This window comes from Halichoerus grypus, chromosome 1 (assembly GCF_964656455.1).
Source record: "Halichoerus grypus chromosome 1, mHalGry1.hap1.1, whole genome shotgun sequence".
Classification (NCBI taxonomy): Eukaryota; Metazoa; Chordata; class Mammalia; order Carnivora; family Phocidae; genus Halichoerus; species Halichoerus grypus.
In genome coordinates this window covers 64,048,380-64,299,038 of record NC_135712.1, presented here as the reverse complement: position 1 = coordinate 64,299,038, position 250,659 = coordinate 64,048,380, and the positions used below count along the sequence as shown (strand labels likewise).

Below are 250,659 nucleotides of genomic sequence, written 5' to 3'. Positions count from 1 at the left end.
CGTCCAGCGCGTGGTGTTTTTTACAGCAGCGAAGGCAGACTAACTAGCACATTAGTAATCAGGGACATGTACATATTTTACAAATGGGTTACTATTTTCACTCCTCCAATTGGAAAAGTGATAAATGTTTAATAGCAAGCACCAGGGTGTGCAGGAGCAGTAACTGCCGTTCTCTGCTGGGCGGGACATAAATCGGTGCAGGCACTGGGGAGGGCAATTGGATAGTATCAAAAATTAAAATGTACATATTCTGGGGCCGCTGTGGGGCTCAGTCAGTTAAGCTTCCGACTCTCAATTTCAGCTCAGGCCATGATCTCAGGGTCGTGGGATGGAGCCTGACGTCAGGCTGCACGCTGGGCCTGGAGCCTGCTTAAGATTCTCACCCTCTCCCTTGGCCCCTCGCCCCCCCAAGTAAATATAAGCCTCTGGAAAAAATAAAATGCACATATCCTATGTATAATATATATAAAATTATTGAGGTAGAGCTATATATGGAGATAGTCTCTATATGGAATATGGATATGAAAAGTTTGTTGGGTGGAAAACCAGAATGAGAATAATATGACAACAAATAGTTTACTAGTATGACATATATGTATATGTGAATGCAAAGGAGACTGGCAATAAATACACCAAACTGGTTATAGCAGTTACTTTTGGGGAAACGGGATTGGCATTAGCAGGAAGGCTTAAGGAGAATTTAGCTTTATCTATGCTGATTTATCATTTTACTTTTATTTATTTATTGTTTTGAGTTTTTATTTAAATTCTAGCTAGTTAACGTATAGTGTAATATTAGTTTTAGGAGTGGAATTTAGTGATTCATCAGTTGCAATACAACACCCAGTGCTCATTACATCACACGTGCCCTTCTTAATGCCCATCACCTAGTTACCCCATCGCCCCCCACCTTCCCTCCAGCAACCCTCAGTTTGTTCTCTATAGTTAAGAGTCTGTTTCCTGGTTTGCCTCCCTCTCTTTTTTCCCTCCCTATGTTCATCTGTTTTGTTTCTGAAACTCCACATGAGTGAAATCATATGGTATTTGTCTTTCTCTGACTGACTTATTTCACTTAGCCTAATATACTCTAGCTCCATCTACATCATTGCAAATGGCAAGATTACATTCTTTTTGATGGCTGAGTAATATTCCATTGTATATATATACACACCACATCTTCTTTATCCATTCATCAGTTGATGGACATTTGGGTTCTTTCCATAATTTGGCTATTGTTGATAGTGCTGCTATGAACAAACATTGGGGTGCATGGGTCTCTTCAAATCCGTATTTTTGTATCCTGTGGGTAAATACCTAGTAGTGCAATTGCTGGGTCTTAGGGTAGCTCTATTTTTAACTTTTGGATTCATCATTTTACAAAGAGCATGTAATCATCTGTTACATTCATAATTTTAAAAAGCTATTACCTACTACCAACAGTTTAGTCAATTTTGTGGTGGTTTATTATGTTTATGCCATAATAATTAAACAAGTTGATAGCTTGAGACTAGGAGTTGACAAACTTTTTCTGTAAAGGGCCATATAGTTAATATTTTAGGCTTTGGGGGGCAATACTGTCTCTTTTGCAACTATTCAATTCTGCTGTCCTAGGGCAAATGCAGCTGCAGATGATAGGTAACTAACGAGCATGGCTGTGTTCTAATGAAATGTTATTTATAAAAACAGCTGGTGGGGGATGCCTGGGTGGTGACTCAGTCAGTTAAGCATCTACCTCCGGCTCGGGTCATGGTCCCAGGGTCCTGGGATCGAGCCCCACGTCGGGCTCCCTGCTCCGCGGGAAGCCTCCTTTTCCCTCTCCCACTCCCCCTGCTTGTGTTCCCTCTCTTGCTGTGTCTCTCTCTGTCAAATAAATAAATAAAATCTTAAAAAAAAAAAAAACAGCTGGTGGTTCACATTTGGCTTGTCAGCCGTAGTTTGCCAATCCCTGGTTTAGACTAAGTTTATTATATAACTAAAAGATATTTTTAAAAGTATATTGAAAAGTATACTTAAGAAATAAGTATATGGAAAAATTAATCTTTCCTATTAACCAACTAATTAAATAAGTAGTAGCCTCTGGGGCCTTGCTTAGAATATTCTGGACTCTGGCCATATCATTCGAGATCAAACGCCCATCACAGTGGAAATAATCCAGTCACCTTGGCCATCTTGGTGCTGACCATTGACCTTCCCAGCAACAAAGTCACACAGCCATCCGGTGTGGGAGGAGTCTAGTGCCTTCGCAGCTGACTCACTGAATCAAGGTTCAGTGGCCTGAGAGGTAGCTCCTGACCATCCCCAGATATGGTGTTGCCTTAAAACAAAGCCGCTGGCCATAGCCTCAGCCAGGCTGGGCTGTGATGTGGGGAGAAGGGGGGCTCGGTGGCACTGAGCACATGTAGAAGAGGTTTTGTTCTGCGGGACAGGGCGCCTACCCTGGCAAGTAAAGATAGAACACTCACTGGGCCAAAGCCAACTCAGCCCAAGGGCTGGGGAGGGGTTTGGAAGAGCCTCTGAGGGACCCCTTGCAGAGGTGATCAGGCCCTGTGACTGTCACGATGCTATGTCTCAGCCCTGGCCCCAAGGGCTGCCGACACTCACTCAGCAGCTGAGAGGAACCAGGGCTGAGCTGTTCCCAGCCCCCACAGTCCCGCACCTTGGTGTTTTTCTGGATCAGGAGACTCCAACTCTGCAACAGAGAGGGGGCCGATTGTACGTATGACTCATCACGGCTGACAGAAAATTGAGATTTCCACTGTGACTATTTCTTTAGGAGGCAAGTGCATGATCAGGAAGCATGGTTAATGGAACTCAATATTAAGTGATTATCTTCATGGTTTTTTCCATCCTGGAAATGCGAACAGCAATAAGGCCAACATGATACACAGCCCTCTATGGTGCTGGCCTCGAACGTTACAATATAATTGTATTCCCACTTTTTTTTTTTTTTTGGCAGGGAGCTGGGGAGGCAATCTCCCCCCCCCCGCCCCACCCCACCAGCAAAAGAGAAAGAAAGAAAGAAAATCCATACCTGCTTGGTGGCAATTTCTTTGCTGTGACTTCTCCTTTAGGGTCCGCTTTGAATAAGCAGGAACAAAGGCTCAACCAGAACCTCAGTCCCCCTGAAGTTGTTGCCTTGGTGAAGACTGGAGCATTACCTTAATCTTTGGCTTGTTGCAGTGGTGAACACCTCGCCCGGGCAGAGGCAGAGGCAGAGGCTGTGCTCCTGTTGGAGTTAAGCACGGCTTGCTCTGCCCTCGTCTAGGTTATTTCCCAGGATGTGAGCCAATCTGGTCTCTCACCTACATTTCAGTCCAGGTCAGACGGAGGCTCTGAGTGGCCCCCATCTGGCACTCCTAAGTCCCAAGTCCAGGGTTCCAACTAGCAAATGAACCGATTACCGTATTTACTCTCATTACATGCCCCCACTTTTTTCTCTCCTGTCTTCACTGTAAAACACTGGGGAAGGGGAGGAATGTTGCTAGTATCGCTTTGTCTAACTGGTTCTGTGCAAATTCATGCGTCTGGCCGTCTCTGTGCTGTGGCCTCCAGGGCAAAGTTAATTCGAACCTAGATCTCCTATCATGTCTTCATTTGTCTAAGCCACCTTCCTGGACAGTGTTACTTGACTGGATGATGAGCGAGGGCCAGCATGTTTAGGTGAGAGGGGGCACGCAGGGAGAGAGGAAGAGGGAAGGATGAGGGGGCTGAGCCCATTGCCAGGGAGTGGTCACCCACAGCTCTAGCCTTAGCACTGACGGCTGACCTGGAGCCAGAGAATGGGTGCAGGGCTCTGTCCTCCTCCAGGCCTGCCAGGAACCAGCAGCCCCTCACTCCTCAGCCTGATCCTTCGTGTTCCCTGGGAGGAGCCTGATGGCTGTTAGAGCTCTCAAGGGATAAGAATAGATAAAAGCCAAAAGCAGGGGGGTTTCACAGGTTATGTTTCTTCTACTTGCTTTTTTTAAAAGATGCTCTATGACAGGCATGGGGAGTGGACTAGGTCCATGCTTCTTGAGAATAGTAAAGCTGGTCTTGGGGGAAGGAAAAAGGGGAGCAGGAGGAGGAGGGGCGAGGGAAACTGATCAGTTAGATGGACAGGGATAAGAACTGGAGATTTATAAACGATTATCACGGTCTCCTCGGGAAAATTTGGACTTCCTTACACTTGTTTCTGATTTAAATTGTTTTTATCTTGAATTAGAAATTTTAATCAAGCCCTCCTGATAAGAAAAGCAAGAATAAGTATGGTTTTCTTGTTTTTGAGTTAAACTGGTTTCTTCTCTTCCCCTCAATTTTTCCCTCCTGGATGTGAGGAGGATTGGAATTTAGGGTCAACGTTTATCAAGTGATTGCTCACCTTGCTCTCCTCAACCAAATGCAGAAATAAGATGGTGCACGCGTCTCACTATTAGGGAGCTTCAGCCAGCAGTGGTGACTGGGACCCATGGCCATGCGACTCCTGTCTTTCAGTCCAGTTTTTCTGTCTATCCATAGGGGATTCTGCTAGGGCTGGGGAGCATTGGATTATAAATCCCACTGGTTGGCAGGTTGACTTGGGCCTTGGACAAGGAGGACCTAGAAAAGGTGAGATACTGGCTTGGGGTGCCAATGGAAGCAGCCTGTCTAGGGTGCCTGGTGACACCCCCAGTACTTGTAAAGCTATGACCAACAGGCCATGACCACACCCGGTGGTGGGGAGGTTGAAAAGGGTTAGGAACTCACTCCAGGAAACCTTTATTTCCAAGATTAAAAGTAGGCCTTTCTGGGAGCACAGAGGATTTTTAAGGCAGGAAAACATTCTTGTATGATACTAAATGGTGGATACATGTCATCAAACAAACATTTATCCAAACCCATAGAATGGGCACCACCAAGAGTGAACTCTAATGTAAACTATGGCCTTTGAGGGATTGTGATGTGTCGGTGTTGGTTCATTGATTGCAACAAATGTACCATTCTGCTGGGCGATGTTGATAACGGGCAAGCTATGAGGCTGAGCATGTGCAGGGTCAGAGAGCATATGGGGACTGCCTGTACCTTCCTCTCCATTTTTCTCTGAACCCATAACCACTCTAAAAAAAAAAAAAAAGTAGACCTTTCTGTAAAGATAGGCATTTCTGTGTCTAGGGGTGGAAAAAAAGGGGGCAGGATCCCAGCTCAGGTGGGGCAGCTTGCCAGAAGTCCTTGGGTTGTGGGCAAAATACGTGGCTTTCATCATCTCTCAAATCTCTCCTGGCTCGCAAGTGCCTGGTCGCAGCTCGCTTATAAAAAGGGTGAATTATTTACAGCAGGTCCTAACATCACCGAGGCAAAGGAACCCTTCTCCGGTTTCTGCAGGGATCTTCTGGGGCTCTCGCGGGCTCGTGGCCGAGCAGGCAGGAAGAAGGCTATGGGACAGCAGGGCCTCCGCCGTCCGCAAGCACGGCCTCCACAACAGGCCTGGCTCGAAGCTAAGAAAACCGCCAGAAAAGACACGGTAGTTATTTTTTTTTTTAATTATGTTATGTTAATCACCATACATTACATCATTAGTTTTTGATGTAGTGTTCCATGATTCATTGTTTGTGCACAACACCCAGTGCTCCATGCAGAACATGCCCTCTTTAATACCCATCACCAGGCTAACCCATCCTCCCACCCCCCTCCCCTCTAGAACCCCCAGTTTGTTTCTCAGAGTCCATAGTCTCTCATGGTTCGTCTCCCCCTCCGATGTCCCCCCTTCATTTTTCCCTTCCCTTTTCCCTTTTTTTTTTTTTTTAACATGTAACGTATTATTTGTTTCAGAGGTACAGATCTGATTCATCAGTCTTACACAATTCACAGCACTCACCATGGCACATACCCTCCCCAATGTCTATCACCCAGCCACCCCATCCGTCCCACCCCCCACCACTCCAGCAACCCTCAGTTTGTTTCCTGAGATTAAGAATTCCTCATATCAGTGAGATCATATGATACATGTCTTTCTCTGATTAACTTATTTCGCTTAGCATAATACCCTCTAGTTCCATCCATGTTGTTGCAAATGGCAAGATTTCATTCCTTTTGATGGCTGTGGTATATATATACAATGGAATATTATGCAGCCATCAAAAGACACGGTAGTTATTAAGGGCGGCGGACAGGTGCCCACAACGAGGGGCAAGCTGAGCTGGCAAGTAGGAGAAATTCGAATCCCTGGCCTCCTCTGCACTGTGTCTGTGGCAGGACCCCAAAACGCAGAGCTCCTGAGCCACTCTTCAGGGGGGAGGCAATTGGATTAGCCTACGGAGTTGCCTCAGGGTGAATTCATGGAATATGTTACCTGGTCAAGGAATATTTATATTTAGAAAGAACAACAGAGCGAGGCTACCCAAGGAGTATTGCCCTAGTGGTGGACTGTGAGGAGAACAGGGGTGTATCCGCCAGGCCAGTGGCCCTCCTCAAGATCTCTTCGGGGGGTGCCTGGGTGGCTCAGTCGTTAAGCGTCTGCCTTCGGCTTGGGTCATGATCCTGGGGTCCTGGGATCGAGCCCCGCATCGGGCTCCCTGCTCCGCGGGAAGCCTGCTTCTCCCTCTCCCACTCCCCCTGCTTGTGTTCCCTCTCTTGCTGTGTCTCTCTCTGTCAAATAAATAAATAAAATCTTTAAAAAAAAAGATCTCTTCGGATTCCTGTGGGGTGCGCTCCGGTGGGTGGGGAAAGCTTAGGGTCTTCTCAGGTCTTTTCTGAACATGTGTCCTGTCCCGGGCAAGCAGGTTACTTTCTAAATCTTTCATTGCGGTGGGGTTTGTTATATCTCCTCTTTCATTTCTGGTTTTGCTGGAGCCCTCCTTCTCTCTCCTTTTTGAGAGTCTGCCTAAGCTTTATCAATTTTGTTGATCTTTTCGCTGATCTGTTCTTTTTTTGGTTTGGTTTTGTTTTTATTTGGTTTATTTCTGCTCTAATATTATCTCCTTCCTTCTGCTGGTTTTGGGGTTCGTTCTTTTTCTCATTTAGGTATAAGGTTAGGTTGTTGGAGATTTTTCTTGCTTCTTAAGTAGGCCTGTATTGCTATAAACTTCCCTCTTTTTTAAAAGTTTTTATTTAAGGGGCACCTGGGTGGCTCAGTTGTTAAGCATCTGCCTTCCACTCAGGTCATGATCCCAGGGTTCTGGGATCAAGCCCCACATCAGGCTCCCTGCTCTGCGGGAAGCCTGCTTCTCCCTCTCCCACTCCCCCTGCTTGTGTTCCCTCTCTCCCTGTGTCTCTCTCTGTCAAATAAGTAAATAAAATCTTTAAAAAATAATAAAGTTTTTATTTAAATTCTAGTTAACATGCAGTGTAATATTAGTTTGAGGTGTACAATATAGTAACTCAACACTTTCTTACAACACAAAGTGCTTATCACAACAGGTGCACTCCTTAATCCCAATTACCTATTTAAGCCATCCCCCCACCAACCTCCCTTCTGGTAACCATCAGTAAACTAGGAAAGGGGGAAAAAAGAGAGAGAGGGAGAGGCAAACCAAGAAATAGACTTTTAATTATAGAGCAAAATTCCCTCTCAGAACCTCTTTTGTTGCATCCCAAAGATTTTGGACCATTCTGTTTTCATTTTCATTTGTCTCCATGTGTTTTTTTATTTCCTCTTTGATTTCTTGGTTGACCCATTCATTGTTTAGTATCATGTTATTTAACCTCTATGTATGTATGTTCTTTTTTTTAATTTAATTTTATTATGTTAGTCACCATACATTGCATCATTAGTTTTTGATGTAGTGTTCCATGATTCATTGTTTTCATATAACACCCAGTGCTCCATGCAGTACGTGCCCTCTTTAATACCCATCACCAGGCTAACCCATCCCCCCGCCCCCTCCCCTCTAAAACCCTCAGTTTGTTTCTCGGAGTCCATAGTCTCTCATGGTTCGTCTCCCCCTCTGGTTTTCCCCCCTTCATTTTCCCTTCCTTCTCCTAATGTTCTCCATGCTATTCCTTATGTTCCACAAATAAGTGAAACCATATAATTGACTTTCTCTGCTCGACTTATTTCACTTAGCATAATCTCCTCCAGTCCCATCCATGTTGATGTAAAAGAAAAATATGGAATGCTTCACAAATTTGCGTGTCATCCTTGTGCAGGGGCCATGCTAATCTTCTCTGTATTGTTCCAATTTTAGTATATGTGGTGCTGAAAGGAGCACTATGTATGTATGTTCTTTCCAGATTTTGCTTGTGGTTGTTTTCTAGTTTCATGGTGTTGTAGTTGGAAAAGATGCATAATATGACTTCAAATTTTTTTAATGTTGAGACTTGTTTTGTGGCCCAACATATGATCTCTTCTGGAGAATGTTCCATGTGCACTTGAAAAGAATGTGTATTCCACTGTTTTAGGATGTGATGTTCTGAATATCTCTCTTAGATCCATCTGGTCCAGTGTGTCATTCAAAGCCCCTGATTTCTTGTTGATTTTCTGTTTGGATGATCTATCCATTGATGTAAGTGGGGTGTTAAAATTCCCTACTATTATTGTATTACTATCGATCACTTCTTGTATGTTTATTATTAGCAGCTTTATGTATTTGGGTGCTCTCATGTTCCGTGTATAAATATTTACAATTGTTATATCTTATTGTTGGATTGTTCCTTTATGATTACATAGTGTCCTTCTTTGTTTCTTGTTACAGTCTTTGTTTTAAAGTCTATTTTGTCTGATAGAAATATTGCCAACCTGGCTTTCTTTTCACTTCCATTTGCATGATAAATGTTTTTCATCCCTTTACTTTCAATCTGCTTGTGCCTTTAGGTCTGAAATGAGTCTCTTATAGGCATATAGATGGACTTTTTAAAAATTTATTTTTATTTATTTAAGTAATCTCTACACCCAACATGGGGCTCAATCTTGTTTTGTTGTTTTTTTTTTTTTATCCATTCCATCACCCTATGTCTTTTGATTGGAGCATTTAGTTCATTTACATTCAAAGTAATTACTGATAAGTATGTATTTCCATTTGTTACTTGTTTATGATTGTTTTTGTAGTTCTCTGTTCTTTTCTTTTACTCTCTTCTCTCATGGTTTGCTGGCTTTCTTTAGTGATGTACTTAGATTCCTTTCTCTTTATTTTTTTGCATATCTATTACTGGTTTTTGATTTGTGGTTACCATTAGGTCTACATGTAACATCTTATGCACATAGCAGTCTATTTCAGGTTGATGGTGGCTTAAGTTTGAACCCATTCTAAAAGCATTACATTTTTATTCCTTTTCCTCCCACATTTTAGGCATATGGCGCCATAATTTACATCCTTTTATTTTGTGAATCCCTTGATTGATTTTTATAGATATGCTTAATTTTACTGCTTCTGTGCCTCCTACTTTTCTTACTCCTGCTTATGGTGTTTCCTTTCCACTCATTTCTTGTAAGGCTGGTTTTTAGTGGTGATGAATTCCTTTAACTTGTATTTGTGTGGGAAACTCTCTCTCTCCTATTCTGAATGATAGCCTTGATGGATACGGTCTTCTTGGTTGCAGGTTTGTTTTTTTTTTTTCAGCATTTTGATGATATCATATCTCCCTTCTGGCCTGTTTTCTGCTGAAAAACCAACTGATATCCTTACGTGGTTTCCCTTATAGGTAAGTTTCCTTGTGCTGCTTTATCAATAGTTTTTGCCATTTTAATCACTATGTCTTGGTGTGGACCTCCTTGAGTTGATATTTTGAGGGGCTCTCTGTGCTTCCTGGATCTGAATTTGTGTTTTCTTCCCCAGATTTGGGAAGTTTTCAGCTACTATTTCTTCAAATAAAAATTTCTCCCCCACCCCTTGTCCTTTTTTGGATCTCTGTAATGTGAAGGTTATTATGTTTGGTGGTGTGGCTGAATTCCCTTAATCTATTTTCATTTTTTTATTATTTTTTTCTCTCTCCTGTTCATTCAGCTTGAATACTTTCCACTACTCTCTTCTCCAGGTCACTGACCTGTTCTTCTGCTTCCTCCTGTCTACTGTTTATTCCTTCTAGTGTATTTTTAATTTCAGTTCTCTGATTGGTTCTTTTTTGTTTTCTTTCTCTTTCTTGAGGGTCTCCCTGAGATCCTCCACTCTTTTCTCAGGTCCAGCTAGTATCTTTATGGCCATTTCTTTAAATTCTCTATTAGACATGTTATTTATCTCCATTTCCTTTAACTCTCTTGTGATTTTGTCTTGTTCTTTCATTTGGGACATATTCCTCTGTGTCCTCATTTTGCGTAACTCTCTGTGTCTGTTTCTGTGTGTTAGGAAAGTCAGCTACATCTCCTCCTCTTGAAAGTCATGGATTTAGGAAGAAGAGGTCCTATAATGCCCTGTGGTGCAATGTCCCCTCTTTACCAGAACCTGGCACTTCAGGGGTGTCTGTGTGTGTTGTGTGTGCCCTACTATTGTGGCTGAGTTATATTTGCCTTCAGTCGAGTCATTTGCAATGGCTTTCTTTGTCTTTTGTGGACAGGGCTTGGTCCCTGTGCTATTAGTGAGCTAGTCTGGGGCTGCTTTGGGCTTGAGTTGAGTCACAGAACTACAGGGCGCTCTCCCTCTGTTGTCCCCTGAGAAGCTTTCCTTGGTGGGTGGGGCCCCACTGCTGGGGCTGCAGTCAAATTGGTATGTGTGGTTTTCTTCCTTTCTCTTTGGGGCAGAACTCACTTTAGAGTGGGTTGACCCTGGTCAGGCCTGCTTGCATACTGCCAGGCTTATGGTGCTGCTTTGGATGGACTCCTGTCAAGGGCATGTTTGATGGAGTGGATCTGCTAGAGAATATGTGGATAACAGGGATGCGGTGACAGCAAGGTCCCACCTGGTCTGCTGCAGGAGGGAACCTACAGCCACCTAGGAAAACTCTTGCTAAGGCTGGGCTGGAGGGGGCAGTCTTCAGAAGGGGGTGGGGTGCAGGGTGCATTGTTAGCAAGCTAGGTGAGGGTATTCACATTGTGCTGGTTCTCACAGGTGTCCTTTTATCTAGGCTAGGGGGCAGGGAAGGGAAATGGTGTCTACCAGCTCTTTTGTTCTTGCTGAAGTCTCCCAAAGATCCCTGCCCCTCCAGCATATGCTCTGAGATTAGTGAACAAATCTCCCTCCCCTATATGCCAAGCATTTTTCAAACTGCTGCTTCTATGCTATATCTCCATGGGGCTGTTTGTTACATTGTCTCTTTAAGGGCAGGGACTCAGTTTCCTATCACCCTCCAGCTCTCCCCTGGGGTGGGCTCACTGATTTTTAACATTCCAGGTGTTAAGCCCCACTGATTGTAAGAATGCACGAAGTTAGGTCATACGGTTTTCAAAGCCAAATGTTATGAGGATTTGTCTTCCCAGTACAGGTCCCTTGTGCCTGGGGTGCCTGGACTGGGGTCTGCTCCTCTCCTCTCCCCACACCTGTGGGTCCCTCCCTCCTGCATACCATCTCATGGGTCAGTTTAGTTCCTGATCACGTCATCGACCTTCCTACCATTTTCACTGTGGCCTCTTCTCTACATTTAGCTGTGGAGAGTCTGTTCTGCCAATCTTCAAGTCATTTTCTGGGTTATTTATACTGATGTGGCTGTTATATATGTGTATCTGTGGGATGAGGTGAGCCTAGGATCCTCCTACTCTGTCATCTTTCCCAGAAGTCCCGTGATCACTTTCCTACCATTTTTAAGTTGTCCTTTTCTTGATTCAGCATCTGCTTGGTTGTTAGAAACCTTTGACTTTTTCAAGAGTTCTGGCAAAGTTGGTTCTAATCGTTGCTGTTTGTTCTTCAGTGTTTCTGTGGAGGGACAGGAGTTTGGAGCTGGCCACTCTGCTATTTTGCTGATATCACCAACGCTAATGGATGTCTCATTTCTTCTCTGTGTACATCTCTGTTCCCTTCTCTGTACAAGGAGATGACACAGGTGGTTTGTAGTAAGGCTTTCCTTTTGAGAAAAGTGATCAATGAAACAAGAAAGCCTATTTCAGAAGCCCAAGACCTTGCTGTGTTGGGTTTTGTGTCCATGTTGGTCATAATGGTGAACAACCTCTCCTCAGAAGAATCTATAGGCATATCAGCCTTTTTTTTTTTTATGATTAGTATTTTTTGGGTCCTCTGCAGATAAGTCACGAAGACATTCTCCTATGTTTTATTCAAGGAGCTTTATTGTTTAAGCTTTTAATTCTGAGATCCATCCCAAATTAATTTTTGTGTTTGCTGTGATGTAGGTATCAAGACTCATTTCCCCCCTTTATTTATTCAGTTTTTCTAGCACCATTTGTTGAAAAGACTTACCTTTCCCCATTCCATAGCTTTGCCAGCTTAGTCAAAAATCGATTAACTGTAAATGTATGGGCCTATATCTAGACCCCATATTCTGTAACATTTATCTATTTACCTATCCTTATGCTAACATCATGCTGTCTTTATAGCAATTCCTGGAATCAGCTTTATAGCAAGTTTTGATATCAGGTAGCATGAACCATTAAACTTTCCTCACAATTGTTTTGGCTTTTTCGTAGTCCTTTGGTTTACCATGTAAATTTTAAAATCAACTTATCAAAGTTAAAATGCCTGTGTGTTGATGATTGCATTGAATCTATAGATCTATATGGGGAGAGTCAACATCATAATAATAATGTGTGTTCTAGTTCACAAACATTGTATATCTCTTCATTTAGGTCATTAATTTTTTTCATGGTATTTTGTAGTTTTCAGTGCAGAGGTCTTCTATGTCTTTTGTTAAATTTATTAAGTTTTAAGCATTTAGGTCTTTTGATACTACTGAAATAGAATTTTTTTTTAAGATTTTATTTATTTATTTGACAGAGAGACAGCAAGAGAGGGAACACAAGCAGGGGGAGTGGGAGAGGGAAAAGCAGGCTTCCCATTGAGCAGAGAGCCCGATGTGGGGCTCAATCCCAGGACCCTAGGATCATGACCTGAGCTGAAGGCAGACACTTAATGACTGAGCCACCCAGGCGCTCCTGTAGATAGAATTTAATTTTTCTTTGCATCTTCCAATTGTTGCTAGTATATAGAAATACGTATTTTTCTGTATATTGTCCTGTGTCCTTTGACTTTGTTAAATAAGTCTAGTAGTTGTTTAGTGTTTCTTAGGTTGTTCTGTGTAAACAATTATGTTTTCTGCAAAATGTTTTTAGTTTTACTTGTTCCTTTCCAGTCTTTATGCTTTTTTCCCCTTACTTTATTGCACCAATTAGAAGCAATATTGAATAGGAAGGTGGGGTGGATATCCTTGCTTTGTTACCAGTTTTGAGGTGGGTGGCATTCAGTATTTCACCATTGGCTATTATGCTAGCTGTAGGATTTTGTATGGATTCTTTTGTTAGATTGAAGAAGTTCCTTTCTATTCCTAGTTTTTTGAGAATTTCTAATCCTAAATGAGTGTAGAATTTGAATTTTTTCTTCAATTATTAAGATCATAATGCTTTTATCTTTTTTTTCTATTAATATGGTGAATTATATTGATTTTTGAATGTTGAACCAACTTTACATCTTTGGAATAAATCTACTGGTCCTGGTTTTTATTTCATTTGTGTAGTGCTGGATTTGATTTGGTAACATTTTGTTAATGACTTTTAGCATCTATATTCATGAGGGATATAAATCTTTAACCTTATTTTCTTATCTTTGTTAGGTTTTGGTATCATGATTTTACTGGCCTCTTAAAGTGTGATGGGAGGAGGTGTTTCCTCTTTATTTTCTGAGTTTGTATAAAATTTGTATCAGTATCCTTAAATGTTTGATGAATTTATGGGATTGAATTTATTTGATTGATTTATTAATTCACCACTGAAACCATCTGGTCCTGAACGTTTCTTTGAGGGAAAATTTTTTGATAAACAATTTAAAAGGTATTGAGCTATTCAGATATTGTGTTTTATTATATCTGTTTTGGTAAATTCTGTGTTTCAAGGACTTTGTCCATTTCATGTAAGCTATCAAATTTATTGTTATAAATTTTCCAAATATTTCCTTATTCGTCTTTTAATGCCTGTAGGATCTGTAGTGACGTACCTTCTTTCATTGGGGTGATAGCCCTTCTCATTTTGACATTGATAATTTGTGTTTTCTTTTTTAAACTAATTTTGCTCTGAATTAATTTTATTAATCTTTTCAAAGAACTAAATTTTGGCTTTGTTATCTCTGTTGTTTGTAAGTCTTCTGTTCATTGATTTCTGTTATCTTAAAATATCCACCTTACTACTTAACTTTGGGTTTACTTTTTCTTTTTGTATCTTTCCTATTTTGGAAACTCACTTGGTTTTAAACCTGTTTTCTCAGGAGTATATAAAATTATTTCTCTCTAAGCACTGCTTTAGCTGCATCCCATTAATTTCAAAATTGTATTTTCTTAATCATTCAGGTCAGAGTATTTTCTAACTTCCATTGTGATTTCTTATTTGATCCAAAGTTTATTTAGAAATATATTGCTTAATGTCCAAATGTTTGGGAATTTTCTAACCTTATTTTTTCCTTTTGATTCCTAATTCAATTATTTGTGTCCAGAGAATATATTTCGTAAGATTTCAATTCTTTGAAATTTATTGAGACTTGTTTTATGGCACAGGATATGGCCTATCTCAGCAAATGTCCTAGGTACACTTGAAAAGAATGCATATCCTGTGGTAGTTAGGTGTAGTGTTCTGATTAGCATTAGGTCAAGGCAGTGAGTAGTGTTGTTCAAATTGTCTAAAACTGTACTGATTTCTTATTTAATTTTTCTATCAACTACTGAGAAGAAGGTGCTACCCTTAGGCTGCAATGTCATAAGATTTCTCTCCATCTCCCCACCCTAAATCAAGTCTTTCCTCTCCGGCAGCAAAGCTGCTGGACTGGAAGACTGCCATTCTTGCAGACTGAGCTGCATGGGGGCTGGGGGGAGAATAGACCCGAGCTGTCTTACCTGAATCTTTAGCAGGTTTTCAATGTGTTGGCCATCTCTGATAGATTTCTAGTGCCCTAAAATGGGTGTTTTTGACAATTTTGTCTAGTCTGTCTGTCTATCCATCTACCTACCTACCTACCTACCTACCTACCTACCTACCTATTAGTGGAGGAGAATTGCTGGCCTCTTCTTTAGAAGCCGATTTTATGGTAATATTTTAATATGATGTCTTTAACCTTTATTAAAAATATTGAGAAGAACATTTCTGCATCTTCTCTAAAACCTCTGTTGGAGGTTTTTTAAGTTGTTAATGTTGTTTGTCCAGAATAAGTGGGAAAAACTCCCTTCGGGATGTAGTATAGACTTACTTGGTTCCTTCATAACATTCACCAGTTGAATCACAACAAGTTAAACATTTATTTGCTAGAAATGAATATTATAAATTAGAATTTTATTCTTGAAAACTCATTTCATACCATAAAATACCAAGACATCACAAATGTTCTTCAAAATCATACAAGTATTTGCTTTTACAAACATTATGTAGAATTTCATTCATGGATAAAGAAGATGTGGTATATATATACAATGGAATATTATGCAGCCATCAAAAGGAATGAGATCTTGCCATCTGCAACGACGTGGATGGAACTGGAGGGTATTATGCTGAGCGAAATAAGTCAAACAGAGAAAGACATGTATCATATGACCTCACTGATATGAGGAATTCTTAATCTCAGGAAACAAACTGAGGGTTGCTGGAGTGGGGGGTGGGGTGGGAGGGATGGAGTGACTGGGTGATGGACACTGGGGAGGGTATGTGCTCTGGTAAGCGCTGTGAACTTTTTTTTTTTTTTAAAGATTTTATTTATTTATTTGACAGAGAGAGAAACATAGCTAGAGAGGGAACACAAGCAGGGGCAGAGGGAGAGGGAGAAGCAGGCTCCCCGCTGAGCAGGGAGCCCGATGCGGGGCTCGATCCCAGGACCCTGGGATCATGACCTGAGCCGAAGGCAGACGCTTAACGACTGAGCCACCCAGGCGCCCCTTCAAGAAATACTTATTGAGAGATTACCATGTGCCAGAGACTGTGCCAGGCACCAGGAATAAAAACAAATGTACTCAGGAGGCACAGCTCCTGCCCTCCCCTCAGAGCTAACAGTCCAATTGGTGAGAGAGATGGTTACGCAGACAATTACAATCAAGTGTGAGATGGGCAATGGCAGAGGAAGTCAGTTTTATGATTGTGCCCAGTATCTGTGTTTGCTCCCACAATTTTTTTCCTGGTCTTTGGAATCCTTGAGGCTTTAGAAATAAAATATCATTAAAGCCTAGACTAAAGACACGTCTCCCATGGTAAGTTTCTGAATGGTAAATACTTGGGGAGGGACAGTTTCCTTGGGAAAGGTTTCTCTTATTCTAAATTTGTGAATGTACATTAGATCACTTGGGAAGCTTTAAAAAAATACCCTTGCCTGGATCTGGTGAGGCCCAAGACCCAATTTTTTAAAGTACTCAATGACTTTAGCATGCAACCGTGGTTAAGAACTATTATAGCCTTTGCTTCCAGTTTCCTCAACATTTGACACCTGGAATAAAAGAAGCCTCCTTCAATGGTTTTCGTTAAGTTTTCTGGGAAATTCTTCTTCACAATACTTATGGCTTCCTTCTACTGCTCTGGTGTCTGGTAGAGAGTGAGCCCTTATCATCAACACTTCAAGATCCTAAAGAACATGGGGCACTCATTCCTCTCTCTCTCTTACTCATCCCCAAGTGAGATGGAGAAATTCATCTGATCGGTTCGCCTCTCACACCCACTGAGCCACATTCTGTGTAGCAGATGTAGTTACTTTGCTCTACCCATATCCTTTGCATCTATCCCATAGTGATAATAAGAACAGCTAAATGGTACTTATTGAATGCTTACCATATGGCAGCTGCTGTCCTAAGCCTTTTACATGAATTAATTCATTACATCGTCATACCAACCTGATGATGTACATTCTGTGGTTATACCATTTTAGATTTGAGGAAGCTAAAACTTAAGGAGATTAAGGAACTTGTCTGAGGACACACTGTCATTGGACTGGGATTTCGATCCAGACCACCTGGCTCCAGAGCATATTCTCTTAACCTCCATGCTACTCCACTGCTAAGGGGCTAGCCTGGCCTTTGTTCCACACGTGGTAAGCACAGTTGGAGGCCAGTGCTAAGTGCGTATTTGCTGGCAGGCATTCTCCATTCTACTGGTAACTGGGTCTGTAAGCCTCTCTGTGCAGCTTGCTGCATACAAGTACTCCAAGTCATCTTAGTAGGTGCAACTCTACTCCCAAGTGGGTACCATGGTCCAGAATTGAGGAGGGGGATGAGGGTTCCCTTGAATCAACATATACTCAGACTTTAAACTGTCTGTCTAGGAGTTCTGCACTTAAGGCTTTGGAATCTCTAACAATTTTGTGCTTACGTTTCTCATCCCAAAGAGATCCTTAACTCACACTACACACTTCTTCCTTGGATTTTACTTTGCCTGTTCTTAAGCATGTTGGGAAGAGGCAACGCCTTTGTTAACTGGCACAAGGATTCACTATATATGATTATGCATCCATGAAAAAAGTTTTCTACCTTACAAATCAGTTCATTGTGATTGTATATTGCTATTGATTATACTAGTCTAGTCCCAGCCAACTACATGGCTTCAGTTGCCATGATCACATGGCTTTAAACATGAGTTTTGTTTATCACCCAAGGTGTTTTATTTTTAAGAGCAAAGGTTATTAAAGTTCAGGTGTTTTAACTAAAGCCATTATAAGGAGAAGGCTCCTAGTAACAGAAAAAAGTTTTCCTCTCCTGGTAAACCTCAATGAACTAATGAGAATTCTGTAATACCTTGTATTTTTCTTTTTGTCTAAATACAAATCTTAGTTTTAGAAGACTGCATAAAGATAAATACTGTTTTAGAAAATAGTTTCATGATATGTTCTTTATTAAAAGCCACTTTAAACACTTTTTCAAAGTAGGTGTTGATTTTAACTTTAGTTCATTGCTATACAGCGGGATGGGCCAACTACAGCTCATGGGCCAAATCTGGCTGCTGCTAGTTTTTGTAAAGTTTTATTGGAACACAGCCATGTTCCTTCTACGTGTTATCCATTGCCACTTTCACCTTATAATGGCAGAATTGAGTAATTGCAACCGAATCTGGCCAGAGAAACCTAAAATAGTTCCTCTCTGGCTATTTACAGACTAAGTCAGCTGTCGCCCGCTATTGTATAGCAACCCCCCGCCCCGCCCCCATCTCCTAGCCCCTCATGCCTGATTTGCTGCTTCTCATTTTGTCTTGGGTTACTGATTTTTTATTTTACAAGTGAATAACTATTACCTCATTCAGGTTAGCATTTTTATTTTTTTTAAAGATTTTATTTATTTATTTGACAGAGAAAGAGAGGGAGCAAGAGAGAGAGACAAGCAGAGGGAGCGGGAGAAGGAGAAGCAGACTCCCCCCTGAGCAAGGAGCCCAATGCGGGGCTTGATCTCAGGATGCTGGGATCAGGACCTGAGCCAAAGGCAGATGCTTAACTGACTGGCGCCCCCAGGTTAGCATTATTAGAGGAACAAAACAAAACGCAACTGCCTCCTTACTTGTGTAGTACTTATCTGTGTGTCAGTGATTCTCTGGTGAAAATAAGTTACCCTGATCACAGTTTTCCTAATACAAGGTAAACCTTTTCAAGTTTATATGATCAAGTGTTTTTTCAGCTCAGAAAATCTATTATAACTTTATTTTTATTTGTTTTGGTTCCTATTGCTTTAGGATTGGTGATCCAGAGCTAACCTCTTTGTCATTTTCATCTCCTTATCCTTCCCAAACCATACTGGATGACAATAAATTTGTTAGCAACATCACCTCTTTTATTCTCTGCTTTGATATTTCTGTTCTTTTAACTGCATCCAAATGTGTTTCACTGGATTTTTTAATCTTTTTGTATTTTTTTTTCATCTTAGCCAGCTTTCTTTTCTTTTCAGCCTGCGTCTGTCTGTTGGCGTCTGCTCTTCTTATTCTCTGCTGCAGTTTCCTAAGAGGCCATTTCTTTTTGCCTCCTATTAAAATCACCAAGCAGATAGCTTCTGAAGCTTTTCCTGTTTCCTAGAGAAGGATATTTTCTAAGATAGGCTTTTATTCTGTTTTCAGAGTAACATGCATATGGGAACCATGCAGATTTGTTGTTGAGACTTTTGTTTTTTTCATATTTACCAATCTTTAAATGAGGAGGGATCATGATGTTGTCAACACACAGGACGGACAGATTGTTCCCCAACAGCACCCTCTCTATGGGTATTGCATGAATATTCTTCTTAGATCTAAAGCTCAATGGTAAGTTGACGGGCCATTGTATGGATATACCACAGCTTGTTTTTCTATTCCAATGTCAATGGATGTTTGGGTTTCTAGTTTAGGGGCTATCATGAAAAGTACTGCTGTGAACATTCTTGTCATGCCTGTTGGTGCACACACTCATGTATTTCTACTGCATATATATCTAGGAGATGAAATGCCAGGTCATGGGGTATGCATGCTTTCAAACTTAGCAGATAAGGTCAATGGACTATGGATATCAAGCCAAAACTACGTAAGAAATATTCAATAACATTTCTTTTTGTTTGATTCAGCAAGCCAGAATATCCTCTTAGTTAACAAAATGTTGAAATGAGACATGAGAAAATTTTCTCTTGAAGTAGAGCATCTGGGAAACACTGAAGAGAATAAACTCCTTCGTTTGATTATTATTACTGAAAATAATTTTAAATTATTGGAAGTTTATGGAGAAGAAAGATCTTTCCTCATGAATTACACATTGACAAGTCCATAAAAGCTGCACATCTTGGGAGAAGCATAGATTATTGGAATTCCATATGATGATTTGTATAGCTTCTTTTTAAAAAAGATAATCTGTAAAAAAAAAAACACAAAAAACCCCACAAATGTTTGATTATGTCATCTTTTAAGAAACAATCATTATCAGACCAATACATACAAAAAATTACTGTGATACAATTACAAAGAGCCTTGGTTCAGAAGCCAGATATTACCAGACGTATCCCAGCTCTGCCACTTATAAGCCCCATGACCCGAATGTTTCTTAACTCACAGGGTCTCAGTTTCCAAATTACAGGACTTACAAGCCTTACATTAACTGAATTATAACTGAAAACTTACTATGTGTACACTGTAAAAAAATTCAAACTACAAAAGGATATAAACATGAGGAAAGTATATCTGTTTCCTCCCAGTCCCCAGGTCTACTGACAAATACTTAACCAATTTCTTGTTGATCTTTCCAGAAATATTTAATGTTTATTGTAGGCCTCATGAATGCACATATGTTTGTATATATGCAAACATATTTCTAGCTTTTAATCAAGGAATATGACACGTATGAGAAAATAACAGAAAACCAATGTGCACCTTAGTGAATTAATATTAAATATTCATCTGTGTAAATACCACCCAGGTCAAGAAGTCCTATAAGCTCCCACTTACTCCTTCCCAATCACAACCATCTCTATTCTCTAAAAGTTATCACTATTCTGATTTTTATTTGATTTTTTCCATATTCACTTTCTTGATTTTCTTCATATCTTTACCTCCTAAATGCCATAGTTTAGTGCTGATTTTAAACTTTATATAAATAGATTCATACTGTAGTTTTCTTTTTTGGATTTGATACTTACAACATGGATGAATCTCACAAATATATGAATCTCTTCATTCATTTTAACTGCTACATAGTAGGAACTGACAAACTTTTTCTGCAAAGGGCCTGATAGTAAGAATTTTAGACTTTGGGGGCCAATAAACAAAATTGAAGATATTATGTAGGTCCTCAACGAGAGAAAACAAACTTTCACAAAATTTTTGATAAAATTCAAAAGATAGTAATAATAATTGACTACAGGTTTGTTTTTAATATAAGTCTACTAATGAGAAAAATGGAAGTCTTATTTAGGGGATAACATTTTGCTCAATTGAGGTTCAGATCATCAAAATTGATTACATATCACCAATAGCCGATAAACATTTACAGTGAGACCCCCCAACACACACCCCCATTTCAGCTTGGAACATGTCTGTCACACAGATGCATGCTGCCAACACTGATATCAATCCATGAGCATATGCTTTTCATTGTGCGTATTTATTGCTTGGGAGGCATTTACAGAACTCCATTAGATTCTTCTCTTGATATTTCCCTCTTAGCATGTCATTACAATGTATATTAGTTGCTTCCAGTAGAAGGTTAAGTGGACATTCCTCCATCCCACAGTTAAAGAGACTTTGATGTAGGAAAATTTCCTCTGCACTTGTTTCAAGGTCCAGAAAATGCTCCTGGAGGTGTAAACTCAGAAAACATATTCACTGCAACTATGTGTGGGAATTAAAATCTTGCTTCTTGTTTTAACTTGTGACAGCACAGGAAGTATATAAAGCAGCCTGCCATTACTTGTGATTTAATGTTAGTTGCCATTGAAATGATTTTACCATAGTGTAAATTCTGCCATATAAGCTCTGTTTTGCCTTGTAATTTTAGGTTGGATTCATTAAAAAATATTATCAAGTCTACAGCAAAAGCTAATTTCCCAAAGCCATTCAGTATTCCATAATGGTGGATAAGGGTAGTTTACTTATTTAGAAAAATCTCAATCTTAATCTGACTCAAAAACTCACACTGAAAGGTTATCAGTGCTAAGCCATCAAGTATCAGTGAGGTAGGCAAGTCAGAACATACAGCTATTTCTGAAAAAAAAAAAAAAAAAAAAAAAAATCATGGAACAATAAATTAACAATGGTTAAATCCATGAGACTGAGTGAAGATCACCATTGAAACAGCTGGTTAAATAACACATGATAGATTCAAACATGTTTTCACTAGTAAAAGGTTTATCCACTAAAAATCTACTGCTGACATTCTGTGGGGAAATTTGGCCATACATTCGGACTCCTCTTGATTGTAATCCATCATTCCAGCCCATACTGATTTTAAAAGCCTTGTTGGTTTGTTTCCCCTAGTAAATAAAGACCCTCTGCCCTTGGCAAGCCTGAGCCCCAGCTTGTACCCAAACTTGGCCAATGCCCCAAGGCAAGAAAATGGCCAGTGATCTCAGATCACTTAGGAAGGACTTTCCTCTGCTGTTATAGTTCATCTAGTCCCTTTGATTTCCATAGCTCTCCGATGTCTTTAAAAGTAATGATGTTTACAACGTATCCATTATTTTCTTTAAATGTTGCAGCTACCTACTACATCCTACCTAAAATCAGAAGACATGTCTATTTTGTTTTATTACATTTTTTCCCCCAACTTACGCATGTTTTTCTTCAAAATTTTATGTTTTTTCTTTCCTTTTGCTTTTTTGCATCTAATTTACTGTCCTTTTTATAATTTCTTGAAAAGGATGCTTAGTCTTATTTTCATCTTTTCAAAGAAATGCCTTTAAGACTACAAATTTCTAAGCGTCACATTAACAGTGTTCCACAAGTTTGATACATACATAGCATTTTTGTCATTTTTCAGTTCAAAGTATTTTCTAGTTCTATTATCATGCTTTCTTTGATGAACAGATTGTTCATATCTGTATTTCTTAATTTTCAAATATATTAGAATTATCTTATCATTGATTTCTAGTTTCCTTGCATTTTTATCAAAGAACACACTTTGCAGGATTTCAACTCTTTGAAATGGTTGACACTTGCTTTATGACCATATATAGTCAGTTTTTGTACATGTTTGTTGTGTGTATTCTTAAATAATATGCATTCAGTAGTTGTTAGGTATAATATTCTATAAATGTGCTTTAGGTCAAATTTCTTAATTATGTATTTCAAATCTTCCATTTCTTTTTTTTCCTCAGTTCCTGATAGAGATTAAAATTTCCTAGCATTATTTTGGATTTGTTTCTCCGTGCAGTTCTATTAAGTTTACTTCACAAAGGTTGAGGCCATGTTACTAGATACATTCCTATTTGTGACTCATACCTTCCCAATGAATTAAAACCTTTATCTTTATGAAGTGTCCTTCATTTTGTCTAGTAGGACTTTCTGCCTTAAAGTCTTCTTTGTCTAATATTAATATCGTTGTATCTGCTTTCCTGTGGGTGATTTTTTTTTATGGTATATTTTTTTATCCTTTAACTTGTAAGCATTCTGTGTATTTAGATTTTGTATGTGCTTCTTACAAACAGCATTTATTTTTATTCAGTCTGACAAATTCTGACTTTGAGCATTTAGCTATTTACTTTTAATATAAATTAATGATGAATCAGTGATAAACACCTACCATTTTATTCAGTGCTTTCTATTGGTTTTGTTTCCTTTTTCTCTCCTTTCTATCTTCTGTTTATATTGAGTGGGGTTTTTTTTATTCCATTTTCTTCTATTAGTTTAGATGTCCTACGTCTTTCTACTATGCTTTAGGAGTTACCTTAGAGGTTACAAACTGTTGCCTTGAGTCATCAAAGATAATGTTAAATAACACTCTATCCCACTCCTAGATAATGCAAATGGCTTAGAACAATTTAGCCCACACACGGATTTCGGACTCCCACACTACTTATGCTGTGTAACTGTAATGTCACTGCTGTTGCTTTTTCTTATTGTTTTTTTTAAGCAGTCAGTAAATAGCCACATATTCTTTATCTCCAAATTTCCAACTGGGATAATTTTCCTTCTATTTGAAAAACACCCTTTAGTAATTTCATGTAGTGAAGATCTCCTAGTGACAAATTTTGTTTCACTTATCTGAAAATGTCTTTCATTGTCATTCTTGACGGATATATTTGCATGTTATAGATCCTTTGTTATTATACTATTTCAGCATTTTGAAGCTATCATTCCTTTATTTTCTGGCTTTGCTTCTGATGAGAAGTCAACTTCAGTTTAATTATTGCTCTTCTGAAGGTAATTCACATCCTTTTCCTCTGAAAACTCTAAAGATTCTTTCTTCTGTTTTCAGCAGTCATATTAAAGTGTATGTAGGTATAGATTTTTAATATTTTTTTGCCTGGGGTTAAGAAGGCTTATTAAATATTGAGTCTTTCATTGGTTTTTAAAAATTCACATTTCATAGTATTTCCCAACATATTTCTTCTCTTAGTAGTCAGATTTCTTGAATCAATGGTCCATTTCTACTATCTTTTTGTCTCTTCCTAATGATTAAGTTATCCTATATCTATCCTTGCATCTCCTCTGTAGTTTCCACCTTTTTGTTCCTTTATTCTTTCTATGTAAATTCTTCTGACCTATCTTCTAATTTATTAGTTTTCTCCATAGTTGTATTTATCCTGCTCTTAAACCCATTCATTGAGTTTCTCATGTTGATTACTGCTGATTACTGAAATCTGCTATATCATTTGCATCATTTCCAGTTCTCTTGAAAATTTCAATGTTGACTTTAATCTCTTTAAACATAAGTGTCTTAGCTCAGGCTGCTTTAACAAAATAACTGGGTAGCTTAAACAACAGAAATTCATTTTTTCACAGTTCTGGATGCTAGGAGTCCCAGATCAAGATGTCAGCATGGCCGGTTTCCAGGGCGAACTCTCTTCCTGGTTTGTAGATGGCTGCCTTCTTGCCAGGTCCTCACATGGCAGGGAAAAAGAACAAGCTCTCTGGTGTCTCTTCTTATAAGGGCACCATTCGCATCATGGGGGACCCGCCCTCATGATCTCATCTAAGCCAATTATCTCCCATAGCCCTCATCTCCAAATACCATCATATTGGAAGTTAGGGCTTTAACATCTGAATTTTGGAGGGACACAAGTCTGTAGTACTCCACCCCAGCCCCCCCCCCCACCATTCATGTCCTTCTCACATGCAAAATACAATCATTCCATCCCAATAGCCCCCAAAGTCTTAACTCATTAGAGCATCAACTAAGTCTCATCTAATTATCCTCTAAATCAGGTATGGGTGAGAGTCAGGGTATGATTCATCCTGAGGCAAAATCCTCTCCAGCTATGAACCAGATGAGTTAGGTACTTTTTTTTTTTTAAGATTTATTTTTATTTATTTCAGAGAGAGAGAGAATCCCAAGCAGACTCCATGCTGAACAGAGCCTGACATGGGGCTTGATCTCATGACCCTGAGATCATGACGTGAGCCGAAATCAAGAGTTGGACATTTAACCAACTGAGCCACCCAGGCGCCCCTCATCCCAACTAGGGGTTGGAGTCCCAACCCAAATGGAGGAGGCTTACCAGGGCCTCTAGCTTGACTCTAGTTTTTGTCCCCCTAGTTTTACAAAGCTGGTGAAAGCATCACTCAGCTTTTCAGCCCCATTTTCTAGAATGTGCATATTCCCTCAGGGGGGAAAAAAGTGACTGCAAATGCCAGCATCAACTCTCTGAATTTGTCTCCTCTTAGATATTTGCCCAGAAATTCCTCACTGTTAGCTCTCCATTGTCTTCAAGCTGATTAAAAATATTTTAAAATCAAGGTCCATGCCTACATCCCTAAGCATTATTAAACAATCTCATATCTGTCCTTCCCTCCTTCCCACAGAGAAGGAAGAGAGAGTACATACATGGGGGCAACTAAGCATCATGTTCCAAACATTAATAAAGCAGTAAAGAGATACTTTATACTCAGAAGCAAATGCAGACATACTCAATTTAAACTATGTACATTATTTATCTTATTAAATTTTCATGTAAGAAAAACGACTATCCAAATATTGAAGGTGATTTTTATCACAATAATAAGATAGGCAAAATGTTATGGTCCCTGAATTTATATTATATAGATGTATGGATAACGTTACGTGTAAATACATGGTTTATATTTTTAGGGATTTCAGAGGTTATTTCATTATTAATTAAAAACAAAAGATTTTCTGCTGTAATTTACAGCTATAGCTTGGTATTTAAGAGTTCTTTGTCAGTTTTCTCTCTTCTTTCTTTCTTTTTTTAGAGATTTTATTTATTTGAGAGAGTGAGTGAGTGAGAGAGTGAGAGAGGGAACAAGTGAGGGGAGGAGGACAGGGAAAGGGAGAAGCAGATTCCCCACTGAGCAGGGAGCCTGACACAGGGCTTGATCCTAGGACTCTGGGATCATGACCTGAGCCAAAGGCAGATGCTTACCCAACTGAGCTACCCATGCGCCCCCTCTGTTTTCTTTCTTAACTGACCCTTCATCTCAATATTCCTTCCATGATCCTCTTTGACTGAAACTTAAGGTCCCCATAGATTCCCTTGCAGAGGGTCTGTTGGTCACATAAGTGCAGGCAAACCTCTAGTGAAGGGACATTATTGTAAAAATTACACAGTTAGTGGCAGAGCTGGCTAACACTCAAACCTTCTGAATGCCAGGCTCAAATTTCCCCGTGAGCCTTGTGTCTTCCCTATCCTGATAGCATACTCTCACACCAAAATAGTAGATGATGTGCTTGACCAGAGAAGGGTTGAGAAAGAAGGTATATGCAAAGGGTTCACTCCCTTTCTTCTGAGAATTCTCATGAGAATTTTACTTTCATTTGACTCTCTAGCTCTGTTTTCCTAGCAATTCGATAAGGTAGTTTGTATCAACTATGTTACTAAGCAACACTACTTGACCTCCAAGTGGTAACTAGCATTTGATTGGAAGGAATTATAAACGAACTAGTAATACCTAATAGGAAACCATAGGTTTAAGTTTTCCTGAGTGTGCCGACTTTTGTAACCGAGTGAATCCATTAAGGGGACCCTGGACACTGTGTCTATGGAATCATTACAAGACATCCTGGCCCCTGAGGCACGGAAACCAGGGCAGGTCTGCACCTACCCAATGTCAATCTCTCTTCCTTGCGTCTAAGCTTTGTAACCAGGGGACTAAATAGCTATGTGTTCGTCTGTGTGGACACAGCAAGAGCTTCCATATAAAGAGAAGCACCTGCTGCTGCCCTGCTCAAAGCTGGGGTTCCTGTCTTCTATCTTGCTGAGTAAACAGATACTCAGCTCCTATCGAACCTCGTCTGTTAGTCTTGTGAGTAGGAATGTTTGGTTGAGCCTAAGACCAACTCCTGGTGGGCCCTGCAGGAGGCATCTGGGCTAGAACTGGACAGGCTGTGCCTCATGCTGTGCTTACAACCAGCATGATGAGACAGGGATTCCTTCTCTACTCCCTAAGTACAAGCTGCTTTTTATAACACGGACACATTTTACAGCTTTATTTGTGATCGAATACCATCGTGTGCTTTAAGGGCCCATAAAAAATTACCCAGAATCCTATTTTCTGGACACAGGAGTCCAATTGCTATAATGTCAACTCTATTGTCTAAGAATTTCAATAGTAGGTTCCATCACCTAGATGAAATGTGCCAATTTGAATGGGAGTGTTTCACTTTCTTAAACACATTAGGGTTGTTGGAGTAGAGCAGAGAGCTGAATGATGCTGTGCCTCTCCTCCCCTCTGCTTCCTTTCAGATAAAAAGTCAAACTCACCTTAGCTGGGATTCTTATTTTTGAGTTTTTTCCTCAGGTGACTTGTCAGTGTCCGAGACCTCCTCATCTTGCTGTTGTGCCACAAAATTCTTGTTGACCATGTCTTCAGTGTGGCTGTGGATGATCTGATGGGCTGCAAGGATATGCTTCCACTGGGCGTTCCTCACTGTGCCAAAGCGACAAGAAATTTTACTCTGAAAGTCTAAACAAAATCATTCCCAAAGATTTTCAAGAAAGTAGTGACAGAAATGATAATTTGGTAAACCACATATTCCCTTGCTTCAAGATGATGAGAGTAAATAACAATGAGCTGCTCTCTGTTGTAGAAGTATGCCTTCTAGAGGGAACCAGACCTAAGGTCGATCATTGCTGCTCCCCCGTCCCCACTCTCTGGTTCAGTCCGGTCAGTCTCCTCCCCACCCGGCTGGCCTCTATTGCTGTCCACCCCAGCTGCCCTCCACTGGAGTGTCTGCATAGCCCGACTCAGGGCCCAGCTCCACCAGGAAGCCTCCTCTGACCGGGCCAGCCCACATCCACCATTGCCACACCTGAGTTCCCACAAACCCACACAGCACTGAAGCACTCAGTGTGAGTTTCGTTTTGTTTTTTACATAGGTTGTAATGACTTAAAGGTAGAGACCTTGTCTCCCACTTCTCTTTGAACTTTTGTTCCTAATATGGAGCATACTTGTTGACTGATGATGAGTTTCTGAGCTCATAGCTTTAAAAGGTGGTCTTTGCTCCATATTGTAAGGATATTTATTATCAAGGATTAGTACATTAAGCATCCCATCTCCCTTGGAAGGGATAATCATGATGATGATGATAATGTTAGCACTTAGCATTTGTCCTTACTTTGTGCCAGGCACTGTTTTAAGCAGTTGGCATATATCCATTTAAACCACCCCACAACCCTAAAAGAGACTATTAATAATATCCCCATTTTCAGATAAGGAAACAGAGACACAGAGAGATTAAGTAATTTGCCCCAAATCATACAGCCAGTAAAGGACAGTAAGAAGTACTATGGGTTCTGTGCTGTTCAGGTATCAGCGAGTTTACAGAGGATAAATCACAGTTTATAGAGGATAAATCAACTTCCACTTCACAGTAGTATGGTTGAAAGAATGGGGACTTTGGAGCCACACAGACCATGGTTCACATCTGTAAGTTGTATAAACTCTCTAAGCACTAATTTCCATAATTGAAAATGAGAATACAGCTCCAGCTATTTTAAGAAATTGAGATAGGTACTTTTTAAATGCTTAGTCCAGTGTCTGGAACTTAGCATGCACTTAAAATTTGGTAGTTACTGTTATTTTACATCTATATACAGGTCTCTTCAAAGTCTTCAATCATGATATATCTCAAAACAGTCTGTATATATTACCTTAATTTGGGGTAAAGAGTCCATATATAATACATATGGTTCTTTTAAGAAACAAAAGGTCCTAGTGTGCGCTCCCTGTCCAGATGGCTTTCTTCATTTGGTATAATACAAAGAGAAGAGGCTAAGGACTTGCCCAGCTTCCCCATAGACAAGTCCCACTGGATTCCTTCAGCTCAAGTGCCTCCTCCTGCTCCTTTCCCTCAGAGCCCAGAGAAGCTAGGGGAAGGGATCACAAACTAGTAACTACTAAACACTATTTCCCTGCCTCCTTCAATTCTCTCAGTTAGAATTGACCTAAAGAAGACTGACCTCACTTTGGACCTAGGAAAAATAAAAAGGAGTTGCATATTTTCTTAAAGATTCAGAAAACACAAGATCCCTTTTATAAAAAGGTGACACAGAAACATTGATTATTTTTCCAAAAATTAAATATTATTGGTATAAGCACTATCATACACCACTGATGGGAGTATGAATTAGAACAATCTTTTTGTGGGGGCTATTTGGTAGTATCTAGCAAAAGTAAAACGCACATACCCTATTTCTAGCACCGTACTGCTAGGAATTTACTGTCAGTAGCATGAGCAGGATAGGCATAGAATATATGCTTGCAGCACTGCTAGTTATAGGAAAACACACTGAAACAAACTAAATGCTTATCACTAAAAGGTACAGGCTTAGAAATTACAGTACAATCATGTAATGGGAAAATAAGGTATTTCTTTGTTCTCTTCAAATGCATTAGAACTCCACCATTCCTTTATCCCTATTAGGTGATCGGAAATGTTATACTTTTCTTAAACCTGTCCAGAATTCCCCTGAACAACATGGAAACCTTGTAAAAAATAACCGAGCTGTTCTTTCACTTAAATTTTTTAATTTAAATTCAATTTAATTAACATATAGTGTATTATTAGTTTCAGCGGTAGAATTCAGTGATTCATCGGTTGCATATAACACCAGTGCTCATTATATCACGTGCCCTCCTTAATGCCCATCACCCAGTTACCCCATCCCCCACACCCCTCCCCTACAGCAACCCTGTTTGTTTCTTAGAGTTAAGAGTCTCTTATGGTTTGTTTCCCTCTCTGATTTCGTCTTACTTTATTTTTCCCTCCCTTCCCCTATGATCCTCTATTTTGTTTCTTAAATTCCACATGAGTGAGATCATATGATAACTGTCTTTCTGACTGATTTATTTTGCTTAGCATAATACCCTCTAGTTCCATCCATGTCGTTGCAAGTGGCAAGATTTCATTCTTTTTGATGGCTGAGTAATATTCCATTGTATATATGCACAACATCTTCTTAATCCATTCATCTGTCAATGGACATCTGTGCTCTTTCCATATTTTTTTTAATTGTAAACATTTTAGGCTTACAAAAGATAATTTTAATTTTTTTATTCTTTTTTAAAATTCCAGTACAATTAAAAAACAGTGTTATATTAGTTTCAGGTGTATAATATAGTGATTCAACAATTCTATACATTTCTCAGTGTTCATCATGTTAAGTGAACTCTTAGTCCTCTTCACCTATTTCACCTATTTGCCCACCAATCTCCCCACTGGTAACCATCAGTTTGTTCTCTACACTTAAGATTCTTTTTACTTGTCTCTTTTTTTCTTTGTTGATTTGATCTGTTTTTAAACTTAACATAGGAGTGAAATCATTTAATTGTCTTTCTCTGACTCACTTATTTCACTTACCATTATACCCTCTGGATCCATCCATGTTGTTGCAAATGGCAAGGTTTCATTCTTTTTTATTTTATGGCTGAGTAATATTCCACTGTGGATATATACCACATCTTTATTCATCTACTGATGGACACTTGGGCTGCTTCCATAATTTGGCTATTGTAAATAATGCTGCAATAAACACAGGGATGCATATATCTTTTCAAATTACTGTTCATATTCTTTAGGTAAATACCCAGTAGTGGAATTACTAGATCATTTGGCAGTTCTATTTTTCATTTTTTTGAAGAACCTCCATATTGTCTTTTACAGTGGCTGTACCAGTTTGCATTCCTACCATAAGGGTATGAGGGTTTTTTTTTTTTTTTTACACACATCCTTGCCAACACTTTTTTCTTGTGTTTTTGATTTTAGCCATTCTGACTGGTATGAGGTGATATCTCACCATGGTTTTAATTTGCACTTCCCTGATGATTAGTGATGTGATCATCTTTTCATGTGTCTATTGGCCATCTGTATGTCTTCTTTGGAGAAATGTGTTCATGTCTTCTGTCCATTTTTTAATTGGATTTTTTTTTTTTTTGGTCTTGAGTTATAAAAGTTCTTTATATATTTTCTAACCCTTTATTGGATATGTTATTTGCAAATATCTTCTCCCATTCAGTAGGTTGTCTTTTAGTTCTGTTGATTGTTTCCTTTGCTGTGCAGAAGCTTTTATTTTTGATGTAGTCCCAAGAGTTCATTTTGCTTTTGTTTCCCTTGCCTCAGGAGACATATCTAGAAAAATGTTGCTATGACCAATGTCAGAGAAATTATTGCCTGTGCTCTCTTCTAGAATTTTTATGGTTTCAGGTCTCACATGTAGGTCCCTAATCCATTTTGAGTGTATTTTTGTGTATGGTGTAAGAAAATGGTTCAGTTTCATTCTTTTGTATGTAGCTGTCCGGTTTACCCAACACCATTTACTAAAGAGACTTTTTCCCATTGCATATTCTTGCCTCCTTTGTGGAAAATTAGTCAGCCATTATAATTGTAGGTTTATTTCTGGGCTTTCTATTGTGTTCTATTGATCTATGTGTCTGTTTTTGTGCTGGTACCATACTGTTTTGATTGCTACAGCTTTGTAGCATATCTTGAAATCTGGGATTGTGATACCTCCAGTTTTGTTCTTCAAGACTGCCTTGGTCATTCAGGGTCTTTTGTGGTTCCACACAAATGTTAGGATTATTTGTTCTAGTTTTGTGAAAAATACTGTTGGTATTTTGATAGGGACTGCATTAAATCTGTAGATTGCTTTGTGTAGTATGGATACTTTAACAATTTTTTCTCCCAATCTGTGAACATGGGATGTCTTTCCATTTGTGTCATCTTCAATTTCCTTCATTAATGTTTTACAGTGTTCAGAGTAGAGATCTTTCACCTCCTTTGTTAAGTTTATTCCTAGGTATTTAATTCTTTTTGGTGTAATTGTAAATGGGATTGTTTTCTTAATTTCTCTTTCTGTTACTTCATTAGTAATGTATAAAAATGCAACAGATTTCTGCATATTGAGTTTGTATCCTGCAACCCTTCTGAATTCATTTATTAGTTCTAATAGTTTTTTGGTCATGTCTTTAGGGTTTTTCTCTCTATATTATCATGTCATCTGCAAATAGTTAAAGTTTTACTTCTGGTTACTAATTTGGATGCCTTTTATTTCTTCTTCTCTTCTGATTGCTGTGGCTAGGATTTCCAGTACTATGTTGAATAAAAGTGGTGAGAGTGGACATCTTTGTTTTAATTCCTGATCTTAGGGGGAAACCTCTCAGTTTTTCATCACTGAGTATAATGTCAGCTGTGGGTTTTTCATATATGGCCTTTAGTATGTTTAGGTAAATTACCTCTAAACTTACTTTGTTGAGGGTCTTTATCATGAAAGGATGCTGTGCTTTGTCAAATGCTTTTTCTGCATCTATTGAAATATGTTTTTTTATACTTTCTGTTGTTGTGATCTATCACATTAATTGATTTGCAAACATTGCAGCACCCTTGCATCCCAGGAAGAAATCCCACTTGACTGTGGTGAAATTTTTTTTATGTATTGTTGGATTTGGTTTGCTAATAGTTTGTTGAGGATTTTTGCATCTATGTTCATCAGAGATACTGGCCTGTAGTTCTCTTGTTTTGTAGCATCTTTATCTGGTTTTGGTATCAGGGTACAGCTGGCCTCATAAAATACATTTGAAAGCTTTCCTTCCTCTTCTATTTTTCAGAATAGTTTGAGAAGAATAGGTATTAACTCTTCTTTAAATGTTTGTAGAATTTACCTGTGAAGCCATCTGGTCCTAAACTTTTGTTGGAAGTTTTTTGATTACAGATTCATCTCCCATGCTGGTGATCAATCTTCAAATTTTTTATTTCTTCCTGATCTAGTTTGGAGAGGTTATATATTTCTTGGAATTTATCCATTTCTTCTAGGGTGTCCAACTTGTTAGCATATACTTCTTCATAATAATCTCATAACCCTCGCTATTTCTGTGGTATTATTTCTGTTTCTGTTATTTTTGTTTCGGTTTCTGTTATTTCTCCTCTTTCTTTTCTAATTTTGTTTGAGTCTTCTCTCTGTCTCTGTCTCTCCCCCCCCCCTTTTTCTTTTTGGATGAGTATGGCTAAAGGTTTATCAATTTTGTTGATCTTTTCAAAGACCAGCTCCTGGTTTCCTTGAGTTCTTCTCTTGTTTTTTAGTTTCTTTTATTTATTTCTTCTCTTTATTACTTCCTTCCTTCTGGTTTTGGGTTTTGCTTGTTATTTTTCTAGCTTCTTTAGGTGTAAAGTTAGATTGTTTGAGATTTTTCTTGCTTCTTGAGGTTGGCTTGTACTGCTATAATCTTCCTTAGAACAGATTTTGCTACATCCCAAAGATTTTGGATCATTGTGTTTTCATTTCATTTATCTCCATGTATTTTTTGATTTCTTGGTTGACCCATTCATTGTTTAGTAGCATGTTATCTAACCTCTATGTATGTGTCTTCTTTCCAGATTTTTTCCTGTAGTTGGTTTCTAGTTTCATAGCATTGTAGTTGGAGTAGATGCATAAGATGACTTCAAACTTTCAAAATTTGTTGAGAATCATTTTGTGGCCTAACATGATCTATTCTGGAGAATGTTCGATGTGTGCTTGAAAAGAATGCCTATTTCACTGTTTTAGGATGGAAAGTTCTGAGTATCTCTTAGATCCATCTGGTCCACTGTGTCATTCAAACACTGTTTTCTTGGTTTTATTCTTTGGATGATCTATCCATTGATTACGTGGGGTGTTAATGTCCCCTACTATTATTGTTTTACTATCAATTACTCTCTTTATGTATGTTAATAGCTGCTTTATGTGTTTGAGTGCTCCCATGTTGGATGCATAAATATTTACAATTGTTGTATCTTCTTGTTGGATTATTGTTCCCTTTATGATTATGTAGTGTCTTTGTTTCTTGTTAACAGTCTTTGTTTTCAAGTCTACTTTGTCTGAACTAAGTGTAGCTACCCGGGTTTGCTTTTCACTTCCCTTTGCATGATAAATGCTTTTGCATCTCTTCACTTTCAATCTGCATATGTCTTTAGGTCTGAAATGAGTCTTTTATAGGCAGCATATAGATGGGTCTTGGTTTTTTATCCATTCTATGACCCTACGTCTTTTGATTGGAACATTTAGTCCATTTACATTCAAAGTAATTATTGATAGGCAAGTAACAAATATCAGTAAGTACATGTTTTATGGTTGTTTTTGCAGTTCTTCTCTGTTCCTTTCTTCTCTTACTCTTTTCTCTCCTGGTTTGCTGGCTTTCTTTAGTGATATACCTGGATTCCCCTCTCTATTTTTTGTATATATATTACTGGGTTTTGTTTTGTGGTTACTATTAGGTTGATATGTAACATCTTATACAAATAGCAGTCTATATTAACTTGTTGGTCGCTTAAGTTTGAACCCATTCTAAAAGCACTAAATTTTTATTCCTCTCCCTGTCACATTTTAAGTATATGGTGTCATACATACTTTATATCCTTTTATTTTGTGAATCTCTTGACTGATTTTTATAGACATACTTAATTTTACAGGTTTTTTGCATCCTACTTTTCTTACTCCTGCTTATGGTCTTTCCTTTCCACTCACAGAGTCCCCATTAACATTTCATGTAAGGCTGATTTAGTGGTCATGAATTCCTCCAACTTTTGTCCATCTGGCAAACTCTTTCTCTACCCTCTTTCTTTCTATTCTGAATGATAGTTTTGTTGGATGGAGTATTCTTGGTTGCAGGTTCTTCTATTTCAGCACTTTGAATATATCATGCCACTCCCTTCTGGCCTGAAATGTTTCTGCTGAAAAATCAGCTAATTATCTTACAGGGTATTTCTTGTATGTAACTACTTTTTTTTCTTGCTGCTTTAAAAATTTTTTAGCACTACTTTTTGCCATTTTAATTACCATGTGCCTTGGTGTGGACCTCCTTGGGTTTTGATTTTGATGGGGGTGCTTTGTGCCTCCTGAATCTGGATTTCTGTTTCCTTCTCTACATTTGGGAAGATTTCAGCTATTATCCCTTCAAATAAAATTTTCTCCCCCCCCCCCACCCGTCTTCTCCTTCTTGAATCCTTATAATGCAAATGTTATTACACTTGATGGTGTGGTTGAGTTTCCTTAATCTATTTTCATTTTTTTTAATTCTTTTTTTCTCTCCTGTTCAGCTTGATTGCTTTCCATTACTCTGTCCTCCAAGTCACTGATGTATTCTGCTTCCTCTCGGGTACTATTTTTTCCCCTCTAGTGTATTTTTAACTTCAGTTATTGAGTTCTTCATCTCTGATTGGTTCTTTTTTATGTTTTCTATCTCTTTGTTGAGTGTCTCACTGAGTCCTTCACTCTTTTCTCCATTCCAGTAAGTATGTTTATGACCATTACTTTAATTCTCTATCAGGCATATTGCTTATCTCTGTTTCAATTACCTTCCTTGTGATTTTTGTCCTGTCCTTTCATTTGGGACACATTCTTCTGTCTCCTCATTTTGTCCAACTCTCTGTGTCTGTTATCTATGTGCTATGAAAGTCAGCTACATCTCTGGCTCTTGAAAGTCATGGACATATGAAGAGGTGGTCCTATAGTGCCCTGCAGTAGAATGCCCCCTGTTCACCAGACCCTGGCATTCATGGGTATCTCCTATGTGTGTTGTGTGTGCCCTATTGTTGTGGCTGAGTCATATCTACCTTCAGTTTAGTTGTCTGCAAAGGTTCTCTGCCTGTTGTGGGCAGGGTTTGGTCCCTGTGTTGTTAGGGCCAGTCTGGGGTTACCATGGGCTTGATTTTGGTCAGCACAGATGTTTGCCAGAGCTGTGGTCACAATGAACTACAGGCATTCTCCCTGCGTTGACCCCTGGGAGGCTTTCATTGGTGGGTGAGGCCTGCAGTCAGACCAGATATCTGCCTACTGCTGGGTTCACAGTTGAACTGATGTGTGTGTGATTATTTTTCCCTCTCGTTGGGGCAGGAGTCAGTTTGGAGTGGTGCTGGTACACTGGGGCTGCTTGCATAATGCCAGGTTTGTGACATTGCTTTACATGAACTCCTGCTAAGTGGAGTGGTTGGGAGAAGGCAGATCCAAAGGGGAACATGGGGATGGGCCACATTGTTAGCAAGCTAAGTGGAGAGTGTGTGTGTACTTTGCTGGTCCTTGTAGGTATCTGTTTATCTAGGCTGGGGTTGAGGGAGGAAAATGGCCCTGACAGCACTTTTGTCTTTGAAGAAATCTCCTAGCACATGTTCTGAGATTAGTAAACCTTCTCATACACTCATACTGCTGCTTCCATGATGTATCCCAGTGGGGCTGTTTGTTTGTTATGCTGTCTCTTTAAGGGTGGGGACTGATTCCTATTGCTCTCTGGCTTTCTTAGAGCCAAGCCGCTGATTTATAAAGTTCCAGGTGTTGAGTCTTGCTGGTTGTAAGACTTGTGAGGTTAAGCCCTCTGGTTTTCAAAGCCAAATGTTAAGGGGATTCATCTTCCCAGTGCAGGTCCCTGTGTCTGGGGTATCTGGTGTAGGGTCTGCTGCTTTCCTTTCTCCATGCTTGCAGTGTCCCTCCCATGGACAGTGTCATGGGTCAGTTTGGTTCCTGACCTGTCTCCGCCCTTCCTACTGTTTTTGATGTGGTCTCTTCCCTACATTTAGGTGTTGAGAGCCTGTTCTGCCAGTTTTCAGGTCGCTTTCTGGGTTATTTACACTGATGTGGGTGTTATCTAGGTGTAACTGTGGGATAAGGTGAGCTTAGGATCTTCCCACTTGGCTATCTTCCCTGGAAGTTATTTCATTTAAATATTGATCTTCTGGTTGCACCCCTCTCTCTGGTTACCTGTCTATCACCAATAGCCTGAAAGCTCCAGAAAAGTATTCTTTTGGGGGGGGGAGGTTGGGCAGAGGGAGAGGGAGAATCTCAAGCAGACTCCATGCTGAGTGTGGAGCCAGACGTGGTGCTTGATCTCAAGACCCTGAGATCATGACCTGAGCCGAAATCAAGAGTCAGATGCTTAACCGACTGAGTCACCCAGGTGCCCCAAGAACATTTTTTAAGACAATTTTTTTTACTTTCTCTATTGACTAAAAGCATCAGTCTTCAAAACATGCCACTTTGGACAAGTAAGTGCAGATATTTATACTTAGATACAGGCCTGGCAGAAACAGAAGTTATCTGTGGCACAGGCAGAGCAACAGAACAGATTTAAGCCCTTCAAGCAACTCAGCTTTCCAACACCCACTTTGTATGTGTCCCACCTCCAAAAGGCTAGTACAGTTTGAAAATTCTGCATATTGTCAACATTTGCTTTATGTCTTAAAAAAAAAAAAAATCACAAAATACACCTCTTTGGGGAACTTCCTCTTGAAGGTTTGACTTTTGATACTCTGTCACACTTACTAGAACTGCACCCCATCTATACTCGAGGTGATTATATTCTGGAGTCAGACAGCATGAAGAGAACTTGACAAGCTCTGAAATAAGAAAACTCGGTGATTCTCCTTCAGAAATTTCTTCATACTTCTGCTCATTTTAAATCTCAGGGATATTGAAAATAGTTTATATCTTTCAAAGTGAAGCATTACATTGGCTTACCTTTTTCTTTGACAAAGTCCTTTTGTACCTCTGGGATCAGGAAACTATAAACTAACTCAGCAACAATCTCCTCTGACTGAAGCTGAGTTCGACTAAAAAATAAAAAAAAAAAACAATTAAACTATTTCCTTTGTTGCCTTGAGCTGCTGATTTCTACTTAAGTTCTCCTTGCTTGTGTAAGGGACTCCACTGCTCAAATCCCACCACTGCCTTTTCCTTGATTAAGTTGTCTGAAATATTGTACTCCTGATGGGCTTGGTTAACTTCATGCAGATTCAGATTTGACCCTGTTCTTCAGTTAACCTGCCTGCCAGGAAGGGAATGTTAGAGATATAATTTATACAAGAAGCCAAAACCTTTGGGGTGGAGTAATATTGCACATAATTACTCACATTGCTTTCATGCTTTGTGGTATTCTAAAAGTAATATGTTAGTGATCCAGACTGCAGAGGATAACTGAAAATTCTACTCCCAGCGCTCCTGCCTCACAAAGGTTTAGGCATGTTGACTTCTAAAGAGTTATGCAATTAAAACAACGGACACTGAAGCAGGAGATATATACTTGTTTCTCCTTGGTGGTAAAATCTAAAGCTCTTGGAAAATACATATGAGTAACAGCAAATGGGCTGTCCATTCTGCCGTCTGCTCTCTTGTACCAACCGGCTCTCCATTTCATAAGCAATGTCATTGATTTCCTCAGCCATCTTCTCAATTTCTGCCCTGGCTTGTTCTTCTGCCGTGCTCTCTTCGGTATTCAGTATTATGTCTTCCAGATAGGAAGTTACAGTGCTTTGGTGAACTTTAATCACCTGCAAAAAATAAAAATACCCCTGTTACTGAGAACAGGAATACTACTGTAAACAAGACCAAAAAAATGAACAAACATTGGCTGACCTATTTCTTTCATTAAGTCAATAGTCCCCTCATTAATCATTCCTTTCTTTTTTTTTTTTTTTTCCCTGTCTGGTCAGTTTCTAGCCCACCTACCTACCCATTCTGGGCAGCCCCCATCCATCTAGCCCATTTTAGAATTATGGGTCTTACTTAGGGTGGGCAATACAACGCTGCAGAAAGATCATGGGCTTCAGGCAATAACCCTATTTTGGATCCTGGCTTTGTTCTTTCCAGCAATGTGACTTGGTCAAACTACCCAACTGTGGCAGAAACTAAGAGGTATTTCCCAATGTCCTTTCTCTCCTTCCTCTTTGTAACAGAGCCCCTGAGTTTTAGCTGTGCCAACACATGTCTAGAATAAAGATTACATTTCCTAGTAACCATAGTTCTGGTTGAGGGAGTACAGGCAGTCATCTGTGCACTTTCTAGAAAGGATTCTTTTTTTTTTTTTTTTAGAGAGAGAGCACTACCAGGTGGGGGAGAGAGATAATCTTAAGCAGGCTCCACCCAGCGTGTAGCCCGAGGCGGGGCTCAATCTCACAACCCTGAGATATGACCTGAGCTGAAATCAAGAGTTGGACACTTAACCAACTGAGCCACTCACACGCACCTAGAAAGGATTCTTAAAGGGAGAAACTTAGCTTATTTTTTTTTTTTCTCTTTTCACTTCTCATTTCATGGGGACATAATCCTGGAGCACCAGAAGTCATCTTAAACTGCCATGAGGACCATGCCTCAAGGACAGAAAAGTGGAAAACTAGAAGGATCCTGGGTCTCTGATGAATTTTTGAACTATCATACGCTGGACTGCTGCTTTTTTAAGCCTTCTGAAATTGTGAACTAGAACACACATTTTCAAAAGCACACAGTGAGAGATGTACTGTGCACTGAATTAGGGGAAAGCCAGTACCCATGCAGCCCCTGCTAGAATTCTAGAAGGCCGCTATGGGTTCTTCCTGACCACAGATCCTTTCCACTGTCATGATTTTATGGTAAACATTCCCTTTTCTTTACAGTTTTCCTAAGTATGCAATCATAAATAGCTAGAATATGGATTATAGACTGTTACACATTGTAGATGATCTGCCACTGACCACATGTAACTCAAAAATTCTTACGCTGTGTAGAGGGAGAGCAATCTGTTTGGTTTTAAAAAAAAACTTGAAACACACACACAACAAATACTATTCATGAATCAATCCTAATTCCATAAGAATTGGGTAAATCCTGAAAATCTCAGATCAAGTAAGAAGATCTCAAATGGACGCATTTTTTTTTTTTTTAAGCTGAGTATCCACACATACAATTCAGACAGCCCTCTTCGACAGGAAATTTTTTAAGGTCCAGGTTGGTTCTCTCTCTCTTTCCCATGTGGCCCACATCTGGTCCAGGGGAGACCCCCACACAGCCTTTGCCTTGACATACTCTGGGTGTGCTAGCCACCCATATGGCCTCATGTGTGCCCACCTCCAAAGCAGCCAGCTGGCCCAGCTCCCCTCCTCTCCATTCTTAGGAGGTCAGACACCCTAAATGAAAGAATACATATCAAGCTCGCCAATGACTACAGGAAAAGAAACCAACCTCTGGGTGTGTTTTGGTGTGTGTGTGTGTTGGGGAGTAGGATGGGTAGTCATAGCACAGTTCGCTTTAAAGGAATCTTCTTCATAAATCCCCTCCAATTTTAACGCTTGAGCTCTATTCTTGATGAGGGTGAGTGCTTTGAGATATTACTAGCTCCTTGAACTTCCTCTGAATTTACATCTTGCTCACTTTGCAATTTCATACCCATTATGTCTTGGTCAGAATTCCAATTTACCAACCTGGTGCTCTAGTTTTTATCTTTAGCCAAAACCTCTCTTCTAAATTCCATCTTGTTGATCCACCTGCTGAAATGACACCTCCACTAGAATGTCTCGAACCTAATAAAAATCAAATTCCTGATTCCACCCCTGCCCCTAAATTAATTCCATTCTCTGCTTTCCCACATCAAAAAACAGTACTATCATCTCCCCAGTTGCTTAAGCCAGAAACTGGACATCTTCCTTGACTTCTTCCTGTTTCTCATTGGCCTTAACCACTTCCACAGCCTCTTTCCTGATCTCCTTGTTTCCACTCTGTCCTCCTTCCAACCTATTCTCCACACAGCAAGCAGGGTAACCTGTTTAAAATGTGTCACTGGGCCCCACCTGTTTGCTTATGGCAGGAAACTTACTATATTTTCTAATTCTACACATATTTGCATGTTAGATAGTAATTAAGCTCCAGGAGAAAAGGGACCATGTCTGGTTTCTCCCCTCCGAAGTATCCCACAGTGCCTAGCATATCGTAGGAACTCAATACATATTTGTAGAACACAATGAAAAACAAAAAACAAGTGCCATTTCATATCATGAGTTTCCTCTGGTTTGATTTGGCTCCTTACAAGTAGCTTCCAGACATCCAGCTGCACCCCCACTTGCCTCCTTAAATATCTGGTCCTCCTCCCGCAGGCGCCTTTGCTCGACTTGGCGCCGACCACTCTCTTCAGCTTCTCGCATCCTCCGCTGCCGCTCGGCCAGCATGGCAAAAGCATGGATCCTCCTCTCTTCCTGCAGTCTCACAAGCTCTTTAGACAGGAAGTCAAACATGTCCGCCAGCGCCCTTCCTTCCAGTCCAGCCAAGTGGTTTTCAACCAGTGAGACCTTAAAAATAATAGTAAAATTTCAAGGATACAAATTCCGCTAAGCATGGGGATGTATAAGGAGGGATGCTGGATTACCCAGAACTCGTGACAGTCACTTCACTTTCAGAATGCACTTAGTGTTTATTAGGAATATTATCACTAGGTTGGCGTCATCCCAAGGGCTCTTACTAAGAAAACTTATGATACAAACTTAGACATGAGAAAGTGGATTGCTCAGTCAGTCACTGACAGATTACAGCCCTCAAATTATGAGGGGGATTTAGCAAAACATTTGTTAATATCCACACAAATTGGTTTTCTTCTTTCATTTTTATCCAGAAGGTACTTCTATCTTCCCAGACATGAAGGGAAATGTCAAGGTTTTTATTAAAAAATTTTTCTGGAGTTCAATAAAATAGAGTCTTCTAGAAATTCACTCATGACACCTTTTAATTTTTTAATCCTTGGTCCTTTGACACAAGTTTGGGGAATTCTAAGATCTTGAATAGCATGAAAGTAGAAAACTGTGGTACTATATTCTTTTAAATAACTTCAAAGTCATTAAGAACTATCTTTGAAACAGAGCAGGAAAAAGCCTACAGGTCTATGTAATCATTGAGGTAAAGTCAGGGCCTGGAGTTCTCTGGCAGGAATAAGCCACAGTATCTATTTATGGATCCGTCTGTCCTGGCTTTGACACATGGAGAATAAAAGTGTTTAAGAAGATTGAATCCTTTGCAACTTCATCTTGTTCCTTTTCCTATCCTTAGGTCTAAGGGAAAGGGCCCTTCTCCCAGTCATATGCTCCCTCAGCCCTGATAGTTCTTGCTATGCTGGGTTCTTCTCTGGTTTGTATCCAAAGGGAGGAAACCCACATAAGTCTCAAAGGTGGTGAGGCTACCATGTGAGACTGTCATTCAAGCGTGGACGTTAGCTCCAACACCCTCCCTCACCTCCTCCCAGCCCACACATACTTCCTAACCACAAAGTTCAGCTTTACTTATATGATAGGGGGAGGTGGAAAGAAAGGGCCACACTAAGAGTGCCTCACATTTATAAACAGTGGTCATTCAGCCCAGAGACCACAAACGGATTCTCTCCTTGTCTCAGGATTACAAACTCCCTCAGCTGGGGGGGCAGATGCAACCTTTAAAATCCCAAGATGGCTACCTGTTCACATGCAGCCTCCTCCCTCAGCAAGAAATTTGAGTATGCTAAGGTAGTATAACCTAATTTGAAAATTAAGTAAAAATATTTAGGAAGGTGATTTTTCTGTGATCATATCATGCAGTGCATTACATAATTGGGAACTGTGCATTTTCTGTACTATTCCCCATAGAAAATAGGAGGAAAGGAGAGAGAAGCTGGAGATAGAAGTGAGGTGCCCCCTCCCTCAGACTCCTGCATATCATTGGTGTATCTAGGTACAGCGGAAGGTAAGCAGGGCGAGTCCTTTGTTAAGTGACAGCTCTCTTTCCATTAACTCCTCCTTTAGCTCTTAGCTCGCATGATATCCTACCAACTGGGACAGATGAGGTAAAAAGCCTGGACTGGCTTAGGTGCACCTGCCAATAAAGTCTATAATCAGAAATTTCGAAGGGCCAAGGAGGGCATTTTTCTATCCTGGTGCTTCCAGGGCATTCTGCTCGCATCTGAACAGAAGCACAGCCCTGTCTCTTATCATTTCCAGGACCCTCAGACCTCCAGATTCAGAGACTCTGGTGTCACATTCCATTCTTTCTCTGTCCCTCCATTGGGTCTCACAGCCTGTGGCTTTCTTCTTCCCTCCCCTACACCATCAACCCCAAACTCAGAGACCATCCACAAGCCTGGTGTCACGTAAAAGGAATAACGTGCTCATTTTCAAGCTGCTTACCCTTTGTGCCCAGTCCCCCATGGCACAAGCGTTATGTGCATTACTAAGGGTGGGTTATATTAACTTCACTATTAGCTTTCTTATAACACTAAACTCTCTGTAAATTGATTCTTTTTCATGTTGATTTACAGGTAAGTGGGAGAGATAGTAAAAGCATGTCTACTCTGTAGTCAGCACCATTAAAAACTGTATACATGGACAAATGGCAGAAGAAAATAGGAAAACATCTACAATTGTTGGGGTAGAGAGACAATTAGCAGCTGTGGTCAGGTGACACTGATGAAAGTCAGAGAATACCATGAGATATCAACATATTGAATATGCAGTTTAACCAGCTCCAAAACTCATAAACAAGTGCCGATATTTTGAAATAAATCTTGTGTCTCTTCTTTTTTGCTTTTATTACTTTTCATTCTGCTGAGCTCCCACTAAAATACAGTAGAATCACCAAATATTTAAGAAAATTGGAAGGAAAAACCTTTTTAAAATGTGGGGTTTCTTTTTTCCTTTTTTTTTTTTTCCTTGCAAATAAAATAAGACCATATTCAGTTCAGTGAGGGCACACCCCATTCCAATTCTGGACTGAGGCAGCACTGTTTAAAAACGCTGGCTGGGACAGAGTGATGGGCCTGGGGGTATGTTTCTTTTTTGTCATTTCATTTACTGTTGTCATACTGCCACTTGTGCAAGAATAAAAATGCGGGGGGACAACACAAGGAGAAAGAACAGGAAAGAACCTTGTGCTCGTGCAAGTTCCTCTGCCGCTGTAAGGCCAGTGTCACCTGCTTCTCGGCTTTCTTCAGCAGCCTGTCGTCCTCTTGCAGTGCATGGCTGGTGCGCAGCTCCTGGATCAACTCCAGTCGCTTCTCCTTCCCTTCAAACATCTGTATCAAATCAAATCAGAAAGAGACTTGCGAGTTGGCATCCCCTGTGCGCGGTGCTAGGACTCATGCAGTGACTGGTGAGGCACTTGCAAACGGGGGGCTCGGTTCTGCCTTCCCACCCGAGCAGGGATGCTCCCCAGAGCTGAGAGTTCTCCCGCTGCTCAGGTCGAGAAAGAGCTTACTTAGCAGTTGTTTACTCGGTTTCTCAAAATGCCTCTCCAAGACAAAGCGGTTACTATAGGGTCATATTAAGAAACTAGACCCTCCCCTTCATTTTCTGTGCTCCTTCCCTAAGATGCCCGAGGATGGTATTTTTCATAGCCATGCTTTCTTTACCAGGAGATCTGCCCCTGGTTTGTAATACGTAATGTGTTGTGACATTTTTCCCGGGGAAATAAGGAGAGTAGAGAATAATGCTGAACACAAGATGCTCACCCAGCTTCCCTGGACATACTAATTATAACTGAGTCTCTTATGAGTTACAGCTGTTATGAGGAGAAAAAATTTTTTTTTTGCTGATGCTTTGTAATCAGTCCATTTTAAAATTGAAGTGTGCTTGCACAAATAATGTGGCGAAGGCTTTACAGTCAGGAAGACCAGAGTTGAATTTGCTACCAGGTAATATAATCTCAGACTCACACCGCTTGCCTATAAAATAGGATAACTGATAGAAAAAAATGAGATGATCTATGTGAAGCAAAGAATATATAATGTGAGCTTATAGTATGGGTTCAAAACTCTAGTTAGTATTACTTAGCTATTTATTATTCAGGTATTGCTAGCTATATACAAACGCAAATAATTATGACTTTGTGGAAAGTTAGGGAATCCACTTGGTCTGTGATGCCTTAACAGTCAAAATTCAGAAGCACCTGGCTGGCTCGGTCAGTAGAGCACACAACTCTTGATCTCGGGCGGTCATGAGTTCAAGCCCCATGTTGGGTGTAGAGATTACTTAAATAAATGAACTTTTTAAAATAAGTCCAAGTTCAGGTAAGAAAATTGGTGGATTTAGTGATTCTAAGGAAGATATTAATTTCACTTTGCCTCGGTTACAACTGTGACAAACAGCAGGCAGGTCCTTTCTCCCCTGACACTGCCACCCACTTGGACAAACTATAACAGTAGAAGGGAATGGGCAGGTAATTCAAGAGTATATAGTTCCAGGGGCGCCTGGGTGGCTCAGTCATTGAGCGTCTGCCTTCAGCTCGGGTCATGATCCCAGGGTCCTGGGATTGAGCCCCGCATCGGGCTCCCTGCTCAGCGGGAAGCCTGCTTCTCCCTCTCCCACTCCCTCTGCTTGTGTTCCCTCTCTTGCTGTGTCTCCTCTGTCAAATAAATAAAATCTTAAAAAAAAAAAAAAAAAAAGAGTATACAGTTCCATCAGACAGCAGGGTGCAAGAGGGAATTCACCCCAAGGAACCGAGTACATATGCATTCTATAAATCTGTTCTCAAAGGAGAAGCACAGGACCAGTGGTTGGACCCTACGCACTGTGTTCTGAACGACTCTTCCCCGGAGTAACTTTTGAAGGTAGATCACAGCCATCTCTATATCTTCTTCTTCCTAAAAGAACAAAGTAAGAACCAAACAGCTTGAGAAGAGCAGCAGTCAGCATCAAATTTGTTTTGAAGACTTAGATCAAGCAAAAGAGACTGTGCTAGATGCCAGAAAGATTTAAAGAGAAATAAATAAGGACTACACTCTCATTGAACATACAGTATTTTAAATGTTACTTACTGTATTGTTAAAATTATTTTTTATCATAAGACATCATTAAAAAATCATATCAAAAGCAAAAAATTCATTCTAATTTCTATACTCCTTTCCAGTAAAATCTTTCTTGAAGCAACAAGTATTGCTTATAACATCCATTTTGCAATAGTTTTTTCATGTTTAATCACGAGTAGACAAGGAATACAGCTAGTCTGTGTCAGAGTCTAGAGTAAGGTGCTTCTCACAAGAATTTAGATAAGCTGGTAAAATCAGAATGGACAAGACTAACCATCTACAAAAATCACCTTAAGTAACTATGTGTCAAAAGCAGAAAGCAGAGCCTGCAAATCAACTTAAAGTGGCTCTGAATGCAAAAGAAAGCAACAGAAATCAATAGCATAAGCACATGCAAGACAATGTGTTAACCACAGGGAGTGACTGGCACAAAGTCTAGAAAGGGGGATGTCCAGAAGCACATACTGGCCAGTCAGTGGGAGTACTGGAGCAATGTCTCCGCAAGGTGACCCTTCAGGAGCGCTAATGAGATCTCCTGTTAACATCCTTCCCTCTGACAAACCACAACATTCTCAATAGGATCTGGTGTCTTGTGAGAAATGCCCTACACTGGGAGACAGTGGGCTGAGGAGAAGGGCTGCTAAGAAGAATATCCTCATCTACCAGGCAGGCAGTTATCCTTCTGTCAAGCAGTACATCTGTACTGTGGCATCTCTAGCAGTTTCTTGGGGAGGGGGGTGCTGTCTAGTCCAAGTCTGTCCTTAATCCTGACTGACTCTGGTACCCTGCCCAAACTGAGTCTGGAGATCTATGAAGGTGAGGTATGACCCTGGTCAGGGTGAACTCTTTGAGCCAGTCTATCTCAGAAGCCAGCCTGTCCTCATGACATCTCTGGCACTTCACTCCTCTCTCACGCCAGCTGTCATAGCCACCTCCCCATGTGGTAAGATGGTTATGGTAACTGATCATCATTCGACCTTTTTTTATTTGACATGCATGAGGATTACCTTCTGATGCCTATTTTTCTTAGGAAGATTTCATTTTGCTTATTTGTGTGTGTCTGATGTTGAAGCATAAGAAGAAATGCCATGTAAGTCAGATCTTGAAAAGGTAACCCTGTTAAATTAGATTTGTTTTTAACCCAAAGTATAAGAATAAACAGACAGCAATACTGGATTTAGCATTTCAAATAAAGTTTCAAACTTACATTGGAACTCATTTCCAAGGTTGGAGTTGGAAGCCGAGGTTGAGGTAGAGCCTTTCTTTGAAGAAAGCGCAGAACTTTCTTTGGTTCAAGAACTCTATTCTTCTTATCCAATATTGCCTGGAATAACACCAACTAGTGTCATCTACTACCTTTGTATTTTCTTCCACTACTCGATCTAGGCCACAGACCAAATATCGATCAGAAATAATCTTCACGGAGCGCCTGGGTGGCTCAGTCTGTTAAGCCGCTGCCTTCGGCTCAGGTCATGATCCCGGGATCCTGGGATCGAGCCCCGCATCGGGCTCCCTGCTCAGCGGGGAGCCTGCTTCTCCCTCTCCCTCTGCCTGCCTCTCTGCCTACTTGTTCTCTCTCTCTCTCTGTCAAATAAATGAATAAAATCTTCAAAAAAAAAAAAAAAAAAGAATCTTCACTATGGCTATGCTAGGACAGTTTGAGACAAGGCCAAAACTGGGTGCCTGTATGACCCAAGGGATGGTATGATATTCCCTAAACATCAGCTAACATTGAATAAACCGGGTACATATTCTAGGTTTATCCATTGTAATCAAAGATTTGGAGGATTTAAAAAAGATTTTTTTTTGAGATTTTAAAAGGTTTTGTTGCGTGTATGCAAGCAAAACCCCCAACTCCTATTCCTCCACAAGAGCCAATTAGCTGTTTAAAATAAGTGCCTGGGCAATAGAAAATTTCCCTGTGCCACAAATGATGGAAATATTGGTATGGAACTGAGGAGCATTAAATGGCAATTGTCTCCTAGTGAAGAAAGAGCTTTCCTTTGACTGTGAAGGCCTGCACCTCACGTTTTCTGAAAATGAACTTGTTTCCTTGTGAAAGAGTGTGTGTGTGTGTGTTTTGATTTCAACATACATTTTTATTGATTTTACTTTTGATCACCAAAAGTCCCCCAAATTATATATGACATAAGGTTTTGTTCATTGGTTCTATTTTCATCCATAGGGAGATACTTTTAACTTAAAAATATCAAAAAGTCTGAACTCTGTCATTTAAAGATCATACTTTAGAATTATGTTTTTCATCATATAATTTTTACATTAGTTTTCCCACAGACAACAGAGAGAAGTGATAAAATAAGCACTAAGCCAAAACTTGAAATTAATAAAAATAGGCAAGTGGAGTAAAATTTGAAACCACAAGAAATTATTGTGGTTTTAACAGAACCCCTGAGTTTCTACAAAATAAAACTGACACCAAATACATAACAGCTCTAATATAGACCAGCTCTACAATAACCACAGCTACTGAATCACCAGAAAGCAGCAGCAGTCTAAAAACTAATAATTCTAAACTCTGGCATCTCTTGAGTGTGTTGCCCTGAAGAGCACCACATGAAACCATTTTAAGACCAATCATTCATAATATGTTGGTAAGGATCTGGGAAAACAGGCACTCTCACACATTCAGCAATTAGTACATCACTTATGTAAGAAAATTTGTCAGTAGCCATCAAAACTATAAATGCAGGTATATTGTGGGCCAGCAATTCATGTCTAGGAATCTTCTTCTAGATATGTTCATACATGTACCAAATTATATGGAAACAAGATTACTCAATGCAGCATTATTTTTGATGCAAAAAGTTGGGACAATACAAATATCCATCAAGAGGGAACTGGGTAGATGTGGTACATTTATATGATGACATATCGTGCAAAAAAAATGATGTAACACAATTATGGGATGATCTCCAAGATATATTAAATAATAAAAGCACAATAATAATAAAAATACAGAACAGTGTGTATTATATATTAACATTTGGGTAAAAAAGTTTAAGAAGATACTTACAGGTATTTGTATTTTTTTATATATTTCTAAATATACACATACACATGTGCATATCTCTACATATAGAGAGATATATAGATACAAATATATTTGCTTGTATAGAGAGATATATAGATACAAATATATTTGCTTGTAAGATATCTCTGGAAAGAAAGATCTGAAACTAAAAAACACTGGTTTCCTCCAAAGAAGGAACTGCATAGCTGGGAGACAGGGATAGAAGGTTTACATTTAATACTCTTGTATAATTCATGAATTTTGAACTATGTGGATATTTTTCCCAGTCAGTAAATACATTCTAAATATAAAAGAAAGAAACAAATAATTTAAATTTTGAAAAAAAGCAATTGGATTTTCACAGTTAAAAGAAAAATGTTTGGTTAAGAAGTCCAATGCAATTTATAAAACCAACAAATAAAAATATTTGAGAATTCCTTCAATCTGTCTTATTGTCTTGAAATGTAAAGCTCTCAGAGAGAGAGGCGGGGTAGGGTAATATGAATGAATATGAGAATATCAAGGAAATGCTGTTACCGAACAATACATTTTAACATGCTTAAAAGACAAACAGGTTAGGCAACTGAGTTCAATCCATGGTTTTCATAAACAGAAGAAAGAACTCATTGGTACACTCTTCTAATCTGCTTTAGGACATAAGCAATTTAATAATTTTTCAAAAATATATTCCAACCTAAATTATACCATGAATAGCCTGAAAATACTGTACTGTGGAAATTATTTTATACTATTCTAGATATTTCTCCTCCATGATTACTATGACATAGCTCATACAGTATTTTTTAAGCCTTATATCACCTGTATCTTCATATTTCTATGAGTCTGGATTCTCAAAATAATGTAACCATAAGACTAAGCAGATACATTGTCTGGACGTAAACCTAATGTTTAGTAACTCTCTTTAATTCAAACCAATATTCCAAACTGACAGACTCCATATAATGGCATCTCATCCCAAAGCCAAGAGGACAGATAAAAACAAGGACAATAAAAGAATGTGAATCCTCTGACAATATCAGCTACAACAAACATTAAGCACAGCCCAACATCTAGCCAGATCAATATAAATCCCACACTATAGCCTATTTACCTCAGTTCCTATTGCTTGATAATAGATGTCAGGCTATCAACAAAAAAAGCTAAAAGGCATTCCAAACGCAAGGAAAAACAAAAACAAAAAACAAAAACCACAGTCTAAAGAGAGAAGTAACCATCAAAACCAGAGTCAGATACGACATAAATGTTGGAATTATCAGACAGAAAATTTAAAACAACAATGATTAATATGTTAAGGGCTCTAATGGAAAAGGTAGATGACATGCAAGAACAGATGAGTAATGTAAGCAGAGATACAACTGAAAGAATCAAAAGGAAAGGCTAGAAGTCAAAACACTATAACAGTATAACAGAAATGAAGAATGCTGTCAATGGGCTCATTGGTAGACTCAACACAGATAAAAAAAGAATCCAGGAACTTGAAGATATGTCAATAAAAACTTCCCAAACTGAAATGCAAAGAGAAACAAAGAAATAGAACAAAACATCCAAGAACTGTGAGACAATATCAAAAGGAGTAATATGTGTAACTGGAATACCAACCAGATGGAGAAGAAAGAGAGAATGCAGAATAAATATTTGAAATAATAATGGCTGGAAACTTTCCTAAAGTACTGACAAACACCAACCCACAGATCCAGAAAGCTTAGAGAACACCAAGCAAGACCTTAAAAAACAACAAAACAAAACAAAACACACAAACAAAAACACCTCAGGCATATAGTATTTAGAGAAAACCAAACACAGAGAAGTTTGAAAGAAGCCAGAGAGAAAACACACCTTAGCTACTGAGGAACAAAAATAAAATTTACAGTGGAATTCTAGTCAGAAACCATCCATGTGGGATGTCTGTCTGCCCCAGTCAGTTAAGCCTCTGCCTTTGGCTCAGGTCTTGATCTCAGAGTCCTGGAATCAAGCCCCACATCAGGCTCCCTGCTCAGTGCGGAGTCTGCTTCTCCCTCTCCCTCCCTCTCTGCCTCTCTCCCTGCTCATTCTCTCTATCTCTCAAATAAATAAAATCTTAAAAGAAACCATCCATGCAGAGTAGAGTGAAATCTGAAGTGTTGAAAAAAACCCCGACCAACCTAGAATTCTACACACAATAAAAACATTATTCAAAACTGAAAAGATCACAATCTTAAACTTACCTGTTTCAAAGGATACTATCAAAGTAAAAAGACATCCCACAGAATGGGAGGAAAATCTGCAAATCATATATCTGACAACAGTAGAGTCCTCAGAATATATACAGAACTCTTACAACTCAACAATAAATAGACATTAAAAGTAATGTCTATAATAAACAATAAAGACAACCCAGTTGGGGCGCCTGGGTGGCTCAGTTGTTAAGCATCTGCCTTCGGCTCAGGCCATGATCCCAGGGTCCTGGGATCGAGCCCCACATCGGGCTCCCTGCTCTGCGGGAAGCCTGCTTCTCCCTCTCCCATTCCCCCTACTTGTGTTCCCTCTCTCGCTGTGTCTCTCTCTGTCAAATAAATAAATAAAATCTTTAAAAAAAAACAAAAATGACAACCCAATTAAAAAATAAGCAAAGGATCTGAATAGACATTTCTCCAAAAAAGATATACAAATGACCTGGCGTGCCTGGGTGGCTCAGTCGGTTAAGCATCTGTCTTTGGCTCAGGTCATGATCTCAGGGTCCTGGGATCAAGCCCTGCGTCGGGAAGCCTGCTTCTCCCTCTCCCTCTGTCCCTTCCCCTGGCTCGTGCTCGCTCTCTCTCTCATGTTGTCTCTCTCAAATAAATAAAATCTTAAGAAAAAAAAAAAAAGATATACAAATGACCAGAAGGCACATGAAAAAGATGCTAAAACTCATTAATCATTAGACAAATGCAAATCTAAACCATAATGAGATACCACCCAGGTATCTCACTGGGTGATCTAGGATGGCTATAATAAAAAAGATGGGCAGTAATAAGTGATGGCAAAAATATGGAGAAATCAGAATCCTCAAACATTCCTGGTGGGAATGTAAAACAGTGTAGACACTTTTGAAACAGTCTAGCAGTTCCTCAAAAAGTAAAACCATTACCTGGTCTTCCATTCCATTCCATTCCATTCCTAGGTATAGAGTCAAGAGAACTGAAAAACTTATGTCCACACAAAAATCTGTACACAAATGTGCATAGCAGCATGATTTATAATAGATAAAAAGTAGAAACAACTCAAGTTTCTACCAACTGTACCAACTGATGAGCAGGTAAACACAATGTAACATATCCACACGATGGAATGTCATAGAGTCGTAAAAAGTGATGAGGTACCGACTACAACATGAACTTTGAAAACATGCTAAGTTAAAGAAGCCAGACACAAAAGGCCATACATTGTTTGATTTCATTTATATGAAATGTCCAGAATAGGCAAATCGATAAAAAGAAAGATTAGTGGTTGCCAGGGGCTAGGGGGAAGAAGGTAATTGGGAGTGACTCCTAATGGGTATGCGGTTTCTTTTCGGGATAATGAGAATGTTTCAGAATTAGATAATGGTGATGGTTGAACAATCTTGTGTATATGTATACTAAAAGCAACTGAACTGTTTATTTTAAAAGAGTGAATTTAATGGTATGTGAATTATATCTTAAAAAAACCACATAGGAGAAATAAAGACTTCCTGAGACAAAAACTGAGAGTTCATTGCCAGGAGAACTTCCCTATAATAAATGGTAAAACAAGTTTTCCAGGCAGGAGCAAAGTGACATAGGTCAGAGACTTGCATTTCTATAAAGAAAGGAACAGTGGCATAGAAAGAATAAATGAAGTAAAATAAACTGTTTTTTCTTATTTTTAATTGATCCAAAATATAACTGTTAAAGCAATAAGAGTAAGAATGTATTGGGCTATTATAGCCTATGGATCCGTGAAGTGAACGACAGCAATGCCACAGGGACAGTAGGGATGAATGGGGAATAATCTGCTATAAGGGACCGGCACTGCATGGAAAGTGACAGGATTATCTGACGGTGGACTTAGATTATTTTATATGTAAACCCATATGCTAGTTCACAAGACAAGCCTCACTAAGTTTCAAAGAATAGGGATCCTTGACCGCAAAGTAAAGGAGTTAGGAGTTAATTCAAAAATGAGTTAAAACTTAGGGCGCCTGGGTGGCTCAGTCGTTAACTGTCTGCCTTCGGCTCAGGTCATGATCCCAGGGTCCTGGGACCGAGCCCCGCATCGGGCTCTCTGCTCGGCGGGAGGCCTGCTTCTCCCTCTCCCACTCCCCCTGCTTGTGTTCCCTCTCTCGCTCTTTCTCTGTCAAATAAATAAATAAAATCTTAAAAAAAAAATGAGTTAAAATTCCTGCATATTTGGAAATTTAAAAACTTAAATACAGGTTCAAGAACCATAACAGATGTTTTAAAAAATTAGATACTAGGGGCGCCTGGGTGGCTCAGTCGTTAAGCGTCTGCCTTCGGCTCAGGTCATGATCCCAGGGTCCTGGGATTGAGTCCCGCCATCGGGCTCCCTGCTCGGTGGGAAGCCTGCTTCTCCCTCTCTCACTCCCCCTGCTTGTGTTCTCTCTCTCTAGCTAACTCTCTCTCTCTAATAAATAAATAAAATCTTTAAAAAAAAATTAGATACTAATATTGATAAACAGTCCATATCAAAACTAATGGACTATACCACAATCCGTGTTTTGAAGGAAACACCCTTCAATACTTTTATAAAACTGATGAGTGCCTGAAAACTAATGAGATACATGTCTACTTTAAGTTAGGAAGAGAACTACAAAACAAAAAGAAAGAAGAAAGATATATATGAATGGGAGTTACTGCGACTGAAAAAATATATATAGTAGAGAAAACCAACAAAGGCAAAATTTCATTCTTTGGAAAAACAATACCAAGAAAATTAATAAGCCTCCAGTAAAACTGAATAAGGAAAAAGAATGAAAGCACAAATAAATAATATTATGAATGAAAAAAGTAGGCATGATTATAGATACCACAAACACTGAAAAGATTTTAAATAATACTATCAACAACCATATGTCAAAAAATATGAAAAGTTAGGTGCAATAAACTTTACAAAGAAAATGTATTTTACCAGGGCACCTGGTTGGCTTAGTCAGTTAAGTGTCCAGCTCTTTGTTTTGGCTCAGGTCATGATCTCAGGGTCCTGAGATTGAGCCCCGCATTGGGCTCCGCACTGGGCATGGAGCCTGCCTAAGATTTCTCTCTCTTCCTCTGCCTCTGCCCCTCTCCTGCCCCCTTCTTCTCTCCCTCCCTAAAAAAATAATAATAAAAAAGAAATTAAAATAAGAAAGAAAATGTAATTTACCAAAACAATGCAGACAGTTCTGTAAGTAGTAAGGAAACTGAAGGAGTAGTTAGAATTTTCCCATGAAATTTCCCATGAAGAAAACATCAGAAGAATGTCATCTGAAGAAATAGATCATCTTAAACTTATTTAAACTCTTTTCAAAAGTAGAAAAGAAAGACTACTCTGAAGTCATTTCAGAAGACCTGCATAACTCTGACACCAATGCCATATGGAGTCAAAATAAGAAAGAAAAATAAGGCCATTTCACTCATGAATATGGAATCAAAATTCTGCAAAACATATTAGTAAATCAAATCCAACAATGTATTGTTTTTTTTTCTTTTTCAAATTTTTATTTAAATTCTAGTTAACATATAATGTAATATCAGTTTTAGGAGTCGAATTTAGTGATTCATCACTTACATATAACACACATGCTCATCATAACAAGTGCCCTTTTTTTTTTAAAGATTTTATTTATTTATTTGAGAGAGAGAGAATGAGAGAGAGAGAGCACATGAGAGGGGGGAGGGTCAGAGGGAGAAGCAGACTCCCTGCCGAGCAGGGAGCCTGATATGGGACTCGATCCTGGGACCCCAGGATCATGACCTGAGCCGAAGGCGGTCGCTTAACCAACTGAGCCACCCAGGTGCCCACAAGTGCCCTCCTTAATACCCAACAGTGTATTAAAAATAAAACACCTTGACCAAATTAGGTTCATCCCAGTATGTAAGGACAGATTGTTTGTAAAACAAATACAAAAACAAAAAAAACCCCAGAAACTATAAATGTTCCTTATTACAATAATTTTAAAAAGAAAAAAATATATAATTACCTCAATAGATACAGATAAAACATGTGCTAAAATTCAGCATGAACACATGATTAAAAGCTTTAGTAAATTAGGAATAGAAGAGAACTTCCATACCCTAATAAAGTATATTTGAAAAAAAACTTACAGGAAGTGAGAGAATAATGAACACAGAGTTCAGAATGGGTACATGGAGAGAGGGGGATGAGGTGGGAAAGAACCACATATATATACATGAATGATTGTCAAAGTCCTATTTTTTTTTTTTTAGAGAGAAAGAGCGCACGCGTGACTTGCGGGGTGGGTAGGGGCAGAGGAAGGAAGAGAAAGAATCTTAAGCAGGCTCCATGCCCAGTAGAGATCATGACCTGAGCTATAATCAAGAATCAGACGCTTAACCAACTGAGCCACCGAGGCGCCCCGAGGTCCTAATTTTTATATTGAGTATGGGCTCCCGTGGATTCTTATTCTATTACTAAAACCAACTGAACAAACAAATTCATGGACCAGTGATGAGATTATGTCATAACCAGTGAGTCTCAAAGGGTAGTTCCTGCAGATCCGCATTACCTAGAAACTTGTAACACATGCAAATACTCCAGCCCCACCCCAGACCTACTGAATCAGAGACTTTGGGGGTTGGGCCCAGCAACATGTGTTTTAACATGTCCTCTAGGTGTTTCTGATGCATGCTAAAGACTGAGCAGAGTGATCATAAATCATGAATTCTAGAGTCTTTACACCTATAGTCCAATTAACAAAAGGGAAGCAAGCACAGCTGGTGGATGCTGTGTATTTGTTTCATGGGGATAACCATTGCACTTTCTCATTTAATTGAGCTTTAAACCAGATTAGAGAGGACTTGAACGTGACTCCCTTTCTTCCTGATGCTCTGGTAATAAATTTAAAGGGAAAAAATGAGGCCTATTACACTATTAAAACCAGCAGTAATTCCTAACACTAGAAACTTGCTACACCTCAATGTAGTGTCAGATTTTATTATGTAGATCTAAAGTCAGAACCACTTTTAGGAAGTAACATGTCTTCTGCAAATGGGGAAAAGAGCCTCCAACAGATTTTCCTATGGTTTGAAATGAGGGGAAAAAACATTCGTTCAACATAGCACTGGCAACTTTCAGAAGATAAAAATCTGGAGAGGAGAAAAGATGTAGAGTTATGTGTTGAGAACTACTGGACATTGCAGTTTTGGAGATGTAGTATTTCACTGCGAGAAAGTCCCACTAACAGCATCTTGTCTACGAATAAGCATCATACCTTATGAACTTCTGCCAACTCATGGTCCATCCTTGCTGCCCTCTTGAGAAAACCAGCTTTCGTGGTAGCGACTTTTGGCTTTGGAGGTCTAATTCGGGGTTGTGTCACAAAATCTGGGAGACATGACTCAAGTTCAACTAATCCTACAGGAAGGAAGTACATGATTTTAGTATTCAGTGATTAAATTTAACGCTTTGAAGGCATATTGTTAATTTTAGTAGCTGTTTGCCAAGTGGTTTCATTTAGAATTATTGATAAGATATAGTTCACATAATTGACATGGCCCCAAAATGTAAAGCAAATTTCTGCATAATTAACTCATATTCTCAGTAATTTAGACCATAAAATGAGAAATGCATTCTTTTTTTTTAAAGATTTTATTTATTTATCTGAGAGAGAGAAAGAGAGCACACAAGCAGGGGAAGGGGCAGAGGGAGAAGCAGACTCCCCACAGAGCAGGGAGTCCAATGCAGGGCTCGATCCCAGAACCCTGGGATCATGACCTAAGCTGAAGGCAGACGCTTAACTGACTGAGCTACCCAGGCACCCCAAGAAATGCATTCTAATTAAATATTTCCCTACAGAAAAGTAATAAGTTCTATGATAATAACCAACAGAAAATTGGTGATCATATGATACATGGGACCACCATTCTGTAGTGGATATACACCAATTTATCATACTGTGCTCTGGAGATGATCAGCCAGAGCTACAAGTTCAACATTGTGACCATCAATTCATCATCTTGGCCATGAATCCATGAATCCATAAATTTATCCCCTAGTTATCCATTTTCTTGCCCACTAGTTTTCTAGCACTTCTTCTTAAAGACTGATTTCATGATATATTCCTTGTTTACTTTGTAAACCTGGTATAAAAGTTTATTCGTTTCATTTTTGTGAAATGAGAAATTATTAGTGACACTGAACATGTTTAAAGGTTTAGTAGCTAAACACTGCTATATTGTTATACAGTATATCCATTTACTTATTTTTTTAAGATTTTATTTATTTATTTGAGAGAGAGAGTAAGAGACAGAGACAGCGAGAGAGAGCACGAGTGGGGAGGAGAGGGAGAAGCAGGCTCCCTGCTGTGCGAGGAGCCCAATGCGGGGCTTGATCCCAGGACCCTGGGATCATGACCTGGGCCGAAGGCAGCAGCTTAACCAACTGAGCCACCCAGGTGCCCCAGTATATCCATTTATTTACTTGGGTCTTAGGAGTTTTTATTGATTTGTATGAACTCGTATTAATAACATTAAATGTGTTCATTGCTATTTCTTGAAAATATTATTTGCTGTTTAGCCTTTAATCTAATACTTCCCTTCTAGTACTTCAATACTCCTCTTATTCTGGACTTGTAATTATGTAAATTGCTTACCTTCATAGGTGTTGAGATAGTGGTTTTTTACCACAAAGTCCTCTGAATTGTTGTCAGGGAAACGACCAAGACGAGACAGAGGTCCATAGACCTGTGATGCATAATCACAATAATCCCTGATGATATTCCTTCTCTCCAGCTTCCCTTCTATATTCTTTCCCTTTCCCACAAGTTTTCTGATTGCTAGAATAAAACATACCTCTGTGACTATCTTCAAAGTATTGTTCTGAATAAATGCATAATAATAAACCAGTTCTACTTTTATTCACAGGGAAGCTACTGAACTGAATGAATTTCATGATGACCACTCACTGCAGCCAGGTCTGTCATCTGTGTGGCCCAGAGCATCATGAGACAAGTGGGAGTGACAGAAGCTGAGTCAATTAGCATCCTCAGTTGGTACTCATCAAAAATCTTTTATAAGTGCATTCCAAGCTCTGAGGCAAGAAAGGGTATTCAGGAAGTTTGTCAAGCTAATGAAAGAAACTCAAAGTAACCAAAAAAGACATGGTCAGTGGAGATTTGGAGAATTATTTTCTCCTAGGAAAATAATTGCAAGGGAGGGAAGACTACAGGTTCTTCAATAATCTCTTTCCATCTTGGCTAACAACAGAATAAAACATAATGTATCCCAGCTTAGAGCTTTCAGAACTGTTCGGCCGACAGAGGGAAAAGGCTCAGCTGTGCACTCTAAGGAGTCATGCTTCCTACCTCCGCCTGCTCCTTTTCTTTCAGTCCTATCACAGATCCACCCCGTTCGAGGGCTCCATGCTGTGCACTCTCAATGGGTGAAAATCATACTGTGGGATGGCAAGGTCTTATCGTAAGAGGCGGCTGCATGCACCACAGCTGCCTTGTGGGCATTTATGTTTGATTCTCCATGCTTTTGTGTGTGACTTGGGGTTTTGGAATTAAATAAAAATAGTTTTATTTTTATTTAATTTTGTTATTTATCTTTTTTTTATTAGTTTCAGAGGTAAAATTTAGTGATTCATCAGTTGCATATAACACCCAGTGCTCATTACCTCAGGTGCCCTCCTTTAATCCCCTCCCCTCTAGCAACCCTCAGTTTGTTAGCTACAAAAGTTAGTCAGCTCATCATTAGTTATATCAAGTATGGAAATGAAAAAAATGTTGACAATATCTAACTGCATATCTCACAGCTAGTTAAAAGTTATTTTCTCACACACAAAAACGTTCAGGGGCAAAAAAGTGAAAGCAGATAACAGGCACCCGACTTATTGGGGGGGGGGTCTTGAAGGCCTCCCTAAGGAAGTGACATTTGAGGTCTGTCTTAGCCTCGTTCCCCCAAAGGCAGAGCCTGAGACAAAGGCATGTGTCAGGTAGTTTATTTGGAAGGCGACCGATCCCAGAGGGCTGGAGAGAGGGACAGGAGGAATTAATAAAAAAAAGTAATAATAATAAAATAAAATAAAAATAAAATAAAATAAGCAAGCTAGTCAACCCATCATTAGTATTGTGAAGTATTGAAAAGAAATTGTTGACAATATCTAAAGATCTAGGCATACCTAGCATCTAGTTAAAAGTTATTTTCTCGCATCAAGAAAATGTTAAAAGTTCACTGATAATAATTTTAAGGAAGTTTTATAATTGTTCTACTTTTGCTAGAAAAATAACAAATTTGATTTTTTTAAATATTGTGATTATTCTAATATGCATAGAAATTGCTAATTTGCACATATAATTGATACATTACAATTTTATAAGTAAATTACATTAAAAGTTACTAAGCAAATAAAACTATAAAGTTAAATACTAATAAGTTAAAAGTTTTTAATTTAATTTTTATTTATTTTTATTTATTTATTTTTTTTTTTGAGAGGGAGAGGTGGGGGGCGGCAAGGGGCAGAGGGAGAGGGTGAGAGAGAAGCCTAAGTAGGCTCCACACCCACTGAGGAGCCCAACATGGGGCTTGATCTCATGACCCTGAGATCATGACCTGAGCCGAAATCAAGAGTCAGACACTTAACCAACTGAGCCATGCAGATGCCCTTTTTTAATTTTAATTCAAAAATTTTATATAGTCATTCCTAATCATCCACTGACTGCTCTTTTTATGTGTACAGATAGAGTACATAAACAGATAAACAGTATATCCATGGTATTAAAATTTCATGGAAGAGGGTGAGCAGGAGAAAAGATGTCTAAATGTCTCATTTAAGAGCAATAATAAAAAAAAAAAAAGGTTGAGAAATAGGGCTTTCCATCCAGGACTTCAACCAATGAATATGGGAAGCCCAACCCCTTACACTTACCCCACCCCCCACACAAACATACACAATAATATCACAATAATCACAATAATGTCAATAACTTGACTACCTGTTAGAACATCATTACTTGGCTTTCTTAGTGAGGAATTTTCTTCCACTCTTCTACTTTTGAGAAATAATTCATCTCCTTTACTTATTTAATAACACTAGGACTCAAGAGAATTATATCTAAATCAGGTTTGATCAAAGATTCAAAGCAAAGCCAACCCTCCCATTCTCTTCACTGTTCATATTACACCATTACCTGATACATGTGTGTGCTGAATCCGTGCCAATTTTGCCTCCTTTGCTTCCTGCAATTGACACCATCGGGCATTCAGGTGCTTCATGTTCACTTCGTTCTGATTCTCATCACGCTTTTTCAGCAGCTTTTTTAGAATTTCCAGGCGAATCTCCTGCAGTCTTTAAATAAATCACCAAACATAAAGACCTATTTGGTATCCCAGAGTGTTCTACTAGAGAGAAGGGAAACACCTGCCATAAACAGGATCCTCTTTTTGGGCTGGTATCATATTCACGTACTTAAAAAGACTGCTCTGGCAAAAGTGTGACCAGTGGATTGGGTGTTTGGGGGAGGCAACTCAATAGTGAGTCTCTCTATAAAAGGAATATGTATGTGCATATTTCTGAAAGGCAAAGAAGAGTATGCCAGGTAAATAAAAGGGCTCTCCAGGCAGATGGGCCTAAATGAACAACAAGATGTTTGTGCACGGTTCCAGGCCCACAGGTATGCGCTGGGGAGTTAAGTAATATGAGTGAAGAGAAAATGAGGCAGCATGATATTTTAAGGAATAAATGTGAAAATGCCAGTGTCTGGCGCATACAGACATCCAATCAATCTTCGTTTCCCTTCCGCTTACCTTTAGCTTGTTCTCCTAGACCTAGCTACCTTGCTCGTGTGTATACAACAATGTACACATGACTTCAAAACCCGTACCTCCGGCCCAGGTATTTCTGAACCAGAATTCCTGTCTACTTGAATCTCCAGGTATCCCTTGACAACTTCAAGAAAAAACCCCACTCATTTTGTTCCCCCAGAAATCTACCCTTTCTTACATCTTCTTCCCTCCCCTAACAATTCCTCCTCTAAAACACTTCTTGCATCCATTCCCTAGCTCATGTTTTTATCATCCCTCTCCTAACTTGGACTCTAGTTGCTAATCTAGTCTCTCCTTCCAATCTTGCTCCACACAGCTGTCAAGATTTTCCTTCCTAAAATAGACATTTGAACATTTTAATCTTCCTTAAAAATTCATAGAGTAATTTATTCAGCTACTTATTTGTCAAATATTTATTAAGTGCTCACCAAATGCCAGGCAGGAAACAAACAATGATGAACAAGATAAAACACCTTCTCTCAAGAAGCACTGTTCTATTGGAGCAGGCATATCAACTAGCATTTTATAAGGAGATAAATACCAGCCCAGAAGAATGAAGACTGTGGGAGAAGAAATGACAGAGCATCTATGTCTAGCACTATTCCCAGTGGATCCAGGAAGGTGGGGAGGGCTTCTTTACAGGAGCCATTAACTCTGTAGTCTTGAGGATAAACAAGGATTGAGATTTGCCACATAGACAAGGGAAACGTGAGGCTTCAGCAGAGGAAAGTTCAACTCAAAGGACTAGAGACAGAGCTAACATGTCATACTGGTGGAGCTTCTCAAAGCAAACATACCGGGGAGGGTGGGGAAGTAGTGAAAAGTGAATATGGAGAAACAGGTGTTTTTCAAAATAAGCCACAAACCAATAGTCACCTTTCTCTCTGGACTTAGAAATCCTAGGTTCATTCTCAAATTCATCACTTACCTCAATTCCTTCAGTCATAAAATGGACATAATCGTATCTATCCCATAAGGTTGTCGTGAGCATTAGATGAGTTAATGTATACAACATGGTACAACAGTTGAGCATGCATCAGATAATCTGGAGTCGTCCACCTGACTCAGTAGATCTGGGATGGTGCCCGAAAATCTGGATTTCTAACAAATTCCCAGGTAATGCTGATGCTGCTGGTTTGTGGACCACAATTTGAGAACTAGTGGCTTGGAACATGGCTCCAACACATAGTAAGCACTCTGCAACTTAACATGCTCTGTGAATATCATCATCATCATCACTAATATTATCTACCTGATGGCTTCTTACTAACCCTTCAACACCCAGCTCAGAGGCTACCTTCTCACAATAATTTTCCCAAATCTCCACCCACCCCAAACAGAACGAGCCAGAAACATTTTAAATGTTTTTAATGCCCTTCTGATAAGAATATATCTCTCCAAATTGCAGCAATAAATTTAATTTTCTACAGACGGGATTGGGCACCCGATACCTACTTTGCATTCTTTAATTGCAAGCTTTTACCAAAACATCACACAGTCTGGATTCAGGGTTAATAGAAGGTGTTGTAAAAAGATAAACATATTTTGAATTCAGAACCACGCTGAGTCTCTAACTGTCTTGGTTCTTAAATTTCTTTTGTGTAAGCACACTGTCAGGGGCTGTGGTGGCATTGCGATGAGCAGTGAAGTGCCTCAGCTCAGCCTAGGACAAAGGACAACCTCATCAAGTTCCCTTCCTTCCTTCCTTTTTTTTTTAAGATTTTATTTATTTGACAGAGAGAGACACAGCGAGAAAGGGAACAGAAGCAGGGGAAGTGGGAGAGGGAGAAGCAGGCTTCCTGCTGAGCAGGGAGCCCAATGTGGGTCTCGATCACAGGACCCTGGGATCATGACCTGAGCCGAAGGCAGACGCCCAACGACTGAGCCACCCAGGCGCCCCTCTCCTTTCTTTATTGCTAGGGAGTTGTAATTTTGAGGTTTTCATCCTTTCCACACATTCCAAGGACAGCCTCATTACTGAAAATACATTAGTTAAATGATTGAAAACCAGAAGTACCTCAGCATATTGTTATTTATGCACCGTGAGCTCATCTCTTAATTGAGGAATTCCACAATTTGTCTTTTAAATAGAAAATGCCCCATTAGCTGTAGCTAGAACCCAAGGTGTCCTGACTGTGAATCCAACACCGGGAGGAATAAGAGGATTAGCTAGGAGGCTGATGGATATGAAGAGGGCCTAGGCCCAGGCAGAGTGGCACTGGGAATGAACAGAAAGGGTCAGTTTGAAAGACTGATGAATGGATAAAGAAGATATGGCATACATACACACACACACACACACACACACACACACACACAGGAATATTACTCAGCCATGAAAAAATAATGAAATGTTGCCATTTGTAACAAAGTGGATGGAGCTAGAGTATATTATGTTGAGTGAAATAAGTCAGTCAGAGAAAGGCAAATACCATATTATTTCACTCATATGAAGATTTTAAGAAACAAAACAGATGAACATATGGAAAGGGGAAGAAAAAGGAGAGAGGGAAGCAAACCATAAGAGACTCTTACCAATGGAGAACAAACTGAGGGTTGATGCAGGGAGGTGGGAAGGGGATGGGCTAGATGGGTGATGGGGATTAAGGAGGACACTTGTTGTGATGAGCACTGGGTATTCTATATAAGTGATGAACCACTAAATTCTAATCTTGAAACAAATATTGCAGTGTATGTTAATGAACTATAGTTTAAAATTTAAAAAGAAAGACATTTCAGGGGTGCCTGGGTAGCTTAGTCAGTTAAGCGTCTGCCTTTAGCTCAGGTCATGATCCCAGAGTCCTGGGATCAAGCCCCACATCAGGCTCCCTGCTCAGCGGGGAGCCTACTTCTCCCTCTCCCTCTGCAGTTCCCTCTGCTTGTGCTTGCTCTCTCTGTCAAATAAATTTTAAAAATCTTAAAAAAAAAAAGGCATTTCAGTGGGATTCTATGATAGTCTAGAATTTCTCTAAAGAGAAAAGGGAAGAGAAGAATCACAGATGTTTTGAGGAATTCTTCAAATCTGGGTTCCATGCTTAACTTTACACACAAAGAGGGCATTATACATTTTTATATTGTTAGAGAGAAAATTATAGAGCTATTATTCCCAAAAGAACCAGAAACCCAACTTTCTATCTCTATAGGTAGAAGGTTGCTTTTAAACCCATACATTTGGGAAAATGCTTTACAGATAAAAAGTATTTACATTACTCCACCAGCACAGGTGCAGCTGTCTGGGTAATCTAGAACTTACTTTTCAATCTCCTGCTCTCTGAAGGCCCACTCCTTCCTCTCCATCGCATTCATCATCCTCCTCCTCTTCTCAAACTGGGAGGTGTCACTCAGACAGGGAAGAGTGGCTTCCCAAGCACGCTTCTCCCGGGCACGTTCTATCATCTCAACCTCAGCTTGTCCTGCTGGGAGCCCTCGACCTGGATGATGAAGCAAAGCACTTTAGAAACATATGGACAAACTCATGTACCTTTCAGTATTTAATTTATTCCCTTTCAGTTCCTGTCCTCTTGAACTTCAAGGGTTATGACAAGACGAAATGATATTAGCAAACATCCTCCTGATGTGCCTCACAGCTTGTTATCTGTGCCCTGTACTATCTCTTGTTAGTTATTCAGCCAGAAGACATTTTAGTTGCACATAAGATGCTAGACAGTATTTGAAGAATATCACGTGACTACTGAATAATCATACCTTGGAATGTCCTATATTAGACAAATCAATATTTTGAAATGCAAGGAAATATCAAAGTAACTTACAGAAGGTCACAGCTGGTAAGTGGTAGAAATCAGGATTTGAACATTGCAATCTGACACTTGTGGTCTTATTACTACTCTATACTCCCTCTCTATTAGAGAAATGAAACAAAAATGAACTATATAGACAAGCCCACAGCTAACATCATACTCAACAGTGAGGCTGAAAGCTTTTCCTCTAAGATCAGGAACAAAACAAGAGCCTACTCTTATCACTCCTATTCAACATAGTACTAGAAGTCCTACCCAGAGCAATCAGGCAAAGAAGAAATAAAAGTCAACCAAATTGAAAAGGAAGAGGTAAAATGGTTTCTGTTTGCAGATAACATGATCTTATATATAGAAAACTATAAAGACTATCAAAAATGGTTAGAACTAACAAATGAATTCAATAAAGTTGCAGGATATAAAATCAACATACAAAAATCAGTTGCATTTTTATATATTAACAATGAACTACCTAAAAAACGAAGAAAATAATCCCATTTATAATTGAATCAAAAATAATAAAATAGGGGGGCACCTGGATGGCTCAGTCAGTTAAGCATCTGCCTTTGGCTCAGGTCATGATCCCAGGGTTCTGGGATCGAGCCCCTCCTTGGGCTCCTTACTCAGTGGAGAGTCTGCTTCTCCCTCTCCTTCTACCCCTCCCCACCCGGCTCGTACTCTCTCTCTCTCTCTCAAATAAATAAATAAAATCTTAAAATAATAATAGGAATAAATTTAACCAAGGAGGTAAAAGATCTATACACTAAAAACTATAAAATACTGATGAAAGAAATTGAAGATGACAAAAGTAAATGGAAAAATATCCCATGTTCATGGATTGGAAGAATTAGTTTGTTAAAATATACATACTACACAAGGTCATCCACAGATTCAACACAATCTCTAGTAAGATCTCAATGACATTTTTTACAGAAATAGAAAAAACAATTGTAAAATTCATATGGCACCATAAAAAAAAAACCCAAAGAGCCAAAGCGACTTGAGAAAGAAGAACAAAGCTGAAGGCATCACACTTCCTGGTTTCAAACTATATTACAAAGCTACAGTCATCAAAACAAAATAGTATTGACATAAAAACAAAAACATAGACCAATGAAACAGAATCAAGAGCCCAGAAATAAACCCAAATATCATCAACTAATATTTGACAAGGGAGCCAAGAAAACTCAATGGGAAACACACTTTCTTCAATAAGTGGGGCTAGAAAAATTGGATATTGGCATGTAGAAGAATGAAACTGAATCCCTAACCTACACCAATCACAAAAATTAACTTGAAATGGATTAAATACTTAAATGTAAAACTCCTAGAAGAAAACATAGGGGAAAATCTTCTTGATATTGGTTTTGGCAATGATTTTTTGTATATGGCACCAAAAGCACAAACAACAAAGCAAAAATAAATCAAATGGGACATCAAACTAAAAAGCTTCTGCACAGCAAAAGAAATGAGCAACAAAATGAAATGGCAACCTATGGAATGGAAGAAAATATTTTCAAACCATACATCTGATAAGGGGTTAATATCCTAAATATATTAGGAACTCCTACAAATCAATAGCAAAAACCAAAATAATGCAATTAAAAAATGGACAAAGGACCTGAATAGACATTTCTCCAAAGAAGATATACAAATGGCCAGCAGGTACATGGAAGGTACCCAACATCACTAATTATCAGAGAACTACAAAAGAAAAACACAATGAGATATTACTTCACACCTGTTAGGATACGTGTTTTCAAAAAGACAAGAGATTACAAATGCTGACAAAGATATAGAGAAAAGGGAACTCTAGTACACTGTTCGCAGGAATGTAATTGCTACAGCCACTATGAAAAATAGTATGGAGGTTCCTCAAAAAATTAAAAATAGAGGTACCATATGATTCAGCAACTCCACTTCTGGGAATATATCTGAAGGATATGAAATTACTATCTCAAAGAGATATCTGTACCCCCCATGTTCACTGCAGCATTATTTACAGTAGCTAAGACATGGAAACAACTTAAGTGTTCATCAACACATGAATGTATAAAAAAAATGATATAAATGTATATAATTCCTATATAACATATTAAATATAATTGACATATATTGAATATAATATATGATAAATTTTATTTTATATGCAATATAAAATATATAAAATTCAGCCATACAAAAAGGAAATCCTGCCATTTGTGACAACATGAATGAAACTTGAGGGCATTATGCTAAGTAAAATAAGTCAGACAAAAAGACAAATACTGTATGATCTCACGTATGTCTGGAATCTAAAAAAGCTGAATTCATAGAAACAGAGAGTAGACTGATGGTTGCCAGGGGCAAGGGGTGGGAGAAATGGGTGAAAGTGGTCAAAGGGTACAAATTTTCAGTTATATGATGAATAAGTTCTGGATATCTAATATACAGCATAATGACTATAGTTAACAATACTGTATTGTGTACTTGAAAGTTGACAAGAGAGTAGATCTTAAATGTTCTCACCACACATACCAAAAAAATGGTACTATGTGAGGTGATGGGTGTGTTAACTAATATTATTGTGGTAATCATTTTGCAAAATATATGTATATAAAATCATCACATGGTATGCCTTAAACTTACATAGTATGTCTATTATATCTCAATAAAGCTGGGAAAAAATGAACTATACATAAGTAAAAATATAACATTGTCTTTGATTTTTACATACATGAGATTTTACTATAAGTATTCTGCAACTTGCTTTTTTACTCAAGTTTGTTTTGGGGACACTAGTCACACTGATACGCAGAGATCTAATTTCATTCTTCCATTGTAGGACTCTAACACAATTTAAGCTATCTTCTAAAAATTGATGTTTTAGATTGCTTCAATTTTTTGATTACACATAGTAATGCTGCAACAAACATCCTTGTACTGGTCTCATTATGCCATATGCGAATTTCTCTAGCATCCTTAGAAGGATCTAAAGTCTAGCAGCTAGATCATAAAATATAATCACTTTAAATTTTTCTGGATATTGCCAAACTTGCCTCCCAGAAGTATAATTTTGCTCAAGCCTTCTGAGATTCCCCTGATGCTCTCCCATAGCCCATGCTTCCTTACTTCCTCCCACATTGTTTCTGCCTAATCTCAGTTGCTTTTTGTAGTCCTAACAAATACTTAGTAGTAGTTCACAGATTTTTTTTTTTTTTAGTTTCACTGAAAGTGTAATTTGTGGGAGTTGTTTTGTGCTTGTTGCTTTTGTGTGATTTCTGGGAAGAGAAGAGGAAAGATACTGATTTACATAGACACGGTTATACTGGGAATAGGGATTTGGATTAGAATTGCTTGAAGGTATAAAATGTTTAGGGGAGAAATAATATCTATTCAAGCAGGAGTCTTCCCATTTATAAACATGGTATGCTTCTCTCTCTCTCTCTTTTTTTTAAGATTTTATTTATTTGAGAGAGACAGAGAGAATGAGCAGGGAGGAGGGGCAGATGAGAGAGAGAGAGAAAAACAGACTCCCCGCTGAGCAAGAAGCCCAATGTAGAGTTCGATCCCAGGAACCTGAGATCATGACCCGAGCCTAAGGCAGACGCTTAACCGACTGAGCCACCCAGGCCTCCCATATGCTTCTCTTTTTATCAAATCTTTGTTCACATGCTTAAGGAACACTTTATATTTTTCTCCATAATTCTGTGCACATGTTTTTAAGTGACTTTCTTAGGTTATTTGTTGCTTTAAGAATATGATATTTTCAGGGACACCTGGGTGGTTCAGTCGGTTAAATGTCTGCCTTTGGCTCAGGTCATGATCCCAGGGTCCTGGGATCAGGTCCTGCATTGTGCTCCTTGCTCAGCAGGGAGCCTGCTTCTCCCTCTGCCTGCCATTCCCCCTGCTTGTACTCTCTCTCTCTCTCTCTGTCTCTCTCTCTCTCTGACAAATGAATAAATAAAATCTTAAAAAAAAGTAATATGATATTTTCAAATATTTCTAATCATATATTGCTCATATAGGAAAGCTACTGATCTTTGCATGCCATTTCCACAATCACCCATCTTGAACTCAGGTTCTTAGTTCTGATAATTTGTAATTTCATTTGATTTTCTAAATGAATAAATTGTCTGCAAATATAGTTTTGCTTCTTATTTCTAATCCTCATACCTCAAATTTTTTCTCTTACTGCACTGAGTCAGCATTTCTCAACCAAAGTGATAACACTGCCATACTGAGCAAACAATTATTTCTTGTATAGGACTGCTGAATGCAGGACAGGATATTTAGTATCCATGCCAGCCTACCTCCCAAACCCCACCTCATGTGCTAAATGCTAGGAGCACTTCCTAGAGCAAGGACTTGTGGGGAGATGGCAGAGTAGGAACATCCTAGGCTCACCTCATCCCACAGATGCAACTAGATATATCCCTATCAGTGTAAATAACCAGAAAAAAACCAAAGACTGGCAGAAGAGACTCTCCACACCAATATGTTGAAAAGAGACCACCCTGAGGAGGGCAAAGACATGGTGGGAGCTAAATGGACCTGCAGGACTGTCCACAAAAGGGAAGAATTCAGTGAGTGCAAAGAGGAACAGAACCCATACCAAGCACCCCAGGCACAGGGGACAGGCACCTGAAAAAGGAATCTCCATAACATTTGGCTTTGAAAGGCAGAGGGGCCTGGCTTTGCAATCTCTTAAAATCAATGAGGCTTAGCACCCAGAACTTAAAAAAAAATCAGTGGGCTCAGCTCTGGGAGAGTGGAGGCTGAGAGGAAACTGAGCCCCCACCCTTAAAGAGACAGCACAACAAACAGCCCCACTGAGATTCAACTTAGAAGGAGAAATTTGAAAAACACCAGGGGTATACAAGAGGGGGATTTATTTTACTATCTCAGAGTTTGTGCTGGAGGGGCAAGGATCTTCGGGAGACTTCTCTAGGAACAAAGGAGCTGGCAGGAGCCATTTCCCGCCCCCACCCTCCAGTGTAGATACATGGACACCTGCCAGAACCAGCACAGCAGGAATATCCCCACCAACCTTTCTAACAGCATGCCCTGCCCCACAGTCTTCTGCAGATCTGCCCTCTCCAACCAAGCTGGCCTCAGCAGAGTTGTCCCAGGCAGTTGCAGGTCACCTCCCTACATACTGACAGACCTTGCTGACACTACTCACTCTGATCCCATGTCTCCTGTGGCAGGAGTCCATCCAAGGATGGCATTGTGCAAGCAGCCCAAAAAGGGGCCACCACGACTCCAAGCAATTCCTGCCCCAGGGAGAGGGGAAGATAACCACACACACCAGTCCAACCACACACAGCAATGGGCTGGGGGCAGATTTCTGGACTGACTGCTGGTCCCACCCACCAACAAAAGTATCTTAAGGGGACAACACAGGGAGAACACCTTGCTGTTCGGTGCTACTGAAGCTCTGGCAAACCCTTGATCTGACTCAACTCAAGCTCAAGGCAATCCCAGACTGGCAAAATTACAACACAGGGACCAAACCCTGACCACAACAGGCAGACAGCCTTTGCAGAATGACTAGACTGAAGGCAAACACAACTCAGCCACAACAGTAGGGCACACACAACACACACAGGAAACACCCCTGAAATTCCAGGGTCTGGTGAACAGGGGGCATTCTACTGCAGGGCACTATAGGACCACCTCTTCACACGTCCATGACTTTCAAGAGCCAGAGATGTAGCTGACTTTCATAGCACATAGATAACAGACACAGAGAGTTAGACAAAATGAGGAGACAGAGGAATATGTCCCAAATGAAAGGACAGGACAAAATCACAAGGAAGGTAAATGAAACGGAGATAAGGAAATGCTTGATAGAGAATTTAAAGTAATGGTCATAAACATACCCACTGGAATGGAGAAAAGAGTGAAGGACTCAGTGAGACACACAACAAAGAGAGAAAACATAAAAAAGAACCAATCAGAGATGAAGAACTCAATAACTGAAGTTAAAAATACGCTAGAGGGAAAAAAAATAGTACACAAGAGGAAGCAGAAGAATACATCAGTGACTTGGAGGACAGAGTAATGGAAAGCAATCAAGCTGAACAGGAGAGAAAAAAAGAATTAAAAAAAATGAAAATAGATTAAGGAAACTCAACCACACCATCAAGTGTAATAACAGTTGCATTATAAGGATTCAAGAAGGAGAAAACAGAGAAAAGGGTGGGGGGAGGAAATTTTATTTGAGGAAATAATAGCTGAAAACTTCCCAAATGTGGGGAAGGAAACAGAAATCCAGATTTAGGAAGCACAAAGCGCCCCCATCAAAATCAACCCAAGGAGGTCCACACCAAGGCACATGGTAATTAAAAGGGCAAAAAGTAGTGCTAAAGAATTTTTAAATCAGCAAGAGAAAAAAAATGTAGCTACATACAAGAAATACCCTGTAAGAGAACTAGCTGATTTTTCAGCAGAAACATTTCAGGCCAGAAGAGAGTGGCATGAAATATTCAAAGTGCTGAAATAGAAAAACCTGCAACCAAGAATACTCCATTCAACAAAGCTATCATTCAGAATAGAAGAAGAGAGGGTAGAGAGTTTGCCAGACAGACTTGGAGGAATTCATGACCACTAAGTCAGCCTTACATGAAATGTTAATGGGAACTCTGTGAGTGGAAAGGAAAGGCCATAAGCAGGAGTAAGAAAAGTAGGAAGCATAAAAGCAGTAAAATTAAGTATACCTACAAAAAATCAGTCAAGGGAATCACAAAATAAAAGGATGTAAACTATGACACCATATACCTAAAATGTGGCAGGGGAGAGGAATAAAAATTTAGTGCTTTTAGAATGGGTTCAAACTTAAGCAACCATCAACCTAATATAGACTGCTATATGCATAAGGTATTACATATAGACCTAAAGGTAACCACAAATCAAAACCAGTATTAGATATGCAAAAAATAAAGAGAAGGGAACCTAGGTATATCAATAAAGAAAGCCAGCAAACCTTGAAAGAGGAGAATGAGAAAAGAAAGGAACATAAGAACTACAAAAACAACCATAAAACAAGTAACAAAATGGCAATAAGTACATACCTCTCAATAATTACTTTGAATATAAGTGGACTAGACATTCCAATCAAAAGACATAGGGTGACAGAATGGATAAAAAAAGCAAGACCCATCAGGGCGCCTGGGTGGCTCAGTTGGCTAAGCATCCAACTCCTGGTTTCAGCTCAGGTCATGATCTCAGGATTGTGAGATTTAGCCCTTTGTAGGACTCCATGCTCAACACAGATTCTACCTGGGATTCTTTTTCCCTCTACTCCTCCCCCTCTTCTCTTCTCCCCTGCTCATGCTCTCTCTCTCTGTCAAATAAATAAGTAAATAAAATCTTTTTAAAAAAGGAAGACCCATCTATATACTGCCTACAAAAGACCCATCTCAGATCTAAAGACACATGCATGCAGACTGAAAGTGAAGAGATGCAAAAGCATTTATCATGCAAATGGAAGTGAAAAGAAAGCCAGGGTAGCAACACTTATATCAGACAAAATGGACTTTAAAACAAAGACTGTAACAGGAGACAAAGAAGGACACTACATAATCATACAGAGAACCATCCAACAAGAAGATGGGAACACCTAAATACATAGAGCAGCTAATAATAAACATAAAGGAAATAATTGATACTAATACAATAATAGTAGGGGACTTTAACACCCCTTACATCAATGGATAGACCATCTAAACAGTAAATGAATAAGGAAACCGTGGCTATGAATTACACATTGGACCACATGGATCTAACATATATATTCAGAACATTCCATCCTAAAACAGTGGAATACACATTCTTTTCAAGTGCACATGGAACATTCTCCAGAATAGATCACATATTAGGCCACAAAGCAAGTCTCAACAGGTTCACAAAGATTGAAGTCACACCATGCATCTTTTCTGACCACAACACTATGAAACTAGAAATCAACTACAAGAAAAAAAATCTGAAAAGGCACACATACATGGAGGCTAAATAACATGCTACTAAACAATGAATGCGTCAACCAAGAAATCAAAGAGGAAATCGAAAAATACATGGAGACAAATGAAAATGAAAACACAATGGTCTAAAATCTTTGGGATGCAGCAAAAGCTGTTCTAAAGGGAAGTTTATAGCAATACAGGCCTACCTCAAGAAGCAAGAAAAACCTCAAATAAAAAACTTAACCTTACATTTAAGGGAGCTAGAAAAAATAACAACAAGCAAAACTCAAAACTAGCAGAAGGAAGGAAATAATAAAGATTAGAGAAGAAATAAGCAAAATAGAAATTAAAAAAACAATAGAACAGATCAATGAAACCAGGAGCTGGTTCTTTGAAAAGATCAACAAAATTGATAAACCTTTAGCCAGACTCATCAAAAGAAAGAGAGGACTCAAAAATACAAAATCAGAAATAAAAGATGAGAAATAACAACCAACACCACAGAAATAACAAGGGTTATGAGAATATTATGAAAAATTATATGCCAACAAATTGGGCAAGAAGAAGAAGTAGAAACATATAACCTCCCCAAACTTGATCAGGAAGAAATAAAAAATCTGAAAAGACTGATCACCAGCATGGGAGATTGAATCAGCAATCAAAAAACTTTGACAATCAAAAGTCTAGGACCAGACATCTTCAAAGGTGAATTCTACCATTTAAGGAAGAGTTAATTCCTATTCTTCTCAAACTACTCTGAAAAACAGAAGAGGAAAGAAAGCTTTCAAATTCATTCTATGAGGCCACCTATACCCTGATAACCAGACAAAGACACTACAAAAAGAGACAGATTCAGAGGGAACTACAAACCAATATCTCTGATGAACATAAATGCAAAATCCTCAACCAAATATTAGCAAACCAAATCCAACAAATCATTCACCACGATCAAGTGGGATTTTTTCCTGGGCTGCAAGGGTGGTTCAGTATCAATCAACGTGATATATCACTTCAACAACAGAAAGTATAAAAACCATATGATCATTTCAATAGATGCAGAAAAAGCATTTGACAAAGTACAACAGCCATCATGATAAAAACCCTCAACAAAGTAGGTTTAGAAGGAACTTATCTCAACATAATAAAGACAAACATAATATGAAAACCCCATTGCTGACATCATACTCAACGGTGAAAAACTGAGAGCTTTTCCCTTAAGATCAGAAATAAAACAAATTCATTCTGAGAGCCCCAAGCTGGTGGACTTGAGTGAGTGTTGTCCCACACCGTTTTGTTAAGCAGCTGCTTACCTCTTGCCAGAGATTCTGCTTCTTTCACTTTCCTGCAGTCTCTTGGTGGGGATTTAGGTTCTGGTTCATGGAAAATAGTCATGGCCTGGATTTCAGGGCCCCTGGCACCTCGCACTGAGCTCTTCAGGAATGAAAAAGCATAATGTTTTCCATGGTGATACAATGTTTCCTATTCCTCACACCAAACCTCATGAAAGCCCCAAACTGGGCTGGTCTTCAGTGTCTGCCCTGAGAATAATCATCATGAGGGGACCACAGCAGTTCTTCCTTTAGGTTGCATTTACTTCTTCTGGAAACACATCTCTTAAAAGATGTTTCAATGAGGAGGAGCAAGATGGTGGAGGAATAGGAGACCTGGATTTCGTCTGGTCCCAGGAATTCAGCTAGAGAGGGATCAAACCATTCTGAACACCTACGAACTCAACAAGAGATCGAAGAAAAGAATAACAGCAACTCTCTGAACAGACAAGCGACCACTTTCTGGAAGGTAGGACATGCGGAGAAGTGAATCTGAGGCGATATTCGGGAGAATAGATGGCAGGGGAGGGGACCTCCGTCCGCCGCTTCTGGCAAGTGATAGAGCCCTGGAGCACAAAATTGGAACTTTTAGAAGTCGGCTCCACTGAGGGATGTTGCTCCAGTGGCTAAGCGGGGGTGGAACCCTCGCTGGGACAGTGTGGTCTCAGGAACCTCGGGGTCACAGAAAGACCAGGGGTGCCCGAGTGCGGCAGAGCTCCCAGGTATCGGAGCGGGGAAGCCGGCTGCAAAGATGGAGCCGAGGAGTGGGCTCTCAGCTCGGGGTTGCCATAAACCGTGATCCACGGCACAGTCGGGCCACTGCTCTTTCAGCAGGGGCCCAACAAGCGGCAGATCTGGGGAGACTCCCCTTCCTCCCCAGGAGGAGTGGTGCAAGAGCTCACTGCAGGAATCTGCTGGGTTTGGAGACTCCACATGGGGTCAGGTGCCAGAGATAGAAACGCTCAGTCACAGGCTGGGTGAGCACGGAGTGCGGCCGGAGACCGGGGAGACGGGAGTGATTGACTGCTTTTCTCTAGGGGCACACTGAAGAGTGGGGCCCCGAGTTCTCGGCTCCTCCAGGGCGGAGATTGGGAGGCCACCATTTCACTCTCCTCCTCCAAAGCTGTACGGAAAGCTTGCAGGGAACAAAAGCTCCCCAGAGCAAACCCCAGCAGATTACTTAGCCCGGCCCTCGGCAAGGGTGGGGCAATTCTGCCTCCGGCAAAGACATTTGGGAACCACGGCAACAGGCCCCTCCCCCAGAAGATCAGCAAGAACAGCCAGCCAAGACCAAGTTTACCGATCAATGAGAACAGCAGAACTCCAGTGCTAGGGGAATACTGCACATAGAATTCATGGCTTTTTTACCATGATTCTTTAATCTTTCAAAGTTAACTTTTTTTTTTAACTGTCTTTTTTTTTTTGAGTTTTTCTTTTCCCTTTTTCAACCAACATCTTATCAATCCCTTTTCTAAAAAATATTTTTTGTTTTTCATTTTTAGAGTCATATTCTATCCCTTCAGAGTAGTTACCCTTATTTTTGGTATATATATATATATAAGTTGTTCTCTCTTTAAAATTTTGGGATACAGTTTCTTCTAACAGACCAAAATATACCCTAAATCTCTAGTGTATGGCTTTGTTCTAGTCTCCTGCCTGATCACATTCTCTCCCCTTTTTTTTTAAATCCTCTTCTTTCATTTTTCAACCAACTTCTTATCTTATCAATTCCTTATTATATTATCTTTTATTATATTATTATAGTATATATATTATATAGTATATAATATATATATATTATAATATATACTATTATATTATTATAAAATCTTTTATAATTTTCATCTTTACAGTCATATTCCATCCCTTCATCGTATTTACCCCTATTTTTGTAAATATACAAGCTTTTCTTTCTTTAAAATTTTGGGAGGCACTTTCTTCTAACAAACCAAAATACGCCCAATATCTACTGCGTGGCACTGATCTATGCACCAGCTAGCTATTTGATCATATTCTGTTTTTCTTGTTTGTTTGTTTTTTTAATCTCTTTTTCTTTTTTTTTTCTTTTTTCTTTCTTTCCCTTTCTTTTCCCCCAGTTTCAGGTCTCTTCTGATTTGTTTAGTGTATATTTTTCTGGGGTCATTGTTACCCTGTTAGCATTTTGTTCTCTCATTCATCTATTCTCTTCTGGACAAAATGACAAGATGGAAAAAATCACCTCGAAAAAAAGAACAGTACCAACTGCCAGGGACCTAATCAATACGGACATTAGTAAGATGTTGGAACTAGAGTTCAGAATGACGATTTTAAAGATACTAGCTGGGCTTGAAAAAAGCATGGAAGATATTAGAGAAACCCTTTCTGGAGAAATAAAAGAACTAAAATCTAACCGAGTTGAAATCAAAAAGGCTATTAATGAGGTGCAATCAGAAATGGAGGCTCTAACTGCTAGGATAAATGAGGCAGAAGAGAGAATTCGTGATATAGAAGACCAAATGATGGAAAATAAAGAAGCTGAGAAAAAGAGAGATAAACAACTACTGGATCACAAAGAGAATTTGAGAGATAAGTGATACCATAAGATGAAACAGTATTAAAATAATTGGGATCCCAGAAGAAGAAGAAAGAGAGAGAGGAGCAAAAGGTATACTGGAGCAAATTATAGGAGAGAACTTCCCTAATTTGGGGAAGGAAACAAGCATCAAAATCCAGGAGGCACAGAGAACCCACCTCAAAATCAATAAAAATAGGTCAACACCCTGACATCTAATAGTAAAACTTATGAGTCTCAGAGACAAAGAGAAAATCCTGAAAGCAGCTCGGGAGAAGAGATCTGTAACCTACAATGGTAGAAACATTAGATTGGCAATAGACCTATCCACAGAGACCTGGCAGGCCAGAAAGGACTGGCATGATATACTCAGAACACTAAATGAGAAAAATATGCAGCCAAGAATACTATATTGAGCTAGGCTGTCATTGAAAATAGAAGGAGAGAGAAAAAGCTTCCAGGACAAACAAAAACTAAAGGAATTTGCAAACACGAAACCAGCCCTACAAGAAATATTGAAAGGGATCCTCCAAGCAAAGAGAGAGCCTAAAAGTAACATAAACCAGAAAGGAACACAGACAATATGCAGTAACAGTCACCTTACAGGCAATACAATGGCACTAAATTCATATCTTTCAATAGTTACCCTGAATGTAAATGGGCTAAACGTCCCAATCAAAAGACACAGGCTATCAGATTGGATAAAAAAAGAAAGACCCATCAATACGCTGTCTGCAAGAGACTCATTTTAGACCCAAAGACACCCCCAGATTGAAAGTGAGGGGGTGGAAAACCATTTACCATGCTAATGGACACCAAAAGAAAGGTGGGGTGGCAATCCTTATATCAGACAAATTAGATTTTAAACTAAAGACTATAATAAGAGATGAGGAAGGACATTATATCATACTTAAAGGGTCTATCCAACAAGAAGTTCTAACAATTGTAAATATCTATGCCCTAACATGGGAGCAGCCAATTATATAACCCAATTAATATCAAAAGCAAAGAAACACATCGACAACAATACAATAATAGTGGGGGACTTTAACAACCCCCTCACTGAAATGGACAGATCATCTAAGCAAAAGATCAACAAGGAAATAAAGACTTTAAATGACACACTGGACCTAATGGACTTAACAGATATATTCAAAACATTCCATCCCAAAGCAACAGAATACACATTCTTCTCTAGTGCCCATGGAACATTCTCCAGAATAGATCACTTCCTAGGTTACAAATCAGGTCTCAACCTGGTAGCAAAAATTGGAATCATTCCCTGCATATTTTCAGACCACAATGCTTTGAAACTAGAACTCAATCACAAGAGGAAAGTCAGAAAGAACTCAAATACATGGAGGATAAAGAACATCCTACTAAACAATGAATGGGTCAACCAGGAAACTAAAGAAGAATTTAAAAAATTCATGGAAACCAATGAAAACGAAAACACAACTGTTCAAAATCTTTGGGATGCAGCAAAGGCAGTCCTAAGAGGAAAGTATATAGCAATACAAGCCTTTCTCAAGAAACAAGAAAAGTCTCAAATACACAACCTAACCCTACACCTAAAGGAGCTGGAGAAAGAACAGCAAATAAAGCCTAAACCCAGCAGGAGAAGAGAAATAATAAAGATCAGAGCAGAAATCAAGGAAATAGAAACCAAAAGAACAGTAGAATAGATCAACGAAAGTAGGAGCTGGTTCTTTGAAAGAATTAACAAGATTGAAAAACCCCTGACCAGACTTATCAAAAAGAAAAGAGAAAGGACCCAAATAAATAAAATCATGAATGAAAGAGGAGAGATCACAACCAACACCAAAGAAATACAAACAATTATAAGAACATATTATGAGCAACTCTATGCCAGCAAATTCGATAACCTGGAAGAAATGGATGCATTCCTAGAGATGTATCAACTACCAAAACTGAACCAGGAAGAAATAGAAAACCTGAACAGACCTATAACCACTAAGGAAATTGAAGCAGTCATCAAAAATCTCCCAACAAACAAGAGCCCAGGGCCAGATGGTTTCCCAGGGGAATTCTACCAAACATTTCAAGAAGAATTAATATCTATTCTTCTGAAACTGTTCCAAAAAATAGAAATGGAAGGAAAACTTCCAAACTCCTTTTATGAGGCCACCATTACCTTGATCCCAAAACGAGACAAAGACCCCATCAAAAAGGAGAATTACAGACCAATATCCTTGATGAACATGGATGCAAAAATTCTCACCAAAATACTAGCCAATAGGATCCAACAGTACATTAAAAGGATTATTCACCATGACCAAGTGGGATTTATCCCTGGGCTGCAAGGTTGGTTCAACATCCACAAATCAATCAACGTGATACAATACATTAACAAAAGAAAGAACAAGAACCATATGATCCTCTCAATAGATGCAGAAAAAGCATTTGACAAAGTACAGCATCCCTTCTTGATCAAAACTCTTCAGAGTATAGGGATAGAGGGTACATACATCAATATCATAAAAGCCATCTATGAAAAACCTACAGCGAATATCATTCTCAATGGGGAAAAACTGAGAGCTTTCCCCCTAAGGTCAGGAACGCGGCAGCGATGTCCACTATCACAAATGCTATTCAACATAGTATTAGAAGTCCTAGCCACAGCAATCAGACAACAAAAAGAGATAAGAGGCATCCAAATTGGCAAAGAAGTTGAACTCACACTCTTTGCAGATGATATGATACTTTATGTGGAAAACCCAAAAGACTCCACCCCAAAACTGCTAGAACTCATACAGGAATTCAGTAAAGTGGCAGGATATAAAATCAATGCACAGAAATCAGTGGCATTCCTATACACCAACAACAAGACACAAGAAAGAGAAATTAAGAAGTCGATCCCATTTACAATTGCACCCAAAACCATCAGATACCTAGGAATAAATCTAACCAACGAGGCAAAGTATCTCTACTCAAAAAACTATAAAATACTCATGAAAGAAATTGAGAAAGACACAAAGAAACGGAAAAACGTTCCATGGTCACAGATTGGAAGAACAAATATTGTGAAGATGTCAATGCTACCTAGAGCAATCTATACATTCAATGCAATCCCCATCAAAATGCCATCCACTTTTTTCAAAGAAATGGAACAAATAATCCTAAAATTTGTATGGAACCAGAAAAGACCCCGAATAGCCAGAGCAATGTTGAAAAAGAAAAGCAAAGCTGGCGGCATCACAATTCCAGACTTCCAGCTCTATTACAAAGCTGTCATCATCAAGATGGTATGGTACTGGCACAAAAACAGACACATAGATCAATGGAACAGAATAGAGAGCCCAGAAATGGACCCTCAACTCTATGGTCAACTAATCTTTGACAAAGCAGGAAAGAATGCCCAATGGAAAAAAGACAGTCTCTTCAACAAATGGTGTTGAGAAAATTGGACAGCCACATGCAGAAGAATGAAACTGGACCATTTCCTTACACCACACACAAAAACAGACTCCAAATGGTTGAAAGACCTAAATGTGAGACAGGAGTCCATCAAAATCCTAAAGGAGAACACAGGCAGCAACCTCTTCGACCTCAGCCTCAGCAACTTCTTCCTAGAAACATCGCCAAAGGCAAGGGAAGCAAGGGCAAAAATGAACTATTCGGACTTCATCAAGATAAAAAGCCTTTGCACAGCAAAAGCAACAGTCAGCAAAACCAAAAGACAACCGACAGAATGGGAGAAGATATTTGCAAATGACATATCAGATAAAGGGCTAGTATCCAAAATCTATAAAGAACTTATCAAACTCAACACCCAAAGAACAAATGATCCAATCAAGAAATGGGCAGAAGACATGAACAGACATTTTTCCAAAGAAGACATCCAAATGGCCAACAGACACATGAAAAAGTGCTCAACATTGCTCACCATCAGGGAAATCCAAATCAAAACCTCCATGAGATACCACCTCACATCAGTCGGAATGGCTAAAATTAACAAGTCAGGAAATGACAGATGTTAACGAGGATGCCGAGAAAGGGGAACCCTCCTACACTGTTGGTGGGAATGCAAGCTGGTGCAGCCACTCTGGAAAACAGTATGGAGGTTCCTCAAAAAGTTGAAAATAGAGCTACCATACGACCCAGCAATTGCACTACTGGCTATTTACACCAAAGATACAAATGTAGGGATCCGAAGGGGTATATGCACCCCAATGTTTATAGAAGCAATGTCCACAATAGCCAAACTGTGGAAAGAGCCGAGATGTCCATCGACAGATGACTGGATAAAGAAGATGTGGTATATATATATATATATATATACACACACAATGGAATATTATGCAGCCTTCAAAAGGAATGAGATCTTGCCATTTGCAACGACGTGGATGGAACTGGAGGGTGTTATGCTGAGCGAAATAAGTCAGAGAAAGACATGTATCATATGATCTCACTGATATGAGGAATTCTTTTTTTTTTTTTTTTTAAGATTTTATTTATTTATTTGACAGAGAGAGACACAGTGAGAGAGGGAACACAAGCAGGGGGAGTGGGAGAGGGAGAAGCAGGCTTCCCGCGGAGCAGGGAGCCCGATGTGGGACTCGATCCCAGGACCCTGGGACCATGACCTGAGCCGAAGGCAATTGCTTAACAACTGAGCCACCCAGGCGCCCGAGGAATTCTTAATCTCAGGAAACAAACTGAGGGTTGCTAGAGTGGGGGGTGGGATGGGAGGGATGGGGTGGCTGGGTGGTAGACATTGGGGAGGGTATGTGCTATGGTGAGCGCTGTGAATTGTGCAAGACTGTTGAATCACAGATCTGTACCTCTGAAACAAATAATGCAATATACGTTAAGAAAAAAAAAGAAGAAGAAGATAGCAGGAGGGGAAGAATGAAGGGGGGGAAATCAGAGGGGGAGACGAACCATGAGAGACGACAGACTCTGAAAAACAAACTGAGGGTTCTAGAGGGGAGGGTGGGTGGGAGGATGGGTTAGCCTTGTGATGGGTATTAAAGAGGGCACGTTCTGCATGGAGCAATGGGTGTTATACACAAACAATGAATCATGGAACACTACATCAAAAACTAATGATGTAATGTATAGTGATTAACATAACAATAAAAAATTTAAAAAAAATAAAATAAAAAAATAAAAAGCTTCTGCACAGCAAAGGAAACAATCAACAGAACTAAAAGACAACCTACTGAATGAGAGAAGATATTTGCAAATGACATTTCCGATAAGGGGTTAGTATCCAAAATATATAAAGAACTTTTACAACTCAAGACCAAAAAAAAAAAAAAAAAAAAAATCCAGTTAAAACATGGACAGAAGACATGAACAGTCATTTCTTCAAAAAAGACATATAGATGGCCAATAGACACATGAAAAGATGCTCAACATCACTCGTCATCAGGGAAATGCACATCAAAAACACAATCAGATAACATCTCACACCTGTCAGAATGGCTAAAATAAACAAGAAACAAGTGTTGGTGAGGATGTGGAGAAAAAGGAACCTTCATGCACTGTTGGAAGGAATGCAAAATTTTTTCAAAGATTTATATATTTATTTGAGAGAGAGAGTGCATGTGTGAGTGAGGGGAGGGGCAGAGGGAGAGAGAGAATCTCCAACAGACTCCCCATTGATCATGACCCCAACACAGGGCTCAATCTTATGACCTCAAGATCATGACCTGAGCCAAAAGTCCAATGCTCAACCAACTGAGCCACCCAGGCACCCCAAAACTTTTTTTAAAGATTTTATTTTTAAGTAATCTCTACACCCAACATGGGGCTCAAACTCATGACCCTGAGATCAAGAGTGGAATGCTCTTCCAACTGAGCCAGCCAGGGGCCCCGGGAATGCAAACTTCTGCAACCATTGTGGAAGACAGTACGTAGGTTCCTCAAAAAATGAAAACTAGAATTACCATATGATCCAGTAATTCCATTACTGGGTATTTACCCAAAGAATACAAAAGCACTAATTTCAAAAGATATATGTACCCCTATGTTTATAGCAGCATTATTTATAATAGGCAAATTATGGAAGCAACCCAAGTGTCCATGGACTGATGAATGGATAAATATAAGTGGTATATATACACAATGGAATATTATTCAGCCATAAAAAAGAATGAAATCTTGTCATTTGCAACAACATGGATAGAGCTAGAGAGCATAATGCTAAGTGAATAAGTCAGTCAAAGACAAATACCATATGATTTCACTCATGTGGAATTTATTAAACAAAACAAACCAACAAAGGGGAAAAAAGAAAAACAAAAAATAGACTCTTAACTATAGAGAACTGGAGGTTACTGGGAGGGGGGAATGAGGGAAATAGGTGATGAGGATTAAAGAATATACTTATTGTGATGAGTGCTGAGTAATGTATAGAACTGTTGAACCACTATATTGTACACCTGAAATTAATGTAACACTGTATGTTAATTATAATAAAATTTAAAATTTTTTAAATTTTTTCCAAAAAATGTATTGTAAAAGCAGGCAGACAGTACATAAACAAATGAGTGTGGCTGTGTTCCAATAAAACCTCTTTAGAGTCTCTTTAGAGTCACTGAAATTTTAATTTCATGTAATTTTCACATGCTACAAAACAGCAGGATTTTTTCATCTATTTTACATTGTAAATATCATCCTTAGCATCCAAGCTATATAAAAAAAGGCAATAGGCCAATTTGGCTTGTGGACCATAGTTTGCCAATCCTGCCCTAGAGTTTTAGTAATTGCTTCTTTTTAAAAAAATTTATCGTCTTTATGGGGCACCTGGGTGGCTTATTAGGTTAAGCGTCTGCCTTCAGCTCAGGTCATGGGATGGGTCCTGGGATGGAGGCCCGCGTTGGGCTCTCTGCTCAGTGGGGAGCCTGCTTGTCCCTCTCTCCCTCCTTTTGCCCCTCCCTCCCTTGCTTTCTCTCTCTCTCAAATGAATAAATAAAGTCTTTTTAAAAAATTATCATCTTTAGGGGCGCCTGGACTCAGTCAGTTAAGCATCTGTCTTTGGTTCAGGTCATGATCCTGGGGTCCTGAGATCAAGCCTGTGTTGGGCTCCCTGCTCATCGGGGAGTCTGCTTCTCCCTCTGCCCCTCCCTCCACTTGTGTGGGCTCTCTCTCTCTCTCTCAAATAAATACAATCTTTAAAAAGTTATCATCTTTAGAAACTCAACACCTAACAATTTTAATGACATGTTTTTCTCTTTTTTTGTGCATCATGTTCTCAAACCCTGCTTCTTCCTTTTGAGATCATTTTTCTTCTTACAGAAGTATATCCTTTCATCTTCTTTTATTCAGATTAATAGGTAACATTTAAAGGATGCTTATTTACATGCTAGGCACGGGTCTAAGTACATTACATAAAGGAATTTACTTAATCTGTACAATATCCTATGAGATAGATCCTATGAAATGTCCTATCCTATGAAAAGTCTTTATTTCAGCTTCACTCCTGAATAATAGTTTGGCTGGTAAAAGAATTCTAGATTTGCAATTATTTTCCCACAGCACTTTATTATTTTTTTTTTTAAGATTTTATTTATTTGTCAGAGAGAGAGCACACGTGCAAGCAGAGGGAGAAGCAGGCAGAGGGAGAAGCAGGCAGAAAGAGAAGCAGGCTCCCTGCTGAACAAGGAGCTGGATGCAGGACTCGATCCCAGGACCCTGGGATCATGACCTGAGCCAAAGGCAGACGCTGAACCAACTGAGCCACCCACTCATCTCTATCCCACAGGACTTTAAAAATAATTCTGTAAAATGTCAATTTAGTTTTTGTCTCTTTGTAGGTAATCTGACTTTTCTCTCTAAAAGTTTTTGCAGTTTTTTCTTTTTCCTTTATTGTAGGTGTGAATTTTTTTTAATCCTGTTTGGTCCTCAATGAAATTTTTCAACCTGTGGACTCATATCTTTCTTTAGTCCTGGGAAATTCTCGGTCCTTATCTTTTTTTGCATTGCTTTTCCACCATTCTATTATAGGATCTTATAATCCTATCCCCCATGGTTCTTACCTTTTTTATCTTATTCTACCTTTGAATATTGCATTCTGGAAAACTTGTTCATTTAATCTTTCATTTCACTAATTTGTTCTTCAGCTCTGCCTAGTTTACTACTGAGCTCATTTTATTTCAAACTTCATCAATCCAGGGATTGCAATTGGTTCTTTTTCATAGCTCCCACTCTTGTTTTCATGCTTTATCCCGCTTTATCTCTTTGAGGATATAAAAAGTATTTCCCAAGTCCTTTTCAGATTGCTCCATTTGCTCTGTTTGCTCAAGAATTTATTCTCTCTCTCTCTGTTTTTGTTTTTGTTTTTGTTTTTTTTACATTTTGTGGATCACTCCTGGTGTCTGTGTTCCTTAGATGCTTTGTGATTCTTGGGTTGAGATCATTTGTTGATTTCTCTCATGAGCACCCTGGGTAGTAACACTCTTTGACCTGGCAAGAGGGATAGCTCCCCAGCCTCATTCTTTAGAGTCCTGCCCATCACCATAGGATGAGGAGTTCAACAGACTATGCCCAGCTAGAGCTACTCTACTCTTAGAAACCCTGAATTCCTTGAACAAATGGCCCAAGCCTCCTTCCAAAATCTACATGGACCTCTTCCCAGAAGTCAGACTCCAAAGGGCAAACCATATGCTGCTGTTTGTTCACCTTTTTTTTTTTTTACGATTTTATTTATTTGACAGAGAGAGAGGGAGAAAGAGCATAAGCAGGGGGAGGGGCAGAGGGAGAGGGAGAAGCAGGCTCCCCACTAAGCAGGTTGCCGGATGCAGGACTGATCCCAGGAGCCTGGGATCATGACCTGAGCCGAAGGCAGACGCTTAACTGACTGAGCCACCCAGGCACCCCTGTTTGTTCACCCTTAAACCCAAGGGGTAGCCAAGTGGCAGCTGTTTACAGTGATATGTACATAGAGGTTGGAAAAACAAGGTGAGGCAATCACATGCATACATGCCAGGCCCCTCATGATGTGGAACAGAGCCAGAGAAGAAGGCAAGTCACAGGCAGCCTCTTCCCTTATTGCCCCATTCCACCAAAGAATCCCAAGGAATCTAAGAATTTTCAATTTAAAGTTGTCCTTTCAACTTGTTATAAAGATATATTTGTGAAAAATATAGAATTCTACTTAAAATATTTTACTTAAAAGATATTAACTTGATTTATAACTTTTAAATATCTATACATATAGTGTATAGGCCTCCATTTAAACTCCTACTCAGAGCCTCAAAAATGAGGGGGTAGGCCTGACTCAGTGGTTTTTACTGATACTTCAACCTCTGTGTCGGCCGGCACTGGCCTTCAGTCCTACCTACGGGCAGGAGAAGAGTCCTGCTTCCTCTAGTTTCAGGCAGGCAATTCAGATCTGGCTCCCCACCATTCGCAGTGCCTGCTCATCTTCATAGGCTCCCAGCTATTTCTTTCTTTTAGGAAGACATCTCCAATACTAAACTATGGAAATTTTCTTCCTTTTTTTAAAAGTGTGTGTGTGTGTGTGTATGGATACACACACACTAATATACACATAACCAATATATATATATACTAACATATATATTTAGAGCAGGAGGGAAAAGTTTCAGCATATTTTTCATCTGTCTTCTAGGTCTGAAAGTAGAGCCTCTGCTTTCAAGTATGGATGTCAAGAATGCTTCATCTGAATTCGTAAGGTGAGCCAGGAAACAAGAATCAAAACTAGAGCTCAGATATGAACATCTTTATTGTCTATGATGTAGACTTGACCACAGCAAACCATCACAACTGGGAAACAAAGGTAATCTCATGTTAATAAAAACCATTACAGGGTACCAACTATCTCCACCACCTGGGATGAGCTGGCCTCTCTGACTCAGAATTCTGTTTCCCAGCTACAATCAAGTGAGTTCAAGAAGCTAATGTCTAGTCATTTCCAAAAGCCCCTTTCCTTATTAATTTTTCTAATTTCACATAATATAGGCCTAGGTCAGATTTTATTGCATTCTAAGAGTGAATTTCTGAGCCTGAACCATATTAGCATTTCAGAGATAACAGCAAAAGAAATCACCCAAATCATCTAATAGGGTATGTAAGAGAGCTTTGATAAATTGCAAGATATTTTGGCAAAGTAAGATAATACTGTTACATATTATAGAATATACATTCAGTATTATACACTCAAAAAAGGTTTATGTGTAAAGAGGGAGTAAGGATTGCTCAATGAAAAGGAATTGATTTACTAGGACAAACAGTGGGGGCGGGGGGAGGTGAGTCATCAGCAAACAACCACAAAATTAAGCTGAAATAGAACTTCAGCTTCAGGGATAAAGTACAATAAGCCTCCTTGCAATGGAAAGGGTATACTCTCTTTGAACAAAAGTATCAGTAGAAGTATGAGTCTATGAAGTCGCTCTGTTGAGCAAGACATTTTAAATAGCAACACTTTATACCACAGTTGCCTCTGAACACATCATTTCCAGGAACTCAGTAGCACGCACGGTTATCAGGACAGGCAACCATAAATATTCAAGACAATTACCAACTCACCCCAAGTAAGAGTAGCCAGGGTCAAGAGCTCAGGGATTGAATCCTGACATACTACATATTCTGGAGAATATGGATCAGTTTGAACTTCAGCATCTCGATAATCAGTCTGAGTACCCACAGTGTACTTTGAAGGTACGGAAGGGTACTTAGCAGAAGAAGTAGGAGGGAAAATATATGCCTCTGTCCTAAAAGGGAAAATTATTTTAAAAATTAAAACCTGATCCAATCACTTAGAATACTATACAGTCAAGTAGAAATAAATCCTTATCTTCACTAAGCCCATTCCCCCTTTAAACATGCACAAATTCATGAATCCAGTGTAACCAGGATTGTGCCCAATTATCTTGAGAGAACTGCCTTGTTAGTCTCACCTCCACCAAGAAACCGAAGGGATATAAAAGCCCAGGTCTACTCACAAAAGTACCTATTTATCTGTGTATCACTGGGCAGGACTGTAGTCTAGAAATGTAGATTCTAGGATGTTATACAGTTACTTCTAAACCTGTTGAGAATTGCTATTTCCTGGTTTCTTTTTTCTCTGCTTTTAGTTATATAACCAAATTTAATTGTTTCCCTCTAGAAATTCAGGAGCAGAGAAAAGAGAAGAGATGCTTCTGATTTTTTAAAAAGGCAAGGCTCTTTTGAGATAGATGACTCAATAATTAATGCTAGGATTACTTGATTAACTACGGAAGTTACCTCATCCCTTGGACAAAAATTCCAGATATTTTAAGGCATTTAATGTAAAAATGAGACTATAAAAGTACTAACAGGAAACATAAGTAAATATACTATCTTTGAGTGAAAGTCTTTTTCAGCATGGCTCAAAAGCCAGAAACTATAAAAGGAAATGAATTAAGTTGAAATTTCTATACCTCAAAGTGTCATGAACAAATTTAAAATATGAATGGCACACTTAGAAATAGGTTTTACAACATATATGATAATTAAACACCCTTTCTATACAAAAAGCCCTTGTAAATCAATAAGACAGTTAAATACCAACAGAAAAATGCGTAACAATTCACAAAAGTGAAAACTAACAAACATATGAAAAAATAATGAACATAACTAGTAATCAAAGTAAAATAAACCCACAAGATTCTATCTTATTATATCACATAAGCAAAGATTTAAAAGATTGAAAATACCCAGCATTGATGAAGTTGTGAAGAAACAGGCATTCTCATAAACTGTTGATTGAAATAAATAGATATAACCTAACAGGTAACTTAGCAATATATATCTGACCTTTACAATACTCTTTTGCCCCAGCAAATGTACTCCTAGGAATTTATTCTAGGAAATAACTGGACAAGTATACAGAGATATATGCAAACACATTCATAAAGTCTGATGTGTAAGAATAAAAACTTACAAACTCTTTTTTAATGGCCAATTAAAAAAAATGGTTGCACCTGAGGTTATTAGGCATCAATCTTGGATCCATATTTTCATCTTTTTTTTTTATTCTGGCTATTTTTAAGTACAGAAAAAAAATTTACATTAATTCATTTAAACATATGTCTACTCTTAATTTTTATAGCAAGTATGATAGCACATATGCTTTAATGTTCTAGTGCAGGGCTTTTTTCTTTTTCTTTTCTAAGATTTTATTTTTAGATGTCCATCAACTGATGAGTGGATAAAGATGTGGTATATGCCTACAATGGAATATTACTCAGCCATCAAAAAGAATGAAATCTTGCCATTTGCAACGACAGAACTAGAGTGTACTACGCTAAGCGAAATAACTCAGAGAAAGACAAATACAATATGATTTCACTCATATGTAGAATTTAAGAAATGAAACAGATGAACATAGGGGAAGGGAAGGAAAAATAAGATAAAAACAGAGAGGGAGCAAAGCATAAGATACTCTTAACTATAGGGAACAAACAGTTGCTGGAGGGGAGGTGGGTGAGGGATGGGGTAACTGGGTGATGGGTATTAAGGAAGGCATTTGATGTAATGAGCACTGGGTGTTATATGCAACTGATGAATCACTAAATTCTACCCCTGAAACTAATAATGCACTATATGTTAACTAATTTGAATTTAAATAAAATCTAAAAAATAAAATAAATATTTTATTTTTAAGCAATCTCTGCACCCAATGAGGGGCTTGAACTCACAACCCCGAGATCAAGAGTTGCATGCTCCACTGACTGAGCCAGCCAGGCACCCCAGCAGTGCGTTTTTCTTTTACTTTTGAGTTTGCTTCCCTTAATATCTTTTCCTCCCTTATCTACCTATAGCAGTACCCTCTCTGTATATCCTAGATCTAGAATATATACTTGAATTATCCTTGAATCTTGCTGTATTTTTATCCACACTTATTTTTCTACACTCACACAAATATACACATAGAGTATTATTTTATTGTTTTGCTAACATGGAAATCATATTATGAATACATTTTTGCATCTTGCCTTTTTAACTAAACCATGCTTCATGGAAATCTTTCCAATCTATTCATGTGGCTCTTTTTCAAGAAAAATCAAACTTAAATGATCACCACCAATAGAAAAACTACTTCAAAAAATATGGCACACCTATAATGGAATTTATGCAACTATTAAAAGTAAAAATGTAATCAGAATTTATAAGCATAAATAACAATTATTTCTGGATAGGATTACAGAATTTTTTTCATGTTTATAGTTTTCTAAATTTTCTTTTTTTTTAACCTAGAAATGTACTACTATTAAAATAAGGGGAAAAAAATAAGGAAAAAACAATACAGCCATTTCCATTTAAAAGAAAATATGTTTTCTAGTTGGTAGAAGAGTTATTAAATTACATAAACAAAAAAACTAAATATAATGGCAAAAAAGAGAAAGATTTCCATTTTAAAAATAGTCAAAGGCAATGGGAGGTGTTTATAAAGAAGCAAAACATACAGAGCTTAGCTCTAAGAAAAATGCACTTCAAGTCAGCTAGAAAGAAGCACCTACTTGGAAGTTCAACCTGTAATGAAATAATACTTTAAATTGATATTAATGCTGAATTCTAATGGTATTGAAACCATTTTTTCAGCAGCTGCTATGAATTTCTAACCTATGTAGATAATTTAGGTATTTATAATTTGTGTTTTCAGCAGAAATTATTTGACTATAAAGATTCTAGTTGAGGAAATAACTGATGATATAAATAAGCTTTATATCATCCCAGGTCATATGAATATTATTATGTAACACCATTAGTTTGAATCAAGAGAATAAATTGTTTTTCCAAATTAAAAATTACACATTTGAACCATCTGATCAAATATGCTAAGATTATGATAAAGCCTAATGAATCCTTCTGACTAATCTTTCTGATGACTTAAGATCCTTCTAGGTGAGTCAGAGGAGAGGATGCAAAGGGGGAATGCTACTTTGACAGAAGTCCTACAGTAACTTAATACAGTTTCTTTCCTAACTAACTTATTTTTCTCCAACCTATTCTCTTTTTCTCCATTTCAGCTGGTTTTAGGGGAGAATAAACTGAATAAGAAAGAACAATGATCTCTTTCCTACCCCTCCCCAACTTCAGTCAGAACTGAAAAATGAGAAAGAAAGACCCCATATCTGCTGCTTACCTGGCTTGAGCCCTGGATCCCATCCACAGGCTCACCGGTATCCTGACAGCACCTAGCGCTGCTCTGTTCCCTCTCTCCAGACCCTTCCTCCTCCACTACTGCACAGGCACCAGGAGCATGCACTGTCTGCCATACCCTCTTCTAGATTTTCCCTTCCAGGCCCAACAAAACTAAACCTCACAAAGAGGGGTTTCACAAAGTAGCAAACCCTGTTCTGTAATTATGAACTCTAATGAATGTTTGTATTTTTTAAAGACTTAATGTTCTCAGAGCAGTTTTACATTCACAGTAAAACTGAGGAAGGTACAGAGATTTCCCATATACACACTTTGCCTCCACACATGCATAGCCTGCTCCATTATCAATATCCCTCACCATAGCGGTACATTTGTTACGACTGAGGAACATACATTTACACATCATGATCACCCCATAGTGTATATTAGAGTTCACTCTTGGTATTATACATTCTATGGTTTAGACAAATCCTTACAATATGTAGTATACATATATAATAACACCTATCCACCATTATAGTATCATACAGTGTATCTTGCCCACCCTAAAAATTCTCTGTGCTCCTTCTATTCATCCATACCCCTCTAACCCCTGGCAATCAATGACCCTTTATAATCTCCACAGTTTTGCCTTTTCCAGAATGTCATATAGTTGGAATCATACAATATGTAGCCTTTCCCGATTGGCTTCTTTCTCTTAGTAATATGCATTTAAGATTCCTCCATGTCTTTTCATGACTTGATAGCTCATTTCTTTTTAGTGATGAATAATATATTACATTGTCTCAATATATCATAGTTTATCCATCAACCTGGTAAAGGACATCTTGGTTGCCTCCAAGTTTTGGCATTTATGAATAAAGCTGCTATAAACACCTATGGGTTTATGTGCAGGTTTTGTGTAAACGTAAGTTTTCAACTCCTTGGGTAAACACCAAGGAGCACAATTGCTGGATCATATGGTAAGAGTATGTTTACTTTTATAAGAAACAGCCAAACTGTCTTCCAAAGTGGCTATAGCATTTTGTATTTCCCACCAGCAATGAATGAGGGTTCCTAGTGCTGGTGTTATCAGTGTCCAGATGGTGGCCATTCTAGCAAGTGCAGAGTGACATTTTATTGTTTTAATTTGCATTTCCCCAATGACATATGATGTGAAGCACCTCTTCATATGCTTATTTGCCACCTGTATATCCTCTTTGTGAGGTGTCTGTTAAGGTCTTTGGCCCATTTTAAAATCAGGTTGTTCTTTTTCTTATTGTTGTGTTTGAAGAGTTCACTACATAGTTTGGGTAACAGTCCTTTAGCAGATACGTCTTTTCAAATATTTTCTATCAGTCTGTGGCTTGTCTTCTCATTCTACTGACATTGTCTTTTGTACATTGGAAATTTTTAACTTTATTTACTTATTTTCTTTAAGTTTTTACTTAAATTCCACTTAGTTAACATACAGTGTAATATTAGTTTCAGGAGAATTTAGTGATTCATCATGTACATATAACACCCACTGCTCATCACAAGTGTCCTCCTTAATCCCCATCACCCATTTAGCCCATCCCCCTGCCCACCTCCCCTCCAGCAACCCTCAGTTTGTTCTCTATAGTTAAGAGTCTGTTTTATGGTTTGCCTATCTTTCCCCCTTACATTCATCTGTTTTGTTTCTTAAATTCCACATATAAATGAAATCAAATGGTATTTGTCTTTCTGACTGACTTATCTTGCTTAGCATAATATATTCTAGTTCCATCCGTGTCGTTGTAAATGGCAAGATTTCATTCTTTTTTATGGCTGTGTAACATTCCATTATATATATATGACAACTTCTTTATTCATTCATCAGTCAATGGACATTTGGGCTCCTTCCATAATTTGGCTGTTAATAATGCTTCTATAAATATCAGGGTGCATGTATCCCTTCAAATCAGTATTTTTGTATCCTTTGGGTAAGTACCTAGTAGTGCAATTGCTGGATTGTAGGGTAGTTCCATTTTTAACTTTTTGAGGAACCTCCATACTGTTTCCCAGAGTGGCTACACCAGTTTGCATTCCCACCAAAAGTGCATGAGGGTTCCCCTTTCTCCACATCCTCACCAACATCTGTTGTTTCCTGTGTTGTTAATTTTAGCCATTCTGAAAGGTGTGAGGTGGTATTTCATCGTGGTTTGATTTGTATTTCCCTGATGATGAGTGATGCTGAGCATCTTTGCATGTGTCTGTTACCATCTGGATGTCTTCTTTGAAAAAAATGTCTATTCATGTCCTGCCCAGTTCTTAACTGGGTTGTTTTTTGGGTGTTGAGTTTGATAGGTTCTTTGTAGATTTTGGACACTAACCCCCTTTATCAGATACGTCATTTGCAAACATCTTCTCCCATTCCATAGGTTGCCTTTTAGTTTTCTTGATTGTTTCCTTTGCTGTGCAGAGCTTTTTATCTTGATGAAGTCCCAATAGTTCATTTTGGCTTTTGTTTCCCTTGCCTCCAGTGACGTGTCTAGTAAGAAGTTGCTACGACCAAGGTCAAAGAGATTGCTGCCTGTGTTCTCCTCTAAGATTTTGATGGTTTCCTGTCTCACATTTAGGTCTTTCATCCATTTTTAATTTATTTTTGTACATAAGAAAGTGGTCCAGTTTCATTCTGTTGCACGTTGCTGTCCAGTTTTCCCAATATCATTTGTGGAAGAGACCGTCCTTTTTCCATGGGATATTCTTTCCTGCTTTGTCGAAGATTAGTTTGCCATATAGTTGTGGGCCCACTTCTGGGTCATCTATTCTGTTACATTGATCTATGTGTCTGTTTTTGTGCCAGTACCATACTGTCTTGATAACTACAGCTTTGTAATATAACTTGATGTCTGGCATTGGAATGCCTCCAGCTTTGCTTTTCTTTTACAAGATTGCTTTGGCTCATTTGTGGTTCCATACAAATTTTAGGATTGTTAATTCTAGCTCTGTGAAAAATGCTGGTGGTATTTTGATAGGGATTGCTTTGAATGTGTGCATTGCTTTGGGTGGTATAGACATTTTAACAATATTTGCTCTTCTAATCCATGAGCACAGAATGTTTTTCCATTTCTTTATGTCTTCTTCAATTTCTTGCATAAGTGTTCTATAGTTTTCAGAATACAGATCTTTTACCTCTTTGCTTAGGTTTATTCTTAGGTATCTTGTTTTTGGTGCAATTGTAAATGGGATTGATTCCTTGATTTCTCTTTCTGCTCCTTCATTACTGGTATACAGAAATTGAACAGATTTCTGTACACTGGTTTTGTATCATCCCACTTTACTAAATTCATGTTATCAGTTCTGGCAATTTTTGGCAGGGGTCTTTTGGGTTTTCTGCATAGAGTATTACGTTGTCTATGAATAGTGAAAGTTTGACTTCTTCCTTGCCGATTTGGATGCCTTTTATTTCTTTTTGTTGTCTGACTGCTGAGGCTAGGACTTTGAGTACTACTTTAAATAGCAAAGGTGAGAGTGGACATCCCTGTCTTATTCCTGACCACAGAGGAAAAGCGCTCAGTTTTTTCTCATTGAGGATGATATCAGCTGTGGGTCTTTTGTATATGGCCTTTATGATGTTGAGGTATGTTCCTTCTATCCCTACTTTGTTGATGGTTTTTATAATGAATGGATGCTGTACTTTGTCAAATGCTTTTTCTGCATCTATTGAGAGGATCATATGGTTCTTTTCCTTTCTTTTATTAATGTGGTGTATCATGTTGATTGATTTGTGAATATTGAACCATCTTGCAGCCCAGGAATAAATCCCACTTGATCGTGCTGAATAACTCTTTAATGTACTGTTGGATTCAACTTTCTACTATCTTGGGCGCCTGGGTGGCTCAGTTGGTTAAGCGACTGCCTTCGGCTCGGGTCATGATCCTGGAGTCCCTGGATCGAGTCCCGCATCGGGCTCCCTGCTCGGCGGGGAGTCTGCTTCTCCCTCTGACCCTCCCCCCTCTCATGTGCTTGCTCTCTCATTCTCTCTCTCTCAAATAAATAAATAAATAAATCTTTAAAAAAAAAAGAATTGTTAAAAAAAAAAAAAACTTTCTACTATCTTTTTGAGAATTTTTACATCCACATTCATCAGGGATATTGGCCTGTAATTCTTTCTAGTGAGGTCTTTGTCTGGTTTTGGAACCAAGGTGAGGCAGGACTCATAGAATGAGTCTGGAAGTTTTCCTTCCATTTCTATTTTTTTGGAACAGCTTCAGAAGAACAGGTATTAACTCTTCTTTAAATGTTTGATAGAATTCCCCTGGGAACCCACCTGGCCCTGGAGTTTCGTTTGTTGGGAGATTTTTGATCACTGATTCAATTTCTTTGCTGGTTATGGGTCTGTTCAAATTTTCTATTTCTTCCTGCTTCAGTTTTGGTAGTTTGTATGTTCTAGGAATTTATCCATTTCTTCCAGATTGCCCAATTTGTTGGCATATAATTTTTCATAATATTCTCTTATAATTGTTTGTATTTCTCTGGCATTGGTTGTGATTTCTCCTCTCTCATTTGTGATTTTATTCATTTGGGTCTTTTTTTTCTTTTCCTTTTGATAAGTCTGGCTAGAGGTTTATCAATTTTATTAATTCTTTCAAAGAACAAGCTCCTGGTTTCATTGATCTCTTCTGTTTTTGTTTTTGTTTTTTTTTTAATTTCTGTACCATTTCTTTTTGCTCTAATCTTTATTATTTCCCTTCTTTTGCTGGTTTTAGGCTTCACGTGTTCTTTTTCTAGCTCCTTTGGGTGTAAGGTTGTGTATTTGAGATTTCTCTTCTTGATGTAGGCCTGTCTTGCTACATACTTCTCTCTTATAATTGGTTTTGCTGCATCCCAAAGGTTTTGGACCAGCATGTTTTCATTTTCATCTGTTTCCATGTAGTTTTTATTTCTTCTTTAATTTCCTGGTTAACCCATCATTCTTTAGCAGGATGTTCTTTAACCTCCATGTATTTGTGGTCTTTCCACATTTTTTCTTGTGGTTGACTTCGAGTTTCATAGAGTTGTAGTCAGAAAATATTCATGGTATGATCTCAATCTTTTTGTACTTGTTGAGGCCTGATTTGTGACCTCGTATATGATCTATTCTGCACCCAAAAAGAATGTGTATTCTGCTGCTTTAGGATGAAATGTTCTGAATATATCCATTAAGTCCATCTGTTCCAGTGTGTCATTCAAAGCCATTGTTTCCTTGTTGACTTTCTGCTTAGATGATCTGTCCATTGCTGTAAGTGGAGTGTTAAAGTTCCCTACTATTATTGTATTATTATCAGTGAGTTCCTGTATGTTTGTTATTGTTTTATATATTTGGGTGCTCCCAAGTTGGGGGCATAAATATTTACAATTGTTAGAGCTTCTTGTTGGATAGACCCCTTTATTATGATATGGTGCCCTTCTTCAACTCTTGTTACGTCTTTGATTTAAAATCTACTTTATCTGATATAAGTATGGCTACTCTGGCTTTCTCTTCATGTCCATTAGCATGATAAGTTGTTCTCCATCCCCTCACTTTCAGTCTGTAGGTGCCTTTAGGTATAAAGTGAGTCTCTTGTAGGCAGCATACAGATGGGTCCTTTTTTTCTTTTTTTTTTTAATCCATTCTGATACTCTATGTCTTTTGAGTGGAGCATTTAGTCCATTTACATTCAGAATGATTATTGTTAGATATTACTTCAGTGCCATTGTTTTACTTGTTTTGTCCTTGTTCCTGGAGATTTTCTCTGTCCCTTTCTAGTCTTTGTTACTTTTGGTCTTTCTTTCCCACTCAAAGGGTCCCCTTTAAAACCAGCAAGGCTGGTTTAGTGATCATATACTCCTTTAGTTTTTGTTTGTCTGGGAAACTCTTATCTCTCCTTCTACTCTGAATGACAACCTTGCTAGATCGAGTATTCTTGGCTGCATATTTTTCCCATTCAGCACATTGAATATATCATGCCAATCTGTTCTACCCTGCCAAGTTTCTGTGGAAAGGTCTGCTGCTAACCTTATTTTGTCTTCTCTTGTAAGTTAAGGACTTCTTTTCTCTTGATGCTTTTAGGATTCTTTCCTTATCTCTGTATTTTGCAAATTTTACTATAATATGTCTTGGTGTTGGCATGCTTTTGTTGATTTTGATGGGAGTTCTCTGTGTCTCCTGGATTTGGGTATGTGTTTCTTCCCCAGATTAGAAAAGTTTTCAACTACAATTTCCTCAAATAAACCTTCTGCCCCTTTTTCCTTCTCTTCTTCTTCTGGGACTCCTATGATATGAATGTTATATATTTTGTGGAGTCACTGAGTCCCCTAAGTCTACATTCATAATCCAATATTTTTCTTTCCCTCTTCATTTCAGCTTCATTATTTTCCATAATTTTATCTTCTATATCACATTCATTGTTTCATCCATTCTTGTGGTCATTACATCCAGTCAGTTTTATATCTCGGTTATAGCATTTTTTATTTCAGCCTGACTACTTTTTAGGACTTTTATCTCTATGGTAAGGGACTGCCTGGTATTTTCTATGCTTTTCTCAAGCCCAGCTAGTATCCTTATGGTTGTTGTTTTAAATTCTGGATCAGGCATATTACTTATATCTGTTCCGATTAGATCTCTAGCGTGACCTTTTCCTGTTCTTTCTTTTGGGATGAATTCCTCTGTCTTGGCATTTGTTTAGGTCTCTGTCTTCTTCTGTGTGTTAGGAAAGCCTGTTATGTTTCCTGCTCCTGAGAGTAATGACTTTATGGAGAAGAGGTCATATGCTGTGCTGGGCCTGGCACTTCAGGAAGTGTCTCTGGTATATGCTGTGTGCACTCTGCTGCTGTGTTCTGGCTACTCTTTCCCTCAGGTCAGTCCTCTGCAGTTTCACCTTGCCTGCACTGGGAACTGTTTGGAACTTGGCCAGAGTGTGGCAAGTTTTAAGTATTTGTGCTCTGGTCTGTTTATTAAAAGAGACCTGATGCTTTGCAGCACTCTATGGTCTGTAGATTTGGTGCATACAGGGGGGTTATGCTGGTCTTCTGGGGGAGGGGCCTGCTGCTCGGGTTCTCAGCCACACTTGCCCTAGTAAAGAAGCACCTGCAGAGTGCAGGGGGGCAGAGCTTGATATAGGTGGTTTATGCTGCCACTGTTGGCTTGTGCTGCTTACTGAAGTTAGTTTATGCTGAGGGGCAGGGAAGGGAAATGGCACCAGCCCTCTCCCTCATCCTGGAGAGGGGAGTTAGTGCCCACCACTGTCTGGGAAGCCCTTACGGAAGAATGAACAATCTCCCCTTGTGTATCCCAGGTGTCCCGCAGATCCCTGCCTTCACCCTGTCTGTGTCCGGTGTCTATCCACCCGGCAGTGCAGGGTACCTGTGTTTTATCCCAGGCAGGCTGGCTGAGTTTTACAGCTCCAAACTTTAGGGACCTGGCATGGCTTGGACCTGTGCGCTGGTCCTCTGGGGAAGGGTCTTGCCACACTGGGGCTGGTAGAGGTTTGTCCCAGAAATAGCATGAACACACAGTGGTTTGGAGTAAAGTGAAGCAAAAGCCAGTGTCCGGGTTAGCCACCCTCAGCAGATGTCTGTCTATGCTAAGGGTGGGGGAGCATAATGGTGCCTGTGACCTCTTTTTTCCCTGGAGAAGCAATTCCACTTCTCCCAGATGCACTTCAAGAAGGGGGAACCATCTCTCCCAGTGCATCCCAGGGGATCCTCAGAGCATGCTGTCTGCTCCCAGGCTCTCTGCCCTACTTCTCCACAGGAGCACTGCAGCACCTACCGGGCTCCACACTGGCCACAGCACAGGACTCTAAAACTCCAGTCTTTGAGTTCTATTGATTGTAAAAACTCACAATAATCAGCCCCTCTCATTTTCCCAGTCAATGGCTTTGGGGAAATGTTTTCCTTGTGTGATCCCCTGTGCAACGCCCCCATCTTGCCTCTCTCCATGATCAGGGCTCCCTCTCCTCTGCAGCACCCACCATCCTTTTCTCCCCATCACATCTCCACACCTCCAACTTTCCATGATGTGGCCTTCTCTCTCCCTCTGGTTGTGCAGTTTGTTCTGTCAGTACTCAGATTCCTTGGGTGTTCAGAACATTTAATATTTATCTAGCTGTGTTCAAGGGATGAGGTAAGCCTAGGGTCCTCCTACTACTCTGCCATCTTTGCTTGAAAAACCAGTTTTTAATTTTAATAAAGTCCAGATTATCCATCATTTCTTTTTTTTTTTTTTTTTTAAGATTTTATTTATTTATTTGAGAGAGAGAATGAGATAGAGAGAGAGAGCATGAGAGGGGGGAGGGTCAGAGAGAAGCAGACTCCCTGCTGAGCAGGGAGCCCGATGTGGCACTCAATCCCGGGACTCCAGGATCATGACCTGAGCCGAAGGCAGTCGCTTAACCAACTGAGCCACCCAGGCGCCCTATCCATCATTTCTTTAAAGGATTGTACCTTTGGTGTTTCAGTTAAAAAGTCATTGCCATACCCAAGGTCATCTAGATTTTTTTCTTGTTATCTTCTAAAAGTTTTACAGTTTTACATTCTACACTGAGATCTGTGATCCATTTTGAATTAATTTTTGTGAAGGGTGTAAGGTCTGTGTCTGGATTCTTTTTATTTTTTATTTTTTGCATGTAAATGTCCAGTTGTCCTAGCACCATTTGTTGAAAAGACTATCTTTGCTCCATTGTATTGCCTTTATTCTTCCTGTCAAAGATTAGTTGATTATATTTATGTGGGCCTACTTCTGGGCTCCCTATTCTGTTTCACTGATCTGTCTATTCTTTCCCCAATACCACTCTGTCTTGATTACTACAGCTTAATAGTAGGTCTAGAAGTCAGATAGTGTCAGTCCTCCAACTTTGTTCTTCTCCTTCAATATTGTGTTGGCTATTGTCAACACATATTGACTATTCATATAAGCTCTAGAATCAGTTTGTTGATATCCATAAAATAACTTGCAGGGATTTTGATTGAGATTACATTAAATCGATAGATCAAGTTGTGAAGACTTGACATCTTGACAATATTGAGTCTTCTCATCCAGGAACATGGAATATCTCCCCATTTATTTAGTTCTTCTTCGATTTCTTTCATCAAAGTTTTATAGTTTTCCTCCTATAGATCTTGTATATATATACCTTATTGGATTTCTACCTAAATATTTCATTTTTTATGGTAATGTAAATGGTACTGTATTTTTTATTTTAAATCCCACTTGTTCATTGCTGGTATATAGGAAAGCAATGGACTTTTGTATATTAACCTTGTATCCTACAGCCTTACTACAATCACTTATTGGTTCTAGTTTTTTTAGTCCTTTTTTGTCCCTGATTATCTACATAGATAAACATAGCATCTGCTAACAAAGACAGATTTCTTCCTCCCCAGTCCTTATAACTTTTATTTCCTTTTCTTGTCTTCTTGCATTAGCTAGGACTTCTATGATGTTGAAAAGGAGGGGTGAGAGGGGACATCTTTGCCTTTTTCCTGATCTTAGTGGAAAAGCTTTGAGTTTCTCATTATTAAGTATGCTGCAGGTTTTATGTACATGTTCTTTATCAAGTTGGGGAAGTTTCCTTCTATTCCTAGTTTACTCAGAGTTTTTATCATGAATAAAACATGGATGTTGTAAAATAGTTTTTCTGCCTTTATTAACATGATCATGTGATTATTCTTGTTTAGCCTGTGATATGATGGATTACACTAATTGATTTCCAAATGCTGAACCAGCTTTGCACCAGCCTGGTCATGGTGTATAACTTTTTATACACTATTGAATTTGATTTGCTAATATTCTGTTGAGGATTTTTGTGCCTATGTTCATTGGTCTGCCATTTTCTTTTAATGATTTGTCTGATTTTGGTTTTAGAATAATGCTGGCCTCATGAAGTTAGAAAGTATTCCCTCTTCTTCTATTATCTAAAAGAGATTGTAGAGAATGGTATCATTTCTTCCTTAAAAGTTTGGTAGAATTCACCAGTAGACCCATCTGAGTCTGGTGCTTTATATTTTGGAAGGTTATTAATTATTAATTTAATTTCTTTAATAGATATGGGTCTATTCACATTGTCTCTTTCTTCTTGTGTGAGTTATGACAAATTGTATCTTTCAAACATTTCCTTTTTAAAAGAAAGAGATTTTATCAGAGAGAGAGAGCAGAGTGAGAAAGAGAGCATGAGTGGGGTGGGGTAGGGGCAGAGGGAGAGGGAGAAGCAGGCTCCCTGATGAGGAGGGAGCCTGGGCTCGATCCTGGGATCACGAATCAAACCGAAGGCAGACACTTAACTGACTGAGCCACCCAGGTGCCCCTCAAGTAATTAGTCTTTTCATCTAGGTTATCAAATTTGCAGGCATTGTTATTCATAGTATTCCTTTATGTTTTTAACGTCAATAGAATCTGTAGTGATATCCTTTCTTTCATTTCTGATATTAGAAAGTAGTGTCCTCTCTTTTTTTTTTTTTTTTTCCAGTTATCCTGGCTAGAGGTATCAATTTTAGTGATCTTGTTGAAGAACCAGCTCTGGGTTTCATTGATTTTTTTCTATTGATTTTCTAGATCAATTCCATTGATTTATGCTCTGATTTTTATTATTTCCTTTCTTTTGCTTGCTTTGGATTTAATTTACTCTTCTTTTTCTAGTTTCCTAAGGTGAAAACCTAGATGATTGGTTTTAGTTCTTCTTTTCTAATACATGAATTCAATGCTATAAATTTCCCTCTAAGCACTGCTTTCAATGTACCCCACAAATTCTGAAAAACTCTACTGTCACTTTCATGAAGTTCAAAATATTTTTTCATTTCTGTGGAGATTTCTTCTTTCTCCCTCGTGTCATTTAGAAATGTATCATTTAATCTCTACATATTCAGGAATTCTCTATTATCCTTCTGTTATTAATTTCTAGTTTAGTTCCATTGTGGTCTGAGAGCAGACACTGTATGATTTCTATTCTTTCACATTTGTTAAATTGTGTTTTATGGCCCAGAATGTACTCTATCATGGTGAATCTTCCATGTGAACTTGAGAAGAATATGTATTCTGCAGTTGTTGGATGAAGTAGTCTGTAGATATCAATTATATCCAGTTGATTGATGGTGTTCTTGAGTTCAACTAGAGCCTTACTGATTTGCTGCCTGCTAGATGTGTCCATCTCTATGGGAAGGGTATTAAAGTCTCCAACTATGATAATGGATTCATCCATTTCTCTTTGTAATTCTATTAGTTTTGGCCTTATGTAGTTTGATATTCTGTTGTTAGGTGCATACACATGAAATAATGTATGTCTTTTTGGAGAACTGAGCCTTTTATCATTGTGTAATGCCTCTCTTTGTCCCTGATAATCTTCCTTGCTTTGAAGTCTGCTCTGTTTGAAATTAGTATAACTCCTGCAGCTTTCTTTTAATTAGTGCTGGCATAATGTATTTTTCTCTACCCATTTACTTTTAATCTATAGGTGTCTCAGGGCACCTGACTGGCTCAGTCAATAGAGCAGGCAACTCTTAGATCTTGGGGTTGTGAGTTCAAGCCCCACACTGGGCATACAGTGTACATTAAAGAAAAAAAAAGGACACATTATGGGGTGCCTGGCTGCTCAGTTGGTGGGGCTTGTGACTCTTGATCTCAGGGTTTTGAGTTCAAGCCCCACACTGGGTGTAGACATTACTTAAAAATAAAATCTTAAAAGAAAATCTATATGTGTCTTTATAATTAAAGTGGGTTTCTTTAAAAAGAGAGAGAACAAAAAATAGACTCTTAACTATAGAGAGCAAACTGATAGTTATTAGAGGGGAGGTAGCTGGGGGGGATGGGTGAAATAGATCATGGGGATTAAACAGTACATTTATCATGCTGAACACTGAGTAATGTATAGAACTGGTTGAATCACTATATTGTACACCTGAAACTAATATAACATTGTATGTTAACTATACTGGAATTAAAATTTAAAAACTTAATAAAAAAATAAAGTGGATTTCTTGTTGACAACATATAGTTGACAACATACACACCTCATATAATTAACAAAACAATCCTAATTCTTCCCTTCCATCTCTTTATCATTGCTGTCATTCATTTTACTTAAATATAAGCATACATAAGCATACACACACACACACATACACACACACACAGTTGACCTTTGAACAACACAGGTTTTAACTGCATAGATCCACCTACACATGGATTTTTTTTTCATAAATATAGTACAGTACTATAAATGTATTTTCTCTTGTGATTTTAACATTTTTTCTCTATCTTACTTTACTGTAAAAAATATAGTACATAATAAATATACAAAATATGTATGTGTTAATCAACTGTTTATATAATTGGTAAGGCTTCCAGTCAACAGTAGGCTATGAGTAGATAAGTTTTGGGGGAGTCAAAGTTATGCATGGATTTTCTAATATGCGAGGGTCAGTGCCCCTAACCCCCATATTTTTTAGTCAACTGTGTATCAACTGCATATATGTTTCCAAATACATTGTTGCTATTATTTTGAACAAACTGTCAACTGTCAGATGAAAAAACACAACTTTTCATTTTATCTTCATTTATTCCATCTTTTCTTTATGCAGATCCAAGTTTCTGACTTTTATTTTCCTTCCCTCTAAAGAACTTCTTTTAACATTTCTTGTAAGGCAGGTCTAATAGCAACAGATTTCCTCAATTTTTGTTTGAGGAAGTTTTTATTTCTCCTTCACTTTTGAAGGTAATTTCATAGGATACAGAATTCTAGGTTGATTTCTTTTTCTCTCAACACTTCAAATTTTCACTTCTCTCTCTTCTTGCTCACATGATTTCTGCGAAGTCAGAAGTAATTCTCATCTTTATTCCTCTATAAGTAAGGCATTTTTGTCCTCTAGATTCTGTCAAAATTTCTTCTTTATCTGGATTTTCTTTAGTTTGAATATGATATGTCTCAGTGTACTTCTTTTGGCATTTATCCTGCTTGGTGTTCTCTGAGCTTCCTAACTCTGTAGTTTGGTGTCTGACATTAATTTGGGGAAATCCTCAGTCATTATTGTTTCAAATATGTCTTCTGTTCCTTTCTCTCTTTCTTCTTCTGGTATTTCCATTACACATTTATTATATCTTTGTAGTTGCCCACAGTTCTTGGATATTCTGTTCCTTTTTTTCAGTCTTTGTGTCTTTATTCTCTTTGCTTTCCAGTTTTATAGCTTTCTATGGTTATATCTTCTAGCTCCAAAATTCTTTCCTAAGCTATGTCTAGCCTACTAATGAGCCCATCAAGGGTATTCTTCATTTCTGTTACAGCATTTTTTATTTCTAGCATTTTTTTTTTTAGTTCTTTAAGATTCCTTTTCTCTGCATACATTGTCTATCTGATCTTGCATGCTATCCACTTTATCCATTAGAGCCCCTTAGCATGTTAATCATAGTTGTTTTAAATTCCTGATCTGATAATTCCAACATAACTGCCATGTCTGGTTCTAATGCTTATGCTGTCTCTTCAAATTGTGTTTTTTGCCTTTCAGTATGCCTTTTGTTTCTTGACTGCTACACATAATGTACTGGGCAAGAAAAACTACTGTAAACAGGCCTTTAGTAATGTGGTGGTGAGGTGAGGAGGAGGGGGGGAAGATAAGTGTTCTATTATCCTATGATTATGTCTCAGTCTTTTGGTGAGCCTATGCATATGGACTGTGAATTTCTTAAGTGTTTCTCAGTTTTTTCTCCCCACCCCCCTCCTAGGTGGGGCAAGATGGCTAGAGGAGGCTAGAGTTGCATATTTTCCTACCCCCAGGTCAGTTAGGCTCTAATAATACCCAGCAGGTTAGTCTCTGGTTAACTAGTTTCTCCTAACAGTTGACCTTGTTAAGAAGAACAGAGTGCTCTGGCATATTTCAAAATGGTTTCCTTTCCACTCCTCCTACCAAGAGCATGAGGGGATTTTTCCCCAAATGCCCTGTGAGAACCTAGTTGAGGTCCTGGAGGTAAATCTCACAAAATTGTGGGAGCCCCAATGACTAGGTCCCCCTAGAATTTAATTCTCAGAGCCTCCAGCAATTCATCAATTATTGTTCAGGTTTTCCTACCTGGACTTAGTTTCTGGAGTGGTTTCCACTCATGAATCTCTAGGATTCTGGGAAGCCATGCCTCCTTGTAACCATGCCTCTCTAATCTTAGGGGAGCAGTTTGTCCTGAATTCTCCCCCTTTCTTACAGATCCAAGAAAAGTTGTTGCTTTTTCAGTTTGTTCAGCTTCTTACTTGTTGTTAGGACAGATGGCAACTGCCAAGCTCCTTACATGTGGAACTAAAATCCACCATTGAACTTTTTAAAAATGTTAACTTTTTATCCTTTTCCCCAAGATGCTTACATGAGTCCAAAGTAAAGACTCCAACAGCTAACCATGTAAAGGGTATGGCTGGAGAAGGCCAGCTGGTCCCCCAGACAATTCTATCCCTGCTAACATCAGGTGGATTATCCTCATTGCTCAGAAATTGAACCCTGCCAGAATCCCAGAGTTGACTTCATTCGGGGATACTGATTAATTCTTTAAAAACTTCTAAGAAAGACAAAGAGTATCTTAAGATGTCAACCGTTACGGTTTAATTCTTATAGGGAATCTCCCACGTCACAGTTATTTAGAAAAGAAGAGGCTCAGTGTTCATCGCTGTAGACCTCAGAACTCCCCACAATTAATTAAACAACTTTTAGACCTGATGTAATTATTACCTCCATAGTAGGTGATCCACTAAGCCTGCTTTTAAAGAATTATCAAAGGTATCTATAGGGATCTACCAATCTCATATGTTCTCCTTTTCTCATACAGAGCATTTCACTGAAAACAAGTCTGTAGCTGTCCCCAAGTAAACTGACACCACACAAAGTTGATCTCTCTAGGGGGAGGGCAAGAAATCTATTCTCCATCTATATAAGAGCCAATGGTATCCACGCATAGTCTTAAAAAATCAGAGGAGAGGGGTGCCTGGGTGGCTCAGTCAGGTAAGTGTCTGCCTTTGGCTCAGGTCATGATCTTGGGATCAAGCCCCGTGTCAGGCTCCCTGCTCAGTGGGGAGTCTGCATACGCGCCCCTCCCCCGCCATCCTGCTCGTGCACTAATAAATAAATAATCTTCAAAAAAGAATTAAAAAATCAGAGAATCAGGTTCACAACTGGCACTTATCTTGAGGATTACAGACATTTGATAACATATATTCTATTCATAAAATGCTGTATCGTTAGGGTATCCTTTAAAGGCTTATTTGAAAGCCAAGCCCTATCTAAATTTCTGTTCAGAAATCTGATACCTTAAAAAAGGTTTCTTTTCCTGATCATTTTATTTTTTTCTCTTATACACAAATTAAGTTATACTGACTCAGGAAACAGTATAGCCCTAAAACAAGACTGGAGAACTGCACATTCATCCCAGATTCGGCCCTTGTCCTTTACCTCTCTCTCACCTTGGTCCACCCCTCTGTGGGACAGAAACCATGTTTCATTGATCTTCGTATATTAAATTACCTTGTGTAGATTATGATTATTAAATTATGAACTTCCAGTACTCAAAAACTATTTTATAACTGATTAGCTTTCTTGATAAAATGTTGAAGAGCTGTTCCCAAATAAATGTGTGTTTCAGGGAAGCAAAAGATGATATTTAAAGTATTTTTTAACTTTTATTTTTACCATAACATGTAATAAGAAATACATTTTACATCATAATCATTACATATGAAAAAATGTATATATCTATCCAAAACAGAAGTTATTAGCAAAAAGGCAATTTACCCTCAATGTATCTGATACTTCTGGTTATTTTCTATTTCATTTTCTAAAATACTGTTCATCACCCACTAAAATATGTCATGACTTTCTAATGATTTGTGATCTGGAATTTGAAAAATGTTGATTTACAGAACTTCTGGAAACAAATATGGGAACAAACAATAAATAAAAAACAAGGAAAAAAAGTTGTAAAATAATGGTTACTTACTTGGTTGCTGCAAAAACAACATTAAATGGCATCTGTTGATGAAATGGAAGGAAAGGCCTGGTGGAGAAAGAAAAACACAAACGTGTGGGACTTTTACACTGTGTGCTCTCTGGGCTTTATTCCAACTCTCATATTAGTCCCTTAAAATCAGTGAGCTTGAATAACCCGTATTGCTAATCCTCAAACCTGGACAAACACAAAATCACTGGAGAGTGGGGAGATTCTTGTTTAAAATGCAAATTACCAAGTCCAGCCCAGGAGATCCAGTAGATTTAAGACAGAGCTAATGAATCTGCATTTGTAATAAACATTCCAATATTTTTCCTGCAGATGGTAAACAAATCATACTTTCAGAAGTAATGCCTTATACCTGGGCTTCAGCTGGTCATGAGCTCCCAGCAACTTCTCTAGTTCCCTGAGACATTCTGAAATTCTCAGTGATTTAGTTTTAAAAACTACCCCCAGAAAGTCTAGGAATTGAGTATACTGTGTTGAAAATTTAACATTTCTCTAAAAAGTGAGCATTATAAAACTTCTCTAAAGAGGTTGCTCACAAATAACAACGTGGGTTACAAATTTACTTTCTCAAGGAAGCTTATGTACATATGGCATCAAAACTATTTCTCTAACCACAGAAGACCTATAGGGAGACCCTTATTTTATTTTAATCTGACTACATGATTATCACATGAGTATTGATCACAAATGAAAGAAAGTGAAACTTTCGACCATATTGGTTTTGGCAACATTCACAAAAAGCCAGTGAATGTCGCCTATTGGCCACTTATAACAATTTCCCATGTGCTATACTGTCATGATGTCCCTGCTGTATCTCACTTGATTTGATGACTTCATTTTGTTCTCAAATATACATTCTTATTTACAGCTAGTACCTCTGAAGTTAGGCAGATTTAGCTGGAATCCCAGATCTGCCCCTTGCTTACTTAAGAGACTTCAAGCAATTTATTTTTCCTCTCTTCGTCTCAGCTTCCTTACTGATAAATAGGGATAATATATCTTATCCTACATTTCTGTTGTAAAAATTGATTATATAGGGGCGCCTCGCTGGCTCACTTGGTAGAGCATGCAACTCTTGATCTCAGGGTTGTGAGCTGGAGCCCCACGTTGGGTGTAGAGATTACTTAAAAATACAATCTAAAAAGAGAATTGATTATATATATAAAGCACTTAAACTGGTACCTGACACACTGCATGCACTCAAAACTGATAGCTGCTATCATTATCATAAAGACATTTTCTAATAATATCAGGGCTCATTTTCATTAGTAATTACTTCTTACCTTTCAAAATATTTATAGCGATTCCTTCCAGTAATTTCAGGATCTTCATAAGCCTCTTTAGCCATCTGAAAAGACTTATCAGTTCTAAAATGAAGCAGGAAAACATTATTAAACTCTAACATATTAGTTCCAAATATAATTTCTATTTCATATTTTTATGTCTGTAAAGTGGGAGATACACAGGGTATCTGAGACTGAGAGCAAAGTCTTCTATAACATGCATCTGACTGACCTATCTCAGACTACATAATAATTACTTTCCCTGAGCAGGAAACCGGGAGCTAACAAGGGCAAGTAAGAGTAAGAAAAGAGTAGATTTATGAAATCTCACATACAAAAATGCACTTTTAATTAATAGTACATAGGAATAATAGAGTTTTAAGAGACAACTTTTTATGTCCAGGCTGAAAGGTAGCTTTTTTCTTTTAATTCACTAGGCATGACTTATAAATAATTAAAAGAATAAAGAATTCAAGAGACTTGTCTCTGAAGGTGCTTTGGCTGCAAATCTCCAAATATATATATATATATATATTTAGATACTAGCAGAAGTGTATAGTTGCAATTTCTAAGATGGATCAAAGAAACAAATTCAGTCACCTCTACCTCTACCTTTGGTGGCAAATTGTCATTTTATATATATATATATATATATATATATATAGTATATATATATTCACTCCAAGCTTCTGAGAATATCTACTAACCCATAAACCCATAACCACTGCCCCTGAATCAGGCTTGTTTTGGCTAGGGGGTTTAAGAGAGAGAATTTGGGGTCAATTGACCTAGGTGTAACATCCCAATTATACTTTTAAAAAATACAGAATAAAAAATCTTAAGAAGAAAAATGCATTCATTAAAAACATGAGTAGCCCCCGAAGCTACCTGACACTTACATGGCAAGCGGCCCAAGGGCTTCTCTGTGTTTCTCCTCCTGTCCTTTCCATTCCCGGCGGATGAATGGTGGGACAGGGTCTGCCTTGCTCCAATACAGAGAATATCTTGGATAATGGACCAGGTTACTGAACATGCTTCTAAACCTGGGAACTTTTCTCTAAAATTAGGACAGGGAGATAGGGAGGAAAAGGACAAAATTTTACCATCAGATTTTCTAAAGCATTTTGTTATTGTAAATTTTAAATGGTACACAATAGTGTATGTAGCATAGAAAGAAGGGTAATTGTATATGCATAGAATATCTCCAGAAAGATACCCAAGAAACTGATAACAGTGGATGATTATGAGAAGGGGGATGAGGGTTAGAATTTATTTCATACTGTATATGTTTTTGTACTACTTGAATTCTTTTAACTTAACACAGGCATATATAACTTTTCCCACTGAAATAAATTAGGTTATAATGGGTCCTTTATTCACTATTAGTTAATTAATCTTCACATTGGGCCACAAGTATCAAGATGTCTTATCCCCTAGTAATCATGGCAGAGTAATTTCTGCAGAATATAAAATCCACTGGAGATCTCATGATTAGTCAATCTGATTAGTGTGGTTAGCAAAACTGGATGGTTCACGTTCATTAGGCTGCCTTAGTGATTGAATTAGACCTACCAGTCTGTTTCGAATCAGGTTAGCTTGGATATTTGCCTGCGTGTGGTCTTTCTCACTTGACACAATAAACAATGGATCTGCAAAATAAACAATAAGGTGGTATAAGGAATGGAATATATCTTGACTGAGAATAATGGCAAAATAATGTAATTTCTTATTTGGAAAACAAATTACAAGATTTAGATATTGCCTAACTCTACAGTAGCTCATTGCCCTGTTACTCTATCACAAGTGAGAGTCTGTTAGATGCAGTTCTCCTCTGTATATTCCAAAGTCAGGTTATATAGAATTGCAAGGCAAAAAGTAGGCCTGAGATGTCCTCAAGCACCAGAGCCTAAACACACCGTCTTTTCTCTCCTATGAACAAACCACTTTCTGGGTCTGGGTAGCCCAGGAAATACTCTAAGATGAGAGACCCTGTATATGCTAACTACACCCATTTACAAGTAAAAGAAATAACACATTGGGGGCACTACCTCCCATATTCAGTACAAGGGAAAGATACAAACTCTTAACAACATGTCACCTCAGAATTGATAAACATAGTAGGAAAATGTCATTCTCTAATAATAAATAAATAAAACCAGCTATAATTCACTCCTTAAATTAAGAAGGATGTTGATGATGGGACTAAGTTTTTTCTCCAAAGTTCCACAAAAGATTGCCCTGTTATTGTAAGTATGGACTTGTTAGGTATATCTTTAAAGCAATGAAGAATATTTATGATCGATTATACCATCCCTTAAAATTAAACAATATGATATTAACTTCATAAGCAACCTTCAGATAGAGACTTGATGTCCCTAGTAGATATCTTTTGAGAAACAAATACCCTGACCAACTAGTCTAGATGACTTGGCAACATATTTATTCACAGAAATTAATAATTGATATTGTGATTTATAAGTAATTTAAATTTAATTTAATTTAGATAATGTGAGTCAATTCCTAGAGTCTAAAAACTCCTCAGTTACCCAACAAAAATGATATATTGAATGCAGACATTTAATATTCTCCCAAGGTTGAAAAACTACAAGAGGCTCAGCTCTCTTTCATTCAAGAAAGATTTATTGACAGGTTACTATGTTCAAGGTGCCTGGAACATATCAAGAAAAAGATAAAGATCCCTGACTTCATGAGAGAGAGACAATAAACAACACAACAAATTAGCATATTATATAATATGTTAGAGGATAGTGTTATTTTAAAAAGTGGGGAAAGAGCAGGTAATGGAGATTGGATTGCAATTTTACACAGGGGAGTCAGGGCAGGCCAGGCCTCATTGAGGGGTGACTTTTTTTTTTTTAAGATTTTATTTATTTATTTGACAGAGAGAGAGAGGAGAGAGAAAGAGAGAGAACAAGCAGGGGGAGCAGCAGAGGGAGAGGGAGAAGCAGGCTACCTACTGAGTAGGGAGCCCAACATGGGGCTTGATCCCAGGACCCTGGGATCATGACCTGAGCCAAAGGCAGATGCTTAACCTGACTGAGCCACGTAGGTGCCCCAAGGGGTGACATTTAAGGAGACTTGCAAGTGGGGAGTTAACTATACTGTTATCTGAAAGAAAAGCATTTGAAGCAGAGGAAACAGCTAGAGCAAAGGCCCTAGGATGGCAGCATGCCTGACATGTTTGAAGAACAGCAGAGACCAACAGGATTGAAACCGAGTGAGAGAGGCAAAATATGGTAGATAAAAGGTCAGGCAAGTTACCAGGGGCCTAGATCACATGGGGCTTTGTGGACCACTGAAAAGACTTTGGCTTTTAATCTGAGTGAGGAGGGAAACCATTTCAAGATTTTGAGACAAGATGTGACAAAATCTGACTTACATTTTAAAATGTTCATTGTAGGGGCTCCTGGGTGGCTCAGGCGGTTAAGCATCCGACTCTTGGTTTCAGATCAGGTCATGATCTCAGGGTTGTGGGATTGAGCCCCGAATAGGGCTCTGCACTCAGTGTGGAGTTTGCTTGGGATTCTCTCTCTTTCCTTCTCCCCTCCCTCTCTACCCCTTTACCCCTCTGCCCACTCACTCATGTGCTCTCTCTCTCTCGAAAATAAATAAATAAAATCTTTAAAAAAAATAAAAAAATGTTCATTGTGGCTGCCCAGTGAAGGACAGACTGCATGGAAACAATGGAAAAGACAGGGAGACCTATTAGGAGGCTCATGCAGTGAGCTTAGAGAAGAAATGATGGTGGTGGCAAGAGAAGTGATGAAATGGGGCAGGATTCTAGATATATTTTTAAGGTGGGACAGAGAGGACTTAATGGATTGGAATGGTGTGTGTCAGAGAGAGAGAGAGATGAGACAATGATGGCTCCAAGATTTTTAGACTTAGCAACTAAAGTATGGGATTGGTATCAACTGACACAGGAAAGCCTGTGGTGGAGCAGGTTTGTAGGGAGAACATGAAAAGCATGCCTTAGGTGTCTATTATATGTCCAAGTGGAGAAATGAAGTAGGCAATTTGATATAAGAATCTAGAGTTTGGGAGAGAAGTCTGGACCAGTGATATGAATTTGGGAATCATCACCTTTAGATATACTCTTCTTTAGCTGCAGCACCCAAATGCACACCTATGATTCAAGTTGAGAAGTGATGGAAATTGGGCTGATTAGGAATGATGAGGCCAGATTTTATGGCCTCAAATTACAGGCTCATGAATTTGAAGGCTGAATGAATGCACCTGTTTAAAGGGACAAAGGCTATAGCTTCAACATGTCTGATATATTGGGGACAAAGGGAAATTTTTTTAAGATTTTTATTTATCTATTTGACAGAGAGAGAGAGAGAGAGCATAAGCAGGGAGCGGCAGGCAGAGGGAGAGGGAGAAGCAGAGCCGAAGGCAGATGCTTAACTGACGGAGCCATCCAGGCGTCCCCAACGGGAAATTTCTATTCATACTCTTATTTTAAGTGATTTAAAAGATGTCATTGGGTCTATGGTTCCAACTGTGCTGTTCATCTTAAATGAGTTTAGCCTGCATTTCCCCTAAATCTAAATAATAAATTATAAACTATTCTCCTCTTCTTCCCATAAGGAGTACAAAGACGTGCTATCCATAGAAACATTCCTGCCATCTAGAGAAGATAATGGCACAATACTGTATGATTTATGACTACACATTCTGCAACATATCTGTTGACAGATAGAATACAGGATGCCCAGTTAAATTTAAATTTCATATAGGCAATGAATAACTTTTTATATAAATAGATCACAAATATTGCATGGGGCCAAAAATTTATACTAAACATATAAATAAATATACTAAAATATTATTCGTTATTTATTTCAAATTCAAATTTAACTGTGCATCCTGTATTTTTACTTGCTAAATCTGACAACCTAAACAAGATAAAAAACCATAAGGTCCAAGAAATCACGCAGAAGGGCACCATACCTTAGTTCTGACCTTCCCTGTCTTGGTTCTACTTTGTCCTGGCTATACTATGCTTCCTGTCCATTAATAGCTGTGAGACTGCCTGTTTTATTGGAACAATCCAAACTTTATTTGGCCTATTTTGAGTGGGTTTCTGTTCCTTGCAAGGGACATGGAAACATTTAGCATCTCCCTGCAAAAAAGAGAGAGAGAGAGAGAGAGAGAGAGAAAGGAATACTTTTAAGAATAAAAGAGACAAGAAGCTTGGTAAATTGTTTGCCTGTCTTTACTGAAGAGGTCTATCCAATTTCCAAATTACCTTTGAAATCAACACGGTGATGTGTTTACAGTTTACTAGACTTATTTTACAGGATAAAACCAAGAATGGATAAAGAAAACCACTGGCCATAAAATGTAAGCAACCATTACATAGCCCCTATACCAAGAAATGAGTAACCTGTGGATTCCCATCCAAAGATGATCCTGGGAATCTTAGAGATACCACATGGTTAAAAGCAATGCAAGGTTCAGGTGAAGAGCATGGGACTGATGAGGGCAAAATTAGAAAAAATCATGTTTAACTGATTAAAATTCTTTTAATAGTAAATTCAAAATTCACTAAACATTTATGAAGTACCTTGCATATGTACCAACACTGGAATAGGTGCTAAGAAGGCTGAAAAACTGTATAAAACAAGTACCTAAAGAACTCAAGAAACTTAAGGTCCAGTAAAAGAGACAGAACACAAACGGACAAGCAGGGCATTAAAACAAACTGGGCCTGTCTTTATGGACCCAAAAGAATCCAGTGGACCTAGTTTATAAGCAATGCTTTGATGAGTAACAGTAAGTTTTTTAAAAAAAGAGAAAAACTAGAAACAAAGGTGAGATAAACTGCTACTCCTTTATCTACAAAGCCAAATTTGGAGTTGCCCGGAGAATGGGGGCGGGAAGGTCATTTTTGTCGGGCACTTTACACAGTTTGAACGTGGGAATCTCCAAGCCTGCAAATCATTACATACTTTTCTGGATAGCAAAACACCGGAAACAGGTTTCGGGAAGATTGCTTAAGGCTGTGCAAATTATCAGGAAAAGGTGGTAACAGGTGGCGAGCAGTAAGGGGATCCGCGCGGTGCTCCGAGACTCTGAGCGCACCTGGGGCTTCCGACGCGCCCGGAGAGCGCCGCCACCTGCGGAGCTCGGAGCTGCTCCCACCCAACAAAGGATAACCGCGGACAAGGGATCCGTCCTGAGGCTCATCTTCCGCTCACCGGGCCCCTGGCCCGGTCCCACCGTCCCGAAGCCCACCCAGCCCAGGAGTCAATACCTCAGGAGGGAGGTCTGGTGCCACCCTTACCGTACAGAAAATCATACTGTCGATTGGAGGAGACTTTGCCCCAGGCCCCCGACCTGATCCCGCACCGGGTCTGAGACACCTGCGGGTTGGCCTGGGGCTCCTCGATAGTCACCACATGGCTCATGGTGTCGCCTCTTCCCTCCGGCCAGCCGGGGACCAACGAGGGACGCCTAGCTGCTGTGTGCACGGTCGCTATGGTAACCTCCTCCTCAGCGCCGAGATAAGGGGCGGGGCGAGGAGCAGGAGGGGAAGGGCGGGGCGAATACATGGGGCGGGGCTAGAAACGGAAGGGGCGGGGCTGTCATGGGACAGGACAAGTAGGGTCAGGAAGAGTTAGGGGTGGTGCTAGGCGCTGGAGAGGAAGAATAGGGGAAAAAAAGATTCGTCCAGGTGCGTGAGCGGCGTGTGGGGCTCGGAGGGAAGAAAGATTGAAAAGAAGGGCAGGCTTGAGGAGGGGAGGCCGCCGGGTTGGGGAAATATGTCCTCGCTTCCCACTATGCTCCCAAAACTGCCGTGAGCCCTCAACCGCCCCCCCTGGGTCATCTCCCGGAGAGCCGGAATCTGCTGCTCAAATCCAGCAGCGATTCGGCAATTACAGTTCACAACTCTCGGAAAGCCCTGGGAAATCTGAGAATCTCCTAGAATAGTTCGGGTCTTTCATTTCGGACATCCCCTTTCCGCGGGACTTCTGCTTTTTAAAACTATTAAGGAAAATTTTAAACATAGGCAAAAGTGAATCCACTTTTAATAACCCTCACGTACCCGTCACCAAGAATCAACAATTAACATTTTGCCAATCTAGTTTCATCCCCTCCCCCGCTCCGTGCTTGAGTATTTTGAAACTAATCCCAGACATTATTTTACCCTTAAATTAATGTGCATCTCAAACTGATACGGATTTTTTTAACTTCACCATTATCACATCTAATTAATAATTCCTTCATGTCATCTAATAGTGCATGTTCAAATTAACCTGGTTAAAGCCAAAATGTCATTTAATAGTTGTTTTTTTCCTATCAAAAGATCAAAAAAAAAATCTTCACATTGCATTTTGGTATAGCTCTTAAGCCTTGTAACAGTAGATTTCTAATACTTTAATGATTTTCTTTATTAGCTGGGATTCTATAAAAAAAAAACTTTGGGGGGGGCCTGGGTGGCTCAGTTGGTTAAGGGTCTGCCTTCAGCTCAAGTCATGATCCTGGAGTCCTGGGATCAAGTTCCCCGTTGGACTCCCTGCTCAAGGAGGAGTCTGCTTCTCCCTCTGCCCCTCACCCTGATTATGCTCTCTCTCTCAAATAAATAAAATCTTTAAAAAAAAAAAAAAACAATTTTCACCAACTCATTGGTTATCCTGAAATACCGGGATCCTAGAAGAAAGACTGGATAAATGCTGTGGTTTTTCACTTTATTATAAAATTTCAGAGAAATGAGTTGGTGCCCTAGCAACCTCCAGTGTTGGCCGGTAAGATTTTGTTTGTTTAGTATCATTAGGAATGCATACATTTTACAAATCTGATGTGTCTTAATCCATTATTATTTATGATACTCAAATGATCCTCTTAGGCTAGTGGCACACCTTAGAGCTGACTTCTTTGTCCTTTTGATGTGATCCGTAGACACTTATTGAATAAGCCTCCTGGCATGCCGTCCATCTTTCCATACATACTCCTGGTTTTGTTTACTCCTAAACTTCTTGGGGGTTTTGCAAACCAGCTATATGCTTTGTCACTCCCAAGCCCTTGCTCAAGCTGATTCCTTTGCCTAAAATGCCTTTTCCTATTTATGCACCCCAAATAATTTAGGTATCTTTGAAGACTCAGTGCTAACTTTACTACCATTATGTAGTTTTCCTCAAATCCCCCAAAAAGAGTGAGGCTTCATTCTTTCTTCCAACACTATAATAGTACCAATAGCATGGACCACCTTGAATTGTAATTGTTTGCAACTCTGCTCCACACAACTGTGAGTTCATTGTGGGCACAGGCCTTCACATGATCATTTTATATCTCTGAAGTTCCTGATAAATGAAAACTTAATAAAATGATTCCTAAATTAATAAATATATCCATTTATTAAACAAATTTACTATCTACTATAAAATAGGTGAAGATTCTGAGATAATTTGTACAGCTTACTGAATGATGGAGAAAACAGACACAGAAACAAAATACAATGTTATAATGGTATGATAATATTTGTCTGTGGGCATAGCTACATTTCCCACTTTCTGTCCCTTCTTCCCAGAATGTTCCTCATCCCTGTCCCCCATCTTCTCACTGCTGACTCTTCATCATTTGAGTTCTCAGCCAAAATCTCCCCTCTTCAGAAAGACTTCTCCTCACTGAATCACATTATCTTCAGTAGCCAACAGCCAGCCCCCTCCATAAATATATTGGAAGACATTAACCAACAGAATATGTCAAATGCAATGAGATATATGTGACTATGATTGTCTTAGGTAGACCGTACAGGCCATTTTACTGGAGTTGCTTACTGTCTCCCTTGCTTGGAGGAAGCATGTGGCCATGTTGGGGAACCCCACGTAACAAGCTTCTTGAAGCTGAGGGCAACCTCCAACCCACAGCAAGAAACCAAAACCTTCAATCCTACAACTCAAGAAACTGAACTCTGCCAACAACCTGAGTGAGATTAAAACCATATCCTTCCTCATTAGAACGTCAGATAAGATCACAGTCTCACCCAATATCTTGATTGCAGTCTTGTGAGACCCTAATCAGTGGAACTACTTAAGCCACACCTAGATTCCTAACTAAAAACGGAGCTAATAAACGTATATTACCACTAGGTTTTTGGTAATGCTATACAGCAAGAAATAATGTGCAGTCTTTATGAAATTACATTGTGTCTTGTGGTTTACTTGTAACTTTGATATTGTAGAGGAGTGCTAGTTAATTAAAAAAATCATTAAAGTTAAAGTTATACTTTGCCATGTTGGAAGACAGTTGGCCATGTTCTGCTTGCCTTGTAAGGGGGATACTGTCTGCCCTTGTTCCTTTGTGTAGGAAACAACCTTGGACAATAGAGATAGTGTGCATTTCTAGAGCAAAGGGCAGGTTTGCTTAGAGCCTTAGAAGTCAGTCTCCTGGGTGCCTGGGTGGCTCAGTCGGTTAAGCGTCTGCCTTTGGCTCAGGTCATACGCCAGAGTCCCGGGATTGAGCCCTGCATCTGGCTCCCCGCTCAGTGGGGAGTCTGCTTCTCCTTCTGCCCCTCACCTCACTCATGCTCCCGCTCTCTCACACTTTCTCTCTCAAATAAATGAAAACCTTTAAAAAGAAAAAAAAGTCAGTCTCCCTTTGAGCAAAGGGCAGACATTCTTACCACCCATTATTAAAGATTTGGGTTTCCTAAGCTCACTATATTTTTTTCCAGTAATGCAACCCAATATGTATGCAGATGTCATTTGGCCTTCTTCACATCACCCTGTGGGAATTGGGGCTCAGCAAACTGACACAAAAATGCTGATATATTGCTGCTACGGCTGTAAGTAATAAATTACCTTTATCTCTGACCTAGCAGTTTGCTGGCTTCTACTAGCATTCATGGGACTGTGGTAGGCAAATAGGGTAAAGTTTCAAACCCTTCAGAGTTCTTAAAAAGCTATAGAGCATAATATATAGTACATATTTACCTGTGGAATTTGCAGGCAGAAATGTAAATACTGTACAAAATTACCTCTAAACTTATTAACTAGGGAAGTGAGAATTCAAGCCTTGTAATTCTTCTCTCTCAGCATATGGTGTCACTCCTCTACCAACATCCACTTCCTACCCTTAAGTGGTAAAGTCTCCACACCTGGAATTTGTTAGGCATGAAAAATAGCTAAGTACTTTCATCATGGTGGGATTTTAGAAAGTATTTCCTTAATTGTTGCTTGTTACATTACCAGGGCTGCCAACCACAGAATGATTGCTTGGTGCCATTCATAGGTAATGCTTCCATTCAGTACCACACAATAACATATTCACTCTACTATAAAAAAGTCCGTTAGACTCACCATTTCAACTCTTGCTGCCTATTAATATAGCAATTACAATAGCAATAGTGAAGAGCCCCACGGGCTTAAAATAGTAAAATATTGTTGGTTAGAATCAGAATTGGGAAGCAAGAACTTGATATGAAAGGCACTAATCAAACCAACCTCAGAGTTGCCTCTGTAAAACAGATGGTTGAATCTAATCCTTTATTATTTAGTCTCCACACACCACCTACTCTCAATTTAATCTCCAGTTACAGCTCTAAAATTGTCGTGTTTTTCTTGGGGGAAGTGGGTTTTTGAGATTTTTCTTGGGGGAGAATGGGAAACGCTAAATGTCATTGTGTTATACTCCTATTTTGCCTTTAAGACTAAGGCCATCCTATTGCTGGGTGAACTGGGGAGACCCTGGTTCTTGAGCCACCGACCCAGCCAGACCTGAAGGAGTTGCCGAAGGTTCTTGGTCTTGTCACGAGGAGGAATTCAAGGACAGACATGCAGCACAGTGGATGAGTAACAGAAGCGGGAAGTTTATTAAAGTAAAAAGTACCCTGTGGAGATGTGAGAGCAAGAATGATAGCAAGAACAATGTGTGCCGTGGGGGTTTCGGTTTCTAGCTTTTATTGACCGTTATTAACTAAGAGGCAAAATGTTTATTACTTGGGGTGGGAAGCAGTGTTTTACACTTTTTCTTCCTAATTTGGTCAGGGTTTCCTGTCATAGCATCCACCATCTCAGGCCTGTTTGGTTAGATCTGGCTTCTTGTGGAGTGCTGCCAGGACAGGCCTCTGACTTTCCCAATAGCTGGCCATGACTTCCTCAGTCCTGGCCTCCAGGTATCCAGTTAGAACCTAACTAACTGCCTACTCTAACAACAACCCCACAAGTCTAACAACATTTAGACTGAGTAAGAAAAGTAAAGAATGATGTTTATGTTAAAACCAATCATTAACCTTAAAGCTTACCTCTTCATAAATTAAAAGGCAGAAGAAAAAGCAACCTACATGTGTAGGGTAACTGTACCGTTCTTTTTTTTTTTTTTAAAGATTTTACTTATTCATTTGAGACACAGAGATACAGAGAGAGAGAGAGAGAGCATGAGCAGGGGGAGAGGGAGAAGCAGGCTCCCCACCGAGCCAGGAGCCCAATGTGGGACTCGATCCCAGGACCCTGGGATCATGACCTGAGCCGAAGGCAGATGCTTAACCATCTGAGCCACCCAGGTGCCCCTAACTACCATTCTGAAACAAGAGGAGAAGTAAGTAGCTGGATATGAATAACATAAATATTTCATTTTGGAAAGGATTATCTTTTGGTCTTTTTTTCAAGGGCAGGAGAATATTCCATCCCGAAGAAGCAGTTGTTGGAAGGGTTTAAAGCATCACAGTTGCTCAATTGATGAATCACTGAACTCTGCCCCTGAAACTAATAATACACTGTATGTTAAGTAATTGAATTTAAATAAAATAAAGTAAAATTTTTTTAAAAAAGAGTCACAGTGCTCAGGGAGGAAACTAAGAGCTTGCTAATATGTGGAACACAGCCTGTTAAAGGAAGTGGGGACAGGGCAAGAAGGGGCTGCTACCCAACTTCTTTGCCCGAGGCCTGCCAATACTAGCTTACCCTGAGGAAATCACAGAGTGTTGTCACTGCAGTACATTTTCTTCACTGAAGCAAGGAAGGAGAGTGGGCAAGAAAAATCTTTTCTCAATTGCTGAAACTGTTAACAGCATTTTGGTCTATAATCCACATCTACATGGTTCTCTTAACTCCCTAAATTCTCCCAGATATTTCTTTCTCTTTTCTTCCTTGTTGATTTCCTAGACACAAAAGTTCAGTAGCACATTAGAGATCAATGATTAATTTAAAAATAAGAAATATTCACCTTGCATTTAGACAAATTAAGTGGGATAGTAGATTGAGCACAGACCTTAGAAGGAGATGATGTTGAGTCTCATGCCTACCACTTACGAGTTATGTGACCTTGAACAAACAAATCATGTCCATCTCTCAATGTTCTCATCAATAATGTAAATAGTAAGCTCAACTGCTGTGAAGATCAAATGATGGTTCACAAACTCATCGTGTATGGAAGACGTTACAGCTGAAGATTATGCTGCCATTTCAACTGCTTATACATTTTAAGTGGGCCCATCTTACAAATCTGGCTTCTCTATTAAGAATTATCAGTGCCAATATGAGAGTTATTGGACAATACTAGAGGGAAAAATCAGTTCAAACAACATTTTCTTTTTGTCTCTCTCCTTATTTAAGATAGATCTATGGGAAAAAATACTTGAAGATTCTTTGTAGCAACAGGGCAAAATAAAGCTTTCTTTGGAATAATTTGCCTGAATAAAACTTTATGCTGTGTCTACCATCTGCTAACTACTGTTGGGGCACCAAAATGAGTATGACAAGATCACAGCACATCATCTACAAATTCACAATATGTCTTTATAACAAAATGATTATTTTTACTTAAAAGCAAGGACACGGCTAAAGCTCTTAGAATAAAACTTACCTTGTTTAACACCACCTACAAGGGTAATGAAAGAGGACATCAAAATAATTAAATTCAATTATTACCCCACGAAGCAGTGTTTTCCAAATTGCATTTAGTGGGATGCTACCAGCATAGTTTTCCTTGTTTTTCACGTGTGGATAATTGCCTTCTTTATCCTGCTCTGTGCATGACACACTGTCATCATTGGTCCCTGAAAGATCACTTTGTTTATTTGCATTTATTCCCATTCTCTTCCCCCACTTACCTTCCTTCATAAACAACCATTCTGTTTAAAGCAAGTCTTTTTACATATATGCCTTCTTGTGTGTATTTTTGGGTTTTGTACCCCTTCTTTAAATTTATGTAAATGGTATTGGGATATGTATCTATTCTCTTTCTTACTTTTTTCACTACCCACACTCTTTTAAAAATGTGTCCATGTTACTTTGTATATGCTGTCAAGGTCTTCTAGTATGTGCCTAGTACACTACATTTCCCTGTCCACCCCCGCAGTGATGAATGCCCACATTGCCTCCAATTCTCTGCCCCATAAACATGCTGTGACAATTATCCCCATATATGTTTCCTTATGGACTTGCTGAGGAAGTCTTTGGAATACAGATCCAGAAACAGAATTGCTGAGTCACAGAATATGCATCTACTCTTAAATTAACTGGATACCGCCTAACTTCCCTCCAAAATGGCAGGACCATTCCACATTCCCAACAGTAACCTGGAAGGATTCCTACATCCTTACAGGGACTTGGCATTATTCAGCTTTCTAATTTTTGTCAGTCTAATGGGTCTAAAGTGATACTTCACTGTTGTTTTATTCTCCATATCTATGATTCATACTTGTTTGGAATAGCTCTTTTTATAAGTGCTGGCCTCAGTTTTTCTCTTCTATATATTCTACATATCCTCTTGCAGTAAGTAGGCAAACAAAAAAGTTGCTTGAACATTTCTGCTTCTAATACTGTCTGTTCATAACCCTTTTCCATTTCTCTATTGAGGTTGCTATTCTCTTATTGTTACTTTCTATATGTTCCTTAAATATTCTAGACATCAATCCCTTGTTGGATTTAGATATTTCAAGTATCTTTGACCAATTCATCATCTATGTGTTAACTTTGTCTATAGTTTCTATTAAAAGATAAACTGAGGTATAATAAAAATTTAAGAGTTTGTTTGAACAAGAATTGGTACAAATTGGGCAGCAGAAACGGTTAGGAACACTCACTCCACTGACAGGAGCTCAGAGAGAAGGCGGAAGAAAAGTAAACAAATTATTGACTGGCTACAGCTTAAACTTGAGTTGGCTGTTTGTGAATGGTTGTCCTTAGCATTTTGATTTTGTAACCTTGAGGTATTTATAGGCTTAATTTTTGGTTTGCTTAATGTAGGCCACTGCAGCATTAGGGCTACATCAGTCTGATGGCTTCTTTAATTAATTTAACATGTCCTACGGAAAACATCAAGCCTTTGTTTTGATGTAATTAACTTCATCTTTTTTTTTTTCTTTTACTGATGATGAGAGAAAAACTCTCTAAAGGCCTGATATATAAGGGAAGCCATTTTAGATTTCTTCCTAAGTTAGCATGACTGTACATAAACTTTGTTCAAAACAAAGGCCTGACTTATGGCCTGCCATACATGCATTGTACGTGTGCTTGTGTAGCCTAAGGAAAGGTAGCCTAAAGGAAAAACCCTCTTGTCCTTGAGATATCAATCAACATTCCTGTTCCCTGCATTCCTTTACAATAAAACTCGTCATTCCTGCCTATATGCTAACCTGTAATCTTTTGAGCTTTTACAAGATGTAAAAAAGTATGTAACTGTAAAAACTGTTCATTCTCCACAGTACTTTCTTCCCTGTGAAGAGTGTGTTTCATGGGCAGCTGTTTTAACTTGGGCTCAAATAAAACTCTCTTTACTTTTAGAGATTCTAAATGGTTTGTTCAATTTGTGTTGACACAATCTGTGCTTTTGAAATGTTGTCAAATAGGTTGTACCTCCCTTCTCAGTATAAAGATAACCTCCACCAACTTTACATTAATGTATTTTGGGGTCCTAAGTAACAGAGGCATGCTATTAAAGTTGGGATGGTTTTTTTTTAAAGATTTTATTTTTAAGTAATCGCTAAACCCAGCGTGGGGCTTGAACTCATGACCCCGAGATCAAGAGTCAAACGCTCCACTGACTGAGCCAGTCAGGCACCCTAAAGTTGGGATGATAAAAAAAAAAAAGAAAAGAAAAGATATGCTCCTCTATTATCACTACCTTCTATTAATTTCTTAGTTTGACCTTTCACATGTACACCTTTAATGCATCCAGAGCCCCACCTTTTGATGTAGTGTTTAATTTTCTTCCATTTGTTTCTTTTTCACATTGATTTGTGCAGCCATGTTTATTGTACATTACCTTTCCAACTGATGTTGAGGTTGGTAGTCCAAGAAACACTGTTTAAATAGCAAGATATTAAACAAGAGTAGTGAACACCTAGTTGAAAGAACTAATAATGGTAGATAAGGGTTATTTTAGGAGAACATAAGGACAATATGTTGTGTTTTTAAACATACCAATCCATAATGAAGTAAAAATCATGCTCATTAAAAGTTTTTAGATGACAAAATAGGGATGGTTTTAATAATTTGGAAAATACACATAGAGAAATTACTTCTAGGGCGCCTGGGTGGCTCAGTTGGTTAAGCCTCTGCCTTCGGCTCAGGTCATGATCCTGGAGTGCCAGAATCGAGTCCTGCATGGGTTCCCTGCTTAGCAGGGAGTCTGTTTCTCCCTCTGATCCTCCTCCTTCTCATGCTTTCTCTCTCTCTTAAATAAATAAAATCTTTTTTAAAAAAAGAAATTACTTCCATATAGCACCAGTTCACAGACATACCAATGAATTCCCTGAGCTAAATCTCTGAAATACAGAAACAAACCTTTGTTAGGTGATACTGAAAGTCTGATTACCCAAAATATCAATCACTAGGCAGCTATCTGAACAATGCCTTGAAGTCCTGCTTTAAAAAATAAGTTCATTCCCTTTCTCCAACAATTCTCTGCAGGAAAAACAAAAACAAAAACAAAAAAACCACAATTGCAAATAGTAGGTGCCAGTTTACTTATATACCAATCGAATTCGAGAAATGCCAAGGAAAATCATTTTTCAATTTTATTACCTGGTATATTTGCCCTATGATTGAACAATTCATACTGAAATCAAATAAGTTAGAAAGGGAGCTATAAACACCAATTCGTTAAGAATTTTAAGTGTATGGTATACGGTATGAATATTAGAATTTTCTTCCCCACACTTGTGGATTGCATTGTTCAAATGTCTTTGCTGATCATTTTTAACTAAATCAGAAAAAGACGGAGGTGGAGGTGGGGATGCGGTGGGAGAGGAGGGCAGATAATACAACAACAGGAAACATGCGGAACTAATCCGTTACTGGGGGGAGCTGGCTCTCATTAGTGGTTTCTCTGGTTTAGCGTGGACAAGTCATTTCACCTTCTTCGGCTTCGATTTTCCACTGCTAGGCGGAGAGGTTAAGAAATATGACCTAACTCCTCTCTTCCTTTTCGAGTCGTCCCCCAGTTGATTGACAAACTTTGCCCTTTCATCCCGCCTCTCTGCACCTGCGCGGAAGAGGCGCCCTCGCTTTACATAATTCATTTAGCCCTCTCTGCGCAGGCGCCACTTTTTACCTTTTCTCGCCCTCCTGATTCCCTCCGGGTCTGAGAGAGGCAGGACTTCCTGTCCCTTGTAGAGCCACTGCCGGAAGTGACTGCGGGCAAATCGGCCTTCGCCAAGCCTGGGAGAGTGTAGGGGTGGCGGTGCTAGTTGCTGCTTTAGGCTTCAAAGATGCCCGGTCTGACGGGCGCAAGCCCTACCCCGTCTGACTCACAGGAGAAGAAGCCGGTGAAGCCCTGCTGCGCCTGCCCGGAGACCAAGAAGGCGCGCGATGCTTGGTCAGTGCGCAAGCGGGGAGGGTCAGCGGGCACGCCCCGCGCTTCGCCTTCCGGTGCCTTCGTGCCCTGCCTGCCCTTGGGCTCCGAGTTTTGCTGTGCTGCGTTCTTGAGAGTTAAAGGCCCCTGTAGGCTTTGGGTCAGCTGTCTCTTGACTGAACCCACAGCCCAGCCCGGAGACATGGATGAAGGGTTAGGAGAGAGGTCAGATTGAACCGGGCTCGCTTCACCCGCTCATCCGTTACTGCAAAGGGCTTTTGAGCATGTTATGTGTCGAGCACTGCCTTACGTCTACTAAAGACATAGAAATAGATAAAGATGCTACTTGATTGAGCGCCTGGGTGGCTCAGTTGTTAAGCGTCTGCCTTCGGCTCAGGTCATGATCCCGGGATCCTGGGATCGAGTCCCGCATCGGGCTCCCTGCTCGGCCGGAGGCCTGCTTCTCCCTCTCCCACTCCCCCTGCTTGTGTTCCCTCCCTTGCTGTCTCTCTTTGTCAAATAAATAAATAAATAAAATCTTTAAAAAAAAAAAAAGATGCTACTTGATTTAAAGGAGCTTAAAATTAATGGAGACATATGCCAAGCTTGCTGTTACCACGTGCTATGGGCTATGATAGAAGATTTGGCAAGATCAAAGAGTAAAAGTTTTCTGGTAAAATGTTGGCATAGTAGGACACGGTACATTTCTTAAAGTACTGAAGAGTTCCCCTTACTCTCCCCCCTCTTTGGGTAGATGAATTAAAAATCAGCCTACGACGTTGGTGACACAGTGTTCAGAATAGTACATCTAAATTGCTATCAACGCACAAAAGGTTTTATTTGTTCTCATTTTATACAGCCTGTGTTGTGGAACAAATCTCAGGGGGGTTGCTCAGAAAATGTGAATGTACACCTCTCCCTCCAGCCCCTTTTTGTCCTATAAAAAATAATCAAAGGTGGCATGGTGGGGTTAATAAGAGTTTTAGGAGCTTAGTGCTTTTTATTAATACTCAGTACTTTGCAAATAATACTGTGAAAGGAGAATTGAAAGACTACAATCTGATACTGAAAATAGCTTTCCTAGTTAACAGTAAGTGCTTGTTGAATCTGAAAATAGTATGGTGTCATGATTAAGAGCCTGGGATCCAGAGTTAAGCTTTGAGTCCTGGTCCACCAGCTCTGTGACCTAGAGCAAGTTATTTAAGGTACCTCCTCCCATGTCTGTAAAATGGGCCCTAATAAAAGTATCCACCTCTAGGATTACTGTAAGGGTTAATGATACAAGCCACACAAGTGCCTTGCTAGCTATTATCTTCATAGGGAGCTCGCTATCCCAAGCATTCATTCATTTGCAGGCAGCCCTTGAGCTATTGAAGGATGTATAGGATTTGGATCTTTCAAGAAGGAGAACCTATCCTTCAAATTGTTTTTGTGTTAATTGCCTCAGACCAGTGTGCCCAAATACCTATAGTCAGTAGTAAGTTTTTTCTTATGATTGAATTTGGCTTAACTTGATCTTTGCTAAAATTACATTTTCAGGCCCTAGAAATAAAGCTGTGTGGTCCTAGGTTTTACTTTGTGAATTTTACAAATAAAAAGTTCTTTGATCATCACAAGGGAGGCTCATCAGGCTGCTGTTGGCTGCCAGATCTTGCTGTTTATGTTGTTGGGTGTATTATGATTAGAAGGAGATTTATTTAGGTCTATTTGAATGTAGGGCAGAATAAAAAATTTAATTCCTCTGTAATAGGCAAAAAATTAAGTTCTTCTCTCTGTCCTTCATTTAAGATAAATACTGTATTCAGATGGTTTGTTTCATTAGAGAACTGTATCGTTCCTTGGATATGAACTAGAAGCAATATTATACATAATTATTTCTTCTAATTAGATTCTCCCTAAAAACTAGTTATGTGTGGAACATCTTCATGGGCATGGAAATAGCACAAGAGCCAATAAAAACAAAGCCATTTGGTGTAATAGCATTTTTTTTAACCCCAGCTATCTTCCATCAGATCCATGTTCTACCTCACTCCCCATCACTATCATGTGTGCTTATTTACTACTAATGTGTTTAATGTTTACTTTGTTAGATAACAAGTACATTATGTTTTATAGCATCATTGAGAAAGGAGAAGAGCACTGTGGACACCTAATCGAGGCCCACAAGGAGTGCATGAGAGCCCTGGGATTTAAGATATGAAACGGTGAGCAGGATACTTTCTGACTGGAAAGATAATACATAAACTTAATGCTTCAGATTTGTGCTTTATAGATTTAGCAGTCATTAGGCAACATTCTATTCAAAAGATAGTTCACCTGGTTAATCTAAGATGCTGAAGTATCACTTAAAAAATAATTTTCAGTTTCTAATGTAGGGAGTAAATGATGCTAATAAATTGAGAGGCATTCAGTGGATTTGGGGAGGGAGAATTTATCTTTCAAAAAAGGGTTTGATAAAAGCCTTTAGCGTCAGAAGGAATAATGGTTTAGGAAGTTCAAAATATTCAGTTGTCTGACTTAAAGGAACTAAAAGGAAAATACTCTTTATTTCTTATTCCTGGTATTGTGGGTCTTTAGTAGGGGCTTTTAAATAGGGAGTAAGCAGTACATGGAAGCATTGCTTTCTGCAAAAGAGAAAGGAATTATAGCTATTTCTTTTGTACCAAGCTTCTAATAATACTATAACCTCAGACCTTTTTTTTTTTTTAAGATTTTTATTTATTTATTTGACACAGAGAGAGAGAGAGCACACAGGTAGGCAGAGCGGCAGGCAGAGGGAGAGAGAGAGAAGCAGGCTCCCTGCAGAGCCGAGAGCCCAATACGGGGCTGGAACCCAGGACCCTGGGATCATGACCTGAGCCGAGGGCAGATGCTTAGCAGACTGAGCCACCCAGGTGCCCCAGACAATTTTTTTTAAAAGAACTTTGAATCCAAATTTTAATGCTGAAGGGATCTTAAATTATACAACAATACCATAAATAAATGATCTTTTGTTTGGAAGCTCTTTCTTCAGATAGCACCTTATTTCCCTCCCTCACTTCATTCAGGTCTCTGTTCAAAAGTCTCATTATGAGGTGCCTGGTTAAGTGTCTGCCTTCGGCTCAGGTCATGATCCCCGGGTCCTAGGATTGAGCCCCGGGTCAGGCTCCTTGCTCAGTGGGGAGTCTGCTTCTCCTTCTCCATCTGCCTCTCCCCCACCTTGTGCTTTCTCTCTCTCTCAAATAAATCAATAAAATCTTTAAAAAAAAGAAGTCTCCTTATTAGAGAAGCTTTGCCTCAACACTCCACCTGAAATAGCATCCCTTCCCCATCATTCTATCCCAGCACTGTCCAGTGGAACTTGCGGTGATAATGAAGGTGTGCTGTACCTTCACTCTCCACTATGCCATATGTGGAGTCATGTGTGGCTATTGAGCCCTTGAAATGTGGCCAGTAAAACTGAAGAAAGAACTGAATTTTTAGTTTAATCTTAATGTGAATAGCCACATTGAGCTAGTGACTACCCTATTCTTAACATCACTGCTTGCATATTAGATATTTATTTATTGTCTGCATTGCTTTACACCAAGTAGAATGTAAGCCCTGAGAAAGTAAGAATTTTTTGCTTCACTCAACTGTCATATACCCAGGACCCATAACCATGCCTGGCACATAGTAGGTGCTCAATAGAGGGTTGTTAATTAAATGAATAAATAAATGAGGAACTAAGGCCTATAGGTATGGAATGGCTCCCAAGGTGAGTTAGCAGGATCAGGACTGGAACCTCTGTCTCCAGGCAGACTTCCTTTGCTTTTTGCCCCCACCCCCCACCCCCAACATCCACACCACACCGCCACTTTTAACTTAATAATAGCTGAGAGATAATGCCAAAGTCACATTCCAATATAACAGTAAATAGAAAGCCTGGTTTCTTTCCCTTTCACCTCTCTCTCCTGCCTCTTTAGAATTTCACATATGGCTAGTCTTCCTCACTGAGCTATAAAAAAGGACGGATAAGGAACCTGTTCCAAGCTGATAAGAAGTACCACTACGTGGTGGAAAACAGTCTAGGCTGAAAGTTCTGAGGCTTAATTTTGGTTCTCCTGATGTCTAGCAAACTTAGCATGTATTTTACTTCAGCTGCATTTAACATTCATCAAGACACTAATCCTCTCTGGGTTTCATTTTTTTAATTTATAAAAAGAGAACCATAATACATTTTGTGATTTTATATATGGTATGGTGTATCTACTCTGTGTGTACATGACATACTTAAATGGCTTTTAAATTTCCTTAAATCCCATGGTGAATCATTTTGTAAAATAACTAAGTTTGGGTGTATGTTTGGGGGGGTGTTCTTTAAAAATGGAAGTATACCTATTGATTATTTCTGAAGACCTGGAATCTTAACATTTGTACACGGTTTCCTTTTTCATAATCTAACTCTCTTCCTTAGGGTGTTGTGTAAACTGTTGGTTAGTGCCAAACCTGTCTTGGTAAAAAAGGTGATTTTTAAAAATGCTAATTTTAGGAGCAGCAGAAGCTTCTCTTGGACTTCACATGGACCACAAAGGTGCTACAACTGTTGTCATAATTAGCATAAATTCACAAGGACTCGAAGATATCCTAGTTTTCTTTATATCATTGGGACAGAGAGTGAGAGTGATTCCTATGTACTTCGTTTGTGTGTAGAAGAAAATGCAAGAGATTTGGACTTAAAAGACTTGATGTTTAACTGATTGTGTGGTTTTGGGCAAGTCATTAACTTCTGAACCTTAGTTCACTTCATAGAGTCATTGTGATGATTAAATGACAGGTGTATGAATAGGATTTGTAAACTATCAAAGAGAAACCAGAACAGAATAGCCTGTGTCTTGGGAATTGGGGGTAGCAGACATTCAGTTGAGGTCTGTTGAATATATGACCTGATTACATATTTTTGAATCCTGGTTATGAGAAGAACAATCTGAATCCACATAGGGCCTTTTTTAGAATTCAGATGTCATGTTTTCATTGTCAGCATGATAGTACTTTTGGAAAAGGAACAGGTGTTTGGATCTCCTTTGGTTCCAGGTGTCCTATTTCCCCAACCCCCATTGGGAAATGGACAAACAGCGAAGTAAAAAAAAGACTTGTTCAAGTTAAGAATGGTTAGCTGGTGGAATTAAAACTAGAGTCTAGGTCTTTTATGTTCTCTAAAACACAGATGCTTTACACTTCATTCCTTGCACTTAATGAGATCTTATTGCCAACATACTCATTTTTAGAACTGCACACAGACTTGCTCTTCAATCCTAAAACTTTATTATGAATGCAAATTAGAAAGACCTATTGTTGAAATGTGTAGGTATATATATCTCAGTAACTAGGTCATTGGCTGTAAAATCCAGTACTAGTGTCTACGTTGTTACAAAATAAACGTAACTAAATTGATATCCCTTAGACTATTAGATCACATTTTTCTGAGGATAGCTGTAAAGGAAAAATACTTTTGCAAACCTCTATCTTCCCAGTAATGATCACAAAAGTTACTTAATTCAAAAACCTTTGTAGATTTTAATGTTATATCCTAAATAAGATAGGTCTTATTGTACCTTGAATTTAGTACATCGGGACTTAATATAAAAGTAGGCTACATTCAGCCAAAGGTGTACAGTCTGAGGACTGTTTTCCAAAATTCACATGCCCTAGGCCTTGATCTGTTCCTGTTGACTCAGAAACTGCTAGATAATGTTCATGTGCACCCTTTAAGAACCATTGGGTTAAGCTGAAGAAGTAGCAGGGATATTGCTAAATATAAACTACCTAAAGATTTAATAGTAGCAAAGACAGAGACTTGAAAACTACTCCTAAGGAAAAATAGGTGTGTGATGGTGGTGATTCTAGACACTTTCTTCTATCATATGACTTTTTTTTTTTTCACTGAAAGAGAAACTAGAGGAACCGAGAACGTGCTTAAAAATGTAAAGAGGAAATGGCAGCTAGTATCTTTCTGACTTTAGGAGTCAAAAGGAACCTTGAGAACTCAGCCTGGGGGCTAAAATCATTGAAAGAAAGTGAAAGGACTAGGACTGAGCAGTGGGGATACTCAGTATTTACTGTTTAACAGAACTTAATAGTTGGTTAAAATATGCTGATTTCTCACCCACACCCACCTGATTATGTATGAAAATATAATCCCAAGAAAATCCAGGAAAAGTGTCATTTCTTGCTATTCAAACATTTATTCATTGAATATATATTTATTGTTTAATACCCTAGAAAATGCTAACATGAGAAAGACAGGGTCTCTTCTGTCAAGGACTTTACATCCAGACAAGTAACCAAGAGGTTTACACCCAGAGGCTTTCAAGAGTAGCCCCTCCTGATATATAGTTAGTGGCCGAAGAGGTAACAGAGCTCTAGATTGCTCTTATAATATCGGGTGGCTTCATTTCTGCTTATCTCTCTTGCTCAATCCTTTGCTTAAGTGTATTCTTCCTTTGAGCCTTTTAGAAAAGAGAGTTTAGATGTTTGTATTGTTGATGAGGCTTATCTTTTCTAAACCACCTACAGGGAATAATAGCTAGATGAAGGAAGAAGCACTTGCATTGGGCTTGAAGAGTTGGCTAGCCCAAATTACTTACCTTTTTAAGCATTGCTCTCTGTCTTCTGGGAGAGGGACTGGGGGTCGGAGTGTGTGAGAACAGTCTGGGGAGAAGCCTGGTACTGATTGACTTAGACCAGCAACCCTATCCTCTACTACTCTCCTTTTTTGCCATTTTTTGCCCTGGGGATGAAGTGAGTAACTTTCCACAGGAAGTCCCTTGTATACAGAGCTGACCTTCTGCCTTCCACTTTGTGGATCTTTGCCAAGCATACTTGAATCAACAAGAAGGGGTTTGCAAGTCTCTTCTTTTGAATATCTGTAAAAATAAACTGTCCTAGCCTTTTTGGGAAGATATTTTTTTAGTAAATAAACATATATAGTTTTTAACAAAGACTTCTAAAGATTAAAAAGTGTACTGGATTGAACAGTTTCAGTGATGTTTTTTAGTTAGACAAAACTAGAATTTAAAACTGTAGGTTTTTATTCTAAACCACAGTTTAGAGTTAATAGTACTTGGGTGAAACATTCATTTCTACTGGTCTTAATTCCCTAATTCCATAGGTCTGTCATGATGTTTGAAATCTAATTTTCTAATATAAATTTTTTTTTGTAGGTCGTTTACTCTGTGAATGAATAATTCCTGAAGAATGAAGAAGATTCAGTAGTTTTGGGAATTCTTTGAGGAACTTTGATAAATGGAAAAAGTATAATTTATTAAAAAAGAAAATATCTCTGGTCAGAAATCTTCAGGTGTGTTTCTTTTTGTGTTCCTCACATCCTTACATGGCATTTATTTGTTTTTCTTAAAGGATATAGTATAAAAAATCTTGTAATATTAATTTCTTCTGTTGTGTCATTCTGGGAATTCTAGATATTTGTTGTAAGATACTGATCTCACTCAGTGAACTCTCCAAATGAAGCGCACAGAAGTAAGGAAATAACCCCTTACCAATTCAGAATGAGTATGGTAGCCATATCATCTCATTCAATGTTTTGTTTTTTATTTTAAACTTACTTAAAGGCAAGAACTGGACAAGCCTTCAGCCTTAATATTTTGTATCATTATTGTTATTCTTTACTAGTTCTCTCTTTGGGAAAGTTAATTGTTTAGATTTTGGACCACATTCAGGTGCCTTGGCTTGGAAGATCTCAGCTGTTTTGCATAATTAATCTGTAGATGTCTAGTTACATTTTAAGATAAACCAGGATCATTAGTTTAATGCCTACTGGCCAGATAATTGTCTCTTATTGATTAGAAGCTAGCCCAGATCAGAGGCTGGACTAGTACAGATAAGTCACTAATGAAATAGCTCAGTGCTCTGCTGTAGTGATACCCGGAGTGGTACATAGAGTATGGTTTGCTTACTATAGCAACCCCATGGTCCTGTTAGCTGCTTATGGGCTAACGAAGCAAGGTCATATTCTGCCTGAAGTAAATTGAGTTTCAAATCTCAACAACAAAAGATACTGATAAACATAAGAGAATATGTAGTGTCCATACGTCATTCTGTGATGGGAAAATTGCCTTTTATAAAAAAAAAGGAGCTGAATTAAGTTATTCCTTAGGATTCACAGCGTGGCTTTGAAGTATGACAGACTTAGGTTCAACAGGTCACAACCTCTTTCAGTCTGTTTTTCTCATCTGAAAGAAAAAAGAAGCAAGGCTAGAAATAATACTTAATGTACAAGATTGTGAGTACTAATTAAAATGGTGTATATACTGTGCATTTGACAGAGTATCTAGCATTTAGTGTTAATTAACATTCTCTAATTCTTTGATTCTCTCTCTACTCATATTTCTACCTGAATATTTGTTTGGATATAATACTTTTAAGAAGTACTTTAGGGGTGCCGGGGTGGCTCAGTCGTTAAGCGTCTACCTTCGGCTCAGGTCATGATCCCAGGTTCCTGGGATCGAGCTCCGCATCGGGTTCCCTGCTCAGCGGGAAGCCTGCTTCTCCCTCTCCTGCTCCCCCTGCTTGTGTTCCCTCTCTCTCTGTGTCTCTCTCTGTCAAATAAATAAATAAAATCTTAAAAAAAAAAAAAGTACTTTATAGCTTTCAGAGTATTCTTCTAGGTGAAGAATAGAATCTTGGACTCCTAAGATAAAAATCAACTTCCCACCGAACACCAGTCCTTGGCAGATGGTCATCTAGATTCTGCTTGAATATGTCCTGGACTACAAAAAGGAGGAAAAAAAACCTATAAACTTACCACCCAGTGTTAATTTTTGCTGTATGCTGTTCCAGACTTTTCTTATGCATTTATACATGTTTTAAAATAAAAGATAAGGTCATTTTTCTATGCTATATATTTTTAACGAAATCATATTACCTTTTCCCCTTGATATATTTTACCAGCCATGAATATAGTCCTCATAATATGATTTGTATTGGCTATGTAGGAATCCATTCTGAGCTTACTATAATTTAACCAATTCCCTATTTGTATATTCATTCATTCAACAAAATGTTTTGTAGAATGCTTGCTGTTATGCCAGATACCATTCGTGGAATTGAGTATTGGTCTTGAGCAGGACATATAACTGATACCTAAATTATTTCTGATTTTGTTGTTGTTGTTTTGTTGGTTGGTTTTATAGAAACATATAAGGAAGAAAGGAAGAAATCACTTGAAATCCTACCAGTCTACAATAGGACTACTTTTTGGTGACTTTGCCATTCATCTCTTTCTGCATATATATACTTTATTTTTTTTTATTTTTTATTTTTTTGGCCACTTCATAATAACACTGCACTGGAAGTTTCCATAGGAAATTCTTTACAGATTCTTTACTAATTACATAGCTAAGGATGGGCCAGAGGCTATGCATGTTTTCAAGGCTTTGGATGAGTACTGCCTGATTGATCTCTAGAAGGGGGTTACCCATTTGCACCTTTGTATCTGAAGGTGCCTATTTCCTTAAGCTCCTGGCAAGCTTAATTTTTTCAACCTTTGCCAGTTTGATACGCTCACATGATAAAGGAACTAAAGCACACTTCTTGACATCTGCTGTAGTTAAAAATATATCTCACGAGACGCTCTGCCCATCCTTCCCTAGTGTTTAAGCCTTCCCAAAGACTATGCATAACATTTTGGTACCAATAATAGTAAGAGATGTTACCACAGTAATTTGAAAAATGAAAAAGTTCACATCCTAGTAGGTGACCACCACATTCTGACATAATCTTTGCTAAGCTCCTGCTATTCACAGTAATTCCCAAGCTCAATACAGACACATTCACACCATTCTTTCTAATCATTTCCTTTTGTCTAACCTTAAAACATTTAACTGAAAGGTTGATAAGAACAGGACCATGAGGGTGCCTGGTGGCTCAGTTGGTTAAGTGTCTGCCTTCGGCCCAGGTCATGATCACAGTGTCCTGGGATCAATTCCCACATTGGGCTCCCTGATCAGCAGGGGGTCTGCTTCTCCCTCTCTCTCTCTCTCTCTCTGCCCGTCCCCCCCCCCCCCGCTCTTGCCCTCTCTCTCTCTTTCAAATAAATAAATAAAATCTTTTAAAAAAGATAGGATCATCGGGGCGCCTGGGTGGCTCAGTCATTAAGCATCTGCCTTTGGCTCAGGTCATGATCCCAGGGTCCTGGGATCGAGCCCCGCCTCGGGCTCCCTGCTCAGCAGGAAGCCTCCCGCTCCCGCTCCCGCTCCCGCCCCTGCTTGTGTTCCCTCTCTCGCTGTGTCTCTCTGTCAAATAAATAAATAAAATCTTAAAAAAGAAAAGATAGGATCATGACCCTAAGCAAGGCCTACTTCAGGTTAACTATACAGTCTGATGTGAGGCTGCTGGAAAAACCATACTCCCCATTTTACAGGTGAGAGGTACTCAGTTTAAGGAAATTGCTGTGGTCAAATAGCTGGTGACCTGGGATATAAGTCTTGTCAGTCAAGTTCAAGCCCAATGTTCTTTCCTGTACCAAGTATCTAATATAAACATCACATATTCATAGTTCGAAATTCATTTATTCATTCAGTTCATATTTAGAGAAGTCCTATTATATGCAAGGAACTGCACTAGGTGTTGAATATTCATGTGTGAATCAGACATACATCTTGCCCTCAAGGAGATGAGAGGCTATTTGACTCAACATTTACTCGGGACATAATATATGCTAATTGTGTGCTAAGTAGTGAACAAAGATGTAAGACGCGGTCTTACTCTTAAGCCTCTCAGAGAGCTTATAATCTAGGAGATATATGTATATAAACTATAAACATATAAAGTTGAATACTCAGTACTATGATGAATATTCCAAGATACTATCCTAAAAAGAGTGCATGTGTGACTACCCAGGGTTTCTTTCTTTAGCTATCAAAAACTGCTAGCTGGTAGTTCCATCTGTGTCGATTATGGTGATTTTGAAAGCAAGTTATAGAAAATCCTCATCAAGGGAAACTCATATGACTGAAAATCCAGAGTTAGGGCAAACTCTAGATGCAATGATGTCATAGGTTCAATGATGGTAATCCAAGACTCAAGTTGTTTTCATCTCAGAGCTCTTTCTTCCAGAACTGATGAAACCATGTACTTTCTTGTTCAAGTCCAGCAGAAGAGAGAAACCATTCCCAAAATATGAAATCCCTTTTTTTAAAGTCTGATTGAGACAAATTAGGTTATATGTACTTTTATGGACCAATAATAGTTGCCAAACAGAATGCCTTATGCTGATTGGCTTAAACAGGACCCCCCACCCCACCACCACCCTTGGATCCATGTGTAATTATAGTTATCAGCACAAAACTGGAATTCCCTAACAAGGAGGAAGGGGTAGATGGACTTTGAGTAGGCAACCAATTCTCCACTAAACTACCTTGTCCACTAACAACCAAGTCATCCTGAATGGTCAAATTGAGTTTAAAGGAGCATTTCCCCTCATAGTTTACTCAAACTTTTGAGAGAAATGTATTAGTAGAACACAAGAAGTTGTCTGATGTTAAGTTTTCACAGAATAAAACAATCAGCAGATGTTCAGAGAACTGTTTCCTGAAGAGTGGTCCTTCTGGAGACCACCTAACTATAGTGCTTAAGCAATAAATGTAGTTTACCTCCTGTCATGAAGTCTGGAGGTTGAAAGTTCCGGATCTGAGACTGTGGCTCAGTAATACTTGGGAGAAGTGTGACTTGTTCTATTTTTCAGCTCTTTATCCTTCTCATCCTTAGGTATATGATATCTCATGGTAGCTTCAAGCATTCCATCACTGCACTGCACTGGTCAAGCCAGGATAGAAGGTAGCAGGCCTTCTCACCGTCTGTCAGGAAGTCTTTTTCCCAGAAGCTCCCACACACACTTCCTCTTATATCCCATTAGTCACATGCCCACTTGTAAGGCAGTTGCCAGAGAGGGGAATAGGATATCACGCCTGGCTTTGACCAGTCTTATTTCAGGCTCTGGCAACTGAGGGAGAAGCCCACCTTCCTTAACATACTGCCCAAGCAAAATCACAGTTCCGTAAACTAGGGAAAAATGGAGAATGGCTGAAGGACAGACAAACAGTAGTGTCTGCCTAAGGTCAACTTCGCAGTATGTGTCCAAAGCCTAGATCATGCCTCTGTTCTATTTTAATAGATATTAGGAAAGGATTAATTTCAAGCTCAGTGCTTTTCAAACTATACGTGGTTTAATTTTTTCCAATTAACAACCACTACTAGGAAGATGGGAAAAATTCAGTTTAAAAAACACATATACTCTACAAGCCCGAAGTTTATATTGCATTAAAAGGCCAGAATTCCCTCTGTCAAATTGCTATAAAAAATGTCTCAGTTCTCTCAGTTTCTGTCCTGATCTCATCATGGACCAGTACCAGCTCACAGACCAGTTGTCTTTCATAGCCGTACTCGGAGAGCCAGGTCAGCCCGCTGACTTCATAACCTGGCCCGGCTTGCCTCTCCTGCCTCAAGTCCTACTGCTCCTTTTCTTTTCTTTTTTTAAATTTTTTTATTTTTATTTATTTGACAGAGAGAGAGACAGCAAGAGAGGGAACACAAGCAGGGGGAGTGGGAGAGGGAGAAGCAGGCTTCCTGCCGAGGAGGGAGCCCGACGCGGGGCTCGATTCCAGGACCCTGGGATCATGATCTGAGCCGAAGGCAGACGCTTAACGACTGAGCCACCCAGGTGCCCCCCTTCTGCTCCTTTTCATTTACCCACAGCAGGCTGTACTCTGTCATGTATTTTTGTTTTACTTCTGGGCTTGACTTCACATTCTGTTCTCCTTTCCTGGAATGCCCTCCTCCTAGTTGGGGAACACCTCATCATCTTTTTAGGCCAGCTTAAATGTCACCTTCCCTGTGATGTTTTTCTGAATTCTTTCTCCCGGATCAGTGCCTCCTTTGACCCCCAAATATATTTATTTTATTGGATTGCAATTATTTCTGGGTCAGTCTCCCTCATTAGACCAACAGCTCCTTGAAAGCGACAATTGTCTTGCTCATCTTTATATCCCCTGTGCTTGGCGCACATACTTTGCTTAAATAAATGCTTATTGAATTGAATCAATTCAACAAATGATGTGACGATGTGACTTCTCTTTGTTTCCTTTTATTCTCCCCCAGTATTTTCTACTGTGCTTCTACCTGCATGTTTGTGGATCTCCTTATAAGAACATACCACTCTGGGGCACCTGGCTGGCTCAGTCGATAGAGCATGCAACTCTTGATTTCAGGGTCACGTTGGGTATAGAGATTACTTAAAAAATTAATTAATTAATTGATTTTTTAAAAAGAACATACCATTTTTACACAAATTTTTTTTCCTGTTCTATCAAATGTGGTTTTAAAAACAAGATACAGGGTGCCTGGGTGGCTCGGTTGGTTAAGCAACTGCCTCCAGCTCAGGTCATGATCCCAGAGTCCTGGGATCGAGTCCCACATCGGGCTCCCGGCTCAGCACGGAGCCTGCTTCTCCCTCTTACCCACTCCCCTCTCATGCTATTTCTCTCTCTCTCTTTCTCTCTCAAATAAATAAATAAATAAATAAAATCTTTAAAAAAATAAAATAAATAAAAACAAGATACAACTTGGCATTGTTATATTCCCATCACAGGCCCCATCCTTCAGGCATCAGTGTCATTGTCATTGCAGGTAGCATGGGGGGTTTTATGCACTGGTGATGCCAACCGCCCCCCCCCCCCCCAGCAGCAGAGTCAAATCCCCTGGAGCAATAAAGGAGCCTGTATATGGATACATATAAACTCCCAAGGGTACCTAACAAGGTGGGACAACACAGAGAACATACAATTTAAATGACCTACGCTTTAGTTCACATACTAGCTCTGTGACCTTTCTTAACCTGAGTTTGTTTCTTCCATTAAAAAGAAAAAAAGGTACTATGGGATGACATGAGGAAACAGTAGCTGCTTGATAAATGTTAGCATCCTCAGATAAGCATGTATGTGGATTGACAAAGAAGGGAGGCTGAGAATAACAGTCAGTGGGTCTGCCTGTCTCTTTAACGGGTCAAGGCCGGCCCATTCGTCAGGCTTGCTGAGAAAGAGGACCTGCTTTGAAATTCTATCATGGGCAGAGCCTTGGTTGCTTCTCCTTTCCTGCTTCTGATTTCCTGGCTCACAGCTAGCAGGAATAGCCACTCTGGCAGCTCTGGAGGCATGACTAAGGTGGAGGGATGAACAGCTGCTGCTCGCTCAAGTCAGTGGGTTGGTTGGGAGGCAGGCAGCTGACATAAAAGCAACATATGGAAATCCCCAAACTCTACTGCTCAAATGACATCCCAATCATTGCTGTGAGGAAGACTGGGGGCAGGGCCTTTCCTTCTCTAGGCGCTCCAGCTCTTTTCCTTTACCACCGATTTTCACCCCCTCAACTTTAGAAAGAAGGGAATAAAATACACATCTGTTGGTCAGTTCACTTTAATTTTTAAAAAAAGAGGGCACCTGGGTGGCTCAGTCAGTTAAGCATCGGCTTTGGGCTCGGGTCATGATCTCAGGGTCCTGGGATTGAGCCCTGCATCGCATCGCATTGCATTGCATCAGGCTCCCTGCTCAGTGGGGAGTCTTCTTCTCCCTCTCCCTCTGCACACCCCCCCATGCTCGCTTGCTTGCTCTCTCCCTCTCACTCTTAAATAAATAAATAAAATCTTAAAAAAAAAAAAAAGAAAAAACTGGCTTCCTTCGACATGCCTTGCATTTTCACAACTCTGTGGTTATGCTTCTGCCGTTCTCACCAGTAGAAATGCTCTTCTCCCTCTACCTACCTGGTTCATTCAATGCCTACACCTCAAATCCAGTGTTAGCTCTTACGTCTTCCCTCCTGTACACCACTCTTCCTTCCAGGCAGCTACTTCTCCTTAAGCTTAACTCAGTTACTGTGCTTCACACACTGAATTGCCATTGTTTTTTGAAGTATTTTTCCCTTGATAGAGTGAAAGCTCTTAGGAATCTGATTCTCTAAGTGCTTGGCTCATAGTAAGCAGCAGTAAATATTTGTTGAATTGAAACTTCTACTCCTCGGCATATTTGCCAATTTCTAATTTCTCACTAATTTTAGTTAGGTTATCAGCAGTATAATAAAAGTCCCTATGGATTGAGTACTCAAATAGTTCTAGATGGTTTACTGAGTACCTGTCCCCCCCCCATCTCAGGGGCAATAGGAATACTGATCATAAATATTAACTAGCAGCAAGGGAAAAAATCAAGGAGTCATTTGGAAGCCGGAGGGACATGTCTTAATGTTTGCATATTCCAGATTTATTTTCTGATGACCCAAAATAGATGCCAGGTTCATCCAGAAGTTCCTTGGACATCATCAGACTTCCGGGAGGGGGCAGCATGTGGGGTTGGGAGTCATGGATCTAGTCTATTTCCACTTACTGTGCAAACTACTTGGCACACAGCAGTGAGTCCGACTTGAGATCAAATCCTGGCTGGACCACTTAACTGCCTATGGGAACTTGTTACCTCTGTGAGCCTCAGTTTCCTTCAGATCTAGAAGAAAGACAACACTTATTTGGAAGGGTTGTGTGATGACTAAATAATATGTGTGTAAAATACCTAATCATGGTCTGGCCCTTGGTAGGTATTTAATAGGTGGCAGTTATTATAATTTGCAAATAATGGGTAGAGTGATGGTCTGAGTAATGTATTACCATTGTATTAACTATTATTAGATCCAGACATAAGCAGGAGAAATTCAGCTTAGAATTCAAAGAGCTGCTTTGCATAGTCATTTTTGTTTAATGGATGTCAAATAAATGCCTAGTGATGTTTATAATGTGACCTAATAAAGGCTCTGAGGGGTTTTCCAGTTCTCACTGTTAGGATTTTTTCTTATAATAGTCCCCTACTTTCCTACTTTGATGTGTCCTCCTACCCCAGGAGAGCCCCTAGCCCTCCCCACAGGAACTCTGAACAGTATCCTGCCTGAGGCACTGTGGTAAATTCTGCGCTCACTTTTCCTTTGTTCTCCCCTGCCTGCCTCCCTGGCTCCGAGGTCTCGTCCTCTGGGGAGATATGTTAAGTGCCCTGCCAGCCTGCCTGTGTGCCTGGTCTGTTTTTTCTCACTGCCAGTACCTCTTGGATTCCAATTCCAAACATGGTATGCATCTGGGGTCACCCTTTCTTCCGGTGCCAAGAGAGACGCATTCCAAATGGAACACAAGTGTGCATCCCGTGCTGGGCTCTCCTCATTCTGGTGGGGACAACTAAGAGCAGGATGTGGCCACTTTATCCCTCACAGCTAAAGTTTTCAGCCCCAGAGTCCTAGCTTTGCCTCGGGACAATTTAGGTTTGCTGCTGAGAGCCAAATGTGAAGACTGTCCTAAGAAACCTGGAGCCAAGGAAGCTCGCCAGAGCTCTGCGGAGAGGGCCAGAGCCTTGCTGAAAGAAACAGAGAGGGGAAAACAAGTTTAAAAATCCTCCATGAAGTGTGCTATGCTCTGCCATTTATTCCCAAAGCTCCTGGAGGCATTCCTCTCAGGAAAGGTGGAGTTGGTGGCGAGAAGCCGGATGTGAGGAGACCTCCTGGGAGGACAGACTAATCCATTTTTTGAATTTCCTATGTGGGGACAGTCTTCGAGCCCCGGCAAGGCTTTGAGACACCCCGAAGATGAGTGCTAACAGCCAGGCCGTGAGCCAGCTTCTCTGGCAGGGCCCCGTGTGCGTTGGCTGGAAGCGGGATCTGGAAGGGGCCGTCTACCATCTGGCCAACTGCTTGTTGCTCCTGGGCTTCATGGGGGGCAGCGGGGTGTATGGATGCTTCTACCTCTTTGGCTTCCTGGGCACGGGCTACGTGTGCTGTGTGATGTGGGGCTGGTTTGATGCTTGCGGCCTGGACATTATCCTCTGGAGCTTCCTGCTGGCAATGGCCTGCGTGCTCCAGCTGGCTTACCTGATCTACCGCCTGCGCAGGAACACCCTCCCCGAGGAGTTCGAAGTCCTCTACAAGACACTGTGTCTACCCCTGCAGGTGCCTCTGCAGGTGTACAAGGAGATTGTTCACTGCTGTGAGGAGCAGGTCTTGACTCTGGCCACTGAGCAGACTTATGCTGTGGAGGGCGAGACACCCATCAACCGCCTGTCCCTGCTACTGTCTGGCCGGTAAGCTACTCCGTCACGGCTCAGCATTTCCTCCCTCTGCCCATGCTTCTCGTTTCCTAGTGTGTCCCTTTCCATTCTGAGGCCCCTTCCATTGAGGGAAGGATGTGGCAAGTCAAACAAACAAAAACAGGTTTTTTTTCTAAGCATGGGTTTGGTTCCTCTTTCTTAGCATTTTCCAAGAGGAAACAAGATCATGAGATAGCTTCTCGGTTGGCAGGAAGGACTGTGTGTGCGCTTGGTGCTAGGAGGTGTGGGGTGAGTGTTTCTTGAGCCTGGGTCTAAAATGACCACACACATGCACACACACACACACACGCGCGCGCGCGCGTTACACACATCGGCAGGTCATGCTTAAGCTGCCACAATATCTCTGTAAGCTTTGAACAAGTGAACATTTCAATAAGGTTGATTTGTTCCTTCCATATGTATTCAGTATTTCCTAAGTGCTGACTATGTGCAGGGAACAGTGCCTATACCATGCCGGGGCATCAAGGAAAGAGCCCCAATCATGTTGAAGATATCCTATATAGACTCTGTGGGAAAGCCATTTGGTATACAACGAGGTGGGGAGAGGGAATATTCCTGGTCCACTTTTCCATTCCTATTTGTTCTATTGAGATGCTTACAAACCAGTGATCAAGTACCAAGAAGACCACACAGTGAAGGAAGAGTAGTGATGCCCATACATGTCTCATTGAGGATTTGGTAGAGATACCTGGCTGATTCCTCTCAGGACGGGTGACAGCAGAAATGAGCAGGAGTGGTCTTAGTCAGCATTAGCGTATGCCCATCAGCCTATACGTGAGTGTTGGCCTTTGGCTGACATCTTCTGAACAAATACACGGGGCTCCATGCTGTACATTTGGGAGGCGGTTGTGGAATCTTTGAAATATTGCCCTAGTGGGACTTCTGTGTGGGGCTGAGCATCAAACAGTAAACTATGTAACCTGGTACACTTGGGCTGCCTCCATGGAAAGCAAGCAAAGTACTTCAAAAGCTATTTTCTCGGTTTCCTTCCCTGCTTTTTTGAGACCAGGAGAAGTTGATAGAAAAGGTAAGATCGTAATCTTATCAGCAGGCTTGATTCCAAGGTGGGGAAAAAAAGGGGAAAAAAGAGTTTCAGAATGATGATGATGGTACCACAATGACTACTGGTAGTAATAACGCGCATTTCTGTACCACGGTGTAGAATCAAAAGCGTTAGGTATACGTGAGATTTTGTTTGGACTCAGAGTCCTGGGTTGAATGATCTATGAGATTTTTGTGGGGAGACATTTCATTTCATTTATGAATAAATTGAAGTGTAAACAAATGGAATGATTTGTAAAGAAATACATGTGTAAACAGAAGTACATTATGACTGTTGCCAAAATGTTTGCCGCCTACAGTTCCATGCTTCAAATAAAGACAATCTGGGACGCCCAGGTGGCTCAGTTGATTAAGGCTCAGGTCATGATCCCAGGGTCCAAGGATGGAGTCCCCGCGTCGGGCTCCCTGCTCAGCGGGGAGCCTGCTTCTCCCTCTCCCTCTGCCTGCCACTCCCCCTGCTTGTGCTCTCTCTCTCTGACAAATAAATAAATAAAAATCTTTAAAATAAAGACAATTTAAGAAATGTTCTCCTTCAGGAGATCCAGGATGTTATTTGCTGCCCATAGCTCTTCTGTTCAGAGGAGGGAGCTGAGACAGGTGGGAGAAAGGCTCGCAGCACTTGTATGGTGTATGATTATTATATGATATCTTTAATCTACTTTTAATATGATGAATTTACCATGAATTTGTAGAAGACCCCTTCCCTGTGACGGGGAGAGGTGGGCTTGCCCCCTCAGTGTGGCTTTTCCTAGTATACTTAGCATCAAAAACCTGAGTCAGAAATTAGACAGGTTTTTTCTTGCTTTTCAAGGTTTGGAGTAAGAGTTTTATTTATTATCTTTCCATGTCATCCTGTCTCAACTTTGCTAAGTTGGAGCTGGGAGAAGAGGCTTCCTGTCTGTGACCAGGCTCCAGTTTTAAAGGAGAATCATTTTACCTTGGTGGCAGTTGAGGTACCCAACACCTCAAAGGTGTACAAGAACACTGTGCCAGGAAGTAGGGGCTTCTTGGGTGGACCTCCCCCATATCACGTGCAGGCTCTCATCTGGAGCCCTTTGCTGAAACCTCAGATGCCCTTTCTGTTCTGTTTTAATATATGCAACCAGTCCCTTTTAAGACTCAGAAAGGCCAAGTGACTTCCCCAAGCTTTGTCACCTTGTTAAGCTGGGCTTACTGTTGGTGAGTTTCTCTCCTACAGAAGTCTCTCATGCACAGCCTCCTAGAACTAACTGTCTAAGCTACTCATGTGGGAGGCAATACCTGTCATCCAGGGGATCAAGAAGGAAGAAGAGACTTAAATGATAAAGGGCGTAATATACCAATTTAAATGGCTTCAGGGAGCCATGTGGGCTCATTAGATGTTATACTTTAAATGATGACACTCCTCGTAGTTTGCTCAAGTGGTCAGATCCCTTGCCTGAGGATCTGGTAAGAGGGTCTGGTGTATCCAGCAGCAGCTTTGTTCTCTCCTGCTATCTCTCTTCCTGTATTCGAGAAGCTCTTCCTTGAGATGTTAGTCCCGTTTTATGGTGACACAAGTGAGTTCACACAATCAATTCAATCTGTTCCTTTCTTCTCTCCTTTCTCCCTCCATTCCTACCTTCTTTTCTTACTTTTCCCCTTCAAAAATATTTATTAAAAGCACTAGGGACTAAGGATCCAGTGTTAAAATATGAAAAATACTGTTCTTACTGTCTATCAAGAAAATCAATAATGCCTGACATAGTGGCGAATCATAGACATGATGTTTCCAAGGAAAAATGCAAAGTGCAGTCAGAGCATGTACCTGGTGGAGCTAACTTTTCTGGGGAGGTCAACAAAACTTCTTGGAAGAAGGAATGTTTAAGCTGAGATCTGAGGAGACGGTGGAGATTGGGAAGAGGTCCAGCTAGAGGGGACAGACTATGTGGAGACCCTGAGGTAGGAGAGCATGGCACTTCATTTTCTCTTGTATCTTTTATTACTCAGGGAAGTTTTGCACGGCTATCTCTATATATCACCTGGTCTTGTAGGAGCACCTGTGTTTCTGCCATCGGAGACTATGGGCTGACACCACATCCTTGGCTTGGTGTGAGAGCTACATCCCCTTCTGTCTTCCATCTTAAGTTGTCAGACAAAAGGCAATAGCTTATTAATTGGTGATGGTCTTTGGTAATTTGTATGCATGCATATATGCAGCCATTCATTAGGAGCAAGATTTGGAGCGCTACTATCCCATTTGGCCAGAACTTAATCACGTGGCTATACCTAGCTGCAAGGGAGGTAGGGAAATGTGCTCTAGCTGATCAGCTGCAATCCCCGCTAAAACTCTAGTACTGTGGAGGAAAGGAAAGAGCAGATAGGGGAAGACAGACTACCACACCACCATCTATCCCCATCCTCATCGGCTTCTCAGCATCCTATTCATTTTTCAAAAGTCAGCTCAAATGTCATCTCTGAGAAGTCTGCCATTTGAAGAGAACTAATCTCTCTCCCTCCTCTAGTCTCCGGTTCCACAAGGGCACACACTGACTTACACCTCTGGGATTTCCACTAAATTGTGAAATCCTTAAAGGCAAGGATCAGATCATACCCATCTCTGCTTTTCCAGACCTCCAGGAACACAGGAGGTATTCCATACATGGGTATTTAGCCAGTAAAGCTCCAGGAAAAAAAAAAAAAGGAACAATAGCTCCTTCCTGATGGACAGAGTGTACCTCAGAGATCTCTTTATCTGCCCCCCCTTTGTTTGCTAGAGACACCTCCTTTCCTGGTATAACTCAGTGTAAGAGAGAGGTTGAAGCTGAAACTCTGAGTTTTCCAGGGGAAAGAGGAAAAAGCCCATATTGGATCCTAACCATTTTCCATTTCTAAATACGTAATTTCAACTGAAGAGGGTTCGGGTGGCCACTTTCCTTTTCCCACACAGTCTCTTCTCTCCCTTTGCCAGGGTTCGTGTGAGCCAGGATGGGCAGTTTCTGCACTACATCTTCCCTTACCAGTTCATGGACTCTCCTGAGTGGGAATCGCTGCAGCCTTCGGAGGAGGGAGTGTTCCAGGTAATCCAGAGCCTGTGGCGGCTCTGGCCCACCCTGTCCCACTGTGACCCAGGAGTATGCCCCCCTCCAGCTGTCCCCACCCACATCTCTTCTCTGAACCACTGCCAATGTGATGCTAGGGGTGGGAGCGCTCTCCTGCTGTGGAAAGAGGGCCTGGGCTGCCGGCAGGGGATGGAGGCAGGGAGGTGCTAACCCCTGAGAGGCCGTGTCACTCCGAGGCCAAAAACTCGGGAAGACCCCCTGACCACAACATAAAAACCCACACTCTCTAAACACATCCCACTGTTTTGCAATGGCCATGCTTGGCCCCTACGGTACCTTCTCTCTGAAATACATTTCCGCCCCCCCAAATGAGGCGATGGCAGCTTACTTCCTCTGAAGCCTGCCCAGATTGACCCCCTCGGCTTCTAATCCCCACAGCTTCGGGTTTCTGTCTGTGTGCCTTTCTATTCCTTTTACTTATGCTGACTGGGGCGCAGATTGCTCTCTGCTCTAACGATTTGGTTTCCTTTCCTGACTCTTTGAGGTAGAAATCTGGGCTTCCTCTTCTTTCTATTCCCAGACTCCAAAGGACAGTACCCTGAACACAGTAGGTGTTCAGTAAAGGTTTGCTGACCTGGCTTGGCAGTGGGCAGCTGGTGTCTCAGGGAACTCTATGGGGCAGTCACTGCCATGCTCCACGGTGGGGGCCTGGCTGCTTGGCCCTGCTCTCTTCTCTGCCAATCCTTCAAAACTTGGTTCCTTGCTTTGTAGCTCTCCCTTACTGAAAGGCTACTATGTGTCAGGCACTAAATATTATATTGCCTTATTGATTCTCACAACAACCCTCTGGGGTGGATATTATTATTATCCCATTTAACAGTAAGGACATTGAGGTTCCAAAAAATCAAGCAATTTGCCCAAGGTCTTCATCTAGAAAGTGACAAAGTGAAGTTGCCTGGCTCAACTATTACTGTTCTTTTTTAAAATGAGCAGGGCACCAGTAGAGTGGAGTACACACACACACACACACACACACACACACACACACCCTATCATAGGGACTCCCCTGTCCAGATAGTTCGCTAGTACTGGATTCTATGTGACTTCTACCACTTCTCTTGGGGAGTCCCTCAAGCCAGCATAGGAACTAACCCGAGAATAGACACATGCCAGGCAGGGCCACCTGGTTGGGCCTATTTCTGCCCCAGCCTGACTCCCGGCTCTATGAGGACAGACCCTGAGGGGTAATGCTGATCCCACTGCTGGGCCACCAGCCCTAGGCCTCCACTGATCAAGTTCCTTTCCCACCACACACACCCCCACCCTCTCCAACCAGCCCAACAGCCTTCTATGAGAACTCCTTCAGGCCCCTAAGAACCTCCAGGAGGGCCGAGTGAGGTCCTGAGCCAGCCAGACCAGCCTCTGTTTCTGACACTGACGCCGAGGAACAGGTGGGGGATAAGCCGGGTGTCCTCCCCTAAGCTCTGCTTGAAAGGAGAGGCTATAACCCCGGATGGCCTCTCAGCCTGGAATGTAGCTACCGTCATATTCCTCCCATTTTTATTTTTAGTGCGCACCTCCTTTGGGAGCAGTGAGATCCACACGTTCGTTATTGGCTGTGTAAAGTCCCATTTCCTCTTTGCAAATGTCAGGCATTGTCCTGAGTTATAGTTCATCCTGTCCTTGCCTTTTGCAATTACAGTCTTTGCAGACTAATAGGGCAATCCACAGTGACTGAAGCATAATTCTCATTGTGTTTACCACAAATGAATCAATGTCCCATCACACCTCTCAGCAATCCAATTAAATAAGAACTTACTGACTATTCAGCACTGTGCCCTCTTGTTGGTCACCAAGAGCATAGCATAGAAGGTGTCACACAGAAATCATTATTTCCCCAGTTTACATGTGTCTTACTGGACCCGAGCCCTCTTTCCATATGTTATTTCATTTAATCCATTTAACCAGCCTCTGAAATGAGAATTAGAGAAAAAGGTTGTCAAAACTTTATTACAGATATATGCATAATATATGGAACCAAGCAATAAGCAGGCTTCCTGAAGACCTTTGAGGAAGGAATTTATACAGGACCTGAGAAAGTGACATTCGGTTGTTGTGCAGCATGTAAGATTTGTGGTCTTTCCCTGACTCATTCATTCACTGCAGTAATGTCTACTGAGCATTTACTATATACCAGGCAGTGTTACAGGCGCTTGGGATGTATCAGTGAACAGTACAGAAGAAGTTCCCTGCCTTCGTGCAATTTGCATTCTAGTAAGGGAGATAAAAAATAAGCCATAGACATAATGAATAATTATGTAATATGTTAAAAGATAATGAGGGCTAGTAAAAAAAAAAATAGAGTGGTATAAGGGAGGTCTAGTTGCCATTTTAAATTGGGTGGTCATAGAAGTCTTTTGTTGAGCAGGTGACATTTGAGCAAAGACCTGAGGGAGGTGACAGTGTGAGCTCTGAGAAGCTGAGGGCAGAGCATATTAGACAGAGGGAAGAGCCAGTGCAAAGGCCCTGTGGTGGGAAGGACTAGCATGTTTGAGGTGCAGAAAGGAGGCCTGGAACAGAGAGAGGACAGGGAGAGAATAGCAGGAGAGGAAGTCAAAGACGGGATGAGGAACCACATCATGTAGGGTCGGTGCATAAATCTTCTAAAGAGAGCCAAAAGGATTTCCTAATGCATTCGGTGTAGTGTGTGTGAGAGAAAGAGGATCAAGGAAGACTCTAAGGCTTTTGATCTGAGCAACTGGAAAGATGGAGCTGCTATCAACTGGAACAAGGGAGCCTACAAGCAGAATCAGTTAGGCGGGAAGAGAGGAAGTTCACTTTTGGATATAATAGATTTGTGTCATCTATGGACATTTCAATGGAGATGCTGCACTAGCAGTTGAATATTTGAGTCTAGAATTAAGGAATGAAGTCTGAGCCTGAGATACAGATTTGGGAGTTTTGGCATACAGATGATATTTAAAGCCATTGGATTGGATGAGATCACTGAATGAGTGTGTTTAGAGAGAGAAAGTGTTTAAGAATGGACCAACCCTAGGATACTCTAGTGTGTAGGAACTAGAGATCAAAAGGAAGTCTCAGAGGAGCTGCCAGGAGATTGTCCCAAGAGAGCGAGATACCCTGCGAGCCACTCAGAGAAAGCGCATCAAAGAGGAGGAAGGTTCAGCAGGGTTGACCAGGAAAACTGATGCCCCACGCCATCGTAGAGGTCACTGGTGACCTTACCAGGAGCAGTGGGTGTGGACTGCAAGGGACAAAGCCTTGCTGGTTTCAGAGACAGTGAGAGGAGAGGAGCTGGAGACAGCAAATACAAGCTACTCTTTTTCTGGAATGTTGCTGAGAAGGGGAGTAAACTAATGAGGTGGTAGTTAGCCAAAGAAGCGAGCTGAAGAAAAAGGATTTTGATTTATTTTAAGATGGAAGGAAGTAAGATCATGTTCATAAGCATGCCCATGGTCTTTGTGTTTGACGTCAAGGACGCTGGTCACGTCCAGAGTGACTCTGATACTCACCCACTTCAGGGTCCGGACTCTGAGTTCTTGTTTGGGAATTGTTAGCGCACCTCCAGCACTGGCCGCGGCAGACAGCGACAGCTCCTTGCTCAGCTGCTAGGAAGGGGCAGATTGTGGGGACTACTTTCAGTATTTTCTCTCCTGAGGCAGCGTGCCCAGAGACACTAAGTAATTTGTCGGATGCCACACAGCTGGCAAAGGGGTAAAGCTGGACCTTGAAGCCAGCTCCCAGGCTTGATGAGGTAATTTCGGGGCCTGACTTCAGTGCTGGGGATTAGGGGGCGAGAAGCAGAGGGGAGGAAATGAGTGAAGCAAGTGGACACAGGGTACTGCAGAAGGGGAGAGGAGAGGAGGGTAGTGGGAGCTCTGGGACACAATACAGGAATTAAAAGGATTATAGGAGATCCCTAATAAAGGATGGTTGGAAGTCAACCCTACCTTTAGTTAGAAAATCCACATGAAGAATTGAACACAATGCCTGGCGCACAGTCTCCTCCTAATAAATGTTAGCTGCTGTCATCATCATTATCATCTCCGCTGTCCTCATTCACAAATCTTCATCATGAGGCCTGCTGGCCTTCTCATTTCTAAAGTATTGGGGCCATGCGGCGCCTGGGAGGCTCAGGGAGTTAAGCATCTCCTTCAGCTCAGGTCATGATCCTGGGGTCCTGGGTTTGAGCCCAGTGTCGGGCTCCCTGCTCAGTGGGGAGCCTGCTCTCCCTCTCCTTCTGCCCCTGCCCCCCCATGCTCTCTCTCTCAAATAAATAAATAAAATCTTTAAAAATGTTTTTAAATAAATAAAGTATTGTGGCCAATCTGATTATAAAAAATTGTGTGATTCTACACCCTATTCCTTTACTATCCTAGTTAAGCTATTCTAGTTTAAGCCTAGCTTTACCACTCCTCATTGCTTTAATAAGGATTTATCAAGCACCTGGTACGTGCCAGGCACACATTTCCTACCCTGCAAGTGTAATTTAGCTTTGCGTCATGGGCCCGCAGTGAGTGCTCAGAAATCCCTACGTGGCTAAATAAATGGAGAGTGGGGTGCCCTCGACTTTGTGCTTTTAAGAGCTCCTCTTCCTTCCTGCCCTTCTGACTTTAGCCATCGGATCTCTTTGGTTACTTGTCGTGGCCACGTCAAGAGCAGCTCCCTGGGCCTGAATTCCAGGCCGACATTCTGCCACTTGGTGCAGCTTGGCATGCCTAATCAGAAGCTCTTCTCTAACTGAATTGCTTTCCAACTCGTCCTGAATCCCTCCTGCAATATATTCTCCTTCTTTATTCTCAAAACAAACTGTCATCAGCACGCCGGCCTATCTTCAGGGCAGCAGGAGGCCCCGTCTCTCTCACGAGATCATAACAGACTCAGAACCTCCCTTAGCTGTTAACGGTATCAGCCACGGGACCACAGAATGTGAGAGCTGAGGAGACTGGGCGTGGAAGCTGAGGCTCCAAGGGAGTGAAAGCCCAGTGAGTGGATGGCTGGACCCAGGGCTGCTGACAAGGACACCCTCCATATCAGTGCACACAAGTAAAAGTCATTCACTGGACCTCCTCCAGGCGAGGCCAGGGTGGGCGCTCCCAGTTTCTTCAACAAAAGTGCAGCCGTTTGTTGAGTACCTGTATATTTCTCTGTGCTAAGCATGGACGTTTAGTCTAATTTAAACCTTCACTCTCTTCTCTGGACCCCTCTCAGGTCACTCTGACTGCCGAGACCCCATGTAGCTACATTTCCTGGCCCCGGAAAAGTCTCCACCTTCTTTTGACCAAAGAGCGATACATTTCCCACCTCTTCTCGGCCCTGCTGGGCTATGACATCTCAGAGAAGCTCTACGCTCTCAATGACAAGCTCTTTGCCAAGTTTGGGCTGCGCTTCGACATCCGCCTCCCCAGCCTCTACCACGTCCTGGGGCCTGCGGCCTCCGATACAGGGCCAGAGTCGGAGAAGGATGATGAGGAAGCCCATGAACCAGCCATGCCCTCATCCGCCCAGCAAACACCCCCTCGCTCTCCTCTTCTGGCTTCTGCCGGCCCCCCTGCACCTCCTTCCCGGGCCAGGATGTCCAGGCCTGACAGCGGCGTCCTGGGTGAGGACTCCACCAGTCTGGTGCTGGAGGATTTTGAGGAGGTGTCGGGATCAGAATCGTTCATGGATTATAGGAGTGATGGGGAGTACATGAGGTGAGGGAGAACTAACACGGGCCCAGCCACCCGGCTCAGGATCCTGTGTAAGTACTCGGAAGGCAACTGCCACGCCTTCCTGCCAACAGTTGGCCTTAACTCGGCTTGTAAGGGCAAAAAAAACTCTTTCATGGAGCCTGTCCTCTCAGAGGACTCCCAGAAAGTGGCATTAACCCAACCTTGCAGTAGCGACTCATTCCAGGTGCATGCAAGGCATGAGGGATTTTTTTTAAACTCATTTTTATTAAGTGTGATTGCATTTTGGAAAGTGGGCTGGTTGACATTTTGAGCAAGCGAATGGTTGTGAAATTGTTTGCAAGTTTGTGTGAAGAGTTAAGGCCTTAGATAGCTAGGGCTAAAGGGGATTTTATTTGTGGCGTGCGTTTTAAAGGGGAAAAAAAGCTGCCATGGTTCTAATTCCTATCCGTTCTTCCTAGCGTAGAGGCAGCTCTAGAAAGCAGTCACTCTTTAGCTTGGGTTGGCAGCTAGCTCTGTTAAAATCACAAATTTCAAAGAGGCTTGTGATATAGGCTGATCACCCTGGAGGAAAATGTCCCACCTTGCTCTCCTCTTCCCCAGTGGAGAGTACCTTGCTTACTCAGGCAGAGGACTGGGTGCTGCTTTGTTACTCTAATCACATGGCCTGGCTTTCCCCCAAACCACACCTGTGTGAGGTGGATGGGCACTAATGTGGGAGGACCTAACAGGAAGGGCAGGATTTCCCTCACAGCTCAGGAAAATGTACAAGAAAGGCTATACTGAGTAGTTCTGGGAAATTGCTTTCACATTCCCCCTGGTGGCTCTCACAATGCTGTGACATTTTCCTCTGGGACTCCACCTGGCCATGGCAGAGGCCTGGCTTTTCCTGAGGAAAATCCCACTGTTGCCAGTTGGGAAGGCCTTTCCAAGTGTGTGTGTGATGCAGGGGCCTACAAGACCCGTCATCCTTTGGGAAACACTGACAAATTTTTCAAGAAACTAGCCCAGGGAGGAAGGGTTCCAGGGTACACAAGGTGAATGAATGAATGTTTATCTATTTTGTAAAAACAAATTATGTAAATGATGACAGAGGCCGGGGAGGTGAATGATGAGGTTAGATGTCTTGTTTGATAGATATGGAATTTGTCGTCTCCTGTAATACCACTCCCTAGAACCATAGTTGGGCTGATTCTGGAGTAATTCCATGGATCTATCTAGGACTCAAGATCACTCATTGACTTCCTCCATTTGCACTGAGCACTCTCATCACCCCTTTCCCCTTGTGCTAATCCTCACCGTCCTACTTGTCCACCCCCATCCATGCATATGGGTCACGTTCTGTGGATCCCTCTCTTTGTCCAGCACGCCTACCTCCCTGTACACACTCTTCACTCCCGGTAGCTCTTGGTGTTCTCATGTTTTTCCTGGTTTCTTCTCTTTTCCTGGTTCTATTTGCTCTTTTTTCTTCCCTCTTTCTGACTTCTGCTCAGTCCTTAGTTGCCTGCATTTGCTGCTCAGGAGAAGAAAAAAGTCCTTTTCTTTTTCTTAGGTAATTTCTCCTCTCCATATTTGTCCCTTACATTTTCCCCACTTTTATAATTCATGTATTTCTCTATTACCTTCTTTTCCTTTTTTCCCCACTTTCCTGCCTTGCTCTTTCTCCTAAACTACCCTGCACCCTCATCTTGGTCTTTAATCCATACTCTTCCAAGATTAGTACCTCTCCCTCTGCCTGTAGATAAAACCATTTGAGTGAAGGTGTGAATATTCCCAGCTGTAGGTGGCTACACATTTCCTGCATGAGTTTTCCCAGACGTTAGGAGGCACAGCATGATAAACCAGAAGGAGAGCCAGACTGGGCGCCTGCAGTCCTGGTTTCCATGTCTGGGTCTGCTACTTTTTGCAAACCACATGACTTTCCAAACCTCACTTTCTGCGCTTGAGTGTGTTGGACCAGCTGGACCCCAAAGGTCTTAACGGATTTATGTAAGAAGGCAATGGATGAGTTGTTCGGAAGAGGAAAAGAGAAACAGTCAGCAGTATACTGGACACGGGCCCCAGGACATCCGAGTGTCTTTCAGCAAGAACCCTCTGCCATATTTTACTACTATTTCTCTTTTGACTTGGGACTGTCCTGCTTGCTGAATGGTGGGTCCTGCTTGATTAGAAGTTCCCTCCATGCTGCACCTGTGAAGAGTCTACCCCCTACCGTGTGATGACAAGTGCGGATGTTCTATGTGAAAGGAGGCCACCACTCAGTCTCAAAGCTCCTCCACCCTTAAGACTCTCATATGAAAATACCTCCTTTCAAATCCAGCTTTTTCTGAACCTCGAGAGGAGAAAACTGCTCATATAACTCCCTTTCTAAAGTAGTGGTACTGGCAATATAAAGAGAGTAGGTTTTTCAATGTTTTGTTTATTTAGGTAATAGAAAGGAAAAAACATATTTACGTCCAAACCACAGAATTTTGAGAGCAACTTGAAAACCTGGTCAAGTTGTACAAATTTCAGATGGCTTTCAATTCAGTCTGTGATCATGGGATACTGTAAACCAGAGATCCTTTTCTGGACTTGTGTTTTGGGGTGCTTGGTTTGACTTAATTTGCCATCAGGCCCCTTCTAGGGCTATTCCTTTAATGAGTAAGCATAGTCCCTTGTGATTGGTAGCGATTTACTACTGTGTCCTTTATAATGCAGGGCACAACGCACCCTCTATTCCCTGGCCCTGCAGCTACCAGCATTATAAGCTCAGTGCTGTTCATCCTGGCACAGCACTTACATAAGAGGCAAGAAGCTGGCTGAGTTCAGCCTCATTGAGAATGACACAGCTTCATCACAATGACACGGTGCTTGTCCCTCACACCAAGACCCGCTAAAAATAGTCTGGGCTTCCATTAGAGCTCTCTTTGGAAGACGGTGCATCTTTTTTTTTTTTTTTTTTTAGCTTTTTATGGTGCTTTATTCTGGTCTATATTTCTTTCTTTTTTTTTTTATGTTATGTTAATCACCATACATTACATCATTAGTTTTTGATTAGTGTTCCATGATTCATTGTTTGTGCATAACACCCAGTGCTCCATGTAGAACGTGCCCTCTTTAATACCCATCACCAGGGTAACCCATCCTCCCACCTGCCTCCCCTCTAGAACCCTCAGTTTGTTTTTCAGAGTCCATCGTCTCTCATGGTTCATCTCCCCCTCCGATTTCCCCCCTTCATTCTTCCCCTCCTGCTATCTTCTTCTTCTTTTTTTTTCTTTAACATATAATGTATTATTTGCTTCAGAGGTACAGATCTGTGATTCAACAGTCTTGCACAATTCACAGTGCTCACCATAGCACAAACCTTCCCCAGTGTCTATCACCCAGCCGCCCCATCCCTCCCACCCCCCACCACTCCAGCAACCCTCAAGACGGTGCATCTTTTAGTCTGGTGGTGCCCAGAATTGAATGTTGTTTCTTTTAATGGACAGAGCAGCGCTGCAGCATAATGCATTCATGCAGGGTCTTCCAGTTAGACCTCCCATTAACCCGGCCTTCATGACACACCTGAATTCTGGGGACGCTCTCCACAACATTCCATTTTGTGTCTTCCTTACAGGAGATGCTCAGTGAATGCAACTCTGGAGTGAGCAGTGAAGTCAGATCACAAGTCTGTTAGCACAAATTAATTGAAAGCTGTTTGAAATTTGGCCAATTTTGATTATGTTTCCAAGTTATTCTGAAAACTGTGATTTGAAAGTAGAAACCATACGTTACTGCCTTTCTCCCTATTATTTAAATAAATAAGCAAGCAAATGAGAAGCAGATTACAACATGGAGGCTAATTGCGGTCAGGGAAGGAGCACAGGACCAGGACAATAGTACCAAGGGCCAGAGAACCAATTCACCAAACATTTGAGTATCTACTGTGTATTTCAGGCACTGTGCCAGGTAACTACATCATGAATCATCATGAGTAACAGTAGAAAGAAGTGAAGGTGTTTAATCTGGAAGAGATGAGCAAGAGCGATAGCCCCACGTTTCAAAAAGAAGGGGAATTAGAATTTGCCTTCCTCTGGTGTAGTTCTTGAGGGCAAATGAGGTAAGGGCTGAAGGGCTTTGCGCAGTGTTAATAATGGGATGCCTCATAGAGTTGTGAGTTTCTCACCATTGGAAGAGGCCAAGCAGGAAGAAGAGGGGATCTCGGAGACCTTACAAGTTGATTCCGGCTCTGAGAGAAGAACGCCCTGGGTTGTTGCTGGTAAGGTGCCTTCTAGCTCTGTGACGCTACGGTTCTGTGATTCTAAGACCTGACTCCGGTTCTGTCACTCAGCCACCATAAAGAGCAGTTGCTCATCTGCAGAACAGGACTAATAGTCTCATAGATAATTAACACCTACTAATAGGTAGACAGGTAGGAGGTTGCTGTGAGGAGTAATTGAGATAATGTATACAAAAGTAGTTTGTAACGTGTGAAGCGCTGGATGAATGTGTAAGGTATTTCATGATCCTATTGTGTGTGGAATTGTCTAGCAATCTCCCTCTCCCTCTGTCAGAGGCACACGATTTTTCCGCTCATTTCCCCCCAGTCTGGCTTTCCAGGGAAGGTGGCAACTGGCAGAGGCCCCTGAGAACAAAAGGGTCAGCAAAAAGATGGAGACCCAGAGAAAACACACACGATGAGCTCCTCGGCCCCTGAGTAACCAACAACTGGCCAGAGCCTCACCTCTTCCTTCATTGGCTCAGGGGGAGACAGAACACCATCACACCATACCCACTCTAGTCACGCTCTACCCATCGCGTGCAATTTCTCTCTGCGGCGGCTGTCAGGTGCTGTTGTAGCTGTCAGGTTTGTTAAACAGCACTTTTCCCACAGAAACCATTGGAAAGACTCCGGGAGTGGAAAACGTGCCCTTGACCGTGGCATGGCAGGAGCTGCCCCAGGGCCTCGGGTTCTGGGTGTCTGGGTGGTAGCACCGCTCTCCCCGCCAAGGCCCCGTGTTGGGTCAGCTCGGCCGGAGCAGCGGCTCCCTCCCAGCCCCCTGGCTCACAGCAGCCTGCCGCCGTGCCCGCCCCGACGTCCTCCTACTTGTGTTGTACAGGCCTCGTTCACCTACCTGTCTCTGTGTGAAAATAAAAGATGGGGGCCTTATTAAACTCATCATTTTGCCATACAGACTTTTTGGAAACTCATTCAGTAGTGCCAGATAGGAAGAAGAGTTCTGTAGATTTTTCATAGGAAGCACTAGGAGTTGATCTCTTGGTCTCTTCCCCTATAAAACGAGAGGTTGGGCTAAATAACTTCAAAGCTGGTTTCTAGAATGAAACGATTCAAGGATACAACTGCCCCTACCATGTCAGGCCTTGGGTCCAGCTAAAACAGTGGGAATTAGCAGAAGAAGATAAAATGGAAAAGAACACTGGGAAGTGAGGCAAGCTAGCTGGAGCCAGAGTGCTGAAATCCTGCCTCTTTTTCTTTCCACAGCTTCTAGAACTCCTCTCCATAGTTACTCTAAAGTTACGTCCAGGGGACAGGCCCCCTTGGCTCCAACCCACACTCCTGAACTTTAAGGATCCACAGGCTACCTTTTTCTCCAGCCACACGAATCTTCACAGGAGGGTCACTTGAGTGCACGCCCCGTCGTACCCACTAGAAGGCTCACGGGCCAGGTCGGAGCAGACCCAGGACACGCCGGTGCTACAGCTACGCCAAGGGCCCCCAGCAACTTGTGCAGATTTGCCCTCACCAGCATTCCTTCCAGAAGAAGGCACCCAAAAATGCAAAAGCACTGATTCCATCCTTCACTAACTGCAGAATCTTGGGCAAGTCCCATAGGCTCTCTGAGCCTCTCCTGTAAAGTTGGGACTTATGAAACCCATCTCACAGGGTTGTTGTGAGCATCGAATGAGATGACTTAGGTAACGCACCTCAGACCTGGCGTGGCACCTCGTAAGCACTCAATAAATCGCTCGGGCTTTTGTCCCTATGTTGTTTCTTGGAACTGTCTGAAAGGGTCTCTGAAGTCAGCTAGCCAAGAAGTTTTCACGGTTTGCTTGTTTGTTTGTTGTTTTTTCCAGTTAGATTCAATTTATGGAAGTAGAAATTTAAAAACCTAGTTTTCCCTTAAGCTTTTAAGTTCAACTTACAAATCTCTTGTTCTGTTTAGGACCCTAGCATTAAACAATAGTTTTTAGGGGGACTTTAACAAACTCAGTTAATTAAATTTCCTTAAACACTTCAAAGTGGGTTTATAAATTTAACACATTCTATTTTACTTTTTCCCTAAATACTTCAACATATATTCCAGTTATCCATTGTTGTGTAACATTCATACCTGAAATGGTGACTTAAAATAGTTTATTTTGCTGATGCACGTGGGGCTTGACTGGGCCCTGCTGGGCTATTCTCACTCAAGGTCTTTCGTGCTGTCGTGTTCAGATAGTGGCTCGGGCTAGAGTCATCTCCAAGACTTCACTCGTGTTTGGGGCCTAGTCTGGGGACACTCAAACAGCTGAGGACCGAAACAGCTGGGAGTCCTCGGGCATCTCTCTCTCTCTCTCTCTCTAATAGTTTGTTCATTGTGTTGCTGTTTGCAAAATTGCTGTTGCAGTTACTTGTTACATGAATATACCATAATTTATTTATCCATTCTACTGCTGATGGGCATTTGGGTTGTTTCTAGCTCGGGGTGATTATGAATAGTACTGGTATAAGCACTCTTGAATGCATTTCTTGGTACACATATGTGTACATTTCTGCGGCATATACCTAGGACTGAAATTACTCAAGTATTGGGTACGTGTATGTTCAACTACAGTAAATACTGCCAAACAGTTCCCTAAGTGATTGTACCAATTAATATTTCCACCAGCAGTATGAGTTCTAGATGTTTCTCATCCTCCCAATGGTTGACCCTTGTCATTTTAAAAAATATTTTAGCCATTTGGGTGTAGGTAGCAGCATGTTGTTGTGGTTTTAATTTTCATTTCCCTGAAGAGTGATAAGGTCGAGTATTTTTTCATGTTTTTATTAGCCATATAGATACCCTCTATTGTGAAGTGTCTATTCTTATTCTTACTCATTTCTCTATTTGTTTGTATGCTTTTGCTTATCGACTTAAAAGAATTCTTCAAATATTCAAGTTAAAAGTCCTTCATTGCTTATATTCAAATAAATTCTCCCACTTTGTGAATCTTCTCTTTTTTCTCTAAATCATGTCATTTGATGAACATGTTCTTTTTTTTTTAAGTTTTATTTATATTCATTTATTTGAGAGAGAGAGCACGAGTGAAGGAGGGGCAGAGGGAAAGAATCTCAAGCAGACTCCCCACTGAGCATGGAGCCCAACACGGGGCTCAATTCCACGACCCATGAGATCATGACCTGAACCAAAATCACCAGTCAGACAGTTAACTGACTGAGCCACCCAGACACTCCTGAACATATGTTCTTAATTTCAATGTAGTAATTTATCAGTCTTTTTCTCCATCATTAGTCCTTTCTGTGTCATGTTCAAAAAAATCTTTCCCTCCCCTGAAGATATTCTTCTATGTTACCCTCTAGATGTTTTATTGTTTTACATTTCACAGTTAGATCTACAGTCAACCTGGATTTGATTTTTGTGTATGGTATGAAGTAAGATTAAATTCTTTATTTTCCAGTGGATATCCAATAGACAGAGCACCATTTACTGAAATAATTATCCTATCCCCACTAGTGTCCAGTGTCCCCTTTGTTATAAATCAAATGTTTATATAACTTATCAATTCTAATCATCAATCCATAGAGTCTTCAGGATTTTCCATAGATTCAAATAAATCATCTGTAAATAATGATGGTTTTATTTCTTCCTTCCTAACCTATACCTTCCCCCTGCCCCCTTCTCCTCCTTCTTTTTCTTTTGATGTGTGTTGTGCTGGGTAGGACCTCCAGTACAGGGATGAATGGAAGGGATAATGAAGACATTCTTCTCTCATACCTGACCTTAAGGAAAATGTTTTCAGTATTTTACCATTAATTATGATGTGTGTTATTAGGTTTTCATAATACCCCTATCAGATTAAAGAAGTCCTATTCCTAATTTGCTGAGGGTATTTTTTTAATCATGGATGAGTATTGAATTGTATTAAATGATTTTCTGCATTTATTGAGATTATTTTTCTCCCTTCTTCTGTTAATGAATTACATTAATAGACATGTGACTATTAAAATAACCTTGCATCCCAGAGTAAATCCAATTGTATTAAATTGTATTTTCCTCTTTGCCTATTCTGAACTTAGTTTGCAAATATTTTTTTAAGGAATTTTACATCTATGTATTTTATAATATCATTGTCAGGTTTGATATCAGGGTTATGCTGACTTTGTAAAAGGAGTTAGGAAGTATTTTCTCTCTTCTTTCCTATTCATTGGAAGAGATCTTTAAACCAAACAGCTTTATAACTCTTGAGTACCATCCCAACAACCTTACCTCCTACTCTGTCTTCTTTCCACTCAGTTGCCCATGCCCAAAACCTTGGAGTCTTTCTATCCATCTTAGTCCTATCTTCAAAATGTATCCTGAATTCAATTCACCACCTTTACTGCCACCACTAATTTCAAGCTACCATTATTTCATACCTAAATTAACTTCAATAGATTTACAACAGGTCCCCTGATTTCTCCTGTTTCTCCTCCCCATAATCTATTGTACAAACAGCAAAGTGGCCATTTAAACATGTATATGATCTCATCACTCTCTTGCTCAAAATTTCAAATGGCTTCCAATTATACTTAGAATAAAATCCAAACTTCTTACCATGTGATATTAGGATTGGTTTATTAATAGCACAAAGGTTTTTTTCTCTCTTAAAGTCTACTGAGAGTCTGCATGACTCATGAGGGTAACTGTTATCATGTTGCAACTCGGTGATTCAATCTACTTTGACCTTCTGGCTCTGTCACCTGAAGAAAGAAACGGTTTGACATTCCAGTGCTAGCTTTTTGATGCTGTGGCCCAGAAAGGATACGTACAAATCACTTCTGCCCAGAGTCCATTGGCTAAAGGCAGTCACGTGGACCCACTTAATAATCAGCTTTGTGCTTTGTTGATTAAAGAGACTGGGAAATGGGGGGGAAGCAAAAGGCATGATTGCTGAGTCCTATTCTTCTGGCCACTTATAAGCCAGAAAGCCCTACCTGCCTGTCCTTCAGCCATATTACATTCTGATCTCATTCTTATGTATCATGTTTCAGCCACACTGTTCTTTTGGGGGCCTGTTAGGCATACGTAGCTGCTTTCTATATTAGGGCCTTTACAGATGCTTTTTCTCTCTACAATGCTTTTCCCTCATAACTTCTCCTGGCTGACTTCTGGCCATTCCATTCTCAGCCCCTGTCACCATCCCAGCTAAGATACCCACTCACCTCACCATCACCTTCTGTCCCCTTGTTCTGCTTGGACTCTCTTCAGAGTCTTGTTTACTCCTTCTTCTCCTTTTGGGATTCCAATTATGTGCTTGATAGAGCTGTGTTCCAGTGTGTTCCACAGAGCTCTTATGTTCTTTTCTCATTTTTTTTTTTCCTGAAATTACACTGTGTATTTCTTTTCTTGTTTGATTTCTGTCTCGTCCCCACATATTTCACAATATATTTCTCCCCTGTCCATTTTGAGAAATTAGATGGCTCTCTTGTCAACCCTTGAGGGCTACTGTGGAGAAGAAATGAAGCAATAAACAAACAACAGAAAAGCTCATACACTGTAAATTGAGACTCAATGTTATCTGGGATTCGGTGCCACCCCTCAGCTAGAGGACCGCCCAGGCAGGGCTGTTGTTACACGCATGTGGTGCATACCAGAGGCTTCACAGGATGGGAACTTCTTTTAATGTGTGTGTCTTTGGTTTTTGTTTTGTTTTGTTTTAAAGATTTTATTTATTTGAGAGAGAGAGAGAGTGAGCACACAAGAGAGGAGGAACAGAGGAAGAGACAAGCAGACTCTGTGCTGATTGTGGAGCCTGATGTGGGGCTTGATCCCAGGACTCCAAGATCCTGACCTGAGCCAAAATCAAGAGTTGGTCGCTTACCCCAACTGAGCCACCCAGGCGCCCTGTCTTTGTTTTTAAAAGGAACAGACCTTACCTGGTATAAGTTGTGCTTTTATTATCTAATGATATACGTAATGGCAAAAGATATCTGGATTATTATAAGGTTTTTAGATAAATTTGTGGATTTTTAAAATTCGCCACAATGGTATCTTTACGTATTTGAAATCTAGCATGACATGTTGGTACAAAGCATCTTATTTACTCAGTCTATGGAAAATTCTTTTTTTTTTTTTTTAAAGATTTTATTTATTTATTTGACAGAGAGAGAGACAGTGGGAGAGGGAACACAAGCAGGGGGAGTGGGAGAGGGAGAAGCAGGCCTCCCGCGGAGCAGGGAGCCCAATGCGGGACTCAATCCCAGGACCCTGTGATCATGACCTGAGCCGAAGACAGACGCCTAGCTGACGGAGCCACCCAGGCACCCCTCTATGGAAAATTCTTGACATGATATAGATTTGTGAATCTCCTACACTAACCCCACAATAGAGGTTACACATGTGAAAAGAAAATCTCTGGGGTATAGCTTAATATTTTTGGCAATAAAATCTGACATATAGTCAGATTTGCTCTAAGGAGAAGATAGTAAATACTCTTTTTATCTCATGAATACTTATTAAATATCCACTTGTTGTCAAACACTATGCTGGGCACCACATACTTCAATAGGTGAATCATTCAGGGTATCTGTCATGAAGGAGCTTGAGCTCTAGCAAAGGAGAGACATGAATCATAGGCACCCTGTCCCCTCCCCACCAAGGCCTGACTCCTCTGAGGATTAATCTTTTCCCAGAAGACTCCTCAGTCCCTGTGTAAATAGGCTTCTTGTGGCCCATAAATAGTTTAAGATGTAGCTGGATCCATGACGTATATACAAATAAGCACTATGTCACTCCATTGTGGAAAACATTACAATAGCGGCTGAAACCGCTATATGACCTACAGAAGTTCAGCAGAAGATACCACTTCCTATTTCTGGAATCAGGAAGGATTCATGATGAAGCTGACTTTGAGCCATGCCTTCAAGGACAGAGTTAGGCAAGGCAGAAGCAATCCAGGGGAAAGAAATACCTGAGTCAAAGACCCAAGGCTGGAAGGTACAAGAAAAGCATGGCTAGAGAAGAGAACCAATGGCTCTTAGTGACCAGCTGTGGAATCTGAGCTCTAATCAAAAGGCAATGGGAAGTGAGCAGGAACATGGTGCATCCCAGAGCAGCGCTGAGGGAAGTTGCGTTGAGTGCATACCACAGAGCCTGGCAGAGTATAGCTGTTTCATAAACGTTCACGTTCTGAGAGACTTGAGAATACAAAGCCAGGAGAACAGTGTTGGCCATTGAAATGGTCAGTGAGGTTGTGAGGTACCAAGGGCCAGAACGTAGGATGGCGATGGCAACAGAGAGGCAGACATCTGAGAGATAGCCTGGGGAGAATTGCTTGGGAGAGGAGTCAAATCCATCTTAGAGGTTCTGCATCTTCTTCCCTATATATTCTTGACACCCTGGTTTCCTGTAGACTCCCCTACAAATCTTGACTGAAAAATGTGAACAATGCTCTCAGGGGTTTCACTTTTAATTGTCATGGAATTCATACACTGACACATGTCTCCCACTCAGAAATTTCCCTAGAGATCATGGGATTTTATTTCACTTTTGGTTCACTTCTCTGACGTGATCCTTACCAAGAGTCCTCTTCCGCACAGCCCACGATTGCCAACTGTCGACTGCCGGCTGATAGTTGCTCAATGGCCTGAAGTGCCCTCTACCCAACCAACCCTCTGCTCTGAATCCTATCCATCCGTCAAGGCTACTACAAGCGTCCCCACCCCTCCCACACTGTCCCTGCCATTTACCCCACCTCTGTCAGCATTAACCTGTCCCCTCCAGGACTCTCAGAGTCCTCTGGGACCACCTCCCTCAGCTCATCTCCCTCCAGACTTCCTGTCTCGGTGCTTGAGGGCTGGGCAGATTCTTACTTATTGCCCTGGTCCCAACACCTTACATGGTGCCATGTGCCTGGCATTCAGTTGGTAATTGTTAGATCTTTGTTAAACTCAGAGGCTAAACATTTCAACATGGGTCAGATTAGGATCTTAGAAACTTCTAGTTCACTTACCAGCGTTCTTTTGCTTCTGCCCCCTTTCAAGCTAGGGAACTTTGTCTTTGACTCATGCGCGACTGAGTAAGGATCCTTTCTGTTTGGTTTCTCCAGGCCCGGCTGAGGAGCTCAGGCCTGCTGCCCCCCATCTCCTGCCTGTGGACAGCTCACACTGCTTGCCTGCCCCTCCCTGAAGTGTGTGACAGGAGAGCGTTGGTCACCCCTAATTTCTCTGGTGTGGTTTCTTCTCTTTTCCCCGAATTGTGTTTCTTGTAACCTGATTCTTCACTATTCACCACATACCTTCTATTTCTCTTCTTTTTCAGCTTCAGGAGCTCTCAAATTATTTCACAGCTGTCATTTCTTCATCACAAACATAAACACATATTTTTTAAACCCTATTTACGCTGTGTTATTTTATCTGACCCAGTAAAACTGACTTTAATGCATCATGGCCAGACACCGTGCCATTGCCAGGAAATCAAGTTTAAAAAAAAAGAAGGGAGACGGGGATGACATAAATAGACGTTGATTGAGTTAGGATGCTCCATCAACATAGTGTAGGGTTAAGAAAACAAAGTTCTGGAGCTAGACCACCTGGGTTTGAATTTCAGCACTGCCACTTTCATTGTCTGGTTTCCTAAATGCTCTGCACTTCAGTTTGCAATAAAAAAAGAACCTCATGGATCACTACATCAAAAACTAATGATGCCCTGTATGGTGACTAATATAACATAATTAAAAAAAAAAAGAACCTCTCTCATATGTTGCTGTGGGAGTTTAATGAGACTTAAAACTATGCCTGGCACATAGTAAGCATTCAATACATTGCAGTTATTTTTTTTTTTTAAAGATTTTATTTATTTATTTGAGAGAGAGAATGAGAGAGAGAGAGCATGAGAGGGGGGAGGGTCAGAGGGAGAAGCAGACTCCCCGCCGAGCAGGGAGCCCGATGCGGGACTCGATCCTGGGACTCCAGGATCATGACCTGAGCCGAAGGCAGTTGCTTAACCAACTGAGCCACCCAGGCGCCCCTCATTGCAGTTATTTTTAAGAGAATTGCCATCAGAATAGTGCCTGGCACATAGTTGGCTTACAATAAAGGTTTGCCACATGAGTGAATAAATGAACGAATGAACAAACATTCTGGTTTTGGGATCACATGTCTCCAGTTTTGCCCATTTCCCTGTACTCTCCAGAGAGGAAATACAGCAGAGGGCAGCTTCTGAAATGAACCCGGGGCTGAGAGTGAGAAGGAATGATCTTGAGGTTGGGGTCCAGACCAGGAGGGCTGAGTGAACACCGGAAGTTGTACAGTTGTGAGGGCTGGTAACTGCAAGAGAGAAGGCGCCTTTTCACTGGACTCGGCCTAACCCCAGGGCCTTGAAGAGAGGTGTTCACATAGTGGGCTCTCCTTCCCTGGATATTCGCCTAGATCTCTTTCTACCTCTCCACCCTCCGGTTCTGTCCAAAATAAGAACTGTTTATACTGGCACAGGCCTGGATAGATGGGAAAGACCCAGAGCTTCAAGGTAGCAGCAGGAATTTACTTCCAGGCAAACACTGTCCCTTGTTAACTTCCAAAAATTCCTAAAGCTCACGTGTCACAGGTAATGAAGAGTCACTTTGAGTTCCTAAAATCCAGCAGAAGTGCAGTGCAGGTCTGGAAGTGCCATACGAACGGGAGAGGGGCCGTGCTGTTTCTCCAGTGGCTGTTTGACCTCAGGCGATTCCCTCCATCTTTCTGGGCTCTGGTTTCCTCCTCTGACACTCTGTGGTTTGTTGACTAATCCAGGGCCTCACCACATGTCTGAGAGAACAGAGGGGAAGGGACAAATATCAGACACATTTTGAAGAAATTAAGAGAGATGGTGTCTAAGTGTAAATAAGGTATTGGGAGGGAGAAAGGAGGATGACTGTTTTTTTGTTTTTGTTTTTTGAGCATTATAGTGTTCTGAGCCAAAGATGACTCAGGCTTCAAGCCTACATTTTGGATGATGGTGTTGTGGCTATTACCGTTGAGGAGAGGAAGAACAACTTCGGGGGAGATGTTGAGTTGATTTTGGATGGGTTGAGTTTAGGCTGTTGTCAGGACACAGAATGGTCCCATAAAGCAAACAGTTACAGTTTCATAAATGAGGGGATGAATACTGAGGATAGGGAGGATTTGGGGGCCTGGGAAATGGAAGAACTCAGGCACAGGGATGGTCACATCACCTTCAGGCTCCCCTCTGAGGGGAGGAGGCCAACCTCTCTGGGGTAAAGATGGGGTTGTGATGGTCACCCCAGGGCCTGAGAGTGCCCACGAGTGAGGTTAGAGGCATGATTAAGGCTGGGGGCAGCAGTGTATGTCTCTCTGAGAAGGTCACTTAGGGCCACCGAACAAGGAGAGCAAGGACTGGGTGAGATTTCAGCAATTTGACGAGATGTATGTTTCAATATAATTCCTTTTATATACCCAGAGCTTCGTCCTGTAGAGATTTTTTTTTAAAGATTTGATTTTTTACTAATCTTTACACCCAATGTGGGGCTCAAACTCACAACCCCGAGGTCAAGAGTCACATGTTCTACCGACTGAGCCTGCCAGGCACCACACTCCTGTAGAAATCTTTAAAGGTTCAAATGTAACACTGGCAAGCAAAATCTTAAAACAAGATGAATAAATGAAGGCCATTCTGACACTAAATGAAAAGACACCAACCCGTTGTTGGAGTTAAGCCTCTCAGGTCAGTTAAGCCTGATCTCTCTTTGCTTTCGTCTACATCATTAGAATGCTGTCTTGAATTCCACTCAAGAAGTTTTTATTGCATGCTTACAACGTGGAGGACACAGAGAAAAAGAAAACACAGCCCCTGCCTTTAAGGACCTTACAATCTCTTTATAGAAGCCTGACATACATGCAGGAAACTATTGACCACCACTGCAAGGCAGCATAGCTACTGACTGAAATGACATATTGATGGCCAGCCCTCCTGGAAGAGATAGACCTGGACGTGGACCCTGAACGCCTGGTAGAATCTGAAGGGGATGGTGGGGGCAGCAGGTGCAAAGGCTGGAGGCGACATCGTCCACACTATGTTTTAGGGGGGTGCCGGCTCCAGCACACTGGGGGACATGGCAGGTAATTTCAGTTAGGCAGAGTGGGACCAGACTAAGGAAGTTTCTGTTTCAATAAGACATTTGGATACAAGTGCTAGAAACCATCTTGAGCAGGCTAACCTGTATTACGCGGTGGTTAGAGCCCAGGTTCTGGAGGCATGTGGCTTGGTGTGAATCCTGATTTCACCCATTGCTAGCTGCATGACCATGGGTGAGGTGCTTAATTTCCCTCTCCCTCTGCATCCTCATAGGTAAAATGAGGTAATATATGGAATTGCTGGGAGGATTGAGATAATTTATATAAAGGGATTAGACCAATACCTGGCCCTTACTAAATGCTCAGGAAGTTTTAGTTTTTCACTTTCTCTTTCTTAACTTTCTGCATTGGCTGAAATTTTTTAGATGAGTTGAATTTTATAATCATAAAAAAATAAGCCTTTATTTTTTTTAACTTCTTTATAGCTCCCCCCTCCCAGTGGTTTCACTCTTCAGAGACTATGGCATCTTAATGAATGCCATTTTTAAAGGTAATGAAATCTCAGGCCCCTATAGTTCTGAAGGAAAGTGTCATTCCAGTTTCACAGATGGGTATGAGTCAGCCAACTTGGAACCAGTTGAACACCACATGGGAACTCCGGAGGAGAAATTTGGGGATTTGAGTAACTTATCTTAGGAAGACAAATACTTGAATAAGTAATTGCAAGAAAACATTTTCTTTGAACCATTGTCAGAGAGTTTGTGAATTGGTATGACATTTTTGGAAAGTAATCCAGCATTACTAACCTTTTGATATATCTGTTGACCTAGCAATTCTCACACAGGAAATCTACCATATAGAAATGGAGGTACCAATAAATGAGAGAGATGTACAAAAATATCTATTGTGGCATCATTTGTAGTTGAAACAACCTCAATATCCATCACAAAGAAGATGGTTGACTAAGTTATGGCAGATCCATACTGTGGATTATTACACATCCAGTGAGTAAATTAGACCTATGTCTAATAGGAGGGATAGGTTATTAAGTGACAAAGGAAAATTGCAGAGCAATAGGTGTGCTATGATTTCATTTTTGTTAAAAAAAAAAAAAGCTTTGTATGTATATATTTGTATCTGCATGGAGAAATGTGTAGAAGGATGTATATGGCTATTAACATAGATGACCTCAGGACCATGGCAGCTATAGGTCTATACAGTTTGACTTGTTAAAATGAGCATCTATTGATTTTGTAGTTTCAAAAATATATATGATAATGTAGAGGAGTGTTTTGTTTGGAAATTAATCTGAGGGTCAAGAATAGAAAGAGATCACCCAGCTGCTTTAAATGAATCCTGGTACCCAGATCCTGAATCACAGCCTTGCTTTAGAAAGACCTTGTAGGGTAACTGAGCTCTTTGTTCGGGGATCACTGAATAATCCTAAAGAAAGAAGTTAGAAGATGGTAGGTAGATACATTTGCTCCAGTGACCAAAAAGAGGGAAAGCAGAGATTCCTCGGAAGCTCGGTGTGTTATCAGCAAAGTCCAGGAACAAATCACTAACAACATCACTTTTATGTATTTAGGAAATGAAGTAGCAATTAGTAGGAGAGCCTACATGGGCTCCTGGGAATTAAGTCATGCTAAAACTCAATTAATCATATAATTTCTCTTTTCTCTCTCTCTCCCTCAAATCAGGGGATCATTGTAGATATAAAGTACTGAAACTTTTCTCGTAATATGTAAGTAGTCAAGATAAACATGAGTTAGAAATATATGTGAAGGGTGAGACCCAGGGTATTGATTAATCTGAAAGAAGCTTCTAGAGGTAGGTCAGAAGTAGGGCTTTAACCTTTACCTTCTCCTTTCAAGTTCTCGGCTATATAAAAACTGCAGTCTATAAAAATGTCATATATAAATGTGCATATATATATAAAATATATATATATTTATATGTATATATATATTTATCCCTATGATAAATATATAAAAATTACATGAAGCTTGGAGGGAGAACTAAATGTTCTTAAGGATAAAATCAGGATGGGGCGCCTGGGTGGCTCAGTTGTTAAGCGTCTGCCTTCGGCTCAGGTCACCATCCCAGGGTCCTGGGACTGAGCCCCGCATCGGGCTCCCTGCTTGGCGGGAAGCCTGCTTCTCCCTCTCCCACTCCCCCTGCCTCTCTCGCTGTGTCTCTCTCTGTCAAATAAATAAATAAAATCTTTAAAAAAAAAAAAAAAAAAAGGATAAAATCAGGATATAAGAAATTCCTGACAGGGAATTTTTTTTTTTTTTCCAGAAGGCATGGCCTTGTTCCCGAACCTCAGGGACTTACATTGTGATTTTTTCAATGGGGCTTGCCACAAACTTCGCACAGCATATTTTCCTACCACTGATAACACCAGGGGATCCACTGAGTCATGTGACTCAAACAGGAGGGCTGCTTGCATTGCAGTCTGGACTGGCTGCGGAGCCCTTTCCTGTTTTACAGCTCTCAGATCCAGCCACTGTTCTCACTCCGGATATGGGCCATCAATGTATTGCTAGCTGTAGAACATGATGCCTCCAGAACCCAGAGACACCTACCTGGCACTGGGCATCCATTTTCATTGTAGTTGGTGAAAGATGAAATAGTTTGTCTTTCTCTTTGGAGGGGATGTCCAGCATGCCTCTGACCACGGGACCATAAATTTTTTTAAATTTTAATTCCAGTATAGTTAACATACAGTGTTATATTGGTTTCAGTGTACCATATAGTGATTCAGCAATTCTGTATATTACTCAGTGCTCATCAAGATACGTGTACTCTTAATTCCCTTCACCTGTTTCACCCATCCCCCTGCCCACCTTCCCTCTGGTAACCCTCTGTTTGTTCTCTGTAGTTAAGAGTCTGGGGGGAAAAAAAAAAGAAATTCCTCACAAGTTGGAGATACTACAACAATAATATGGAATGGAATTGGGTTGTATGAAAAGTTCATTCAGGTTCAAAAAATCAACTCCACAAGAAAGCAAGCAAGCTGGATACAGTAAGAATATAGACTCTTTAAAAATATAAAATAAGAATATAGACTATGAAAATATAGACTCTACAGTTTCCCTGAAGTGACTCTTGGGCTGAATTACTGGAGGACTACTATGAGGAACATGTGAAAATATACTCCTGGTATATATTCTGTGGGAGGAAGGCCTCCAATATCGAGCCCAGTCCTGGGATCATGGCACAAACTGAACATATTCAGGGTAGAGTGACCAGACAAGAGAAGGGTCTGGAAACCATGTTTGTAGTGCCACGTAAGGGCACAGGCTGACTACTGAAGTGGATTACTTCTGTAATAGTCTCTGTTCATGAGAAGATCTTCAAAGAGTTGTGAGCAACGTGGGTGTGGAGGGGAGACCCACGCTCTTGCCTTGGCATCAAGAAGAATTCCATGTTACCTCTCCCTTTTTTTGAACTCACACATGCCCCACCTACTTAAAGCCGGGTTTCCCAAAGTGTAGGCTGCTGGGCAAGATGGTTTAAGGTAGCACATAGACCCAGCTTTAAATAACATTAAATCTCATGGTGAGATTGCTATTTCTATTTTCATTTTCTTTCAATTCACTATTACATACAGAAGAAAGTCTCTGACTGTTAATACAGTTTTGACATCTCTCCCGTATTTGCTGATCTTCCCTTTTTAATAAGGAAAAGACAGGCCTGGAGCATAGAGCCCTCAGCAAGCCACAGTATCTTGTTGGAATTTTAAACATTATGTTCTCATTGTACTAAGTTGTGATAAAGGGAAACTGGTTTTTTGTTTAAGGTAATGATCTAAAGTTTCCGACAGGGAGGAAAATCAAATGTGGGAGAGTCTAACGGCACTTTAAAGTAAGAAGCTATTAGCAAAGCAACACAGGGGTGTGTCCAGGGCAAAACTGAAAGTATGAGGACAGGGTAAAACAGGTCAGGACAGCGTAACACCAGTCAGCATCCCGTAACATAATTTTGATCATAGAAGCATAATTCGCACACAGCGCGAAGCGATAAGCACTATGTGCTAAGCAGTGTCTCCCAGGATGGCAGATGAGCTACAGGAAGTGCAGCCTGAACCCACCTCTGGGTAAGCCCGTGTCCAGGCAGGTTCTTGCCCGGGCCCTGGGTGGAGGAAGGGAGGGAGTAAAGAAAGAGGGGCTTTGGATTTTGAAAAATAAAAATGAACTCCAAACCTGCATATTGGGGGAAGTTTCTTCAGACATGTTATTGGTCCTCCTGACTGTGGTGCAGAAAATAAAGCAGGTATGTCAGTATTCACAGCATGTCCCCTCTCCTCTTGCTGCATTTCTGCAGCCCAGACAAAGGCCCAAGCTCTCTAGTCTGGTGAGCTGGGTGCTGGCTCAAGTGACGCAGTTGCAGCCTGCGGCTCAGGTCATTTTCCTGCCTTTACTGGCAAGCAGGAGTCAGCAAGTCAGCAGTTTCTTTCAAAGCACATTTTAAAAAGTCTTGAACAGGGGCGCCTAGGTGGCTCAGTCGTTCGTTAACCGTCTGCCTTCGGCTCAGGTCACGATCCCGGGGTCCTGGGATCGAGCCCCGCATCGGGCTCCCTGCTCGGCGGGAAGCCTGCTTCTCCCTCTCCCATTCCCCCTGCTTGTGTTCCCTCTCTTGCTGTGTCTCTCTCTGTCAAATAAATAAAATCTTTAAAAAAAAAAAAAGTCTTGAACATATATTTGCACGCCTATGTTCACAGCAGCATTATTCACAATAGCCAAAAGCTGGAGTAATCCAAGTGTCCACGGATGGATGAATCAATAACCAAAATGTGGAATATACATATAATGGAATATTATTCACCCTTGAAAAGGACATCCTGACACATGCTATAACATGGGTGAACCTTGAAAACATTATGCGAAGTGAAATAAGCCAGATACAAAAGAGCAAATACTGTATGATTGTATGAGGTATTCTAGAAGGGTAGAAATCATAGAGACGGAAAGCAGAATAGTGATTACCTGGGGCAGGGGGAGAGAGGCAATGAGCAACTGTTCAATGGGGATAGAGTTTCAGTTAGGGAAGATGAAAAAGGTCTGGAGATGCAAAGTGGTTAATTGTTGCACAACAGGATGGATGTACTTAAGACTACTGAATTGTACACTTAAAAATGATTAAAATGATGCTTTAAAGGGTTAAAGAAAACGAGTAAGTCTGGAAGAATCCAGGGAGTACCCGGCTGTGGAGAGAGTGGGGAAGGGGTGTGTCAGATCTCTGTTCCTCACCCCCACCCCAGCCACTCTCCACCCTTCCCTGTCCTGCTCTACGCCCTGGCTCACATCAGCATGCCTCTCGCCTTCTGGCTTCTGGTTGGAGTCATTCAATGGGGAACACAAGCAGGAGATGAGGGCAGAGAGAGGAGTGAGGTCACAGAATCTATCTTCCCGGTCTCCTCCCTGCAGGATTGCTGCCTGGCGACCGTGTCCCTTGTCTGAAAGTCTAGCAGCCCCTCTCAGTCTCAGGATTCTGGTGTTGTTGCCTCTTCAGACCAAGCACAGTAGCAGTTGCCATGGCCCCTGGCCCCAGGGAACCACACTATCCCTTTTGGTCTTCCCACTTCCTACTAACACCTCTGTCAATAGTCTTTTTATTAAATTCTCCACAAATTACCCATTTTGAGCACATCATCTGTTTCTGGCTGGACTATGGCTGATGTGAGGTAACTTACAACAAAGTTGGGGAAACACTGACGCAAAGAAGATCCACTTCTATCCCCAAAAGATCTCTCGGATCCTCAAAACCTTCCAGATATCCAGAGGAGGCAATGGTGAGCGGTCTTCCATCTTCCTCCCTGCCCTCCATCCCCTCTCTTGTTCCAAGAACTTCTTTTCAATTGCTATTTTAGTACAGAGAATTCAGCATCCATTGTTTTCTCCAATCTATAGATAATCACATTTTTGTACATAACAGAATTCCATTCCAATAAAACAAATCATTCAGATATTCCATGGTGTTTTATTATTATTTTTTTTTAAAAAGCATTTTTCCTGTGAATGTTTCTATTGGATCCTAGATACAGATGTTCAAGGATATGGGGCAATTGCAGTTAAATATGAATAGTAAAGCTGAAATGGTATTTTTGTAAGGTGGTTCAAATTGGTAATAGAGACAAAGCTCTGTTAGATGAGCTCTCTCTCCCCTCTAAAGTGGGTAACTATGAGGGAAATAATCAAGAGTTTTGCCTTCCTTCTAGTAGTAATGGCCTAGAATAAGTTGAACATAGCTACCCAACCTCCTCTGAAGTCCAGGGAGATGTATCCTGTCCAGGCTTATACTATTACACACGTTATTTTCAGGTCAAAAGAAACAGTCACACTTGCTTGTAAGGTCAATGGCTCAGGTAAGCAGACCATCTCTTTGCTGCAAAAGAAGAGCAACAAGAAGGTATACGCTCAGGGCAGGTTCCTGATTGGTCAGGAGAGAGGGCTAGGAGTCGTGTGCTCTTGTGGTTCCATGGTGTCAGGTGGAAGAAGTCTACAATCGTCCATTATAGGAGTCTACTACTCCTGCCCTCCATGTGCCCAGAGGGGTAAGACTAGTATAAATCCCTGCTAGAGGCACAGGTGGATCCACATCTGTGAATGTGACCAGGCTGTGCAATTAGAAATCTTTACTCCAATAAAATCATACATAGAAACTAAATAAGACATATATAAAACAGACTGTTTATATATAAAATTATCCAGCTATATATCAGATAAAATGAGGTTTCTTATATTGAAGTGGGAATGGGAAATTAAAAGTGGTAATCGTTGTACAACAGGATGGATGTACTTAAGACTACTGAATTATACACTTGAAAATAATTTAAATGATTTTTTTAAAGAGTTAAAGAAAACAATTAAATCTGGAAGAATCCAGGGAGTACCTGGCTGTGGAGAAAGTGGTGGAGGTGTGTGCCAGATCTCTCTGTTCCTCACCCACACCCCAGCTATTCTCCACCCTCTTTGGCTTTCTAACACCTCCAACCCAAGATGACACCACAGGAAATTCAAGAAAACCCTGGGTCTTTGTCATCTCTTCATTGAGGAAGCTCACCACTGTGATGAGATTGCATCTCAGCAAATGTCACATCTAAGGTCAGGATTGGTCCTTGTGGGTGTTTCGGGGTTGGGTGGAGTGGGGTGGAATAGGGTGGATTTTGGGCTTACTTGTCATTGACCGGCAAAGGAGCAGTACAGAACTTCCCAACAATGGTGGTCCGGTCTTTTCTCCAAACTCGGTGGGAAGAGTGAAACTTGAGTTTCACTTGGTTTATCTGGCACTGAGGGTTGGCGTGAGCTATGACTCCTTTCCCCTGAAGTTCCTGTCTAGGTCTGCAAGGGAAAGGGAAATTAATTTACCCAAGCACATTTGGCCTTTGCTTCCCCCTTGGTTCCTACAGGGCTCTGCTGGTAGTGTGGGTTAGCTGTCACACACAAAAGAACTCCTTGAAGGTGGGGACCACGATCCTTTGTATCACACTCACCAGCCCCTCTGTGCACATACAGCTTTAAACATGGTTCAGAAAATAGTTGTTGATTTTTGAAAGCAAACAAGTGGACATGGCAGCAAAAGAGTAGCTCTTAGATTTTCATATCTGGGAAAAATGTCTGTGTTTCTTAGATTCCTAATTGGAGAAGATCTTCACTTTCAGGTCTACCTACTGGAAGTACAGCCCTCTTTTAGGGCATTCAGTTCCATAAATTTTGTGTAGACTACTGTATTTTAGACTGAGTATGAATGTGTGGATGGGGAAAAAACAAACAAAAAACGGATCTTGAAACCAGACAGAGCTGGTGTGGTACCCAGGTTTCCTCTCTTCCCAACTGTGTGGCTTTGGAGTCACATGCCCTAGGTCTAATCTCCAGCTCTCCCACGTGCTAGCCCCTGCCCGGGGCCTCTCCGGGCTCAGAAGCAGTGGGGCCTGGAGAAAAAGGAGGAGAGCAGGGGGACGGGGCTTTCGCCTTTGCACATGGGCGTTGGGTATCATCGAAGAGGGGGCGCATGGCTCAACCACATGGTTTCCCTTTCCTTTCTGGCCTCTGTGGGGTGATAAAAATGTCTTCTTTGCGTACTTTTTAACAACCCAAGGTTAGTCATACAGTTTGTTTTTTTCTTTTGAGGAAGATTCTATATGACTTTAAAAGCTGTTCCTGGTTTATTTTTGTTTTTTAATTTTAGAAGTGTTTTGAAATATATCAGAGGGGGAAAAAAAATTTTTTTCCTTTTAAGAAGCTGAATGGATAGAAGAGCTTGCAAACTAGCAGGGTATGAAGGATGCTGTGAGTGACCTTGAAGAGGAAAATTACCCAGAGCAGGCCCAGGCCCACAGGCCCCAGTAGATACAAAGTTACTAGCTCTGTTGGTAGAGCAAGAGATAACCAGCCATTTCTGCTTCTGTCAACAGGCTTCCCGCCACAGCCTTCCTGCACTGCTGTTCCCGCCTAAAGCAGCCCCCACCCCCCCAGTTTAAACCCACCTACCAGCAGCCAGCACAGCCCTTGGAACCTGACCCCCTGCACTCCCCTATAAAACACTCTATAACGCTGCTGCCCCGGGCCCCTAATTTTGAGTGCAAACTCGTCTGGGTCCGTACGCGTAAAATAAACCTGAATTCTCCTACTTCTCTGAGCATCACTTGGTTTCTCACCTGTCTGATTTTTATTTTTCCGCAACAACCTAAGGACTTGGTTTGGGTAAATTTTCTAATTAGAAGGAAATCTTGGGGTTTTGCAAAGCTATAGAAAGTAAGGAAAGACCACACATAACCCCCCCTCCTTTTTTTCAATTTCTATTCTGCAAAAAGAAAAAAAAAAAAAAACCAAGGAATTGAAGATAACCATGTTCTGAATCTTCCACAAAAGATTAAAACGCAAACAGCTTTTGGGAGAAGGAAGAAAGAATCTGTGGGTATCCATTCCAATCACCCAGGGAGCTTTTAAAGGTGTAGTGGTTGAGGCTATGCCCAGAGACTCTGCTGTAATTGGCCTGGGGGGGGGGGTTGGGGGGGGCGGTCAGTGGTGGTTAACGATCTCCAGGTGATTCTAATCAGCAGCTAGCTGTGTGTCATTATCTTGACTCCAGCCAGTGTTGGCTCATCTACCAAAACAGAGAGGTGATGAAGACACCTGATGGAAATAACACGACCTCGAACTGATCTAATGAGAATTATTCAGCTATAATCTGCAAGACTCACGTGGGCACCTGAAGATCTGTGTTGGGATCCTGACTGCCTGCCATCCCTCTCTCTCTGTGGCCTGTGTCAGCTGGAGCCCTGGTTGGTGGCAGGGTGTTTGGGAGTCCAGAAGTGTGCTTCTCTCAGCAGAAATTTGTCTTCCCTGACAGTACAATTCATGTCTAATGCTGCAGCCTCCAGAGGGCCTTTAGGGTTGGTCTTTTATAGAAAGCTAACCAGGGAACTTAAATCCTTTTAACATCTCTATTGATAACACCTTCGATGGCTTACTTCCTTTTTAGGGGCTGGTTATTCTTTGTTGGTCACAGCTGATTATCATAAAGACACCCACTCCGCAAGCCTAGGGCAGGGTGGTGCCCCATTACCAGTTGTTTTTTAAAGAGACAAGCACCCCTGCTGCTGCATTCCTCTCCCTTGCCAGGCTTGAGCCTCCCTATAGTTGAAGTTCTCTGTCTTCCCACCTCAAGCCTGGTCCTGCCAGCTGCTAGGCCCAAATGTGACCCCACAAGGGAAGGAAATGCTCAGCCTGGTTCTAGGGATTAGCACCAGATGGCCTCAAGCCGTGCTGGCCTCACCTTGTACTCATTTGCTAACTGACCCTCTGCCTGTGATTCAGTTCTAGTCACTCACCCAGTACCACCCCCACTTTCCAGGAGTGGGTGCTCCCCAGGCTCTGGTCAGCCCTCCCTGGGCTAGCGGCTGATATCTTCCTACTTGCTGACATCCCTGATGCCCCCTTCCTGGATTCCTGACTAATGTTTCCTATCAGGGACCCAATTCTCATGTTCTCACCACCCGTTGAGACATCCCATTACTTCTGCTCGCCCGCCTCCTCTGCTATTGCCTAAATACACTATCCTTGAATCCACTGCTGATCGTGAACCTGGGACAGTTGCCCAGCATGTGTCTGTGGGTGCATCCGTCGGAGGTACTGCCCTCACCCCCACCTCCAGCCCAATGGGCTTGGGCCACCTCTCAGTGAGCACACAGTGCCTGTCGTGGGAGATGTGTGTGCGTGTGATGCGGGACACTTACGTACATGGTGATCTTGACCAAGGAAGTAACATTGCTGCTAAGGAAGGTGACGGAGATGAGGGTGTCTTTGTTTCTTGGCTCCTGCAAGTAAAACTCCACGAGGCTGTGATGCACTGGAAAACCAAAGCAGAGCAGACGCCTGGGCCAGAGGTCAGTGGTGTAAAACGCACCCAAAGCCCCAGAGGGCCGCAGGGCAGGAGTCTGAGACCTGCCTCTTAGCAGCAGATTACCTGCCATCCCAGATCCTTAGCTTCCTCATTGTAAATTGGGGGTAATAAAAATAGGTCTGAATGAGAGTTAAATGAGTTAATACCTACAAAGTCCTTAGACAGTGCCTGTGGCTAGGAAGCATTCAATACATGTTAGTTTTTGTTATTACTTGTAATGCTAGAATGTCCCACTCCCCCCTGCTTGATGACATTACCTTGGTGGTGTGATTTTGAAAGAACTGAAAAGGATGTCCCATATACTAAATAAGTAACTCATAAAATGTAGCAATCCCCCTCTGCTCCTCCCCATACACACAGTTTCAGGAAGCCCACTTGTGTGTAGGAGATGACTGTTTCCCCGTCTGTGGCAGCCTCTATGATGGCTCCACCCTCCCAGGCAGCATGAATCCTGGGGCTTTCAAAGCTGGTGTCATTGACAGCCTGGATGAGGAGCCCGGCTCGTGGTGATACCCCCGGGACCGGCTATCTCTCTGGCAAGAGAAGTTAAGAAGAATTACAGCTTCTCTAACATCTGTCCTTTCCTTATTAAGGGGGAGGCCCAGCTGGCCGCATTGTGCAGTATCTTCGGTCTTGGGGCATTTTCACAGACCTCTCTGGTGATCCGGACACAGCTGGAGAGGCAATCCCTCACCTCTGCCCTACTTGTACTTTTTCATTTGTCATGTTTAACAGGCAGTTATTGGAGGGACATCAAGTGGATTTAGGTAGACTTGGCACTAAGCTGGAGGAGTGCTGTGATCCATCTGGGCTCATGGGGCTGGTAACAAGACTCATTGACAGGTGCTAAGAAGCCAGGAACCCAGAGGAAAGAAAGAAAGCACCGTATGTTTCTCCTCCGCAGAGGAAAACATCCAGTGCCATGCCCCTTCTGTCTCTCTCTCAGTTGTTTGCTAGGGGATGCAGATTGTTATGGTGATGGGCAAGGGCTGAACTGGAGTGGGTAACTGCAATGTGGAATAAAAGTTAAACTATGTAAGCTTTAGGAATTTCATTCTCTAGGCTGAGTTTGATATATTACACCACTCCTTCTTTTATCAGCAGGTCTCACCTCATCAAGAAAGCTTCCTAAGGTTCTGCTTCTCTCTTTACAGTATCTGGAAGCCCGGGGAGGGTCGGGTCTACTAATGTTGGGTGGGTGGGAACCAATCTGTGCAGGAGTGAGACATGGGAAGCAGCACACAGAGCCCTGGATGGGAAGAGATCCAGGAGACTCGAATCCAAGGCCCAGCCCTGCTTCCTCACTCTGTCCCTCTCCCTAAGTTACCGAACCTCTCTATGTCCTGGTTCCTTCATCTGTAAACAATAACGCTTGACATTACCCCACAGAACATGGCAAGGATGAAATGAGGTAATGGGGAGAAAGCGCTTCATGGGAAACGTCCTACAAGGGGAAAGTAATATTGTTAGAAAAATTGTTATTTGGAGAGGGCTTCTCTGCCCAGCAGGTGCATGCCTGGCAGGAGTCAAGGGTGACCACTGAACACTGCTGTGTTCACCCCGACAGCCCAAGCGAGCCAGGCAAGGGGAGCCCAGCGCCGTGGTGGCCTGGGGGTGGGTGAGAGGGGGCAGCTATGGGCTGCTGGTGCCCCCTGAACTGCCAGGTGGACGGCCCGCCCCTCCAGGTAGAGGAGGGTCCCGGCTGCAATGCTGAGAACAAAAAGCTCAGAACTGCAAGGCTCAGAGCGCACACGCAAGCAGGTATCCATGCTGGCTTGTTTCCTTCTGTGCCTCTCTGAGGTTGGTGAACAGACAGGGTCGTGCTTCTGGGCCACAGAGAGGGTGTCTCACCACAAATAGGAAACAGTCACAAAAATGGTGGCTCCGCGGATCTCCCTCAGCAGGGACCTTAAAAGGCCTCTAACCTCAAGTGTGCCCCAGGCTCTGGTCCTGGCCTCGCCGCCTCTGCCACTGGACAAAGCATCCTCCCTCAAGCTGACCTCTGGAGGGGGCGGTGAGGACAGAGGAGTAACCAAGAAACACGGCCGTAAAGAGCAGATTCGCTCTCAGAAGCGGAGGCAAAGAGGCCAGAGTGGAAGTGGGTGGTGGCATGGAGAGAGAACAGATTTGGGAGTCAGAAGACCCGGAGTTGAATGCTGCCTTTTCCACCTCACTGTGTAGCCTCGGGCACAAGGCTTCGTCTCTCAGAGCCTCCCCGTCCTCACACCTAACTCAGAGTTGGGTTGTCAAATGAGTGGATATATGTGAGAAGCCCACAGTTGACTCTTGTAACCCACTTGTTCCTAAGAGGTAGCCAGGAATTCTCTCTAGCATGATAAACACCCGCATCCAGTCTCCTCCAATTCTCTGGCTGATAAAGGGAAAGGAATTCTATTACTTATCAAGTTCTGGTCACTGTGCTAGCAACTTCCTGTATACTATTTTATTCTATCCTCACAGTTCATTCTTTGAAGTAGGTACTGTTATTGCTCCCATTTTCTACATACGGATGTAGAGGTTCAGAAAGGTTAAGTCAGATTCTCCTGATCATACATCTGGGAAGTGCAGAAGCTGAGATTCAAATCCACGTTTATGTGACCACAATCTGAGCTTTGGGCTCCATATCACACGGCACCAGGAGTTCTGGTTCAAGGAAGGAATGGTCACTAAGATCCCTCCACCAACCAGACATAAGCTGATCTGAAAATCAGTTAGAATTAGCATGGCCATATAATTTATCATCCTAACCAGCATACTTTTGTTCTGTACCCACAATAAACCAGATGAGATCCCAGGATAACAAGCATAAAAAAGGAAGTCTAGTCCATCTACTTAAGATGCAAATAGCCCAGGGAAAGATGATGCTCCAACCTGGGACAGATTTCATAGATTCTAAGACATACTTTCCTCTCACATTTAACATCTTTTACTAGCATCTTCGCTTCAGTGAAATGCTATGGTTAGAAGCAACAGTGAAGAACTGAAATATGTATGTGCAGAGGGCAAGGTTCAATATTCTTCAGAGACCCTGACCTAAGAGGGCTGCCAGGGTGGGAGACGCATAAGATGAGCATCAAGGAGGGGGTAAAAAAGTATGCAGGAAGGAGGGAGCCAGAGGGCCCTCCCAAATACCACACTACAGAGAACCCACACTGGAGGGAGGTGGGGAGGGACTAGGAGAAGTATATAGACAGTAAGATGTCCCTAAGTCCTCATCTGCAGCAGAGCAATGGGTTGGACTAGCTCTGGAAGTTCAGGATCTAAGACCAGTAGCTGCTGCCCCCCACCCCCCTCCGATGACATCTTTGCCCCAGTCTTTCACCTCCCGCCTCGGCCACCATGCTGTGCTAGACACAGCCCAAGCCAGAGCCCTGGACTCTGCGGGACAGCACACTAGCAGAGCTGAGCTACACGTCTTTCCCCCAACTCACCACAGTACGGAGCCTGGGCAGTGGTCAACAGGAAGACTTTCACTTCCTTAGGAAGTGGCTCTATCTTGACACCACTTTGTTCCATCAGCCCTGGAAGCAGAGAGGCAAAGACAAAGACAACGGAGCCCTGAGGATGCCCTTGCAGTGTCCCATGGCACCCAACCACGTTTTGATTCATTCATGCACTCGTTCATTCTACAAACACCCACACTGTATGCCCATTCTATGCCATGCCCTATGGTGAGTCCCAGGGTACCTGCAACCCAGTCCAGCCAAGGATAAACACAGAAGTAAACAGGAAGTACATTCTTCAAATCATCTGGCCCATTCCAAGAGGTATTTATCAGAAATTTGAAATTATGTCTCCAATTGGCAAAATAATCTATAAGAGAGTTGTTTGGATGGCATTTATATCCTGTGCAGACGAAGCACAGGGAAGCGTTTGACCTGAAGAATAGCAGCTGACAAGTTAGGGAAGGGCACTCCAAGCAGCGAGTACAGTTCAGACAAAGACACACAGGGTGAAGAAACGAAATATTCTTGGAAGTACAAGTAGTTAGCATCCCTGGGGTGTTCAGAGCCAGGGAAAGTGTGGCGAGAGGTGACACTGGCAGATAGTGTGAGGTGGCTGTTTATATCAGCAGGTCCATCACACCTGGGGGACACTGTGGCATATGCCTACTGAGTCGGAAGTAATGTTGATTTGCTTTATTGTGGGAAGCTACATCTACTTTAACATTTTGTCAAGCTGGTATCCGTTTCATAAGGAATGCCAGGCTGCCACAGTTCTGAGTGGCAGCCGGGGGTGAGAAGTGAGAAAATGAGGGAGGGGAAGGAACCATTTATATTTCCCAGAGTTCTTCCTGAAATCCTTCATCTTGGAGAACCCTAGGATGTTCTCAGCAATGACCTGCAGAGGGTAAGTTGAGGCCAGATCCCTCAGCCTTTCCCAAGTCCTTCTCCCCAGACTGGCCTGGAACATCCAGGAATGTGCCCAACCCAACTAGTAATGAGGCAGGCCTCCAGTTGGCACATGGCCACCATAGCCTCACACCTCTGAAGTGGGCCATGGGTGCCATTCTTGGGGATTCCCCACAACACCTTGATTTAGAGTCTATCAGGAGTTGGAGAATGGCTGGCCTAGCTAGAAAGACCTAGGGCAAGCATCTGGTCTTGCAGTGGGGGCAGAGGCTCTGGGCTATACCAATGTTTCTAAAGTGTCCTGAGTCTGGACTTGCAGATGAGGGGCTGTGTGTGAAGGGTGTGTGCAGAGCAAGTATGGCATCAGGCTGCAGGACAGAGGGTGAGGGGTGGGACGTGGAAGGCCAAATGCCTTCTTCCAGGTGGGAACAGGCTGAACACCTAATCAGTGAATTTCCTTACTCCGGGTGGATAGACTTGTTGATCATAAGAAATCAGGACTTACAGAGGTGACAACTAGCAAGACTTGAACTTTCCCCAAATTGTCAAAGGAAGCCAAAGGGGTGGCATTTACCAATTCTTGGACAGGAAAGCAGAAAAGGGTTAAAACAATCCAGACATTGTCCAGCAAGAAAGGCCTTGTAGTTGACACAGGGAAAGGCCACGAGTGGACAGGAATTCTCCAGGGCACTGATGTAGAGGTGCACAGCCCTCATGTGATCACAGATCAGGTAACTGTAGCCTGTGGGGGGGGGGGGGGAGGCGGGAAACACAACCAAGGCTTTAGTTTAAGACAAATGAAAATCCCTTCATGCTACTTATTGTAATTCTATTGAATTTTATATTCTAGCAGGCTATAAATACATGGGATGTCTCCTGAGCCACATTTTAAAATGTTAATGGACATGGCTACTATATTCTCCCTCTTCTTTTGAATTTTCCTGAGATACCTAAGCTTAATCTATCAAAAAAATTGTTTAATTTGAGACCTATCTTCCATGATCATGCAAATTCTCTTTTGGAAAATAGGAGCTTACTGGGAATTGGTGATCCTGACCCACTTCTCACAATGAGTATCTGTTTGCACATTTTACCTTCTTCATCATCACCTACACAATCCAATTTTTTACAACCTCATGATACCCAACCTACTGATGAGACAATCAAGGGAGTCAGCAGCAGTTCATGGTAAGTCTCTGAAAGTCAATGTGCTTCGAGTTCACCTGGCCAAATGACTGATTCACTGAATTTGCCAAATGTCCCAATTTAATAAAAACCTGGTTTTCTTGTTATTGTTTACTGTATAAAAATTTGAAGTAACTCACATTGGATGAATTGGCTGGGCTAATAGGTCTATAGTGAGCCACAGCTCTAGGGTTCTGGGGTCTTCAGATTCTCCCGTCACCTTGGGAACCCCACTCTGGGACCAGCAACCAAGTCCGAGCTTGTATTAACCTGCCTTCCCCCATGTTTGGGACACTCTATGGGCAAGCTCCTTCCAGCTGCAACAGGGAGCTGGGGGACACAAACAAAACCCTTCTCAAATTGTGTTATGAAGAAAAATGACAAGTGGCCAACTAAAATGCCACAGAAATATTCAAAGGTCATTAAATCCAAACTATCTCATCTGATAAAAAATGCTAGAAAATCTATAAATTGTGAAAAAGAAACGTGTTTTTGGAAAATCAATAAATTTGGTAAATTAGATGAGTAGTTATTCAATAAAATTGTCAAAAGAGCCCTCCAAATGTCAAAAATTTGGTAAAGCAGGAAAAGACTAAAAACAAAGTAAACAGAAATCAGGATAAAATTCTCATAAGAAATGCTGATAGGTTGGCTATATTCACAAGAAGAATAAAAAAAGACTAAACAAACCTTGATCCTTAGCTTTTGACAAATTTAATGTTATTTAAAATAATGCTAAGAAGAATGTATTCAAAAAGAACATTCCAGGAGACTACAACTGACCCTTGAACAACAGGGGAGCCCCCCATGCAATTGAAAATCCATATATAACTTTTCACTCCCCCAAAACTTAATTATTAATAGCCTACTGTTGACAGGAAGCCTTACTGATAACATAAACTGTTGATTAACACATATTTTGTATGTTACATGTATTCTATACTGTATTCTTACAGTAAAGTAAGCTGGAGAAAAGAAAATGTTAAAAATCATAAAGAAGAGAAAATATATTTACAGTGCTCTACTGTATTTATCAAAACAATCCATGTATAAGTGGACCTGTGCAGTTCAAACTCATGCTGTTCAAGCATCAATTGTGTATTTAGAAAAGAAGAAATGTATATTCATTGAATGTACTCAAGATGATTATCTTAAAACAGTTTTGGAGAACTGCCAAATTTAATAAGTTTGGGGAAATGGTCATCTGTGGATTGATCCTTCAGCTAGCCAGCTTTGGGCGTTCTACTTCTGCCACAACTAGGCTCTTGCCAGGGATGTAGCTAGTGTGGACCATGCCACAGAGCGGGGCCCAGGAAGAATAGAGTTTATTGGCTTGAGTGATGATATATCACTGCAGGACCTAAGAAGTGGGGAGGCCAGCAAAAGTATGGTGCAAGCTTTTCATTTCGGGCCCTCCTCTCCCAAAATTCCCCAGGCTCCTAAAGACATGCATTCAATAAGTGCAGGGAAAGGCATTATGGGGAATAGCAAAGGACACTAGAAGGAAGACAACTCTCTCTGGTTTTCTGACCTGCATGAATGAAGGTGGGACAGCCGGGTTGGTCTTGGCCTCCATTGACAAAGTAGTCCACGTGTCCAACAGGAATCCGGATACCCAAATCTGAAAGGAGGCAGAACCCCATTGTTTCGGACTGCAGGGGCATATTTTCTGGGCCCCACAGCAGGGTCCCCCGGCAGCAGAGCCTGAACTCTGACTTTGGGAGCCCACCCACTCTGTGTGCCCATTGGGTGCCCACCTCACTCCTCAATGCTGGGACACAGCAGAGCATGCCCTTAGTGTCCCCTGCAGCTGATTCTCTGCACAGCAGTTGCAATCATCTTTACAGGAAATCCTAATGCCTCCCTGTTCTCACCAACTACAGAATAAAATGTAAACTCCTCACTATGGCCTGCCTGGTCCCCCTCCTTCTTCTCCTGCCTCACTCCCTGCCCTCTAACCATGTGGTTTTCTTTGCTGTCCCCCCCCATGTCCAGGCTTTGCTTCTGACTGCTCTTTCCACCTCGAATGTTCTCCCAGATCTACCCAGGGCTGGTTCATTCTCACCTGCAAATACTCACCTTGGACAGACTTTCCTCAGTAACCCTACCTGAAGTGGCTCCCCCACCCAAATCACCCTCTGCCCCACCTCCTCAGTCATGGTACTCACAGTGTGTAATTATGTCTGCTTATTTGTCTGTAAGCTCTACAACTTACAGCAGGGACTTTGCCTGTGGTTTTTTTTCTGCTATATCCCCAATACTAGCACCATGCCTGTCACATGTGAGTACCTAATATTTATTGAAGGAAGTAATGAATGAATGCCTGCTCAATTGGTCTATATTTCTACGTGGGTGGGGACCTTCTTCAATGCCTTGTGCCTTGCACTATTCTCAATGCTGACTATGTAGCTCAATAAAAATTGGTTAGACAAAATGGAATGCTTTTTTTTTTTCCCCTCTCATCACATTAGGAGGAGGCTCCAACTTTGAAGGGGACTGAGAGGCCTCGCTCTGGTAACTGGGGACCTAATAAGTCCCCTATTTAGCAAATTTAGAGACAGAAGGGGTTAACCTTCATAATTAACATGGTTAACCCAACAGCTAGGCAGAGGCCTGTGGGCTTTGCTTTCCTATCTGTGAGATGATGAAGGAAAGAGGGTTAAATAGTATGCCTGCATGGGTTTTTTCCAGAATTATGAATCTGTGAGTGTTGGGTGCTAAAAGAAGGCTTCTGGGGGTGTCTGGGTGGCTCAGTCATTAAGCGTCTGCCTTCGGCTCAGGTCATGATCCCAGGGTCCTGGGATCGAGCCCCACATCAGGCTCCCTGCTCCGCAGGAAGCCTGCTTCTCCCTCTCCCACTCCCCCGCTTGTATTCTCTCTCTCTCTCTGTGTCAAATAAATAAATAAAATCTTTAAAAATAAATAAATAAAAGAAGGCTTCTGACCCAAAGGAATGAGACCTGGACACCTCTTACTTGAACGGCACATTCTTCTGGTGAGGGATAGGCATTATTTCTTCCTGTAACTGCCATGCTGAGCACAAGTCCTGGCTACCTCCTAGGCATTTCATAAAGGGTAGAAATGAGGAAGAATGCCCAGCCCTCTTTCCCAGCTGGTCAGAATAGCTTAATTTGGTCATAATGGATTCAGGGCTGGGGGTCTTTCTTGTGCCTGTCACTGTTGGAGGGGAGGATTCTCATTCTTCACTGGCCTGAAGGGCTGGGCTCCTCCCTAGGAAGGAGGGAAGTCCTGACAGGCCTGAGTATCTGCCCCAGAGGGGCCTGTCCCACGGGGCCAGGCACATTCACCCTGAAAAAACAGCATGACTTTCCCCTGTGCCTGCCAGGCAGCAATGCCTTCCCCCACACAGCCTCATCACAAGGTTTAGTATTAATCAGAGATCAACATGACATTGGTAAACTCCTCACTGCAACAGAAGCTCAGAAGGGAGGGAACCTGCCCAGAGCCACACAAATAGATACCGGCTACCTAGCCCCTGCCGGGCTCATTCCCCTACTCTAGGAGGGTCACCCACCCCCCATACTCACTGTCAGCATCTGTGTGGATGGCCTCCACGAAGCGGGCATCTCCAGGGTCCAGGCGCTCCTCCAGACTGGCTTTGGTGTACTCCGGTCCAGCAGGGTCCAGGCCTGCTGGGACAGACTGATGTCAGAGGCCCCTTTCCTCTCAGCTGCAGCAACCCTCATGGACCCACCATACACCTCTCGGGGCAGCCCTTCCCAGTCAGTTCCTAGAGTCCTCCAGCAAGGATCCAAGGGCAAGAGGACCAGCCCAGGACCACTGTACCCAGGAAACCCCATGTTGTTGTCTCCAACTCTCAATGACCCAGCTTCTCTGGCTCTGAAATGAGCTTGATAACATCAACCATCTGGCAAGGGCCATAATATTAATCCTCATGTACTCAACACAACAGCTATAATTTTTTGAGCAGTTACTGTCTGCCAGTCCTTGTGCTAGTCCTCATAACAACACAGTGAAGTAAAAATTACTAACCTCGTGTCTTAGTTTGGATGCCCTTTTCTCTCTTTCCCAAAAAGCAGACCCTGAGACAAGGATTTAAAGCACAAGGAGCTGATTTGGGAGTAGATCAGAGAAAGTATAGTGAGGGATTAGAAAAATGGGTCAGAGTTTGGAAAAACGAATGTATTAATCACTTTGGGCAACTGGGTCTCATCCCACTGGCACCCTTCTGAGAGGCTCTGTAGAACATGACTCAGAATTGTCCCACTGAAGGGCCAGAAAGTGGGGGTATTTACCACACAACTCTAGTCCCTTATTGACTGAGGGTAGCTTCTGAAGCATAAAGTCCCTAGTGCTTTTGCAAGTATTTAGCATAATTGTCTAAGGGTGATTTCCACAGTGGGCCAAGGCAATATGAGCTATTACAACTCACGTTACAGAGGTAGTAGTTGAGGCTCAGAAGAAATACGTGGCTTCTTACACTGACATTAGAGATCACACAATAACAACACAATACCGTTTCATGCAAAAGGGCCACAATAAATAAATTTTAGTGGAAATAGATAAGTCAATCATAAGAACAAAGATGCCCTCTGCCTGCCTCAACAGAGGCATTTCCAGGGCATTATCTCTCTATCTCTAAACTTGGGAGGATGGGCAGAGAATACTGTTACCTGTGATCCGTCCTAATTGGCCTTTGTAGAAATGTCCCACCATGCCCCCAACGTGGGCCCCCAGGCTAACACCAATGATGTGGATTGAAGACTCTGGCACACCCAGCACCTACAATGGGGCATTTACAGGGAATTACACCTGGGCCACAGCAGCCTCTGGCCTCACAGGGTCACACTTTTCCCTGAAGCTTCAGAATCAGAGGACCCTGGGCATGACATCCCCCCACACACCTTCTTTGGGAGAAAAAGGCAGAATTTTCATCCCATTCATTACTTTCCCTCTTCCTAGACACCCCACCTTGACGATTGCCTCACTTTCTCTTTGGTGCCCAAAGTGTGTGAGCAATGACCATGGCCACTTCCTCTTGAGAGATTCCATATCTAACGTCAGCGGCACATTCTACAGAGGAGAAGCAGAGGCTCCGAGTGGGGCAACAACTTGCCCAAAGTCAACACTGTAAGTGGTAAAGTGGAGATTAGAAGGGAAGACCCACAAGCTACTGGGTGGCTCTGCTTCTGCCCTAAAGCTCCTCCTCATGTGTTGACTCTTTCTTTTTGTCCCCTCTCTCCTTCAGAAGCAGCCAAAACTCACCCCCAAGCCCTTCAGCACCTACCAGAAGTTTTCTGAGGAAACGGGAGATCTCAAGTCCCAGCTTAACCACATTTTCCACGGCTGAGAAGTAGACACCTGTAGAACCATAAACCCAGTCCACAGCAATCACATTAGCATTTGCTGCCCGAAGAAGAGTGCCAATGAATTTATCAATCCAGGAAGGCTTTGTACCTAAAGCCCTAGACAGAGGGCCAAGAAAGGATAGGAAAATTATCTGCCAAGCCAATATCCATTGTCATGGAAATGACAATGATACTCTCTATTAACAGAATAAACCCAGGGGGGAAAACGGTCAAAACAAATAAGGTGGGTATATGGGCAATACATCTTACACCACTTTGAGCCTAGGGAGAGCATAATCCCAAAGTCACCAGGGCTTCAGCCTGCATATACGGAGCCTTTGTGTAAATTATAGAAAGGCCTTTTGTTCCAAGTAGATGCAGCCTCATGCCAGGGCCCAGAACTCAGGTTGGATTTCAGCCCCACCAGGCCTCAGTCGGGTACCTTGGTGCAGTGCATACTACACAAACCATATATACTGACACTGCTTGTGTTACTCATGGGGGAGAAAAGATAGCTTTGTACCTTAGAGTTATGATTTGCAATCTTAATTCTCATTCTATAATATAAGCACTCTCCTTGAGGGATGTTTTTATTTACTTGTTCATTCGGTCATCCTTTCATTAATTCAATGAGCGAGGAAGTATGCTAGGTGCTTCTCTCCAGCTCTGTTGGCTATCTCCGGGTTGGGGGTACACACTCAGCCTTGGAGAGTGGCTGAATATAAAAGATTTCCTGGAGGAGAGACTTCGGCACAAGAGTGAGGAAGAATGCCTATGGAGGGATGTGGCTGGGTCCCTGCAGTCCAGTGATTTGAGAAGCAGAGAGAACCCAGAGACCATGAAATAGTGATCCTTTGTGCAATGGCTTTGTGTCCACCTCTTCCTTGGATGCCCCCATCTCTAGTTGCTCGATACTGCTACTATTTCACTGCATTCTCTCCTTCTTTCCTCCCACCAACCTTCCTCTCTTTCTGGCCTTGCCAATGGGCTCTGGAGAGATGTTGGAAGGATGGATGGTGGTTGAATTAAGACTCAGTATTACAACAATATTTGGACTGTAGGGCATCAAAGAAACTGAAGAAGAGAAGTGTCTAGCACCTGAGGAAGGTTAACCTCAGGAGATGATGGAAGTAGCACCTGTGAGTGGAAGTTTCTTAAATCATGAAACCAGGGAAGAAATGAAGAAGAGGAAATAAACCTCTGGATAAAAACACCATGCTGTTACCCTGATTGCACAAAGCCTATGACCTCATTGGCTGAGATGAATCATATAACCCATGCTTCAGGGAGAAAGGGATCACTGAGACCATCTGTACAACTTCCCTTTTATTCAGATGTGGAAACCAAGGCTCCATGTGCTGGGGTGACTTGTTCAGGATCATACATATTTACTGTGTGAGAGTGTGTCGACAAGACTGAGCAGAGGAGTAATGTACATGACCAACAGGAATGAGCAACACAATGTGTGTTCATGTTGATATGAGACACCTTCAAAGGCAGCAGTAGGTGAAAGATGAAACATGAGACTGTCAGTAAGTCCATTTCTCCTCTTGCTCCCCACTAACTTCCTATGGCATTATGGTCACTCTCTAGTTCCTAGCTGAGATATTTCTATTGGCTGATTACTCCCACCTGAATCCATGGATGAGTAGTTTGGTTCCTAGAGTGGCATTGAACCCAGAGTTTTGGATGTCACTACTTTCCTGCACTAGCTGCCCACAGCTGGGATCCAAAGGGGTGAAGAGGAGAAACTGGACTTTGAGATTGGTGCCTCGGAGAAGATTAGCATTCTGGAAGTTAGTGCACTTTGTCTGTGGGGTAGGAGATGCATCCCCTGGAGGAAAAAAGCAAAAAGAAAAACAAGAATGATCCAAGGTGAGGTCATCTGTTCTTAGAAGGAAGAAAAGTATTCTTGAGAGGAAGAAAGAAACAGGGGCTTACAAGCATTTATTATAAATCAGCTAGTGCAATATTCAGACTAATTTATTAAAGACATCACTTCTGTAACCAAAATCTGTGAATAGTTTTCATATCTAAAGATACAATGCCAGAAAAGGATATGACTATTACTCAACCAGAAAAGATTAAAGGCCATGCATGGTGAAGTGGATATTGTTATGAAATAAATTGAGTTGCCCCTATCAATCCATAGGTTGAAGTCCTAATGCCTGGGACCTCAGAATGTGACTGCATGTGAAGATAGAGATTATTATATTAAAATGAAGCCAATAGGGTAGGCCCTAATCCAGTATGACTGGTGTCCTTGTAAGAGGAAATTTAGACACAGACACAGAGGAAAGACAACGTGAAGACACATGGAGTAGACAGCCAACTGCAAGCCAAAAATTAAATCAAATAATGTCATGCCTCTATGCAAAAAAAGCCTCTAAGGCATTTCCCTCAGAATGAAATCTGAAGTTCTAACAATGGATTGAAGCCCTAAATGGTCTAAACCACGGGCTCCAGGAGCACTCTGCCTGTCCAACTATTGCTTCATCTGTTCTGGCCACATGTCCTCCCAGGTCTTTCTCACTCTACACAGTCCTAGACCCCCAGAGGGTGTTTGCACTGGTCATCCCTTCTGCCCGGAGTGTCTTTCCACAGACATCCACATGGCTACCCCCCTCTTCTCCTTCAAGTCTTTGCTTGTCAAAGGTAACTACCTTGTTTGAATTGTTACCTGCCTGTGCCCCTCACCCAAGTTCTCTCAATCTTCCTCATCCTGATCTATTTCCTTTTATAGAAATCACACCCTTCTAATCTCCTATGGAATTCACAAGTTTATTATTAAGTGTATTGTTTATTGATTTCCCTACATTAGGATATTCTTTCAAGAAGGCAGGAATTTTTATCCATTTTGTTCACTCTCCTGCCTAGAATAGTGTCTGCCACAGACAATAAACATGAAAAGCTAGTTCTTTGAAAAGAATAATAAACTAGATGTACTTTTGATAAGACAGAGTAAGAAAAAAAGAGGGAAGTCACAGGTAAACAATATAGAGAATAAAAAGGGGATATAAATAGAGTAGATTTTTAAAACCATAAAAGAGCATGTTTATACCCACCCAAAAGTTCAAAATACAGATATCTTCCTAGAAAATGGACAATTTCCTGGAAAAGTATAGCTTACTGAAACTTAGTCAAGAAAGAAAAAACAGAAAGTCAAATGTAAAACTGTAGCATTAGGGAATTGAAACAGTAGTTTTCAGTCTCTTCATCAAAAAACTCTACTGGGCCCGACAGTTTTACAGAAAAATTCTACCAATCCTTCAATTCTTATCACTGTTCTGGTGAATAGAAAAGGGGAGAGAGAATCTAAATTCATTCTATGAAAATAACCAAAATATCAAAACTGGGCAAGGACAGAAGGAGAAAGGAAGATGAAAGCCAATTTCACTATTAAACAGAGACATAAAAACCCTGAATTAATTATCAGCAAATCTAAGCCCATCAAGGATAACAAGAACTAAACACACATCATGGCCAGGGTTTAATCCAAGGAATGAAAAGATGGCTTAACATTAGAAGATGTATTAATGTAATTCATATATGAAAAATTAAAGAAAAAAAAGATGTATGCTCATCTCAATAGATGTAGAAGAAAAAAGCACAATAAAATTTAATACCCAACACTTTTAACCTAAGAAAAAGTGTTTACCAAGAATCTATAGCAATGACTATACTTATGGGTGAAACGTTAGAAGCATTTCATTTAGAACTGGAAACAAATGAGAATGTCTGCTATCAGTGCTTCTATGAAATATTATCCTGGAAGGTCTAGTCCTAGCCAGGGAAACAAGACAATAAAATGGGATCAAAGTTACAAATTTTGAAAAGGAGGAGAGATAATCACCAATATTTGCAGATGATAGAAGAAAACTTTTGATCACTTGGGAATATGGAAGGTGGCACAGTGAGTCATGCTCAGATATCCCCTCTCCCCAACTGACACTCCAACCAAAGACTAATTGTAGATGAATATCAAAAGAGAAGAGAGAAAGACATAGCCAATCTCAAATATAAAGATTATATCTCTGTAAACAAGAACAGAATTGCAGGATGGTGCTGGGTTCCTAGTCTGGGAGAAGGCAGCTCTGTGAGGTAAGTGGGGTCCTAGAGTGCTCCAAGTCAGGTGTGGAAGATCAGCACCAGGCCCACCTGTGGTAGTGGGGGGAGGGGATCCCCAACTTAGTAAAGGAAGCTAAAAACAAAAGCAATACAACCAAAAAAATAGCTATAGTCCTTTTACTTGGGGCTATAGCTTTATTTAGGGAGACAGGATGGAAAAACAAGGCCTCACTAATAAGAGCTGAGACAACCCGCCCCCAACTGGAGGAGAGAGTCTAAAGATGAGAAGGTGTGTGGGGCAGCTGGGTGGCTCTAGTCAGTTAAGTGTCTGACTTCAGCTCAGGAAATAATCGTCCTGTGTCCTCCGATCAAGCTCTGTGCTCAGCAGGGAGTCTGCTTGTCCCTCTCCCTCTGCCCATCCCCCGCCCCTGCTCTCCTGCTCTCTCTCTTTCAAATGAATTAATAAAATCTTCAAAAAAAAAAAAAAAAAGATGAGAAGGGGAGGAGGTGATGGGAGGGAATGGGGGAGAGGCCAAACACAAGCGTCTCATTGAACATTGAAAGGAGACTGATCTATTGTGTTAGAAGTCAAGATAATAGTTATCTTTGGGGTGGTAGTGATTAAGAAGGGATACACGGAAAGGGTTTTAAGAACCTGGTAATGTTTTATTTCTTGATCCGGATGATGGTTACAGAGGTGAATTCACTCTGAAAATTCATTAATCTGGATACTAATAATCTGTGCACTTGTCTGTATATATGCTGTACTTTAATAACGAATTTACTTTAAAAAATCCTGCAAACAAAATGCCTAAATATATACAGAAATCGAATGTTTACAAAGATAGTCAAAAGCCAATAAATGAATCATGAATTCATTCCAGGTAAAATAAGGTTTTAAAAGCCTTTGACATTGACTTTAAAATAAGTATGCTGAGAATCTACAAGGATAAAAATACAGAGAATAAGAAATCATGATATAAAAACAGGCATAAATGATAAGATATATAGGAAAAAACTAGTTCAAAAATTGGAAATGAAAAAGATAACCATTGAAATAAAAAAGGAATCAATACTATAATTTTTAGTACAGAAGTAAAAAACTTTTTAAAATTTATTTATTTTAGAGAGAGAGAAAGAGAGAGAGCACAAGCAGGGGGAGGGACAGAGGGAGAGGGAGAGGAAGAATCTCAAGCAGACTCCATGCCCAGCACAGAGCCTGATGCGGGGCTCAATCTCATGACCCTGAGATCTTAACCTGAGCGGAAATCAAGAGTAGGATGTTTAACCAACTGAGCCACCCAGGCACCCCAGAAGTAAAAAAAAACTTTTAATATGAAAGTATAGTTAAAAAGTATAGACAATAGATGGAGAGGTTCCAATTTTTATCTAGTAGCTATTCTATAAAGGAAGAGAATAGGAGAAGCAGCAATATTTTGAAAAGATAATTGTTAAGAATTTTCCATAACCGAAAAAATATATGAGTTCTCCAATCAAAAATTACACTCAGGGTAATGAGCGAGATAAAAAATAAACAGGGGCACCTGTGTGGCTCAGTCAATTAAGCATCCAACTTAATTTCGGCTCAGGTCATGATCTCAGGGTTGTGGGATTAAGCCCCAAGTGGAGCCCCATGTGGAGCCCTGCGTCAGGCTCTGCGCTCAGCAGGGAGTCTGCTTCAGGATTCTCTCTCTCCCTCTGCCCCACCTTTCTCAAATAAATAAATAAACCTTTATAAATCAATCAATCAATCTAAAGGTATATTATAGTATAACACCAGAACATCACAGATAAAAAGATATTTTTAAAAATTCCCAAATGCATTGGGAAACTTTGAAGAAATGGATAATTTTCTAGAAAAATATAATTTAGTGAAACTCACTCAAGAAGGAATTGTAAGCGCAAATAAAACTACTAGCATCCAAACATTAAATTGGTAATCAAGAGTCTTCTCTGGCCCTAAAGTACACTAGAGCTAGATGGTTTTATCTGAGAACTCCACTGCTTTAAAGTACAAGTAATCTTTATCTTATATAAACTGTTCATAGAATAAAAACTTATTTCATGAGGTTATAATAATCCTAGAATCAACAGGACATGGGTAATACAAGAAAATGATAGATAATTTTTTATGGACATACATGCAAAATAATATATATAAGTATATACAAAAATAAAAATAAATTTTGGCAAAATAAAACAGCATTGTATTAAAAAACACACCATGATTAAAGGGTTTGTTCCTGGTGATCTTAGTCTGATTGGGCTAGCCCATGGGGCTTAGAAGAAAATATGAAAAATTGTCTTTATAGTAAGAGTGCTTAAACAAGACACCAGAAGCACAAATCATAATAAGAACTAAGAATTAAGACAACAGTGTAATGACTATTTTTTCTATCAAGTTGACAATATGAAAAACGTTTGATACTACGAAGTTATCGGCAGACAGGTGGGGAAACAGCCATGCTCACATACTAATAAATTGCTACAACTTCTTTGCAGGGCAGTATTTCCCACATCTATCAAAAATCCATAAGACAGGGGCGCCTGGGTGGCTCAGTCGTTAAGCATCTGCCTTCGGCTCAGGTCGTGGTCCCAGGGTCCTGGGATCGAACCCCACATCGGGCTCTCTGCTTGGCGGGAAGCCTGCTTCTCCCTCTCCCACTCCCCCTGCTTGTGTTCCCTCTCTCTGTGTCTCTCTCTGTCAAACAAATAAAATCTTAAAAAAAAAAAAATCCGTAAGACAGAAATCCTTTCGGATCTAGTATATCATGTATAAACGGCCATTTAGAGTAACAAGATAGCTCTGTGTGTTCATATGGCAGAATTTCACACGAACACACAAATTTTATATACATATAAGGAGGCCATTCTATACACACACACAAATAAGTGCTTGAGAGAAAGCACACATGAAGCTAGCAGCACCTTTTAAAAGCCACCCACTAATGCAGGGGGTGAATGCACTCATGCACTCTGAACTTTGGAGCAGGGAGGGGTGCTGAGAGAGGCATGAGGTGTTGCAAGAGAGGGAGGAATTGCAGCAGGCCTCCTGGAAGATGTGAAGAGCATACATAAACAAAAAGGTATGAGCAGCTCCAGACAGAAGGATTGACACATTCTAAAGCTGGGGACTGACAATTAAATGTCTTGTGAACACGACTGAATAGGGGCCTGCTATGGGGAATAGGGTTGGGGGCGGGGAGCAGCTTTCCGAGGGGAAGGACCAGTGCTCAGAAGAGAGGGATCTTCACCAGCCAGAGAACCTCCAGGCCACGGGAGTGTTTAGGAGTGTTTAGATTTGCTACATTAAGACAGCAGGCGTGGTGGGTGGGGTTTTTACCTGGGGAAAGGTAGAATGCAAGTAGCACCTGCAGGAATTTTTTCTAAAGGTCATCCTGTCACCTGCAGTTAGCAGGGACTTGCTAGCATAGTCCCACCAAGAAGGACGACAAACCTAAATTTGAGTTGGGTCAGTGGATTAGCAAGGACATCTACCGTTCACAATGCCAAAATCTCTGTTATTCTGGAAAAGTAAAAAAAAAAAATTTTTTTTAAGATTTATTTATTTATTTGACAGAGAGAGGGAGAGAGAGCACAAGCAGAGGGAGCTGGAGAGGGAGAAGCAGGCTCCCCAGTGAGCGGGGAGCCCGATGAGGGGGCTCGATTCCAGGACCCTGAGATTATGACCTGAGCCGAAGGTAGATGCTTAACAACTGAGCCCCCAGGCGCCCCATGGAAAATGGTACACTGGATATTTATAGGGGGAATGTAAATCATATTTTGGAATTAATCAAGTCTTATTTTTTTAGAGTCATCCTGGCTTGTGCCAGGTGAAGAGGATTAATGCAGCTTTTAGAGAAAAGAGTACAAGAACTAGGGGGCTTGAGAGAGTGTCCTGGTCGCCATCAGTCCCTTTATGATTGTAGGGTTTTTTTCCTCCCTCTTCTAAATTCATCTCAAGAGAGGGCTTTTAGGGGACCTTCCAAAGGTTAGCACTGCATGAATAGATGGCTTAAGAACTAGAACCTCTGACAAAGAAATTCCACCCAATTAGCCGAGTCCCCGAATTACCTGCACTTCCAATGCTGAGCCACAAAAGGAGTCCCCATGAGCAGAACTGTATCTTCCTGAGACCTGGGGGCATCGCTGAGCTGCAAGTCTCAGAGCTGGGGTGAAGCCGACTCCTACAAGCCAGCCTCTCAAAGTTTTGGACACCAAATACCCGCTTGGGTGGCACTAATCATTAACTGGCCTCTTGACCTGTAGAAGAAAAATGAACTCTCCCTATCTGTTTAACCTCCACAGTTAGTTGGTTTCTTCTTCTCAATGAAAATAAATACACTTTTCTTTTCTTTTTTTAAAGCAAGGGATGTTGAAACACATTGTCCTTCCTCTCTGAGCCAAACATCAGCAGGAAGTGATTTCCCGCACCTCTCCCACTTCCCATTGCAAAATGTTAGTAAAAGCCAAGGCAGGAGTCTTTCATCTCTAAGTGATGACAAAATCCTCATCGTCCTGGAATCATCTGTGGACATGTTTGTCTCTCTAGGAAGACTCTGAACAGCTTGAGGGCAAAGACTTTCTCCTTTCATTCTCCTTTCAGTTTTTGTTTTTGTTTTCTTGAGCGAGAGAGAAAGAACACGAGCTGGGGGGGAGGGGCGGTGGTTAGAGGCAGAGGCAGAGGAAGAAGCAGACTCCCCACTGATGGGGAGCCAGGCGACAACTGGGACCATCATCGATTAGGGAGCCTGATGCAGGGTCAGCCCCAGGACCCCGGGACCATGACCTGAGCCGAAGGCAGACGCCCAACCCATGGCGCCACCCAGGCGTCCTCCTTTCAGTTTTGAACCCCCATGGCCTAGAACAGAACTGAACCGATGTGTCTAGTGTACATTTAACAGAAAGAGTGGAAGAATTCAAAGTTTGCCTCTGAGAGTACTATCCTGTCATAGACTCTTGGAGCTAGAAGTAAAGCCCAGCCTCTAAAAAGAGACGTTCACCTTCTTAAATTCGTGAAAACAGAAACTGAACGGTAGAGAACAAAAGTGACCTATAGAAACCCTGTTGCTAGAAGTGGCTGAGCTGGCCTGGAACCAGGGCGTTTCCAGTGTGCCACATGGCCTCTCCACCCGAAGGAGTGGCAGAAACCACAGAGAGCTTAGTCTGGGCAGGTCAGGGGCAAGGGGAAGGCAAGGTACTTGCCCAGCACTCCTGAAACTGTAGCACGCTGCTAGGGGGCAGGGAACCTGCCAGCAGGGCAATACTAAACGTTTCGGATGATAGCTCCGGGAGGTGGGTACAGCTTTAGGGCCTAAAGAGGTTAAGTAACTTGCACCAGGCCATGTAGCATTGGAACAAGCTAACCCCAGTGTCCATACCAGGCAGGAACAGCCCCCAAAGAGGCACTGGTGGCATGTCAGCATGGTTGTGCCAGGCCTGGCCAGGCTGAGGATAAATGGTTTGGGAAGGGCCAGCCCTGGCTTTCCCTCATGCACGTGATCCCACTGCTCAAGCGCGGCTAACACCAGGGATTCAAAGTTTGCCTCTGAGAGTACAACGAGGGGCAATAAACAGGGCACGACCAAAGGCTGTTCTGCTGTCACAGACCACGCCAGGGGTGGTAGTCCAGGTCCTCGGGGAAGAGATGCCAAGACAGGACTAGATATGAAAGAGATTTACTGGTGATAACATCTGCAAAGAATAAGGGGCGCTAAAGAAGTTAGAGACAGCCCTTAGACAGAGATGCAGGTCAGACACCTGTGAAGGAGAGTGGGCAGGAAAGAGGAAGACACTGAAAAGTCTTGGACTTCCTCACAGTTCCTGGAATGTTTTGGCAAGGGAAATGGGGAATCCTCAAGCTGAAGTTTCTCGTTAACGCAGTCCTGTGTCTTCTATGCATGAACCTGGGGATTAGCTCTCCATCCTGCTCTGTCACTAGCTGGGGTCAGTCTCTGCACAAAGACGAGGGGAGATCCAGAAAGGTGACAACTGGGACCATCATCGATTAGGTTCCCCGTGGCAGCAGACCGAAGGCTGCATTTTCACAGCCACTCACACCACCTCCAGAGCAGGCACGTCACACCAGTTACTCCAGTTATCCCAGCATGGTATTCCTTGTGGGCAATATTAACACAGCTGACATTTAGAGAGCACCTTCCCTTTGCCCTTCATCATCTAGAACAGTGCTCTCCAGGTGGGGCTGGAGTGCTCCCATGCAGGACCCCCTGCCTTAGCATCATCCAGGGGACCTGAGCCCAGAAGCACCGAATGAGAATCTCTGGGGTTGCGCCCAGGATTCTGCAGTCCGCATGTTCCTTAGATGTTTGTACACATGCTAGAACCACTAGTTTTCTGTTAATTTTACTACAGTCATCTCCATTTTACCAGGGAGGAGACTGAAGCTCAAAGAGCCCAGCACGTGGGGAGCCCAGCTGCAAAGGGCCAAGGAACGGGTGGCCTCCTGGAAAGCGAGGTGGCAGATTTTAGAAAGTGAGGTCAGGAGACACTGAAGAGCACCAGTTATATTCAGTGTATATGGTCTGTCTCCCCCAAGGAGAATGTCAGCCTCAGGACAAAATTTGGGTCTCTTTTGCTCAATGAGGTATCCCTAGAGCCTAGTGCAGTGCCTGCCACACAGCTGGTGCTCAATATTTGCCAAGGGAAGGCATGGTACATCTGATAGAGTGTGCTCGTCTGGAGAGGACAGTGGCAAGGGGCCGGATCTGAGACAACACTTAGGCCCCCATTGTCATGTGCAGTCAGATGGCTTTATTTGCCAAGGATCCGAAAACACGAGGAGGCCAGCAAGAGACCAAGGATGGGTGTTCAGTATCCAGTGCTCAGAGTTCCCTGCTGTGTGCTCAGTGCTTGGAACAGTGTCTGGCATACAATAAGTACACACAAAATATCTGTTTGGGAAAAAAAAAGAAAGAGAGAGCGTGCCTGGGTGGCTCAGACGGTTAAGCATCTGCCTTTGGCTCAGGTCATGATCTTGGGGTCCTGGGATCGAGTCCCACATTGGGCTCCCTGCTCAGTGGGTATCTGCTTCTCCCTCTCCCTTTCCCTCTGTACTCTCCATCTCTCTCTCAAATAAATAAAATCCTTAAAAAAGAGAGAGAGAGAAGAGGAAGAGAAGGGAGAGGCTGGAGGGGGGAAGAGAGGGAGACTTCTAGGCTACCACCCTGGAGTCCACTGAATCCCCCTGCAGCTCTCCCTGTCTGCCTGTTCCCAGCTCAGATTCCCTGCTCCCTTGCCCTCTGTCAGGATCCCTAGCTAACAGCTCCATAAGTGAATATGCCTTTATTTATTTCTGTGTGTGTGTCCATGTGTGTCTGTGGAATCACTGCATTCACTGTGGGGGTGGGGGCGCGGGCATATAAACTAGTGTAATAACCAGTATGAACCAATTCTAGGAAACAATTCTAGGCCTCACCAGCTTAGGACTACAAAATGAGGTCACATTAATTTTTAAAGTGTGACTCCATGGGTTCACCAACTCAGAAGCTCTCCAACCCTGTTCTTTTGAGATTTTATGGAAGTTTCATCATGTAGGCATGATCAATCATTAACTCCATTTTTCAGCCCCTCTCCCTTCAAGAGAATGGGGGGCAGGGCTGAAAAATCCAAGCGTCCAATCACGGCTTGGCCTTCTTGGTGACCAGCCCTCATCCAGGAGCCATCCAGGAACCCACCTAGAGTGACCTCATTAGAACACAAGACACTCTTATCACCCAAGAATTTACAAGGGTTTCAGGAGCCCTGTGTCGGGAACTGAGGCCAAAGACCAAATATTAGAACTAAAGATGCTCCTAGTGCTCTTATAATGTAGGAAATTACAGGGAGCTCTGGGACAAGAACCAAGGACAGAGACCACTATATATATTTTCTACTATCTCACACCTAGTCTCATCCTCACCACAGCCTTCAAGGTAGGCATTGTTGGCTCCAAAGTACACTAGCCCTCAATAACCTGAGGCTCAGAGGGGTAACCATCATGCCCAGGAGCAGTGCCGGGTGTCAGTGGCAGGTCTTTTTGCAAAACAGCACAGAATGTGCCTTTCCTTAGGTCTAATTACCCCATTCCTGCAAGAAGGAAAACATACATGCCTTCAGAGAGTGCCTTCCTCCCAGTTTCCTGGATTTAGGACTGGTGTGAAGTAAGGGAAACCAGAAAGCACATCTCAACTCAAAATGTCGCCTTCACTAGAGCAGGCTCCAGTAGACATCATCCTGCTGGAGATTCATTTGTTTGCTGAAAGTCATGTTTCCCAGTTTCATTCATTCACTGTCACCTTCCCTATTCTTGCCATGTCCACTTACCACCTGTGCTTACATGTCTTTCAAGTTTTAATTTAAATAAGCTTTCATAAATGTACTTTAGTAGGACAGTTTATATCAAAGAGAAGACATAAGACTAGCCCCTAAAGTGGTCTGACAAACAGACTGTGTCACCTCCGGTTGGTGGCATTAGCAATGGGAGATGGTTGTCCATATACCATCCAAAATGAGGCGACACCATGGTTTGAAGCATGGCCCTCTATTCAAAGCACAAACCTCTATCCACAGCTCTGTAGCTCAGGAGAAACCATAGCGTTCTTTATTGGACTCTGTCCCAATCTTCGGACAACCTCATTTTTGACTCATGTTCTTTGGATGTTAGAGTTGAAAGTCCATGGGCGCCAAGCCCAGAGACTCTGAGAGTGGACACTTGCCTGAGACTGCCCTGCCTGTACAGATGATGATATGGAAAAACAAAAGGTTAAGTAGGACCCTTAAGTGGGGCAGGTGTAACCAAGCACAGTATGGAGAGAGAAGTCCCAATTGTGGCCCAGGGATTGGGTGGGGTGCCTTTGGTGTCAGAGGAAGAGGAGGCTCTCTGAGGAGGGGAGGGATGCTGAGAGGAGAGTGAAGATTCTGTCCATTTCACAGTCTGACCTGGCCTCCGTTCTGCCCCTCCCTAGGGCTGCACCCAAATCCACATTTGAAGCCCTGACTTCACCTCATAGTTGTGGAGAGGTGAACAGAGGGCACAGGCTTCTGCCATCACCATGTAACTCTTGGGTTTCATTTTGGCCTTGTCTAAGGAAAACTTTCTAACTACAGCTAACAGTTGTAGTGTGATAGGACTGAAGACACATGGCCTGGGTTTAAACTGCAGCTCCTTCTCACCTAGATGTGTGACCTTGGACAGATGGCGGCTTCTCGGAGCCCAATTACTTCATCTGTTAACGGGTCATGATGGGCAGCACTTTCTTCCTCCTCTTCTTTTTCCTTCTCTAAATGGGAAGAGTCTACCCTACTCCCCAGGTGTCACCTCTCCCAATCCCCAAACCCTAAGGATGAAAAATGATGGCAGGGCTCCCCACTATGCCCTATCTGGATGATCCCTGGATTCCTAACCAGATCCCAGCAGCCATTCCTTGAGGAGCTGATTCAGTAGGCTGGTTGGTTGTGAAATCATCAGAATCTCCATTCCTTCCCCGACACTCCCTGTAGCTCTGTGGCTATCTCAAAAAAGATACACTTTTACCCTGGAGAAGTAGAGAGAGGAGTAAATGGAGAATATGGTGGCTGAAGAAGCTTGGAGAAGGGTGGCTGAGCCCAATGCTAGTTTTTCAGATCTTAAAAAAAATATTGCCAAGACTTCTAGACAACATCTAGCAATCTTAGCAATCTAAGATCTAGCAATCTTAGATAACAAAGAAAGCAAATGAAGCACCATCATATAGCAGGTCGAAAATATTTCATTAATCCTGTAATGTTACACATGATCTATTCTGTTTTAGTAAACATGTATTAACGTGATAAGCATGATAAATTCCTATGTGCATCAGATCGTTTTTTAATTTACTTTAACATGCATATAAGGACGCGTGCATGGCTCAGTCGGTTAAGCGTCTGCCTTCAGCTCAGGTCATGATCCCAGTGTCCTGGGATTGAGCCCCGCGTCGGGCTCCTTGCTCAGTGGGAAGTCTGTTTCTCCCTCTCCCACTCTCCCTGCTTGTGCTCTCTCCCTCTCTTCTCTCTGACAAATAAAATCTTAAAAAAAAAAAAAAAAAAAAGAACATGCATATAATTAAGTTTATTATCTCTTTCATCTGTTCATTCTCATCCTTCCTCCTTCTCCACACACACACTAGCACTCATAGTCAGGAGCAAAGGCAGAGACCATGAGTCACATGTAGGTGGGTGGGCAGAGGTTGTGCGGGGAGTGTGCAATTGTTCTCTTCTGTTTGCTTCTTTTTTCTCAGAGAGATAGCAAGCAAGGTTGCCAGTTGAGAGTAAAGTCTGAAGAGGAGATTTTGAGGTTTGAGAAAAAAGAGTCTGAAAATCTGAACTCTTTTTGAAGTGTGCCTGTGATGAAGAGAATCTCAAAGCAAATATAGCAGGATCTCTAGAGTCTTTCTCGGGTGTCCCCAGTTGTGGCTTAGGTCCTACCTGGGAAATAACAAATGCTTAGTCCCCACCCTCCTACCCCCTTCCCCCACCTCCTCCACTGCATTCTAAAGGGACTGGAAGGACTCGGAAAGGCAAATCCCAGTAGGATTTAGGAGGAGGTAGCAGAACTGCTCTGTTATCAGACCTCCCATCCCCACCTCCCCCAGCTGAAAACTAGTGATTTGAATGAAAAATAAAGAGTCACAGTACAGTTCTATGGGGGTTCTCCCTTACCTTTTTGAAAGGGGAGGAGAGGTGGTGCTCTTTCTGATCCTTCACAACAAGCCTGTGAGTGAGGGCCTACCCAAGATTGAAGGTGACCGCATCAAGGTCACATGGGCATCTATTTCTGAGTTGGATGTCTCAGGGCCTATTTGAGAGACATGGGTGGAAATGTAAGACAGCAGCAGGTGGGAAGCCTGCACTCCCACTGCTGGATGTGGGCAGGAAGGACGAGCTTCCCCTGGGCTGAGTGGACTCCTCGGAAGACAGTTGTCTTGAGCCTTTCCTACCAGTGCTCCACCAGTAAGAAAGATCTCAGGGCAACACTTGAGAGGAGCAAGGAGCCTAGAAGAGGGTGGGGAGGAATGTCCCCATTTCTCCTCCAAGTTCCTTGGGCCCAGGATTGATGGTGGTGGGGAGGGAGGAGGGCATGGCATCAAAGTTTTAGAATTGATAAAACTGGACTGGAATTCCTACTTCTGGGTATAAATCCAAAAGAAATCAGGGGCACCTGGGTGGCTCAGTCAGTTAGGTGTCTGCCTTCAGCTCAGGTCATGATCTGAGGGTCCTGGGATCTAGCCCCGCACCGGTCTCCCCGCTCAATGGGGAGTCCGCTTGTTTCTCAGCCCCCCCCCCAACTTGTGTGCACGCGCGCTCTCTCTTAAATAAATGAATGAAATCTTTAAAAAAAAAAAATCCAAAGGAAAATAGGGTCTCAAATGGTCTGCACTTCCTTGTTCACTGCAGCATTATCTACAATAGCCAAGATATGGAAACAATCTAAGTGTCAACAGATGAATAGATAAAGAAGATGTGGTATATATATACATATAATGTAGTATCATTCAGCCCTGAGAAAGAAGGAAATCCAGCCATTTGCAACAACAGGGATGGACTTCAAGGCATTATGCTAAGTGAAACAGCCAGACAGAAATAAAGACAAATACTGCATGGTATCTCACTTATATGTGGAATCTTAAAAAAAAAAAAAGTCAAACTCATAGAAACAGAGTAGGAAAGTGGTTGCCAGGGGCTGGGAGGTGGGAAAATAGGGAGAGGTTGGTAAAAGGGTACAAACTTTCAGCTGGAAGATGAATAAGGCCCAAGGATCTGAGGTAAAACATGGTGGCAACAGTTGATAACACTCTACTGTAGAATTGAAATTTCCTGAGAATAGAACTTAAAATGTTCTCACCGCAACCCCCCCAAAAAAGATAAATATGTGCAGTGATAGATGTGTTAACTAGATGGGGGGAGTCTAGTCACAATGTGTATGTACATCAAGTCACCACGATGGACTTCAAATACCTTATATGTGTCAATTATGCCTCAATAAAACTGAAATTAAAAAAAAACACTGGACTGGGATCAACTGGATTGGGTTTTATATGCTCCCCACCCCCCACCAAAAGACCAAAAATTACGTGATCTGCTAAGGGATAGGAGAAGCAGCTTCAACAGGGTACTCTGAAGGCAGTAACGGAGGAAAAATAAAATCATTTCATGTTTGTTTCTCACTAAATTCAGACGATTGACCAAACCAGGTACAGAGGTAAAACAGGTCATGCCTCAGATTCCACTTGTTAAAATTCTCTCCTGCTCTTTCCTATACTGTAAGATTGATTTAAGCATCCCAGGTCTGCTGTTTGGTTAGTGCTAAGAGAATTCTAGTGTGCCACCTTGAAAGTGGAGGCTCCTAACTACTGGGAAAAGAAACCTCAGAAAGACAAGGAGAAATGTTTCCTCTTTTCTTACATCTCCAGAAAAGCACTCACTGTTCTGTGCTATAAAGTGAGATCTTATCAAGTGGAAAATCGAAAGCAGTCATGAGGGTCTCCAACTTATTAATCTTCTGCTCAGGAATCTTGCGTAAAAATGTATATACTATGTGTTTTCTATGATTCTAAACTGTCCTCAGAATATTTATACAAAGGAGGCTTTTAAGACACAGGAATTTAAGAAGTTATTACATTGTTCTGTGACTTGTAGCCCAGCATCCTTGAAAGTCTGCAACTCCGGCTGGTTGTCTTACTGAAGAATCTGTTTTCGTACTCGTAATATTTAAAACATGTTTGTTTTCTGAAATATTTAAATACATAGGAGAGTTTTTTGAGCCAGAAAATGAACTTTGGAATTCCCTTCTCCCTTTATGTATAAAAGACTTATAAGTCCCATGCCTTTGCTGGAGTCCTGCTGCAAATATGGAGCTGAGAGCTTTGTCGCATGCAAGTCGGCACAGGTGCATAGTTAAAGCATCAGACTCTCCATCTCTCCCAGTGCATCACAGGACACTCCGGGCAACCGTGAAGCAGCAGGTGTCTGAAACAGATGTGGAACTGCGTGTTGAAAGCATTCACATCCACACAACATGACGAACTTCCCAAGTAAATATTTATTGAACGTCTCTCATGGGCCAGGCAGGGAGGCCACAAAGAGAACAAGACAATTCCTCACAAGGAACCTGAGATTGTCCTCAGAAGACACCCAGTGACCACACAACAGGATCAGTGTGATGACAGGGCTGGAGACAGAAGGCTGTGGGCATATGAGGAGAAAATGGCCAAGTATCCGAACAATCAGAGCAGGTTTCACCTAGAAGGTTCTACCTGAGCTGGGGCTTGAAGGATGATTAAGAACCTACCAGGGGATGAATGGAGCACTGGGTGTTATACACAAACAATGAATCATAGAACACTACATCAAAAACTAATGATGTAATGTATGGTGACTAACATAAGATAATAAAATTAAATTAAAAAAAGAAAAAAAGAAAAAAACCTACCAGGTGAAAAAGGAGAGGGAAGAGCATCAAGAAATGAAGAAAGGGGGTGTGCATTCACTGGAACATGAGCAGAAGTTCGGCATGACTGATTTGTTATTTGTAAAGAGAACTCTGGAGGGCAAGGAGGAAAGGAAGAGTGGATTAAGGCACCAGGCAGGTTAATGAACAACATTCATTTCATATATATGGACTCAGTAACTCCCGTGTTCCCAGGTACCATGCTAGGTTGTGTGTGGAGGAGAATAAAGACAAGCAGATGGACAACAACAAAACTGGCAATACGTGAAGTGTCACGGCCAGTGATGTACAGGGTACAGCTAGGAGTAGCACCTCCCCAGACCTGAGTAGCTTGGACTGCAGAAATCCAGCTGAAAGATGGTTGGTGCAAAAAGGTAAAAGAGATAGTAGATGTGAAGGATATTGAGGAGGCAGAACCACCTGGCAGATGCTGTTGGGACCCCACATATCACCCTCACTGTTCCCATGCACTGTACAGCTTGCCGCTGCAACCATCTCTGAGTCTTCTGCCTGAAGACATCTGGGTTTGGCTGGCACAAGAGGCAAGCCAAGAAGTACCAGAGAGTTAGCATCCCGAGGATAGGTCCTCAACCACTGTCAGATGGAAAGGGGCAGATAAACACCTCAGGTTTGCTTGCCCCTCAGGTGGGACACCTTTGAGCAGTGGCTTACACAGAGAACCCAGATGGACTAAGTCCCAACTGCCCACAGTGGTAACGTGCTCAGTAACATACCTTCTACTGGCCTCCCTCCCCTCCCCGTCTCACTTCCCCATTCTCCTATCGCTTCCTGGAATCACCTCCCCAGTAAATGACTTGTACATAAATCCTTGTCTCAGAGTCCCATTTTGAGGAACTCAACCTGAAACAAACAGAAAAAACTTACTCAAAGTTTAGACAATGAACATGAAGACTCAAATATGAGGCTTGGAGACTTCTACCTTGGGGAGATGCTGACCCTGTCAACTGAAAGATTCTTCAGGATAGAAAGAGGGACAGATTTGGGGGGGGGGGGAACAGGATGAATTTGGAAAGATGAGCTTCAGGTGCTCAAGGGACTCGTCATCTCAAAATTCCTGGAGTACAAGGTTAAAACTCTTGACTTGGGGAAAAGTGAAAAGAAACTGGACCACACAAGAGGAAAAAAACCATAAGAAATGATGTCACATCTCCCTAAAGGGTGATTATAGTGTCTTCCTTTGACCCCAGAGCATACAAAGCCCTGGCTGTCTTCTCCAGCCGGTTTCTGTATTCCAGTTTCTCATAGTTGGAGGGGCTCACTCCTTTCAGACCATACATAACTCCCCACCAGCAGCCAGCAATAGCAGCTGTAGAATCGCTGTCTCCCCCGTGGAAAAAGGCTCGGTGGGCAAGCTCCTTCCAGGAGTCTCCCGCACCCAGGATGGCATCGTAGGCAATCATGGGGGCGTCGTGCCCACTGCTGCCACCCCAGCCAGAGTAGCTCACCGAGGCATAGAACTGATCCCTCTCCTTCACATCAAAGGGCTTGGGGAAGATAGGGGCTGACTTGCCATCCAAAATCCCTCTAAGTTTTAGGTATTTTTCCCATTGGTCTTGGAAGTAGGACCTGTAGGAAGGAAAAATTCTACAGTCAATTGAAAAAACAAATTTGAGAGCCATAAGGAAAGGTACCAGATAGATGTGTGAACAGGGAAAATTCCAAGATGACTTCAACTTCTTGTGCTAATATCAAAATTGTAATTAGAAACTCAAAATGAGCTCTAAGCAGAACTTGTTCAATATATTTTTGCCAAAGATTAATATAAACAAGGCACTGATACCTGTTGCTAAATAAAGAAGATACATAGGAAGTTAAAGGTGAGAAATGAAGGTCTATTTTTCCTGAATTGAGAATAGTGTCAAATGTCACCTGCCAAGGGTGAAATTTATTTAACTTTTTTCCTTTCCCTTTCCCTCTCCTCTCTTCTCTTTCTTTCTCTCTCTCTCTCTCTCTCTCTCTCTCTCTTTCTTTTTTTAAGTAGGCTCCACGCCCAGTGTGGAGCCCAATGTGCGGGTCCTGAATTCACAACCCTGAGATCAAGACTGGAACTGAGATCAACAGTTGGAAGCTTAACTGACTGAGCCCCCCAGGTGCCCCTTTATTTATTTTTTTAAATTTTATTTATTTATTTGACAGAAAGAGAGTGCATGCGCACACAAGCACGGGGAGCAGCAGGCAGAGGGAGAGGGAGAAGCAGGTTCCCCACTGAGCAGGGAGCCCTGTCGAGGGGCTTGATCCCAGGACCCTGAGATCATGACTTGAGATGAAGGCAGACGCTTAACCGACTGAGCCACCTAGGCGCCCACTTTATTTTCTTATTAAAACTTGTATAAATTTAAGGCATACAACATGATATAATATACAGATACATAGTAAAAAGATTATGATAAGCTAATTAACACATCATCTCCTTATACACTTACATTGCTTTTTCAAGATAGAACTTTGGAACATCATGACCACAGGTGATTTCAGCAGAAAGCTTCTAGACCTTTTTATTCTAAGAAAGGTGATGTGACGCGAACTCACTAAAAAGGGAAACTGTGGCTTTACTACTTATGAACTAACTAGTGAAAAAAACCTATCTCTTGGGCACTGTAACCAAAGATTTCAAAGCACTGTGTCATGACAACACTGAAGAAACAAGTTCTAGGAATAAGCAGGAAAGTTCACAGCAGTATGAACTTTGCAGTACAGGATAGCCACAAAACCGACAGAAGGCTGGGATACAGAACAGGATCCCTACACAACAGAGAAGCGCTGCAGGTGTACTACTCATTGAGGTCTTCACTGGCTACTTGGTGGCAACCACTGCAGGCACTGAACTTGAAACCCTTAGCAGGTGGCGGGGGGAAAGGGTGGTGCTGGATGCAGCAGATAACAAAAATGGATGGTGAAAACCAGGATGGTTGCTTTGATCTATGAATTCTAAGCATACATATGCATGCACGTGCAATCAGATTCAATCATTTTTTTTTAAGATTTTATTTATTTATATTAGATAGAGCACATGAGAGAGAGTGGGGGGCATGGGGGGGGGGTCAAAGGCAGAGGGAGAAGCAGGCTCCCTGCTGAGCAAGGAGCCCAATGTGGGGCTCGATCCCAGGACCCCGAGACAATGACCTGAGCTGAAGGCAGACGGTGAAACGACTGAGCCACAAAGGCACCCCCCAGATTGAATCATTTTCCCGCAGGAGCGTGCATCTACCAACTTACCAGTGTTGAAGATTCTTCTCCAAAAAGTAGCCTGATTGGATAATGTACTTTTTAGCTTCTGGTAGCACCTCCATCAGTTCTTTTCCCCATTGCCTGGGAGGCTTGCCGTTCACAGCAAAGGCTGTAAAAAGAGCAGAAACAAGGGCTCCCAGGTAGCCTGTGGGGTGGTGGTGGGTCATCCTGCCACTCTCGATGCTCACCTGGATCAGTGTGTCCAGCTGGCTGCGGTGAGGGAACCGGAGGCCGATGCACATGGCACGCATGGCAGCCCCACAGCCACCCTCGTGGCTGTTAAAGGGAATCCTCCAGCCATCGGCCTCATCTGGCTTCAGCAGCAAGGCATTCTGCACTGAAGCACCCCCTGGGAAGAGTCGGGGAGAGCAGAGGGTCAGTGTAACCAAAGCAAAGGCCCCTGCAGGAGGAAACAACCAAGCTCGGTCTCTAAAGTTTCTTTGATGGACAGGGAAATCCCCCCAAATATGATGAATGCCCCCAGACTCCAAACCCCAAGCCAACACTGTTCCTTACTTTTTTTTTTTAAAGATTTTTTTTTTTTTTTTTTTTTTGAGAGAGAGAATGGCAGAGAGAGAGAGAGAGCATGAGAGCAGGGAGGGTCAGAGGGAGAAGCAGACTCCCTGCTAAGCAGGGAGCCCGATGTGGGACTCGATCCTGGGACTCCAGGATCACGACCTGAGCTGAAGGCAGTTGCTAATTAACCAACTGAGCCACCCAGGCGCCCCTGTTCCTTACTTTCTATATAACCCCTAGCATGAGAAGATTGATGATACAAGAATCAGATTCATATAGAGTGTCTTGGAATCTTTATCAGTTATTATTGAGACATCATAATAACTCCAAAAGATAGGTTTAACATATTATTGTCTTTTCTTAAATGACTAAGGTAAGGCTCAGAGCTTAAGAACCTTGCTCAAAATCACTTAACCAGCTAGCTAGTGGCCCCATCAAAACCATCAGACTCAGAGCCCAAGCCCTTAGATAACCCAATGAGAACCTGACCAATGGAGATCTGAATGCTAGAAAGTGGCTGCAGGTTCTAGAGTGAGGAATACCAGGCTCAGAAAAGGAGCAATGGGTTCAGAGCAACAACGTGCCTTTGGGTACCCTATGTTTTGTAAGCCTCTTTTTTTACTTAATATATAATATCTTTCCATATCAGTCAATATTTATCTGTATAATTTTAAATGGCTGTGAACACATTACCATAATTTTAAAAATTAGAGAACATTTAGGTTGTTTCTATTTTTATTGCAACTACAAAAAACAACTGTCTTCTTGATATTTAAATCTCAGTCAACATTTTTAATGAGTACCTTGGGCCTGTTTTATTCTCCACCTGCCTGTGACCTCCACTGGCCACACTCACCTGGTGCCCGGCCATCCATGTCTTCCATGCAGTCTTGGTAATGCTTAGCAAGTAGGGCATAGAGGTGAGCCAAATCCAAGACTTTGCCGGCTTCCACAAGAGCTTCAGCCGTGGCCAGGTGCATCACCGTGTCATCGCTGACTCTCCACCTCTCCACATCGATGGCGTCCAACCCACCACGCTGGGCCAGCTGCCGGTGAATCTTTTCCCCATCCCGGAGAAACTCCCACTTCCCGTTGAAGTACCCCAAGGCATCTCCAGCTGCACTCAGCACCATGGCAGCCACATATCTCTCCATCAGTCCCTCACACATGGTGAGGCTGTCTCTGCGGGAATATTAAGATATACAGAGGATGAGGAAAAAGAAGAATCAGAAAAAATAACGGCCCTACCTACATGTTACTGAGCACTCATTACTTGTAGGGCATTGTATTAAGCGTATCTCATTTAATCCTCACACCTGCTCTATAAGGAATGTATTAGACCCATTTTAGGGGTGAGTACATTGAGGATCACCAAGAGAACGCAGTATCAGAAACATGATGTGCCTTATCTTAGGTCACAGAGCTACTAAGTGGCAGGGCTGGGATTCCAGCTTAGGTCCATCTGACTCCACAGCCAACGATTTTAACTATGACTCCATCTTTGCCTCTCTGTGAGTAGCAAGCCCATTAAATTCTGCGAGTCAAACCAAGCTCATCATTTTCTCTTTTTAGTTGGGATTTGGCCTCGGAAGTATACCCCTCCTTTATTAAATAGTAGTACTTTCCATTGGCATCACAATGCACAGTTTACAAAGCACCTGCACATTCTGTCTCAGTAGTAGGCAGGGATGACAATACGCATTTCACAGATAAGAAAACTGAGGCTCAGAGAGGGTAAATTCACATAACCAGTGATGGAGGCACTTGAGATCCAAATCTTCTGACTCCAGGCCATTCCTCCTCAGCACAGATCTACTTACCTTGGGCAACCTCTTTGTGCCTCAGCCTCTACATCTCTAAAATGGTGACAAAATAGTAACAACCTCATTGGTTTGTTGTGAGAAGTAAATAAATTAATTTTTGTAAAGCCCTTACAACAGTGCTTAGCACATAGTAAGCACCATTTTTATTCATACACAACCAGGGGAAAAGATTTTTCTGTTATTGAACTAGAATACTTTCTCCCCACAACCTTCCTTTCAACATCAACATTTTAATTTTGTCTTCCTGCTAAATGATTTGCCTTCTAGAGTCTTAGGATCTCAGCTAATATTCCCTCCACAAATCTAGTCCCTGGTGAAGTGCTGGTTTCCCTGGAGGTGCATTTCCAATTCTCCATTGTGCCCTACCGCCTGCAGCATTCATGTTCAAAGCCCTCCACCGTCTGCCCCAACTCTACCCACCTCCTTCACCTGCAGGGGCCAGGCGCTTTTTTTTTTTTTTTTTTTTTAACTTTATTTATTTATTTGGCAGAGAGAGACACAGCGAGAGAGGGAACACAAGCACGGGGAGTGGGAGAGGGAGAAGCAGGCTTCCCGCGGAGCAGGGAGCCCGATGCGGGGCTGGATCCCAGGACGCCGGGATCATGACCTGAGCCGAAGGCAGACGCTTAACGACTGAGCCACCCAGGCGCCCCGGCCAGGCGCTTTTAAACGACCCGCTGCACATGGACTGCACTGCTGTGGGCCAGAGAGTGCAGGCTGGCAAGCACCTGGAGAAGAGTAAATGATGAAGACCAGCTGAGCATACCAAACCAGAGGTACTGACCTTACTGAGTTTCTTGATTCACAAAGGCTATCTGTAAAACGTTGTTTACATATTTTTTTATTTACAAACGATACCTAGGAACTGGAGTTCCGGGCTACTAGACCTGGCTCTGCCAAGAGTCAGGTGTATGACTGTGGACAAGCCACCCACTCTGGACCTTGACTGTCCCATCTATGAATAGGAGAGTGGGGGCTCCCACCGTGCGCTGAGACCTTCGCAGTCCAAGCTTAGCTGGCTTTTAAGCACCAACTTTTAACCCCCTGTATCCCCTCTCCCAATGTCGTCAGCTTCTAGTTTGCCATTCCTTCTGGCTCTACCCGAAAGTGTGTTTTTGTGAAGGGCAAGCAGAGGTGGGGGATGATGACCATTTCTTTCCTCGGAAATTCTCTTTTAACATTTACACGTACTGCTCTCAGCCTCCCGCTTTCAGAACACCATTATTCCCTAAACTCCTCTTCTGTTTACATTCTTGGCCCCGAACTATAACTATATATTCAAACAAATTCAAAACTTCAAAACTAAGGTCTGGGCAGCGGCTTCCTGGCGGTCCTCTCCTTTTTTTTTTTTTTTTTTTTGGTAGTGGTGGTGGGGAAGCACGCCTGGACAGGGGCTGGGTGGGTGCCTGGTCGCTGCCTGGTAGGCGCGCGCGCGGGCGCGCGCGGGGGGGACGCGGGGCTGAACGCGCGGGTCTCCGGCGGAGGCGCGCGCGGGGGCAGGGCCGAGCAAGAGTCGGGGGAAGGAGGGCAGGCGGGACCCCGGGCACTGCCGGGAGCCGGGCGCCCGCGGGGGTGTGGGAGGACGGCGAGGAGAAGTACCGGCAGGCTGGTCCTGGAGCGCGCGCGAGGCGAGAGTAGGGCCGAGCGCCGGGGGTTCAGGGTGCGCGCAGAGGTCTGGCTGCATCCGGTGTGTGGAGGCGCAGAGCCACCCCGCCGCGAGCGGAGCGCACGGGGAGAGGGCGGAGCCGCGCAGCCGCGTTCGGGGGCCCAGGTTCGACGGACCGTGGACAAGTGCGTGCTGCGCGCCTTCCCGGCAGCGGCGTGGCCTTCTGTTTACGGGCAGGGCCGAGGGGACCTGCGTCGCCGGGCAGCGCCTGCCATTTCGGAACGTCGCGGCTCAGAGAACCAGACTCTCAGACTGAGTGACGATGACTCACCTGTAGCCCTTTGCAGACGCCTGGGCCTTTCAGAAGAAATGGGAAAATAATAGCACCTACTTCTAAATGGTGGTTGTAAGGATTAATTTTAACTCATAATTTATTTGGTAGCAGTTTAGAATTTTTGCACCCTGATAGTAAATAAAAGCAAAGAAAAACTAACAGTATTTTTGTTTGGCTAAATTAATTATGTCACCCTTGAAAAATATGAGAATCACCATATGTAAGTATTCTATATACTTGTCCAAAATTGTAATTTGCTATGCCTATCTTTCTGGCTGTAATTACCCAGACCTGGCTTGAGAATTTTGTTTTTAATTGAGATGCAAATGCACTCCTTTGGTGTTCTGTTCAATGAGTTTTAATAAGTATATATACCTGAGTAACCATAGTCAAGATACAGAATATTTTCATTACTCCAAAATGTTCCCTTGTTCTCTTTTCCAGTAAGCCCCCACCTCCACCTTCAACCTTAGCCAAAGTGATTTTTAATTGTTTGCAAAAATCAAATCACTGTCCACCTCTGAGGATGTAGTAAAAGTTCCCTGGTGAGGGACATTTTTAATAAGCATTCCTATCAAACTCATAACCGTTTCAGTTTAAAATGTCTGTTGAGGATATTGTTCATATTACATAGTGCTCCTTCCACAAGAATCCATGGAAAAAGTGTTTCTTTGGCTTGAATATAAATAATAACTAGGGTTGTTCTTAGCCATTAGTTTCCTTTTACTTTATGGTGCCTGTGAACCTTGCTATCACTTTTACTCCTGACTCATTCATGCTACTGAATGGCTGCAGATAGAGGTTTGTACAGGACCTCTGAGCCATAAACTGTTGTCATCCTTCACCTTGTTTTACCAATTCCCATACTTTATTAGCCTCCATTCCCACTGAAAGCACATTTTTTTTTACTGTGGTTAGTTTATCTACTGCCTTCTTTAGTATTCTAGTGCATAAGGCCAGCCAAAGGCTCTGCCTTTACTTGGGAAGAACAACAGTGCACCTGAACAGTAATGCCCCAGGGTTTTACTGGAGGTTCTTCTTACTTCTCACAAATTTTAAAGGCTGATCTAGATGATATAAAATTTCCTGGAGGTTCTGCCCTATTACAATATGTAGATGACTTCCTTCTCTGATCCCTTTCCCAAGCCTCTTCACAGGTGGACAGCATCCATCTGTTAAAATTTTTAGCTTTAAAGGGACATAAAGTCTCTAAGGAAAAATTGTGCTTTGTTCAAGCTCAGGTTTGATATCTAGGGCACCTGATTTTGGCACAAGGACTACATTTAGATCCGAATAGGCTTCATGACATCTTGAATTTCCCAAAATTCAGAACTAAGTACCAGCTATGAAGTTTTTGGGGGGCTAGCTACTGAGTGTGGAAATTGTCCAAATCTCTCTCTTATGGCCCATCCCCCTAGATGTTTTACTAAAAAAACTACAAACTTGACCTTATTATTTAGGAAGATCAACATGACTTAGCCTTTAAAGCCTTAAAGGAAAGCTTAATAAATCCCTCTGCCCTTGGATATCCCAATGATCAATTTCTCTTTTTTCCTTTTTGTATGTTAAAAAGAATGGAATGCTCTTATGGTACTCACCCAAAAACATGGGGACCACACTTACCCAAAGGATATTTATTATAGCCACCAGTGAGGCCCTACTGTACAAGGGTACCCTCCCTTGTCTCAGACCATTCCTGCCACAGTCCTTTTAGTCAAGGCCACTGAAGAAATAATCATAAGATCCCCCCCGCCCCAACTATTCTTGTACTCCATGTGGTGGAAGCCTTTCTAAATTCTCACCATACTCAACACCTTTCATCTAGTCGCCTCACCTCCTACAAAATCTTGCTAACCACTTCTCAGATTCTTCCTCACTGTAATAACCTTAACCCTGCGATTCTTCTCCCTTCCTCCCCTGAAAAAACCTCTCACTACTGCTTAATACTAACAAATCACCTTCTGACTTCCATAATGACTTACAGGAAACTGCTTTATTGTGCTGACTTTTCGTGGTTTACTGATGTTTCTTATTTAAAAGGTGAAAATGATAAATATTGTGCGAGCTATACAACTGCAACTCCTTTTTGAAGTTCTTGAGGTGGCACCATTGCCTTTGGCTACCTCAGCCCAACAGGCCGAATTGTATGCTCTCCCTTAGGCGTGCATTTAGCCAAGGGCCAACTGCAAATATCTATACTGACAGAGATAGACCTTTGGAGTAGCTCATGACTTTGGAATGCTGTGGAAACAGCAAGGCTTCCTTATTTCCAACAAAGATAAAATTTTAAATGGTTCTCACCTTCAAAATGCCATATTATTAGATGCCATACTTCTACTGGCCACTTTGGCTATTTTCAGGTCCCTGGGCATTCCAAACCACCTCACTTATGTTTCCACCAAGAACACTGTGCTCAGAAGAACCAACAACCAAGCCTCTGTCATGGTCCACGGGGATGTTCCCCCAATGATAATCTAGAAAAATTTACTAGAGATGTTCAAAAATTGGCCCCAGAAAAAGGAAAACAAAACTGGAAACCTAATAACTGTTTGTTCAATAAAAAGAGCACTTTGGTTTGGCCCAAATAGAAACCCAGTCCTACCGGAGGCCTTAAAATTCCCATTACCGACTACTATACATGCATTGAATCATTGGTTCACTGATAAGATTATAACTCTTGTGAACCCACACTGGTGGGGAAATAACGAAGAACTGCAAAAAGCGCCTATTTTGCTTGCCCCGCCTGTCCAAAATACAACCTAGAGAAATACAAAATACAACTGCTCTTGGACACTTTAAATTCCCCAATGGGCCATTTGAAGTTTGGTAAATGGATTTCATTCAGCTTTTCCCACCTCAGGGATAAAATTACGTTTTAGTCATGGTTTGTATGTTTTCTCACTGGACTGAAGCTTTTCCCTGTAGGCAGGCTACTATCTCTTCTATGGCTAAAGTCTTATTAGAGAGTGTTATCCCTACCTGGGGAACCCCCCTCGAACTTCATAGTGACTGGGGAGCTCACTTCATTTGTCAAGTGCTTCAAAGGGTCTGTGCTATTTGGATAGTTCTATGACACTTTGTGCTTACCACCCTCGATCCTCACGTCTAGTTAAATGCACTAGCAGCATCGTTAAAGACTCAGTTGGCAAAATTTGTAGAGACTCTTCAAATACCCTGGCCAAAGGCAATGCCATCAGTCCTTCTAAGTCTCAGATCCACACCTTCTGGAACCCACAAACTCTCACCCTTTGAGATAATCTCAGAGTTCCCACTGCACATGGCTCCTGTTTCCATTGATCTACAGCTGATAAAAGGAGATATATTTCAATACTGTAAAGGCCTAATTGCTTCTGTTGAAAATAACCATGTTCTAGTAGAAGAGTCCTTCCACAGTACACTCCCAGGGGATGAAGGCCTCAAGCATCACTCCTTATAACCCAGAGATTTTGTCTCTTGGAAAAGACAGATCCAGAAAGACTCTCTTCAACCTCATTGGAAGGACCCCCATCAGGTACCGTTAACCAACCCCAGTGCTGCTAAACCCCAGAGAATAACCCCTGGGAATAATCCATGTGTCACACTAAAGACTGAACAAACCCCAACTTGGGCCTGCACATCAACTGGAGACCTGAAAATTTCCAGGAGTTGAAGCAGACGGCAGCTGAAGAAGTCCACTTTCCTACGATGACCAGACCAGGCCTATAAACCTTCCTTCCCTTGTTCACTCTCTCTTTCTTCACCCTCTCTTCCATGGGGAGACAATGCCCTTGTCTGCATTTGCCAATCGCTTGTAAAACGGGGGGGAACCTCTCCAACTGTCAGATTTATCATCAGAAACCTCGGTCTGTCCTGACAGCAGGGACTCCTTCGTTTACCCTGTAAGGAATTTTGCTGAAATCCCAGATGCCACTGTATTCCTAAATTGTTCCACAGGTCCCTTTTATAAAGTCAGAATACTAAATCCACATACCCCGTTCCTTGCCTCAATTTAACGCAATCCTGGGGTGGGAGAACGAGATGCATCAAAAATATATATAAAAGATACTGCAGAGCAGTCAGCATAAATCAGACTATTTGTAGGCTTGCTATCAAATCCATGTATTAGGGTAGTCTTTCAATAAGTAATAATAACAGTGTTTGAGTCTTGGCTGAATGAGGCTAATGCCTCTATTAGCAATACAGGGTCCATCAATGCTAATACTTATGAGGGAGCCCTATGTACACAACTTGGCTACTCCTTTCTATGAGGAGGTTTTGCAATGGCCCCTATACTTGGGCACCTCACCGTCTTGACAGCTGGAGGATGAAAGGGCAATGTGCTCTTCCTGTATTTACTGTTCTGTTTTCTCTACATAACAAATCAGAAGCCTACCACTGGTCCACTCCACTAAGCCCCCATGGCCATCTTAAACAGAAACTTTTAGGAGGCATACAGGATTCTGCGTTTGCTGAGGGAGAGATGATCAGGAATCTCTCCCTAATACTGGGAGAGTTAGCCAACCACAGCCAAGGCAATAGCAGCCCAGAACTAATTACTTGACTTGCTGCCTAAAGTAGTTTTGGATAATTGAATAGCCCTCGATTATTTACTTGCTGAACAAGGAGGTGTTTGAATAGGCAATACCACCTGTCACATATGGATAAATTCTTCTGGGGAATTAGACCCCCAACTGCACAAAATTAGGGAACAAACACATTGGCTACAGTAAATTTCATGTAATGATCCATGGTCCTTTGGCCTCTTTCTCTGGTTACCTTCAGGTTTGGGCTCCTGGGTTAGAGCCATCACACAAACTAGATTTGTCACATTACTTTTTGTTTTGTATAATCATTTTTAAACTTTGTTGTTTTTTTTTTTTTTTTTTTTTTTAAAGATTTTATTTATTTATTTGAGAGAGAGAGAGAATGAGAGAGCATGAGGGGGGCAGGGTCAGAGGGAGAAGCAGACTCCCCGCCGAGCAGGGAGCCTGATGTGGGACTCGATCCCGGGACTCCAGGATCATGACCTGAGCCGAAGGCAGTCGCTTAACCAACTGAGCCACCCAGGCGCCCATCATTTTTAAACTTTGTACCTATTGCCTGTCAAGCCTTTATAGGAAGCAACATGCCCAATAGGGTGATGCTAACTCAATACTTCAAGATGATCTCCAATGGTTATTTATGACCCTGATAAGATAAAAACTTTAGGTGGGAGATGCCTAAGAGTTCTCCCTCCTACCCTTCCTTGTTACTCAAATGTGACCTCAATGTTTTCCAACTTGTGCACTTTCCCTATGACATGAGTCATGACAACCAGGAAAGGTCCTTCCTGGCACCAAGGGACAAAACCACTAAATGCAGAAAACCTGACTCCTGATCAGTGGTGTTTTCAAGGAAACATCTTGAACAAAAGGGGGAAATGTGAAAATGAATAAAAGAAGGCTTCGTTCAAAACAGAGTCAGGCAGCCCTGAAGAAGGAAGCGCTCGTGCACGTACCACGCATTGCAGTTTATTTTATATACCCAGACAGAAAGAAGCTTACTTCACTACCCCAGCAGGAGGAGTGAAGATTTTCCCTTTGCCCAGCAACAACCCAGCCAATGAGAAACGGCCACATCTCAACCACTGAGAAGTAGCCACAACCTTGAACTCTGGCTCTCCTCCAGTAAGCTTTCATTCAAAACCACCCTGCCCAACTTTCTCCTTTCCTCCATAAAAGCAGTCCCCTCTCATTTGTTCTCTGGGTCTTGACTATGTTTTACTGAAGTTTACGTGTCCCAAATTGCAATTCCTCTGCTATTCTTGAATAAACTCATTTTGCTGCTAAAATAACTGGCTATTTTATTTTTAAGTTTGACCTACTGACATTTTTTTCTCCTTGGTCAAGAATTAGAAAATATTTCTGGGACATCAAGGACATGGTCATGCAAACCAAAAGAACAATTTGTCAGCTCCAAATACCTGCAAATAACCATTACCCTCCCCCCTCCCACCACTCCCCATACTCACCAGGCTTAAATAATAAAGACACTTATTATCTAATATAACAAAATGTCTAGACATATCTAGATTAGCTTACAAAAAATATCTTAGAAAGCAGAAATCCCCAGGGTTAATTATTTGTCATCATCCAGGACCCAGTTCCTTCCATTTTCCTGCCCTGCTGTTCTACTGCGTTAGCTTTATCTCCGGGCTGACTTCTCTGACAGATACAAAATCCAATTACAATTACAGACAATGTCTAATGGGAAAGGCTGTGTCTCTTCTTTCAAGGATGAAGAAACTGTTAAGAAAGCCTCTCCCTGCACCCCCTCCAAGACTAAACCAATCACTGGCAGGCAAGTTAGATTATGAGTTCCTTGTTGATCAAGGATATAACATCTTCCCCTAGAGGTAGATACTTACACAAAAACCAAGCTTTTGTTCACAAAGGAAAGAATGAATGCTGTTCTGCCAAGAAGAACTAATATTTATCTGGCATTTTACTAGTGCTAGGCATTAGTGTAGATGCTGGAAAGAGAGGTGTTGAAGATTTAGTTCTTCGCCCCCAGTTTCACTGAAGGAGACATACTGCAAGTATTTCATTACTCACCAATCCAGTAGTATTTGCCATTTAGAGGCTTTTATTGAGAAACAAACTTGTGGGACTCAGACCTGATCTCTGAGATGTTTCATCTGTATGGTGGAAATAATGGTACTTTTCATAAAGAGTTGTTAACAATGTCCGGGAGTGATCTTTATATATCCTACAGACGTTAAACATCTACTGTGTACCAGGTATATGCTAGGCCCTGACCCAGGACCCTCTCTCGTGGAATGGACCTAGCCATGTAACCTCATTTTAGGCTGCTGACTCATGATATTTTTAAAATATTTTTTAATAAAATGTTTACATTTTTTAAATGATAAAAGTAATGCATATTTCCAGCAGAAATGTTGGGAAAGCTTCCAAAAATTTCTCCTAAAAAAATAACCACACATGTTCATGAAGATAAATGTTCCTGAATGTTCTTTGCAGAATTGTTTCTAATAGCAGAAAGTTAAAAATAACCTCAATATCTGTTTACATGGGAGTATGCATTTCCTTCTCCTAAATCATGGCGTAATTATGGAACTGTTCAAAACCATGAGGTAGACATTTAAATCAGTAGACTATGGGTAAATAATCAAGCTCACCTAGAAAGAGCTGAGAGATAATTTTGTTAGGTAAAAAAAATTAAATTTTAGAATGAAGAATATATACGGTCTTAGGTAGGAAAAAAAAGAGCTGTGTGTGTGTGTGTGTGTGTGTGTGTGTGAAATGACTGAAGGGATACATATCAGGTTGTTAATAATGATTATGATTATCTCTCAAGAGTACGGTAATGGGAGAGTTTGCCAGGAGTAAGTAGAAACTTTTAATCTTCCACAATTAGAATTTTTATATATTATGTGTATAAAGAAATTTTAGAAAACATAGAAAAAACAGAACCACTCACATTTCATCACTCATACTGTATATAGTCTTTATTTTATGCACATGTTTTTTGAAAAAATTGGATCATTTTGTATATACAACTTTATATCCTATTTCTAATACTATACTATATATAGTGATACATAATTGATTTCAAATGCTCAGATAAGATAATGCCTCTGGAAAAAACTCCCTTTCATATTGATACAAAGAAAATAGGCCCTGACATTCAGTTGTTCTCCAACCAGAGTAGGTCAGAGCTGGTTCATTTGAAGGAAAACAGAAGCACAGATAACTGAAAAACAGTGTATTAAATCTTTGCCACTTCATGGTCCTGAATGCGTAATACCACATCTAGTTAAAGCATGAGAACTTAAAAAAGAGAGAGAGAGAAAGCAAGCTCATGCACTAGCTAACAGGAAATGGTTAAAAGGCAGGGCCCCTTGAACTCTCAGCCAGGCACAAAATAACAAAAAGATTCAAAGGAAAACATACCACAGAAGAGGACTTCAATAAACATCTGTTAAAATGACTTAAAGTGGGGGAAAAAATGAAGTAGAGGCTTTTTAGAAGAAAACAGAAAAAAGCTAGTACAGGAGAAATTGGAAGAGCCCAAAGCAGCTGCTCACATTGTGCTGTATCAGCAATTCAATCCAGAAGACTCGGTGAGCACATCACCTTGGGCAAGGCAGTAATACCCAGATATTGGGCCAAACATTTTTCTAGATGTTTCTGTGAAGGTATTTTTTAGATGAGATGAACACTGAAATCAGTGGATATTAAGGAAAGCCAATGATCTTCCATGATATTAGCAGGCCTGACCAATTCAGTTGAAGGCCTTAATAGGAAAGAAGACTGACCACCACGGAAGGAGGAATTCTACCAGCAGACTGTCTCCAAGCTTGATGTAAAGGAAGTTTTCAACTTTTCATGTTTGTGCACCCTGCTCCTGGGCTCCCGGGGAAGCTATACTTCAACATTTACCAAGTCAAATTGATTCCGCAAGACCTCAAAGCATGGGCTCTATTTCTGACCAGAGCACACATTGTACATCTGCTTCGTTAAAGAAAATCACCACAAAGGTGTCTTCTGAACACAAAAGACAAGAAAAAGCAAGAGATTTCCCTCCTTCCCATAGGGTTAAAGTCCCACAGCCCTGCATATATTAGAAACTTGAGGTCTGCAACTTTCTGAAGTGTTCTTTGTCTAATAATTTGTAACTTTTTATGTAAAAATGTACATAACCCTACACCAAATGTTCCCTCTCTTCTTTGTGAAGACTGTATCCCAGGCAGCTGTCCTAACTTGGGCTCAGATAAAACTCTCTTCCTTTTCTTTTTTAGATATTCTAAAAGGGTTATTCATTTTGCATCCACAGACTTGAGCTACAGCATCTGCTCCTCCCTGGGTCTCCAGCCTGCTGGCCTACTTTGCAGATTTGAACTTGCCAAACTCCACAGTCAGGTGAGTCAGTTCCTTAGAATAAACCTCTTTCTCTCCATGTGTATACATATTGGTTCTGTTTCTTTGGAGAACACTTACTAATATAGCATATAAGATGTGCCAGGCCCTTTGCTAGGTCCTCCTTGCAGTTACAGAGGTAAGGCAAAAATCACACTAATAGTGGAGACTTGGTAGATATAATGACATTAGGCCACGAGACTATGACAAGAGGGAATGTTCAAGGTACAAGGTCAGCAGATATGAGAGAGACATAGCCAGCTTAGAATGTTCAGAGAAGGCATCCAGAGAAAATTACACCTGGGCTGATTTTTGAAGCATAATTAAGATAAAGATAAACTAAAGTTGCCAGAAGCCCAAAAATAGCCCAAACAGCACACAGGAGAAGCAAAAAAAAAAAAAAAAAGGTAAACCAAAAATGCAAGTTTAGGTTGGCATTTTCTCCCCAAATGATGCACAGTTGCTCGCCCTGGAGCAACTGGCTAAATATGCATCTGCAGAGTGATGAAAATGCCAACAAAATACTCGTGGAAATATTGAGTGGAAATTGTGGAAATTATGGGTGGAAATATGACATACCATGGCCAGGAATTATTTATGTGGATTCTTTCTAAATAAGCCCACATCCTTATTGATAATATTATTACATTCAGGTTCAAACTAAATGTAGAAAATGGATCCAGAGATAAGTAACAAGCAATAAGAAAAAGGATGCTAACCTGGTAACTCAGAGAAAAGAGCAATGCAGAGCTGAGATTTTTTTCACACAGACCGAGTGGTTTTGAGGAGCTGGGTAATGATTCTCTATCACCCTAAAGTGTTTCTGTTTGTTTTGAGCTTGTAATGGATATAAATGCCCCCCCCCCCCACTTCTGTGGATGACTGAACAAGAGAAAATAAGCTTAAAGTAAAGCAGGAGATAGTTTGGTTGTGTTTAGGGAAGAATTTTTTTTCGAACAAAACTAGAAAGGGTACCTTTTGAAGGAGCTTGCAGCGTTTTATTGCTCAATCCTTCAAGAAAGGAAGAGACAAACACTGTGTCCTGAAGACTTGAGGTTCTGTGCCTGAAGGTAGGGACCTGCCCCCAGATCCTGGCCAGTCCCTGTTCTAAGATTGGGGGGGATTAAGAATTGGGGGAGATTAAGGATTGGGGGATTAAGGACGGGGGGAATTAAGGATTCGGGGGGGGGGGCGGAATTAAGACAGCCATTGGCTGCCACTCCCCCAGCCACAATGTCTACCAGAGCCCTTAACAAATTTGCAAAAGTCACTCTTTTCAGTTTTCTATTTCATTTTCTTTGTCCCGTGAGAAACATAATAAGGAGCCAACCACCAGGCAGGAGAAAAAGCCAGAAATGATCTTGGTGCTTTCAAAACGGGACAGTGCGGTGCCATGAAAGCAAACTTCAATGAATTAAAGATCGTGGGAATTAAAGATTTAACAGTAGTGTGTTATTTTCTGCTTAAACACACCAAGCTATTTATCCACCCCTAAAATGGAGTAATTGCCCTCCTTCACTTTCCTCCTTCTTTCTCCTTCAGGTTTTTCCTCTTCCTCCTCCTCTCTCTTCCCTTCCTCCCCCTTCTGCTCTTTCTTCCTTGTGGAATATTTTTCTGAAAAGTGAAGTAATGGTTGCCATTTGCTGCTGGGCGCAGGTTATAAGCCAGTTCGAATGAAGCAGGGCGAGGAGCCAGATGAGCATCTCAGCCCCTCCACTGAGAGGCTGAAGGTCGCTGGGACTGTAAGGTAGAAGTTGCTACATCCTTCCTCATCATTATTCAAAATATGCAGCTGACACTCAGACCAAGACACAGATGAATGAAAATGCTCACCAAGCTTTTTTTTTTCCTCGCAGAGAAGATGAAAACGCAGTGGGCCCCTGTCATAGAAAGTCTTGCCTGGCATGCTTTATAGAGCTTGAATATTCCAAATCTGAGATAGACAGAGCAGCCACCCACTGAACCCTGCCACAGACTTGTCGCTGGGGCGATGCAAGGTGCCTGTGCTTTCCCTGTCTCCTACCCACACTCTCTTTGCTGTTTCTGGCTGCCTCCGGAGAGATGGTGTCTTTGCCAAGAGACGGGAAGTAGAAGAGGCCACGTTTATTTAGTAAACGCTGCCACCACTCCTGCCACCCCACTCTACAGTACATCTTTGTCTAATGCCACATTTCTACCTCTACAGAAATGTGTACAAGATGGGAGGGACGTGAGACCCTCCCTTGGGCTTAGATTGTCTTGATTTAAGGAGGCAGCATTGATTAAAACACCACTATTTCAAATTGTTTCTTTCTTTGGCACCCTAAAGTTTTTTCACTTTCCAGAACATGGCCCCCTAGTAATATTCAAGTCAGGTCAGAGCCTTTCTCTTCTAATAGGGAGAAAGACAAGGTCCTTCCCACTGCAGGTAAGTTTTACAAAAGCGTCCATAAAGAAACTGGAAATCTGGAAATGGAGTCTCTTAAAATTACTGGGCCTGCATACCCTTTAAAAATCTGCAGGTGCCCTTGGGGGTTTATCTCAGTTTGAAGACGTTGCCGTAGCCCAAACAGCTGCACCTTGTGGGTGGCAGGGAAGCACAGCACTGTGGATGCTATACCAGGAGGGCCGGTGTGGGAGCGGACCTGGCAGATCACATCAGAGAAGCTGCCACTCACTTCGTGCATAAGATTTGTCTCAAATGCAGTCAGCAATTTTTTGAGGCCTGAGCTGAGCCTTGGGTCATATTCCCCCTAGTGAGGTCCTGTATCCGCCATACCACAGGCCTTGTCAGAGCCTAAGCACAATCATGAAGTGGAAAAGCCTTTATTCTTCCCTTTTCTTCCTTCAGGATGATTGTCACTCCTCCCCACCCTGTGGACATCCAGGGGCCTCAACGGTCATCCTTCCCTATCAGCTTTTAATTTAAAGGGACCTCAGTGCCTTCCTTAACACTGAAAAATATTAGGATAGATAGCAGCTTACACTGCAATTTTTGCCAGGAGAAGCTACTTTCTAATAGCCTGAAGTCGATAGTTCAGACACTTCTCTACCATATTCACAATGTTTACCATATTCATGTATCATATCTACATTTCCTTTTTTTCCTCTGAATTGACTTACCTTTCTACTTTTACAAATTTAGATAGAAAACTATTGTATCTCTACCATAAGAGCATCCCTCCTGTCTCAGCCTAGAGTATCCAGAAAGCAAAGCTGGAAACAAAGGTCTAGTTTATTGGGAATGTAGTCCAGCGGTGCAGAACGGGAGGATTGAGACAGGGAAGAAAGAAAAGCCAGTAGAAGGGTGCTTTACCACGCTGGCTTCTGCTGCAGGCAGCTGGTACTCAGTCCCACCAGGGCCTTCTGGAAACCCTCATGAAATGTCTCTCAGAACTCCCCACCTGGAAGCTGTCAGCTTCCATCCTCCTCTGGTCAAGAGTAGCCCCATGGGCACCAGCTACCCCCATATTCCCAGGCTGCACATGTTTAAGTACAGAACTTGCAAGGGTAACCCATGTCAAAGCAAAAGAGAAGCCCCAGGGCCAGGAGCCGACTGCAAAAGGTGCAGGCCCAGGCAAAGTGCTATCAGGTTCTATTTGTACAAAACCAGTCAGCTGCACCAGCGCGAGTCAGCTGTTTACCCACAGAATGCTCCAGAATTCTACACAGGCTAGTTGAAAACAGAGGGATTCTGGGGGTGGGGTGAGGGGTAAGGGGGTGGTACTAAAGTCTTCTTCACCCTACCCCTTGGTTCTGTCATTGTGCTCACCTGAGGTGCCTGGGATCCTGTCCAACATGGCTGCCGGAAGTCCCGTCTGTGAAGATAGTGGGGGTGTGAGTGCAGTTAAGGGCAGCCTAGTGAGCCCAGCACTCTCCAAAAAGTGACCACGACATATGAGGTAGACAGCCCACTCCTGCATTGGCATGACTGTTGAGGAGAGAGGGGTAACTGGGTGTTAAAACAAAACTTGAGACTCAGAAACTACTGGCCCACAAAGCTCACGGTCTATCTACCGCCAAAGCCAACCCCCCACCCTGGCCTCCCATTCACCCCCAGGCTGCCCTCTACAGTCTTCTCTCCCCTTGAGACTTTTGGTTTGTGCGAGGTGGTGAGGGAGGTGCTGTGTGATTTGTCTTGGCCACACCCTCTGAGGAGGTGGCTGACAAAAAGGGACAGCAAGAGCAAGCTTCCTCAAATCATACATAACACTTACCCATCTCCTGCTTTGACTTACATGCTTCTGGTGAAAGAACATCAGCTAGATCTTCTAGTGAGTAAAAGGAAGTTGGAAGGGGGATTGCCACCTCTGGTATATCACCCAAAGAAAAGCTGAGCAACCTGCCATTATTTTGGAGACGGCAAGAAAAGAACATCTCAGAACTGGGGCCTCATCCTTTGATTTTTTTTTATTTTTTTAAACACGAGAAAAAAAGAGGAATTGTTCTTCAGCAAGTAAGTACATTTACTACTATCTTAATATGGGATAGCTCAGTAGGAATAGTTACCAACAACCTGACTGCCTTTTAAATAAACATACCATCACTCCTATCTCCAAGATGCATACTTACTTCCAAAGGAGCCTCCCTGGGGTCCCAGCATGGCTGGTGAGTCATCAACAGAGTTATGGCTCATAAAATTCTGGTGAAGAAGTGGATCCGAGCTAATCCTGGTTAAAATGGAGTGTGGCTAATAAAACAGTCAAGTGAGGCTAGAAAATGAGCTCTGGGATGGTTCCCAAGAGGGGTCCCAAACGTCTTCTGAGTAGCATTGGACTGTGTCTGTGGTGACAAGCTCAGAAGATCACACTGGAGCACAACATTCATTTTCAGTCCTAAATTTTGATAAATTTCCTGAAAAAATTTCCTCCCGTGGTAATACATAATATAAATAAGTAATTTTTGTAGAACGTCTTTTCCCTTTTTACTAGCAGATTTTTCTGTTGATTCAGAACCTCTGCTGGTTTAAGACATGTTCTTTGTGCAGGGCGTTTAAGAATGGAGACACTTTTTTATGTAAATGTATTGAGAAGGAAGTAGTTTCATAATTTAAGTCCTGCCTTGGACAAAATAGGACCTCATTGGTGCTCTGTGTTTCTTGGTATGTTTTGAAGAGGATCTGAATTTTGGCCAGCGGATATTGAGGGCCCTGATAGTTCTCTGTGCTTTGACCGAAGTCTCATTGTCCCCATTAAGCAGAACTATTCCATGGGAGCTGTGGTTCGTTTTGGAAGCATGTACAAGGCAAGATCACCTCCTCGGAGTTCCCCTGACCTTTGCTTTACCCTTGAGATTGTGTGGTTTAGACATTGCTCAGATTAAGGGTCCCGACTCATTTCAGGCAGGCAACTAGGGAGTTTTATGACCCATACTAGGCCAACCTTCCTTCCTGGGTGACTTCAATTTTTTTTTTTCTTTTTTTCCTTTTCAGGTTGTGAAAATAAATCCACAATCTTTTATATTCAGGAGTTTGGAGACCCAGGTACACCATCCACGGTGTTTTTGCAAACATCACAGGAGAACCCTCTGTGTGAGACAGCTGAATTGTCTTCTGCTCCTGCCTGGTGCTTGCTGGAAGGTACCCAGGTCTCACTTGGTTTGAAATTGGTTTCGCTCTCTAAGCAGCAGAAGCCATGGATCACCCAGCGAAGTGGAGAACACCACTACTCGAGCATCCGTATCTCAAGCTTGAATTTCAGTTCTTGATGCTAACTAGTCTTTTTTACTTCTGTTCAGGTAAGGAACTCTCAGGAGCTTGACTGAGTTTGCTGCTTCAAGGTTTAGGAGGCGGGGTTTTCTGTGCTGCCCCCTTCTGTCACCCTGCAAGTTGACCTTCAAGGGCTGGATTTGGGGGGCTGTTGAGAAGAGTGGGGCTCATCTTGCTGAAGAATGGTTCTGACTTTATTTTTAAAGTCAAAACAAAAGATCTTCTTTCTGCTGAACAGCATACCACCTGGTTTCCCCAAAGTAAAGAGAAGGCTGGCTTCAACACGGTCTGCCAGTTTGCAAAGAGCCTAATGTCAAAGGTCCTTGTCTTAAGAGCTGCTCACTTAAAGCATGTGTTCACTGCAGGCATCAGAATGTCTAAGTGTGAGGGAGGGAGGAGGAGGGGATGGGAGAGGAGTTTGGGCACACGGATTACGCGCCTGCCATGATGGTAGTCGTGCATTTTCTGTCCTGGGCTAGAAAACTTGCTATTTTACGTGCTTGCTGAACCAAGAGAACCGCGACCTAAGTTTCACAATTTATGCATCAGATATTGTGTGGGGGAGCACTCCCTAATGAGTCTTCTGGGGGAGTCTAAAGAGTTTTAAAATACTTAGAAGGAAATTTATACAGGCTTCCTAGAAATATGTGTGTGTGTGTTGGGGGGAAACCAATGAAAAAGAGAAAGAAAATATAAAATGAAGACCGGGGTTTTAGCAATTAAGCAAGTGGAAGGAGACGATCTTTGAGCTAAAGAAAAATATTTAGGAAAGCACTTTGTCCTACAGCTATATTCAGATTTTACTATTGCTGCACTGAGTCAACAAACAAATCCCTGAGCATCTTATGTGTGAATACTTACTATGTACTCAAAAACTGAACCTGGGATTCCTGCCCTTTAAGAGATTCGAGTGTGTTAGTTGAAGAAGGCAAAACTAGCCCCCAAGCTAGTGAAGACCAGTAGAGTGCCTGGTCCCGATCCTAAGAGCCCGAGACCTGGGAAAGGTGGGACCATGGCGAGCTGGGGCAGCCGGGCCAACTTTATGGCAGACGCCGGGTGATGGCAGCAGAATTCTGGGTGGGGCCGCAGTGCAGACAAAGGCTAAAGGTAAGGATGAGTCTGGCACAAGGGTTCTTTCTTTTGTGTACTCATCTATTAATTCAACAAATATTGAGCATCTCCTCTGTATAGGATACTTTTCTTGGTCCTGGGGACAAGTTGTGAGCAAGATTGACATGGCTTTTGCCTTCATGGCATTTACGGTCATTAGGAAGAACGTGAAACTCAATCAAAGAATCCCTCAAATGAATGTACGAACAACAAACACTGTCTTTCTCTGCCAGAGGGGAGAGTGGTAAGAGTGAGCTGGGTGAAGGCAGAAGAGCAGCACGTGAAAGAAACAGAGGAGCAAGGAAGTGGAGACAGCGTGTTGGGGCAGGCGGAGGGAGGGACCAGACTCCATAGGGCTCCAAGGCCATGGTCAGGAATCTGAATGTTATTTGGAGGGACTGGGAAGCCACGGAAGGGTTTTAAGGAGTGACGTGGTCTGTACCAATCACCTGGGGGCCTTGTCCAAAGCAGTTTTTAGCACAGGGGATTTTCAGGGCAGTGAAAAGACTCCGTATGATGCTATCATGATGGATACATGTCATTTTATGTTTGTGAAAACCCACTGAATGTATAGTGTCAAGAATGATTCCTAAAGGGAACTGCAGACTTTGGGTGGTAATGAGGTGTTAATGTAGATTCATTGATTGTCACAAATGTACCCTCTGACATAGGATGTGGATGGTAGGGGAAGCTGTGTGCGTGGAGGGGATGGAGTATATGGGAACTCTCTGTACTTTCCATTCATTTTGCTGTGAACCTAAAATGCTCTAAAATAAAGTCTGTATATTTTTGAAAAATACAGTTTCTGCTGAGGTGGGCCAGGGAGGGGCCTAGGATTCTGCATTTCTAACAAGGACTCAGGTGATGCCAATGCTGTTGGGCCACAGACCTTCCATTTGGGTAGTAAAGCTCCGAAATGATGTTTTAAAAAAGAAGTGTTGCTAAAGCATGAAAAGCGGCTTGTAGGGCTGCCAGAGTGATGGTGTAAAACCTGTCAGGAGGCTATGTCGGACAGCTTTGATGAAGAGACTGGAGTCGGGGGGGGGGGGGGGGGCGGGGGATTGGAGAGTGTGTGTGCTGTAGCATCCGGGAGCAGCTGGGAGCTGCGGATGGCCCGCAGGAGGCAAGGCTGAGTGAGATCACAGAGGCCTTGGCTTCAGGGAAAGGGATTTGCCACACACCCTGCTTTCCTGGTTCCGGCCAGGAAGCTGCACTACCCCCCACCCCCCGCCCGCCCCCATCCGCAGGTTGGCCATTGCTGCCCAGGACAGGGGACCACTTTGTCCTGAGAAGGGAGGGGCTGGCCAAACTCCTCTCCACTTCTGGTTGGGTCTGTGGAGGCAAAACACTGGACTCGTGGACTCCAGAAACTGGCAGTTATAAGGCGGAGAGGGTCTAACCGGGTGGCTCTCAGAGGGGCCGGCACGGGCAGCTTTCTCTCAGAGGTGGAGTGTTTTCAGGGAAGCACAGCTCCAAGGGGAGGGGACAGGCCTTTGGTAGGAGTGGGCCAGGGGCACAGAAGCGGTGTTGCCTGTAAGTCTATGGCATGAGGAAGACTGAGCCAGAGGGAAAAGAATGCCCTCAGAGTGCCACAGGGACTCTTCCCATCGTCGGGTACTATCTGAACGCTGCTGGCCAAGGGCTCCTATGAGCCGCGGTTCTGGCAGGGACAACGCTGATATTCAAAGTCCCTGAGCCTTTTCAAGATTTAAGTACCATTTGGAGACGCAGAGGATCAGATTTATACAGAGCGTACAGGCTGGGTCTCAAGAGGAGAGAAAGTCAGCAGTGATGCAAACATCGGGTGACAGGTCTCAAATCTGTCAGCCGCTGGAGAGCAGACACTTACCCTGCTTGTGTTCCTGGCACCAAGCCCAAGGCCGACACAAGCCCCACGGCTGGCTGGTTCACCTCATGAAGAGCACTTAGCAGTGTCCCAAAGGGTCACTGCCTTTGGAAGGATATACACAGACCATTAACAGTAAATCTCTAGATGGTGGGATTATAGATGACTTTTATGCTTTTCTGTATTTACCATTCTTTCTATAAATTTAATGTGTGTCTCCTTTAGAGTCAGGAAACCCCTTTATTTATTTATTTATTCTTAGTATTTTTCTAAAGATTTTTATTTGTTTATTTGAGAGAGAGAGCACGTGCACATGAGAGAGAGCACAAGTGGGAGGGGGAAGGGCAGAGGGAGAAGCAGACTCACCGCTGAGCAGGGAGCCAGATGTGGGGAGATCCCAGGACCCTGAGATCATGACCTGAGCTGAAGGCAGATGCTTAACCATCTGACCTACCCGGGCGCCCCGAGAACACCTTTATTTAAAAAGCATACTTAAGTCCCAGTGAGATTGCATACATCACAGCACGTGGGGACTTCAGCTGTTCTGCCCAGCTCTGGATGCTTGGCTCAGTCCGGATGTCAGCCAGTTACCACGGTGATTCTGGCCTGTCCTGGGTGTGGTTCAACAAATCACGTGCTATGAATGACAGGAACAGCCCCATTTAAAAATCTGTATAGTGTTTTACAGTTAACTAAGCACTTTTACATCTGGGTATCATACGATCCCTGTGATAATTTGTGAAATTTTAGGGGAGAATGTATTATGCCTATTTTGCAGAAATTCCCGAGGAACCGACTTGTTCAAGGTTATGATTCTAATGTGCAGCAGATGGAGCCAGATCTCATCTCCTAATGCCAGCCGTGCATTCAGCAAATAGTTATTGAGCACCTACTATGGGCCAGTCCCTGTCCTAGATTCTGCAGATACAGCAATGAACTAAACAGATAAAGCCCCAGCTCTCATAGCCTCAAAAGTAAGCTGGAAACAAACTTGAAGAGAAATAAATCAGGGCAAGGGACTAATGAGCAGCAGGATGGATGGGGTCTGGGAGGAAGGTGCTGGTTAGGGAGAGTTGGAGAAGAGATCTCTGACAAAGGGGGACCAGAGCAGAAACCCGAGAGAAGCAAGGAACTGAGCTGTGTGGCTGTCTGGGGAAGGAACTGGTACCTGGCACCTGCCAAGGTCTGCGGGGCTGTCTCATGTGCGTCACCTCACAGAATCCTCATGCCCACTTTGTTAGGAAAGTGTGCTCTGCTCATCTGTAAAATGGTTAAGCAAGGTCAAAGTTCAACTAGGTTTTAGGCAGTAATGCTCAGAATTCAGGGACCCGACTCTCCCCTCCAAAGCCACTGAAGCAGACAAAACACTTCAGACCTTTCAGTTGTCTGCATGCAGCAGGCCCGAGTATGGAAGCCGGGTCTCCGTGGAATTTCCAAATTGCTCAGAAGATTTTTGGTTCCTCTTTTCAGTCTGGTTCTTCTTCAGCATGAGTGTGTGGCGAGAGAATTTCACATAGGAACATTAAGGATCCCATTGATGGTTACTGACCTTTAGAGGGACACCCACACTTCTCCTCAGATGGCTGGACAAAAACTCCTTAAGAGTCATCATTGAAAGTAGCTCATTTTCAGTTCAGATTCCTCTTTTGCTAATGTCACATGTCAAACTCGGTTAGAAATCCTGGATTCTTTTTGGGTGGGAACAAACAGATCATAGGGAAAGATCCTATTTGGAATCCCAGATGAATGAGCTGCTTTCTGTCGTGGTATCTGGCCCGTGGCAAGACCAGAGTCCTGAGTACCTGACATAACCCCTGAGTGCAATGGAAGGACCAGAGGGTAGAAGTTGGGAGCAAGAGTTGGGAAAGAGAGGAAAGGAAAGTCTCAGAGAAGACTTGCTATGTATTAGGGACTTTCCATGTATATCATTTAATTGAATTTAATTTTACAATGATCCTGGGAGGCAGGTATCATACCCTTTTTACAGATGAGGAAATGGATTTATTAGCAGGTGGCTGAGCTGGGACTAGAATCCAAGTCAATAGGAACCCATAGTTTATGCTCCTTACACCTATGAGTTTGCTTCTGCTGTATCTTTTTAAAGAGAGCTCAGGTTATTTAGCTATTATATGCTCCCCTCAAGTGTATCTTTTCATTTCTTCCCCCTTTTTCAGATATGTTCCTTAAAGCTGGGGTTGGCAGAGTTCAGCACAATTGCCAAAAGGGGTTCCTTAGATCATTCTGAGTTACTTCACCCTGCTATGAAGATACTGCCATCACTAAACTCACTTCCTAATGCTGTGGGGAGCCCATATCCAGTCTAATGAAGGCCTGAAGAGTGGCTCTTGAAATAGAGAGGTGCTAGTGCTCCATGATCCTGTTGTCTGAGGAGAGAGAGAGAGACTGGAGACTCGATCCTTAGATAGCACCCCCCCGCCTCCCGCCCAGGGGAGGCTGTGTGGCTCTGGGAGATAATGCATAATAGCATTGGTGGGGGAGGCAGTGGCTAGTTGTGAAAGAGCTTGGGCTTAGGGGATCTGCTTGTAGGTCAAGCCCAGCATAGGAAGAATGATAAAAAAAATCAGAAAACACAGCCTGACAGGGGAATTTGGTGCTACTGATAAATGCTTAGGAGCTAACAAAAAGATGGAGCTTGGATACTGAAATGTTGCTAATCCTGGAATACACTGATGGGAAAATGGGCAGAATGTTTTAAATGGGGACCCTCTTACAGGGCAGCTGTTGCATGGATTGCAGATAGCTGAAAGAGATGGGGACCGGATATAGATCATTTAGGGTCGCTGAAGAGAAATAGTCTGGAGGTGTAAACTACACTTTGGTGAGGATGAGGGGAGTCAATTCAGCCTGAAGTTATGAGGTCAGTCCAGGCCTGGAAAGAAAAGGACTCTGTTTTGCAAAGCAAAAAAGCTCAACAGTGGGGGCCAGCTGGGGTGTGGGCCATGTTGGCCCACTTATCCTGTAACTGGGGCCTAAAGTTGGGGAAACCAGTAAACAAGGAGAGTGGCTTGAAAGGTCTGCCCCAGAAAGTGTAGAGCTGGGACAGCTTCTTTTCCTGGGCTTAGTTTCCTCATCTATAAATAAGAACACCAAAATGAATGAACGTGGAAGTCCCTTCAAGATCTCACATTCCGATGACTTTCATATCCCCATCAGGCTGAGTACATTGTCTACCCATAGTTGGCATTCATATGCTAGGTCCCCTAAAGTCCTCCTTCTTGTGGGCCTAGTGGACCTTCTCCCTCACTGGCAATCGACAGATGAATTGAAAAGAAAATGTGGTATATACATACAATGGAATATTATTATCATTATCTTATTATTCCTTAAAAAGGAAGGAGATTCTGGCACATGCTGAAACATGGATGAACCTTGAGGACACCATGCTAAGTGAAATAAGCCAATCACAAGAAGAAAACACTCTATGATTCATTATATGCAGTATCTAAAGTAGTCAGACTCATAGAAACAGAACATTGAGTGGTGGTTACCAAGGAGGTAGGGGGGTAAAGAAAGGAGAGTTGTGTAATGCATACAGAGTTCCGGATTTGCAAGATAAAAAGGTCTGGAGATCTGTTTCCCAACAATGTGAATATACTTAACACTACTGAACTGTACACTTAAAAATGGTTAAGATGGTATATTTTTACATTTTTTTAACCACCATAGAAAAAAAGAGAGAGAAAAGCATTGGGGACCAAAATTATAAGTGACTCTGAATTGCCGACTCTGAATTCCTGCTTCTGCAGGAGGCTATATTTAATAGAAAATCTTCTGTTTGCCTCTCCTTAGGCATCATCCAGGTGAACAAGACAGTGAAAGAAGTAGCAGTACTATCCTGTGATTACAACATTTCCACTGAAGAACTGATGAAAGTTCGAATCTATTGGCAAAAGGATGATGAAATGGTGTTGGCCATCATGTCTGGAAAAGAGCAAGTGTGGTCCAAGTATGAGAATCGCACCTTCACTGACTTCACCAAGAACCTCTCCATTGTGATCCTGGCTCTGCGCCTGTCGGACAATGGCAAATACACCTGTATTGTTCAAAAGCCTGAAAAAGGCTCTTACAAAGTGAAACACATGACTTCGGTGATGTTATTGGTCAGAGGTCAGTGGGATTTTTCTGAATTACCATAAGCTGGCAGACTCTTGATGCCCTTAAAGACTATAGTCCTATTGATTTAGTTGAAAATTTTACCGAAGAGGGATGTATCTTCATTTAGGGTTAAGTAAGTCTGTAGTTTTACAATAAACGCTAATTGATTTCTCAGGACATCCTGGAAATATCTATTAGTGTGCGTTTCTTGCATTTTGACGATCCAGATTCATGACAGTCATCCTGAGGCACTAGAATGACCTAATGTGCCTTCTGAATCCTAAGGGGACACACTTGATTTGATGTAGCTGAACTATTAACTGCACTGATCCAATAATATATTCTTGTGAAAGTATATTGAAAGGTATAAGAACAATGCAGGCAGAGATATTTTTCAAGTAGTATTTGAATGCCTATTACTATGGCTATTGTACGATTTATATTTATTATTATATTTGAAGCTCTCATCTAATGGGTATTCCTACAAAGTTAGATGTTAGAGGACTGGATGCATAATTTATGTAACAGGGAAGAAAATTAATTCATAAATCAAAGCTCTCCTTCTACGTCTCCTGTGAAGGCAAGCATTTCTTGGGTAGGAAGGAGGCATTTATCACAGGTGACAGTACTAGAAGATACTAATATAGCCTGAGCCCCTTGCTGAGAAATGATAGCCCTTGACCTTTCCCCCATACTTGAAATTCAGCCACGTTTCTATTTCTTCCTGGACACTTGGGCCTTTAGTAGAACCCGAACCTATTACGTAATAAGAGATAATCATTCACCCTGATAACAAATAATGTAAGTGGATCCTTGGTGAATTCTTCACTATTCTTCCCTGCTCTGTTCTCCAGCTATGTTGAACCTTCCACTTCAGCATCCAAATCACACCTAAAGCTTAGGAGGTAAGCCAGTTACATGGGATTACCTTAAACCTCCCTCTGTGTATTCCCTACTCATGGAGAGAGCAATGATTATATGGTGGTTTTAGGGGTTCTACCAGGCCCACCTTCTCCAAAGTTCTGACCTGCACTGATTCCTAGAATTCCCACCATTATTGCTTCTCCTGCCAGTTTCAGCATTGTTCCCCCTACAAGATCTCTGTTAAAAATGAAAATGTGTTACCTGGGGGAGGTGGCACCACAAACATATTAACCTGTAGTAGTTAATTACGTTAGATATAGTCAGTCCTGTCACAGAATGCCCGAAGGGAAGTAGATGCAGGACTATATACATTTTGATAGGAAGATAAAGAATAAAACCCAAGAGGGAGAAGAGGCAGAATTTCAGGAAGGGCAAGCCCTAGTAGCAGACCACAGCAGGAGACCAGGGACAGCTCAAAAGGCAACATAAGAGTGCTGGGGGCCTCAAAAGGGCCCGGAGGGGCAGGGCACCAAAGTCAGATGAGTGAAGACAAAAAGGTAAACTTTTCATTTGACTCAGAACCAATTAATTCTGATTTTTCCATTTGCATCAGTTACAACAGTGCTTCTCTTATATTAAGGTTCCTATGAATCACTAGAGGATCTTGTTAAAATGCAGATTCAGATTCAGTAGGTGTGGGGTTGGATGTTCGATTTGGAACTAACAGATCACCAGGTGATTCCCGTACATACCGCTGCTGAGGACCACAGTTTGAGAAACAAGACATTAAATCATTTATTTGACTAGGATGACTAGCTGTCCCATTTTGCCCGGGACTTAGAGGTTTCCTCAGACACCTGAGACTTTCCCAGGTTTGGCACTGAACAAGTTGGTCTCTCTACATTTGCCTATGATTGCAAGATGGTATAATATCGGCGTCGCAGTATCTAAAAACCTCTCCATTAACCAGCATTTGGGGAACTAGCTATACTAGTTAACAGATTAACTAGGGTAACGGATGTTTACCTTTCTAACACATGTGCACCTCTTCCTTTCCTAATAAGATTATTTTTACCCTACCCATTCAGAATGGTGAAAACATGGGTTAATGCATTAAAACGAGATACAAAGGAATAATTTTTTTTAAGTTTTTTTTTTTTTATTTGACAGAGAGAGACACAGCAAGGGAGGGAACACAAGCATGGGGAGTGGGAGAGGGAGAGGCAGGCTTCCCTCGGAGCAGAGAGCCCGATGCGGGGCTCGATCCCAGGACCCTGGGATCATGACCCGAGCCTAAGGCAGATGCCTAACGACTAAGCCACCCAGTTATTATCCCAAAGGAATAATTTTTTGATGGTTCACAGTCTTGCAAGGGCTTAGGTGCTGTTACTTGAGATGGATCACCTCACTGAAGGGCTAGAAGACAGCTGAGGCTGTGCTAAGGCTAGCCAGACCTTGCAAAGATGGTTTCTAATATACAGAATATTGTCAGTGTTCTTGTGGTTAAGTATCTCTCAGAAAAGCAGAGCACAGAAATGAACATGAATCATAATTTGGGATATGGGTTACTTGGATTTGTTATTCCAGGTTATAACACATAACATTGATGTTGTAAGAAACAAAGGGAATATTCGTTGTCATTGTTTTTTAAGGTTTTATTTTGTGGGCCTTGAACTCACAACCCCGAGATCAAGAGTTGCACGCTCCACTGACTGAGCCAGCCAGGCGCCCTACAAAGGGAATATTCTTGATGTCAGCTACCATTATAATTTTCTGATCTTATAAGATAAATTGCAGGAGTAGGAAATGTCAACTAAAAATGGCTCAGGAAAATGTCAAACTTAATTTAGAAACAGGGTTGATGCAAAAAAGATGACTTCACCTCCTACCAAATGCAAGTTTTTCCTTTTCCTAGCAGTTATAATCACTTGTCATAACTTCCCCTTTCTCTTATCATTCACGGGGGCGCTACTGGGTGGTTTTGGAAGTTTTCACTGGGCAACTTGATTTAAATGAGGGAGCTCATCCAAGAGAGTACAAATTTAAGACCCACATAACTCCATCTATTAACTGATATGCTATGTGTCAGGCCCTGTGCTTCATGATTTATATTAATGATGTCATTTAATTCTTAGAACCCTGGAATGCCGGGATTATTATCCCCATCTTAGAGATGAGCCAACTAAAACTGAAAGTGGTGAAGTAATTGGCTCCAGGGCTAAAAGGCAAAACTGGTTTTAAAACCTGCTGTTGGATCTTGGCCAGCCTGTTCCTTAAAGGAAATCTTTATTAATTATGTATGTATGGTTCCCAAATGTTCTTTTAAAAAACTCCAACTTTCTAGAGAAGCACAATCCTCATGAGTGGCTTCAGCTTTACATCATACATTTTGTATTAAAAGAAAATCCAAGTGGTACAATTTGTTTACACTATGATGCTTTCTAAATAAACTCTTAAAAAAACAACAACAACAACAACCCGCTGTTGATGACCATTACGCTATAGTATGTCTCTCTGTGGAACTCCGAATTGTGAAAAGAAATCTAACTGTATGGGATGAAGTATGCGGGGCTTGGATCCCCACACTCAGGCTGAGAAGTATACATTTCTTTAGGCCTAAGACAAAGGGAGAATATGGGTTAGAGAGCTTTGTCCTGTGTTCTCTGCAGTCATTTCACTATGCTTTGCTTTGTATATACTTTAGTATCTTATTGGGGGTCAACTATACAAATGCAGGAATGCCTCAAGCATCTTGGAGGAATGCTAGGTAGGTCCCTGTGTCCTTGTGATGCATATCAGAATAGCAAGGGAGTCAGTAAAGTAAAGTGGTTGAGATTACAGACTCAATATTGTACAATTTGGACAGAGGTTTATCTTATTAAAGACTACTTTTGAAAATTCAGTAAGGGAATGCTAAAGAAAATTTAGAGTAGTGGTTATCTCAAGTGTGGGAAATGGGGAGACAACAAAGGTGAGACCATACAAGTAGATTTACATAAGTTACAGTCAATGTGCTGGCTCTCAAGTTTGATGGTGGTTTCACAGGTGTTTTTTGTAGTATTAACTCATAAATAGATAAATAAGAGAGCCACTTTGTATACCTCAAATATTAGGAAGAAAGGGAAGAAAAGAAAGGCAGGAAAGGAAAGGAAAAAAAAAGCAGGCAAGGGAAGAGAAGAGAAGGAAAGAGAAGGTCCTGGTATCAGAAAACCTTGAATTCACATCCCAGTTTTGCCACTTACTCATGATTTCTCTCGACCTCAATTTGATTATTTATAAAATGGAAATCATATTAGGTTAAGTCAAATGAAATTGCTGATATTTGACCTTTCTTGACATACACCTGCCTCGTAGGGTTGTTGTAAAGATTAAATGAGATAGTATCTAAGACCTAACAAACATTAAGAGCTCAGTAAATGTTGTCTATTATTTTTCTCTTCATCTCTTACAAATGCAAAATACTATGTCAGTATTTATTCACATAGATCTACTTCTTTCTATAAGTGTCCTCCTACCTCCATCAAAAGTGATGAAGAATTGGGGTGCCCGGCTGGCTCAGTTGGAAGAAGAGCATGTGGCTCCTGATCTCAGGGCCATGAGTTTGAGCCCCACATTGGGTGTAGAGATTACTTAAATAAATAAAAATCTTAAAAAAAAAAAAAAAGTAATGAAGAATTGATATACCCAATTCAAACCAAAGTTGATCTTTGGATTATACATAACTATTAATGATTTATGAGACATTGCAAATTATATCTCATTTTATTATTCTTATTAAAGCTAATTTATTTTAAAAAAAAAAACCTCACACACCCCCACCACACAAATACATAATGATATGTACTTATATCTTTGTTCTTTTTTCAGCTGACTTTCCTGTCCCTAGTATAACTGACCTTGGAAATCCATCCCGTAACATCAAAAGGATAATGTGTTCAACCTCTGGAGGTTTTCCAAAGCCTCACCTCTCCTGGTTAGAAAATGAAGAAGAATTAAATGCCATCAACACAACAGTTTCCCAAGATCCTGGAACTGAGCTCTACACTATCAGCAGTGAACTGGATTTCAATATAACAAACAACCATAGCTTTGTGTGTCTTGTCAAGTATGGAGACTTAGCAGTATCACAGATCTTCAACTGGCAAAAATGTAAGTAACATTGTTCTGGGGAGTTTCTACTGTGTAAAATCTAAAAAGAAAGTAACTCAGCCAGATCCATTTTAGAATCGTGTATATTGACTTTGATAGCATTTCTTGTATTTTTAGACCCACAAATGATGATGAAGTGATATTGTGACTTGTTAAGATCACTGTACAAGGTGTGAGCATGTTACTAGACTTCTTTTCTTTTTTTTTTTTTTAAGATTTTTATTTATTTATTTGACAGAGAGAGACACAGCGAGAGAGGGAACACAAGCAGGGTGAGTGGGAGAGGGAGAAGCAGGCTTCCCACAGAGCAGGGAGCCTGATGCGGGGCTCGATTCCAGGACCCTGGGATCATGCCCTGAGCCAAAGGCAGCCGCTTAATGACTGAGCCACCCAGGCGCCCTAATTTTATTTTCTTTAATAAATTTTCTAAAATTGAGACATCCGAATAAGTGCTGTCCCTCAAGTAGTCATCTTAGGAGGTTACTGTAACAATATTGTTGATATTGAAAGCACTAAAATTTGTCCTTCTTTGGACTTGCCCTTGGGGCTTTGGTACTTTCTTTTTTGGGCACCTCGTTCCCATTGTCCCATGGCATCAAATCATTGCCTTTTGTGGGTGAATGTGCCTTTTAAGAGCTACTGGTTCATTCACAACTAAGTCTGGTAAAGAAGGTAAATGACAAACTACTTGAAGACAATGCCTGAAAATAGAGGTCGTTTTTGCCCAAATACGATGACCTTCAAATACTTTACCCTTTAGCTCGTAAACTTACAGAATTTTGTCCCCAAGAGGTGAAATCATTTGAAAATGTAAAATGGAATAAGTTGGGCTTCTATAAATTTATGCATGTTAAACCCATAATGGGTTATTACAGAACTCAGATACTTAAAATAAGTGTCTAACTTGTATGGCTGATTGTATGGAAGACCATCAGGCCTCTCTCTCACACCCCAGGCCCGCTCTTAACAGCGCATTTTGTGGCTGCGTGGTAATAAGCAATACACTGAATTTGATATATAATGGCACATGGATATATAGTATAATACAGAATGTATAGCATGTCTTCCTCTTGTAGTAGAGGAGATATTTTAGATGGTTTAGTAGCTCATTCTAGTGAATGATTTACTCTAGATCTTTCCATCTTGAAGTGGACTCATTCATTATTTTCTTCAATAGGTAATGAGATAAAATTTCCTGGGAACATTAGTTCAAATACAAACAAAATTTTGACTGATTTTATTAATAGTCCAAATTAATTTCTTTCAGTCATCTTTTATGTGTTCTAAGGATTTCATAAAAATGAGGTTTGAGTTATATAGTTTATTAATTTATTGTGACTAAGGTAGAGATTAGCACACAAAACAGTAAGAGCAGCTTCAATCATCTTATTTTGGACATTATATTTGGAATATGAGTGTATATGATATTTTAGGACAGGAATTGGCAAATATTTTCAGAAAAGGGCCAGGTAGTAAATATTTTAGTTTTTGTAGGTCAGATGATCGTTGGCAACAACTCAGTTTTGCTGTTATAACCTGGAAGCTGCCATAAACAAGACATAAATGAAGGATATGGCTGTGTTCCAGCAAAATTTTAAAGAGGCAGTAGGCCAGGTTTGGTCTGTGTACTGTAGTTTGCTAACTTGCAGGAAACAGAATGTAGCCCATTCAAATAAAAGGAGGGAGCTCTTATTTAAAGATGATTTAGACTGTCCAGCTTTAATCTTTTCCCTGATATGCCTTCTCTCAATTCTTCCCTCATGCTAAGGATGAACAGTATCCCTTTTCGGTCTAATGAAAAATACTAGCTCTTTGCCCTACATTTACAACAATTAATGGAAAGATGATTAAGTGTGTGGGTTTATTCATTTCTTTGTTCATTCAATCTTTATTAAAGTAGTTATCAGATACCAAGCATCTTGCTAAGTACTAGTGTTGTCTTGATTGTCAGAGAGCTTTAGTGTATAAATACTTCAAATCTATTAATTGAACTGCAGGCATCTTTTTTTTTTCCCCCATTTTTTTTAAGGGCGAGGAGGGGCAGAGGGAGAGAAAGAGAGAGAATCTAAGACAGGCTCTACACCCATCATGGAGCACTACACAGGGCTTGATCTCAGATCTCACGACCCTGATATCCTGACCTGAGCCGAAATCAAGAGTCAGACGCTTCACTGCCTGAGCCAACGAGGTGCCCCTGAACTGCAGGCATCATTTAGACTCTAAAGCAAATAATGCATTTGTGGGTGGTCAAGGGCTGACTGCATAAACAAACAAAAATTAGGTGTACAGTTCCTAAAAATGTTACAAGTCAACGTGAGCAAAGCTTTACATAAATATTTTTATAATTTATCTTATGTAAAAATATTTATGTAAAGCTTTATATAAATGTATTTACATTAAAATAATTATATAGGGGCATCTGGGTGGCTCGGTCAGTTAAGCGTTCGACTCTTGATTTCAGTTCAGGTCATGATCTCAGGGTTGAGAGATCAAGCCCCACGTCGGGCTCCATGCTGAGTGTGGAGCCTGCTTAAGATTCTCTCTCCCTCTCCCTCTGCCTCTCCCCCTACTCACACACACACACTCTCTCTCTCTAAAATAAATCAATAAAGTCTTTAAAAAATATATTTATGTAAAGCTTTATGTAAATACCCACTCTAAAAAAATCCCCCAATTTATTAATTAAACAGATTGGGTCCATGATTCTTTTAGCCTGGGCCTGCCAAATTGGTTAACCCTTGATATACTGGAAGGCACATATGTGTGTGGAAGGAGGTAAATCAGGGAGTCCCACTCATGGTGTATACAGCTCACAAGCTGTATGTGCCAATGTCCACACTTGCCTCTGTAATTAGGATTCTGGGTCTGTTCTGTGGTGCATTACTAGATTCCTACTTGGCATCATGACAGAGCTGGTTTGCTGCTACTAGTTCCTCCTTCTTTTTCTCAAACGTACATCCTCTTTCTAGGCTGAGTGAGGCTTGAGGATGAGTGAGGAGTGGCCTCTGAGAGGAAGCCAGGAGTGAGTCAGAACCTGTGGAACTTTTAGATTCCCAGGATAAGAGCAAGAGCCTCCCTGTCATTCTGGTCTGTAGAGGCAAATTCTGGTAATCACTCATCTTCATGCAATCCGGTGTTTTAGAGGAAAAGAAAAAACAAAACAAAACCCAACTTTCCCTAGTCTCTAAGTGGTAGGTGCACTAAAGTCAAATGTGCATTTTAGAATAATCACTGTGGCAGAATATGTAGGAATTATTAGAGCCTTGGAAACCAGAGGCAAAGGGACCAGTATGGAGACGACTAGGTGGGAGAGAAGAAAAACCCAAACTAAGGCAGTTGCTGCATGAGATTTTGGGAAAAGGAACCAACTGCAGAGGTATCCTGAATACAGAATAGAAAGTCCATGGGAACCTACTGGGAAGTGAGCACAAAAAGAAGGCCTCATTCTTATTTGGGTAACTATAGTGTTGCTCTTCGCTGAAATGGGAGAATATGGTTGGAAGATATGCTTTGGAAAGACTATAGTGAGTTCAGTTTAAATCAGGTGGAAATTCTGGCATCCAGCCATGTAGTCGGCAGTTGGAAATTCAAATCTGGAGTTCAGAAATACGGGAGGACAACAGGTGTTGGTGAGGATGCAAAGAAAGGGGAACCCTCTTGCACTGTTGGTGGGAATGCAAACTGGTGCAGCCACTCTAGAGAACAGTATGGAGGGTCCTCAAAAAGCTAAAAATAGAACTACCCTATGATCTAGCAATTGCACTGCTACATATTTACCCAAAGGATACAAAAATACACATTCTAAGGAGTACATGCATCCCGATGTTTATAGCAACATTATCAACAATAGCAAAACTATGGAAACAGCCCAAATGCCATCCACTGATAAGTGAATAAAGAAGATGTGGTGTACACATATGTATATATAGTAGACTACTCAGCCATCAAAAAGAATGAAATCTTGCCATTTGCAATGACGTGGATGGAGCTAGAATGTATTATGCTAAGCAAAATAAGTCAGAAAAAGACAAATACCATATGATTTCACTCATGTGGAATTTAAGGAACAAAATGGATGAACATATGGGAGGGGGGAAGAGAGAGAGAGGAAAACAAATCATGAGAGACTTAACTATAGAGAACAAACTAAGGGTTGATGGACGGAAGTGGGTGGGGGGTGGGCTAGATGGGTGATGGGTATTAAGGAGGGCATTTGTTATGATGAGTACTGGGTGTTTTATGTAAATGATGAACCACTGAACTCTACTCCAATGTTGAACTGTATGTCAACTAACTAGAATTTAAAAATAAACAACCCAGTAATTTTTTTGTGACAATGCCTGTGTAATACTTAAAGTAAATCAATCTGTAAATAAAATTTGCATTTTAAATAAAATGTGCTGTAAGGAAAAAAATGAGATCAGAAATATGATATACAGATTTAGAAATCAGATGGTATTTTAAACCTAGGGTGTGGATGAGAGAAAAGGAAAAGGCATGACAGATCTAGAAAGAGAAAACTAAGGTGTATCTAGAACATGATGTCAACTAATAATTAGTAATACATAGAAATATCAGCTATAAAAATTAGATATAAAGACAAGAACACTTTATTTTTTTAAAGATTTATTTATTTTTATTTTAGAAATAGAGAGTGTGTGCATGAGCTAAGGGAGGGGCAGAGGGGGAGAGAGAGAGAATCCTCAAGCAGACTCCCCACTGAGTGCAGAGCCCCATGTGGGGCCCAGTCCCAGGTCTCCGAGATCACAACCTGAGCCAAAACCAAGAGCCAGCTGCTTAACTGACTGAGCCACCCAGGCACTCCAAGACAAGAATACTTTTAAAGTATCTCCTTGGAATCTTTTTTATGCCAGCTTAATTCAGTAAATGCGAAAGTTCAAAATTTCTTTTTCACATTTGGTATCTGACATCTGGATATTAGTTGCCCACAAATACGTGTCTGATCAAAGAGTTATTCAAGAAAAATGCTAGCAGCTACTTAGTGGAGAGCTGAGCAGAGAAAGAGTGAAAAATACTCTCTACAGTTGTGTAGATATAAGAGGTATAGAATCCTGCAGCTGGAAACACATTAGAGCTGACACTATTTTTTTCCCTCCACAGTTGAGCCACCCCCTCCTGATAATTCACTCCAGTTCTGGGTCATCCTAATCTCAGTAGTAAGTGGGATTGTTGTGATCACTGTCATTATAGGAAGCTGCCTAGTCCACAGTAAGTACTATTGTACTATCATTCTGACCTCAATTCCTGGAAGCCCAAACTCTATCGGTATCTGTCAGCAACCTTCCGAGGTTTTAGCCTAGGTTATAGCCTCTTCTCCTTTTATGGAAACCTTAGTGTATTCTTTACTTGTCTCACCAAGTTCTATTCATTCACTGGACAGACTTTCTTGGACACCTACTCTGTGTCCGGTTCTCTACTAGGCGCTAGAGTTACAAACATGAGGAATTAGTGACCTCAAGACACGTTCTAGTTTAGTCCATTTATTTTTTCCCCTAACTTTGTATTTTCTTGGAGACACTGAGGCTTGCTAACTAATTTGAAAATATTTCTGATGCAAAGTGATATTCTAATCTTTGATTTTCAAGTGGAGGAAAGTCAGAAGGACAAGATTTGGGGTCAAGAATCATTTTCTTAAAAGGAGGGTAAGATGCACTAATGACATTGAGAAATTACATGGTCACAGGTGATTTTTGCCAATTCTCAATTCCTTTGAATACATTTTTGGTTGAAAGGTAAGGAGTGGTTGAGGAAAGAAGAGATATCTAGGATGTTTTTCCCTAGGAGTTCAAATTTTTGGCCTTATACATATGCTACCTTCCAACTCTATAATTAAATGAAGAGGAACTGCTAGGCCAGAGCTGAGGCCATAGTCACCATGAAGGAGCACCAACCTTTCTTGGAGTAGAAACCATGTATATTGAGCAAAGAAAATTGGAAGACCAACATCTGATGATTTTCCCAAACTTCAGCACAAAAATTGTCAAAGCGCAGGGAAGTCACTAAGACTCTTTGCAACCAACAACTCAACCCACAGATAGGGTGAAGAAGTCTGGTGGGCTCGAGGATGTTTTTGACACAGACTGCCCAGCCTTGCCCCTCTAGTTGAGGATCTCTTATTAACACTACTGACATTTAGGGCCAAATAATTCTTTGTTTTAGGGTTCATTCAGTGCATTGTAGTGTATTTAGCAGCATCTCTAGGCTCTATTCACTATATGCCAATAGCACCCCTGCCCCCGTTGTGACAACCAAAAATGTCTCTATTACATTACAAATGTCCCAGGGCAGGGTGGGGGTGGGGGGTGCTGGGAAATCTCCCTGGTTTAAGAACCACTGATCTAGTTCTTAGCCAGTGAAGGCTTCCTGAAATATACGGGCACAATTTAGGGGAAACTCACCTATCTAAATCTTTATTGTTTGTGCTTATCGTCAAGGACTTGCTGCAAGATGGAGAAGGGGAAAGAGGAATGAGGAGGGTGTGGACATGGAAAAGATCACTCCTATCTACATAGGATCTGCCCAAGCATCCGTATGAGCAGAACATCTGGAGGTAGCTCCTCTAGCTCTTCTCTACCAGGGTGGAATATGTGAGATATTAGAAGGCACAGTGTTTTCTTCCTCTCTGGTACTCCACAGATTTAAACCCTACCTCACCTTCTCAAAAACCTAATTCAGGTTACTCTAAACATATGGTTGGAATCTCTCCTTTCTCCCCACATGACTTGCTTATCGTTACCCCTTTCTTTGCTGTGCCATTCTGCCATGTTGAAATGTCACCCTCTTGTCAGTCAACTCAGTGTTTCATTATCTGTAAAATACCTTAAGTTCATCTTGAAGTAATATTCCTGGCCCAGCTGCTTATTCTGATCATTCCTTTTTGCCTGTATCCCTCACTACTGATGGATGCAGATTAGGGTCACTTACTGGTCACTCTGTACCACCTCAGTAACGTCCTCATTGGTCTCTCTGCCTCTAACAGAGTCATCCTACTAACCCAGTAACAGAGCCAGATTTTATAAAGAGTCATTTCTCCATGTCATTTTCCCACTCAAAAACTCAGAAGAGACCCCCAATGCCTATAGGAAAAGTTTTAAGACTTTTAACTTTCCACATTTCAATTGATCTCTTCAGTATAAACATTCTCAGTTCTTTGAACTGTTCTCCACATAGTAGTTTTCCAGAAGCTTCATGTGAATACACTAGATGTCAACAATTGGAGTCCAAGACTTTAGATATGGTCTAATTCAACATACAATGGGAAAATTAATATCTGGGATCTGGAATGTTTTTTCTGTTAAGAAAGCCTTACACAGCAGCAGGTTTTTTGAGTCACACTATTAACTTACATCAATTTTGTGTTATCCTAAACTACCCAGGCCTTTTCATGTAAGAGAAACACTGGAATCCAAAAGACTCATACCAGGTCCAGGGTGGTTTATAGCCTCCATAAACAGTCCTTTTTGACTTATGAAGTTAGGGTGAGAAAGCATAGAAATGAGAGTCTGCAGAGTTACCTTAAAAAAAAAAAAAAAAAGGAAATGAAATATAACACCTGAGACTTAATAGGTTATGTTTTACAAAAGCATTATTTTATTATTTCATTTAGTCTTATAAAAGTCTCTGTGAGCAAGATCTTTATCTCCATTTTATAGGAGAGAAACCCGAGGCTCCCTCCCAGAGGCTGTGATTTGCCTCGGGTCAGGCAGGCAAGGAGCAGAGCAGGACTCAAACTGGGTATGGAGCTCAGGTTCCTTTCATCATAGCAGCCTATGCACATTTCCCCACAGCAGTCTCTGTTTCCTGTTTTCAACTTCTTCAGGATGCCATTTCCAGGAAGTCCCCCTCAGTTCTGTGATTACCTAGAACTTCCTTGACTTTGCTTGTTAACAGTCTTCTGCTCAGCCAGCTGATATGTCATACTGAAGCCAGGGGTCCGGTCTCCTAGTGACCATCTTGTCCAGTTCAAGCAACTCTGCCTTTGAGCTGCTGGAGCGGTGCTATCTCTAGCACATCACATTCCATCCTGGGTTTATTCTCACGTGCATGTCTTATATTCTTTACTGAGTTGTAGGCTTATTGAGAACAACCATGCCTGATACATCTGTTTGCCTCATAGGTAGAATATTACCTTGATCACTAACGTTTGGTTGTTTGATGATAGCTGGTGCTTAATATTTGCCTGATATTTCATGTAATAAAAATTGTCAGACTTGTCCTAAATTCTCCCATAATTTGGACTTCCCTTTATATTCTTTGGCCATCAAGATTAGTATCTACAAATGTCACCTCAATTTGGGAGCACCTTTGTGATAAAAAATATAAAATTTTAAAATGGTTTCCTCCTTTGAGAATTTAGGGTTTGAAGTATTCGTTTAATTTTTTGTTTTCTCAGGTCCCACCTCCATCTTAGATTGACCTCTTCTTTGAATTTCCTCAGATGGCCAGGATTATCCCACCTTGCACTTCAAGTATGTTTTCTAGGAGCCTCTTCATTTCAGTAGCCCTGCAAAAAGTGACCAGAGGAATATGGTGGGGACATAAGTAGCTCTGGTAACCTTGGTCAAAGAATTTAGAAACAAAGAATTGTTCAGGCCTGGAAGAGACATTTGAAAACACTTGTCTCATTACTGACAAGGACATCAAGGCCCAGGGGGTGACCTGAATGATAAAGGCCTGAGCCAGAACTCAGATTTCCTGTCTCTGGTGCTCTTTTCCATTAGTCTGGCTCTGTGCTATTAACTGGTGTGTGTGTATATATATATATACACACACCAGTCAAAATGCTTCTGGAAAAAGAATTTGTCCAATGTCAGGTCAACTTTTGAGACTTGATCTGATGCAACGCTGGAGGATTTTGTGTTCTTGTAAAAAGCAATCTGATGTTCATGTGTGGGTAGTATGCTGGTATGTATACCGATGTGAGGATGATGGAAACATTAGTGGTGTTAGCCAGTATTTCATTTTTCATTGTGCTCTCCTCTGTTGCTCTCCCACTTCTCCATCAGGTTCTGGAGAAAGTAGATCTATCCAAAACTGATATCCTGTGACATGTAAGATGAATGACTTATACACCTCAAAGCAATAGTCAGGATGGAGAGGGATAGGTTGGTTTAAAGAGTCATATCCTACTGGTTCATATTGGACTAATAATCTCCTTAAATGGCTTTATGCTAGTTTAACCTCATTTATAAAATATAAGAAGGTTCTCATTTAAAATGAGATAGGTTTTTATGGTGTACTACTAAACAGTAAGCTGTCCTTAGAAATCTATTGAGGTAATGAAAACAGCATTCCATAGGCCTTCCTTAGATCCCTAAAGTGGCTTTTCCTCCTTGGTATTTCTGATCCTTCTGACACCAGCAGAGAATTGAAAAGGTGGCCAACTGCTGTTCCTGTGTTACTTGCTCATGACTCCTCTTTCTCTGAAGTTGTCTTCCACAACTCAACGGACCAGGAGGTGGACCTGACTTAAGCGGGAGCAATCAGACATTCTCATTTGAAAATTTGACATGGGACAGCAAGTTGACCAAGTTTCTCACATGTGGCTGGGTCTAAAACATTTAATTTTGGTAGCTATAAAGGGACCAGATTATGCTACATAGTCTAAGGAGCAGAAGTACACTTTTAAATGGTTGCTCTCAGAATAAAATCACTGAAGGAAATAAAAGTAGGAAACTGACAAGAACTTAAAGCAAAGAACAAAAAAAAAAAAGGGAATTGCTGCATTTAGTTAAGATTAATAATCCTCAGACATCAAAAGGAGACCTCAAGTCATGAAATAGTACACACCTAAGAGACAGCTTATTTATACTTAAATTATATTACATTACTTATTACATTTGATAAATGTGTTAGTACTATTTTTTCAAACAGTTGTACTTCTGATATTTTTGTGATATGAATAAAATTATTTTTAAAACCAACCAGTTTTCTAATTTCTAGTTGGAGAATTTAATCTATATGTGGATGTGAATAAAACAATAAACAGACTGACTGCCAACTTGTCAGCAGTTTTTGAATGGGATAATTAAGAAACCCATGCTTTATGGAGTGTGGTGATAACATGTAAATCATGTTAATAATATACTTGTGCAGAGGTTCTTCTATCCTTATAATTACTAATATCTGTTCTTCTATCTCTCATCCCCTGTGCTCCAGGGCATCGTGCTATGCTCCACATGCATCATTTCACTTAATACCCATTCTGAGGTAGATACTATTTCATTTGACAGAGGGGAAAACTGAGACCTAGTAAAATGGCTTTGCTATAGGTCACATGGCAGCAAAGCCACATGGCTGGGATGCTAAGCCAGCGATCCGCCTCCAGAGCCCATGATTTCAGCCACTGTATTACTCGGCTACACAAAACCAGCTCCTGAAAACAGTTACTTTCAGAGCAGGAACTAAAAACAGAGATCTAACACCAAAACAAAGCACTAACAGTTTTTCCCCCTTAGTACACTTAACGCAGTTCATTCCGCCCCCGCCCCCCGCCCTTAGTAAAAGTTAAAATCTGCAGGATTGCAGATTCCTTCCTAAGGAGCAAGCTCCTGGAGTGTACAGACTGTATCTATTCTAAGTAACTTCTGCATATTACAGCATAGACACTTTGTCAGCAACACTAAGAGAGGAAACAAAGTCCTTTTTTTAGTAATGCTTATCTACTTATTGTTTGTTAAATTTATATTGTATTTCAAATGGTATAGGAATTACCTTTTTATTTTTAAAGATTTTATTTATTTATTTGAGAGAGGGCATGCGTGAGGAGGGAGGCGCAGAGAGGGAAGGAGAGGGATAAGCAGACTCCACACTGAGCACGGAGCCCCATACAGGGCTCAATCCACAACCCTGAGATCATGACCTGAGCCTAAATCAAGAGTCGGACACTCAATCAACAGCCGCCCAGGTGCCCCTACACACTTAGGCCTGTGATGTTTCCAGGACCCAAAGGCACAAGGGTTTTATCACAGACCATTTGCCTCACCTGGTTCTTTCCTCGCCTCTTCCTAATGATTCCTAGAGTATCCTTTTATTTTATTTTTTTAAAGATTTTTTTAAATTTATTTATTTGACAGAGAGATAGCACAAGTAGGCAGAGCAGCAGGCAGAGGGAAAGGGAGAAGCAGGCTCTCTGCTGAGCAGGGAGCCCGATGCGGGGCTCGATCCCAGGACC

At 41.3% G+C, this 250,659-nt stretch overlaps 7 protein-coding genes, 1 long non-coding RNA gene and 1 other non-coding gene across 22 annotated transcripts in view; 4 read left to right on the top strand and 5 right to left on the bottom strand.

Moving 5' to 3' along the window:
* Positions 1–5,065, bottom strand: part of NR1I2 (nuclear receptor subfamily 1 group I member 2) — a 25,157-nt gene extending 20,092 nt beyond the window's left edge. The window contains exons 1-2 of the mRNA XM_036111760.2: positions 4,954–5,065; positions 3,032–3,158 (exon numbers count right to left, since the gene is read on the bottom strand). Coding sequence (XP_035967653.2) covers positions 3,032–3,158; positions 4,954–5,065 — 239 coding nt within the window. The remainder of the gene's footprint in view (positions 1–3,031; positions 3,159–4,953) is intronic.
* A 2,990-nt stretch (positions 5,066–8,055) lies between these two features.
* On the bottom strand, positions 8,056–8,162 carry LOC118548008 (U6 spliceosomal RNA). Its single transcript, XR_004923389.1, has one exon. It is a non-coding gene; the product is annotated as a U6 spliceosomal RNA (small nuclear RNA).
* Positions 8,163–18,242: 10,080 nt separating this feature from the next.
* Positions 18,243–114,064, bottom strand: CFAP91 (cilia and flagella associated protein 91). 3 transcript variants are annotated; one of them, XM_036111765.2, is made up of 19 exons: positions 113,843–113,975; positions 112,507–112,678; positions 109,105–109,181; positions 108,432–108,589; positions 107,533–107,616; positions 106,232–106,288; positions 86,710–86,894; positions 63,865–64,042; positions 59,978–60,135; positions 57,440–57,622; positions 56,060–56,202; positions 46,786–46,902; positions 45,342–45,413; positions 43,701–43,847; positions 40,885–41,106; positions 38,192–38,340; positions 37,532–37,623; positions 27,316–27,481; positions 18,243–19,795 (listed from the first exon to the last, which is right to left on the bottom strand). In XM_036111765.2, exons 4-18 carry the CDS (start codon positions 108,563–108,565, stop codon positions 27,330–27,332), a joined length of 2,073 nt encoding a protein of 690 aa, XP_035967658.1. In that variant the 5' UTR covers positions 108,566–108,589; positions 109,105–109,181; positions 112,507–112,678; positions 113,843–113,975; the 3' UTR covers positions 18,243–19,795; positions 27,316–27,329. The 3 variants fall into 3 exon arrangements, with proteins under 3 accessions (XP_035967658.1, XP_035967654.1, XP_077922534.1); XM_036111761.2 differs by lacking the exon at positions 112,507–112,678 and having other exon boundaries at positions 113,843–114,064; XM_078066408.1 differs by lacking the exons at positions 57,440–57,622; positions 112,507–112,678 and having other exon boundaries at positions 113,843–114,064.
* Positions 114,065–114,178: 114 nt separating this feature from the next.
* Positions 114,179–122,281, top strand: LOC118547989 (uncharacterized). Its single transcript, XR_004923377.2, has 3 exons — positions 114,179–114,232; positions 117,233–117,343; positions 118,207–122,281. It is a non-coding gene; the product is annotated as an uncharacterized LOC118547989 (long non-coding RNA).
* A 1,808-nt stretch (positions 122,282–124,089) lies between these two features.
* Positions 124,090–131,604, top strand: COX17 (cytochrome c oxidase copper chaperone COX17). The gene is made up of 3 exons (XM_036111768.2): positions 124,090–124,317; positions 126,409–126,497; positions 131,475–131,604. The coding sequence occupies exons 1-2, from the start codon at positions 124,211–124,213 to the stop codon at positions 126,491–126,493; spliced, it is 192 nt and encodes a 63-aa protein (XP_035967661.1). The 5' UTR covers positions 124,090–124,210; the 3' UTR covers positions 126,494–126,497; positions 131,475–131,604.
* Positions 131,605–140,459: 8,855 nt separating this feature from the next.
* Positions 140,460–160,014, top strand: POPDC2 (popeye domain cAMP effector 2). Of its 2 annotated transcripts, none has more exons than XM_078066425.1 (4): positions 140,460–141,425; positions 145,444–145,552; positions 150,767–151,298; positions 156,695–160,014. In XM_078066425.1, the coding sequence occupies exons 1-3, from the start codon at positions 140,935–140,937 to the stop codon at positions 151,253–151,255; spliced, it is 1,089 nt and encodes a 362-aa protein (XP_077922551.1). In that variant the 5' UTR covers positions 140,460–140,934; the 3' UTR covers positions 151,256–151,298; positions 156,695–160,014. The 2 variants fall into 2 exon arrangements, with proteins under 2 accessions (XP_077922551.1, XP_077922553.1); XM_078066427.1 differs by having other exon boundaries at positions 140,464–141,425; positions 150,767–151,157.
* Positions 160,015–164,252: 4,238 nt separating this feature from the next.
* On the bottom strand, positions 164,253–202,598 carry PLA1A (phospholipase A1 member A). Of its 7 annotated transcripts, XM_078066414.1 has the most exons (13): positions 202,482–202,598; positions 195,882–196,070; positions 189,372–189,573; positions 187,679–187,856; positions 187,065–187,173; positions 185,958–186,059; positions 183,941–184,030; positions 181,799–181,966; positions 180,560–180,685; positions 180,304–180,393; positions 176,710–176,818; positions 173,644–173,808; positions 172,428–172,852 (listed from the first exon to the last, which is right to left on the bottom strand). In XM_078066414.1, exons 2-13 carry the CDS (start codon positions 195,952–195,954, stop codon positions 172,762–172,764), a joined length of 1,503 nt encoding a protein of 500 aa, XP_077922540.1. In that variant the 5' UTR covers positions 195,955–196,070; positions 202,482–202,598; the 3' UTR covers positions 172,428–172,761. The 7 variants fall into 7 exon arrangements, with proteins under 7 accessions (XP_077922544.1, XP_077922540.1, XP_077922545.1 ...); XM_078066419.1 differs by lacking the exon at positions 195,882–196,070 and having other exon boundaries at positions 202,482–202,531; XM_078066410.1 differs by lacking the exon at positions 202,482–202,598 and having other exon boundaries at positions 195,882–196,194.
* A 2,244-nt stretch (positions 202,599–204,842) lies between these two features.
* On the bottom strand, positions 204,843–225,614 carry ADPRH (ADP-ribosylarginine hydrolase). Of its 4 annotated transcripts, XM_078066421.1 has the most exons (5): positions 212,457–212,585; positions 211,489–211,585; positions 209,891–210,210; positions 208,507–208,867; positions 204,843–206,856 (listed from the first exon to the last, which is right to left on the bottom strand). In XM_078066421.1, exons 1-5 carry the CDS (start codon positions 212,539–212,541, stop codon positions 206,442–206,444), a joined length of 1,278 nt encoding a protein of 425 aa, XP_077922547.1. In that variant the 5' UTR covers positions 212,542–212,585; the 3' UTR covers positions 204,843–206,441. The 4 variants fall into 4 exon arrangements, with proteins under 4 accessions (XP_077922547.1, XP_077922549.1, XP_035922685.2 ...); XM_078066423.1 differs by lacking the exons at positions 211,489–211,585; positions 212,457–212,585 and adding an exon at positions 225,446–225,614 and having other exon boundaries at positions 209,891–210,216; XM_036066792.2 differs by lacking the exon at positions 211,489–211,585 and having other exon boundaries at positions 209,891–210,216; positions 212,457–212,588.
* A 118-nt stretch (positions 225,615–225,732) lies between these two features.
* CD80 (CD80 molecule) lies at positions 225,733–249,409 on the top strand. 2 transcript variants are annotated; one of them, XM_036066796.2, is made up of 7 exons: positions 225,733–226,129; positions 227,105–227,409; positions 234,147–234,464; positions 239,184–239,465; positions 244,587–244,694; positions 245,921–246,036; positions 247,879–249,409. In XM_036066796.2, exons 2-6 carry the CDS (start codon positions 227,307–227,309, stop codon positions 246,019–246,021), a joined length of 912 nt encoding a protein of 303 aa, XP_035922689.2. In that variant the 5' UTR covers positions 225,733–226,129; positions 227,105–227,306; the 3' UTR covers positions 246,022–246,036; positions 247,879–249,409. The 2 variants fall into 2 exon arrangements, with proteins under 2 accessions (XP_035922689.2, XP_077922558.1); XM_078066432.1 differs by lacking the exon at positions 245,921–246,036.
* The last annotated feature ends 1,250 nt before the right edge of the window (positions 249,410–250,659 follow it).

What these genes read in the sequence shown, in the direction of transcription:
- CFAP91 (XM_036111761.2), bottom strand. Translation starts at nt 113,966, where the DNA reads ATGAGCCATGTGGTGACTATCGAGGAGCCCCAGGCCAACCCGCAGGTG. An exon ending in CGCTATAAATATTTTGAAAG is followed by an intron (nt 106,289 to 107,532) that starts GTAAGAAGTAAT and finishes TTTCTCCACCAG; the next exon opens with GCCTTTCCTTCCATTTCATC. An exon ending in CCTTGGAAATGAGTTCCAAT is followed by an intron (nt 45,414 to 46,785) that starts GTAAGTTTGAAA and finishes TTGTTCTTTTAG; the next exon opens with GAAGAAGAAGATATAGAGAT.
- COX17 (XM_036111768.2), top strand. Translation starts at nt 124,211, where the DNA reads ATGCCCGGTCTGACGGGCGCAAGCCCTACCCCGTCTGACTCACAGGAG. An exon ending in AAGAAGGCGCGCGATGCTTG is followed by an intron (nt 124,318 to 126,408) that starts GTCAGTGCGCAA and finishes TATGTTTTATAG; the next exon opens with CATCATTGAGAAAGGAGAAG.
- POPDC2 (XM_078066425.1), top strand. Translation starts at nt 140,935, where the DNA reads ATGAGTGCTAACAGCCAGGCCGTGAGCCAGCTTCTCTGGCAGGGCCCC. An exon ending in TCCCTGCTACTGTCTGGCCG is followed by an intron (nt 141,426 to 145,443) that starts GTAAGCTACTCC and finishes TCCCTTTGCCAG; the next exon opens with GGTTCGTGTGAGCCAGGATG. An exon ending in CGGAGGAGGGAGTGTTCCAG is followed by an intron (nt 145,553 to 150,766) that starts GTAATCCAGAGC and finishes GACCCCTCTCAG; the next exon opens with GTCACTCTGACTGCCGAGAC.
- PLA1A (XM_078066414.1), bottom strand. Translation starts at nt 195,954, where the DNA reads ATGCCCCCAGGTCTCAGGAAGATACAGTTCTGCTCATGGGGACTCCTT. An exon ending in GCTTTCCTGTCCAAGAATTG is followed by an intron (nt 180,686 to 181,798) that starts GTAAATGCCACC and finishes ACTCTCTTATAG; the next exon opens with ATTATTTTGCCAATTGGAGA. An exon ending in CCTTTGCCGGTCAATGACAA is followed by an intron (nt 172,853 to 173,643) that starts GTAAGCCCAAAA and finishes CTTCTTTTGCAG; the next exon opens with CAAAGAGATGGTCTGCTTAC.
- ADPRH (XM_078066421.1), bottom strand. Translation starts at nt 212,541, where the DNA reads ATGCAGCCAGACCTCTGCGCGCACCCTGAACCCCCGGCGCTCGGCCCT. An exon ending in GGCGCCTGGGTGGCTCAGTC is followed by an intron (nt 210,211 to 211,488) that starts GTTAAGCGTCTG and finishes CCGCAGAGACAG; the next exon opens with CCTCACCATGTGTGAGGGAC. An exon ending in CATGGATGGCCGGGCACCAG is followed by an intron (nt 208,868 to 209,890) that starts GTGAGTGTGGCC and finishes GACTCTTCCCAG; the next exon opens with GGGGTGCTTCAGTGCAGAAT.
- CD80 (XM_036066796.2), top strand. Translation starts at nt 227,307, where the DNA reads ATGGATCACCCAGCGAAGTGGAGAACACCACTACTCGAGCATCCGTAT. An exon ending in GATCTTCAACTGGCAAAAAT is followed by an intron (nt 239,466 to 244,586) that starts GTAAGTAACATT and finishes TTCCCTCCACAG; the next exon opens with TTGAGCCACCCCCTCCTGAT. An exon ending in AGGAAGCTGCCTAGTCCACA is followed by an intron (nt 244,695 to 245,920) that starts GTAAGTACTATT and finishes CTTATCGTCAAG; the next exon opens with GACTTGCTGCAAGATGGAGA.